The sequence below is a fragment of the Microcebus murinus genome, chromosome 11 (genome assembly GCF_040939455.1).
Source record: "Microcebus murinus isolate Inina chromosome 11, M.murinus_Inina_mat1.0, whole genome shotgun sequence".
Taxonomy (NCBI): Eukaryota; Metazoa; Chordata; class Mammalia; order Primates; family Cheirogaleidae; genus Microcebus; species Microcebus murinus.
The window spans coordinates 96,638,352-96,926,709 of NC_134114.1; the positions used below are offsets into that span (position 1 = coordinate 96,638,352).

Here is a 288,358-nt window from a genome sequence, read left to right on the forward strand (position 1 = left end):
CTTCAAGACGACTTGCAACGTTCCTGCCGCTCCCCAGACCCGTGCCATCCGCGGGGAAGCTAAAGCCGGGCTGCTAGAGGACGGCGAGGCGCGCTCTGCTGAGACAGAAGGCCACAGACGAGGCGGTTTATCCAGAACAGTCGTGGAGGCTGAGAAGTCCAAGGTCAAGGTGCTGGCATCCGGTGAGCGCTGCTTTGCGCCTCCAAGACGGTGCCCTCGGCGCTGCGCCCTCTGGAGGAAAGAGCCCTGCGCCCACTGGAGGGGGGGGGGCCTGCGCCCACTGGAGGGGGGGCCCTGCGCCCACTGGAGGGGGGGGCCCTGCGCCCACTGGAGGGGGGGCCCTGCGCCCACTGGAGGAAGGGGCCCTGCGCCCACTGGAGGAAGGGGCCCTGCGCCCACTGGAGGGGGGGCCCTGCGCCCACTGGAGGGGGGGGCCCTGCGCCCACTGGAGGGGGGGGCCCTGCGCCCACTGGAGGGGGGGCCCTGCGCCCACTGGAGGGGGGGGCCCTGCGCCCACTGGAGGGGGGGCCCTGCGCCCACTGGAGGGAGGGGCCCTGCGCCCACTGGAGGGGGGGGCCCTGCGCCCACTGGAGGGGGACCCTGCGCCCACTGGAGGGGGGGCCCTGCGCCCTCTGGAGGGGGGGGCCCTGCGCCCACTGGAGGGGGGGCCCTGCGCCCACTGGAGGGGGGGCCCTGCGCCCTCTGGAGGGGGGGCCCTGCGCCCTCTGGAGGGGGGGCCCTGCGCCCACTGGAGGGGGGGCCCTGCGCCCACTGGAGGAGGCGCCCTGCGCCCTCGCGCGGCAGAGGGGCGAGCAGAGCCGCGCTCACCAGCCCCGCTGTGAGGGCAGTGACGCTCACGAGGGCAGCTCCCTTGTGACCCCGCGCCTCCTCGCAAAGGCACTGTGGCGGCGGAGACTGTCTCTGGCGTGCCGGCAGTGGGGACACTCGGACCACAGCGTGGGCCCGAGAACAGCAGCCATTTGAACACGCCCAGGTGACAACACCTGCAGAACTGCCGAGCTGACCTCCTGCCCAACTTTATGAACAAATAAGTTGTTGACTCAAGTCACTAAATTGGGGAGAGTTTTGTTATACAGCAAGAAATGACTGAGACAGGCACGCAGAGCCCATTTCGTTGCCGACCTGCTACAACTTGGTGACGGAAATGAGCTACTACGGTTGCGGCTGTGTCTCCGTCTTTGTATTTCTGCAGCACTGTCCTGCCTGGTTTAAGCCCAACTTACTGCTAATCAGAACAGCTGGGCCGGGCGCGGCGGCTCACGCCTGTCACCCAGCACTCTGAGGCCGAGGCCGGAGGATCGCCTAAGCTCAGGAGTTCAAGATCAGCCTGAGCAAGAGCAAGACCTCGTCTCTACTGAAAAAAACCGCCTGGGCTGACCGCAGACCGGGAAAGCAGCGTCCGCGGAGCAGCTGAAACATCTGAACAAGGTCTGTAGTAGTGGTGTTATATCCATGTCCGTTTTCTGTTTGATAATAGTAAGATGTCATCATTTGGGGATTCTGGATGAAGGATAAATTAAAATTCTTTGTAGATTAGCAACTTTTGTAAGCGAAATTACTTTTGTAGGTCTTCAAATTGAGAAGTTTAAATGTCTTCTTTAAATTGTTAAAGCCAAGAGAATGGAAGATGAGCAATTGGAAGAGCAAGCTTAATTCTGTGATTCTGCCCTTGAAGAGAGAGAGAGAGAAGAAAGAAAGGAAAGAAAGAAAGAAAAGAAAGAAAGAAAAGAAAGAAAAGAAAGAAGAAAGAAAGAAAAGAAAGAAAGAAAAGAAAGAAGAAAGAAAGAAAGAAAGAAAGAAAGAAAGAAAGAAAGAAAGAAAGAAAGAAAGAAAGAAAGAAAGAAAGAAAGAAAAGAAGAGAGGATGCCTGACATTAGATGTTACAAATAACAGTTGTCATATTTGGTTGGATGTTGGCTGATTAGAGTAGTGATTTGCAACACGGATGTGAGACTATGCCACTTCACCCCAGTTCTCACACACATGTTCATCTATTTTTATTTATGTCACAAAATTCTTAGGAATTTTAAGAACAGTATTGCTCACGATTCACTTTGATTTTACAACATAAAATATTCTGCACAAATACTTTTCACAAGGGAATAAAGAAAGGAGGGGGGTGAACATCATGCAAACAAGAGGCTGATTTCCAGAGAGGGAGTTTTGAGTTTTAAAATCAGTTAAAGCTGAATCACCTGGGAAACTTATTTTTTTAAAAAACTCTGATGCCCAAGTCTCCTCCCAAACCTATAAAATCAGAATCTACAGGAGTGAGGTGTTGGTACAAGCTCACGGTATAATTCTGGGGCATACTATTAATAACAAAGTTTGAGAACCACCATTTAAGATGACTGGTCTCTAAATCAGGATTCGTTATCCACTAGGTGGTGCCAAGAATTCAAAGATGGAACTTTCTGGCACGGAATATATTCCCCTCTGAGTATACAGTGTACTCATTTTCTTCCCCACCATCTTCCAATCTCCCCAATATTAAGAAGAGGGAGACTAAAATAAATATTTTGCTCAGTGTCAGCTTAGTGGCTTTTTCTTGACTCCGTTTTGGTCACAAGGCTTGTCTTGAGGGGGCCTGGTTAGGAGGCTGCTTCAGCATGCCTCTTCCCCTTAGCTTTGTACTTTCTCAGTGGAAACATTTAGAAGAGGAAAATCCACTGCAAATGGCCTCATCAGCAATGAGTGATTGGATGAGAATTACATGACAAGTTCCTAAGAACCACATTTAACCATTTGTAGTTTTGATCCCTTCCTTTCCCAAAAGGCATGACTTAAAATGTACCAGAACTGTCCATTTATTTTTTTCTAACTCCCCTGATTTGGTGCAAAAGTATTTGATGATTTTACTGTTTTATCCTTTCTTGGTCCTCAGGTTTTTGCACATTTAAAAATCCTGTGCAGATGATAATCTCATTCCAAAATTTTTCTGAAGATTCCATGTGTTTGAAATCTGGTCAAGGACATTGTGTTTCTCAATGGTGATATAGCACCTCTTGTATATTCCTGGATACAGCTGGAACCCATTCTACTAAGTGAAGTATCTCAAGAATGGAAAAACCAGCACCACATGTACTCACCAGCAAATTGGTATTGACGGATCAACACCTAAGTGGACATATAGGAGTAACATTTATCGGGTGTCGGGAGGGGGGATGGGTATATACAACCACAACGAGTAGGATGTGCAACGTTTGGGGGATGGACACGCTTGAAGCTCTTACTCAAGGGGGGAGGGGGCATGGGCAATATAAGTAACCTTAACACTTGTATGTACCCCCATAATACGCTAAAAAAAAAGAGGACATTGTGTTTCTTACATGTGTTTACTTTTGAATATGCATTGAACAGAAATGGCTAGAAAGCAAACGAGACAAATGACGTATTTCTTTTATTAATCCTTTCTTAGTCCATTTGTGCTTCTATAACAAAATACCTGAGACTGGGTAATTTATAGAGGACAGAAACGTATTCTCTCATCATTTGGTGGCTGCAAATTCCAAGATGAAGCCATCAGCATTTGGCAAGAGCCTCCTTGCTGAGTCCTCGGGAGGAGGGAAGAAGGGCCAGCCAACTGAGCACTCGATGAAGCCTCTTTTATAAGGGCCTTAATTCCACTAATGAGGGAGAAGCCCCCATGACCTAATAACCTCTTAAAGGCCCTGCTTGTTAATATTATCATATTGGCAACCCCTGAATTTTTGAGGTTTCATTAAAACCCAAACATTCTAACCTTCAAACCATAGCAATCCTACAAATATCTACTGAGTAACTATATGTACCAGGCGTTGTGATGCACGCCGGCCGGTGTAGGACACGGGGTTGGATAAAACAAACAAATAGAAGCTCTCGTGGATTCGCATTCTAGTTGGGAGAAACATACAGAGAAAAAAAGGAAACAAATAAATTAGCAAGATACTGGTAGCACCAGTCTTCTTATTAATAAACAATAAAGCAGAGAGATGTGATAGCTTCTGTACAAGATGGGATTATTTTTGACATTTTGGTCAGAGAAGGCATCCCTGAGGAGGTGACATCTAAGCCAAGACGAAGTGATGACGACAAGAGCCAGAAGTCAAGCCATGCAGGGAGAGGGCAGAGCAGAGCAAAGCCGGGCGGGAGCGAGCCCGGTGTGCTGCAGATCGGGAAGAAGATCTGGTGTAAGGACCCAGGAGCCAGGCGAGTGTGGAGATGTAGGCAAAGACCCGACCAGGGCCATCGGTTGCAATTGAGACTTTATTTTTAGTGAAAGGGAAAATCATCAGAAGATTTTGAGAAGTGTAACATGGTCTAAATATATATATACATATAACATATATACATTAATATCATCCTGGCTCCTGATTGTAGCGCGCACACAGGCGGAAGGAGCAAGAACAAGGGGAGTATTGCTGCGATAGTCCAGGTGAGAGACAAGGCGCTGGGACCCGAGCCAGCAGTGCAGGTGGAGAGAAGTGGCGATTCTGGCTGTGTCCTGCAGGCACAGCTGCGAGAGTTGCTGACCGACTGCAAGTTGGGAACCAGGGGATGAGAGAAATTAACAGCACTGACTTGCTGTTTGATCAACCAGGAAGCTGGGGAAACCTTTCACTGAGAAGGGTAAAATGGGATGAGAAAAGTTTTGGAGGAGAGCTGAGAATAAAAATTCTGGTTTGGTCACACTAAGTTTGAGATATTTATTTAATAGGGAGAAGTCAGAAGGGAATTATGAGATTTGAGTGTTGTCAGCATATAAACAGTATTTGAAGTTTTAGGGCTGGATAATACCACTTAGAACAGTGGTCCCCAACCTTTTTGGCACCAGGGACTGGGTTCATGGAAGACAGTTTTTCCATGGACAGGGAGTGGTGGGGTGGGAGGGTGGCGGTGACGTGCAGCTGGATCCTAACAGGCCACGGACCAGTACCCCGTGCCGGGCCATGGCCCAGGGCTTGGAGACCGCAGACCTCGAGAACGTGTGGGGAGAGAGTACCCAGGGCTGATCCCCTTGACTCCACATCAGCGCTCCATTGTCACTCTCTCAACAAGGCTACCAGAAAAAAATAATAATGTGGTTAAAGTCAATATTGGTAAGGTGAGAATAATACTCCATATGGTTATTGCAAGGAGTAAATGGGGGATATACAAAATACCTAAGACAGTGCCTGACAGAGTAGCCAATCAATAAAATATAATTTTTTCCCCTCTATTTCCTTTCTTGGTAAAAGTGGACTCTGCAGTAAGTTGCAATAGAACTAAAATCTCTCTATTGGCTCAGATGTTTTTGCAGCCAGAAGTCTTAAGAATCATCTCACTCTCCAAAATGAGATTTTTCCTACAGGGTATTAACAGTTTTCTATGATCTCCATCTCAGTTAATAAAGTTGAATACATGTCTTGAATGCAGACCTTCACAAAGGTCTCTAAGGGACAGAAATCATATTAATATACAACATTTTCCAACTTTCATACAGGCTAGAGAAATTGTCCTCAGATCACAGTTTAGGGAAGTGCTGATTTACCCCAAGCCAACATTCTACGTTTGAGAAAACCAAGGCTAAGGGAGATAAAGAGACTTGAGCCAAGTCCCAGAACCACTAAAGGGCTCTGACGCCAAGCTTGAGCTCTTTATTCTGGAACATACCATCATTATGATACTGCTTATTATTTCCAAAGTTACCTCAACTTTCCCACCAGCCTTCCCCTCTGAGCAGCCTCCTCCTGCTTTTCCCTAAGACTGAGTGTATGAGGTGTCGGGTTAACGAGATACCTAGAGCGGGCCGTAAGTTCCTTTATTTCTCCAGAATGGTATCCCTGTCGTTTAGGAAGAGTTGCCTGAGTAAGAATGACTTTGTTACATATCCATACTATGGAGTAAGAAGTATTAATAGATGCTTATTCATTCTTTAAAAAAAAAAACACACAGGCACAAGATAAACTGTTATTTATGGCCTCACCTCCAATCACATGTGTGACTTTGGATCCATCTCTGGCTGTTATTAATAAAAGCAGTAAAGTGGGGGTTCATATTTGCTAAACCTTTGCCCTGTAACTCAAAGTTTCTAAGGCAGCAGAAAATATCTTTACCAGTGATCAGAAGAACCCTGGACTAGCTTTCTTAAAGCAACAGTTTCTGTTTTGCCCTAATTTCTTTCCTTGCCTGTAGAGTTACACAGTGGGGAGAAAGGTCAGAGCTTTGCCAAGTGCCTTTCCCATCACAATTTTGCAGAGAAGAAAACTGGAGTATGCAGACACTAAACCTTAGTTTAGTGTCCAAAGGCCTTTAACTTGTTAGGCACAAGGCAGGGTTGGAAGCCAGGTTTGCCTCACACTAAAGGGGTGTTACCACTCAATGAAGAAAGCTCGGTGCAGTTGATGGAGGAGTGAGAAGGGCTTGAGGTAACAGATGTGAGAAGAGTGAGCAGTGGGCACTGCTGTGACCTTTACCCTAGGAGGCCACAAAGGAGAGGGAGAGTACAGAAGGGGAGGGGGCAGGAGGTGGGCACGTGGTAGGTCTAGCAGGTATGATTTTGAGATCTTCAATAGCTGTCACCTACCCTACCCTAAAGCCACTTTCCCTAATTTCTCATGACAGCAGGCCTCTGAAGCGTGTCAGGCTGTTATTTCAGAAAGATCCACTGCACTCCCTAAGTTCCCCCGCCAGCCCACTGAATCTGAGGGCATTCTCAAAGTTACCTTTGTTTAGTTCAAGCAGTTGACAACAGTTAAAATGTAATTGCCCCTGGGAGGAGCCATCATTGTCTTACCCTATTGGCGACATGAATATGGGATCTGAAGCAGTTAGCTATTGCTGTGTGACAAACCATCTCAAAACATGGGAGCTTAAAATAACTATTATGTTTCATAGGTCTGCAGGTTAGCAGGGAGTTCTGCTGGTCTTGACGAGTTTAGGTTTTGTCTGGGCTCATTCCTGTGTCTGTAGTGACGTGGCAAGACAAGTGGCAGCTGGGTGGCCTGTGACAGCCGGACAACTCGGCTCTGTTCCATGTGCATTCACATGGAGAAGACCTTCAGTTCAAGCGTGTTGTCATGGTGACCCCAGAGAAGCCAGAGAAGAAGCAGAAACACACAAGGCTTCTTGAGGCCTGGACTCAGGACTATCACAGGGCCACTTCTGCCACCTTCTACTGGCCAAAGCAAGTCGCAAGGCAATGCCAGCCCAGGTTAGAGTGGGTGGGGACTACAAAGCTGTAGGGCAAAGGGCATGCATGGGGTCATCAATGCCTTCACTCTGCCCCACTGTGACGGCAAATTTTGATTGAAAGAGAATAGAGAATAAAAGTTATTTGCATTCTTAATAATCTCATGCATGGAAATCTCTCATTCAATTACCTAGTCTTGAACTCAATTGCACTCATCCTTCTCATTTGTAAATCTTGATCTTAGTATTTCCTATACAAGTAAATCATATCCCCACTTACTTTTTTTTTGCAATCATCTTAGACTAAATTGAATGAAATCCTTTAAAATATTGAATCATTTGAGTTCAGCCAACCAGATTTTTGTTTGATACAGAGTAAAAAAAAAGACTTCAATGGCATTTCATCATTCTTCTAATTCATGAGCAACTTTAGTGTCAGCATTAGTGACATGGTGGAATAGCTAAAAAGAAAAAAGTGAAATAAAAGAAAAAAAAAAAGAATGAAAAGATCAAACTCCCTGTGAATTTGCCTTCCAGCACGACAGGTTTATCATCAGTAAACATTTATCGAGTCTCCACAGTGAGGAAAGAACATGATGAGTATAATGCAAAACGTGTTTTAGAAAGAAAAGTGTGTTCTGATTACAGCAAGCACGGATGAGACGTGGGTGATAAGACGCCAACGCTGTGCTGGGTGGGTGTGTTCACTTCATACAACACATAGTCATGACCTTATAGGAGTTGGCTGAGCACCACTTGGGGCGATTCGGGGTGGACCCTTCGAGGTAGCCTCTGCCCACTGTCTCCTGAGGCAAGGAGAGACATCAGGATTGCAGTAAGACATGGGCCATTGTGAGTGAAAGGGTCAGTGAATGTGACCCCAAGTCAACATCAAGATAAGACGCAGCTCTTGAGGCGAGGAGGTAAGATTATCTCAGGAGTCACATAGAACGTTTCTGAGCAGACTCTGAAAGAGAAAGCTTCTGACATAGCACGTGTGGAGGCAGAACAGTCCACTTGGCTGCACAGGCCGTCACTGGCCAGGTCTGGAGTAAAGGCCAAGTTCCTTCCTGGTGCTCTCGGAGCTCCACGCCAGCTGCTGGCCTCCGAAGATGTGGGGGCGCCAGCGGGCCCTGCCAGCGAAGAGGGGCGCCCAGCGGACGTTTCAGGCGCAGCGCTCGCCCTGGAGGAGCGTGCTCCAGGGGAGGGACGGGCAGCCAGTGGACCCACACGTGGACTTGTAAGTGACAGGTCTCAGACCTGGAGAAAAACAGCTGGGGGTGGAGTATTACCTCTTTGCTATGTAAAAGTTCCGTTGGTTTCTCAAGGGCAGGGTGTCCCCACATGGAGAATGGCTTTGGTTGCCAAATGGGGGCATGTTCCTTGCTTATCATCAGGAGCTTGGACAAAGCAAGAACAAACCCACGCGCTTGCAGGTCCTCTGGAGCCTCCGACACAAGCACATCTTGCTCATAGGCCTAGAAGAACTGGCAGCGTTTGTGGGTTTTCATGTCACTCAAGCTGAAGGAAGGAATGCAAGCAGACAGGGACTCTAGCAATGCTAGGAGAGGCTCGGAAGGCACTGCAGCAGTCTAGACAACTGTTCAGGAGAACTCAGTACTTCCCGTCTCAGTTAGGGGAAAACAGGATAGAAATACACACTCGCTAAGTCACACTTGCGCTGGCAACTCTGTAAAGTGTTGGTTTTAAGTTCCTTTTATTCTAGAAAGACAAGTTTGGTTTTAGGTTAGGTTTGTTTGAGTTCCTTGTAAGTAGGCATTATGGTTAGGCTTTTGGTTTTTTAGCTTTTACTTTGTTTTCTAGTTTAAATTTTGTAAAATTACTAGCAGAGTACTAAATACATGTGTAGAGATACTTAATTTGTTTAAAAATTTCTCTATCATTGAAACTATAATTGCTTTAAAATCTCTCAAAGAATCCCATATTCAAAGGATAAAGAATTCTATTGGAGTGTCATTAGAGTCAGCCCACACCTAAGGCAATACAGAGAATGTCTCGAGAAAGACATTCAAAGGCACCACCTTGGGTACACATGAACACTGTGAAGACAAACACTGTCTGTGGGGCATAATCAGAATCTAATAAAAAATGTAAAATGAGTGAGAAAATTAGGAACTTTATTTCCCTTTTGGGGAGACTGTGTAAAACAGAAAGAGACAGGGCTTTGGATTTTACAAACCTGCATTTGAATCTCAGCTCTGCTGCCACTTAACTGAAAATGCAGACTAGGAAAAGAGACAACCTCTCTTGAGTTTCAGTTTTCTTATCTCCAAATGGTGAAAAACATACCTATTTCCTGGCATTCTAAGGAGGATTCAATAAGCTTCTATATGTAAAGTGTCAGGTTTATGGAAATTAATATATCAATTCCCTCTGCTCCTCATTTTCCCTCCCTGAAAATCTCACAAGAAACACTGAAACATGGTAACTCGGAGAAACTGCCCACAGCACTACAGTTCCCATGACAGCCCACCCAATCCTCAAACCCTACCTCACACTACAGAGTTTTCATAGGTGCATAGGGAACATGTCAAATTCAAACTCTGATTTACCAAAATGACATCTTCCCTGTGTGGATTCATCCCCCTCGTGGCTGTCAAGGAGTTGGTAAGCATCCACATCTGGGTTTGAGTCTCAGCATTGACATTCACAAGCTATGAGATAATAGATCAGTCCATTAGACACTCTGAGCTTCAGCCTCCTCCTCTGCAAAATGAGTGTAAAAACTTCCTTTGAGATTCATTCCCAGCATTGCCCATGAACATGTTAAGAAGCCTACCTACCACCATCACCACAAATGTGGTGACCTTAAAAAACTATTGCAGGATGAATGCTAAATTGAAGACATGTATATAATCAATAACAACATAGATGCTCATAGCATATAAGACTCTTTCACTTATTTATCTTTAATTAATTTCATGTCTTCTTAATGCCTGAAGATTTTGTAAAGAATTCTCATCATCAGTGTTCCTTGTTATTGCCATTGTTACAAATACGTGAAATAAACAACTACCTAGAAAAGTATGAGTTCAGGATTATCAAGAAGGATTAAAGGAAAATACCAAAAGTCCTGGTCTTGGACTTATGTAGTCATATATAAAAGAATAAAAACAGAATGTCTTCAGAGGGGACAGAGTTGATCGAATTCACCAATTTTGAATAAGTTTCTACTTATATTGTTAAAATAATTAGTTATCCAGAAATAAACACTAACATTTATGGTTACTTTTCAACAAAAGAGTCAAGACAACCCAATGGGAAGGGAGTAGTCTTTTCAGCACTAATTCCAGGACAACATGCAAAAAAATGAAGTTGGACCCCTACCTCACAACATGCACAAAAATTAACACAAAGTAGATCATAGACATTATACGTATGTAAGAGCTAAAACTATAAAATTCTTAGAAGAAAATATGCAAGTAAATCTTCATTACCTTGGATTAAGCAATGATTTCTTGGGCATAACACCAAAATCACAAGTGATAAAAGAGAAGATTGATGGGACTTTATCAAAATGAAAAGCTTTGGTATGTCAAGGGACACCATTAAGAAAGCAAAGAGACAACCTATAAAATGGAAGAAGGTATTTGCAAAGCATATGTCTTAAGGAACTCATATCCAAAATATATAAAGGACACAACTCGATAATAAAAAGACAATCCAATTTTAAAATGGACAAAGTATTTGAATAGATTCTCCACCAAAGAGGAAATACAAACGGCCAATAAGGACATGAAAAGATGTTCAACATCCTTAGTCATTAGGAAAATGTGAATTAAAACCATAGTGAAACACCACTTTACACCCACTTGAGTGGCTACAATCCAAAAGAAAACAAATATTGTTGGCAAGAGAAATTGGAACACTTATCTATGCTGGTCACAACATAGAATGTTACAACCAGTTTGACAGTTCCTCAAAATGTTAAATATAGCCATTTCACCCCTAGGTGTGTAATCGAGAGAATTGAAAACATATGTCCAGGCAAAAACTTGTACACAAACGTCCATAGCAGCTTTATTTATAACAGCCCAAAAGTAGAGACAATCCAAATATCCATCAACTAGATAATAGACAAAAGAAATGTGACATATCCATACAATGGAATATTATTTGTTCATAAAATGGAATAAAGTACTGATATACGCTAAATGGATGAACTTTGAAAACATTATGCTAAGTAAAAGAAGCCCGTCACAAAAGATCACATAGAGCATGATCCCATTTACATATGAAATGTCCAGAAGAGGTACTTTCTCTATATATGAGACAGGAAATGTCTCACAGAAAGTAAATTCGTAGGTGTGCAGCTGCCTGGGGCACAGTGGGAATAAGAGGGATGGGAGTGACTGCTCTTGGGTGCAAGTTTCTTTGGAGAGTGACGAAAATGTTCTAAAATTAGATGATGGTGATGGCTGCACAACTCTGTAATGTCCCGAAAGCCACTGAATTATACACTTTCAACAGGTGAACTCTGTGTTATGTGAATTATATGTTAATATAGCTATTTTAAAACTCCAAAAACAGATAATCAGTTACTTTAAATAAGATCCCATGCTTTTATTATAAATGTCAGTAAAAATAATTATAAATATTGGTCAAAATAAATATAACAATTTGTTGAACACTTATTATGTTCCAGGCAATATTCAAAGTATTTACAAACACTAGCTAATTTATGTTCTTAACAAACCCATTTGATAGGTACTATTATTCCCATTTTACAAATTAGGAAACTAAAGTCTACTAGTCCTAGAGATTTTCAAGTCCCCCAGCATTAAGTGGCACAGTAAGAATTCAAACAGAAAGAGTAAGCATTTTTTAAAGAAAATATGTGTTGGCCTAGAATCCAATTCCAAAATATGGAAAGGAAATCCCTGAAATTCAGAGAATTGGGAAAATTTTTAAATATCATAATTAATTACAGAGCATAAGAAAGCTAATGCCTGAGAGTAAAATGTATGTGTGTGTGTTATGTATAAGTATGTATGTGTATTGCTTCACACAATAGCAGTAGAAAATAGAAGACTGTCGGTTGTGTGATCACTTCCCTCTCTTGTCTTCTATAAAGACAATATCAAACCACAGACGGGCCATTGCTGGGGGCAGTCCCTGCTATGTCTCCATTCTCTCATGCCTCACCTGGGGGAGGAACTCTGCATAGCAGCGCAAGGTGAAGAGGACCCAGATCACAGGGTCAGGAGTGAAGGCTGAGGCAGGAGGCAGTCCTAGCTCTCCCGCTAATTATTCATGTGACTGGGTAGGTCATCGTCCCTTCTAGACACAAATGATGTATCCATAACATGAATTGTTTAAGTAGATGAATTCTAAGGTCCCTATTGACTCTAAAATCTCATCACCTATCGTCTAGTTTCTAGACTAATCTCAAAAACATCTTAGCCAGTGGTATGTTTACTCCCACACAAATCTTCCTCAAATCTGTTTCTTGGAATTCTCCAAACATATCTTTGATTCTGTTTGAACTACTCTGGACTCTGGTGCTCCTGCTGCAGGGAGGGGACAGAAAAGATGTGTTTGTGCCTCGCTTTGAATGGTAAGGCCTCTCAAAAACAACAAAAATACATTTAGTGAACATTGGATATACTTTCAGAATTATCGAATGATTTTAACAATCCTTTAGAGTATAAAACATAGTTTTGATGAGGATAAAATGTGAATTGTGATTATCTGTGGGGGATAGGATACATCAATAAATCAACAGAAATTTTTACAAACAGCATGTTTAAAATCAACTATGTCAGCTCAATTTATAAATTTACACAAATATAATAAAGCAGTTAAAAGACTTGCCCAAGTTAGAGCCAGGACTCAAATAGGAACTTGGGTTTTCAAATTTCTTACCCTTATATCACAAAGACCAAGTAAATGAAAAGAAAGTTTGCCCTGTCTGATCTTGTCATGTTTATTGGACCTGCAAGACCAGTTTTCTAATCTTTCTAGGGGTAAAACTCCCCCTAAAGTCATGACTTGCTGCAGATTATAACAGTTTTTTGTCAAGGGTAACATATATCTTTTCTCTGCATCCTCTCAGAGAAGGATTCATAACTTTGAGGAAGGAATTAGCCTCTTCTCCTTTTTATCATAGAAACCACAGAATGAAGGAGTTCGAGGAGAGAGGAAGGAACTTTAGATGTGGACTAGATAGTCTAAGACTTAGACTGGAATATTCTAGGCTGCTTGGCTGGGCCATTGTCACCAATGTCAACATTCCATGGGCCCAGATTCTCAACACTCACTCTCCCTCTGGGATTAGGTCTTCCACAAACCACATGCAGACACTCAGTGACACCACTGAGAAAAGCAAGTAACACCTTTCAATTATATTATATTAAGGTTCCACTCAACACTACTGAAAATATGACCAGCTGCAAAATCATAATCTTCATCACCATCAATAGCATTTTCTGAATACTCACAGGCTTTATACTGAACTTTACATGTACTGTGTATCATCAAGTCTTCACAACAGCCTTTTTAGGCAGATGCTGTTGTTATTCCCATTTTCACAAAGGTTTGGAGAGGTTAATACCTTTCTAAAGTAACTGCAAGGAAATAATAGAGTCTCCCTTTCAACCCAGGCAACCTAACTCCCAAGCCCACACTCTAAACCGTAAAATCATACAGCCCACCCCAGGAATGTGGGTATATTCACTTCATACCCACACACCAGTTTTCCATATATGGTGAAGTCTGAAACTCCAGGTGACTTTACCAGACCAAGTCTTCTTTGCCCAAATGACAGTAGTTTGTGCTCAGAGTACACAAGCTAACTTTATTAATACTAGCCTGACCACAGCATAATCCACCAAATAAATCTTGAGGCACAAATATTCTTAACTTTGCTTATTTGTCGAGGAAATCTAGTTTATTTATAAATGAAAATGTATATTCCATGACTCAGGAAAGCTCAGTTTTGAAGCTCCATTTATTTGGCGTTTTGGTTTGGTCTTGCACCTTAATATCTAAATCCCACCCCTCAAGAAAGAGAAGGAGGAGGAGGGGGGGGAGGAGGGGGAGGAGGACAAGGAAGAGGGTGAATACACAGGCATGAATTCTCCACCTCCTATCTAGCATAGCACCAGTAAGCATATTAGTTTCTTATGTGTGGACTTCAGAATGATTGAATATAATGACCAAAGATTATCATCATTACACATCTTTGAACTATGGACCTTGTTTCATTGAAGAAAGAAAAAAGTCTTATGGGCAAACTTCAATTGGTAAGGTAGGAAACTGGTAGGAAAACCTGAGCTTGAGACGACTTCCAACATCATCTCAGCCAAGGATTCCACACTCCAGAGCAGGTTATGAGAACGGTGGAGCAAAGCAGGCAGAGTGCCACAGGGGGAGGGCTGGAGACTGAGGCAGCCTGCGGGGTCCAGCCGCGCCACAAGGGGGCACTGGTACTTAACACCCGCCGGGATTGCCATGCTCCTGCCAGATTTTCAACAGATAGCCATGTTCTACAAGAAATGTGTAGTAAATTTCTACTTACAAAGTTCTACTTATAAAAATTACTAAAGGCCAAACAGAACATGTTAGCAGGCCACATTCAGCCTAAAATTTCTTGAACTGGTAGAAAAAAAAAGTAAATTCCGGAGATGTTAACTGACTCACCAAGGGGGAGAGCCCAGTTCCCTGCTTTCTCTGTATCATACTCGCTTTTCCAGACTCGCCTTATAAGATGCAATATTGTGACTTATTAGAGCATGTCATAAAAGTGAAATATTTGAATCATTGGTTGTCTTACTTAAAACTGCCTGCTAGTTGTTAGTTTTTGTCTTGTTTAGTTTTGTTGTTGTTGTCGTTGTTGTTTTGAGACAGAGTCTCGCTTTGTTGCCCAGGCTATAGTGAGTGCCATGGCGTTAGCCTAGCTCACAGCAACCTCAAACTCCTGGGCTCAAATGATCCTCCTGCCTCACCCTCCCGAGTAGCTGGGACTACAGGCGTGCACCACCATGCCCAGCTAATTTTTTCTATATATTTTTAGTTGGTCAATTAATTTCTTTCTATTTTTAGTAGAGATGGGGTCTCACTCTTGCTCAGGCTGGTCTCAAACTCCTGAGCTCCGATGATCCGCCCACCTCAGCCTCCCAGAATGCTAGGATTACAGGCGTGAGCGACCATGCCCAGCCTGGTTTTATTTGTTAAACTCAATTTCCATGAAAGGATATAAAAGGGTCTCTGCTACCTTTATTTTAGTTGTATTCCAGTTATTATCATATATTATTCATTTTGGCCAGCATGCATGCTCCTTTTATAGCTATATTGACATGAAGGTCCTACTCCATTTGTTTATCTTCGATCACCTGGTCTTTGTTTTAACTTTCACACTACAGATGAAAGCTGCGGCACAGGCTGGGAGTGCCCTGGGCAGAGGCCGCATCCAAACAGTTAAAGAGGTCAGGCAGTGGAAGACCTTGCTACTGCACAGCAGCCAACCGCCTTTAATCCTAAAATGAAAGCAGTCCAAATTCACATTTCCTTCCATATGCCATCAAAACCGTATTCCCCTCTGAACATAAAGGCCGACATAACTACTTACTGATTTTGTCAAATTTATCAAAGGCAGCTCATATCAAGAAGTGAAATTCACAGGGCAACCCCGGCTGGCGCCAGCCCTAGACAGGTTTAGATTGCCCCTCCCAGCGGCTCTGCTTGCTCCAAACTCCAGTGCCCATAGGGAGGGCACAAGCATTCCAGTTTTCTTCCACACTGCGGATTTCTATCTCCACCTCAGGGTTTTAGTTATCTTTCTGGCTCCTGAAGGCATTTGAGTTTGTGACCGGTGCTCTAGACTTCCAGCAAATCTCATCTTTGACACAGTTTCTTATGATAAGGAATTAACTCCGCATCTTACACAGGAGTTCAGTCAGTACTGTTTTAACTACTTCAGAGTAATTCCCATAGGCTGGTCACCCAGATGCCTGCAGTACTGGGTCCAACTCCTCTTCCGCTCCCAAGGCATCATTCACACAGTCTTCAAGCCAACCTCCCATCAGTTTATTTCCATTACCTACAGGATAAAGTTTGAACTAGCCACACTGGCATTTGTACTCACTGGATCCTTCATATTTGAGCCTCATGTCTATGTTCAAACCTATCCTCTACTTTGCCAGCACAAACTCTCCACTCTTGCACATATACCTGATCCATGCCCCTTCACATGCTCATGAAAACTGTTTTGTTCCCTTCCCTTTCTGCCTTTCCAATGTCCCTCACTGAAACTCAGTTCAAACCCCACCTTTCCATTACACTTTCCTCAGTCAGCCTAATTTCAAGTGGTCTTGCTTCCTTTTAAATGTAAATACGTGATAAATATTTGTTGAAGGACTGAATGAATGAATTCCAGCATGACCACATTCTTACTATTGGATTATGGCCAAGTTACTTAACCTTTTCAAGATATAGTTTATTTGTAAAAAATGTAATTTGGGCAAGGACTGAATGAGATGTTATGTATGAAGTTATATAGTAGAGATGATAAATAGATTCAAAAGATATTAGCTAGTACAGAGACTCAAGAAATACTGGCCTGATTTACTACCGTTCTACTCCTACCTCTTATATTTTTAGTTAACTTTTCAGTTATGCACATTGTCTCTTCTGAGCTACATCATTGAAGCAAGGGCCCATTTCGTAAAATTTTTGGTACTGCTCACTGCAGCTAGCATAGAACTTCGCTAATAAATATATATTTGTTGATTACTAGGAAAGCTTACCTATGAAAAATATGCCTGAAGACTGGCTGCTAACACTGGAATTTCCTCTTTATAGACATTTTGTTCAAAGTTAAGCATTGCCCCAGTTAAAATCCAAACCTGCATGAAAGAGAGTAACATACTACATTTCACTGGTTATTAACATCTGTGCTCATTAGACTTTTTTTTTTTACAAGAAGCAGAAACTACGAGCATGTTGTGCTATTATATGGGGTATGGTGATTGGTTTAATTTAACATGTTAGTGTAATTTAGCTTATTTAATGTCTTTCTAACATGATTTCCAACACAATTGCACTGTAGAAATATTAGTAAGTGGGAAAGAGAAATACAAATTATGCTGTGTCAAAGAAGGAGAAGGACGGAAGCCGAGGGCCCTGCACCACCAGGATTGCAGCATGAGGCAGTCGGCATTAGGTGACCCCTGGTACGGTTTGCCCAGCTCTGAGAGTTTCCCTAGGGTTCGGGGCATTCAGTGCTAAAATCAGAAAAATCCTAGGCAAACCAGGATAAGTTGGTCACCCTATTAGGCAGCAGAAAAATCCCACTGAAAGACACTCTTTTTCTAATTTCAAAGTTCTAGTTTCAAAAGTGTGCTTAGAGTCAGTACTGCCCATAGAGCAGTACAGACCTGTCCCTGCCTGGTCATCGCAAAATGCTAACGAGGCCAAGGCTAAAGGTGTGGTTTGATTTCCCGGGAAACTTTGCTCTCTTCCACAATCCAAATCTGTGTACCTCTCTTAAGCCAGCCATTCTCCAATGTCACTGACTAATCACAAGAAGGAGCGAGAGCGCAGTTACCGTGGAACAAATCCTTTACTGCTGCTGTGACATTGGTGGAGGGTGACTGACGTTTTCCCTGAGCATGAGCATTTGTCACATAAAGAAACTCATTTTCTGAACTTCCTGTTTTTTAAGTAAAATGTGTATCTAGATAATAATAATAACACATAGCAAAACTGCCAACCTCCATAGCCCATACATAGCACATTCTCCCAGGTAATTTCATTCTAGTCCTGTGAGACGGGCCGGGCAGGTGTCAGGCAGAGCATGCTGGGGTCGCTGTGCTGCCAGCCAGCAAGCAGCAGAGCTGGGGCTCAGCTCTCACCACCTGCTGTTTGTCCGTGTTTGTCGCTGCTGTTCCGGCACAGGTCACAGCCTTCTGTAACCCGCAAAACACACAACCTAAACGCTGAGACTCCTTGACTCTGCAACATCACTTCCATAAAAACTCCAGGGCCCTCCAGGTCCCAAGGTCCGAGAGGGCGGCCTTCCATGTCCCGTGCCCCTTGCGACAGGCGGGCGGCCGCGAAGCCCTGGCGTGTCGGCGGCCGGGCTCCCCACGCGGCGGCCGGGCTCCCCACGCGGCGGGCGCGCTCCCCACGCGGCGGCCGGGCTCCCCACGCGGCGGCCGGGCTCCTCACGCGGCGGCCGGGCTCCCCACGCGGCGGCCGGGCTCCTCACGCGGCGGCCGGGCTCCCCACGCGGCGGGCGCGCTCCCCACGCGGCGGCCGGGCTCCCCACGCGGCGGCCGGGCTCCTCCCGCGGCGGCCGGGCTCCCCACGCGGCGGCCGGGCTCCCCACGCGGCGGCCGGGCTCCCCACGCGGCGGCCGGGCTCCCCACGCGGCGGCCGGGCTCCCCACGCGGCGGCCGGGCTCCCCACGCGGCCGCTCTGCCCCGCGCTGTTTCCTTTTGTTTCAGTGTCTGCTTTTCCGTAGAGTTTTCTGCATAAATTTCCAGATCTCGTGGCGTTCGTATTAGTGAACTAAAAGCTGAATTTCCAAACATGTTTATTTCTTCTTCAGAGCAAATACGGGTGGGACGAAAACCACCCTGTGTCGTACAGGCAGGTTATTCGTTAACCGGCTTTAAATAAAAAGCCTCGGCGAGGTTAGGAGGCGTGTGAAGAAAGTTTCCTGCGTGTGAGATTGCAAGGCTGAAACGCGGAGATTTTTTAATTCCTTGGGAGATTCGGAAATGACCCTCTGAGCTCGTTTCTCGGACGTGGCACTCGAGCGCACGAGGCGAAGAAGAGGCCGCCTTCCGGCGACGCGGCGCTCCGGCGAGAGGCCCGGCGGCCGGTGTGGAGGCCGGTGTGGAGGCCGGTGTGGAGGCCCGTGTGGAGGCCGCACGCAGCGCCACCGACAGCCCCGGCGGGGAGCTGCTCAGGTGGGTACCGCCTGGCCTGGCCGTCCCGTCTGTCCCCGGGCCACCTTGGCTACCCAGCCCGTGACCCTCAGAGAGCTCCTGTTCATTTCCTGAGGGAGCAATCTGCCAAGGGAGAAGCATCCTAGCCAGTGGATTGGAAGTGGGTAAATAACAGGAAATAGGGTCTTCTGAGCCAATAAAACTATTATCGCTGCTAAGGGAAAATAATTTTAGTGCCTTGTTAGTGTTTTTTTAGTACTGGATAAGTGGCCATTGTGTAGTTCCTCAACTCTTGACTTACTCTCAGGTTCATAGAGAGTGAATGAAGCCAAAGAGTTGAACCAAAAATATACTTTGGTATCAAAATTACCTGGGTTGTTATTAAAATAGTAATTATTAAAATATTAAGATAATTGCCTTCTTTTTGCCTTTCTAAATTAAATATTAAAATAGTACTAGCTGTGCTCTGGTTCAGGTATTTACTGCCGAGTGATTTACAGCAGCTTTGGCCAGATTCAGAACATACATTTTTCTTTAAACATTACTATCCACATCAGCATCACTCTGATAATTACATGTTTTTAATGAAACTTTATTTATTAGCTCTTTATTCATTCTGTCTCTTAATAATTTTCTAGCAACTTATAAAATGTAGAAATTAAATATATGTGGAAATGAAAACAAAAAGTTTTTCATTCAATTTGTATGTAAACTATAACATTCATGTAAACTTTTCAGATGAAGGCAAAAGAATAACCTGCACATGCTAACCTTACTTTTTGATAGCACCATATTCGGAAAGCCAAGGGTTAAGCATGATCATTTACTTTAAAAATCATTTTATATCATTTACCCAAAAAAGTGCTTTAGATTATAGCTTTCAAAAATTACACAGAAAACAAAGAAATTCTGTTTTACTTAACGGCATCCACATATTAGAATGTCAGGTTATGAAAACAAATCAAATAATTTTGAAAAGAAATTTTAGAGACCAAGAGACTGAATTTATGCAAATTTTTGCTTAATACATCTGTTTTCAAGTTAGCTTAATTTTTTCTATCTATCATTAAAATGAATCTATTTTACTTGCCTTAGTGGTTGTTTGAGCAATTCCATGATTCAAAATGTAAACTCTTGCATTCATTTTATATTTTGTTGAACTTCAAGTGTCTCTTGAGTTGCTTTGTCTGCTGAATTTATCTCTTCGGTATACTGTCATGCAAACTCCTCTTTGAACCTCAAGCTCTAACCAAGAAAAGTAAAATTAAATTAAAATGTATTGGCTGTGCTCACGCCTATAATCCTAGCACTCTGGGAAGCTGAGGCTAGTGGATCATTTGAGCTCAGGAGTTCGAGACCAGCCTGAAAAAAATAGAAAGAAATTAGCTGGACAACTAGAAATATATACAAAAATTTAGCCTGGCATAGTGGCACATGCCTGTAGTTCCAGCTACTCAGGAGGGTGAGGCAGGAGGATCACTTGAGCCCAGGAGTTTGAGGTTGCTGTTAGTTAGGTTGATGCCGCGGCACTCTAGTATGGGCAACAGAGTGAAACTCTGTCTCAAAAAAAATTTTTTTAATGTATCAGCAAACAAATATATAAAGTATAATATGAATAAATATAATTTTTATAATTATAGATAAATAAAATTAAAACCTGCATCAACCTAAGTTTAAGCCACTTTCAAAAAGAGCCCAGACCTGTGTATCCTGTGTATTTGAATATTCAACATCATAGCTCTGTATTAGCATCTATAAGTGTTTTTTTTAAAGTGTATTGGAACCATACTAAAAAACACCTGGCATATCTCCAAATGCTCACAGTTTGAGCACTGAAAGATTTATTTAATGTATTATGTATAAAATCATTGAAAATAATTTGTAGAAGTATTCAGGCATATGCTGGTTACGTTTTTGAGGTCCAAAATAAGACCAGGTAAACACTTCCCTTTACCTTCTAAATAACTATTAAGAATTTGTGTGTTTGCTTTCTCCCATTATCCTTTCCATGAACTAGAGCTAATAAAATATACTCACAGATCAACAAACTACTTCAAATAGTCACAGAGATAAGTTACGTAGTGTTTGTATCCGGTCACTCAATTCCAGGGAGGTTGACTGAGTGACTATTATATGCCAGGCTATGGGGAAGGCACAGGGGACACTACCACGAGCGAGACGGATTTAGACCTGCTGTCACGGCGGTTATTAGTCTAATGTTGAAGACGGGCCAAAAAATGGACAGATGTATACACATATACATAAATACACGATTCAAAACCCAGTATACGTTAGCGGAAACAACACAGATAGGGCCTGGCCCGCAACACAAGTTGAAGGAAACAAACCAGAGTCGGGAAACCTGATGTAGACGGGGCGGCAAGTGAAGGACCCTGAAGGAAGGGCCATTTAGGCTGACCGACAGGGTGAAAAGGGCCAACCACGCAAAGACGGGCGGAGCGGGCGAGCGCAGGTGGAAGGAACTAGACCCCGAGCAGCCCGGGCGGCCGCGACACCGAGCGGCAGCAGGGCCCGAGCCACCACCGGGGCCGGGCCACCACCGGGGCCGGGGCCACCACCGGGGCGGGGCCACCACCGGGGCCGGGCCACCACCGGGCGCGGGGCCACCACCGGGGCGGGGCCACCACCGGGGCCGGGCCACCACCGGGCGCGGGGCCACCACCGGGGCCGGGCCACCACCGGGGCGGGGCCACCACCGGGCGCGGGGCCACCACGGGGCGGGGCCACCACCGGGCGCGGGGCCACCACCGGGGCGGGGCCACCACCGGGCCCGGGGCCACCACCGGGGCCGGGGCCACCACCGGGGCGGGGCCACCACCGGGGCGGGGCCACCACCGGGCGCGGGGCCACCACCGGGGCCGGGCCACCACCGGGGCGGGGCCACCACCGGGCCCGGGGCCACCACGGGGCGGGGCCACCACCGGGCCCGGGGCCACCACCAGGCGCGGGGCCACCACCGGGCCCGGGGCCACCACGGGGCGGGGCCACCACCTGGCCCGGGGCCACAACCGGGGCGGGCGAGCCGGCGCTCAGGCCGAGGCCCCGCTGCCCCTGCCAGGGCGCTGGTGCGGGAGCGTTTGCAAGGTGCTGCCGGGGAGGGATCGCCCAGTATAGACGATAAGCCCGAGTCCCTTCCCTGGTTCTGAGCCAGTCACGCTTCCGCTAGCGGTTGCTCTGCTGCCTGGACAGCACTGGAGTTGTCTGGCTTTAAACGCTTCCAGTCTGCAAGGTGAAATGGCATCTCGTGTGGTTTTATGTGCATTAAGCTAACAGGAGGGGCATCTTCCCAACACGCTTATTGGTCATTCTTGTTTCTTCTGTAAAATGCCTGCTTATGGATTTATAGCCCTCTGGGGGAGGGAGAGCACTATCTTTTTCTTCTTTAGAGATAGTTTGTATAAAGTACTCCGGACACTGATCTTTTGTTAGTTACAGGAGTTGCAAATGTTTTATTCCAGCATATGGCTTATCAGTTTACACACTCTATTATGTCCAAGTTCTTCTTTTAAGTTATCATTTATTATTTTCTTAATGATTTGTGCTTTCTGTGACTTGAAAGCCTCCCCTATCCTGACGTCATATGAATGTTCTTATCTATTTTCTTCTAAAAGTATGTTTTCATTTCAAACTAGGGTTCCTTATGTGTTTAGAATTTATTTCTATTCTTGGTGTGAATCAGAGCATCACTCTAATTTTTTAGCTAGATAATAAATTGTCCCATATTATGTATTGAATAGTCTGTCCTTTCCTCACAAAACTGCAGTGCCAGCTTTGTCATATGTCACCGTCTTCATTACTTCTGCTTTACAATAAAAATTTTGGTATGACAAGACTCCTTACGTAGTTAGAGGTGTTTGGCTACTCTGGACGGTTTTTCTTTCATTTAAATTTTAGAATCAGATCATTGAGTAAAAACTTTTTTTAACTGAAATTGCATTGAATCTATTGCTCGATTTGAGGAAATTTGACCTCTTTGTAGAGTTAAATATATCTATTTATAAACATGGTATGTTTCTCCATTTATTTAGGTCTTTAATATCTTTTAATAAAATTTTAGAATATTCTACACAAAAATATTACACATTGTTAGATTTATTGGCGCCTTACACTTTTGCTATTGTAAATATATTTTTATTGTTTTCCTTTATTTTTTACTTGTATATACTCATAGGGTACAAGTGCAATTTTGCTACACTGATATTAATATATTGCATAGTGGTGAAATCAGGGCCTTCAGTGCTCCCGTCACTGCAGCAGCCCACACAGTACCCACCGAGCACCTCCCATCATCCACCTCCTCCCACCCCCAACCCCTCCAGGTCTCCATTGTCCATCATTCCTCACTCTGCTTCCATGTGTACACATTATTTATCTCCCACTTGTCAGTGAGAACATGCTGTATTTGTCTGCCTATGTCTGAATTGTTTCATTTAGGATAATGGCCTCCATTCCATCCATGTTACTGCTTACTTTCTGATGAATGTTATTTCCCTATGTGTACATAAGTGTTGATCGATTAGATCCAATTTAATGGTGAGTACCTGTGGTGTTTGTTTTTCCATTCTTGTGATACTTCACTTAGAAGAATGGTCTCCAGTTCCATCCAGGTTAGTACAAGAGGTACTAGTTCACCATTGTTTTTATGGCTGAGTAGTACTCCATGGTATACATATACCACATTTTATTAATCCACTCATGGACTGATGGGCACCTGGGTTGTTTCCACATCTTTGCAATTGTGAATTGTGCTGCTATAAACATTTGAGTGCAGGTGTCCTTTTATAGAATGTCTTTTTTTCCTTTGGGTAAATACCCAGTAGGGGGATTGCCGGATCAAATGGTAGGTCTAGGAAGAACTTTTAGTTCTTTGAGGTATCTCCATACTACTTTCCATGGAGGTTGTACTATTAATAGTTTGTAGTCCCACCAGCAGTGTAGGAGTGTTCCTAACTCTCCACATCCAAGCCAACATTTGTTGTTTTGGGACTTTTTGATAAAAGCCATTCTCACTGGAGTTAAGTGATGTCTCATTGTGGTTTTGATTTGCATTTCCCTGATGATTAGAGATGTTGAACATTTTTTCATATGTTTCTTGGCAATTAGTCTGTCTTCTTTTGAAGAGTTTCCGTTCATGTCTTTTGCAAACTTTTTAATGGGGTTGATTTTTTTCTTGATGATTTGCTTGAGTTCTTAATAGATTCCAGTTATCAGCCCTTTATTGGATATATAGCATGAAAATATTTTCTCCCATTCTGTAGGTGGTCTATTTGCTCTAATGATTGTTTCCTCAGCTCTGCAGAAGCTTTTTAATTTGATCATGTCCGATTTATTTAGTTTTGTTGTTGCTGTGATTGCTTTTGGGGGTCCACTTCATAAATTCTTTGCCTAGGCCAATATCTATAAGAGTTTTCTAACATTTTCTTCTAGAATTCTTATAGTTTCATGCCTTAGGTTTAAGTCTGTTACCTACCGTGAGTTGATTTTTGTGAGGGGATGAGAGGTACAGATCCTGTTTCAGTCTTCCACATGTGGCTACCAGTTTTCCCAGCACCATTTATTGAATAGGGATTCTTTTCCCCAGAGTATGTTTTTGTCTGCTTTGTCAAAGATCAGATGACTGTATGAGGATGGTTTTATATCTGGGTTCTCTCTTCTGATCAATTGGTCTATGTTTCTGTTCTTGAGTCACTTTTTAAATAAAATTTTAAGACTTCATGGAAATCTATTTTGGATGAATTCAACTTAAAGTCCCCACTTTTGTTAAAAGCTTTTTATTTTTGACAGATAAAAATATCAATCATATTTATTTATATGCCTTCATCTTTATTTGTTTATTATTCATTTAGCCTTTGTGTTTAACAAAAACAAAACCAGGCAAGTGTCATTGAATTGAAGGTTCTAGGAGTTGCCTTCTTGTGTAACTGTGTAGAAGATCTAGCCTGGAGCTACATAAGGGCAAATTGGGACATCCTGCCAAGAATCACATAAGTGATGAATGAGTACTTATATATAGCCCAGCATAATAATAATCACCTTTTCTATTTGCACAGTGGCTTACTCGTGGGAACTTTTTACAGGCATGACCTTATAAATCTTGGTGGCCTTTCACTAAGTTATTCTCTATATTGATCAGATGAAGAAAGCAAGTAACAGAAAAAGAAAAGTTTTCTGTTGTCACTGTATAGCAAAATTAAGCCAGCAAAATTAGTTCAGACAGTAAGTGCATAACCAGATACATGACCAAAATGGCATTATCCAACTTCCTGGACCAATTTATTCACCTGGCTTGCCTTCAAATTATTTGGGCTATTTCTAAAAATCAACTCCATTTTCAAGGGTCATTTAATTCCGTTTCTTTATCTCACCCAGGTGATTTTTAAAGCCTCAGAGGGGACAGTGGTTTCAGAAATAGGCCTGGTACTATTTGAAAGAGAACGTTACAGAGACTTACCTGGGATTCTCGATTCTACACTGACTCATGATATGATTCCAAGGGATTCAGTTAAACTTGTCTGTAAAAAGACAACAGTTATTTGCTCTATGTGCCTTTGAGGAGTGGTAAAAGAACCAGGATAATGGATAACTTTACTGAACAGTTATAGAATGTTTTCTATAACCTTCATGAGAGGATACTCCGTATAGGGAGGACTCCTGTGCACAGGGGGTTTTGCCACTTACTAACTGCATTCGCTCTGTGCCTTACTTTCTTCAACTGAAAAATGGGAATAATCAGGGGATTGTATTAAATGAGGTCATATATAAAGTGCTTGGCACACAGCAAAAGTTCTCATGCTAGCTGTGGACAATGAGAGAGATGCCCAGAGGAATAATGGCATATTTACTTACCACCTAGACCTCCTCCTAGACGCTATAAATACATTCTTTTCTTTCTATCCCTGACACCTAGCACATAAACGAAACTCTAATTTGAGAAGAGATTTTGTAAAGTAAACAAATGGCTGAAGACCCAGCTTCTACTTCCAGGGGCTAAAATTTCTGTTGGTGACTGACACAGACGCAAGCTAATACAGAAGTCAAACAATGCACACGAACTTTGAAAATTAAATTATTTCCCTAACTCTACAAGCTATAATTTCCCAGAACATGTTTCCTGTTCATCCTCATGTTGCAACACTTAGATCTTGAAATAAACTGCACGTTTCAAATGCTTAGAGAAATAAAATAAACATTCCCTAATATAAAAAACTAAAAACTGCCAAAGTTTTTATTTCAGTCTTTCCAATAGCCCCATAGGGGCAAAATAATGTGCCATGAACAGGCCTCACTCCAAACATGCTCCAGCGGGGAGGGGAAATAAACCGGGAAGCAGGAAGCGGGAAGTGGTACAGGTGTACTCATTGCCCTCCCAGAGTCGTTATTTGGCCTCTAAGGAGAACTCTGGATCCTGGTCAGCCTCCCAAGTCCCATCTCTCGCCTTTCCCTCCGCACCAGGAAGTGCACGCTCCACGCACATACACTCACTCAGGGCCTTGGCACCGTCTTCTTTGCCTCCAGCACCCTGGCAGAGTAAATTCTGAGCTGTCCTTCAAAACTGGACCAGGTATCACTACCTCCTGAAAGCCTACCCCGCACCAGTCTCCCACGTTACGCCTTGGTTACCTCCAGTACAGCATTCATCACACAGTAAGCTCGACTTGCTGTTGTGTCTGCCTTTCTTCCTCACTGTGCTGCCCTTTGTTTCCAACCAATCACTCAGCACAGTTCTTGGCACAAAGTAGACCACGGTAAATGTTACGTCGGTGAACAAATGTCGGGTGGGTGATGGATGCATGAAGAGTTCCCCTGAGTCGACAAGGAGGGCTGAGCCTTGCCTGGGGTGCTGCTGACTCCACCCCAGGAGGGCTGACGCTCAGCAGAACGCGGAGGGCAACACAGCTCATTAACTCGCACGACGATGACGATGACGCAGGGAGAACAGCTAGTGGCAAAGTCAGTGACACCTCAGACCTTCTGACTCATCATCCAGGACCTTGTCAGTGCTCCCCGGGGATTCAGCGTGAGATCTGAACTGGCATTTGACTCTGCGGTCCCAAATATTTTATCCTTGCAACTGGGAAAAGAGAAGGAAAACTTACACAGCAAAAAGGCTACAAGGAGCAATATTGTCTGAAATTTCTATCTCCATAAATTTAAATGTAAATTTAATTCTAGCTTAATTTCACATTGAATTAATTTAAGTTTTAAAACAAATTTAAAACTGAATTAAGGCTGGGCGTGGTGGCTCACGCCTGTAATCCTAGCACTCTGGGAGGCCAAGACGGGCGGATTGCTCAAGGTCAGGAGTTTGAAACCAGCCTGAGCAAGAGCGAGACCTCGTCTCTACTATAAATAGAAAAGAAATTAATTGGCCAACTAATATACATAGAAAAAAATTAGCCGGGCATGGTGGTGCATGCCTGTAGTCCCAGCTACCTGGGAGGCTGAGGCAGGAGGATCGCTTGAGCCAGGAGTTTGAGGTTGCTGTGAGCTAGGCTGACGCCACGGCACTCACTCTAGCCTGGGCAACAAAGTGAGACTCTGTCTCAAAAAAAAAAAAAAAAAAAGAAAACTGAATTAAACTACATATGAAAGAGATAAGCATTTACTTTAAGAAAACATCAATGTTTATTTATTAAATTTAAAAATTTATTAAATTTTACTTATATTTATTTTGTTTTATTTAATAAATAATCCATCACACATGCCACACACTCTCATATTAATATCTTCATGCATCTACTCTTGTTTTCCCTCTGCCTGGAATGATAGTTCCCTCAAATAATATTTAATCAGCAAGTATTTATTGTGTAATAAGGCACTAGAGAGCCAGAGGTGAAAAACACAGTGTGGCCAGAGTTCTCACGTTGCCTGCCGTCAGAGGAAGACAGCCGTTAAAGTGGGTTCTGAGTGTCTTGCATTTGGGGGTACCGAGCAGAAGGCAGATGGAGGAGGGGGCGCAAGGCAGTCCCGGAAGAAATGAAGCAGGAGATGAGATCTGAACGTTAGGCAAAGGGTGTGACTGGAAGAGAGGAAGAGGAAAAAGCAGAACCCCTCATTGAAGAAACAGCCTCTGCTACTCTCTGTGGAGGAGAGAAAACATTTCTAGATGCTGAAAGGATGCAGGATCTCTGGGGCAGAGAGAGGGAGGGGGGCTCAGAGGAAATGAGGTAGACCAGCCATACCTTCCTCAAAGAGTAAATATGAAACTCCAAAGCTATAAACAAAGTCCCAAGCTATAAACAAAACAAAACACACTCCAGAAATAAAATCATACTATTTGTTTTCTTTTCAGAGGTTGTACCCAGTAGATGTAGAAGCTAAGTTAGCAGTGACTCCTGCAACATGCTGTACTTTGGGGAAAGACATCCGTTTCTCATGTGTAGCTGTGCAGCTTGGTCTCTACCCAAGCTCTGCCCACTGACCCTTGCGTGATTCCATGCTACCCAGCATTCAACGGCAAATCCAAATTCCAAGTCAGTCACTGGCATGAGCATGAATCACCAAGGAAGCACGTTCCAAACTGAGTAAGAATGACTAACAAAAAGCTGTATGAGCTGTCAATTGCTTCGCAGCACATAATGCCAAATCTTAGCCTCTTAAACAATAAGCATTTATTGTCTCACGCAGTATCTGTAGATTCTGAATTTGGGAGCAGATTAGCTAGGTAGTTCTTTCTGGCTTAGGGACTCTCACGAGGTTGAAGTCAAACACCAGCTAAGGCTGCAGTCCTCCAAAGGCTTGGCTGGGCTAGAGGACGTGTTTCTAGGTGTCTCACTCACAGGCCTGGGGGGTTAGTGCTGGCTGTCTGCAGGAGGGCTGCAGTTCCTCCCCTTTGAATAGAGGGCGGCTTGAGTGTCCTCCCAACATGGCAGCTGGCTTCCCCCAGAGCAAGCAACTCATGAGACAGTAACGTGAAAGCCACAGTGTCTTTTATGACCCAGTCTCAGAAGTCACACACCATCATTTCTGCAGTATCTTTTGGGTACAGAGGTCAGCCTGTGTATTCAGTGTGGACAGGGAAAATCCAAGGCTGAGAATACCAAGGGGGGCGGGGAATTATGGGGACCATCTCGGAGGCTGGCCACCACAAAAGCTAGTGAATATTTCTAGTCTGAAAGGCTATGTCTGGTGACAGGTGCTAGCCTTGGAGTCACTCAGATCTGTATTTGAGTCACAACTCTGCCGCTGACTACGTCACCTTAGCCTAGCTACTACTTAATCTTTCTAAGCTCCGGTTCTCTCATTTGTAAGATGGGACTAATAACACCTGCCTTGTTAGACTATTTTGAAGATTAAGTATGGATAATTATGATGGCTGGCAAGTAGGAGGCACTGAAGAATCGCTATTATAGCTACAAGGTAAGTGAATTGTTACTATAGAAACACAGTTGGAAGTCATTATCCACACAACCCTATGTCAAATTCTAAGGGGTTTTTTTCCATTTGTTTTATTATCACCACACATTCTCTTATAACATAGTGAGAGTCAAACACAGGGGGAAGAAAAGGTACACGAAGCTAAAAAAGAAATTATTTACTTTTATATATTTGAATACATGTAGAAACCATAAGGACTTTAAGAGCCAGACGTGAAGTCAAACAGCTGTGAAGCTATTTCAGTTCTTTTGCATGGCTGAAGTTCATATTATAATATGATGAACTTACAGAAACATGGAAATAAGACAGGAAGGGAAAAAACACCAATACTGAGCTAAATGGGTTATTCAAAAATATACCTCCTCTGAAGAAAACAAAATAAATTATCTCAAAAAAAAAAAAAGACAAGTTCAAATGGTCAAGTTCTGTCTCACATCAAAATGAAACGTTTTTCCAACATTGCTACTGGTTTAAAAGGTTAAACAATGTTCTATACTCAGGAATTTGAGAGTTTGTGCTTTGGCTTGGTTTTAAATGTCTCTGACCTTAGTTTCTTCCCTGGTAAAATAATAAAAACTTGAGAAGAGAGTTCTTCATCTGCATACTCAAAATATTAGTTCTCTAAATTTATATGCTAAGAGCGTATGTGGAAAGAGCCCAGACCTGGCTCCGGCAGGCTTCTGTTTGCTGAGCATATCTCTCACTCTCTTTTTCCTCATCTCCCCAATGAAGAGATATCCACTGTGAACAGGATTTTTCCAGACAATGGAGAAAGAAAAACAAAAGGGAAAAAAGTTAAATGAGATGATATTTTTATATATATAAAAAAATTTTTAATTACAAGTTCCTTCTGGGAGAAAAAAACTGAAGAATTATTTTCAGGGATTACTACATTCAAATGATGTTTTTACAGATTTTATTTAGTCACTGTCTGAAGTGGTAGATTTACCATAAACCTAATGAAGCTGAAACTTCTATCACTTGAATGAGGCTATTCTAATTCAATACTCATTGTTTATACCTAATTTTCTATGTTTTTCTTAAAGAAGTCCCCCATATGGTATAAGCTTCAGGCCTTACAAAACTGAATCTGCCCCAGTTGCTGTTGTTAAAGATGCATTTTTTAACAAAGACTAATTTTCTAAACATTATAATCAGGATTTTATACCAGTAAATGGGATATTATTTACTAATAGGTAGTTTAACAAACCTATATAAGAAGTTATTATTATGCTATAAAAGGATGTTTCCAAAATGATTGGTTCCTAGAAAATATGGAAATAAAATTTATTCCCTACACAGACATAACTTTTTTTGGAACATTCATATGATTATTATATAAACCATATAAGTCAGCATAACAGATTATATAACATTTTAATGTAGAATTTTATTTTAGACTAAACCATAGATAAAGGTGATAAGATCTTTATTTTTCTTCTTAAAAGAGAAAAAACCCAATAAATATTGCTTATCCATACTACTGTATTCTATATTTTAGGGGTTTTGAAGAACTAGAGTTTCCAGAAATCCAAAAGTTACTCTACTGACAATAATTCCTGTTTGAATTGAGAAGTGGCATAAAATAGTTAAGAGAACCAAGTGCTGTCTGGGTCCCAATCTCATCTAAGTTGCTCAGCACATCTGCCCTTTAGTTTGCCTCCTGTCAAAGGAGTGAAAAGCTGTAAGGATTAAATCACTGCATTTGTGACGTGCTTAGAAAACTAGCATATATAAGCACTATATAAGTATTACTGAAAATACCTTTGGCAGATTTCTAACTCAGACTGTCATCTCATAAATTGCTTCATCCACCTGGGTAAGGATTGAAAACTTCTATCCCACTGTCATTCTCCCATTAGTAATGACATCTTGCTTTTAGATCACCTGCTAAATTGCCAATTTTTAGTGGAATAAACTATATTATTCATTTTTATATCTTCCTATAGTATTGTTTAGTATTCTCTCCGTAGTAAGATTCCTGAAATGAGTTTGGGGGAATTGCAAGTGGATACAGAAATAATTAAAGTAGAAAGCTGTGTGGCTTAACTTAAAGTAAATGTTTCACAGCCTGATGATCATGTGTTTTTTCAAATAGTGTTTTGATAGATTCTAAACTGTCCACATTGGGAAATATAATTATGCCCATTACTGACAAAAGGTTTTACTCTTGATGATGAATAAAGTGGAAAATTTTATTTAGGTTGAGTTATTTAAATAAAAATTGTAGAAAGGTCTTTTTCCATTATGTATTAATAAGCATATCTCTATTGGAAGGTGCCTCTTCATTTATTGCTCTACCTGCCATGAAGGAGAAGGCTGACCTGAGATGATCTGACTTTGAACTTTCACCAGTGACTGGGTTCATAATAATAAAACCAAGTGTGTTTTATTGTGGTCCTAACCTGCTTCTGTACCTATGAACACCAAGTGATCAGGACATGCACGTGAAAGTCCTGAGGTGATGCTGTAAAGCATGGTAAATGTTTAACTGCAACACCACGTGCCCTTTCGTAAAGTCTTATATCTAAGAGATGGGGAGGAGTTGTGTTTGTTATTTTCCATGTAGTTATATAAATGGTCATTAATTAATCATAAATAATAAGCATACATCATTATGAAATGTTTGGTTATGCTGACCCCACAGTTTTTGGGAGCTTTCTTTAGACCCCCAAAGAGCAATAGCATTGTTTATTTCTGAAATCAAAAGAAAGAAAATCATTTTGCTGTGTGCCTGTCAGTTTTTTTGATGGTGCCAGAAGGCTATCTAACCATAAGCTAAGTAATTTTGAAAACCTTTTAGAAATTCATAATTAGGCACAGAGTAATAACTTTAATTTTGTTAACCCATTTTTGACTAGGTCTAGCCCTAGTTCTACAATCTCTTAATAAAAATGACAATAAGCTAAAGTTTATTAAATATCTCCTCCTAAACCCTAGTCACAAATTAGTTAATTCAAGCTTCACAATAACCTTATGAAATAGGAGCCATTATTATCACATTTTCTAGGTAGAAAACTGAGGCTTGGAAAGATTAAGTGCTTAAGTCCCAAATAAAAGAGATGGACTCAATATAACACTCTAAATCCAATACTCTTTCCACTTCAGTATACTGCAACTTCTACCACCTTTAACTTCCTTCCATTGTGGAGTAACAGAATTGGGCTACATGATATAGACCACCTACCATAGTGGGCTGATTCTGATACAAGAGTTAGATATGGCACCAAAAGCATGAATGACAAAAGAGATAATAAATAAATTGGATTTCATCAAAATAAAATACAGACACTATCAAGAAAGTGAAAGACAATACACAGCATGGAAGAAAATACTTGCAAATCACATATCTCATAAAGGTTTAGTATCCAGAATACATAGAAAGAATTCTTTCAATTCAATAATAAAAAGACAACACATTTAATAACGGGCAAAGAATTTGAATAACTTTTTCACCAAAGAAGTTACATAAATGGGTGGTAAGATGTGACAGGGTACTCAACATCATTAGTCATTAAGAAAATGAAAATTGGGCCGGGCGCGGTGGCTCACGCCTGTAATCCTAGCACTCTGGGAGGCCGAGGCGGGCGGATTGCTCAAGGTCAGGAGTTCAAAACCAGCCTGAGCAAGACCCCGTCTCTACCATAAAAATAGAAAGAAATTAATTGGCCAACTAATATATATAATATAAAAAATCAGCCGGGCATGGTGGCTCGTGCCTGTAGTCCCAGCTACTCGGGAGGCTGAGGCAGGAGGATTGCTTGAGCCCAGGAGTCTGAGGTTGCTGTGAGCTAGGCTGACGCCACGGCACTCACTCTAGCCTGGGCAAGAAAGCGAGACTCTGTCTCAAAAAAAAAAAAAAAAAGAAAAAAAAAAGAAAATGAAAATTAAAATCACAATGAGATATCACTTCACATCACTAGAATAGCTACACATAAAAAGATAAAATAACAAGTGTCTGTGAACATGTAGAGAAACTGGAACCCTCATATATTGTTGGGAATGTAAAATGGTGCAAGCACTTTGGAAGACTGTTGGGCATGTGACCCAGGAGGTTCACTCCTAAGTATGTACCCAAGAGAATTAATTGAAAGCATATGTCCACACAAAAACTTATACATGGTTATTTTTCAATTATACCTCAATAAAGCCAGACTAAGACCTGTCCAATAATAATGCTTGTAAATAGATATTCACGGCAGTATTATTCGTAATAGCCAAAAAGTGGAAACAATCCAAATGTCACCTACTGGGTGGATAAATAAAATGTGGTTTATCCATAGAATGGAATGTAACTTGGCCATAAAAAGGAATGAAGTACTGTTAAATGCTACAATATATATTTAAAAAGCTAGTCACAAAAGGCCACATGGTTCCATTTACGCAAACAATAGGCAAATGTACAGAGATGGAAAATAGATTACTAGTTCCCAGGGCTGGGGTATAGGGACAAAGGGAATTGACTACTAACGGGTACAGGGTTTTGGGGGGAGGGTGATGAACATGGTCTAGAATTAGATAGTGGTGATAGTTGCACAGCTCTGTTTAGCGACACTAAAATGACTGAATTGTACCCTTTGAAAGGCTGGATTTTGTAGTATATAAATTATTTCTCAATAAAACTTTTTTTAAAGCTAATGAGAGATTCTTAAAAGCCATTTCTTTTTTGAAAGTTCATATTCTGTTAGTACAAAGTGTAAATAACTTCTCCCTGACTAATAAATTGGCTTCCTGATTTTCAAAAACATGGACACATTTTCATTAAACTAGATCTTCTCCATCAGTCTTTTATTTATTTGACATTTAGCTTTTCACAAACACTTCCCTTTTATCTTTTCACTGAAATTGTGTAGTGTTACAGTGGGGACGTGTGAGGATGAGCACAGCAAGAAGAGGAGTTGTGTCAGGACTTGCCAAGACCGCCCCACTCAGAGATTCAGCACAAGGACCCACGAACTCAGTATATGGCTGTGCTCGTGGCTAATATGTATTACAGCGGTCCGGGAAGCTGATTCATGAGGGAAAAGACACAGGTGGAGGCGGCAAGAATCCATGTCCAGGCTTCTGTAGGCTCTCTCCCCTCTTGAAGGGTCACAGAGAGCACACTCGTGCCCCAGCCACAAAAATGTAGCAACATGTGTGCGACGTTTCTGCCCAGCAAGTCCCATTAAAGACTCAGGACCCAAGATTTTTAACGGCCCCCTTTACATTTTTATTTCTCTGGTTTCCTAAATGTAAGACATTATCTCACTAATAGATGATTTCTCATAAAAACCACATGTTTGCATATAGTTCTGCATCTTCCAAATTAACAGTTTGATTTAAAAATTGTCCTGAAAATATCAAAGTTCATGGAAATCAATAAATTGTTTATTTCTGTAAATTTAAGGGGCACAAGTAGAGTTTGTTACATGTGTATAATCATACAGTGGTAGAGTCTAGGCTTTTAGTGTACCCATCACCCAACAGGTAATTTTTCATCCCTCACCCTCCTAGCACCCTCCCCCCTTTTTTGTCTCCAGTGTCCTTTATACCACTCTGTGTGACCATGCATAACCATAGGGTGCCTCCCAGTTGTAAGTGAGAGCATGCAGTATTTGTTTTTCCATTCCCGAGTTACTTCACTTAGGATAATGGCCTCCAGATTCATCCAAGTTGCTGCAAAAGATATTATTTCATTCTTTTTAATTGTCCATGGTAGATATTTAACATATAGCACATTATCTTTATCCACTCATTGGTTGATTCCATATCCTTGTGATTGTGAATTGCGCTGCAATAAACATACAAGTGCAGGTGTCTTTTTGATATAATGATTTTTCTTCCTTTGGGTAGATACCCATTAGTGGGATTGCAGGATTGAGTGGTAGATCCACTTTTAGTTCTTTGAGAAATCTCCATACTGATTTCCATAGAAGTTGTACTAATACTTTTTTTGCTAAATTTTAACTTCAGTCCTTTGAAAAAGTAGACAGTAAATTCTTCTTTAGCAGCAGTATTGATACATTACATATTCCAAAATCTTCAAAGTTCTTCCTTAACCATCCGGCAGGCACATGGAGAAACCTTACTTTACTGGACTTGGTGGTCCCAGTGATCAATTTGGCTGCCATGGAGAAAACATTCCTCATAGAGATTATCTAAGAAGAGACCTTCCATGTAACTTTCCATGTTTAATCTTCACAAAGAATCAGATTATCTTAAATTTCCAGATTAATCAACAAGATACAATAGATGAACTATTAGCTGGCTAAACCAGTGTCCAAAATAATAACTATCTCCCACTTAAATTGCCTTCCACTGAGACAGGGTTTTGCCAAGACTAAAAACAGAAGTTCCCTCTAGAAAAACTGAAAAAATGATTGCTTCCTCCAAAATGTGAAAAAGTTAATTTGTTAGTAAAGAGTATAAACAGACCTAGAATGCATAAAGTAATAATCCCATGCAGCTTGGGCCTTCGCTGAACTACCCTGGGGACCATGTAAAGGTGACAACCTGGTGCATGTTCTATGGGAACATCTGAGAGCCTCAGGAGACTCTCATATCTATGTCAATTGTTAAAACACTAGAGATATTAGTCTGTAGAGGCAAATATCAGAGGTCAGGTGGAGAGAGTAGGGCATGAGGGTCAAGTCAGTTTATCATGTGACAGAGCAGGTCTACATGGCCTGAAGGGCTAAAAGTGGAACAAACAAGTAGAAAGAGATAGGCAGTCCAATCATTACTGGAAAAAGAACTCTGAGCAACCAGAATTGCTCAAGGATGACTGGGCTGCCTTGAGTAGTAATGAGTTGCCTGTAGCCAGAGGTATTCAAGTCTTTGATTGATTCATTCAGTATTCCTCATTCCTTTATTGAAGGCTTACTCTGGAGGCTCAACAGGTAAAGGACATAGTCATGGTACCTGCTCTCAACCAACTTAGATTCTGGTGGGGTGATTTCAGATGTGTAGAGGAGATTCAAATATACATACAGGTAAGAACTGTGAAGTGTTTCCTAATCTGTAATTCTATGAAATAAAACCCATAGGTTTTTCCACATTTGGAGTATCCCAAATATGGTTTTTTCCTTTTCTTCTTTCTTTTCTTTTTCTTTTTCTTTTTATTTTTTTTATTTAATAGAGACAGGGTCTCATTCTGTCACCCAGGCTAGAGTACAGTGACACAATCATAGGTCGATGTACTTGAACTCCTGGGCTCAAGCTATCCTCCTGCCTCAGCCTCCCAAGTAGCTAGGACTACAGGTGCTCACCACTGCACTCAGTTTTGGGGATATTTTGTGTGTGTTTTGTTATTATTATTTGTAGAGGCAAGGTCTTACTGTGTTGCTCAAGCTGGTCTCAAACTCCTAGCTGGCCTCAAGCAAGCCTCCCGCCTCAGCCTCTCAAAGCACCGAGATTATAAGCATGAGCTACCATGCCTGGCCCAGTTTTTTTCTTACTAAGTGTGAACCAACCAAATTAATAACCCTTAGCTATGAAACAGCCTGAAGCTAGCTCAGAGAATGTTTCAGATACTATTAGGATCAACTGCAGGTCTCCAAAGTACATTAATGAAGAAGACTCAAAACCATTTTTCTAAAGTTAACTACTTAAAATCACCCTTTTGCTTTCAGCTGCAGTTCTTATAACTTAGAGTTACACATGTTTTATGATTAAAAGATACCCTTCCTTCAGAAAAATGGAATAACAATGATTCGTAATTAGGAAAGAAGCATGAGGCTGATCAAAAAACATGCTAGAAAGGATTTGAGAATATGGTTAGCATCTGGTCTCAGAATTGAATTCTTTAATGCACAAAACTGGTTAAGTACAATCTATTCTTGCCTATTAATTATAATCAGTGAAGTTCATTTTCTAATCACTTTCCTAATCACCATATTTCAAGATATGATCATTTTACCTTAATCTGAATTTAACTATGATGTCAGACTGAACTCCCAGTCTGGTTTGGAATCACAGCCTCTTGTAGCCAAAAGTCGTCTTAGAGTGTGCCTGCCTTGACAGGAGGCTGGGGAGAGAAGCCATGGGGGAATTCCAGAATTCAGTCTCACTGAGCCTCCCAGCATGGCTCCAGGCAACACAGAATTCACAAACACTTCTCTATGGAAAATTAGCTTGCGTTCACAAACACTCATTTTCTTTCTTTTTATTAAGCTTCTTTTCATTGCTAAGACTAATCTCCCCCAAAAATCTATTAGTAAACTAAGTATTAATCGATGTTAGAATGCTGGAAGTTTCAAAGAGAAACAGAACAAATGTCAGGGACTGAAAAGTCAAAAACAGCAAGAGAGAGCCGGCCACTGAGTTTTCAGAACAAGAAAGTGTGTTTTTTTCCAGCCCTATTGAGGTATAATTGAAAAATAAAATTGTATATATTTAATGTGTACGAAGAAATGGTTTGAGATAGATATACACTGTGAAATGATTATCACAATCAAGCTAATTAACATATCCATCACCTCACACAGTTACCTTTGATTTTGTTTGTGTGATAAGAACTCTTAAGTCCACTCTCTTAGCAAATTTGAAGTATGCAATACACCAACAGTGTATAAAGGTTCTTTTTTCTTCACATCTTTGTCAACACTTGTTATTTTTTGTCTTTTTTATAATAGCCATCCTAACACATGTAAGGCAGTATCTCACCATGGTTTTGATTTTCATTTCTCTAATGATAGTGATGTTGAGCAACTTTTCATTTACCTGTTGGCTATTTGTATGCCTTCTTTTGAAAAATATCTATTAAAATTCCTTTGCACATTTATTAATAGATATTTTCCAAAGAAGGCATACAAATAGCCAACAAGTAGATGAAAAGTTGCTCAACATCACTAATCATTAGAGAAATGAGTTGCTATTGAGTTGCATGAGATCCTTATATATTTTAAATATTAACCTCTTGTCAGGTATATGGTGCATATATTTTTTCCCAATCCTTAGGTTGTCTCCTCACACTGTTGATTGTTTTCTTTACTGTGTAGAAGCTTTTTAATTTGATGCAATCTCATTTATCTATTTTTTCTTTTGTTGCCTGTGCTTTACAATTAAATACAAAAAATCATCCATTCATTATTAAAACTTTCAACAAAATAGGTACAAAAGGAACTTCCCTCAACAAAGGCCAGACAAATGTAAAGAAGCTTTTTCCCTGTTTTCTTCTAGTAGTTTTAAATTTTGAGGTCTTACATTTAAGTCTTTAGTCCATTTTGAGGTAATGTTTATATATAGCATAAGGATATAATTTCATTGTTCTGCGTCTGGATGTCTAGTTTTCCCTCCACCAACTATTGAAGAGACCATCCTTTCTTGGCAATTTGTCAAAGATCAGTTGACCAAAGCTGCATGGATTTATTATAGGCTTCTATATTCTGTTCCATTGATCCACATGTCTGTTTTTATACCAATATCATACTGTTTTGATTGCTATAGTTTTGTATTATTTTGAAATCAGGCAGTGTGATGCCTCTGGCTTTCTTCTTCTTGCTCAGAAATGCTTTAACATTCTTTTGTGGCTCCATATGAATTTTAGGATTGTTTTCTCTAATTCTGTAAAGAATACCATTGGGATTTTGATAAGGATAGTGCTGAATCTGTAGATCACTTTTTGTTATATGGACATCATAACAATATTAATTCTTCTACTCCATAAATACAGAGTATCTTTCCATTTATCATATTTTCAATCTCCTTCATCAGTGTTTTCTAACTTTTAGTGTACAAGTCTTTCACCTCTTTGGTTAAATTAATTCCTAAGTATTTTATTCTTTTTTGTTGCTATTGTGAATGGGACTGTTTTCTTGATTTTCTTTTCAGATAGTTCATCATTTGTATGTAGAAGTGCAATCGATATATGTATGTTAATTTTGTATCATGCAACTTTACTGAATTTATTAGTTCTAACAGTTTTTTGGTGAAGTCTTTAAGGTTTTCTACATATATGATCATATTACCTTCAAATTGGGATAATTTTACTTCTTCCTTTCTGATTTGGGTGCCTTTTATTTCTTTTTCTTGTTTAATTGCTCTGGCTAAGACTTCCAGTACTATGTTGAAAAGAAGTGGCAAGAGTGGACATCCTTGCCTTGTACCAGATCTTAGAGAGGAAGTTTCTAGTTTATCCCCATTGATCATGATGTTAGCTGTTGGGTTTTCATATTGACCTTCATATTGAGATAAGTTCCTTCTATACCTATTTTGTTGAAAGTTTTAATCATGAATGCATGTTGAACTTTGTCAAAATGCTTTTTCTGTGCCTATTGAGATGATCATGTAGGGTTTTTTTCTTCCATTTAGTTGAAGTGTTACATCACATTTATTGGTTTATGTTGAACCAGCCTTGTATCTCAGGGATAAATACCACTTGGTCATGATGTATAATCCTTTTATTGTGCTGTTATATTTATTATAGTTTGCTAATATTAATATTTTGTTGAGGATTTTTGCATCTGTGTTCACCAAGAATATCAGCCTGTAGTTCTTTTTCTTGTAGTGTCTTTGGAGGGGTTTTGTATCAGGGCGATTCTGGCCTCGTATAATGAGTTTGGAAATGTTCCTTCTTCTACTTTTTGGAAGACTTTAAAAATAACTATTATTAATTCTTTGAATGTTTGGTAGTATCCACCTGTGAAGCCACCTGGTCCTGGGATTTTCTTTGTTGGGAAATTTTTGAATACTGATTTAATCTCCTTATTTGTTAGTGGTCTATTCAGGTTTTCTATTTTTTCTTGACTCAGTTTTGGTAGGTTGTATGTTTCTAGGAATGTATCCCTTTCTTCCAGGTTTTCCAGTTTGTTGGCATGTAATTATTTACAATAATCCTTAATAATCCTTTTTATTGTTGTTGTTGTGTTGAGACAGAGTCTTACTCTGTTGCCTGGGCTAGAATGTCATGGTATCAGCCTAGCTCACAACAACCTCAAATTCCTGGGCTCAAGCAATCCTTCTGCCTCAGCCTCCCAAGTAGCTGGGACTACAGGCATGCACCACCATGCCCAGCTAATTTTTTCTATGTATTTTTAGTTGTCTGGCTAATTTCTTTCTATTTTTAGTAGAGACAGGGCCTTGCTCTTGCTCAGGCTGGCCTTGAACTCCTGATCTCAAGCAATCCTCCCTTCTTGGCCTCTCAGAGTGCTAGGATTACAGGCATGAGCCACTGCACCTGGTCTGCCATTGACTTTTTATTGTACGGTTTCTCCATTTAATCCTCTTTGGGTTGATTCTGTTTGGGAACATTTGAGCTTCATGAATCTGGATGTCCATATCCCTCCTAAGATTTGAGCAGTTTTCAGTCAATATTTCTTTAAATAAGTTTTCTTCCCATTTCTCTTGCTTCTCTTTCTGAAACTCTCATAATGCATATACAGGTTTGATGGTGTTCCATAAACCTCATAGAGTTTATTCATTCTTTTTTCTTTGTTCTTTTTTCTCCTCTGACTGGATAATATCAAATGATCTGTCTTTGAGTTCACAGATTCTTTCTTCTGCTTGATCAAGTCTGCTGTTGAAGTTCTCTATTGAATTTTTCAGTTCAGTTATTGTGTTATTCAGCTCCAGAATTTCTGTTAGGTTCTTTTTTATGATTTCTATCTCTTCATTAAACTTCTGATTTTGTTGATGTATTGTTTTCCTGGTTCATTGAGTTGTCTATCTGTGTTGTCCTATAGCTCACTGAGCTTCCTTAAAACAATTATTTTTAATTCTTTGTCAAGCAGTTGATAGTTCTCAATTTCTTTGAGATTGGTTATTGGGAAATTATTGTGTTCTTTTTTCTGTTCTTTGAAGTCTTTTGTTGCTGTCTTCACATTTAAAGTAGTAGTCAGCTCCTCTGGTCTTTACTGATTGGCTTCAGGAGAGAAAAACCTAACCAGCCATCCTGGTTAGGGATGTTGGGGCTTTGGGGGCTCTCAAACCTTTTCTATGGATGCACTTGCTCCACTTCTCTTGTTCCAATATGGAGTGCTTTATGGAAACTTCTGAATATAGATATGCTTACCTAGTACTTAGAAAATTTTCTACCAAATAGAAGAATGATGGCTTACATTATTAACAACTTTCTAACCACTGTGTCTTGAGTAGACCACATCTACTCAGCATAGTAAATATATCATTGCTGCTGATCAGGCTTAGACAATTAAATATTGAGGTAACTCTATGACTCCAGTGAGTGACATAAATGTGTAAATCACAGAAGAGAAAAGGGACAATGGGGCCGATAATAAGTTGGAAAATGCTTGGTTCACTGTAAGGCTTTTCAAGTCTAATAAAACATACTGATTAGGCCAGGTGTGGTGGTTCACATCTGTACTCCTAGCACTGTGGGAAGCCAGGGAGGGAGGATAACTCAAGGTCAGGAGTTCAAAACCAGCCTGAGTAAGAGTGAGAACCCATCTGTACTAAAAATAGAAAGAAATTAATTGGCCAACTAAAAATATATAGAAAAATTAGCCAGGCATGGTGGTCCACACCTGTAGTCCCAGCTACTTGGGAGGGTGAGGCAGGAGGATCGCTTGAGCCCAGGAGTTTGAGGTTGCTGTGAGCTAAGCTGACGCCATGGCACTCTAGCCCAGGCAACAGAGTGAGACTCTGTCTCAAAAAAAAAAAAACCATACTGATAGGTCATATTTAGCTGAAAGTCACTATTTTATTACTGATAAACTAGCCGCAGGAAAATCAAAAGCCTAGAGGGGGTCCCAGCTGAATTGGGTTCCAATCCCCCTCCCCCTCCAGAATATGGTATCAACCCTCTCCTGCAGTGCCTCCAATAGCATCTCCTTTTTATGTATCTGTGGGTGTTGGGGAAATATGATTGAGGAATTAATGAGATGTAGCTCATAAGATCAATATTTTGTTGCATCACCCAATATGGCTATATTAAAGACAGAAACAGGAGTTTGCAGGGTTTTGCCCTGAAGAAATATGTGAACTCATTAGTTCTCTTATCAAAGGCTGCATCACACTGGGAGGGCTCTCAAAGCTCCAATGGGGATGTTTTCCAGGAAGGCTTGCCAGTTATATCTCTGTGAAGCCTCCCTGTTTCTTGAAGGGCAAGACAGGGTAAATATGTGGCCCACAGGATGGGAGCCAGAGACAATGAGTGCCCTTTGCCAAGAGATGCGCCCGGTGGTTATAAACAACCTATTTTGTAAAGATGGGCTTCCTGCTCTCTCCTGGCTGTCTGCTTTTAAGTCCACAATAACTAGATCAAAGAAATATAAAGTCACCATACCTCTTTTGTTATACCTCTGTTAATTGATAACTACCTGTTAGAACTTAGAAGTTAGTCCTTGAAAGACTCTGTACCTGTTTGTTCACCTAGGTAGATTAGAAATTGCTAGAAGCCCTTTGAGAGGACTTTTGACCCTAGCCCACTACCTGTTACTATCTGTTAACCCATAGCACCCACACTATCTGATATGTAAATGTGTCACGATGGCAACTGGTAATTGATATCTGTGATTATAAAAACTTACGTGAATCTAACCATATTGCTGGACATTCATGGAGATATGTCCAGACTCCTGAGTACCCCTGCTGATTATTCTGATCTTTTTACATAAAACCATAAACTATACTTTAGTCTCTGTGTATTCTTTTATTCTCTCTATTTCCTATCAATTTTTTTATCCTCTGTGGCGACCCCTATCTAAGGGACCTGGCTTTGTGGGGAGAAGCAACTGATCTCCTCGTGGCCCTGCCCCCCCCACATGTGGGGCTTTTGCCAGCACATGGGACTGCCCACTGGGACTCCAGGCCATCAGTATGCCTTCCTGTCATCCCACCCCAAGTGGAAAGAGGGAAAGTAGAAGAGTTTTCTCTCCAAGTGTGACAATTCTTTCAGCCAATACAGAAATTGTGGCTTTGTAAGCAATAGAACCACTAATAACGCTTAAGGCCAATGAGCCCAAGAGTTGGCTGAGCTAGAAGGCAAATGCCATGCTAAATGCCATCTTGAATTACACACTTATTCGTTGTTCCAGGTGCTGCACCAGCCTCCTCAAATCCCCCTCTGTCTCTAAGTAGAGTCACTGCAGTTCAAGAACCCAGTCTAGGAACTGGGATAACCTTCATAATTTTCTTCTTTGAGACATAATCTCTTTGGTATTAGAGGTCCACAATCTCCTACCCACAATTCTGAGGTAGGAAGGGCTTTGAACAGCAAACAACTTTTATCATTTTGCTAGCAGAACCTGAACTGAAGTGACATGAGGCTATAAGTAGTGCTTATTGTTCTGATTTAGTAGGAATAGTCATACATTTAGCCAAAGAAATATTATTGTGTTGAATTACAGGCCAGGGACATTATGTAATATGTAACATATGTGTCATATTACCTTTCTAACACCCAAAAATATCTCTCAATTCCAAATCACATCTAGCCCTAGTAGTTTTGGATAAAGCCCTAGGAATCTGTAGTAACTTCAAAATTAGTTCTAGAGTTTCCCTTCACTATTTTCCTCAGAGGCTGAGGTAACTATGTAGGATGTGTGGCTAAAAGGAGAAGGTTACATAAGGAATTAGAAGTCCTCATAATTTCGTGGGGGGATTTAATCAGAGGAGAGTACTTTTATGGAGCCAGGAGTTAGGGCAGAGTCTTTCCAAAGACCAGGAGAACACAATATTTCCCCCTTGCACAGCCAAATCCTCATCTCTGGATACCATTTGGCTAACATTCAGCCAGGAAAGAGACTATATACAAGGAAATCTATTTCTGAATTCTTTGGAAAGGTCACCTTGGTATAAGAAGTGCTTTCTCCATATAAATAAGCTTTAAAATAATGATTTGATTCCCAAGCCAATCTAGAAAAGTTTGTTCCTGGAATAGCTAAAACAGTAGAATTTACAACATGGGATAAACTCATTTTATGAGCAAACCTAGAGACTTAAGTTCTTTTCATATTACTCTTTATGTGGAAAAATATATTCTGCATCTCCAATAATGAATTACAAAATGCCATTTAACACATAATGCATTTGTAAGTTGGATGTTGTCTGAAATATGCAGAGTGTTTTTCTAATTAATTTTCATCATGTATTATTCCAAAAACATTTATTGAGTACTTGTAATATGCACTAGGAATAAAGGGCTCAACAAAAATAACAATGAAGCAGGCTTTACAAAGTTTAAACTCTCAGGAAAGGGATAGCAGGGGAAAAAATGTAATACAGTTTAAAGTCAAGTCATCTTAATGTAAAAATAAGTATTCAATAAGGTTAAATTTTTGGTCATAACTTTACACATTAAAACTTTACTATGCTGAGTTTTGTCTTACTTAAAGGCAACTTATACCTCCAGAAATAGAGTCTGACACATTAAAAGACTTACATTTAGTAACACAAAAGTCTCTAACCTTAGCCAAGTTCAGAGAGATTTTCTAAATACATATATTTATCCCCCATATTCTACTAATAAGGAAAAGACCATCAGGAAAAGAACAATTTACAAAGTTCATATTTCCAAATATTAGATGCTGAATGATATTTGAATCTTAGAATAATGCAGAAGAAATTTATGTGTTTAAAAAATGAAGAATCCACAACTTTGCCAAAAGAGAATGGAATGCTAAAGTCTGGTAGCTATGGTCCATATTTTTAGAAAGCTTGTCACAAAGTTCTACTTGCCATACTTTTGAAAACAATAGTCTGGTGCTATTGAAATGCTGAGGTTAAATTCTCTGAGTGGAAATCAAAAAACAATAGCTACCGGCCCTGAAATCAGGAAATCCCAGGATTTCCTGGGTCTCACCACAACTGAGGAAAGGAAACCTTGGAGTTAAACTAGCCCTTTGTGTGTGGCAATATTTGCTAGAGAGGAGAAATGTCAAGAAAAGCAAAAAAGACTAAAGCCCTTACTTTCGGTGGCAGCTAATAGGGGGAGTTGAAGCTCCCAGTGTCAATGGAAATGGGAAGCGTGGGGAAAGGCGCATATTAGGGTTACTTGTGACATTAAGCCAGTTTGCACCAACTACATATTGCCAAGATAAAAAGTCAGTCCATGCTCACTGTTCTCAAGGAATAATAAGGAAATAATTAATTCCTGAATCGTGGGCATTGTGACTACCTCAATACTTTCAGATTTCAAAAAGAAATGAGGAATATAGGGGGAAAATGCCAGCCTGGAAATCAATAATTAGGATCCTCAAGAGTAGCAAATCAACTGGGCATGGTGGCTCACACCTGTAATCCTAGCACTCTGGGAGGCCGAGGCAGGAGGATTGCTCAAGGTCAGGAGTTTGAAACCAGCCTGAGCAAGAGCAAGACCCGGTCTCTACCATAAACAGAAAGAAATCAATTGGCCAGCCAAAAAAAAAAAAAAAAAAAAAAAAATATATATATATATATATATATATATATATATATATATATAGAGAGAGAGAGAGAGAGAGAGAGAGAGAGATTGAAAGAGAGAGAGAGAGAAAATTAGCCAGGCATGGTGGCCCATACCTGTAGTCCCAGCTACTTGGGAGGCTGAGGCAGCAGGATCACTTGAGCCCAGGAGTTTGAGGTTGCTGTGAGCTAGGCTGATGCCATGGCACTCTAGCCCGGGTAACAGAGTGAGACTGTGTCTCAAAAAAAATTAACTAATAAAAAGAGTAGCAAATTAAGGTCTAGGAGGCTTTAATTCTGTACTTGATGGAGTCATTAATGGGAAACTTGGAAAATGTGGAACATTTGGAAAATCATTAAGCAGGAAAACCAAATCGATCCAATAGGCCTTTGCTCAGTGTCCAGAATTGCTAAGCACTGGTCCCAACACGGAGGGGAGGAGAAAAAGGGGACTGCATTACCAAGATAGGTAAGGCACCATCTCCATGTCACCTACAACACAAGCCTGCACTCCTGTAGCCATAATTCAAGAGAAAAGTATTAATATTATGCAGCATAATTACAAAAACTAATTGCCAATCCTCATAAGATACTTTTTACATGTTACGCCCCATTCTAAGAACCTAAGGGCTCTTGTGCCTTGATTCATTCAATTATCACAACCACTATGATTCTTTCCCTTTTTATACTGAGGAAAGTAAAGTTCAGAGAGGTTAAATAATGTATTCAAGGTCACACAACTCATAAGTGGTAGATCAAGGATTTAAATCCAGGTTCCACGGGCCACTCACTTTTTAAAAAAAATTTAATTTTTAATTATTATAGGTACATAGGGTTGAATATCTTTATAGGGTGCATGTGATGTTTTGATACAGGCATACAGTGTAAATTAATCAAATCAAGGAAATTAGAGTATCCATCACCTCAGGGGTTTATCATTTGTTTGTGTTAGGAACATTCCAATTCCACTCTTTCGGCTATTTTAAAGTATATCCTAACTTATTGTTGATTATAGTCACTTTGTTGTGCTATCAAATATTGTTTGTTCTACCTATCTAACTATATTTTTGTACCCATTAAACATCCCCACTTTATCCACCCCTCCCTGCTACCCTTCCCACCCTCTGGTAACAGTCATTCTACTCTCTGTCTCCATGAAATCAAGTGTTTTTAATATTTAGGTCCCATATATGGGTGAGAACATGGAAAATTTTTCTTTCTGTGCTTGGCTTATTTCACTTCACATAGTGTTCACCAGTTCCACCTATGTTGTTGCAAACAGCAGGGTTTCATTCTTTTGTGTGTGGCTATATAGTATTCCATTGTGTATCTGCACCACCATTTCTTTATCCATTCATCCACTGATGGACACTTAGGTTGATTCTAATTCTTGGCTATTGTGGGTTTTTTTTGAGACAGAGTCTCACTTTGTTGCCCAGGCTAGAGTGAGTGCCGTGGCGTCAGCCTAGCTCACAGCAACCTCAAACTCCTGGGCTCAGGCGATCCTCCTGTCTCAGCCTCCCAAGTACCCGGGATTACAGGCATGTGCCACCATGCCCAGCTAATTTTTCGTATATATGTTTTTAGTTGTCCAGTTAATTTCTTTCTATTTTTAGTAGAGACGGGGTCTTGCTCAGGCTGGTTTTGAACTCCTGACCTCGAGCAATCCGCCCGCCTTGGCCCCCCAGAGTGCTAGGATTACAGGCGTGAGCCACCGCGCCCAGCCGGCTATTGTGAATAGTGCTGTAATGAACATGGGAGTGCAGATATCTTTTTGATATACCGAATTCCCCTCCTTTGGATATATAGTCAACGGTGGGATTGCTGGGTCATATGATAGTTCTATTTTCAGTTTTTTGAGGAACCTCCATACTGTTCTCCATGGCGATTATACTAATTTACATTCCCTCCAACAGTGTATGAGGGGTCGCCTTTCTCCACTTTCTCTCCAGCATTTGTTATCACCTGTCTTTTTGATAAAAGCCATTTTAACTGGGGTGAAACGATATCTCATTAATGTTTTGATTTGCATTTCTCTAGTGACTAATAATGTTGAACATTTTTTTCATAGATCTGTTGTAGAGACCACTCACTCTTGACTAATATAGTATGCAAAAGATTTTAACTCTGACTATGATGGGGGACAGGATGAGGTGAAGAGGTAGGAAGAGAAACAGAAGAAGCTTCTAAGAGGAACTGGCAGTTGAGTTGTATGTGCCCATGTGTTGTATGTTGCTCCCTAGAACCTGTTTCCGGTTCTCCAAGTAAGAGTATTGATGAGATTATCACCAAAATCCCTTCGATTCTTTTTTTATTTTTTATTTTTATTTTTTTGAGACAGAGTCTCACTTTATTGCCCAGGCTACAGTGAGTGCCGTGGCGTCAGCCTAGCGCACAGCAACCTCAAACTCCTGGGCTCAAGTGATCCTCCTGCCTCAGCCTCCCAAGTAGCTGGGACTACAGGCATGCACCACCATGCCCGGCTAATTTTTTCTGTATACATTAGTTGGTCAATTAATTTCTTTCTATTTATAGTAGAGACGGGGTCTCACTCTTGCTCAGGCTGGTTTTGAACTCCTGACCTCGAGCAATCTGCCCACCTCAGCCTCCCAGAATGCTAGGATTACAGGCGTGAGCTACGGGGCCGGCCACCTTTTGAATGTTTTCTAATCTAATCACTTCTGAATTTATCTCTTGTGGCATCGCCAGAGATAGGACATTGTGGAAAAAGAGTAAGCTTTAGAAAACAACACAACTAAATTATTAGTTCTGTCATCTTAGGTGAGTTGTTTACCTTTTCTGAATCTAAGTTTCTTCACTGATACAATGAGACAATCCTCATAGGGTTGTTGTGAAGGTTAAATAATTTGCGCTAGGCACAGTGGCTGGCACACAGGAAGCATTCAGTTAGCTGGGTATGGTAGCTCACACCTGTAATCCCAGTGACTTGGGAGGCTAAGGCAAGAGGACTGCTTGAGGGTAGGAGTTCAATACCAGCCTGGGCAACATAGTGAGACCTCATCTTTACAGGAATAAAAAAAAAAAAAAAAAAAAGGAAGCACTGAATTTACTCTCCTCTTTTGTTTTCCTTTCTCTTTAATTGCATATAATCTCAGTTCTTGAATTTAAGCTTACCTAAATCTAGTGAACCAGATCACTCTATGGTTGGCTACACATTATTAGAATACCCTTTGGAGATAGATAGAAAGAAAAAGATATGATCTTTGAAAGCATCAAACATTTTTTTTAATCTGGAAAGTTTTTGCCAGGCAGCTATTTTATATTAAAATACTCTTTTCTTCTCTTGATTCTTTTGATTATACAATTCAACGGACTTATTAAATAGCCACATGATAAACTAGGAAGCAAGTGGTGAAGATACCTACTATTCATAAACCATGACTGATATGGCCTAGGAATTTTTCAATAGATAAGTCATAGGTTATAGAAAACCAAAGAAATGCATAGTCAAGAATTTAAAACTTTATAATGTTATACACTAAAATAAATATGTGAATTAGAGTGGGCAGAAAAAGTCATATCCAAAAACTTTTGTCATAATTCGAAGTTTTATTGTCAAAATTAAGTAAAAGTAGAGATAATGAGTCATTTGTCAGAGAAAAGAGTAAATAAAGAGACAAGATCATATTGGTATCCAAGAGAAAGAAAAGAAATTTATGTTGGTGTTTTCTTTTTTCTGTTACTTTACTAACTCAGAACACATATTTTTACCAACTCTGACTAAAGAGATCTGAGGCTTTTCTTTTCTTGTCACTTTTTAAAATTGAGGTTAACTTATATATATTAATATACACAAATTATAAATGTACACTCCATGAGTTTTTACATATGCACACACCCATGTAACTAACCACCACCCAGACCAATACTTAGAACATTTCTGGCACCCCGAAAGTCCTTTGCCCCTTTTCAGTCCACACCCCCAAGATAATCACTATCCACACTTTTAGATACAGCAGGTAACAAAAACAGAAAATGATAAATGAAAAAGTAAAGGAACCTAAATCTAATTTTCTTGTGTTTTGCGTTGTGTGCTAGAGTCTTCTTCATTGCAGCGCTTACTCATTGGAAGTTTGTAACTATTAGATACTCAAGGCGCTAAGGAATTAGCTCACTGGGTGATAAACTAAAAAGCACAGCTGGGGGCTTAAGAGAGGCAGCGTTTAAGTCCTTACTGTAGAAGACTCAGATTACTGATGATTTTTTTTCTTCTAGAGCAAAATAGGTAAAGAAAGCATCTAGAGAATTAAGTCAGGTTGTTTGCAACCTCCATGTCAATGTAAGTGTGAGTCAATGAGGTCTGAACAAAAATTCTGCCTTGTGGTTAATAAAGCCAAGATAAGTAATAGCAATAGATTGGTCAGACACAAACTCTTGATGGGGTCATGAAGCTGTCAGCTCTGTGCATAAAGAGATGCCTCTAATTTGACATCAGTGGAGTGTGAGCTTGAGTTGTTTGTCTAGTAATTGTGATAATTTGACATTCTTGCATACATTTGTTTTTATCTCACTCTTCTGCTAAGTTTCAAGTCAGACACTGGGAGTATAATGAGTGACAGAGAGTGGGTGGCCTACCGAGCAGCAAGGCAATCAGATCCAAGACTTCGGCTCGTTAGATAGACGGAACTATATAATTTGGTCAATACTATAGATTGCCTATCCATAAATTTTACAAACAGGTACATCTTTTGAGAATGAAAGGGATCCCTGCTACAACTGTGCCAGAACAGCAGGACTAAAAATCAGGTCTGTCCAAGCACAGCAGGACATACATAGTCACCCTAACTGTCACAAGCCTCCGCTCCACGAGAGTTCATACTGATTAACTCTTAAGTCTAATGCTCTTTTACTAATTAAGCTAAAGCTTTTGTGGTGACAAAAGGCATCTGAGAGAGGAAAACAAACAAGGAGACATGAGAGATTATGGCTGAGATCTAGCAACTTAAACATATCCACGCCTCTGATCCAAGGGCGCAGCCTTGACACTTGACAGGAAGAAATCAGCCTAAGTGGGTTGAGGATTCAGAGGGGTCATGGGTCACAATTCCCACCAGCCAATGACATACTTCTTCACACACTGTGGGCTGCCATTAAATACTGAGGGCTGATGAACTAAGGGAGGGCAATATCCTCGATTTGTTAAAATAATACTCTGGTCAATAACAATGCAGTAATGATGAGGACCAATCGTTTATGTGAGTTGAGGGCTCACTATGTATCCAGTATGCTGTGCTAATTCCTTTATACACATTCTCTTTATATTCCCAATGATTCTGTAAAATAGATGCTACTGCTAGTCACATTTTCTGCCCCCAGATGAGGAAATTGAGGCTTCCAGAAGGTAAGTCACTTGTCCAAGGTAGTAAAATGCATAATAGGGTTCTCAGCTCAGTCTGACTCTTAACCATTCCCTAGTTCTTCCCCCCAGTCAGGCTCTCTCATTGCCAGGACAAGTCACTCAACCAACTAAACAAGAAGGGCTGTCTCCTGTCACAAAGCATGTCACAAACCAACCCAAGAGCATACAAGTAAATACTGTAGGGCCACCTGGGGAGGACAGCTGAGCAGCCAGGAACCAAGACTATTCCCTCCAGCTCTTGCCACCTGCTTCTTTATAGTGTCTACTACATATTTATACCTTTATTTTTTCAAAGTCTGGGGGCTTTGTATTCTAGAACAGCAAATATTTCCAATGTCTGAATCACCCTCTGATATGTATCTTATTAGAGAGCTTAATGTATTTGTTGATATATAATAAAGATGAATTTTGAATTCGATTTCGACTACTAAAAAAATAAAAACCAAATTTTGATTTTTAGTCTGTGATCTTAACATTCAGGGAAATGTTCTGTTTCCATCTGGTATGGTTTTAAAAGTAGAAACGGATGCAAGCATAAAGCCCTATAGGAAGGGAGTAAAGCATTTATCCTGTCAGGTGAATAGATTTCCATAAGTATTCTCGCTTCATGACAATTATTGAAATATATGGCAATTGGTTTATACATTTCTATGTAAAAAGTTTTCTCCCCTCATTCCTATAGTTTGTCTATGTAAAGGCAGAAAGAAGGGATATTGCTCTACTGTGTGGTCTAAGGTCCTTTCCCTAGGGCCAGCAGTTCTCTTACTTCAGTGCTGTGTTCCATTAATAGAATAACATTCCAGCACAAAGCACAAAGCCGGGACTACAGCCCAGTTCTTTGGACTTTCGGCCGAGGGCCTTTTCTAAAAGTTGTATGGATATGGTGGGGGGGATGGGACAGAGAGGGTGGCTTATGTGTGACCCCAAACAGAAGAATACAAAGCATCAAATGGCCATCCCTTTCCCCTTTTTACCATTTGATACCATAGTGTCACCTGGCACTAACTTCCAATTATGATATAAGAACATGTACCTGTAATCCTAGTATTCTGGGAGGCTGAGGAGGGAGGATCACTCAAGGTCAGGAGTTCGAGACCAGCCTGAGCAAGAGTGAGACCTCGTCTCTACTAAAAATAGAAAAAAAAAAAAAAGCTGGACAACTAACAATATATAGAAAAAATTAGCCAGGTATGGTGGCTCATGGCTGTAGTCCCAGCTACTCGGGAGGCTGAGGCAGAAGGATTGTTTGAGCCCAGGAGTTTGAGGTTGCTGTGAGCTAGGCTGACACCATGGCACTCTAGCCTGGGCAACCAAATGATACTCTCTCTCAAAAAAAAAAGAAAGAAAGGAAAGAAAGAAAGAAAGGAAAGAAAGAAAGGAAAGAAAGAAAGAAAGAAAGAAAGAAAGAAAGAGAGAGAGAGAGAGAGAGAGAGAGAGAGAGAGAGAGAGAGAAAGAAAGAAAGAAAGAAAGAAAGAAAGAAAGAAAGAAAGAAAAGAAAGAAAGAAAGAAAGAAAGAAAGAAAGAAAGAAAGAAAGAAAGAAAGAAAGAAAGAAAGCAAGCAAGCATGATAGCTTTTGACTAGGGTTCTATGTATGTATGTTTTGTAAATATCAGTCTATTAATAAGTTTCTCCTACTGGGCTGCAAACTCACTTATAGCAAGTATGGTGATTATTTATTTTTATATCTCCATCACCCAGGATACAGCCTGGCACATAAGTCATCCAAAAAATGTTTGTTGGAAGGAAGGAAGACAGGAAGAAAAGGCAGGAGGAAGAGAGGAAGGGAGGGAGGAAGGGCAGAAGGGTGGACTGCACAATTTGCCTCAAATGAATAAGATTAAACCAAAAATTGAAAGTGTATTTGTAGCAATTTGGGAGAAATAGAAAAACTTCCTTATTTTCCTGAGGAATCTTCTGCATTCCCTTCTCTCTTGTTCCCTTTTTCCTTTCTTGTTTCACTTATTTGTTTGAAATGATTTTTAAAAATGAATACTGCCACATAGAGAAAAGATTAGAAGAGAAGCTAACAAAACACTAATAGAAATTGTCAAAAAAGAAAATGAAAAAATATTTTTAAAAGAATGAAAAGTCAGAATAAGCAATAAAAAGTATGCAACATAAGTGATAAAATACATGTACTCTGCAGAAACTACTTTAACCACAGTTAAATATAAACTGCTTCAAAACGATGTGTCGCTTGCAATGCATGAACTGCATCGCCAAAACATTCCACAAGGAGAAAAACAGAACGTGCCAAATCATGGTGGCAGGAAAGAGAAAGGCCAGTCCTAATATTGATGGTGTTATCGTTAGTTCCCAAAACAAGGAAAGGAAGTAGCTGTATGAATGTTTCTCTAAGAAAATATGAGAGAGTCCATAACTCCAAATTGTTGCCTGTGGATTATAAACAGTGATTCTTGGACTTGCCCCAGAGCTGGACTGCGGGGGAGTCATGGGGCCTCTCGGATGAGCTGGGGCACTTGCACGCCACTGGCAGATACGTGAGAAGCAGCACGAGCCAAAGGTTTTCTTTTTTAAGTCGGGGAGGGGGCAAGGATTTTGTTATATTTCTTTTTCATTCCCTCTTTTTTTCTTGTAAAGTGAAAAAAAAAAAAGGCCAGTGTTATTCAACATTAGAACATTTCAGGTCAGTTAGAGTTTCACGGGAGTGGGGGTTAGAAACAACCAACAGTTCCGTCACTCAACAAATATTTATTGAGTATCTAACAAGGACCAAGCTCTGTGGATACAGTGGTGAACATGAAAAATAAGGTCCTTGTTTTTGAAAAGGTTCCATTCTTGGCCAGGCGCAGTGGCTCACGCCTGCAATCCTAGCACTCTGGGAGGCCGAGGCAGGCGGATTGCTCAAGGTCAGGAGTTCAAAACCAGCCTGAGCAAGAGCGAGACCTCGTCTCTATTATAAATAAAAAAGAAATTAATTGGCAAACTAATATATATAGAAAAATTAGCCGGGCATGGTGGTGCATGCCTGTAGTCCCAGCTACTCAGGAGGCTGAGGCAGGAGGATCGCTTGAGCCCAGGAGTGTGAGGTTGCTGTGAGCTAGGCTGACGCCACAGCACTCACTCTACCCTGGGCAACAAAGTGAGACTCTGTCTCAAAAAAAAAAAAAAAAAGGTTCCATTCTTGTGGGAGAGGACAGATAATAAACAAATGGACAGAAAAGATATAACCTCTGTGAGACATCAACCCTCTCCCACAGCCCCCTCCTGCCTCCCCATACTCCGGCCCGGAGAGCAGCGGCCTTCTTGCTGTCGATAAACCGTGCGGGGTTCAATCCTGCCCCAGTCTCTACCTTGGCCGTCCCCCTGGCTGCCACACTCTGCAAGCGACCTTCACATGGCTTCTTCCTCCTCGTCCAAGGCTCAGCCAGGGTGTCACCTCTCAGAGAAGCTTCCCTGATCATACCATGTAAATAGTCCTCCCTCATTCTAGCCTTTTCTATTTTATTTTCTTTATATCTTTTATCTATTTTTTAAAAATTATTTAAAAAAAAGAAAAAAAAATTCTGTGCCCCCTGCCTCCCTCCCACCCACCGCCCTTGGCAGAGGGAGAAGAGCGGTCCCATCTGCCGGAATGGCCCAGCCCCCGCCTGGCCCGCCACGAGAGGCCCGGGAGAGCATGATGTCACCACATCGATCAGGCCCCACATCTCCTACCTATTGAAACTGTGTCATTTATGCACTTTAAAAATGTTTTGTCCCTCCCACTAGAATAAGGGCCACAACAGCATAGGTTTTGCCTGTTTTGTTCATTTCCATATCTCATGCATTTGGAACAGTGCTGTTAGAGATGTCCATTTAAACACCTCCAGTGACAAAGCATCTCTAGTCAGAGGGCTAATCTATTATCTGCACTGTGGTATCTGGTCTCCCAAGATGCCCTCGGTGAACTACACCTCCTGGTATTTATATCTCCTGCAGTCCTCTCACCTAGAATCTGGGCTGGCCTGTGGCTCACCTTTGACCCCCAGAATGTAGCACAGGTGAATCCGCATGACCTCCAGTGCTACAGGAATGCCTTGCAGATTCTACTTGGTGTTACAGGACTGTAGTCTGGAGGAAGCCAGGCAACAAGTAAACAAACCAACTATACTGAGACCACCATGCTGTATGGAAGTCAAAGCTAGCCATGTGAAGCACCACACAGAGAGGCCAAAATGGCCCTCAGCTCTTCCAGCAACCCCAGCTGAAGCGCCAAACCTGGGACTAAAAATTTGATCATGCATATTCAGCTCAGCTGGGTCTTCAAGTGACTCCAACCCTGGGATCCACCTGACTACAAATGCATTAGAGACAATAAGTAACAAACATCCAGCTGACCTAGCACTCTGGGAGGCTGAGGCAGGCAGATTGCTCGAGGTCAGGAGTTCAAAACCAGCCTGAGCAAGAGCCAGACCCCGTCTCTACTATAAATAGAAAGAAATTAATTGGCCAACTAATATATATAGAAAAAATTAGCCGGGCATGGTGGCACAAGTCTGTAGTCCCAGCTACTCGGGAGGCTGAGGCAGGAGGACCGCTTGAGCCCAGGAGTTTGAGGTTGCTGTGAGCTAGGCTGATGCCACGGCACTCACTCTAGCCTGGGCAACAAAGCAAGACTCTGTCTCAAAAAAAAAAAAAATCCAGTTGAGCTCTGTCAACTCTCAGAATCCTGAAAGGTAATAATAAATTACTTTAAGCCACCAAGTTTTGATGTAGTTAGTTAGGGCAGCAATAGGTAACTGAAAAACACAGCTACCAAAGATACCTCTAGATTCAAACATTTCTTTCTCCACAAACATTATACTCACACCTGAAGGTCCTTGGGCTTTCTCCCCAGCACACTCTCCTACAAGGCATGTGTAAAAAATATGCATTTTGCACTATTCACCTACAACCCTACAAGCACCCCACTGGAAGTCAGGAAAACTGGATCTTCATCCTCATGGGGCCACTGTAATTTTGGCCAAGTCACGAAACTCCCTGTAGCTCAGGCTCTTTATTGAAAAATGATAGTGGGGATTTGATTTTTACATTTTGTTTAGAATGTGGCAGGCCAAATGGAAATTAAGACAGAACACAAATAGGTGACACAGATCCAGTGGAAAATATCATGCATACTTAAGTTATTACAGAGTTTCCAATTTTCATCTTGATAAGGTTAACATCTTCTAAAGCATGTCATCAGATAATAGGCACAGGCACGTGACAAAATTACAGGCATATGAAGATACATTACCTGTATTTATGTTGCCTAACAAACACCCTGCCACAGGAAACTATTAGGTAACTATTTGACCATATATTGCAACAAAATTTCCATTCAGATCTCCAAACTCATTATTTGAACTTTTCCCCCAAACCTAGGACAGACACACATTGTATCTGATCGATGTTAAAAAGAAACCAACATCTGACCAATATTCTAAGCTATTTGAATAGAAGCTCCCAATTCCTTGAACATGAAATGTCAGGCATTTTTTCCCAAAGCTATTTCAATAACTGGAAAAAGTATCAGCTAGAAGTCTTTTTTTGATATTAGAAGCAAAAATGTAGATTCTCAGAGGCTTGGAGGAAGAAAAGTAGTGTCTCTTATTGTTGCAATATCAAAGGGCCTCCTAAAATATATGTTAGGCATAATCGTACATGTCGTTTTTGTCACACAGCAATGATACTTCGCCTACTGTTTGTCTTCTGCTGCCTTTTAAATACTGTATTCCATTTTATTGTATAATAGCCCCAAGAACAAACAAATCAGGCAGCTGTTTGATGGATGTCTTTTAAACGTAAGCAAACATCAGTAGGTAAAGTAATAGAGTGTGCTTGTTCCTTTCTAACTCCTCTCACTCTAGGGAAAGACCAGCTGCTGTTTCCCCACCTTCCCCTCAACTGCTCCTGCTCTTCCTCACGTAGAACCACACCACTGGACTGCCTCATCCCCTGCGCTAAAGAATTTCAAACCAGTTCAGGGTACCTGCGTGCTATTTAATTGAGCTGTAAGCCCATGCCAAGGCCACTCTGAACACCTGCACTCACTAATGCACCAAAAGAGGCGTGGCCACACCTTCTCAAAAGGTTAAAAGCAGAACATCATATGTATGACCCAGCAAGTCTTCTCCTGGCACATATCCAAAAGAACTGAAGCAACGACTCAAACAGGCATCTGTACACCATCTTCACAGTAGCATCATTCACAATAGACAAATGGTAAAAACAACCCAAATGTCCAGCAACAGATGAATGGATAAACAAAATGTAGTATATCCATACAATGTAATACTATTCAGCCAAAAAAGGAATGAAATTTTGATTATATGCTACCACATTGGATGGACCTTGAAAACATTATGCTGAATGAAATAAGTCAGACACAAAAGGACAAATATTGTATGGTTCCATTTATAGAAAGTACCTAGAATAGTCAAATTCACAGAGACAGAAAGTAGAACAGACGTTACCAGGGGCTGGGAGGGGACTCGGAAGAGGGCCTTATTGTTTAATGAGTTTAATGGGAGTCACTGTTTAATGGAAGCTTATGTTGGGAATGATAAAGTTTGGGGTATAGATAGTGGTGACGGTTACACAGCACTGTAAATGTATTTAATGCCACTGAATTATACACTTGCCAATGCTTAAAATGATAACTATTATGTTATGTATATTTTACCACAATAAAAAATTACTTAAGGGGAACAGAGTCAGTCTGACTCTGTAGTGGTGGCTTAGAGGGGACCAAGGCTTTGAGGAGAGCTTCACTACCCAGAATTTGGGATGCTGACAACCTCATCTATATCCCATGCCCACTCCTATCCTGAGTAGCGTAAGGATCTACAAAAGACACCTGGAAGTGAAGATGTTAGGGGCGTCCCCAGGAAGAGACAGCTGTTGGCATCAAAGAGACACCCTCTCTCTCCAGCTCACCCTCCGAGCTTCCAGGTCACCGGGCCTTTCCCACCCCAGGCGGCACGGTTCCCAAAGGAAGGGCGTCAGTGCTCAGAAAGGAGAAAAAAGAGAGAGACCTGAGCAGGCCAACTCTCTGGAATTTAAGTAAAGTTTTTTCTTTTACTTACTTTCCAAGTGTCATGAGAATCAATTTTGGAGCAAGCAGGCTACAAAAAGACGCTTTAGCTCTCTCAGCCTAATGATGTATCTGTAAAAGCAGAGGGAATAAGAAGACAATGGAAAGTACTTGTACCTCCAAAATGAGGTTATTTGGCGGGTCAGTGTTTCGGACACACCCCCCCACATGACACATATACACATACATACATACACACATACCATGGTTGTATGTTCTTTCCAATATTCTTAAATCTAAAATTAATTTTAAAAGAAAAAGGCTGGACTTTCAGCACCAGAGTTAGTAATTTTTTCCCAGGCATGTCATGCTGAACTATTGCAACTTGTAAATTGTTTTAAAGTAAAGATAGGCTTTGAACAATAGGTTTTATACTAGTTATTCTTACTTTTAATTACTCTGTAGCAAATTAATAAACCCCCAACACAAATGTCATTTGCTATGTTTAGAACAATGCCTCTCAAATATGTGTGGAATGAGTGAATAGATGCTTCAAATGCAAAACTTTAGACGGAACCAGCAAGTCAAAATCTCACCAAAAGGCGGAAGAGGCATTCGTGGCATTCGGGTGCACAGTAAATAAGGTGCTAATGAGATTTTGATGATTGCTTCTCTTCCTCCCCCTCCCCGCCCCCACAGAACTAGGACGCGTTACCCAGGCAACCACTAAAGGCAACTGCTTATTATCTTTGCTATTCACACATGAAAAATTGAGCAGACTTATTGTTTGGGCGGGAAGAGTCCTCAGTGAGGCAATATCCTGTTTGAATAATTTAGGACGGGGCCCAGGCCAGGCCCCGCGGCGCGTGCGGGAGCGCCCCGCTCGCTCGGGCGTACCCATTTCCCGCATCCAGGCCGGCCGCCCTGCTCACACATTCCCGTTACAGCCGGGTACGAAAAACCAAAAACAGAAAAAGCCCAATCTGCCAGCAGGCTAAATATATCGTGCCTTACTAAGCAGACGCTCCACTGCCGGCCAACCGGCCTCCTCTCCCAGAAAGACTCGCTCCACAGGTTCCCTTTTTCGCTTCCGCCGCTCCTGGGCTGGGGAAAGAGGCCGCCCCGCCCCGCCCCGCCCCGCGCCCCGCGCCCCGCAGGCCAGCCAGCCCGGCTCCCGCGGGTCCCGACCGGCGCCTGCCAGCTGGGGGCCTGGATGCGGGGCGGGGCGCGGGGCGGGACGTGGGGCGGGTGCGGGGCGGGACCGGGGGGGGCGGGACGGGGGACGGGGAGGATGACGGGGGGCGGGACGGGACGGAGGAGGACGGGGGGGCGGGCGCTGAACCGGGGCGCGGGGCGGGACGCGGGGGCGCGGGGCGGGACGCGGGGGCGCGGGGCGGGACGCGGGGGCGCGGGGCGGGACTGGGGGCCGGGCGCTGAGCCGGGACGTGGGGCGGGTTCGGGGCCGGGCGCTGAGCCGGGGCGCGGGGCGCGGGGGCGCAGGGCGGGACGCGGGGGCCGGGCGCTGAGCCGGGACGTGGGGCGGGGGGCGGGCGCTGAGCCGGGGCGCGGGGCGGGTGCTGAGCCGGGGCGCGGGGCGGGCCTGGGGCGGGGCGCTGAGCCGGGGCGCGGGGCGGGCCCGGGGCTGCCCGAGTGGCCTGGGCCCCGGCCGGGGAGCGGAGACGGCCGGGGAGCGGGGCGCGGAGGCGGGAAGGAGCCCTCCGCGCTGGCCCGATGACCGAGCTACAGCAGGATGTGGAGGACGCGAAGCCCGCGAAGGTGCCCGGGAAGAGGGAGAGCAGAGCCGGCCCGGCGCAGTGAGTACCGCCGGCCGCGCGCTGCCTTCCCCGCGGAGGCCTGGCCGGCCGCGCCCTCCAGCCCGCCCAGAAGCGGCGCCGACGCGGGTCCCAGCCCGGCCGCGGGCCGCGGGGGTCTCCGCAGCGAGACGCCGTCGGCTGTTGGCGTCGCGGTGCTGTGCGTTGGCTGTTGCCGCGGAGCTTGCGGGTGTCCGTCCCCCGTCCTTTCCCCGTCTCCCCTCTAGACAAGAAAGGTGTGCAAAGCAGGAAATGCGCTTATCTTTCCTCTCGGAGACCGCCTGCCTCGGGCTGCCTGACGCTAACTTGTTAAACTTTTTTTTTGGAGAGAGGGTGTGGAGGTGGATGGGGAGCACAATGAATTATTAATAGTAAAACAGAATATTTCAAATGTGGGTTATGACTATCCTGCTAAATTATTTGCATAATAAGAGGATTTGCACATCGTTTGACCTATAAACTCTTCTATTTTAACACACTGAAACGCAAATATTTTTTATCACAGGGATTACCTGGAAGGAAACCTATTAATCTTCTCCTGTACTAGATTGGATTTTTTTTGAGTCCGGAAATATGATTATTTGATGATTGTTATTCCCAAACATTCTTCTTTTAAAAAAGAAAAGAATCTTTCAGTATTTGCTTATTTGCTATGTCACCATAAAACAACCCTATAACATTAAATGATATTAAGACAAATATCTGAAGAAGCCCATTTTACGTAATGGTGTCAAGATATTGGGGTAACTAAAATGATGTATTGCTACCAATATGAAAAGACGCTACATTCTTTTAACAATGAAGATTCAGTCTCCATTACTCATTTCAGCATTTAGTCATTTTTTCTTTAAATCACAGCCTTGTTTTACCTAAAAAATTGTGCGTGTAAAAACCATGTTCCATCTGTGTGTCTTTTGCAGTCTGGGCTGAAGTTTTAGAATACCTTTATTAGCTGCTTTGGTTTGTTGTTTCAAAGACTTTGGTCATATCATCTTCCAGTGTCTTTGCTTTTCTTGGCTACATTTTCCTTTGTCCTCCCAGTATTGTCAACTTAAGCGGACGTTCTTTAGGACAGATAAATGACTGAGAACAAATTGCTATATAAAACCACCCTAAAATGTTTTTGTTTTCTCACCCAAAAATAAAATCCTGTCTTTATAATATTTCAAATCTAAGAAAAAGATGAACTATCAAATAGCACCTATTTTGTTTGCACTGAATCATTCCTTTATATATTTATCTCTCTGAAGAAGAGACCATGTGGATAGACTTTTCACTGTTTTATAGTCGTTGGCGGTGACAGGAATGTTGAGTGGCAGAAGCAAGACTAGGACCCAGGACTTTAAACTCCCAGCCCAAAGCTCGTCCAAAGATAGCGTTTCAGTTGCACAAAGAAGATTGATTCAAATAGCTACAAAATTTTGAAATCTTTACATTTCCCTGTTGTCTAGATATTCAGTTAAGGAGATGGTTTTGATTGAAACATCTACTGTAGTGTTTAAACAAATTCTGTTAATTCAAAACGCTTTATGTGCTGGAAAAATAGTTTTGTAGAAAATAAGCCCAACCACATTGAAGCTCAGTGTCCCGACACAGCCCTTAATTTTGGAGTGACCAGTTTCATGAATCCATTTCAGTTCAACAAATAATGGAATATCTACTTGTTCAGTAAGGGGGGTGCAATACAAGGATAGATGTGATTTCAGATCTGTCCTTCAGGAACACCAAGAGCAGAGGAGGTGTGGGGGGACACAAATGTGTATTACTATACTTCAAGGGACATTGGTGGCCATTGCCACGTTAAACACACAGAAAAGGTCCTATAAAAAGTTTGGCCTATAACTGAATCTTCTCTACAATTATGATGTTTACCTATTTGGCAGTCTTTGGTAAATGTCTGTTGGTTTAGAGGTTTTTTGGTTTGTTTTTCCTGCAAAGTGGTATTTTCTAAGCCTGCTAAAGTCACTTCTGATTAAGTCTAAGATTTTTGACACTCACCTGAGCTCCTAGACTCTTGCTTTGGTATCAGAATAAGGGTGCTTTAAGAGGGAGGGAAGGAGGTATGATATCATAATGACATACTGATGTGATAATTCCATATTGAAATCATTTTAGGTTGCCAAATTTTATGCTTAGAAACCTGGTCTAACCTGTTTTGAACTTTATAACTTGGATTAATTATCACTGAGCTCAAAGTCTTGTTGAAGTCTAGGTGTCTGAGTGGACATACCTCCTAAGAGTATCAGCATGGCTTGCCCCTCCCGGTTCCCTGCATCTATAGCTGCATCCACGTAGCTCTCATCGCCAAGAACCCAGCCTCCTGGGTAATGGCAGCTGGCATTTACTGAGCATGCCTACTATGTGACAGTGAGTATGCTTAGCCCTTTACCTACATTTGCACATAGATTAAGGTAGGCACTATTGTTATCTTCACTTACAAATAAGAACACTAAAGCTCTGAGACATTAAGCAGCTAGGCAGAGTCACACAGCTAATAAAAGAGCAGCTCAAATTCAAGCCCAGGTCTCCCAACTCTAGATCCTGAACTTACAACCACTGCACTATACTTTATCCGGATTCCTCTGCTCCATTCTCTGTGATGGCCCTCCATGACCTACTTTAAAAAGCAGCTTCCTCTGCCAAGATTTTGAGGTCCTCACTGGTCTAGATACACATAGACCCTTGAAACCTCACTTTGTAATCTTAGCATACACATCTTTTATAGCCAAGCAAGCATACCGTGCTTAAAGAGGTGATACGTGGCACTCCCGCGTTCACTGCGGCACTATTCACGATAGCCAAGATATGGAATCAGCCTCACTGTCCATCACTGGATGCATGGGTAAAGAAAATGGGGCATATCTACACAATGGAATAGTATTCAGCCTTAAAAAGAAGATGCTGTCATTTGTGACATGGATGAACCTGAAGGACATTATGCTAAGTGAAATAAGCCAGTCATAGAAGGACAAATACCACATGATCTCACATGCAGAATCTAAAAAAGTCAAACTCATATAAGCAGAGAGTAGAATGGTGGTTGCCACCAGCCGAAGGGGTGCGGAGGGAGAGAATGAGAGTTATTGATCAAAGCATACAAAGTTTCTGGTAGACAGGAAGAGTAAGTGTTGAGATCTATTGCATAGCAGGGTGACTCTAGTCGATAATAATGTATATTTCAAAATAACTAAATTTCAAATGTCTCACTAAAGAAAGGTAAGCAAGGCGATGGATATGCCAATTAGCTTGATTTAATCATGCCACCTGGTACCACATGATTGTATGATTATGGTTTGTCAACTAAAAATAGCGTGAATTTTAAAAATAATTTTAATATATATTTCTTACAAAACACCAAAAAAAAAAGATGATCTGCAAAAGGAGTAAAGAGCCAGTGTGCCACATGTAGAACTGAATGAATCCCTCCCACCACCTCTATCTATGCCTCTCTCAAGCAGTCCCCTGTCTCCTCTTTCTTCATGTACCTCTAGAAATCAGCTCAAGGTTTCCTTCACTTAACACCTTCCTTTCTCACTGGCCACACTCATCTCTTCCTTATTAGGGCTCACCTCGTATGTATGTGGTTAGCCTTATAGAATTTAGCTGCTGCTATTATAACTATTCATTAACAATTAATGTTTATTGATGGTTTAGTTTGCATAAAATACTATTATGACTCATTAACATATATTAACTCACACACTAATCCAGCTTATGTTAGTTATCTTTTTTCCCTAAATAGATTACAGACTCCAATTACATTTTTCCTTATTGAATTTCTCAGAGGCCAACAAATAATCACTTTCAATAACTGTTGGTGAGGTGGGAAGGCTGAGACTCCCAGACACCCTAATTAAGATATGTACTATATTATGCTTATAGCTGATACTGATCTTGACTATGTAAGAGGAAATTCTTTTCAAATTTTTCTTTTTTTTCATACAGTATATAATTCATTTTTTGTTATAAAATATATGTAACATAACCATTTTAACTGTACACTTCAGTGGCATTAAGTACCTTCACAATATTGTGTAACCATCACCACTATTTCCAAAACTTTTTCATTAACCCAAGCAAAAACTCTGTATACATTGAACAACTCTCCATTCTCATTCTCCCCGGTCCCTTATAATCTCTAATCCAAGGGACCTCCAAGGGCCAGTCCACTGTCCCTCAGACCATTGGAGAGTGCGCACTGTGGGCCTGGGATGAGTCGGCTGCTAAGCAGGACAGCAGAGACAGCAAAAACACCCAGAGGGCCGGATAAATGTCCTCCACAGGCGGCATGTGGCCCACGGGCCGTAGTTTGAGGACGCCTGCTCTAATCTCTGTGATTTTGCCTCTTCTAGGTACCTCACATAGGTGGAATCAAATAATATTCAGCCTTTTGTACCTGGCTTCTTTCACTTAGTGTAATGTTTTCAAGGTTCATCCATGTTGTAACATGTTTCAGAATTTCATGCCTTTTTATAGCTGAATAATATTTCATTGTATATACACACTATATTTTTTGTTCACTGGTGCACAAGTATCTGAGTCCTTGTTTTCAGTTCTTTTGGATATATACCAAAGAGTGGAGTTGCTAGATCATATGATTATTCTATGTTTAACTTTTTGAGGAATGACCAAACTGTTTTCCATAGCAACTGCACCATTTCACATTCCTACCAGCAATGAATGAGGGTTCCAGTTGCTCCACATCTTCACCAGTGCTTGTTTTGTATACAATTATTATTATTTTTTATTACTTGATATTATGGCGGTACAAATATTGTTAGGGTTACATATCTTGCCCCTGCCCCCCTCCCCACCCCACTATGCCAGCTTCTAGCGTGTCCAGCCTCCAGGTGGTGCACACCGAACCCACCATGTAAGTGCATACCCTCCCCGCCTCCCCCCTTCCCCCGCCCACTTCCGGATTACAGACTTTTTTTCAGACATTTTGGTTACAATGTATACCTTTGCCTCTCCCTAAAAAGGGATAGAGGTAATCCCTTTCCCCCACAATACTCGCCACTTCCTTAAGATGTGGGTCTGCCCCCCAAAATCTCTGTTGAACACTATCATTTTGTGAGCACCATAGTTTCAGTCAGTCAGTACCAATTTGATGGCGAGTAGATGTGTAGCCCATTTTTCAGATCTTGTGTGGTCTCACTTTGTATTACAGGCTTAAGCGTAATCCAGGATAGTATAAACGGTGCTAGCTCACTGTCGTTTCTTAGGATTGAGTAATGTTACACTGTGAGCATATACCACATTTTAGTTATCCACTCATGAACTGACAGGCACTTGGGTAGTTTCCATGACCATGCAAAAGTGAATGTGCTGCCATAAACATTCAGGTGCAGATGTCTTTATAATAGAGAGACTTATGCTCTTTTGGGTAGATGCCCAAGAATGCTATTGCTGGGTCGAATGGTATTTCTATTTCTAGCTGTTTGAGGTATCTCCAAATTCTTTTCCACAGTGGTTGCACTAATTTGCAGTCCCACCAGCAGTGCATGAGTGTTCCTATTTCTCCACATCCTCGCCAGCATTTGTTGTTTTGGGATTTCTTGATGCAGGCCATTCTCACTTGGGTTAGGTGGTATCTCATTGTGGTTTTGATTTGCATTTCTCTAATGATTAGAGATGTTGAACATTTTTTTTATTTGTTTGCAGGCCATTATTCTGTCTTCTTTGGAGAAGTTTCTGTTCATTTCCATTGCGCATTTCTTGATGGGGTTGTTTGATTTTTTTTCTTGTTTATTCTTTTAAGTTCTAGGTAGATTCTTGTTATTAGACCTTTATCAGAAGTGTAGAGAGCGAATATTTTCTACTACTCTGTATGTTGTCTATCTGCTTTAATGATTGTTTCCTTGGCAATGCAGAAACTTTTTAATTTGATCAGATCCTATTTGTTTATTTTTCATGCGGTGGTGATTGCCTTGGGGGTCTTCCTCATGCATTCTTTGCCTAGACCAATGTCTGATAGGGTTTTCCCAACATCTTCTTCTAGGATTCTTAGAGTTTCATGCCTTAGGTTTAGGTCTGTTATCCATCTTGAGTATATTTTTGTGAGAGGTTGGGATACTGATTAGCTCTTCTGCATGTTGCTAACCAGTTTTCCCAGTACCATTTATTGAAGAGAAACTCTTTTCCCCATAGTATATTTTTGTCTGCTTTATCAAAGATTAGGTTACTGTATACAGATGGTTTCATCTCTGGAATCTCAGTTCTATTCCAGATATCGAGGCTTCTGTTCTTGTGCCAGTACCAGGCAGATTTAACTATTATTGCTTTATAGTACAGTTTGAAGTCAGGAAGACTGATGCCTGCCAGTTTGTTCTTTTTACTTAAGATTGCTTTGGCTATACGTGGTTTTCTCTTGTTCCATACAAAGCGAAGAATTATTTTTTCAAGATATGTTAAGAATGCTGGTGGTATTTTGATAGGGATTGCATTGATTCTGTAGATCACCTTAGGTAATATTGACATTTTAACAATATTGATTCTACCAATCCACGAACATGGTAGATTTTTCCATCTGTTTAAGTCATCTGCAATTTCTTTTTTTAGTGTTTCATAGTTCTCCTTGTATAAATCTTTCATATCTCTCGTTAAATATACTCCTAGGTATTTAATTTTCTTTGGGGCTATAGTAAAGGGTATTGCGTTTTTGATTTGAGTTTCTGCTTGATGGTTCTTGGCATATATGAATGCTTCTGATTTGTGTGTATTGATTTTATACCCTGAAACTTTACCAAATTCGTTTATCAAATCTAGGAGTCTCTGGGAGGAATCCGTGGGGTTTTCTAGATATGATATCATGTCATCGGCGAAGAGTGAGAGTTTGATCTCATCTGCTCCAACTTGGATGCCCTTAATACCCCTCTCTTGTCTGATTGCTATAGCAATCAGGACTTCGAGCACTATGTTGAATAGAAGGGGGAAAAGTGGGCATCCTTGTCTAGTTCTGGTTCAAAGAAGGAATGATTTCAATTTTTCCCCATTTAGGATGATATTAGCAGTTGGTTTGTTATAAATGGATTTGATGAATTTATGGTAAGGGCCATCTATGTCTATTTTGTTAAGAGTTTTTATCATAAACGTATGTTGGACTTTGTCAAATGCTTTTTCTGCATCTATTGATAGAATCGTGGTCTTTGTTCTTGTTTTATTTATAAAGTGAATTGCATTTATAGACTTGCATATGTTGAACCAGCCTTGCATCCCAGAAATAAATCCCACCTGGTCATGGTGAATTATTTTTTTGATGTATTTCTGAATTCTATTTACTAAAATTTTATTTAGGATTTTTGCGTCTATATTCATGAGGGGTATTGGTCTATAATATTCTTCTTTTTTGTTGCATCCTTTCCTGGCTTTGGTATCAAGGTGATATTGGCTTCGTAGAATGAGTTAGGCAGAATACCATCCTTCTCAATGGTGTGGAATAGTTTCTGTAGTATAGGTATGAGTTCATCTTTTTATGTTTGGTAGAACTCTGAAGTGTAGCCATCTGGCCCAGGACTTTTCCGTTTGGGGAGGTTTTTAATTACTGCTTCAATTTCTGAGCAGGTGGTTGGTCTGTTCAAGAACTCTGTTATGGCTGGCCCGTTGGCTCACGCCTGTAATCTTAGCACTCTGGGAGGCTGAGGTGGGTGGATTGCTCGAGGTCAAGAGTTCAAAACCAGCCTGAGCAAGAGTGAGACCCCGTCTCTACTATAAATAGAAAGAAATTAATTGGCCAACTAATATATATAGAAAAAATTAGCCAGGCATGGTGGCGCATGCCTGTAGTCCCAGCTACTCGGGAGGCTGAGGCAGCAGGATTGCTTGAGCCTAGGAGTTTGAGGTTGCTGTGAGCTAGGCTGACGCCAAGGCACTCACTCTAGCCTGGGCAACAAAGCGAGACTCTGTCTCAAAAAAAAAAAAAAGAACTCTGTTACCTCCTGGGTGAACTTAGGGAGGTTGTATGAGTCCAGGAACCTGTCCATTTCATCTTCATTCTGTAGTTTTGGGCATATAGATTTCTATAGTAGTCAAACATAATGTTTTGTATTTCTGTGGAGTCTGTTGTGATCTCTCCTTTTTCATATCTTATTGAGTTTATTAGAGTCCTTTTCCTTTGAGTTCTTGTCAGCCTAGCCAGAGGCCCGTCAATTTTGTTAATCTTTCGAAAAACCAGCTTCTGATTTTGTTGATCTTCCATATAATTCTCTTGTTTTCCATTTCATTTAGTTGAGTTTTGATTTTAGATATCTCTTTTCTTCTGCTCGGATTAGAATTGGTTTGCTCTTCTTTTTCCAATTCCTTCAGTCTATTCATTAGGTTGTCGGTGTCTACTCTTTCTGTTTCTTGGATGTGAGCATTTATTGCTATTAGTTTTCCTCTCAGATATGCTTTTGCTGTATCCCACAGGTTTTGGTAAGATGTGGCTCCATTGTCATTTTGTTCAAAGAAGTTCTTGATTTCCCTCTGAATTTCTTCCTTGACCCAATAGTTATTCAACAGTAGATTGTTTAGTTTACATGACTTAGTGATATAGTGTGTATTTCTGTTAGAATTGAACTCTAATTTTATACCACTGTGGTCAGAGAAGACACATGGTATTTTTTCTATTTTCTTGAATTTTTTGAGATCTGCTTTGCAGCCCAGTATGTGATCAGTTTTGGAGATGGATCCATGGGCTGCTGAGAAGAATGTAAATTCAGCTTTATTTGGGTGGAATGTTCTGTATAGATCTATCAGACCTTTTTGGTCAATAGCTTTGTTTAGGTTGTTCCCTTATTTCTTTACTTAATTTCTGTTTGGAGGATCTATCCAGTTCATTTAGTGGTGTGTTGAAGTCCCCTGCTATTATGGTAGTGATGTTTAAAGTGGTATTTAGCTCAGACAAGATTTGCTTTATGTAATTGGGTGCTCCTGCATTGGGTGCATAAATATTAAGAATTGTTAGATCTTCTTGTTGGATTTTCCCTTTCACCATTATAAAGTGGCCGTCTTTATCCTTTTTTACTTTTGCTAATTTGAATCTAATGTTGTCTGCAAATAATATAGCTACCCTTGCTTTCTTTTGATTTCCATTTGCCTGGATGATAGTTTTCCATCCTTTGATCTTCAGCTGGGTGGCATCTTTATGGTTTAGATGTGTTTCCTGTAGACAGCAAATACTAGGCTTGTGGAATTTTATCCACTCTACCAGCCTATGTCTTTTCAGAGGACAGTTTAAACCATTTACATTTATTGAGAGGATTGAAATTGGAGTAAGATTTCCATTCATATTGATGGGGGAAGTCCTGTTGCTTTGTCTTAGACCTTGAACCATCATGAAGTTCGAGGTCTAGACTTTAATTCTTTGAGGATTTTATTTTGAGGAGTGTCTATTGCCGTGTTCACCGTGGAAGGCAGGTCTGAGAATTTCCTGTAGGGCTGGTCTGGTCTTTGCATATTCCTTCAGCAAATGCTTGTCTGAGAAGGATTTTATTTTGCCCTCATAGATGAAACTTAATTTTGCCAGATAAAGAATTCTAGGTTGGGCTTTGTTCTGTTTTAGAAGATTAAGGATAGGCACCCACTCCCTCCTGGCTTGTAAGGTTTCAGATGAGAAGTCTGCGGTTAGTCTGATAGGCTTTCCTTAGGTTATTTGTTGTTTTCACCTTGCTGTACTGAGGATTGCTTCTTTCACATTTACTTTGGTCAGCTTAATAACCACATGATGAGGCGATTGCCTATTCACGTTGTGTCTCCCAGGAGTTTTGTGTGCTTCTTGTATTTGGATATCCAGATTTCTTGCTGGGCCCAGCATATTTTCCTCCAGTATGCCATAAAATAAGTTTTCCAACCCTTGTGAATTTTCCTCTTCCCCTTCTGGAATCCCAATTAATCTGAGATTTGACTTTTTTTACATAATCCCACACTTCCTGTAAGCTTTGGTCTTATCTCTTGTTTCTGTGTACCCTTTCTTCCTCTGATTTGTTTAGCGTGTAGGTATAATCTTCAAGCTCTGAGATTCTTTCCTCAGCATGATCTATCCTGTTTTTGAGGCTTTCCACTGTATTATGGAGTTCCTTGAATGTTTCCTTCATTGCCAGAATTTCTGCTTGGTTTCTCTGAATTACTTCAGTATCTTTGGAGAATTTTTCATTCATTTCCTGGATTGTTCTTGTGGTTTCTCTATGTTGGGATTCTATTTTCTCTTCAATTCCATTGAGATTTCTAACAATCCATATCCAGAATTCTTTCTCTGTTAGTTTAATCATATCATGCATGTTGGTGTCAGTTGGTGGAGAATGAGTATTTTCTTTTGGAGGTGACTTTTCTCTCTGATCCTTCATGATTCCTGATGTCTTTCGTTGATTCTTTCTCATCTGGATACTTTGTTGAGGACTAGAGATGTTGGAACTCAATTATGGGCTGTGTTCTTGAGTTCCAAAGGAATGATCCTTGGAAGAGCTAGGGAGTATATGTTCTGGTCCTGTATCGTCTAAGAGGAGTTTGAGCCTGTTGGATTATCTTTGACCTGATGTCTTCATCTCTGTCCACAGAGGTTAGTGGGTTTGGGTCCCTTGCTTAGACACCCAAGGGATCGTTCACTCTAGTGAGATGGAGACCAGTTTCCACCACTAGGTTGAAATCGGGGGCACTGTATTAAGCACTGAGTTTATTCTTTCTTTTGATCTCTGTGGTTTGTGGAATGGAGTCAGTTATCAATGTATCCCAAGATCTTTGTATTGTGCTCTAAGCCTCTAAGTAGGATATACCAGTATTTCAGTGTTAAGTGAATGTCTTGCCACTCCCAAGGGTTCCTCCAGTCCTCAGGAATAGCAGCCTCCTTCGCTACTCCGCCTTGCTACGATAGGCTCTGCTCTCTGGGCACAGATGGCAAACAGTTAAATGCAGCAAGAAACCACCCAGGTTCTAGCTTATGAGATAGCAGCTGAACAAAACACCACTCTCGCCTTTCCACCCTTTTAAATTCAGCTTCCGAGGCCACCTGCCAGGATAGGGCAGAGAGTAGACTGAGCTCACTACCAGGGCAGGCCTCCACGGCGTTTCCAAGCTATGGGGTGGCAGTGGCACGCTTAGGCAGTGCTGATGCCGCGTGCACCCTGTTCGGTGGAAGGCTGGGTTGGGTTTGGCAGGCTGACTTCAAACGACCCCTGCCCTCCCTAATTCCCCTGCTCGCATAGACCCAGTGGTTTATGTGTGGGGAACTGCCTTCTGTCTACCCAGCGCCAGTCAAAGCTTCAACGGTAACCAAAGGCCAAGCCTCCTTTAAGGTGGAGTCCCCACTTCCTGGACCTGAAAGAGTCCTGAGGTGGAACGCCCAATTCGGCACTCGTTTCTGGGGTGCGGGGAGGCGGCCACTGAGTCCAGCACCTGCAGGCTCAGCTCCTGCGCCTGCTTCAGCGAGCGCTGGGGCGCGAATGGCTGCCTTCTCCAGAGGCGGAGCAGGCCTGGCCTAGGGCAGCGGGAGCCCGAGAAACCCTTGCAGGCGGCCGGGCGGGGCGGCGCAAGGCTGGGGAGCTGCGGAGCGGCTGCTGGGTCCAGACCCTTCCTGCACTCCCCAGCTTGGCCCAGGAGAGATCAGCGTGCCAGCGCCTCCCACCCTTCAGGCGCGTCTGCCGGCGGGAGTGGGGGTGGGGGGGCAGGGGGGGTGGGGGGGCAGGGGGGGCGGGCAGGGGGGGTGGGGGGGCAGGGGGGGTGGGGGGGCAGGGTGGGGCGGGCAGGGGGGGTGGGGGGGCAGGGGGGGTGGGGGGGCAAGGGGGGGCGGGCAGGGGGGGCTCCCTGCAGGGAGGAGCCTCCTCCCCAGCCCGCAGCCGCCGCTCCCTCCCCGCAGTTTTTCCCACTCGGGGTTTAGTGGAAGAATTTCGGTTCACCTTGGATTATTGTCCCCGATTTCCGCATCCCGGCGTGTCCAGAGCAGGTGACTCGCGTGGGGTTGTCCGTCCTCTCCACCTCTCACCCTGAGAGCCAGGAGGTCAGCCCTGTCCCGCCACTTCTCACAATCCTCAAATTTTCTTAATCAAATTTTCTGTCAGTAGCCGTTAGAATGTTTAGGTACGGTTACTTGCCCAAGAGGTGTTGCTTATTTTATTCATCTTTGTGCTGGAATGTGAGGCTATTCATTTACTCATCACTAAAGTGTGTATTAGATTTAAAAATACAATGTGTCCTTTTTCTGACCAAGAATAAGTAGTTTAGCTGTGTATTTCCTTCTGAGATCCTAGTTTTCTCCATTTTTATTACCTTTTTCATTCTGAATTTAATGTTCCCAATACATAGACAGTTGACAATGTGACAATGAAACACATTATTTCTTAAAGTTTCTTCTGGATCTGATTTAGTAATGACCAGGTTACTTTTAATGAATTTTGGCAAATGTCCAAAACTAATGGTGATATATTCTGAGCAAAAGTTATCTTGACTCACATTTCAAATAATGGATTATAATAAAATGCATTTGTAATGCAATTTGAATTTTTAACATTTGAACTTTAATAAATTGAGGCATAAGAATTCCAGAAATTTGTTCATATATGTAGGAGAGAGTGGATGTGAACAATATAAACATTCACTTTAAAAGGAAGCTCCCAGGTATTATCAATGAATGCTAATTATTTTAGGTATATATTTTTACTGTAGTGAATTCAAGTAAAAATAAATTACAGTAGAAACATGTATCATCTAAGCTATATTATCTTTGTGCATGACATATTTGGGGTACCTGACAAGCAGAATAAAGGTTGGAGTTGGAAATTGATCTTGATTTGGAACCAAGAGAAATAAAGGCAAATAATTGTTGAATATAACTCGATTTCTTAGTGCTTGCTTAACTACAAACTTTGATAGTTTCCATTTAGCAAAGAATATTATCTCTCCGTGTACATGTATAATTTTTTTTTAATTTCCAAGTCATCAAATCAGACAGATCCCATTCACTTTTCAGTATAGAGTAGGAATTATATATAACATATTAGAAAATATAAAAATTATATTAAAGTGAGACAATCAATAGAGGAGTTTGAAAATGGAGAAAAATAAACAGTGTTCTGGTTTGAAAGGTTTCAGAAAGAAATATAACACACCAAATCAGCTCTATGGCTGGAGGTTAATATTATGGAAAATTACTGATTTATCTAAGCGGTGTGTAAAATGGTCAAGAATGCAGGCTCTAGGAAACTAGTATTCCTTTTTTTATTTTTTTTGAGACAGGGTCTTACCCTGTCACCCAGTGCAGTGGTGATCATAGCTCACTGCAACCTTGAACTCCTGCCCTTAAGTGATCCTCCTGCCTCAGCCTCCCAAGTCACTGGGATTATCGGTATGAGCCACCACACCTAGCTGGAAACTATTATTTGAATTCTGCCTTTCCTGTCTCTTTAGCGGTGTGACCCTAGCAACTTACTAAGTCCCTCTAAGTCTCCATTTCATCGTCTGTAAAGGTGAATACTTAAGTCTTGTATATAGGCTTGCTTTGAAGTTTAAATGGGAACTGTAATAAATGTACTTTGCCCAGTGCGTGTGTATTGTCAGCTCTCCATAACCTGTAGCTATGCTAGCCCTCACTGTTGAGGGTCTAGGACATGCTATGGGGTAGGGATCAGAGGATGACACAAAATGTAATTAAACTAGTCAAAATTAACAGGGTTAATCTCTCACGGTGGCATGCGACAGTGTTCTGTTGAGTGACCTTGAGGATGCTTGTGATGGCACCTGAGCATTTCCAGGAATCTAATGTGGCACATTGGCTCTTACTGTGTGCAAAAAGGGCCTCATGTCATAACTATTAGTGACCTCCCAGCTTATTTAAATGCTACTCACTGATTTGATGTTATCACATCTGTTGGACAACACTTTTATCTGTGATCCATTGATTTCTACATCCTACTTCCTGGCACTGAGCTTTTCTCTCATGGATCCTCAGCTTTAAACTGCAGGGATTTCCGTTCACTAAATTTCGACAGAACTGTCCTTGAACACCTTTCTAATTTTTTAAATATGCAACTGTGGGCACTTCACACATTTTCAAATGGAATAAAGCAAAGGTCCTGGAGAGAGATTCTTCTTCAGCCACCTTAATGACTACTTTTTTCTCCTTAAAAAGAAAGAGTGTTTTTATCCAAACAAAAGTTTGATTATTTACCCTTAAAAGAGAAGCAGGACCAACTTGCACTACACTCCTGAAGGTAGACTGATCTATATGCTGTGATCCATCAATCCATGTGTAGCAGAGGTCCCGTGTTTATAATGGGATAGGACATCCCAAGGTACATAGTATTTTTAACAACTTTATTGAAGTATATTTTTCGTATCACAAAATTTACCATTTCTAGTGTACACAGTTCAATAACTTTTAGTAACTTTACCAAGTGGTGCGTCTTTCCCATCACCTTGTTTTAGAACATTCTCACCCCTCTAATATGAACCCTCAAACACATTTATACTTAATCCCCAGCCCCACTCCCAATCCGCCACTCACCGTCTGCTACCTATCTCTATAGTTTTGCCTTTTCTGGGAATCATACAATATGTGATCTATTGTCTCTGCCTTCTTTTTTTATGGGGTCTTGCTATGTTGCCCAGGCTGGAGTGCAGTGGCTATCCACAGGTGCAACCATAGCTCGAACTTCTGGGCTCAAGTGACCTTTTTGCGTCAGCCTCCTGAGTAGCTGGGACTACAGATGCATGCCACTGTACCTGGCCATATGTCTGCCTTTTTTTTTTTTTTTTCACTTCACATCATGTTGTGAGGTTTATCCATGAAGTAGCACGTCCCAATAGTCCATTCCTTTGCACGGATAGAATTCCATTGCATGGATATACCACATTTTGTCTACCTATTCTTCTTTCGAATATTTCAGTTGTTTCTACCTTTTGCCTATTATGAATAATGCTGCCATGAATGTTGGTATGTAAGTCTTTGTGTGGACATATGCTTTCATTTTTATTGAGTATATACCTAGAAATGGCATTGCTGGGTCATATGGGAATTCTATATTTAACATTTTGAGGAACTAGTAAACTGTTTTTCAAAGTAGCTGTACCATTTTACATTCCCACCAGCAATGTATGAGGGCCCATGGTGTATTTAAGATTTAAGAAAAAGGGCTTTCACATAGCAGGGGAAACAAGATTGAAAGCATCTTAAAGGCAGGTCAGTACTTGACACTTTCTAACAATATATACCAGTTGAATGTTAACAAAGTGACATTCATACTTAAGATTTTGAAAACTCCCCAAACCACAATGTCAAAGATAGCTCAGGCTGTGATACTTGGGTACTTTTTTTTTACAACCTTTTAAAATTTTGCATGTAATATTTATCACCAGTTTTTTTAATGACAGAATTGGACCATAATTTCCCCATCTGTGTTGACATTTTTTCAAGTGATACATGTATAAGGTTAGAAAATTAAAACAGTATAGATATGTATAAAATGAAAAGTGAAGGCCTTCTTCTCTCCCACCTTAGAGTTCCTGGTCTCAAAGGTAACAGTTCCCAAGGTTCTTGGTCTTTGTTCTTATGCTATTATCATTTAAGACTAGAATCAAGTTTTTTGTTGATTTATTGTGTTTCCCTTTAGAATATCCACCTTCCAATATACATATAAATGTGTTGGACTTGGCAAAATTAAACAACTTGTGAGGTGGCTCTGATGATTAAGTGTGGTCACACAGCACCGGACTACACATCATAGGAGAGCTCAAAACATGGCAGGCATTATATGGCAGGTACAAATATACTATTTTTTTCCAAGTTCCTTTGCAGAATAGTTATCTACCCATAAAATGACTGCACAGTTTTAACAGTAATAAACAAACCCATCAGAATACAACTTATGAGCTTAGCAAAGTGGATTCCCAGTGTTAAATAGAGGGATTGGCTTCTGACTGAGCCATTCTAAATTATTGTTTATTTTCTTTTCTCTTTTGTTCCCCTTTTCTAGTCTGGATGGTCCTAGACAGGCCCATAATTAGACGAAGTAGCAATATCTGGGCCACTCTGTGAGCAACAAGATTACGAGGTCACAGTGGTGATGAGACCTGTTTCAAAAGAAGAGAGACCAAGGTGGAGAAATGGAAATGTGCATGAAGTTGGAGAAAATGAGTAGAGAGATGGGAAAAGAACCGAAGAGAGTTGACAAAAGAGAAAGGGAAAAAATATAGAGTTATATTGAAAAGAGAATGCTAATTTATCATTAAACCATATGATCTTCCTCTTCTCCATATGTTGATCCATGTCTTGTCAATGAAGTCTTGGCATGCTCTTCTTCCTTAAGATATTGATCTGTGTATACATGGTGGTGTTTTCTTGAAGTCCACATATATCAGATATATGATTATGTCCCTGTATGTTTCTTCTAGATTTCTCAAGTGAGATCTTCCATCTTGTGCAGTGAGTTAAAAACTGGGAAGAACTTCAGAAATACAGTATGCTAGTGTTTGTGTCCTTTACTATTAAGGATTATTACCTGAATACAGTCATTTTGTGTTCCTACAAATTATTTGAAACTTCTAGTGTATAGTGCTATAAAAGGTATATTTGGAATTGAGTTGTTATATGTCAATAGTGATGAAAAACTGCTGATTTATCATGACAACTTTTATTACCATCCTGTTTCTATAATTTGTTGGAAAACGACACCTCTTTTGATCCATTTAATACTTAAATATTGTGCAGAATGCTTTATATGATATATAAGGTGGTCCTCCCAGAGCCTGTACAAACTGTCAAGAGTGTATTTCTTTCTCTCCCACTCTGCTGTCCTCCCTTAATAACAAAGTTCCATAGTATGTAAAGTTGGACTAGTCTTGATGTAAAGTTGGTAGATTTCTTAGGTTTATTCTTGATTGATTAGAATCTTTTCTGAAAATTTTAGGAAAAACCACAACATCTTTTCTCGAATTCTAAACTAACAAAATATCAGACCTTTCATCAGATCCTAGAGGATGGGGGAATAATAGATGACTTATGAGCTCAGAGAAAGGCAGCATTTGGCAGTACTCAGCCGACATTTGCTGAGTAGTTTTGTGCACTGGGGTGCCGTGCTGAGCATCACAGAGATCGGCAGGATGAAAAAGAGAAAGCCTTTGCCCGTAAGGAAAATAGAATAGAGGAAAGAAGTATTTCATTTTGAGATTTGATGTTCTTTTTAAAAAGAGACTGGGTAGCTGCAGAAAATGTATCAAAATTTGGACAAAACGAGGTAATGTCTCGCTATGAGTTAGATGCTATTCAAAGTGCTCTTACAGATACACATATAATGAGGTAGATACTATTTTCATCACATTTTATGTATAACAGAGACAGTGACTTGGCCAAAGTCATAACAGCTGTTAAAGTGTTGAAGCCAAAATTCAAAGGCAGACAGTCTAATCTGAACCAGCCTCGCAAAATCATTAATTATACAACCTCACCAGATTAGGGTGAACAAAAGGCAAAATACCTCCCATTAAATGTCTATGCATCGCTGAGATGATCTCTTAACTTTTATAGGTCTGTTTTCTCAACTATAACACTAAGGTTCATTTCCATTCTGCAGTGGACTTTTCCAGTAGTCTAACATTGAAAGGTTTTTTGGTTTTTTTTTGGAGCAATCCTTTATTTTTACACATTTGACAAAGGGGTTTTCAGTAAATCATCTTTCCAGTGAAGATTGGAGAACATGAAAATCAGCCTCCAGCCATCAGTTACCGCTCCGTTCAGGGCCTAGGCACCTCCTTGCCCATGTGGTGAGGCGGAGGGGTGTACTTCCCTTCCTTTATTAGCTTATCCCGCTGCTTCTGGATGGTACACACACGTTTTATCGTTTTTTGCCGAAGTAGACATTCAACGAGATCATCATGCTCTATCTTGCACTCTTTCTCCGCCCGGATAGCACCAATTCCATGTGCACATTCTATCCATTCTTTTTCAAAAGCATGGCATCGAGCAGGCAACTTGAGGGGCTGTTCACCACTTTGGACTGCCATCGTACGATCTATGTTAAGGCCCAGCCTTTTCTGTATATCGAAGAAAGGCATGGCGTCACGCCTCAGTGTCCTTGTCTCTTCTTTGCCGGCCGCCGCTTCAGGATCACCCCACATTGAAAGGATTTTTAATGATCTACAGAAGACAAGATTAGCTGTCAACTGAGCACAGTGTTTTCCCTCTACTGTCAAACACAGGTTCCTCTTTGGATACTTGTGTGTTTACCTATGCTCAAACCTAAGTAATAGAGAAGTTAATGTTTTCAGTTGCAGCATTATATTGTGATTTGCACGGCAGTCATTCATAGATTCCAATTTTTAAAAGCCATTGTTGGTTTCTTTGCACAAGTACAGAGTGTATCTATAAAGTAATGTGACTGATTTGTTTAAAAAGCATGTGAATGCTGTCTTTTTAAAAGCAGTTACCAAAGGAACCCAAGAACTTTTCCAACACTGCTCCAATTGTGCAAAATCTTTTTAAAATTCTTCTCACAGAGTTTATTTCAAAGCTTGGAGCCAATTCTTTAAATAGTCATAAGGTTGGCAAATCCTCTTCCTTTGAAGAGGTTTTGAAAACAGCCTGAAGTTACTTGAAGCCAAATTTGGTGAATAAGGTGGATAAGAATAGTTTAAATACCTTTAAAGCATTCTGTGGATAAGATCATTTTTGATCAAAACCAAGATGAAAACAGCAAAATTGCATAGTTACTATTCTATCCTAAAATCATTTTTCAGTGTTTATAATAGATAAACTTAGACAGGTGTTGGCATAGCATAAGCATTAAAAAATACTTTGAGAATGTAGATGTAATAATCGAAAGCCTTTTTCTTGAAGAGTATATATCCTGTATCTTATGGAGAACATAATTCTTGAAAAAATTTCCATGAGTTTGGACTGAAGATTCAGCTATCACAGTCTTCTTGTACTATCTGCTACTACATTGCACATTATGGGAAATTGTATGGAAATTATATTTTTTCAGGTCCTCTCCCCATGTTATAGTTTTACACCAAATGGGTTTTTTTCACTGTATATAAGGCACTACTCTTGACTTTCCCATATGATAATTGTCAATGATCAGCAATAAGCTTTCCATTTTTGCCTAAGTGTCACCTGATTGCTAACATCTGTTAGCTGATTGGCCTACTACCTAGTAAGTCCCTGAGCATACTTAAAGACAAGCAGATTTTCCTGTTCTTGACTTTTGGTCAGAATGGATCCGTTAGCACAGCAGTGTTACACAGCCATTTTATCTGAGGTCCGATTTTAGCATTGTCAGTACATGTCATTGTCAGTATATGTCTCCACTCTTCTCTAATCCAGTGTAATCAGCAAGCATTCACCCAGCTCTTACTCTGCGCTGGGAAGGCAAGGCGAAGTGAGGTGTGTGCGATGCCCTCTAGGAGCTCCCAGGCTCGGGAGAGGTAGCAGGACACGTATACAGCTAATACCACGTGATACGGATTCCACAGCAGTTATCAAATGTGATGAGAATAGAGATGTAGGCAGTCTCTTTTTCTTGGGGTGAGCAGGGATAAGAGGTGATATCTGAAGTGAGGTTGATGGATAAGAAAGAATTTACCACGGCAGAAGGGAGAAAATTATTCCAGGCAGAGGGAAGAACAAGGCTAGGATACTTGAAAGTTCAAATGAATGTTTTTGATGAGCACTCAGGGGTCTCCTATGGCTTGACTGGTTGGAGCTGGGAGGACTCGTGGAGAGAGCTGAAGGGGGAAGGACTTGGAGCCCCCTTTTCACTTCCCCTCTGGCTTTATACTCTTTTCTTCACTTCCGGCTTTGGCTCTACTACCCTGCTTTGAAACTTTAGGGAAGTCGTTCTCCTCTTTGGTCTTCAGTTTCCTACTCTGTGAAGAGAGAGGGCTGAATGACCTGGTTTGTTAGATCCCTTCCAACCTGAAGAGTCTTTGAAGAAACTGCCCTACTTCTCTGCATGCTTCTGTAGCCTTTGTGTAACGAATTCTATCAACTGAACAAACTGGGGAAAGCTTTTTTAATATGAATAGAATCCTTGCTTGCTTACTTGATTTGACCTCATTTTATTTTATTATTTCTTTCCTTAGGTAAACTTATACCTGTTTAAGGCAGGACTGCCACTGGAATATACCTAAACTATCCTGTCACACATTTATAGATCCATACCAGCATTCACATTGCATTCAGACAACCCCACTTTGCCACCTGCCTTCTGGACTGGCCATCGTAGAATGGCCAGTGCCTAAGCGGGTACCTTAGTTTAAACCTATAATACCAACGGGGACCAAATTCATTACTAATAGAGTTACAAGCTTCTCTGCTATACTTAAGGTCTGAAAATTATCAGATTGTACTTGAATACAAAATACAATTTTAAGTTAAAAAGCCTTTTAATTTAGAAATGAAATTGGGGAATAACTAAGTGATATTAGTTTCTCACTTCAACTAAATAATTATACTAACATTGTTTCCTAGAGTGTGTTCAAACAAAAAATAATTATACTAGCATTTTTAATGTACTCTATGTTCATCAAAGTACTTATATCAATAATTGCATGCACCATGCACATTTTTTGAGGACTATTTTTAGGTACTATAGTATAGGGTATTAGGCTATATTAGGCATGGACCCTGCCCTCAAGATCATTAGAGCAGATTTCGCTATAATTTGAGCAATATCTTAATATGGCATTAAATATGAATTTACATCTATTGTGACAAATAAGAATATGTACAGACAATTTTAAGAGAACAGTGGGGAAGAAACTAGCCCTGTGTGGGGATTGAGTGAAGGTCTCTTAGAGTAAATGATGATATCTGAGAGAAGTTTTGAGGAAGGAATAGGAGTTAGTTCCCTCCTCCCCCAAAAAAGACAGAAATCATTCAAACCAGGAAAAAACAGCCTAAGCCAATTAATGTTACTAGAACACAGAATGTATAATATTGAATGGCAACTCATGAGGCAGGAGCAGTAGGATGGAGGAAGGTCACAGAGGACATTATATGCAGTGAAAAGGAGCTTGGGTTTAACCATAAACCATTGCAGGGAGCCACTGAAGGGATTTCCCCAGGGGTGTGATACAGTCAGGTCTGAGTTTTTTAGAGATCACTCCAGTGGCAGAGGTGAAAATAGATGTGTTGGAGAATGAAGCAGGAAATAGGGATTAGCCAGCTGTAAAACAATCCAGGTAAGGTTGTTCCAGTAGGGGAAAGGTGGGGAATGGATTTGCCAAATATTGAGGAGACAAAATTAGAAGGATCAGGTGATGGATTGGATTGATAAGTGAGGAAGACAGAGTGAAGCTTAGTTCCTCTCTTCGGGAAGGCTCTGTGGACTGTGATGCCATTATATTAAGCCATGGAGCATAGGAGGTAACTGAGATTTGAGGTATTAAAATGATGAATGCCCTTTTATAAAAGTTGTGATTGGCATTGAGGTCAGAGCTGGAAGATGGATTTGGAAATTGTTGGCCTATAGGTGACAATTAAAACCATGAGAGTGGATGGAATTTTCCAAGGGAGAGAGGAGTAGGGAACCAAAGAGAGAACTTGGGAATGATCCTATGTTGGAATGAAGGTCAAAAAAAGAAGAGGCCACAAAGGTGATGGGGAATACATAGCCCAGCAGAGAACAAAACAAAACAAAAACAACCAAACAAAATAAAACAGAGGAATAGAATTATGAAAAAAACAAGGAAAGGAGAACCCCAAAAGATAGTCAACAGTAGCAAGTATAGCCACGGGTAGCCATAAGAGAGCTACTGAAGTCCCCTTGGCATCTAGTAATATAGAAATCACCAGTGAAGTTGGCCAGAGAAATTTTAGCGGAGTGATGGGCATGGGAGCCCGACTGCAGGGGACTGGGAAAGTGGGAAGTGAGGAAGCAGACATGGCATGTGTAGACAGACTGTGGCTTCAAGAGGCTTGGCTGGGAAGCAAAGAGAGAGAGGAAATTACTAGCTGAGTGTGGTCCATGGAAGGTTTTGTCTTTTAGATGAGAGAGCCTATAGTACGTAACCTAGGAGAAAGAGCCAGCAGAAAGGGAGATGGCAATGTGGCACGTCTGATAGCTGATAGAAAAAGCCCAGACCTGTCAGAAAATGAGCTTGAACGTGAATAAGAGAGACCTTGCCTTCTGAAACTGGAGGAATGAATAGATGTAGTAGATGCAGATATAGGTAAGTGTAGTTCTGGGAAACATGGCTGCTCTCATCTTAGAATTTCAAATCTCAGGGTTTTTTACTGACATCATGACATGGGCCTTTTCTTCTAGAAAGATGAGTTGTGTTCCGTTAGGGGTTTGAGGAGCACAGACAGTGTTTGGAACACGAGCAAGGGAATAGGAAAGGGGACGGCCAAGGGCTGTTGAGGGCTCAGCTGACAGCAAAGGCTCCAAACCACAATAAAGACTAATTTTCCCCCTTCAACATGCTCAGAATCCAGGGATTGGAAGTTGTAAAGGCTAATTTTGAGCTGATGGCGGGGGTTATGCTGAGTGTATGGCAGACGACAGGCATGATCGAGAATTGAGGGTGTCCAATCACACATATGGTCTGAACTACCTCAGGAAAGAAGTAAAGTCCAGAAGGGGGTGATAGGGCCTGGGGACGGAAATATCAGGGACTGGTGCCGTCTCTGAGGCTGAGAGGCACAGGTGGTGGGAATGGCGACAGATGGAAATTAGAAAGATAACGGATTACAGGCAGACAGTGGGGGCGTGAGAGATGACATGTTGACCAGAAAAGATTCCTGTACAGAGCAACTGGAGCAGTCAAGAAAGTGAGGCAGTCGCAGTGAGGGGTTTATGTGAAACGGCAGTAAAGGTCACTGGTGCTAAAGCCAGGTTGTTGGATGTTGTCCACACGGACATTAAAGAGCCCAATGTCAAAGTCCTCAAGAAAGGGGAAGTATTTCAGAGGATAAAGGAAATAAGGAAAATTAGAGACAGTGGTTCGAGAGTATCCTGCAGGAGGTTGGACTTTCTGTATGTTGAGTAGAGGTAAAAACTGATTATATTTTTTAAACTCAAGTGAACTAACACACAAGCAATTAGAAATAAGAGTATTCAGTAAGTTGACTGATTACCAGAAAAAAATTGTAAATATCATTTACCTTACTTACTGACAATAACAAGTTATTAAAATAAATGGGAGAAAGAGGTACAGGCAAGCAATCAAAATACACCCAGATATAAATTTAAAAGGTCTTAAAGTAAAACAATATACCTACTAAAGGAGACAACTTGAATAAATGAAGTTTACCTTCTTCAGAACGAAAACTTATAAAGTATTCCTTAAAGTTCACTGCTACTTCAAACAAAATGTCAATGACTCTCTTGAGAAAACATTACAGAGTGATTCTGAAATTCTTCTGAAAGAATGAAGCATTCAGAAATATCCAGGCTAAATATGAATCATAGAAAGATAGCTCTGTAGCTGTCATGATAAAGGTATCCTAACAAAGATTCAGAAGGAAATCCAAATTATCAGAAGGCATTTTCAAATCTGTGGGGGAGAAATGGGACAACTGATTAGTCATTTGGGAAAAATTATAATTGGAACCCTATTCTACTCCATAATTAAAATAAGTTCCTCATTGATCAAGTATTTAAGGACAGAAAAAGAAACCATAAAAAATACTAGAAGAAAACAAGAACTATTATACATGGTTTTACTATACATAAAATTAAATTCAGAAATTATAAAAGAAAAGATTGGTAGATTTGACCAAGATAAAAAATTGTGTGTGACAATAAAATAAGGCACTACAAAGGACCATTAATACTGGATTAGATTAATAAACTACACATTAATACAGTAGAATATTTTGCAGCATAAAGATGGCGTTTATCTCTGTTCATGAGAGTAGAATAGTCTCAGTAAAATCTTTTTTTTTTTTTGAGACAGAGTCTCACTCAGTTGCCTGGACTAGAGTGCCGTGGCGTCAGTCTAGCTCACAGCAACCTCAAACTCCTGGGCTCAAGCGATCCTCCTGCCTCAGCCTCCGGAGTAGCTGGAGCTACAGGCATGCACCACCATGCCTGGCTAATTTTTTTTTCTATATATTTTTAGTTGGCCAGTTAATTTCTTTTCTATTTTTAGTAGAGACAGTGTCTCACTCTTGCTCAGGCTGGTTTCAAACTCTTGAACTTGAGCAATCCACCCGCCTCGGCCTCCCAGAGTACTAGGATTACAGGCATGAGCCACCGCACCCGGCCTCAGTAAAATCTTTGATTTTTTAATTTTTTTGTAAATTGGTAAAGATATGTATAACCTGATGCTATTATATAAAATCCTATATTGTTATTTCTATTTGTTGCAATAGGCCTGGATATTCACCAGAATGTTAAAAAAAAAAAAAGGTGGCATTCTCTAAATTGTGTTTTCTTATTTTGTGTTGTTATACTGTTGGTATTATTTGGATTTTCTAGACTGAGTATAAGTTGTCATGGCAAAGGAAAAAATACTCTATAAAAACATAATTTTATATATTTTTCCTTAAACTTAAGATTCCCTGCTTTATAGAGGAGATTGATGCCTTTTAGACATTAAAATACCATTAGTTGTGCTTATTTGAAATGTAACAGCATGAAGACAACTTTCTAAAGTTGTAATCATCGACCCTGAAACTAGGTCTCAGGTCACACTATGAAATTAGGTGCACAGATAGCATGTGGGCTATCGGCTGTAGCTTGCTTAAAACTGCGCACACACAGCCTCCATGGGTTCAGAGGAGGAAAGCAGGCCGTTCAGGACTGTGTTCAGGATGGACCCAGGGTCCCTTCTCTGCTGCGTGGCTGTAACACTGCTTCATTGATTGTTCCCAGTCTCTCACAGCCTGAAATTTGTATGCAGGTGCTCAAAGGACAGTCAGTGGGCATCTGTCTCCCTGCCTTTCTACTCTTCTTCCCATACTTCTCTTCATTTATGCCATTTGAGCATGCACACTGGGAAAACCATAAATAATTGCTGACACACAGCAACATTTCATGATTACCATTGCTATAGATAGTCCCTATGTAAAATTGTTTAGGTGAAACAGATAATATGGCTTTAATTCTAATGATAAGAGCTCCTCCAATGAGGGTTTTCTTAGGAATATATGGACCACCTTGTAAGAGGCTCTTAACAAAGTATGCTTTGGAATTCCAGGCATTTCAGTGCTGGACAGCAGAGAGAATCCTGACAACTGTGATGATGTGAGATGGTCACAGGATACGTCTGCCAAACCTCTATTCCCTAGCATTGAGAATTCTCAATTCAAATTAAAACACTTTGTTTTCTGGCTAAAACACGTTTTTAAACCTTGTTTTAGTATATTTGTATATGGGCCTTTTTATGTAAAGCCTCTTTGAATTTTACTAAAGTCTCACAACATCCTAAGACAAGGAATTATTTCCAGTGTCTATAAAGGTACTTCATCAGGAAGGTTAACTGTCCCACTGAATACCAGGCAAAGCAAAAGTGAAAACATAGGATTTCGAATTTAGCACATAACCCACTGATTCCTAATCTCATCTCCCCTACTGACTTTATCCAAATACTTATATCAGTCATGATTTTGAAACAAAGTCATTCAAACCCCCACTTAAAATGCATTTCCCAAGGTGTATTTATATTTATGTATTATAAAACTTCTAGAATTTTCTGTTTGCCTCCTGCTCAAAATCCCTCCCTAAAAATTTACTTGAAATCTGTGCTGGCTTAAGATATCATGCGTAACTGGTATCTCAAAGTCAAATATGGTCCCTATTCTTCCTCTTTTTCAAAGAACTTTTTAAAAAATTACCATCTATGATTCTAAGAAGCTCATCGTAGAAACCTTGACAACCACAGATCATAGCAAAAAATAAAACAAAAACCATGATTAATTGTATCTCCCAAAGGAAACCTAAACGTGGTCCATATTTTGATTATGGATAATGTATCTCATTATCCAAAGTCAGTACTGACTAAATAGGAACTTCTTTCCTGAAAGTATGATTACAGATTCATCATTAATGAGGATTATTCTTCCAGTATTACTGGTTTGTGCTGACAAATTTACCCTTCTCTTCCAGCACCCCTTAAACATTTCCAGATGAAAGAAACAAAAGTAATTGATTTGCTTCCCACTTGGCCCAGTAATCTTGGCTTCGTTGGCACTTGCCTCTGTAGTTCCAAGATTTTAGAGGGTGTAAGACTTAAGTCTTAAAAACGTCTGAAGCAGGGCTAAGTGCAGTTTTATAAGCCCCTTCACTCCATGCCCGGGTGGTTCTGACATAGAAGGTTCTTAGGCCACACTTTGAGAACCACTAATTTATGGAGTGCAAAGACTGATCTTTCAGAAACTGTGTGGCTCAGGCACACCTGAAATGACCCTTAATGGAGGAGAGAAAAGTTCTTCAACCTTTTTTGTATTTTCAGTCCTGGTTTTGGTAAGCGTTGTTTCAGTCTGTGTATTTCTGTGCTGAGCCAGGCCCCTATTAATCAGTTAGAAGGAAATGGGGCCCTGCAGGCCGAGCCTTGAGGCTTCACGTTTCCCCAGCACCCTCTTTCGCGCCTCCCTCCCCTCCGTCTTCAAAGACACCCTGTGCCCAGTCACCTACAGCTCTGCCAGACCGTGTTGACATAGTTGATGACTTACCTGCACAATACCTTTGCTGTCTACGCTCTGTAGAACGGGCTTTCCCCCGGCTGGGACAGAAACACTCCATGGGTGACTCCTACGTTCATGTTAGAGTCGTAACAGAAAACTGAGCTGTAAAAGATACAGATGGCTTCCAACACTATACCACCACTACCACCGCCACCAGCCCTGGCCTGCCTTTTCCAGAGAAGATTATTCAGAAGAAATCTAGGTGGAGCACCTTGGGGGAGAGGGACACGAGAGGGGGCATTTGGGGAATTTATGGACGCTACAGAGAAGAGCCCTTCCCATTATCTCCACTACTGAGCAAGCCACGCTCTGCAGATGTCCGCCGTAAAACAAGCTGGCCCCCAGTTAGCAAAGTGGTTGCTTTGGTGCCCTTTCTAAGGCAGCCTGTCCGTTTGCCATCCGAAGCCATTCAAGGAAAGGTTGGGAGTTGTTAGAGAGGAGCTGTTTTTCGTGAACAGAATTCTGTAGGCTGTAGGTTTTGTTCTAAGGTTTGGCAAGAACCTCTTGCATGAATAAGGGGACAGGTAACTTTTGAGGAATTTGTCAATGTTTATGCTTCTGAGAATGTTTATGAGAATATAATACATTTTGAGAGCGCTGATCTTTGCCTCTGTGATTTTGCTTCAAGCCCACACACTGCTCATTTGTAGATCAGTACAGAATTGTCACTTTTCTGTGTTCAGGAGGTCTGACCTAACCCTGCGAATTCTGAGACCAGTGAGCATGTCCACGTGAGAGCCCAGGCAATCTCGAGGCCGGCCCGGCCCGAGGCCTTGCTGACGCACGGTACTGACGGGCCAGAGGAAGTGGGTGGCCCGGCCGCCACATCACCACCCAGGTCTGTGCTGCTCAGCTTCCCTCGCCACTGCCCCTGGGGTACTCAAGGGGAGCAGCCGGAGTGTGGGCACGACGGCCCGGGCGTGGCTCCCTCACCGCACCGGGGTCAGGCAGCCATCCGCTTTGATGTGTTCTGTTCGTAATTACAACTCGCTTTATGCTGACCCATGTAATTAGGAATCTCTCTTCATCTTCAAGAAAGCCTAATCTGACTCAGGTGTTGAGATTTGGGAATATCATTTTCTGTTTCTTCCTCTCTCCAGGACAGCCAGCACAGGCAGGGCCACAAGAAAAAGGGACTCCGGTACCTGGTGATGTCAAAGTGGGTGCTTCCCGTCGCCACGCTGGCGGGAGCCCTGTGGACTAGTGCAGGGACAGGAACCCTCCCAGTGCCCTGCTGGGCACCCAAATATCCAGCAGTGTGCATAGAAATGCTTTAGTCTTAAATACTACTACGTAGTGCTAATACCGTCCCTGAAGAACACCTAGATTTCACTCCGTTTTTAAAAATCAGTTACAAATTTTAATCTTTTTAGGTTGATACTACGTTACACTACACACTGTGGTAGTTACAGGTGGAAAGATAGTGTTGTCTTGGATTTGCTCCAAAAGAAATAGGTGGGAGTAGTGGGCAAGAATGTAGATGAAACAAACAAACTGGCTTGGTTATAATATTTCCAATGCCTTGTCTACTTCTGTGTATGTTAGAAAATGTTCGTAGTAAGTGGTTTAAAATTTTTAAAACCATTTATGAAAATAAATGGATACCCTTAATGCCTTAGCTATTCTGTAAATTTAGTATTGACCCCAAAAAGTAGACCAGGCTGAGTGTTCTAACGGAACCCAGCGGGAGCCGTGACTGATGTTCGGACGCTGCCACTGCCCCTCTCACCAGCAGCGCTCGCTGCAGCGCACACGGAAACGCCCCCAGGTTCTTCCCCCAAAGCTTCCAAAGATGGGGTGGGGAAAGCCTGTGTCTGTGTTTCTGGATCCGGATAGGGTCTGGCAGAGAGCAGCGCCGCAGGTGTGGAGGGAGGGCCTGGGGTGGGGCGAGGGCAGCCAGGGCCTTCCCGAGACACTGAAATACGACAGGCGTCCCTGGGGAAGATGCCACTCCCAGAAACTGGGCGCTGAGCTGCTGTGAGGAAGCCCCAGCTCATGCAATAGAGAATCTTCTCTTAGAACCTTCTCCATTTCCAAAAAGGCGTAAAATGGACAAAGCAACCCTGTTTTCTTCTGGATTCTTGGGATCTGCAATACTTAGCGTTGCCCTTTAAACAGTAGCGAAGTAAAGCGAGCTAAGGCGTCTCGGCCCCTCCCGGCCTTGACGATGAGATCGTCTGGCCTGAGTAAGCGGGCAGACCGCGCCGCCGTTCACCCAGTCTCGGGAAGCAATGGTAGAGCTCCCCGGTGGGAATGTCCCTTCTGTGCCCACCACCAGGACGGGTGGATCTGTCTGGTCTGTGTTTGGAGGAACGGGAAGGGCAAGCTGCTGCCTCACCAGAACCGCCCTCACTGCTCAGTCTGAGGCTGCTGGGACAGGATCCAAGCCCCAGCAGCAAGCTGTCCTGGGCTTCCCCTTGCCAGTCTCCCAAGCCCAGGAATTCCAAGTGAGGCACATCGTTCCTGTTGCTATTTATGCTGTCTGGTGTAGCCAGAAAAACAGCTGCAGGCTAGAAATCGGAAACCTGGCCTTCAGAGCTGGTGTAAGGAACACGCAATGGACTGAGCGCCTTTGTAGGGACACAGAGGCATGATGAGGCCAGGAAGCTGCCCTCCAGGGCTCGTGGCCGAAGCTGAGGAAGGTAAATAATAGCCAGCTCATAATTTTTAGGAACCCCCATATTAAAGTGATAGAGTTGCCACGATAATCATTCCTTATAGGATATTGGGAAGGAGTATGAAAAAGGGAAAGGTCAGTCCTTGGGACCCAAAGGGAGCTGGGGAAGTCTTCCTGTAGGAGGTGACCACGGCCAGAGCTAAGTCTTGAAAGATAAACTGCTTTGGGGACCACGGCGACGGCATGGCGACCCGAGCGGAGGGTGCCGGGCCTGAAAGCGGGAGGAGCTCTACACGGCAGAGGGCTGTTGCTGTGCTCGTCCGCAGCCCTCCCGAGGGCGCTGGGGAAGCAAAGGGGCACCGGGCGGGATGCTGTGCTCATGTTGGGCTCCTCGAAGAGCACGGGGCAAAGTGACCTTCCATACGGCAGAGGGGCGCGACCCAGAGCTGAAGTGAGGTAGGGAGGCATAGCGTGGTCCAGGCAGGAGCACTGAGGACCCTAGCTAAGCCAACCAAGCTAGAGAAAGAAAAAGAGGGGACCTTCCTAGCACTCTGGGAGGCCAAGGCGGGCGGATCGCTCAAGGTCAGGAGTTCAAAACCAGCCTGAGCAAGAGCGAGACCCCATCTCTACTAAAAATAGAAAGAAATCAATTGGCCAGCTAAAAATATATAGAAAAATTAGCCGGGCATGGCAGCGCCTGCCTGTAGTCCCAGCTACTCGGGAGGCTGAGGCAGCAGGATCGCTTGAGCCCAGGAGACTGAGGGTGCTGTGAGCTAGGCTGACGCACTCTAGCCTGGGCAACAGTGAGACTCTGACTCACAAAAAAAAAAGAAAGAAAAAGGACTTACCTAGAAACTATTTAAGTAGGTAAAACTCCACGAGTCTGGCGTCTGATTGGGCTTGTGGAGAGAAAGCTATTAGTAGTCAACGCCTGAGAGTAACGGAGCCTCTGGTCGCTGAGGCTGGGTTGTGGGCCTCAACACGCTCATCTTTGTTTCCTTGTTTGGGAGACGGGGGTAGCACCTTTCTTACATGCCTGCTCAGAAGGCTGGCATGCGGGTTAGTGTGGTATCATGGCGCCGTGGGTGTGAGCGCTCTTTGAAAACAGCAGAGCACAATGCAAGTATAGAGCCATCGGAGCATCCCGCAGAAAGGGGTGGCAAGGCAGACGGAGGAGGCACGGATGTGTTTTCCAAGCAGTATATTTTCAGTGTAGAGACAATGCATGTTTGGGGGGGGGAAATTAAGGACATAAGGATGTCAAATAAAAGATTAAAATCTGTTTAGAGTCACTGCTTATTTCCTTGAAGGAGGTACTAATTGTCATGTATAAATTGCACCAAATCTAATTCTTCTATCCTGTACAAGTTAGTTGTATTTATAAGATTGGGGTAAATGTAGTTCAATAGTAGTGAGAAGTTTTCATTAGTTCCTCAATTCATATTTTGATACATATAAACAATATATAATAGTATTACATTATATTTTTATATTATATAATAAAAATATGGAATAATTCCATATTATTGACACTAATCTGTACAAAATACAGGTATATATTCTGGGGAAAAGTAAATACAGACGAGACATTCAGTTCTTACATCGATTACATTAACACTCTGAAACCTCACTTATAATTTGATATAATTAAAACTATACTCTTATTGTTTTGCCATGGGAGGGCGTGAACTGCTCTTTCCTTACGTGTGTCTACTTTGGGAGTGTTTTGGTTAAATCAAAGCTCTTTACAGAAAACTATTTTCTCTAATATACAGTATCCCACTTTTCAGAAGTGACAATCTCTTCTCTGGAAGTTGAGTCCCATTAATTTTTTATTTAAAAAGGAACAGTGAGCTTTAATAACACGTGGCCTTTAAGCAGAGAGTCTGCCTGCGTGCTGGTGACTCCATGATGCCCCGGCCGTGTGGTCACTCGGCGCGGCTGAGCGTGAAGCCCGAGCCGGCTGCGGGGAGGTGGCTGCGTGTGCATCTGTGAGCACGCAGCGCTCGCGCCCAACCCGAGGTCGGAATACGGGACACGGAGGAAGTAGCAAGCCGAGTTCGAGTGAGAAAGAAGCAAAGTCTGGGGCATTCTCTAGTGCTGTTTTGGACTCTCGTAGTAACTTTTAACTCTGCTGCAATGCTGTGTGCCTTGGTCTCTTAGTTCTCTCTGGCTTTTGATCTCTTTTTCCCCCTCGTACATGGGACAGAAGACAGAGCCATGGGAAATGAAGGGTCTAAGGGGGAAGAAAGGCTGTAGTCAGCACAGATGCCCGGGTGACAAGAGGCAGCTCTTCCCTCCTGCGCTCAGCTGAGGGCCAGGCACGTGTGGGAGTGGAGGGGCCTCAAAACAAAAGCAAACTTTTCTCTCTCCCAAGTGTGTTTTTAATGGCCCTAGTGTACGTTTGGCTGTTTTAAACTAAAAAGTTACTGTGATATTAATAGGTGAAAAGTTTCCTTCTGGCCAAATACATGTATTTCTGGCACGATACATATTCCCTCTCTCTCTACCTCCCCAAATAAAATTTCCTTATCACAGGTATAATTTTACTGAGGTCAGACAAGAGAACTGAAATTTAGTTCGAGGGGAATTTGTATTAACATAAAGAAACAGGCCAGGCACAGTGGCTCACGCCTGTAATCCTAGCACTCTGGGAGGCCAAGCGCGAGGATCGCTCAAGGTCAGGAGTTCAAGACCAGCCTGGGCAAGAGTGAGACGCTGTCTCTACTAAAAAAAAACCAAAGCGAAAGAAATTAGCTGGACAACTAAAAACAAACAAACAACAACAACAACTAAAAACAAACAACAATAACAACAACAAAAAAAAATATATATATATATATAATCAGCCGGGCATGGTGGCACATGCCTGTAGTCCCAGCTACTCGGGAGGCTGAGGCAGGAGGATCCCTTGAGCCCACGAGTTTGAGGTTGCTGTGAGCTAGGCTGACGCCATGGCACCCGGGCAACAGAATGAGACTCTGACGTAAAAAAAAAATATATATATATTGGTCATGCTCACTCTAGGCACCTCTGCCTCCTCCTCATCCCCTTTCTCTCCTACCACTTAGTCCTCATTCCTTCTCTCTCCTGGAAGAGTCCCTCTAAACCCGAAGCCCTAGTCCACTGAGGCTGTCATAACAAAATACCCGTGGATAGGCTAGCTTATAAACAGCAGAAATGTACCCCTCACGGTTCGGAGACTGGAAGTTCAGGATCAAGGCAGCAACAAGTTCAGTGTCTGGTGTGGAGCCCCTTTCTGGTTCATGGGCAGCTGTCTTTTTGCTGTGTCCTCACATGGAGGAAGGACCCTCATGACCTGATCGCCTCCCCAAGGCCCCACCTCTAATACTATCACCGTAGGGTTTAGGATGTCAACATATGAATGTGGGGGAGACACAAACATTCAGACCATAGCACCAGCTCTCCCTGAAGTTACTCTCTTGCAAAACCATCTACCGAAGGCATACAATAATTTTCTTATGAGTATCATTTTCATAAACTGCCACATCTCAGGAAACCGTGACACGACCTGCTTTTCCCTCCTAAATTCAGAACTCCTCAGCTCAGCTGCACACTGATCCCTCTGCCAGTAAGCACCACACCGCAGCCATTCTCTTCATGTGGTTCCTCTCGCCTGTCACTCACTTACTATACTACAAAAGAGTACTATACTGTTTGGTCTTCCCTATATATAAGTTACTTGTACTTTCCTTTCTCCTTTGTATAACTTTTTATGACTTTTGCATGAAATTCACCCAATTTTGTACTGTCCTTGATCTTCTGTTCTCCTTTAAAACAGGGTTCCAAATTAATCTCCTCTATGATAAGCCCTACTTAATGATGAAAAATCCAAAAGAGAAGAGTTAACACTCTTTATTCTGGATTTTAATGGCACTGATAAGGCAGTGGGCTTTGTTTTCTGTGTGTGTGCTTAAACTGTTCAGTTCATCTGTAAATATATTGAGAACAGGGACCACTCCTAAATGTTTGTTCTTCACTGGGCATATTCTTTCCCTGTATTACCTCCAAAACAGTATTCTCAGTGACCATATTGCTCTTCATAATCCGGTTTTAATTTATACTTATTCCTAAAGTACTTGAACTCCTTTTCAGTCTTATTTGATATTTATGATCTTTTGAATATTTACCCTGATAGCTGAAAATTTGTTAATATTATACTTTCTCTAAATTTTTTTTCTGGAGTTTATGCCCTATTTTTGCCTTCCTATCTTTGAGTAAGGGTTTCATTCTATTAAAAAGCAGTTATTCCCTAAATATAGTCTTCAGGCCAAAAGCCATAATCAAGTAGATGTCCTTTACTATATCATAGCTATATGAAAAGTGTCTCATTCTGACTTTCAGCAATTGCTGGTGGAAGAAGAATTTTAAAATGCAATGAAGATAGAAATTTGAAAAATATTTAAAGTCCCTCCTCCTGAGAAGGTTATATTCTAATTTAGAGGAGATATATTCAATATGTATTTTTAGAAATTGTCTTAGTACTGAGCAATGCAAACTAATATTTATGCACTGAGGTTGTAAATCACCAAAGAGAACTCACTATCAGCAGCATCAATATACCTTGGCTGGACATTGGAAATGTCGATTGCTGCCTCCTTGATGCATTTTCTTATTTTCCTTTGTTGTTTTCCAACTGTGCTTGGCCTCAAAATGCCACTGCTGAGAAGTTATTTGGTCTGATTATGGTTTTGCTTGCTATTGTTTCTTCCAACAGTGAAGACAGTTTTTTCAAGTTTCCATATGATTCCAAATTATTGCTCATTAATAACCAGTTTGAAAAGTAAGTTTACATACGATGCTGATTCAGCAATGGGGAAAGGGACAAGACTGGCCTTTTTCTCCTAAGCCTAACGTGGCCCTCTTCCAATAGGACTTGTCTACCACACTTGGGAAGGAGTTTACCAGGTAGGTTCTGAGATAAAATTTAAGCCCAAACCCTATTTAAAATGCTGGTTGTTGTCCTGTGTTGCAAATATACCCAGTTGTACACTCAACAAGTATTAATTGCATAATTCCTTACATCCAGACATTGAAAACAAAGAGATGGAGGCCAGTATCAGGAGGAGGGACTTTAAATATTTTTCGAATTTCTATCTTCATTGCATTTTAAAGTTCTTCCACCAGCAATTGCTGAACGTCAGAATGAGACACTTTTCATACAGCTATGATATAGTAAAGGACATCTGCTTGATTGCGGCTTTTGGCCTGAAGGCTATATTTAGGGAATAACTGCTTTTTAATAGAATGAAAACCTTACTCAAAGATAGGAAGGCAAAAAATAGGGCATAAATTCCAGGAAAAAAATCAAAGGGGGCTTCATGGGACTTGTCCTGAGTCTAGAATGACGGTAGCTGTGGACAGTTGCGAGGGAGCAGAGAGGATATTCCCGGCTGGAAGAACAGAGAGCCAGTGCACAGAGGAGGGATGGCACGATATGGGCAAGGCCACAGTGAGAAGGCTAAGATGGCTGGAATGGAGGATTCTTTTTGAAGGTAGAGGGAGGTTGTGACTCTCTAGAGGGTCTTGGCTCACGTCCAAATGCCTCAGTCTGGTGCTCAACAGAAAGCCATTGTTGGCTGTGGGGCGGCGTGACGTAATGGAGGGGAGTCTCTGGAGGATGAATCGCGCTTTGATGTCCCGAAGACTTAAGCGGGACTGGAGATCATTGCGTGCTGGGGTGGAAAGGAAACTCCTGCAGCTGCAGCTGTTCTCTGCTGTTGGCTTCATCTTAAAGCAGCCACAACAGCCTTTGGGGGCTGTTGGGTTGTTTTTTTAAGATAAGCTACTTTGAGTTGGGTTTCTACCCCTTCAGAATCAGAATTAAATGACAATTAAATGCTTTTTGGCATTGTGTGAGTTGCCTTAGGCTTTGAAAGAAAAGTGGTATTTTAGGAAGACAGAATTAGGGGGAGAGATAAAGCTGCTGATGATTGCCTTGTGCATGTCAGTGAGAACAGAGGGGCACTCCAAGAGCAGGTTAAAGATGCAGTGGCGCCAGATGGTGGCCTCTGCCACGCCGTTGCTGCAGCCCCGGTAGCTGCCCACATGGGGGTGTTACTCTTTGCAGTGGCAACGTGCGGGACTCAATGGAATTAGTTTCCATACTGGCAGAACTCCCTGTAAAGTCAGATGCTCTTTTATTGTTGATTTCTTTTGGTTCTTTAGGTAGTTTTTATGCCTATTATCAATATATGTCTATTACCGTGTTTCCCCGAAAATAAGACCTACCCATAAAATAAGCTGTAGCAGGATTTCTAAGCATGTGCGCAATAGAAGCCCTACCCCGAAAATAAGGCCTAGTGACGGGCGTGGCTGCGCAGCACATCTGCAGACCCATGCAGTTCGTCGCAGACCCATGCATTTTGTCGCAGAGCGGGAAAGAAGACGAGCAGCCCTTCTCATCTGTCCCATGAGAGCTCTAGTGCTGGACGGGAGAGATTGGGGCCAATGGTTCTAAAGGAAATAGAGTCACAAGAAATTCAGGATGGAATTCAGAGTTTAGAGAGTTATGATGATGTTCCAGAAGAAGACGACTTCACTATATTTGAATAAATGTAGATTGTTGTACTGTACTTAAAAAAAAATAATACATCTCCTGAAAATAAGCCCTAGGGTGTCTCTCTCTCTTTTTTTTTTTTTTTTTTGAGACAGAGTCTCACTTTGTTGCCCAGGCTAGAGTGAGTGCCATGGCGTCAGCCTAGCTCACAGAAACCTCCCAATTCCTGGGCTCCTGCCTCAGCCTCCCAAGTAGCTGGGACTACAGGCATGCGCCACCATGCCCGGCTAATTTTTTCTATATATATTAGTTGGCCAATTAATTTCTATTTATAGGAGAGACGGGGGTCTCGCTCTTGCTCAGGCTGGTTTTGAACTCCTGACCTTGGGCAATCTGCCCGCCTCGGCCTCCCAGAGTGCTAGGATTATAGGCATGAGCCACTGCGCCCGGCTTAGGGTATCTTCTTGAGGAAAAATAAATATAAGACCTTGTCTTATTTTCAGGGAAACACAGTATATCTAAACCTAGATTTGCAAAATCCTTCCCAGCAAACTGCATTTCCGCTCCGTCCCCCGACAACCTTGGAGTTGCTGGACATTCCTCTGCATTGCCTGCGCTCGCCGCCCACCGCAGTGTCGCTCTGGGTTATCCAGGGCAGTCTCCACCTCTTGCCTTGAGATGCACCTGCTACCTGCCTTTCCATTTTCTCCCCCATTCCTGTGCCCTGCCTGGGCAGACTCCTCCAGAAGCACGCGTCTCCTCAGGCCCCATGATGCACACGTGGAAAATCCCAGGCACTCGGTATCTCGTCATTTCATTCCTTCTGTTTAAAAATCCTCAGTTAATCCCTACTGCCAATCAAATGAAGTCTAAAAGCAAAGCCCTCTTTGATTAGGAATCAAAATTCACAACAACCTAGTTTCTGCTGCCTGTACTCTTAAAAAAAACAACAACCAAACTGCTCAGTGTTCTTGTAGGAGTGTGAGTTTCCCTCACCTGCATATTTTTGCTTCTGCCTGCATATTTTTCCTTGCATTTCTCATATTGCTACCTAACCCAATTATATGGCCCCGGCTCAAATCTCGATCCTTCCACAATAAACGCTGCGTAGTTGCAGCGTGCCCTGGGCGGAGAGGCGGCACCAACGGCAGAGATGCAGTAAGGGAAGGCTTTGATTTTTCCAATCTGAGGAGCCGTTTTCTCTTTACTGTTTTATACAACAAATAGAAATATAATTTACATTTCTGGTTTCTTATACTGAAATATACTTCTGACAGCCACACTTTGTTTCTGCTAATGAGACAGATCACCCACCTGCACACGATGTGATGCTGCTGCTTCCATGCAGCTCCCCGAGTCTCCTCTTTACAATTAGAAGAGATTTCTGGATTCCTTAGACACTATCTTGGTGGCAGATAACCCTAGCGACCTGTTTTGTTCTTTCTTTATGTGCTAAACTAAAATTCACAATAAAGGCTAAGTCCCTTGAGAACATAGAATCTGGTGTTAGCTTTTAAACATAGTAAGAGCTCAAACATTTGAAGATAGTAAATCTGCCCATTTTTATTATCTACTCTGTATTTTCCATCTTTTCTACAAGGACATTAATAAAGATTATTTAAAATTTTAGATGTTTACCAAAATAATACTGTGCATTAAAACTTGGTTATGAACTCACCCCCACCTCTCCCATCTCCCAGCTGCCTCCTAAGTAGCTGCCACTTAACTGTGCCTGAATTTAATTGTAGTTACTTCATTATCTGTTAAAAAAAAAAAGAAAAGAAAATGTGTATCCTGCACTCTCTTGCTTTATTAAGCTTTATCTCTCAACCTCCTGTTTTGATGGAAAAGAATCAACTCACTTATACTAACTCCCTTCCTCATTTCTTCCTACTCCCCATTTTAAATAGGCGGAACACTCTTTCTAGCTCCTACAGGCTTGCATTTGTCTCGTTAAATAATAATACCTCAACCTAAATCTCTTTAACTCCTCACTTTTTAGAATAAGAAATTCGTAACCTCTGCCCTTTTACCTCCCTTTTTTCTTTAACAATGTCTTCCCTTCCCCTCTTTGTTTTCTGTGTAGAAGGCCTGTGCATTTGGTACAGAAGTGCCTGACTGATATGTCTTGTTTTCCCCTTTTCCCTTTTCTCTTTTTGAACTTGTATATCTTGATGCTATCTTCTTTGCTTCCTTGCTGCTTTGCCTTCTTTGGTTGAATATATAGGTCTCATTGATTGAGCAGGTGCATTAGAAGGAAGACTTGAAGGCAGAGTGTCCAGGGCAGAGGCAGCAGCCAGTGCCCAGGGTTCTCTCGGAGCTGGGAGTGTGGCAGGCGCGGGTGAGTGAAGGAGACCACAGTCCCGGGGACGGGACGGGGACATGTGGGGGACGGTACGGGGCAGCTCCTTGAGTGCCTGGCAGGCCATGAAAAGGATCCATCATGATGCGATTCTGTCTTCTGGGTGCTATCTTCTCTCTGACATATCTAAGGAAGATACTGATGAGGTTTGGAGTTTTGTTTTCATATTTGCTTGTTTCTCTTGAGTCTTCTTCTGTTCATCAAAGTCAGGTTCCCCGGGATTTTACTTTTTTATTGGTTTATCTTGGTCTTTTCTTTCAGACTTCAGATTTTCTTCTAAGATCTAGCAATCCTTGGTTGTTATTTCATATTTAAGAACGAGGTACTAGAACAAAAAGAATAAGGGACGGAGTAGCTGTCCCGGATCTGAGTAGCTGTCCCGGATCTTTGTACGTTCATGGATAGGGAGTTGGCACTTTGAGGACTACCTTACTCAAAACGGAAGGTGGAGGATTTACTCTGGGGCTCTGTCCCCCATACTATTAATAGGTACCCTGGTTTTCTACACCTAAGTTGTTCAGGTTTTTTTAGTGATGACCCTTCTGATGTTTTTCCCTCTTGTGCCAAGCTCTTGACTGCCTGCCATTGAAGGAAGGGGGTGTCAAAGATTTCTCACAGGTACACCTTTAATTAAATCTAATGTTTTCAGCAACTTCTCACTTACTCCTACTATAGCATCTCATTGGACTTTTTGACAAACAGATCCCTATTCTGTCATCCCTCATCGGTGCCGGGATTCTGCACTGCAGCTTCCTTTACCCATGAGTAAATGTCACCCTTCACTTTATGCTTTCCATTTTACAGAAATTTGGGGAAATCACTCGTTTGTTGATGCTTTCCCTCCACTATATTGTAGCAGGATTATTACTTCTTTTACAAATACTCATTTCAGGGGCCTTAGAAAGAAAGGAGAGACAGTCACGTTTGTGTTCCCATTCTGCATCTGAACTGGAATCCTGTCGGATTTCACTGAAGGCTTTGCTGAAGTCAAAGAATACTGTGCTTTTGCCATTCCTTTATCTATGTGCCAGCAAGTCGCTCTACAACAACAAAAAAAGTTAGTTTGACGTTAATATTTTATTTTCATGTCATTCTAACCCCTAATATCCACTTTTCCCCAAATGTTTAAGATAATTTATTTAAAAAGTCAATTCTAGGATGTTGCCAAGAATCTGTGATGCAGTTATGATAAGAATTGTTTTTCCTAAATGTCTCCACCAACCCATTAGAAAAATTGGCAAAATGAACATATGGAAATAGCTAATTCATAAAACAGGAAATTTTTTTTTCTTTTAACATTTGCCCTTTGGCTATAAAAACAGGAAATTTTTAAAAAGCTCTTAAATATGTGAAAATATACTCAACCTTACTCATAAGAAGAGAAGTACAAATTAAAATAGTAATGGGGCCAAGCTCAGTGACTCATGCCTGTAATCTCAGCACTTTGAGAGGCTGAGGGAGGAAGATCACTTGAGCTGGGAATTCAAGACCAGCCTGGGCAACATAGTGAGACCCTATCTCTACAAAAATACTAGCCAGGCGCCATGGCAAGTGCCTATAATCCTAGCTATTCAGGAGGCTGAGGCAGGAGGAATACTTGAGCTCAGGAGTTTGAGCCCACAGTGAGCTATGATCACGCTATGACATTCCAGCCTGGGTGACAGAGAGAGACCCTGTCTCAAAAAAAGATTTTAAAACCTATAATGGGATTTTTTTTTTTTTTTTTTTTTGAGATGGAGTCTCGCTCTGTCACACAGGCTGGAGTACAGTGGTGACTCATGCCATAACTCACCACAGCCTTGAACTCCTGGGCTCCAGCGATCCTCCCGCCTCAGCCTCCCGAGTGGATGCGACTACAGGCACACACCATTGCACCCAGCTAACTTTGTATTTTTTGTAGAGATGGGGGTCTCACTATATTGCCCAGGCTGAGATTTTTTTTAACCTCTCACATTTGCAAAGATCAGAAAGTTTAACACTAGTCATTATTAAAATTATTATCATTATTTCATGTTCCAGATATTCTGCTAGGTACTTTGAAATACATTTTTTTTAAAGGTTAACACTTGATTAGTGAGAATGTATAAATACTGCTATATATTGTGGGTGTGGATCACACAATCTCTACTGAGGGCAATTTGGCGATAACTGTAAATTTGTTAAAATCATATACTTTTTGACACAGGAGTTCCAGTTAAAGGAAATTATCCGATGGGTATATTTACACACATAATAAACATATAAAGACATTCGATGCAATGTTGTTTGTATTTGCGAAAGACTGGAATCCACCTCCATGCCCGTCAATAAGGAACTGGTTAAGTCATAGTTCATCCATTACATTGGAAGTCTATGGAGCCACTGAAAGAATGAGGAAGATCTGTGTGTGCTGATAGCGAAAGGGCACCGAGATACAATTAGTAAAAAAAAAAAAAAAGAAAGAAAGAAAGAAAGAGAAAAGTGTAGAATAGCATGTTCTCTGTCATTTGTGCTTTAAAAGTCTACACACCCCTATGTGCACAGACTCTCTGGAAGGACACGCAAGTCGGTGGGAACAGGGGCCCCTGGTGGGAAACTGGGCCACCACGAGACAGGGGTAGAAGGGAAATTTGTTTCTCCATTTGTAACTTTTAAATTTTGTACTCATGTTTATAGTACCTATTCAAAAGTAAATGTTAAAATTGATAAATATTAAAATTAGATATATAAGGAAATCAAATTTAAAGTATCCAAACATATAGTATGTCAGAATTGTAAATGGAAGGCTATACTTCTTGACTTACAAAAATCTGATTTGAGATAGTCTAAGTTTATGAAACTGGAGAAGCTAAAGGGTCTCCCGGGTGTCCTGGTCCGCAGCACCCACTCTGCCTTCTGCACCCCATTCTGCTTCCTTTTTTGGTCGCTGTGATACTTCTTGTCACTTGTACCATGGCTGCTGCCCAGCAGTCCCCAGGGCCCTCCTCCGTCTCTGTAGCCCACTCTTCCCGGCCAGCACTGGAGCCACTGAGCAGGCTCAGGCCAGAGCAGGCCTGTGAGGCCCCGTCCTGGCGAGTCCAGGCGCCAGCCTAGGTTTCAGTGTGGAGTTTCAGCAACGCTCTACCTGCACGGACCTGGCCTTGGCCACGACAGGCCCATTTCCAGGGATTGATGCGACGGAGGTCCTCTGGTGAGACACATTCTACCTTCAAGTCACTTCTCAACCTTGGTTGGTCAAGACTGTGGTTTTAAAAATGATGATCAGGGCCGGGCGTGGTGGCCCACTCCTGTAGTGTAATCCTAGCACTCTGGGAGGCCTAGGCGGGTGGATTGCTCGAGGTCAGGAGTTCGAAACCAGCCTGAGCAAGAGTGAGACCCCGTCTCTACTATAAATGGAAAGAAATCAATTGGCCAACTAATATATATAGAAAAAATTAGCCGGGCATGGTGGCACATGCCTGTAGTCCCAGCTACTTGGGAGGCTGAGGCAGGAGGATCACTTGATCTCAGGAGTCTGAGGTTGCTGTGAGCTAGGCTGATGCCACCGCACTCACTCTAGCCTGGGCAACAAAGCAAGACTCTGTCTCAAAAAAAAAAAAAAAAATGATCAGGGATGTTTATAAAACTGTCCCCACCTCTCCTACCATAAGAGAGTCTCGTGACATATTTTATGCCTTAGCTTAGACTGGTTCAGCGTGAAGGTGGAGGCAACCGCAGGGAATCGTCACTGTAATTAGAAAGGAGCACGCCCTCATGGACTGAGCCACAGCGAGGCACTTGTTTTCGTTCACCTGAGAGGCAGCTTATTCGTAGCTTTGCCCTGTAGCTGCTTATTTACCTGCACTGAGGGGAGCGGGCCTGGGGAATGGCGTGACAAGAGAAAGGAGTGTTGAGTTTGCCTAAAACTCAGAGACTGTCTCCAGGAAGAATGATAGTTGACTCCATGAAAGAATTCTAATTCTGAAAATTGTGAAATTTTCCAATTTAAATCATCAGACTAATGAGGTATGGGAGAAGTGACAAACACTGGACTGTTGATAGGGACTGTCCAACCTGTTTCTTTATTTATAGATTGTGTAACTGTGTGGCAGTGTTTTATCAAAACCAGCTTTTCCTAGCAGGTAGTAACAATGCTAACCCTAATAGTTCTGAAGCCGGGCTTAGTTGGTACAAACAAGCATGACTGTCTCACTGCTCTGAAATTGCCACTAGTGAAACATTTTTAGGGCTCATAACTGATGCTTAAATTGGGTGGGAGCTGGGAGAAGACACAACCTGCCAAGGCCAGGTGGAGGTGGATCCTTTGTTTCCAGCCTCTGCTGCTTCTATGAATGCTGAAACTGCAGGCTCGCTTATCTTTCTCACCCACACAACTGTGAGCGCCCTGAGGGCAGGCAGCATTTCAACAAATATTTGTTGAAAGAGGAGGATTGGATTCTTTTTTTTTTTTTTTTTTTTTTTTTTTTTTTGAGACAGAGTCTCACTTTGTTGCCCAGGCTAGAGTGAGTGCCGTGGCATCAGCCTGGCTCACAGCAACCTCAATCTCCGGGGCTCAGTGATCCTACTGCCTCAGCCTCCCGAGTAGCTGGGACTACAGGCATGCGCCACCATGCCCGGCTAATTTTTTTTTTTTTGTATATATATTTTTAGTTGGTCAATTAATTTATTTCTATTTTTGGTAGAGACGGGGTCTCGCTCAGGCTGGTTTTGAACTCCTGACCTTGAGCAATCCGCCCGCCTCGGCCTCCCAAAGTGCTAGGATTACAGGCGTGAGCCACCACGCCCGGCTGGATTCTTTCATATATTTTTTCAGCTAACTCTTTTAGTCAATGTCTCTGAAAGGTCTTTGTCTTCTTATTTTAAAAAACTGATTTCCTTGGTATCATGACTTAAATGAAACCTGTTCAGCTTATGGACAGGAACTTTGAAGTTCCCAAGGGCCCTTGAGAAAGTGTTCCGTCTCCCCTCCCACCCTCCGTTCCCTCAAACGCAGACTTGTCTCTGCGGGTCGGATTCTGTATAGTTCAGTCTGCTGCTGGCAAGACCTCTAAGGTCAGGGGCACCTGCAGGAATACTCTCACCTGTGTTAGGAATTAACTTGCTTAGGCCTACAGCACTTTTAAGTAAACAAAAACTGAAATTGAATTGGTCCATTGACAAATTTCACTTCCTCTTTGAGACACTATGTAATTAATCCACATCAATCAACACATAAATGACCATGGAAGCAAAATGCTGAGCTGAATGCTGTGGATAAAAACAGATGTTCCCTGCCTTTAAGGAACTTAGTCTGATAGCTGGATAACTAAAACATTTGGGAGAAAAGCTAACAGTACAAGGCATTAATTGAATAGGTACCTAGTGAATTATAAAACCAGCAGCAGGATAGAGACTAGGTGGAGGGAAAGCTTTGTGGAGGACGTGCCCCCTGGGTAGGGCTTGCAAGGAGAGAACCAGAGCTGAAGGCCAAGCCCAAGTTTAGGGAAAAGTGGGTGTGGAGGCTACGTTAACTTGAGCACAACTGCATGTTCTGTCATTGAAAGACTTCCTTTGGGCAGGATGATACAAAGTAACGCACTGTAATCTTTTCAGTGCTAAGCTGGGGTCCGGAAACAGGACTGCCACATGTGGTTAAGCACTTAGTGCCCGACCATGAAGGGTCAAGGTCAAGGTCAAGGAAGGGGTGAAATCGAGCCTGAGCTTTGCTGCCTTTGCACCTGGGCCGTTTCTGCCCAGAGCAAGAGGCCCCTTCTCTCTCTGCCAGTGGCACTTTTTGTGAGTGGCTCTTAGCAGGAGCGGCTCTGTGCATAAAGACGAGCCGTGCAAAGCTGCAGCCCTGCCTGCAAGTCTTGATCGGACCCTGCATAAAATTCGTCAAATATGTGAGTGAATGTTGAGGTGGATCATTGAAGTTCCACACGGTCTCCCTACTTAAAGAGGACTTCTCAAGTAGATTTCTGCCTGATGGTTTTGAAGAACAGAGGTAATGCGGGTGTCCTGAGGCAGGTAGAGACAAAAGGCAAAATATACTCTAAGGCCCATTAACCATTCTAAAAATTCTTCGAGTTCATAAATGAAACTTGGGGCTAAGTTTAATAAAGTCCAATTGTTTTATTTTAAACCAAAGCAGTGTTTTCCTATAATATTTCAAGGCCTTCCCTGTACCTTTTGTAACTCTTTTATGGACTAAGCCGTTTTAATGTACTTAACTATTTTAAGTACTTTGAGAAGAACTGAAGAAATGGAAGGTTGGGCCTCTCTCCTCAGGTATTTATCTACTTAGGAAAAAGAGAAAGGCATACTACACAATGAGAGCATCAGCCATTTGTAGGGATTATTAGTTAGATACCCTTGTCAGATATACTTGGTCTTTTTTTTTTTTCTGAGACAGTCTGGCCCTGTCACCTGTGCTAGGGTGCCGTGGCGTCAGCCTAGCTCACAACAACCTCAAACTACTGGGCTCAAGAGATACTCCTGCCTCAGCCTCATGGGTAGCTGGGACCACAGGCATGTGCCACCATGCCCGGCTAATTTTTCTATTTTTAGTACAAAAAGGGTCTCACTCTTGCTGAGGCTGGTCTTGAACTCCTGAGCTCAAGCGATCCCCCCACCTCGGCCTCCCAGAATGCTAGGATTACAGGTGTGAGCCACCAGTCTTGATTTTGATGCTAGGTTGGGACTTCTAGTGATAGGCTGCAATTTTCATATGCTGTAAAAACTAGTAAGCAAATAATCACAAAGTTTAGATTGAATAGTAGCATTTCCTGCCTGAGCAGTCATATGTGTGCAAATAGGTGATAACCCCAAATAGGTGATAAATCAGGATTAAAATGAGCACCTCTGTCCTGGCAGTGCCATCCTAGCATGTCTGTCTTTATGCACGGCCCCATGGTGTTGTCACATCCTCACAAGTAAGTTTTGTGAGTTCTTTGCTGCCCAGGCCGAGAGTAAAGATATGTAACATTTTGTATTCTCCTTTCAACTTCCCTTCCTCTCCCCCTTCCCACGCTGGAAATATTTCGACTCCCCACCACTCTTCTTGTACTAGGTCAGACCTAGTTTCCCAAAGCCTTGATCGCGACTGTAAGCGAGCACTGCCCCTAGACCCCGTGGTTCGGATAAAGATGGGTAAGATTCCCACCCACTGGGGCGGTGTCACTCGGGAGAGTTAATAGGGGGACAGAGGGAGGGGCAGGAGGCTGGGAGGGACACAAAGGCCCTACAGAGGGACAGAACTGAGTCTGAATTCCAACTAAAGTAACTCGAGCTCTGTGAACTTGGGCGGGATATTCAATGACAATATCTGTCCAATGAGGATAAGAGTTCCTACCTAGCAGAGGCGGCTGTAAAGATTATAGACTGTAATTGCTTAGGGAAGTTCTTGGTTAAAACAGTAACCCTAAGTGGGACCCATGTAACTACAACAAAAGGTGATAAGTGACATAAGAGAAGTGCAAACAAAGGGGTGGGGGTTCCCAGCAGGAAGGCGCACACCTGTGGGAGGTGAGCAGGGCCCTCCCCGCCTCCAGGTGATCTGCTGCCCCAGCACCGCCTGGCAGGACAGAGCAGAGCTGGGCCGTGCAGGGCCCACGGTGTGACCTGCAGCTGCTGGCTCAGGCACCGGGGAGGGAGCATGGAGGAGGGAGCGGAGCTGTGGAGCTGAGTAGCCTGCGGGGGACTGAAGATGGGACTGAAGCTCGTTCTACTCTCCAGAAAGCGGGGCTACCTCGCTTTTCCTCCCGCCTCTCTCTGGATGTCTAAGGTGAAGCTTTTTTCTCTCTTCTCCAGCTCAGAGGCTGAGAATGGTGTGGAGGAGAAAAAGAAAATCTGCAGGTCGCCAACAGCCCAGTCCCCTACCCCGTCCATGGAGGCCGAGTCCCCAGACCAGAAGAGAATCATTTCCCTACGGTGAGTGCTCAGTTGACTCTCTTTGTTCTCTTTTTGCCTTTGGGGGCCAGGGGTTGCGAAGGAGCAGGTATTTCTAGTCATGGTCATTGTTCGGAGGGAGCACCTACTATAGGCCAGCGATGCCCCTGAGAAAGAACGGGCGCTTTTCCTGGGTGCCCAGGCCACTGGTGTCTGCCTCCCTCTCTCATCTCCTCCTAGCAGTGGCTCTTCCTCTTTCCTGCCCCAGCCTCTCCAGACCACCTGCGCCTTTCTGAAAGCACCCATTTTGCTAACAGAGGAAGCCAGGGTGGCCTCGTCTGGGCATAGATCCGTAAATCGCGCGGGAAGGCTGGCCGGCCGGAGTGTCTGCTCAGCCCCTGGGTTTGCACGCTGGTGTCTCACTTTCCTGGGAGCCACCGGGTTCCTGTGCCGGCTGGGGGCAGGGGCAGGTGTGGTCATGGGGCTGGAGGGGAGAGGTGGTTTTAAGGTGTGTAGCTGTAGCCCTGTTACTCTCAGGAGCACTAACTACCAAACAGAGACTTAAAGTTGTCTTTTAGCCCTTAAAAGGGAGTGGTTAAAGGAATGGTCAGTGATGGGTAAACGTGATTTTTTTATGTATACTAAGTAGAGGAATTATTGTTGTCCTTCCCCATTGTTAGAGCTGCTAGAACTGCTACCTTCTACTTTTGGCCTCTGCTAAGGGATGAGTAATTAACTCTTGCTTTTTGCTTCCTTCCGGCTACCCAGCCCATGTCTTCTCTCCAAACCTATGCTTTGTTCAAGACCAAGCGTAAGTCTTAACTCTTCCCCCACACTTTCCTTTTCCGACTCTAATTCCCAATTATCTTTCCACTGTTTCTGCATGTCTGTTTTGTGGCATCTCACTTTCACTGTTTTTTTCTACAGTTGTTTCCTATCAGAGCATCCTGCATCACTCACCAAATGATTCTCTTCTCAAAAGCACACAAAGCATGTTGATTCTCATATCTTTCACCACTGCTGACCAGCTGGAGCAGGCACCTTAAAAACACTGTTGGTTTTACTCCAGCTTCCCCAGGCTCCAGGGAAAATAATATACCCATCAGCAGGGCATGTGTGTTAACCTTCATGGGAGTAAATCTATGCTTGGTTAATGCTCGGCTCTGCTGCAATTCTGAATTTTTGTGTGAGGAGCCCCACATGTTCATTTTGCACTGGGCTTCTGGTCCTGCTTATGGTCACCTGTAGAAAGTGAAAGTGACATGGTTGGGAAGATGCAAAGAAATGGATACCGTGTAAATAAGCACCCCACCCACAGAAGTCTGTGCCATGCCGCAAGCTCCCTGGATTGCATGTTTTTTGAAATTATCAAGGGTGGAGCCACCCAGCTCCTCAAATTTGCTGCAACGCAGGCCATAGTTCCTCAAAAGATCAGATCTTTTTTTTTTGGTAATTCCATTAACATTTATTAATTTGAGTCAGTAGAGGTGATAAACTCAAATTGGTGAATAGTATAAATAAAAGGTAAGTTGACATTTATAAAAATAATTTTATTTTTAAGTACAAATGTTTACTCATAGCTTCCCCAAAAAGTAATCCCTAGGATTCCTGGTGAATTTATTTCTGTGAATAGGTTCAATGTCCTATAGCTGAAGTGAAATCCATCTACCCTGAATTGCTGACAGACATTTTACCTGTGATTTGAGTCTTGTGGAATCAAACTGTTGTGGCTGGAAAGGGCTGAAGACATCATATGGTTCATCTTTTTACAGCTAAAAAACTGGAACCTAACATCTCTGTAACTTCAGTCATTTTTGTACCTCTGTGACACCCATATACCACCTGAATTACTTTAGATTCTTCTTAAATCCACTTTGAACCAAATACTTTTTAACTGAGTATCATTTTAAGGAATGATATTGTGAAATCATGGATTCCATGAGCCATTTCCCCCTAAAGATAAAGCAACTACATAATTATAAAACTTGTTCATATATATATACATACACCTCTCAAAATCATACACATATTCCAGTGTGAAATGACTGTTTTTAACTATTGGTTTGACGACATGTGCAAATTTACACATCTACTAAAATAGACAGCCAGGGCCAGAATCACCTTAGAAAGAAACCCCAGAGCTCTGTCCTCTGCCCTTAACACGACAAAAGAAGACTTAACTTCATACCTGTGCCCCCCCCCTTGCTCTATATTTTTTTCCCCCTGATTTCACTTTTGCTAATTTCCTGCTCTGGGCTGTTGTGTCTCTTCTCATCGTGACTGATTCCTCTCGTCCTTTTAGTTCCAGCGTATTAAACCACAGCATTGCTCTCCTCTTCTCTTCCCTCCTGTTAGATTTACTGTCTTTATACCTGCTCCTAACTCCTACAATGTGTAATTTTTTGGCAATAAATCATGTACTGCCTTTTTAAAAAAATGTCTGATGCATGTGTACACAGGCTCCTTGAGGATAAGACTGTCTTGCGGGCCCCTGAGGCATTTGACACAAAGCCCCACTTAATTAATCCTTGTTAAATATTGATGGAATTCTGAAACAAAAATATTCTTTATGTCAGCAATTTTGTTTAGTAATTTGCCTCAAGTACTCCTCTTTATACTGATTAAGATACTTTTAAAATGACATAATTATTTTCACAACTCAATTGTTATTTCTCCCTTTATAAGTTACCATGTCCGCAGGTTGTGATTACAGCCTGCTCAAGTCCCCCCAGTCTCCTAAACACGGGCTGTTAAACGCCCTCAGAGTATCATGAATGATTATCGATATCCAGAAGAGAAAAACAAATGTCAGGTTTTCTTATGAGATGGTATAGTAATCCAGATTTATTATAATAAATTAGTAGCATAAAAATTTATCTTAGACTCCCTGGATTTTTCTTTCCCCAGGTCAAAATCCAGTTTTGATGGTGCCTCTTTAGCAGGTGATAAGAGCGATTGTAAAACAGAAAGCAAAAATGACCCTAAGAGTGAAAGGAAAAAGTCGTCTTCTTCTAGCCAGGTAATTTGGGAATGGAATTTGTATTGTCTCAGAGGGTGATGGAGCTATCGAGGCCAGTGGAAAGAAGGAATCCGAGCTTCCCGCTGGGCAGTACGATGTAACTTAGAGTCTAGAGAATGAGAAGAGTGGACAGGTGGCAGTTCCTGCAGTCAATTTCTGATCGATGTTTTATTCCACAGCTGACCCTCCAACACGTACTGAGTGGTAGTGAGTTCCAGGCTGTGACCCTCAACTCTGACAAGTACCCACAGATCAGGGACCAACACAGAATCATGTGCTTGTCTGGTAATTAGCAAACAAGGGGATCTGTGACATCCTTGTATTAAAGTTGAAGGGTCTGAAAAGGCACCTGCCTGAACAGAAGGCCAGGGGCACACAGAGGAGGAAGACCTGTGGACAGGGTCATGGTTCTCCTCCAGAAGTAATTTGAGCTCTGCTCTAAAATGCACCCAGATAGAAAACAAACCCCAGTTCTATGTCATCACAGAGTGTGATACATTTACTAGGGCCAGGAGTTTGGGGGATTTTTTTGACACTTCACCCCTAAATACTTGAATAGCTATCTCCTAAGAGCTAAATCAAAAAACTTGGCACACTCAAGAAATTTAACGAAATATGAAATATACAAAACATTACTATTAAATCTGTTTTGTGTTTCTACCATTGTCCCAGTAATGATGTCCTTTATAAAGAGGTTTTTTCCTCTCCAGGATCCAATCAAGAGTCACATACTGCATTTATTTGCTATGTTGCTTTTAATTTAGATCAATCGGTCCCACTACCTTTATTTGTCTTTTTTCACATTGACATTTTCAAAGAGTCTGTGGCCTAGGATATTTTAAATCAAGTTTACAACCAATGCTTCTTGTAGCCATTAAAAACAAAATCTCATGTGGAGCCCATTCTTCTGATCTTTTGTCACCTCACTTCGGATAATGGGCTCAAGCTCAATCCAGGAAAATATAAGTGGTGCTAGATCACTCGTTTCTTATAATTGAGTAATATTCCATTGTATACATATACCAAATTTGTTCGTACTCTCATATTTTCCTGAAATAAAAAAATTTTTAAAAAATCATCTCCATGGCCGGGCGCTGTGGCTCACGCCTGTAATCCTAGCTCTTGGGAGGCCGAGGCGGGCGGATTGCTCAAGGTCAGGAGTTCAAAACCAGCCTGAGCGAGACCCCGTCTCTACTATAAATAGAAAGAAATTAATTGGCCAACTGATATATATATAAAAAATTAGCCGGGCATGGTGGCGCATGCCTGTAGTCCCAGCTACTCGGGAGGCTGAGGCAGAAGGATCACTCGAGCCCAGGAGTTTGAGGTTGCTGTGAGCTAGGCTGACGCCACGGCACTCACTCTAGCCTGGGCAACAAAGCGAGACTCTGTCTCAAAAAAAAAAAAAAAAAAAAAAAAAAAATCATCTCCATGAAGCCCTCATAGAATACCTAGCTGTAATCAAGGAGTCTTTCTGGATGGCCAATGTCCTAGAAAGCAGCATGAGATAATTTACTTCATATAAGTGTTTGTCTATACAGCAGCTGACTTGCAGGGACCATGTGTGTTCTTGATGACCGGGGCTGGAGCCCTTCTGGGCAGCAGTAATAGGGCCAGTTTTACCATCGAGGCCACTCCTGACCTGGATCGAAAACCATCCGAGTCCTACTTGTGCTTCTCTCTCTGTTCTCCTTCCAAGACTTTGTGTTCAGCGGCTCCCTACGGGACAGAGTGACCCTGTGGAGGGAAGCCCCAGCTTACCTTGCGTTCTCAATAGCTGTGGGTACGACTGGCGTCACTCAGTAGCCCTGAGGCACAGTGGCCCAACCTAGGGAGTGGGGACGCCAGGTTCCCAGGGTTATTGTGAGCAGGATGTTTGTGAAAGCATAAATACTGTAACTATATAACTATAAATTGTGGGCTATGCGTTGTTGTCGCCATAGTTGTGAAATAAATACCTTAAAAATAAAGTGGTTTGCAGTATGCTGGGCCTCCAGAGCTCAGAGTCCTGGGCGTCCTCCTGCCCTGGACACTGAAGTCTGTGTGTGGAGGCCATCACTGGCTAAGGAAATGGCCTGGCAGCACCACCGCGGCAGGGATGGGGACCATGTGGTGCCCTAGGCGGTAGGGCCTTGAGATGCACTGTCCCGTTTAAGCCTGTGGCATCTCTTTGAAGCAGGTAATGTTTTAGTTTTTAAAAAATTTAAATTTAATTATTAATATTAAGGGGCCAGGTGTGGTAGCTCATGCCTATAATCCTACCTAGCACTCTGGGAGGCAGAGGCAAAAGGATCGCTTGAGGCCAGGAGTTCAAGACCAGCCTAAACAAGAGTACGACCCAGTTTCTACAAAAAATAGAAAAATTAGCTGGGTGTGGGGGTATGTGACTATAGTCCCAGCTACTTGGGAGGCTGAGACAGAGGGATCGCTTGAGCCCAGGAGTTTGAGGTTGCTGTGAGCTAGCATGATGCCACTATACTCTAGCCCAGGCGATAGACCAAGACCCTGTCTCAAAAAAAAAAAGATACTATCAAGGAAACAAAACTTCCTTTTTTTTTTTTTTTTTTTTTTTGAGACAGTCTCACTCTGTTGCCCGGCTAGAGTGCCGTGGCATCAGCCTAGCTCACAGCAACTTCAAACTCCTGGACTCAAGCAATCCTTCTGCCTCAGCCTCCCAAGTAGCTAGGACACAGGCATATGCCACCATGCTCGATTATTTATATATATATATATATTTTTTTTAAGTTGGCCAATTAATTTCTTTCTATTTATATTAGAGATGGGGTCTCGCTCTTACTCAGGCTGGTTTCGAACTCCTGACCTTGAGCAATCCGCCTGCCTCGGCCTCCCAGGGTGCTAGGATTACAGGCGTGAGCCACCGCACCCGACTAGGAAAACTTCTTATTTAGTTTAAAGTGACATTAAACTTTGTGATGTTTCCTAAGAAGGTGAAGGAGTAACGCCTGTGTTTTGCTCTCATTGCAGTACAAAGCAAATATGCACTTTCACAAGCTGTTTCTTGATGTCCCAACAGAGGAACCACTGAGGCAAAGTAAGTTCTGGCCTGTTTGATGTTTTAAGCTACATATTTGAAAAGTTTGGAGGCTGCAGTGAACTATGATCATGCCAGTGTGCTCTAGCCTGGGCAACAGAGCAAGACACTGGCCAACAGAGCAAAAAAAAAAAAAAAAAGAAAGAAAGAAAGGGGGGAAAAAGCAGTGGTTCATCAAAGGGCCCAAAGGTCCATTCTAGCCTCCTGGTATACAAATGTTAAGGCAAGATGCTGGATTTCTGCGGGATCTCCAAACAGAAGGTGTGGGTCCTGTGCTCTTCCGCCAGCGAGACCATCTGGTTTAAGAGGAGTCATCAGTGAGAATTCCCAGAAAGAGAGGGACAGGTGTGCTAACATTAGCCCACGGATGACACACCAACCCAAATAGAGGAGACTTTTGAAACACCATTCCTGGTCTTTCATGTCCAGTGGTAGATCTGCCTTTCCATTCTGCTTTATACTGAAATTTGTGACACTTTGGGTTAAAAAACAAATTAGTCTCCACAGCTTTCTTCCAGTAAAACTGACTAAAAAAGATGTGCTAGATCTTTTGAATATATTATCTCTGCCCATCTTGAGTCACCAAAATACAGACATGATTTGTGTTTTAAATGGAAAATTCTGTATGATGCTACACCTGTATGTATTCTCCCAGGCTTCACCTGTGCTCTTCAGAAAGAAATACTGTACCAAGGAAAGCTCTTTGTGTCAGAAAACTGGATTTGTTTTCATTCCAAGGTCTTCGGAAAAGACACAAAGGTTGGTATAACTTTTTTAAAAGAAAGCTAACCTTGTACTTTATTATATATTGTGATTATTAATTGGTTGAAAAAAAAATTTTTTTTGAGACAGAGTCTCGCTTTGTTGCCCAGGCTAGAGTGAGTGTCGTGGCGTCAGCCTAGCTCACAGCAACCTCAAACTCCTGGGCTCGAGCGATCCTCCTGCCTCAGCCTCCAGAGTAGCTGGGACTACAGGCATGTGCCACCATGCCTGGCTAATTCTTTATATATATATATTAGTTGGCCAATTAATTTCTATTTATAGTAGAGATGGGTCTCGCTCTCGCTCAGGCTGGTTTCGAACTCCTGACCTCGAGCAATCCTCCCACCTCAGCCTCCCAGAGTGCTGGGATTACACAGGCGTGAGCCACTGCGCCTGGCCTAACTGGTTGAAATTTAGCTATGTTTATAAATACTCGCGTCGTGGTTATGCCTTGATACCAAGTTTCCCTCTGCTCCGGTCCCAGCACCCGCCCCACCCGCCCGCTACACCGAGGCCTGCGGGCTGTGGCGAGGGGGAAAGAGCGCCCGCCCGCGTGGTCGCCTTTGGCCCCTGAGGTCCCGTCGCAGTTCTGTCCGGCCTCCAGAATAAGGAGCCAGAGAATGCCTTCTTGGGGCTGTGCGACCTCTGAGTTTTCAGTCATTCTGACTCATGATTATGAAGAAGCTGTCTTTATACTCATGAAGGAGCCAATTAAAAACTCTTTGTTTGGAGCAATAGATGTGCTTTATTTAAATGTTCTCTCCGAAGCCACTGGCAGTCACACATAATGACCACTTAACCAAACGTAATGGAAATTCTTTACTTTCCTGGTGTTGGGTCTACAGACTAGCATACTACTCTTTAGGTAAAACGTGTTATTTCTGTGTTGTTTCTTCATTATAGAGAGTTATGTTTAGATGAACATATTTTCTTTGGCAGTATCATCAGAATCAGTATAATGTAAGCAATAGTGAGCAGTATTCCACCGTACTTCTAGATTTCTGGATCGTAAGGACTTGTTCCTGGAGTGGGACAGGGGCTGAGGAGTACTGACCGGGCGATAAAGATCGTTCTCAGGAATGCAGAGAGAGCCCACATCTCTGAGCAAGGCAGCAGGAATTAAAGATTTCAGTGAACGGAGAAGTAGTCTTTGTTAAGAGATGGGGAAACTCACAAAGGCAGTAAGCACAGTTTCAAGCCAATATGATTGTAACGAGAACTGACAGAAGCTAAAAAGGAGTGACCCGGGTTTTCTAAAGACATGGACACACTGAAACTGCTTTGGCATGGGCTGTGTCTGGCCTACAGGGGCAGGAGATTGGAAGTTAGCAAGGGTGGGAATAAGAACCATGAGAGTACTTGTGTGTGTCTTCCCTTCTAAGCATGGTTGTCAGAGGAGATTTGGGCTTGAGAGATGCTGCAGAACTTGCTCACTGCCGCAGACCTTCGCCTGACACAATCTGATACACTGAAGGCTCCCGAACAACGTGCCCTAAGAAGGGAACCTTCTAAGCACCCTACCCAGGAAAAACATTAATAAAGTTTAGCCTTAATTTAATCAGGACCATCTAGTCAGCTGCTGCTGGTATTTTCAGATGTTAGTAAAATTAACACGTATGTATTGTGTTCCATCTAAGCTCAAAATGAAAAGTGATTTAAGCTTTATTTCACAAATTTGCCTCATTATAATTTTATACTCATGAAGCAATTGATTGAAAACTCCTTCTTAAGGGTGTTCCTTGCCTTAGATTATGAAAAATCTAAATTTATAGCCCTTTGTCACTGTTTGTGTTGCTGCTCAAAAACAAAATTAGACTCATTTTGATATCATATCTAAGTAAATCTTAAATTATTTTTTCCAAAATTATCCCAGCTTATAACTTCTGAATTACCTCCCATTCTTAAATTCTTGGTGAGTAGAGTTCTCTGGCAAAATATTAGCTTTTTAGAAAATGTCTATTAGCCCCTCCTTCATCCATAGCCTTCCTGTTTGGAACATGGCGGGACAGTGAATAACATCATCTCATAAACCCAGATGTAAATGTAAACATTCAAAATGAAAAGCTCATCCTTCTTCCTTCAAGCTGGCAGTGCTTACATAAGACCCTCCTCCTCACTCACCTTGTGGGGTCTTTCCGAAGATGTGAAGCATTTTTACGAAGCAGATGTTCAAGTGAACGTGTGTACCTGTGGAGGGAGTTAGATCGTTTTCTTTTTGCCATGGCAGTGTGTGACTCTATTTTCAGAGATAAAGTGATGTGATCTGTTTTCCTTTGAGACCAAACCTGATTAGAGGGATATAACATAGAACTATCAGGAAATTCTACTATTGTTTATGCCATCTGATATATATATTTTTTTATTTTATTTTTTTTGAGAAAAAGTCTCACTCTATTGCCCTAACTAGAGTGCCATGGCGTCAGCCCAGCTCACAGCAACCTGAAACTCCTGGTCTCAAGTGATCCTCCTGCCTCAGCCTCCGGAGTAGCTGGGACTACAGGCACGCGCCACCATGCCTGGCTAATTTTTTCTGTATATTTTTAGTTGTCCAGCTAATTTCTATTTTTTTAGTAGAGATAGGGTCTCGCTCTTGCTCAGGCTGGTCTCAAACTCCAGAGCTCAAACGATCTGCCCACCTCGATACATTCTTATAGCAAATTGTATTGAAAAACACCCATGTTTGGATCAGATTGGTTCAAATTCCATCTTTGTAGCTTCTTATAGGTATGACTTTAAGCAAGTTATGTACCTCTCTAAACAAACTTCGTTAACTCTTATATCAGCTCCACAGGATCATCATAATTAAATTATATTCTCATCTGATAAATAGGTATTAATAATGGTAACTTCTATACTGTCATTATCGTTGTTATTCCTATTGAACCAGTAGAGAACTTAGAGTTCTTTTATTTCACCCATCCTGATTTCATAACACAAGAAAATGCATGAAATTTTTATTCAGCACTGGGCATTTTTCATGTATTATCTCTTTTAATCCACAGAAAATCCTTAGAAGTAGACAAGACTGTCTCCAACTTGTAAATCAGGAAACTGAGGCTAGAATAGTTTAGAATGGTGGGTAGGTCACGTAGATACAGGTTGAATACCCTTATCTGAAATACTTGGGACCAGAAGTGTTCCCGGTTTTGGAATATTTTCAAAATATCACATAACCAACTGAGCATCCTAATCTAAAAATCCAAAATCCTAAATGCTCTCATGAACATTTCCTTTGAGTGTCATGTTGACACACAAAAAGTTTTGGATTTTGGAGTCTTTTGGATTTTGGGTTTTCGGATTAAGGATGCTCAGCCTGTAGTCACAGAACTGAGCTGAGAATTCAGGCCCCAGACTTCCTGTCCATTGATGGTTCCAGTACACCAGTGCTTTCTAACGATTCCCACCCGTGTGCACCTGAATACAGAAGAGAGCAGGCATGTGAGGTGAGCAAAGTAGATGACCACGGGCTCAATGCTTCTTTAAAACCTTTGCTTCTCTTTAAAATGAACGTCATTTTGCATTCTGTTCCCACATCTGAAGATAAAGGTTGCCCACCGAGACCTTCAGTAGAATCGATGGTGCAGATTTATCCTCTGGCTTGGCAAAGACCAGCTTGAGCTCAGGGACACACCTCTTACTCTCTGAGACTCCACATTCCTTTATTTCAGTGAGGTGAGAGCTTGCTGCTGGTTTTGATTTCTGTTTATTTTTTTTTCTTTAACATGAAGATGTGAAGTGTTGTTCTTTGAAGTGTGAACCAGTGTTAACTTGGTGTTTCTGTTTCAGATCTCCATTCCTGTTTTCTCGGTAACCCTAATAAAGAAAACCAAAACTGCTCTTCTGGTGCCAAATGCCCTGATTATAGCGACTGTCACAGACAGGGTGAGTATGCAGCAGATTGAGAGCCTTTGCTCTGTCCTCCTGCTCTGGACTCTGTTCCCCTAGGGTCCCCTTGCCAAGGACCTCTCACCCTAACCTATAAATATCACTATCTCCTCATAAATCAGGAGATACTCTGTCAGAGTAATTTTTGAAATTATAGCCTTTAGGTGTTTATGTACCATTGTTTCCCTTATAATACTTGCCTGACCAAGGTCAAAAAAATAAAATTCTTTCCGAACTTCCTTTTCCCTAATATCTGTCAAGTAAGGCTAAACTGGTATATTCAGTTTTTTAAAAATTATTTTTTAAATATTATTTTTAAAAATAAAGGCTGGGTGCAGTGACTCACAGCTATAATCCTAGCATTTTGGAGGCCAAGGCAAAAGGATGATTTGAGGCCAGGAGTTCAAGACCAGCCCAAGCAACATAGCGAGACCACATCTCTACAAAAACTAGAAAATTAGCCAGGCATGGTGGCGTGCACCTGCAGTCCCAGCTACTAGGGAGGCTGAGGCAGAAAGATCACCTAATCCCAGGAGTTGGAGGCTGCAGTGAGCTATAGTGACACTACGGCACTCTAGCCCACCCACAGAGTGAGACCCTGTCTCAAAAAAAACAAAAAACATATCATTGCCGGCAGGGAGATGGGAATCCCTGGGGTGGAGTGGCCAGCCTCCCCATAACCGCAGCCAGTACCTGTCCAGACCCATCTCAGGTACGTGAGACACGTGCCCACTCCGCAGTGGCAGCAGTAGGGTCATTTCCCACACCCTCTTTGCTACCAGGTTGCCTGACCACCTTCCTTCCATACAGAAATTCTCGAGCTGCCATCGACTATTGGGCTACCCCAGAAATGTGCTACCAGATGTATTTGCATTAAAAGTGGTGTTTATTTCAGCTTGGCAAGACAGGGAGTGGAGTCATTTGGCTACTCATTTTTCACTTGAAATTATTTTTTAATCTTTTACCTATTATTTCTATAAAAACTGTATTCTATTCTAACCATACTAGAAACCTTGAAGAGAGAAGAAAAGATAAAAGAAGCTATTCTGATAAGTTTAAAAAATAGGTTAATATCGATTTGGGGAATTTTTTTAATGCTAATAGCCAACAGGTATCAAGCGCTTACTCCTTGCCAGGCATGCACTAAATGTTTTTCTTGCATGTTCTCATTTACTCTACACTACCACCCTGTAAGGGATAAATATTGTTAAGAAAACTAAAGGTAAGAGGGGTTCCACAGTTTTCCCGATGTCACCCATGTGATGTCAGAGCCCAAATCTGCACCTAGGTCTGTCCAATGCCAGAGTCCCCAGTGTTAATTACTTTAGAATATAGTACTTGCTTGGAAATTATTCAAGTTCTCTCATAATCACTTACTCATGGCAAGGAGGACTGAAAAGATCTCTGGCTTAAATAGATGGAGAAAGAGTAGGTTTTTCCATGTGTCTTTTTATGTCCAAATTATTTGTCTGGCTCTGATTTTACTCCTTTCCCATAGCTCACTTACATGCATCCACTAGAAAATCTCCATATTTGGACCAAGAAGAAACTGGAAATGGATGAAAAAGAACTAGCCGATTAGAGCCACTGGGAAGCTTTCAGTGGAAACCTAGGTCAGAGCAAATAAAGCAGACCCTTGGAATTGTTAAATACCTTTAAAAACAAAAAAAGAGGGGAAGAGACTTTAAAGAGGATCTAGCAAATATCACTAGCCTGTTTTTAAAGTCCAGGCCTTTTCCTCTCTGTGCTTATTTGGAGCATCAATGTCAGGGTTTTGGAGGCTTCATTTTTGCCTTATGTTTCTTTATTACTCTGAAATTGGGTATGGGGATTTGTTGCTATTTTGGGGAAATATATTTGCTTTATTCTAAAATGGAATAGAAATTGAATGTTTAAGCCAGGTGCAGTGGCTCATGCCTATAATCTTAGCACTTTGGGAGGCCAAAGTGAGAGGATCACTAGAGGCCAAGAGTTTAAAATCAGCCTGGGTGAGACCCTGTGTCTACAAAAAATAAAAATTAGTCAGATGTGTTGGTGCACCTGTAGTCCTAGCTATGCAGGAGGCTGAGACAGGAGGATCACTTGAGGCCAGGAGGTTGCAGTGAGCTATGATGATGCCACTGCACTCTAGCCCCCAGCAAAAGAGCAAGACCCTATCTCAAAAAAGAAAGAAAGAAAGAAAGAAAGAAAGAAAGAAAGAAAGAAAGAAAGAAAGAAAGAAAGAAAGAAAGAAAGAAAGAAAGAAAGAAAGAAAGAAAGAAAGAAAAAGAAAGGAAGGAAGGAAGGAAGGAAGGAAGGAAGAAATTGAATGTTTAGATGAGTGGAATGAGAATATAGGCCAGGAAATGGTCTACATCATTTGAAAACGAAAAACTATAAAGAGATACCTTTTTGAACTGCAGACTCTTGATTTTTGTCAGGTAGTATCTGTTAATAATTATTCTGTTTTGTGTTCCAGTACATATTTGTCTCCTTACTCTCCAGAGATTCAACTTACAAACTGCTCAGATCTGTGTGTGGACACTTAGAAGTGAGTGTGACATCCCCGAGCCTCAGTTACTGTCTCTCTTCTGCATTTTTCATGGTTCCTTAGTTGATCTGGTTTTCCATTTCGTTCCAACAATTTCAGAGCGCAAGTGTTGGTAACAGCCCCAATCCGTCACCGGCTGAAAATAGTTTCCGGGCAGATCGCCCTTCGTCTTTGCCTCTGGTAAGTTGCCTGCATAACTATCCAAATGCTCTCTTTGCAAGTCCCAAAGAGACTTACTTACTCACTTTGTAAGTCCCACTGTTACACTTGTGCTATACCATGACCAGGGTGTGGGAAGAACTTAGGACCAGGATGTTTGAGGCACAGTTGAAGAAACAGGGCGTACCTGTCCTGAAGAAGAGAGGAGGCCATAAACTTTTGTCATATAATTGAAGAGTTGTCCTGCAAAAGAAAAGCAGCATAATAGTAGGCTGTCTTGGTGAGTTACTGGTCACTGAAGACATTTATGAAGTCTTGCTCCGTTTGATGGACAACATTGTTTTAGAGAGATTCACAAAGCTATTTGAGGTAGGGCTGAGTAATCCTACAAATTGACAAATGTCTTCTATGTTCAAGACACCGTGCTGGTGTATACTGTAGTATACCAGGAAAAAACAAAAGTAATTCTTGCCTTCACAGACATTACAAGTGACAACAGAGGATGAGGCATACTCAGAAATAACTGTTAAAAAAAAAAAAGTTATTATATAGCACCCAAGTGACAGGTAGAGATTGTTTGATTCCCTTAGACTTCTGTTGACTATAGAGTAAATCTCCAGTGGGAAGTAGTAAATCTGTTTGTACAGAATTTGCACCTAAAATGATATAATGTTTCCCAAAGAGTTCTAATCATATCATTCAAATGATTATTCCCAAATTGATTGTTGTTAAATATTCACCTTTATTTAGTGAAGCAGTGTGAGCCCATAGTTTCAACATGTTCAAATCTTTTTTTTTAAGCTATTACAATGTAGTGGGATTTAAAACATGTTCACAAACACTTTTGTACAAGAGTGTTCATAGCAACATTACTCATAACAGCCAAAAAGTGGGAAAAACCCCATGTCCATGAAGTAACTCATAAATGGATTTTAAAATGTGGTATATCCACATAATAAAATATCATATCTGGCCATAAAAAGAAAATGAAGTAGTACAAAATGCTACAACATAGATAGACCTTCAAAACATTATGCTAAGTAAAAGAAACCACACTCACAAGGCCACCTATAATATGAAATGTCCTGAACAGGCAAAGCTATAGGGATAGAAAGTAAATTAGCAATTGCCAGGGAATGGGGCGTGGGAGAAATTGGGAGTGACTGCTAATGGGCACAGGGTTTCTTTTGGAAATGTTCTGGAATGAGATAGTGGTGGTTACACATGTGACTATTCTAAAAACCACTGAATTATGCACTTTAAAATGGTAAATTTTATGTTATAGGAATTTTATCTCAATTTTTAAAAACATCTACCTAAGAAAAGGAGCAGGAAGCAGTACAAAATACAATTAAACATGTGTAATTCGGAATCCGACAAACCCGGTTCCAACTCTGGGCTCCACCCAGCTGTGTGTCATCAGACAAGCTCTTTACCTGCCCTGACTCAGTTTCTCCTTCCATTAATATGCCAACCTCATGATGAGGCTATGAAGATTAAATTCAATCATATATATAAGGAGCTTTGCCCACTGCCTGGTACATGATAGGCATTCAGTAAATTATTAAATTGAGAGATTTAAATTTTTCAATTTTCCTTCCCCTATAAATTCTTGCATGAAATTAAAATGAATGTTGAGATGAACAAAAGATAGCTAGTTCATGGTGAAAGGTTGCTAAGTTGCTTACAAGATGAGACTCTTCTTCATTTGGAAGCTAACAAAATTATTAAAAGCTCAGACCAATTGTACCTTCATCAGGACGTTTTAATGACACCACTCGTCTCTTCAGTTTTTTGTTTGTTTGTTTTAAGACAGAGTTTATCTGTGTTCCCTGGGCTAGAGTGCCATGGCGCCAGCCAAGCTCACAGCAACCTCAAATCAAACTCCTGGGTTCAAGCAATCCTTCTGCCTCAGCCTCCCAAGTAGCTGAGACTATAGGCACGCGCCACCATGCCTGGCTAATTTTTTCTATATATATTAGTTGGCCAATTAATTTCTTGCTATTTATAGTAGAGACGGGGTCTCGCTCTTGCTCAGGCTGGTTTTGAACTCCTGACCTCAAGCAATCCTCCCACCTCGGCCTCCCAGAATGCTAGGATTACAGGTGTGAGCCACCACGCCTGGCTGTCCCTTCAGTTCTTAAGCACTTTAAGGGGACCAATTGAATACAAGTAAAACATCTCTGCATTTTCCCTTTTAAATGTAATATCCCTGACCCTATTCTGATTTAGTTAAGGGAGGAGGAAAGAAACAAGCTTTCTTTGCACAGTCAAATTTGCTAAAGCCATTTTCTTTTCTGTTTCCAATACTTTTCTTAAAAACGCTATAATTTAATAATGTCTATGTCTCTGTATACATATTTAAATTGGCTTTGGAGCTTTCTACCCACTTTTTTCTCCTGTGTGTTGTCTCTAGCAGTTTTTTCTCATTACAGAGTGCTAACGAGGCCTCTGCAGCTTCACACGGGAAGTTTGTCAATCAACAGCATTCTGGGGTTTTTTTCTAGACATTGTCACGAAAGTTGGCCACTGTTTGTTGACAGAATTTTAACTACCTAGAAAAATGTCAGTTGCAGTAACCAGATAGTCGGTGATCTGTTGGGCAAATCCCAGTAGTGTGGGTTATCCCTTCCTTCTCCTCTGTTTCATCGGTCAGGCCTAGCTTACGGGGCTGGGAGGCACGGAGTCCTGCCTGTTTGATGAGGGAAATCGGCCTCTCCTGATTTCGTTATTTCCCTTCAGGATTTCAATGATGAATTCTCAGATCTGGATGGAGTGGTTCAACAAAGGAGGCAAGACATGGAAGGATACAGCAGTTCTGGTTCTCAAACTCCTGAATCCGAGAACTCTCGAGGTCTGGGAAATTGTTGTATTTTGGGATTGGGGGGGGATGTTGTTTTTTTTAATTATTAAACTGTTATTTGTTTCTCACTGCTGGACAATATGGGAATTGTTATATTTTTTTTTTTTTATTTTTTTTTTTGAGACGGAGTCTCGCTTTGTTGCCCAGGCTAGAGTGAGTGCCGTGGCGTCAGCCTAGCTCACAGCAACCTCAAACTCCTGGGTCAAGCAATCCTCCTGCCTCAGCGTCCCAAGTAGCTGGGACTACAGGCATGCGCCACCATGCCCGGCTAATTTTTTGTATATATATTAGTTGGCCAGTTAACTTCTTTCTATTTGTAGTAGAGACGGGGTCTCACTCTTGCTCAGGCTGGTTTCGAACTCCTGACCTCGAGCAATCCGCCTGCCTCGGCCTCCCAGAGAGCTAGGATTACAGGCGTGAGCCACCGCGCCCGGCCTGGAATTGTTATATTTTGAATAAAATTTAGTTCCCCACAAAACATCATCACCTTTTTTCCTTAAAAACAAACAAACAAAACTCAATCTGGTCTTCCTAGTTGATGGTTGGGAAGGGATTCTGGAGAAAGGGTACCTTGGAAGCTACAGAGATTGCCTATGTGGCAAAAATTCATGTCCCTTTATACACATGTAATAGAGGTCCCCTAAACAGACATACTATTAGGGTGGTTGAGAGAGACAAACATGTAATATTTTCTTGCCTCTTCTTTCAGGAATGTTATTAACTGTTATAGCCGAATCGTCCTTGTGAGTCAGGGGATTAAAGACTGTCCTGACGTCATTTTACTACTTATTTACTTAAGTGTTCAGTTCCAACCCCCAGCCACCATAGCCCACTTGGGAGAAGGCCTGTGTACATTCTTGCCCATTATGCATGTTAAGAGATTGATTTGCTTTGTGGTTGGTCCGGTGCTTTTTACATACATTGGAGAGAAAACTTACCCAGCTCCATCTTGGCTTGGTAGATTTCCATGTGACAGAATCCCAGACAGTTCTGAATGTCTCCCAGGGAGAAGCAAAACCGGCTCGGGCAGATGGCCATGTGAACAGAGTGCCCGAAGGAAAGGCCCGGAGTCTCCCTGCACACGGTAAGGAAGGGATTTGTTTGAGGGGGGTGCTAGAGATTTCTGTATTTCTGTTAGTAACTTTTAAAGGGTGCCCATGTTTCACTTTTTATATATATATATATATATATATATAGAGAGAGAGAGAGAGAGAGAGAGAGATTTTTTTGAGACAGTCTCGATTTGTTGCCCAGGCTAGAGTGAGTGCCGTGGTGTCGGCCTCGCTCACAGCAACCTCCGACTCCTGGGCTCAAGCGATCCTCCTGCCTCAGCCTCCCAAGTAGCTGCAACTACAGGCATATGCCACCATGCCCGGCTAATTTTTTCTATATATATTAGTTGGCCAGTTAACTTCTTTCTATTTGTAGTAGAGACGGGGTCTTGCTCTTGCTCAGGCTGGTTTCGAACTCCTGACCTCGAGCAGTCCGCCCGCCTCAGCCTCCCAGAGTGCTAGGATTACAGACGTGAGCCACCGCGCCCGGCCCATGTTTCACTTTATAACTGCCTTTCATATTCCCTCCCCTCCCTTCCTATTATAGGCCTTTGTGTATTAATTCACTTATTCATTCAACAAACAGTTCTGTGCTTTGCTGTGGGGGACACCAAGGTGAATAGCCTTCACGAAGGCCACTTCGTTATTCCGAATACATGGGATTATGCTTCAAAAATTGCTAGTAAAACTTAAATTCTTGATTTCTTACTTACTAGGTATTCTAATAACTAGTTACCAGTTACACTGGTAAGAGACCGCCGACTCCAGCACCGCCTTGACACCGGCAGGTTCTCAGTAAATCTGTGTTAAATGAAACGCTTTGGAAGGAATCGTAACTGTTTGTTAAAATGAAAACTGGAAGGCCGCAGTTAATATGTTCTCTGATTATTTTTTTCCTGGGAATAGTTACCTCTCTCCAGTACCTCTTCCCTTAAGGGTTGTTGCTGGAGGAAGGAAGTGTGTTATGGTTTTAAACAGTTGCTTTTTGTTTCCCACCCAACAGGTCAGTCAGAAACCACTGGACTCTTACATAAAGTCAGGCCTCAGAAATGTCCAACTCTCCACCATATTCTTATATTCTATGCAGTTGTGTAAGTTGATGTATTTATTATGAGTGACTTCAGAAAATGATGCCGTTTTCTAAAGGAACAATCACTTCACATTGCCGAGAGCCATCGTACATCTCACTTTTCTGTAATGTGACCCAAATCGTTTCTTTGACAATTTCTGTGTCCTATTTCAACACTTTTTTCCTTAGGCTTAGGTTATATTTTCATAATGATTGTACCAAATCCAGCAGAGGACTAAGTTCTGAGTGGATACTGTTGGGAAATTGTTCTGTGAATTATGAAGCATCACTGTCGTCATTTATTTGCCTTTTTGTCTTTTTAATTGACATATAATTGTATTAGACATTGATGAGGTACATAGTGATGTTTCGATACATATAATATATAGTGATCAGATCAGGGTAATTAGCACATCCATCACCTTTATCATTTCTCTGTTAACTACAGTCATTCTACAGTGGTAGAAGACTCTAGAACTTATTTCTCCTGTCTAGCTATAATTTTGTTTTTCTATCTATCTCATGTCCTCTGGACAGAGGCAAAAACAACTTTAAAATGTCATCTTCATCCCTTTTACTGAAAGCATAGGCATTGACTTTTTTAACTTCCGCATCTTCTAGTCTGGAACCAGTTGTTCTTCTGAAAATAGCCTGACTCGGTTCTAGGCTGTTCCTCACAACCAAGTAGGGTATGCCCTGTCTGGCTTCCAGATACACCAGGGGTTTGTGAGTCAGCAGAGGAGGAGGCCGGGTGCCTCTGCCCAGCCTCTTCTAGCGGAGGCCGGTATCTCCAGGGAGGAGCAGCTCCAGCTTGGTACTCCAGCTTGGTACTCCAGCTTGGTACTCCAGCTTGGTACTCCAGCTTGGTACTCCAGCTTAGTACTCCAGCTTGGTACTCCAGCTTGGTACTCCAGCTTAGGTCAGCCTTGACCAGTCCTATTAGAATGACCATTATTTGCAAATTGAAGGACTTGGGGTAGAGGATTTTAAGTCTCCTTCCAGCTGTAAGGTTTGATGACAAGCATCAGCATGATTAAAAAGGACATTTTTAGAGTCTTTTTAGCCAAGTTATTTTGGAAAATGCCTTGCCTTGAGTGTACCAAGTCAGCTCTGAGTTCATTGTTTTATGAACGTCAGGTCCTGGCCATTATCCTACTGAAATTTTCTCTTTTGTCTCTTTCCAGTGTCTGTGCTCTAATCATCTCGACCTTCTACATGAGATATCGAATTAATGCTCTGGAGGAGCGGCTGGGGTCACTGACCTCCATCGTGGACACCCATGATACTGAGTAAGACAGTGCCCTTCAGTGCTGCCACCTGCTTGCTATTCGGATCAGTATAATAATTGACCTGAGCTTAACGTGCTTCTTAGCAAACATTAAGAGATACGTTGTGTATGAGACATTTTCTTATGTATGTGGAAAGAAAAGAGGAGAGTCCTAGAAATGAATGACCTAACTCTGCATTATTTGAGTTGCTATAGTATTGCTAGTAAATGGCAAAAAACAAGACTAATTTTATATTATCTTGCTGTGTTATTCTAAGATGTGGTTGCAACCTTGCTCCATTTATTAAACTATACAAATTTATCTTGGTTAAATGGCAGTGAGTCAAGACATTCATACAAAAGAAGCAATTCAAGTAACTCAGTACCTTTCATCATGTATAACTCTTTATATTTAACTCAGTTATTTACCAAACTCTTGACCACTGTACAGTTCCATGTGAGTAGTAATTAGTTGAACGTATCCATGAAGATTTTTTCAGGGGTCATTTTTAACATGCTCGACCTAATTAAATCTTTTCAGACGTAGAGTTATTTTCTTTAAACTCATTTACATGAAGATTTTGACACATTGCCTATAAAGTGTAATAAATTATTCCATGTTAGAAAATATACGTTTAGCCCAAGTTTTAAAATAGAGATAGTCCCTTATGGAGTATCTACTGTGTACTAGAGACTCTACTAGAATGGGTACATACATATACAGATACAAACAATTTTCCCTCATTATATTTTCCACATAACCTTATAAGAGAGCTGTTGTTCCTGGTTTACAGAATCAGATAAATAATTAGCTTAAGGTCTTGACGGTTTGTAATGGAATCCGGATTCAGATGCAAGCCTATATGACTACAAAGCCCATAGGCTTCTCAGTCTAGCAGTGACTCTCAACTTTAATGCACATCAGAATCATCTAGAGGGCTTGTTAAAACAGATTTCAGGGTCCATCCCCAGAGTTTCTGATGCAGAAGGTCTGGGATGGGACCCAGAATTTGCAATTTCTAGCTAGTTCCCAGGTGATGCTGACAGTGCTGGCCTGGGTTCTACACTCTGAGAACTACTGTGCTATACTCTTCTGGGACCTTTCTTTCTTTCTAAGAATCAGCTAAATCCTTGTTCTGTGGCTTATTTATGTGCTAGTGTACAGGTTATTTTTGACCCATAAATATACATCTGAACCAATAAAATACAGAAGCCTAATAAACAGTTTAGAATAGATTCATACCTTCCCTTTATTCTCTCCCATCTTTTACTTACTTTGGTGATAATGAGGGGGAAATTTCACTAACAGAACATAGTTGGAATATTCATTCTGGTACTAAAACAATCAACCCAGGAAGAAGTACAATCTGAAAAATAACCATTTAAAGGAAAAACCACAAAGATCACATTTGACATAAGCTTGGGAACACCTATAACAGGAAGATCTGTTAATAAACACTGTTGCAGGACCTGAGCTTCCTTGGTATCTTTTTTATTTTTCTAATTTGTAATATTCCTTTGTATTAGAAATTATTTTATGTTCAGTCATGTGTGAGCATTGGTTAGAGGCTTTCCCTATATCTTAACTTCATTCATCCAGAGTAATCCCTCTATGCTACCTAGGTGGCTGCACGCACACATGTAATCTGATTCTTCAGTTGCTACAGAGCCATCCTTCTGAATCTGTGTATATCGTCAGCTTTGTTAACACACGAATAGCCTGTAGAGGCGGACCTCTCAGTGGGACCAAAGCAGATTCCAGACTCCTAGCCCAGTGGTGAGAATGCAGCTGCTGCTCAGAATCTCATGTTGATAAGTCGGTTCTCCAGGCCCCGGGTCACTTACCTAGAAAAATCGAGGATTTAGATTCTGTATCTGTGAGCTAAAGATAAAGAACACACTATTTGTTTCAGTATTAGAAAATAGAATGATGTCTGATTGCTTTCTTAAAATCTAGATAATCATCAATAATTTACCAAATGCCTACATCTCAAAAATGGACCCTATATAAAATAAGTTGGAACAGTTACTGCCATTCAAAAACTTAATAGCTAAAATTAAATCACAACCAAGAAATAATAGAGATGAGACAGACCATGGTTCTTAATCTTAACATGAAAATCTGGTAAACAGCTTTAGATCATCTCTCCAGAAAAACGTACATCCATCTCCAAATTTTCTACAGTGTTAGCTGGTGCAGGACTCCAGGGGACCCCAGAGTAAATAGTCAAATGGTAAATATTAAATACATCTGTTAGACTATAAGGGCGATTATGTTTGTATAGCAAGTCTCACAGAAGGAACTGCAAAAATCTCACATTTCAATGGAAATTTTATTAACTAAAGATATTCCTAAATTTTTTGAAAGTTCTAATGTAAATAGCTCCTTCTCCCATTAAAAAATTATATATATATATATATATATATATATATATATATATATATATATGACTGAAAGAGCAATCATTCTTACAAATGTATGCTGTGGTGGGAATAGTGAGGCTGTTAGGGGTTAAAAGGGTTCAGAAAACCTATGTACTTGAGAATAATTCTCTGGTTTCTGCTTGGAAGCCAAAGCATACCACATCCACTTAAACAACAAAAAATAGCTTAAGAGATTTCCAGCTGAGCTTCTAAGAATTAGTTCCCTAAACATCTACTCTGGAGTTGTGGATTACTGCAGGGCTTTCTGATGTTAGCAAGTGAAATGCTCACTCTTTTATTATAAACTAGTTTTCCGTTCAAATAAATTTAAAATATGTTCATTCAACTTTCTTTGCCATCCTGCCCATAATAATTTTTCTCTTTGTTCTTACAGACAGACAGCACCATCTGGCCTGGGGTCCCACGTACAATTAAACGCGGAGGTCCTCTGCCAAGAGCTAACAGCTAACATAGTGAAACTAGAAAAGGTGATCTATCTCTTTCCTCTGTGTGGGGCGATAACAGTAGTGCCTGTGGACTGCCAGAGGTCAGGTCAAGGTTCACACGCTCAGACACCTTCTGTGTTATACCAAACAACTGAAATGACCAGACCTGGCGGGGGAGGGGGGGGGGTTGCATAGTAAATGTGGAAGAATATTTTTTATTTCCACAAAGAAACAGGTTTTAATCTCATTTTCCTTGGAATACATGATCTTGTTGGTCTGTGTTTTGTTGTTCCTCCTTGGTTAGACATAGTATTTCTTTGTACCATAGGGCCCAGTGGTAAGTGACCACTGACACAGAGGCCCAATGAAGGGACACAGCATGGAATGAACTGGAGACCAGTGGCCCAGCCAAAGAGTACAGCCCCAGCTCCACCTGGACTGGCTGTTGCCACACATAGAAAATGTTGTATTCAGTCCTTGAGAACTGTGGAAGATACTGTTCATTGTTCCTTGCTTGTTCCTTGCTTGTGTTAGCTTGCTCAAGATGACACTCCTGGAAAGTCAACAGACCTGGCATCCGAGCCAGGCCTGCCTGACTGCAAAGTCGTGCCTCGCAGCCCTCTGCCGGACAGCTGCTCGGAATCCGGCTCTAGGCCTTGTTGCAGGGCCACTGACGGACCTTCACCTCTAAAGTATCTTCACACGGGGCAAGTCTTGGGCGAATCTGTCCTTAGCCTGTGGCATTCTTAGAACTCAGACAGAGGGCTAACGAGAAGAAAGACACATCAGAAATTTCCCAGAAGTTAAACCTGATTAAATGTCTTATTTTCTTCTCCTTTTAACATTTCTCTCCCTTCTCATTTGATAACTACTTTGTTTTTTACCCTAATCTGTAAGGAAAGGTTTATTTTATTTTATTTTATTTTATTTTATTTTATTTTATTTTATTTTATTTTTGAGACAGACTCTCACTTTGTTGCCGTGGCGTCAGCCTAGTTCACAGCAACCTCAATCTCCTGGACTCAAGCAATCCTCCTGCCTCAGCCTCCCAAGTAGCTGGGACTACAGGCATGCGCCACCATGCCCGGTTAATTTTTTTTTCTGTATATATTAGTTGGCCAATTAATTTATTTCCATTTATAGTAGAGACGGGGTCTCACTCTTATTCAGGCTGGTTTCAAACTCCTGACCTCGAGCAATCCTCCCACCTCAGCCTCCCAGAGTGCTGGGATTACAGGTGTGAGCCACCGCGCCCGGCCATGTAAGGAAAGGTTTAGAATGAAGAATCAAGTGTTCAGTTAGAACAGCTGTCACAAATGCCCAGCGTTTGGTGGCTTTACATATTAGTGCAGTTACGCTTACCTGGGAAGAAATATGAAATACAAATGAGTTAAATTTTCTTTGTTTGCCTACAGTAGCTATCGCACATTTAACAACAAAAACAGAGAGCAAAGGAGTTTCTGAATTTCTAAACTAAGTTAGGACAGACCATTCATATCAAATCATTGTATCTATAGGAAACTTGGAAACTGTTTCTCTTTTACATCCACAATCAACCTAGAGAAGGTATGGTTGGTTTAGCTACCAAATTTTTTTCTTTCTAAGACATATGTTCTGAGAATCGAAGATAAATGATGTTTTTTTAACGAAATGCTTACAAATGTTTGTCTTTCATGCTGACCTAGAAAAATGGGGTGGTATTAATTTTCAATTTTGTTCACTCTGACATGCAAATGATATTCTTTGGATCAGAAACACATGGAATCCTACTGCCTTCTTTTTCATTTCTTCCCACTTTCCTGCCACGCCACATTCTGTAATCAGGGAACAGAAAATATTATGGAAGGGCTTGGTCACAGCAGGCCAACAGCTGGCCAGGTCGCGTGCTGGGTTTCAAAGCCCAGCTGGGAGGTTGGGGGAGGCCCACAGGAGTACCAGTGGAGACCTCTGCCCCACAGCAGGATCAATAAAAAGTGCACTTGGGGTCAAAATATACATGTTGACATTCTAAAAAGTTAAGTTACACACATTGTTCAAAGGCACGTAAGTATCACAAAAAAGGACCAGCCGGGTGCGGTGGCTCACGCCTCTAATCACAGTAACTCAGGAGGCTGAGGCAGAGGGATCACTTGAGCACAGGAGTTCGAGGCTGCAGTGAGCTACGATCACAACACTGAACTCCAGCCTAGGCGGCAGAGTGAGACCGCATCTCTAAAAGATAAGAAAAGGCAGACAGGTAAGGGGGGAATTAGCCAGGCATGGTGGTGCACGCCTGTAGTCTCACCTACTGGGGAGACTGAGGCAGGAGGATTGCTGGAGCCCAGGGGTTCAAGGTTACAGTGAGCTGCCACTGCATTCCAGCCTGAGCAATAGAGGGAGAAAAAGAACAAGTACCAGGCCACACCCATGTTCCTTTTGATGGGCCGGCCCCTCGGCGGCTGCAGCCGGGCGGTCTGAGACCTGGCTCAGCCCCTTTTCCTCCATACCAGCCAGCCCTTCCTACCCTTCAGAGACAGGTCATGCCCACGCCCCGTGATCTTTGCCTACAGCTTCCCTGTTTCTGCTCATGACACCACTGCCCTTTCAGTCACCCTCGTTTGAAATCTGAGAAGGACATTTAATGCCTTCCTCCTTTCGCTTGCCATTGATTGACCAGTTGGCAAGTCCCGTGAACTCTGTCTTCCCCTGGCACCATCCTCGTGCGTCCGGGCCTCCCACGTCAAGTGGGGTAGTGTGAAACTGGGTCTCCTTGTGGGTTTTATTTTATTTTCCTGATCACTGCTGAGGTTGAAAGTCTTGTGTGTTTATTGGCCTTTTGGGGTTTGGGGTTTTCTTCTGTAAATCGCCTATTTACCTCCTTTATTTTGCTTTTGGGTTTTTTGTCCTTGTAGATGTGTTTTATGGATTTTGGATGTCAGTCCTTGCTTTCACTCCTTTTTCTACCACCCCATTCCTGTTTTTCCTTGGTCCTGAGGGGTAGGTGGGAAGACAGGATGCAGGAATGTGGGGAAAGAAATGAACAATTACTTTCTTAGTACTGGAAGTGGCATCAATGGTGGGGCAGCATAGCAGAAAGAACAAATTTTGGAGTCAGACCCACTCTGCCACTCGCTCCCTACCTGTGTAACTGGTCCGTCACTTAGCGTCTCTGGCCTGGGTTGCACGTGTGCAGCAGGCTCTGTGCGGCGCGGACTGGCGTGCGGCTCCCAGCACAGCGCGTCACAGCCCTCTCTGCTTCACTTACCCGAGTATGCCTAGGACTTCACACACTGTTCTTCCAAAGGAAGAATATATTCTCTTTTGATTCGAAGGGTTCCTACTTCCACCATAGTGTTGGTTATTGAGAATTTCTTGCTCAGGATTTTTTGAGACAGAGGCTTACTCTGTTGCCTGGGCTAGAGTGCTGTGGCGTCAGCCTAGCTCACAGCAACCTCAAACTCCTTGGGCTCAGGAGGTCCTCCTGCCTCAGCCTCCCAGGTAGCTGGGACTACAGGCATGCACCACCATGCCCAGCTAATTTTTTCTATATATTTTTAGTTGGCCAATTAATTTCTTTTCTATTTTTAGTAGAGACGGGTCTCACTCTTGCTCAGGCTGGTGTCAAACTCCTGAGCTCAAATGATCCTTCTGCCTCGGCCTCCCAGAGTGCTAGGATTACAGGCGTGAGCCACCATGCCTGGCCTGCTCTGGATTCTTTAAAGTTCATTTACTCAACAGACATTTACTGAGAACATTGTTAATGCCCAACATTAGACTGTCGTCTTAAACATCTGACATGATGTAGCTGGTCCCTGTCCCTGCGAAATCTGCAATCTTCTTGGAAGTTTTTCATAATGTCTACAGGAGCATTAAACATTATTACATGGCATTTGTCTTATTAAAACCATTAAATGGATTCTATAAAGACCAATTTTCCATTGTCTCTGAACGCATTTTGTTCACATGTGGTGTTGCTAGTCTTTTTCTTCCATCTTACTTCTCTTGGTCTCTATTTCATTTCAAAGTGGATTGACAAACAGAATTTTAGTCCATGAAAAAGCATGTGTTTGCCTCATCTAAATTTAACCCATGTGTTTTTTATTCAAGGTAGAATAGATTAATCTCGAGCATTACATAGGCCATAGCAAATGTCCTTAATATACGCCATTCTATTTAATAATAGGAACTTCTCTTTTATTTTTTCAAGATACAAAATAACTTACAGAAGCTGCTGGAGAACGGCGACTGACCCGGCCCAGGCAATACCTCACGTGTCCCTGGGGAAGGTGCTCCCCGGCGCTCTGGTTGCGCGCCCCCTGCTGGCCGGAGGCGCGGGCGGATGAGAACCCAGACGTGTTTGCACTTGCAGGTCTCCAGCTCAGGAAAGGGGGGAAGGGGAATCATTTTGGTTCTTGTGCAATAAAAGTTGACCTTGACTCTCTGAGGAAGTTTTTGCTGCTGCTGCCTGAAGAAAACAGACCCATCTCTGGAGGCCTCAGGAAGGGCCCGGTAGACGCCCTCTTGGATGTTTCAGGTTCAGCCACTGTCATGGTGGTGTCAGCAACACTCCATGCCTTTTTAGTCCTTACCACCTTCCTTTTTCCTCCCTACAGCCCTCTTAACCAACCTTCAAACTAAGGGACATGTTACATTCTATACCAGCGAATTCAATGTGGTTCTTTAAAGAATTAGCCATGAGTATCAAAAGGCAATAAATAAATGAGCAGGCTTACTCCAAACTAATAACACCTACATTTTGTTTGTCTTTTTTTTCCTTCCACTGTTGTGTTCTGGTTTAAATTGCCTGTATATTTTAATTTCTCGATTCCGTTTTGGCAGGAATATCAAAGTAAAGTGGATGGAAATATCCCGTTTACATTTTGTTGCAGTAACTAGTAGTTAATTGGAATGATTTTCACCCAGCCCAAGTCAGGAATCTGTGAGGCACAAGACCGAAGTACTAAATTAAACTTACTTTTAAACCAAAACTAACCTATAAGCCAAAAGTTGTAATAGTGATTTAATACAGTATGAAAAACACTGAATTTTTAAGATTGTAGGTGGATTGTGTTAGCAGTTTTGAAACAGGATGTCTGTATTCAGCATTCAGCAACTCTGAAACCCATTTCAGCATGACAATGGTATGTTTTTCTCCTTTGCTAACTAAAACAAAGAACTCTGGTTTGCTAACTTGATTTACCATATGGGTTGGCTGGTTTGTATTACTTATTTAAGGCCTGGCACGGCGGCTTACGCCTGTAATCCTAGCACTCTGGGAGACCGAGGCTGGAGGATTGCTTGAGGTCAGGAGTTCGAAACCAGCCTGAGCAAGAGTGAGACCCCGTCTCTACTACAAATAGAAAGAAATTAATTGGCCAACTAATATATATAGAAAAAATTAGCCGGGCATGGTGGCGCATGCCTGTAATCCTAGCTACTCGGGAGGCTGAGGCAGGAGGATCGCTTGAGCCCAGGAGTTTGAGGTTGCTGTGAGCTAGGCTGACACCACGGCACTCACTCTAGCCTGGGCAACAAAGTGAGACTTGGTCTCAAAAATAATAATAATTATTATTATTTAGGGTACCATTAGATCTGTAAGTATAAAAGATTCTGTTTCTATCTGCAATGTATTTTATAATCATTTCTATGAAATGTATTCTGGTTAATCTGATAAGCTAATAAGTGAATTGGTTACATCATTTGTATTTGTTAGCCTACTGGACAATAACTGTGCCTGGCACACCACTGGCTTTTAATAAATACTCATTGGTTAAAATGCCCTGCTAACATTGTGTCTTGCCAGTTTGTAAACTCTTTTAACTAAGACTTACTATGCTTTTTAACTCTTTCTCCACCTCTTCTCTACTACTACCAACTCACTTCATACTTCTTTCTTCCCAAGTATTCATTTCAAAACTCAAAAATGATTTAAGTTCTTGGGTTACAATGGTATAGGGAAAAGATAATGAACTTTGAAATCAGAAAACCAATGCCTGATTCCTGGGTCCATATTTTATGAGTTGTATGACCTTCAGCAAGACATTTGGCCATTTCCCCTCATTTTTTTTGAAGGGGCTGAGAGTATCTTTATGTGGATCAAATATGATGATATCTCTAAAGCAGATAGCTTTGTAGACAAGTAGTATATTTTCATAATGGGTACTATATTCATTATTTTTAAAAATAATTTTACATCATTCCTGTTTTATAAAAGTTCAATGTCAATGCTTTATATTCAAAATCCATTAGAGATTCCACAGTGGGTCAGTCACCTCTGTAGAACAATTTTACAAGTATATGAAGAACGTTAAAAAAGTTAAAATTTCAGTAATTTGCCATCTAGGAATTTATCCTAAAGCAATAATTGGAGATAAAGTTTTATATACAAGAATATTCTTTGAAGCCTCTATCAGCAAAATGTTAGAGTCTAAATATTCAATAGCAGAACAGTTAAATAATGTAGTTATTTAGAATTATATTGTCAAAGAAAGGCATAGAAAATATAATCAAAATCTTATTAAAATAAAATGTGGTATATGTATACCGTGGAGTACTATTCAGCTCTAAGAAACAACGGTGACATAGCACATCTTATATTTTCCTGGTTAGAGCTGGAACCCATACTATTAAGTGAAGTTTCCCAAGAATGGAAAAACAAGCACCAGATATACTCACCAGCAAATTGGTATTAACTGAGCAGCACCTAAGTGGTCACATAGGTACTACAGTAATAGGGTATTGGGCAGGGGGGAGGGGGGGAGGGTATATACATACATAATGAATGAGATGTGCACCATCTGGGGGATGGTCATGCTGGAGACTCAGACTTGGGGGCAGGGGGGAAATGGGCATTTATTGAAACCTTAAAATCTGTACCCCCCATAATATGCCGAAAAAAAAAAATCTTATTAAAAAGGCAGGCACAAAACTACATGGTATGATCCCAATTTTAAGAAGAAAATCCTACGTGTGTGTATTTATATATATACACGTAAACACAGAAGCACAAACACAGTGACCTTTTCTGTATTCTACAGATTTTGTAAATACTGACTAGTTATTACCTTTTTTTTAATCAGACAAGTTAATTTAAAAGATGGGGTGGCTCTCAGCAGGCAAGTAGATGTCACAGCTTCACCCAACAGCATGGCTGCTGGTTCTGCACCTAGAAATTTACTTTCCAACAACCACTACAGTTGACTCACCCAAAGTGAAAAAAAGCTCCATCATTCTAGGTTCAGTTGTTACCATTTTTGCTTGGGGCTACTGTTGTTTTATTTTTCATTACTAGCTCCTAAGTCAAAAATCTAGTATAGGTGTGTCTGAATGGTGAAACCCAGGTCTTATGCCTGCATACTGACTACAGAGCACAGGAAAGCAAGCATCTGGGATTTTTCGGCCTCTACCACCAAGATGTAAATTTAGGGAATTCTCCTAACATAGGAAGGAGTTTCAAATGGTGAGTGGCCAAAATAGTGGCAAATCTCTACCATATACCTTGCCCTTAAAAACGTGTATTATCTTTCTAGAATCAGGAAAAAAAGGATTATCAGTTGTAAAACTATTTTTGTTGTTGTTTGAGGCAGTGTCTCACTCTGTCTCTCAGGCTGGAGTATAGTGGTGTCATCATAGCTCAATGTAACATCAAACCTCAAACTCCTGGGCTCAAGCAATTCTTCCACTTCAGCCTCTCAAATAGCAAAAAGCTGGGACTATAGGCACACACCACTATTCCCAGCTAATTCTTATTATTATTATTTTTTTTTTTTGTAGAAACAGGGTTTTGCTATGTTGCCCAGACTGATCTGGAACTCAAGCAATCATCCGTCCTTGGCCTCCAAAAGTAATAAGATTACAGGTGGGAGCCACCACGCCCAACCTATAATGCTACTTCTATACATGCTAATATTTTAATCTATGATTATATACTATTTGGGTGAATAAAAATTACCAATCTTCCATAAACTATAACTGCTGTTTTTATTGATCTCTCACGTTTTGTAAATATTTAGCATACCTTTCTACATATTCTCCACAATACTCCAAGGCATTTCTCAGATATTCATTTATGCAATTCTTTGAAACCACCCCAGACACATTTTTAAGATGCCTTCTTTTGCCTTTCACAACTCATCTTCTCATAAATTCATGCAGTCAGACCTAAAAATTTCTGACTTTAAATGTCAACTGTCTTATATACTGTTTTGATTCGTATATCCTAATAATAGTAAAATTCAGGTAATGTTTTATCTTTATCTTTTTGTTTCTGGTGATCTAAAAGGTATGGATGTTAACATGTTATAGGTATCCCACGTGATTTTACTCCCAAGCATCCTTTTAAAAGTCAAATTTCTGCACATCAGTAATAGTTACATAACCTTCGAGGTCATCACCTGACCCACTAAAAGAAGCCCAGTGATATAATATTCTTTTCATGTGCTTCTTTCAAGCCTGTCCCTGCTAATTATTATGATGTTACCAGATTCTTGCCTTAAAAAAAAATCAGAGTCATTAAATGAGGCATCTTTGACCACGGAATTTCAAGCACTTCTTTGTTGTGTCCAGATGCTAAGCTCTTTTCTAGTTTGGGGGAAAAAGGTGGTGACCTGATTCTGTTTACCTCTTGGAGTTTCTCTCGTCTGTTTCTTACTACTCTCTGTAGTGTCTCTTTTTCTGTCTACAGACACAACAGCAGCCACCATACTAACAATTTCACTCGCACAGTATGTGGTAGGGAGGGGAAGATGGCCCTTCTTCTCGAAGACAGAGCCAGTCTCAGCAGGTCTTAAGGAACCCTGCAGCCCATTCTTTTTAGGTCTCTAAGAATTCCTCTAGAAAGTCTGACTGTTCTAGAAATGACCTTGATTATAAAATGCTTTCTGGGCTAGGTGTGGTGGCTTACACCTATAATCCCAGCACTTTGGGAGGCCAAGGCCAGGAGTTCAAGACCAGCTTGGGCAACATAGCAAGACCCCATCATACAAAAACTTTTTAAAAAATTAGCCAGGCATGACATGTGCCTGTAATCTTACCCACTCAGGAAACCAAGGCAAGAGGATCCCTTGAGCCCAGGAGTTTGAGGCTGCCTGGGCTACATACAGAATGAGACTCTGTCTCTTAAAAAAAAATAATAAAAGTTTTTAAAAATATATAAATCAATAAAAGCCTTCTGCTACATGAACATGGGAGAACACGTCATACAGAGAAGCGTGCGAACCTCTGTCCTGCTACTCTAAGCAGATGCCACCTTCAGCCTCCAGAAAGCTACAATTATGCATTGAGGAGAATGTTGCCTGTTTGATTTTTCCCTTGACTACGTGTGCATAAATAATAAACATGTACTGTATATATTTTATTCCCCACCCCATATGATAGTGGAGTGATAGAATAGCCAATAATCTCCAGACCCGAGCAAACGTAAGCTCTTACCTCCTTTCATTCTTGGGCCCTGGCCAGGCAGTGACTGTCATCCCTTTGCTCCTTCGCCATTGCCGGAGCATGACGGTGAACTCTTTCTTCCTGTCTGCACATATAGGGGCCATAGCAGGAAATAACAACAATCTTCCCCAACACCTAGAGCTAAGGATTCCTTGGCCCAAAGTGAAAGCGCTCTAGTGACAGTTCGGGCCAAGTCCATAGATGCAGGAGAAGTAGTTTTGCTGGCTGCTAGAAGGATTATTTGCAGTTTTGTCTAACAAGCATCATCCTAACAGCAATCTGATTTTCAATTTTTAACACCTTTGTTTATATATAATTTATGTACAGTAAATTTTGTGTGTAAAGTGTACATTTGATAAGTTTTGACATACATGTGTACTCGTGAAACCATCACCACAATTGAGGTCATAAACATGTTCATTACCCCTCCAAGAGATCCCTCTGCAATCCCTTCTCTCACGGCCCTCCCGATATTCCCCATTCAAAGCAACTGCTGACCTGCTGTCTCTGTAGATTCGTTTGCATTTTCTAGAACTTTACATAAATGGAGTCATGCAATATGTACTCATTTTTGTCTGGATTCTTTTAGCATAATTATTTTAAGATTTATCCATTTTTTGCATGTTTCAATAGTTCATTCCTTTATATTCCTCAATAGTATTTCATTGTATGTATATATGAGGTCTGTCTGGAAAGTATACAGCCAAGTAATAAGAAAAATAAAGTCATTTATTTAAGACGATACAAGAAACACTGTACATAGGACAATGACACCTCAGTCCCCTTCAAAGTAGGCACTTTGGGACCTCACACCATTCTCCCAGCATCCCTTAACCTAATCTGTACACAGTCAACATTCTCAGGTGTTCTACTTGTTGCAGACCTTCCAGAATGTGGATCACTTTCGACAGATTCCTCTTTGAAGTGTTTGTGCCACATTTTTATTTGCATTGCACTCATTGCATCATCCCCGAAAGCCTTCTGAATTTTCTGAATAGTTTCCACTTAGGAATGTTCAAGCTTAAGGCAAAATTTGATGCAAATGTGCTGCTCTGCTCACTCATTCATTTTGAATGCCATGGCCAGCCACACAATTCATGTGCTCACTCCACAGCATCTAGCCCCAGTGACTAGAACAGTGGAGGCGTCACTATTTGTGGGGCGCGGTGGCAACGCCATTCCAAGATGGCGCCCGCTTCCTGGTCAAACCCTGCTGTTAGTCTGACAAACAAGTGCTCAGCGCATGTGCAGAGTTTGTCTCCTCCCTTCCAAGTGCCTTATCCAATCAGACAATGCCCAGTGTACTTACTGCCTTTATAAGCAGCCGCCGAGAACGCCTCGGCGTCTCCGCATGTAACCAGTTAAGCAATCCCCATTAAAGCGCTGTCAGAAGAACTCCGGTTGCCGCGTCTTCCTTGCCGGCCAGGCAGGCGCGACAACTATTCATGCATGCGCATCTGGTCCACTCGCCTTGGCTGCCATGTTGCATCAATGTCTTGCTAACTATTCTCACTATATTAACAATGGCTAGACAGACCACATATCACAAATTGTTTATCCATTTGCCTGTGGGTGGACATTGGGTTGTTCCTAGTTTTTGTTTATTAAAAATAAAGCTGCTATGAATATTCTGGTACAAGTCTTTGATATGTACCTTCATTTCTCTTTGGCAAGCATCTAGGAGTGGAATGGCTGGGTCATACAGTAGGTATATTTTTAACTTTTTAAGAAACTGCCAAACTGTTTTTCCAAAGTATACCATTTTACATTCCCACCAGCAACGTAGGAAAGTACCATTTTCTCCATATCCTCACCAATGCATGATCAGTCTTTTAAATTTTAGTTGTTACAATAGGTGTGTTGTGGTATCTCATTGCAGTTTTAATCTGAATTTCCCTAATGACTATTGATGTTGAGTATCTCTTTGCATGCTTATTTGCTATCCGTATATCTTCTTTGGTAAAAGGTCTATTCAAATCTTTAGTCCAATTCAAATCTTTTTATTTGAAGATTTATTCAAATCTTTTTACTGGACTGTTTTCTTATTATTGAGCTTTGAAATTTCTTTATATATTCTGGATAAAAGTCCTTTATCAGATATTTAATTTGCAAATATACTTTCCCAGACTGTGGCTTGTCTTTTCGTTCTCTTTATGTCTTTCCAAGAGAGGGCCTTTCCTCCCGATGCTCTGCTCCGCAATCTCCAGCATCTAGCTCACTCTCCGCTCCATTTCTGGACCCCAAAGGGACCTCTGGGCCCTGCCCGGGTTCCCCTCTCTGCACCGCACGCAGCCTGAACACTCTGGAGGCGGTAAGCAGTGCACTCAGTGGGCTCATCTCTGTTATTTCCCTTCTCTCAGGCATCACTATCCTTTTTTGAGACAGAGTCTGGCTCTGTCACCTGCCTCAGCCTCAGCCTCAGCCTCAGCCTCAGCCTCAGCCACAGAGAAGCTGTGACTACAGGCGCGCACCACCAGGCAGGGCTAATGTTTTCTTATCATTTTTAGTTGCTTGGCTATAATTTTATCTTTTGTTTTTTAGTAGAGATGGGGCTGTCACTCTTGCTCAGGCTGGTCTTGAACTCCTGACCTCAAAGGATCCTCCCGCCTCGGCCTCCCAGAGTGATTTCACTACCCTACATTAGCGGATTTGCAGTGGCTTGAAAACCCGTCTCGTGTTTCGTCTGGATTTCTCGGTTGTTTCAGGTGGGAAGTTAAATCCAGCCCTTGCTGCTCCACCTTGAGTGGAAACCAAAGTCCTACGCCAGAGAAAACGTGTCATCCTGAAACGTGGGCAGAGCGGCGGACACCGTTACCCTGGCAACAGGAGGGCTTGGCCGGGAGGCGGCGAGCAGGGCGAGGCTCGGGCCTGCGGGCCTGGGGGCGCGAGGCCGCTCTGCAAGCGCTGGGGAGCGCGGAGCAGACTCAGCTCGCGAAAGTGAGCGCTGGCGTCGCGGTGCACGGCGCGCTCTGGGACGGGAGGCGGGCAAAGCCCCGGGAAGCGAGCGGGCAGGAGCGGCCGGTTCTTTCCCGCCAGCCCCGCGGGCTCGCTCTCTAGCGCCTCCTGCCGGCAGAATTTAACAGCAGCCGCGGCAGCACGGAAATAAGCTTTCAGGGCTCTCAGCGGTGGCGTCACAGAACGGGGCGTAGAAGGGTGGGCTTCGAGCCGAGGGATGATAACTTAGCTCATCCGCCCCTTTGGCTACTGGGCAGCCACATACACCCTTCTACACATATTAGAACTCTCATAAAACAGGAAACACGTTTCTAACAAGATGTTACTATGCATCATACAAAGGAATACATTTTTCACCTTTTCCTCAAAATGAGATGCAAAGCCCAACATTCATTGGCTCCATCTCTGGAAGGCAGTCACACTATCCATCTCTCAGCTATATTAGTTATTCCTGAAATTTGGTAGTGTCCTCAGAATATTCTATTCCCTAATGACTAAAGAGTGAAGTTAGCCTCCAACTAATTTCTAACAAATATTAAAGGGGACCAAGCATGGTGGCTCACGCCTATCATCCTAGCACTTTGGGAGGCAGAGGTGGGATGATCGCTTGAGTCCCGGAGTTTGAGAACAGCCTGGGAAACATAGTGAAATCCTATCTCTACAAAAAAAATATATAAAAATTAGCCAGATGAAGTGGTGTGTGCCTGTGGTTCGAGCTATTCGGGAGGCTGAGGTAGGAGGATTGCTTGAGCCCAGGAGTTTGAGATTGCTGTGAGCTATGATCATGCCACTCTACTCTAGCCCAGGCAACAGAGTGAGACTGTCTCAAAAAAAAAAAAAGAATATATATACCATACATATACTTGCCCATGCACATACACATATAAAAAAGGCAGAAAATATACATAGCTGCTATAGTTCTCATTTCTGTAACTAGTGACAATGTTATAATTCCTTCTCCCATAACCTATTTCATCTATTTTTTGCCCTTAGACAAACCCTCGGCTGGTCACAATTCTTTGCCTGGTGGGGTGACCCAAATCTTTATTCCTGAAAGGTATGAAGTCTCAGTAGTCCTTTCTTCCTTTTCTTTCTTTCTTTCCTTTCTTCCTTTCCTTCCTTCTTTCCTTCCTTTCTTTCTTATTTTTTTCTTCTTCTTTGTTGTTGTCACTATTGTTGTTGTCTGTTGTTACTGTAGGTTTGAGTTGCCTGTTTGTTCAATGGCATTACTAGACCAACATGGATGTTTGGTAGTCTTAGCTTCCAATTCAATGGAAACATTTTCCCTCTGAAAACCAAAACCTCCAAACCAGCAGAGCTCAAAACAGCAGAGCAGCAGAGCTGCTGCATCCTGTAAGATGGAAGCCCATGCTTGCAGGGCGTGTCTCCTAGCCGACAGCCTAGCAGTCTTCAGGAGGCCATGCCACTGTCCTGGTAAGCCAGCAGCTTCTGGGTGATGGCACATGCGGTGAAACAAGTGAACTCGAGTGGGAACACACTCACTGCTGTATTTCTTTTGCTGTGAAATGAGTTTCTGGATTAGAAGCAATACGATGTGGAGTATGAAGTCACATGATAGTGAATATGGCACAAACGCTATGGTCAAGGAAGGCAGATCAGTATTGAGATCGTGTGTCCATCCCAAAGACGACAAATCCCTTTCCTCTGCATGCTGGAAGGGGTCCGACATAATCACCTTGCCACCACGGGCTCACTGCTCTCAGGGAAACGCGCCGGATCGGGCTCAGTGGCGTGCGCGGCTGCGCAGGCACCCAGCTGGGTCCACAGTGCCCGGGAAGTCTGTGGGTGAATCCAGAACAAAGCTGTGTTTGTTCTGTGCTTAAAGATTCAGCTGTGTTAGATGGAGCACAAAGCAAGGACCCTGTCCCTTACAGCCACACTGCCAAAAACAATCGCGACGTCGCAGTTTCCAGGCGGCCTCCCCATCAGCACTGGACTAGTGAAAAAGCTGTTGATTTGGTGAATGCGCGGTAGCAAGCCAGTCGGAGCCGCCGGCAGTCGGGGTTGTGAAGGTTTCCCTAGGTTGCTTGACATTAAATGGCTATGCTGCACATTCCTTCCTTTTTAAGGCTGTGGCAAATTTCCATTCAAGGGTTAAACTCATCCATAGAAAATTAAGCCATTTCTTGCTACACTAAAACATAAGAACAGCAGTCACGTGACAGTGCGGGTCTCAACGCGGCTGGTCTGGGCAGCCTTGCCGAGCAGCTTTACAGACAGGCTGAGTGTGACCCTACTTGTTTGCCAGGCAGCTATTCCAGAAGAGGTAGTTTACTGACAGAAGGAGATTGAAGGCGGAGTACTGATTGCACAATCAAAGCCTAGAGGCTGCTGACCTGAGTAAAATGTTGTGTAAATCCTGAACTCACTCTAGAGAAAAAAAAATTAAGTCACAGGGAGGAAGAGGGATTAACTCAGCAATGAAACACCAGGTGACTCCTACTCGCCTCTCCCTGTCTAACAGTGACCCAGTGTGCGAGGCTTAGCAAGTCGGTCTCCATCCAGGCTCCCGTGAGGTCCCGGGAGCAGAGTCCTATTGGCAGTCTTGGCAAAACAGTGAGTGACCTTTGGGTTAGCATACACATCCTTTAGCTGTCACTGTTTTTTAACTCTTGGGAAACCTTAAGAGATATTATCAATTGTACTTTATGCCCTTTTGTATGATCAGTGAGTTGTATAGGATACTGATGCTTGCCCCTGATGCCCTTTTCTCTAACACTGCAACAGGAAATTAAGTTTAAAAGCAGGTCTGTCTTGCAGGCTTGTGATTATATTGATCCTCCTGCCCAAATGGATTTTTGAATTACGTTTATAAGAAAATGACATTACATATGCACTCTTTGAGGAACTTGAGTCCCCTCAAAGATACTGATCTTTCTCCTTATACTTTCAATGTCACAATTAATCATTAATTTCAAAGAACAAATGGTGTGAAAGGTCTCTGAAAGTGAGATGAATTTGGTAGTCATTTGGAACATTATAAAACCTTCTTAAGCAATTGAGTCATTTCTCTTTTTAAGGGCAAAGTATTAAATTGGGTGGAAATCCAAACTCTGCATCAAGTTGTGGCCTCAAAAAGACGGATCTCGGCCAGGTGCGGTGGCTCACGCCTGTAGTCCTAGTATTCTGGGAGGCCGAGGTGGGAGGATTGCTTGAGGCCGGGAATTCAAGACCAGTCTGAGTTAGAGTAAGACCCCCGCCTTTACCAAAAATAGTAAAAATTAGCCAGGCATAGTGGTGTGTGCCTGTAGTCCCAGCTACTTGGGAGGCTGAGGCAAGAAGATTCCTTCAGCCCAGGAGTTTGCGGTGGCTGTGAGCTATAATGACACTACTGCACTCTACTCTGGGGCAACAGAGTGAGACTCTGTGAATCAATCAATCAATAAATAAATAAAATAAAAATTTTTAAATAAAAGCAAGAAGGATTTTGAAATATACCCTTCTCCAATTTAGCCAGGGAAGGAAAGAACATGACTGGATCCAATCAGAACTAGAACCTTCCGTTTTTATATGGAACCTAAGTAAAAGTTAAAAGTTCACTCTATTTTGTCTGACAGAGTCCTGATGAATACGGCAGGAGAACAACTGTAAGGCCCGTAAAGCATCAGACTATGACCTGGTGACGGCACTCCGACAGCTGGAACTGCGTTTTCTCTGGCCCAGGTAAGCACCATGGATGCAAGGACTTACGTCAAAGACCGTCTGTTTGGTTCTCCTCCAGGCAAACATTCCCACATGACCACACCAGCCACTGAAGGAGACCCATAGAGCCAGGCATAGGATCTTCCTGGAAGAATAGAAAGTTCATCTATTTCTAAGTCAACATTTTTACAGTCTTTTGTTCCAGTACCTTTAGGCGTTTACACAGAAAGGCTTGCTGACATTTGGGTAGATTTGACGTCTATAAAGGACAATGTGTGTCACTCGCATCCTCTGCTTCCAACTTCACAAACAGTACCCGAGACAGAAAGTTAAATAATTTTCTGGAAGTCAAGCAGCTAATATCAACCAACAGGGACTGACTTTGGGCCATTCTGCTTCCTTTTGTCTCTGGAAGCACATTATGGGGATGTTTATATTCCAGCACAACTACGCTGCGTACACCCTGATATGAGGAAATGAATGAGCATGGGACTTAGTTTTTCCTCCTAAATCAATTTGGCATTCATTTAGTATTTAGGGTCCCATATATACTCTCTCATTTAGTGTTTGATAATACTGTGTCTTTATTTTTTGGTATTCAGCACCAATAATGAATACAGTAGCAAACAATAACTGAGCACTGTAATTCCCTGATGAAATTCTAATTTAATCAGCCAGATACAAACTCTCCCCAGGGTTGAAATATTGAAGCTATAGTCACTCCTTTCCCTAGGTATTCTGGTGTCGCAGGTGCACCTCCTGGCTTGCTCTGGCCCTGGAGGAAACACAGGCCTACCACAACAAATCTGCCCCATCGGCCCCTCGCTGCAAACCTGAGACCACAGGTTCAGACTGAGGAGAACTTGCGTGGCTGGGCTCTCAGAGTCCATGTGTCTGTGCTTCCTCAGCTGTCTCAGGACTTGGCCCTCTCACCAAAATGGCGTGATCCAATGAATGCCCTCCCCAGAAGCCTTGGGAGGTGGCTGTTGGTTGAAACAGATTCTTGAACCCCCATCAGACTTCCCGAATTAAAGTCTCCAGTGCTGGGTTTGGGAATCTAGTGTCGCTCACTCTCTCCCGAGAGTGTGTGTCAGAGGAAAGTAAAACGGTCACATTCAAATTGGTTCACTAGTCCCTGGTTGTAAACTATGAGGCCTTTAAACATAAGTGTAAGGGAGCCATTAATTGTGAGCAAAATCTGGTCCAGGTGCTATGAGGAAATAACCCAAGGTTCTCTCCTGGGAGGAGAGTTAGGGGATTCTTAGTACAGGGCTTCATGGCCCGATTTCCAGAGTTCAAAGGTAATTTCCAGCAACTTCCGGTTTCTACCCATGTTTCTATATATCGAGACTGCTCTAGGTCTGCCCTCTAGAAAAGTAGGATATATCTACCTTCCCCCCCCTAAAGCATTATACACATTCCATGTATGTCGACTGCATATTATCTTTTCTTCCCAGGGAACTTTGAAATGCAAAGAGCCACACAACAGACATGCAGCGAATTTTGTGAGAATCAAGTGAAAAAGAAAATGAGCAGCAGCAGCCAACATTACACTCTGCTCACGTTTGGAATTCCTTTAGCCATCTACATTTCTTTTTAGCCCTGAGGATGTGGCCTAGGACTGTCTTTATGGCTGCACGATATGCTGGTTATACCTATTCCAAATTTATTACAGCAAGACTAGATCTAAACCATCACTGCTACAGAGCATGAATGAAAATGTCCATTGAGACATGCCAGAGCACATTTCAAACCAGAAATCGCCTTGATAGAAGCTCATCAGTGCAGGTCTAAAGCAGGTCATGAATTGAGAGCATCTCTAGAGAAAAGTAAATGGTTAAGTTCTCAAACCAGAAGCAGAGATCATTGAAACCATCACATTGTTGGCGCTCAGAAGAGGGAAGCACCCCGATGACCCAAATTGGGCTCTCATGCACGAGATGATGAATTCGGTCAATTTGTTATACTTTGTATTCCTTGCTGTTCTACAGAACCTGTGATGAAATTTAAATTGACTGATAAATTCCTTAATAGAATTTAAATGATAAGTGTCCCAAGATGTGTTTTCTTCTGGATCAGATATAAGAATGTGCTGAAATAGGAAATCAGCTTCACAACAGGAAATGCACTTCAAAGAAATATGACTCACAAACTTTTTTGAATGAACTCCACTTGGGGAGACGGTTCCCCACGGCTTGCCCTCCTCATCCATTCCAACTTTCCCATGGGAAGAAAAGGCTTGACAACAAAGAATTAGAGAGGAACAAATCAATCAAGGTAGTAATTATGCAGCAATTCCACAAGAACAATGACCAAAAGAAAACTACGACAATAATTTTACAAATACATTATTTAATGCAAAAATATCAGCACTTCACGATCATGGCCAACTTAAGTTATGCCTGAGAAGTAGGGTGATGACACAACTTATCACTCACACCATAACACTTCTGAGAGTATAAGGTAGTGCTGTTAATAATTTTGCCAGGAGATTAGGCACAACCTGCAAGTGGCCCAGGAGGCCAAGGAGACCCGGGACATGTGGTCGCCCAAGCGATAACTCACAAACAACATATCCTTCAAGGAAGTGTGGGAATTCCAAGCACCTAGATGAGCACTTGCTCAATAAGGACCCTGCAGCATTATTGGCAGTTATACACCAAAAGCAGGTTCTCGGTATCCTCTAGCAATATGCTAATTCTAGTGCACAAGCGCTCCTGACAGCGGGGGCCTTCGTGCACCTCAGAGATTTCGCTCCACCTGACTTCAGTCCACGAGGGTTCACCTCACCACTCATGTCATTCAGTTCCAAATATTTCTTAATTTGTTTTATGAAGTTAGTTTAGATTCCAAGATTTCTTTACTAATATTTGGTTTCCAACATACATTTAAACTATTCTTCTGTTATTTCTTTACTTATTTTTTAATTGACAAATAAAAATTTTACATATGTATCATGTACAACCTGATGTTTTGAAATGTTTACATTGTGGAATGTCTCAATCCATCTAATGAACATATGCATTACCTCACGTACTATTTCTTTGTGGTGAGAACACTTCAAATCTACTCTCAGTGATTTTCCAGTAAACAATATATTCTTATTTACTATGGTCGCTATGATGTATAGTAGATCTCTTGAACTTATTCCTCTTATCTAATTGAAATTTTGTGTCCGTTTACCAACATATCCCCAATTGCTCCACCTCCAGCCTCTGGTCACTACCATAACTTAACACAGTGCCCTTCAAGTTCACCCGTTTTCACAATTGACAGGATTTCCTTCCTTTTTAAGGCTGAATAGTATTCCCTTGTGTATATACACCCCGCTTTCTTTATCCATTCCTCTGTTGATGGACACTTAGGTTGACTCCGTATCTTAGCTGTTAGGAACAGTGCTGCAATGACCATGATGAGCATGCACGTGTCTCTTCAACTACTGGATACTTCATATTCTTTGAATGTACCAATGGTGGGGTTGCTGGATCATCTGGTAGTTGTATTTTTAATTTTTTGAGGAGCCTCCATACCATTTTCTATATGGCCATCTTTTGTTATTGATTTCTAGTTTTATTGACAAGTGTAGTCAGAAAACACAGTCTTGATATGATATTGCTTCTGGAACTTATTGAGGCATCTTATGTGGCCTAGTATGATTTTCTTTTAATATTTAGTTTTTGCTCAAAAAGAGAGCATTTATTGCCCCTACTTTTACTTCCTCATGGTACCTATGTTGCCACTTCCATGTCTGTGGGTGCTGGTGACCTGAAACCACCAGCTTCATCAGTTACCAGGTTCCTGATGTGTAAATTGGTGACGCGGAGGGTCCCGGGCGAGCACTCCTCATGCCCTCCACAGCCTTGGGCTGGTGCACGGCTCCTCCTCCTCCTCCCTCTGCGTCTCTCAGAGTCACACCAGGGGATGTTCCTGACCTGCGCCACAGGCAGCAGCCCCAGCCACACCCCCAACCTGGAGCCGGCCTTCTGTCCCTGAGGGCTCCTCCAGGCACCGCCTCCACAGGTCTGCAGCCTCCCCGCGAGGACTCTGCTCACCAGCTGCACAGGGAGTGACGGTGTCTTCATGGATTGCACCGAATGACAGTGACTCCAGACACCACACTTATTCGGTAACTTATGGTGAGTTCTCACACACACTAAAGGGGATTGGTAGAGCTATATAGGAGAAAACCGAAGTGTTTTTTCCTGTTCTCACATGACTGCTCACTCAACCCAACAGTTCGGACACCAGACTCTCCAGTGGACACCAGCTGGATGCCCTCTTATTCAATCCAATCCCAACACTCTGTTATCAAAACCACAAGGGGGGTTCAGCCTAGGTCCAGTTGCTCGTGGCACAAAGATCCAATCATTGAGGCAATGAGAATTGCCAAGGAAACAAGGAAATTGTTAATGCAAAAGACATCTTGTCAGGAGCACCTGAGAAGCTGCTTCAAATTCATCTCTCCAACTAACAGAAATCATGGCCATTTAAAGGAGGGGCCTCAGGGCAGGTCGAGGTGTAACTGGCGAGCCGCTGCCTGCACGGGGCGCGCTGTGGGGACAGTGCGTCAGGGAGTCTGCCCAGGGCCCTTCCGAATCTCAACACCTTTTTGTCTTGCCAAAAACCCACTATTTCTGGGAAACAACTAAAAGGTCAAGGAGTTAGTTAAGGAAGAGGATTTAAAAAAAAAAAGCAACAAGGCCAGGCGCGGTGGCTCACGCCTGTAATCCTAGCTCTCTGGGAGGCCGAGGCGGGCGGATTGCTCAAGGTCAGGAGTTCGAAACCAGCCTGAGCAAGAGCGAGACCCCGTCTCTACTATAAATAGAAAGAAATTAATTGGCCAACTAATATATATATAGAAAAAATTAGCCGGGCATGGTGGCACATGCCTGTAGTCCCAGCTACTCGGGAGGCTGAGGCAGTAGGATTGCTTGAGCCAGGAGTGTGAGGTTGCTGTGAGCTAGGCTGACGCCACGGCACTCACTCTAGCCTGGGCAACAAAGTGAGACTCTGTCTCAAAAAAAAAAAAAAAAAAAAAAAAAAACCACAATGAGACATCACTTTACTTCTGTTGGAATGACTATCAATAAAAACAAAAAAACAATAGACAATGGTGGGGATGCAGAGAGAAAGGAACACTGTATCCTGTTAGTGGGACTGCAAATTAGACAACCTCTATGGAAAACTTTATTTGAGAAGTATGGAGACTTCTCAAATAAATAAATAAATATAGACTTACCATTTAACCCATCAATCCTACTACTGGGTATCTACCCAAAGAAAAAGAAGTCATTTTATCAAAAAGACACCTGCACTAGAATGTTTATCACAGCATAATTCACAATTGCAAAGATGTGGAAACAGCCTAAGTGCTCATCAATTCATGAATGGATTAACAAAGTGTGGCATATATACGTACCATGGAGTACTACTTGGCCATAAAAAGAAAGTAATTAATGTCTTTTGCAGCAATTTAGATGGAACTGGAAACCATTATCCTAAGTGAAGTATCTGAGGAATGGAAAAGCAAACGCCACATGTAGTCTCTAATAATTTGAAACTAAATTGATAGGCACAGAGAGAAGTAAAAGTCATTGGAAATCAAGAAGGGGGATAGAGGAGAGGGGTACAACCCTAACAGGTACAATGAACACTACTGGGATCATGGGTACACTGATAGCCCTGACTTAAGCATTATAAAAGCTATCCATGTAACAAAAACATTTGCTCCCCCTTAATTTTTTAAATTAAAAAAAATCTCTCACAATTTCATTAAAACAAATATTTTAAGAGAACCTTGTTTTAATCTAAAATTTATCCTTTTAATTATAGCCAACTAAATCACATTCAAACTTCCTTTATAAATTTTTATAACTTACATAGACCATCTATAACATGCTTGGACACTGGTTATTTAAGAAAAATATAAGACAAAACAATCATTTTACTTTAGGACCAAAAGTTTACCATACAAGATCTTTTTTCATACAAAGCTATATTTTTCCTATTTGACCTTACTTATCAAAATATATCTTCATAAACCTTTGACCATAAGTTTCTGTTTTTGTGCTGTCATTTGTTTAGTTTTATTTATTTGAACTTACTAGCACTTATTTTTAGTTACGCATGTTTACATCTTACCTGAATAAGAACCTTAAAATTAAACATGTGGGTATTTTCACCAGTAACTCAGGAGATTTAGCTGTTTTTACCAGATAATTTTGTTTTGGGTGGGTTAGTTTTATAACCTTTGTGTCAAACCCTGACACCTTTAAATACAAAAATGACCAGTAACTCAGGCAAAAATGTACACTGACAATTTTGAAGATATTTTTATTGCTATCTTACCAATAATTTTTAAAAACCAGCTCATTTACCAAAGATTACTAAATTTACATGAACTTGAAAAGCATTTGGACTTAATTTATGAGAGCTCCTTTTATTTATAAGCCAGTTTTAGTACTATGCAGACATACAATACATACATATACACAAAATGCATCTAAGCACATACACACACTAAGTCTCAATCAATACCTTTTATCTCAGGATCCAAGCTATGAAACCCTCTGAAGCTCCGAGTGCATCTGTATACACTGTATTTCCACTCCTCTCTTTCCCTTTCCCGCGGCTGGCATCCCTACATCTCGGCCAGACTGCCTTCACAGACAGCCGTGGCTTTGAATCTCCTTGGGCGGGGGTGGGGAACCTGCAGCTTGCGGACACGTGTGGCCCTCTGGATCCTTTGGACTGAATCTAAATTTTACAGAACAAATCTCAAATGTCTTCTAATCTCCTGGACCTTAGGACAGAAGTGTCTCTTAACTTTTCAGACCTTAGACCCTGCTGCAAGAGAACTGGCATCAGGTGTCCTTTAACCTTCCAGACCTTGGGCTGCACTTACCAACAGCAAATTTAAAGTAGGCAAAAAGGAAATAGAGACAAAGACCTTAACAGACTCCACATTTACATGCTGCATCCAATACAAGCACTCAACACAAAGTGAAATTCAAGAGGTTCCAAACACACGAACTATAGTTTCACTTAATAAGCCCTGGGAGTGCCAAATCAAAACAGCTTAGTTCCCACTCTTACAAATGGTTGGGGGCTTATTCAACCCCAAACAAGCGGAATTCCCTCAGAATTCCCCAAATTGAAAGAGGCATCCTCCACCATGCCGTACCTTCAAACAGCACTCACCTATCTCAAGGCAAATGTCAAAATGCAGAGATTCTTTCTTCCAACGCAGTCAGGAGGCAATCACAGGCGTGGGAGGCCAGTTGGAGCCCGCGGGGGAGGCCAAAGCCGCCCTCTGGCAAATACGGCCAGGGAGCTGCTAAGGGAGACTTTTGGTCTTTCCTTGCTCTGCAGCCACTGACCCATGGGCTCCAGTTGCTCCTCACAGAAAGATCCAATTATTGAGACGACAAGTTAGAAAGGAGTTTTTAATACAACAGACGCCCCAGTCATGAGAACCAAAGAAGCTGCCTCAACTCCATCTCTCTGATGAAGGAATACGGTGGGCTTTTAAAGGAGGTGTCAGGCGCCTTGGGGCAGGCGTGGCTACGTAACTAACTAACGAGGGGCTTGGAGGAGGCCCGGGCTGCAGTGGGGCTTGTTCAACCTTGGCAGCAGGCAGTCTCCCCAGGGGCTTTCAGAACCTCAGCTCCTTTTTCTTGCAGAAAGTCCACCGTTTCTGGGAGACAATTCAAAAGGTCAAGTAGTTGACCTTTGAGAAAGAGGATTATAAAAAACAGGGGTCCCCGAGATTTGTTCATAGAGCGAGTTACACTGAGAGAGGAACTACACCAATGAAGACAATATTTCCAAACATAATGACTTTGTAAGCTGGAAGGCAAATTTTCCAAGTGTTGAGAGCATGTATTCTGGAACCCAAATTTCTGGATTCCATTTTTTTCCTGTGGCTTACTAATGGTGAGGTATGGTGAAGATTCCTATCTTTTTAAGCCTTTGTTACATCGCCTGCAGTGAGGATAACAACTCAATTCTGCAGGCTTGTTGGTAGGGTTCAATGAGCACAGTACTGCGGGAACCAAGTCGTCACATGCTCAGGGCTGCTGCTGGCAACACAGCAACACAGCAACACAACGAGAGCCTGCACGTCACCTGCAAGGACACGTTCCCCTCTATGGGCATTTCTTGCTTGGTTAAGGATCACTCGTGTTGGAGACGAACACCTCGTAATTGAGTGGAATTAACAACAAACCTGTAGTTCTTTCTTATGAGTGACAAATTATATGAACATGGTCTTCCTCATACAAACAGAAACGTAATGTGAGCTTGTTACAAAGCCTTTTTATACCACCCTACCTTCAAGACACAGAAAAATCTGATCAAAAAAAAAAGCTCAGACACATATCAGTACTAACATTTCAAAGCTCTGAGAAGCGAAATAACTTTCCCAAGGGACTAAATCGCAGGGGAAAGTACTTGAATCCAGGTGTTCTGATTCAAATCCCAGCCTCTTCATACGTACTGTATTTCTCATGAGTAAGACCTAAATACAGAGTATAATGTTTTGAAGAGCCTTATAGCCCGTAGGAAAAAAGCCTAATTACAAAAATAATTCAAAATTAAAATGATTGTGGATTACATGTTAGATCACATCTCATTAACCATCAAACACCACAGACAAGCTATTACATGGACATGATTAGCAAGACAAGTCTTTGAATAAATAACTCAGTATACTTTTTTGTTAAATATGTCAATAGCTCAGGCATTTGCTTTTTTGCCTCAGGTTATGCAAACCGCTCTCTAGAAACTTTGAAGTAAGATTGATTTTTTTATCTTGTTTGCAATGACTTGCCTTTGCCTAAAGGCAGAGCACTGGGCTCAATAGCCTTTCAAAATCTGTTTTTGCTCTATGATCCCATGACTTTAATGAGACACGAAGGGTAAATTCAGCTCTAAGACCAGCATTTGTGATTACAGCATTTGTAATAATTTGCATTGGTATGAAAAAGTCCAATCTACATGTAAGACTGCTATTAAGGGAGAATAAATTCATAAAAAGTTATCTTTCATAGAAATTATCCACACAGTATTTTGAAATGACTATTTTTGGATTTTAGGAAAATAGAAATCAATTATTGTATTACTGCTATTGGATTTCTCATATGCCTGTGGTCCTAACATAGGATTCAAACTTCCAGATTCTATGTCAAACACCCAAGACATTTTGTTTTGAGCTTACTTTTTTTTTTCATTTTACTAGATACCAATAAAATTCCTCATTTGTTCCATTAGCTTCCACTTCTATGTAACTTATTTACATAACTTCCCTTATCCCCATTTCAACCCTCCAGAATTCTCCAGCAACCAGACTCCTGCAGAACCTGTCAAAGAAAAAGAAGGAAAATGTTGGTAATAAAGGAACTTGTAAGTCAAAAGTCAACCAAACAACTAAATAGAGAAGGAGCCAAAAGACTAACTAGAAACACTTTGTTCACATTTAGTTTTGAATAAAAAAAAAAAGACTAACTAGAAACACAACTTTTGGAGGGTTGCCAAAAAAGAAAGAGCATTCTGGTTTTCTGATGACCAAGCCTGGCTCTTTGTGTAAAGGTTATAAAGCAAAGGGGAAACAGAAGACTGTAAGAGAAAAAGCAGGGCAGATTAGAAACAGCTGCTACAGGAGAGCAGCAGAACAAGGGCGGCCGCCAAGCGGGCTGTGCTCACGCAGACAGCAGAAAAGACAGCAGAGCCACTCTGCTCAGTGGGGCACTCACATTTCTTTCACCTCTACGAGCACCAAAACTAGGTGGCTCTCTATGGGGGTGTGCCTCAGACCCAGCACAGGGCCTGGAGGCCAAGCAGTGCCACTGTTACCTTTGGGACTGAAGGGGATCAGAATATGCCACCCCAAAATATGCCACTTCAGCAAAACATTGTTTTGAGCTGAAGGCAATTGAGAAATAGCAGGCTGGATGGATGCAGTAGCTTGTGCCTATAATCCCAGCACTTTGGGAGGCAGAGGCAGGAGCATCATTTGAGGCCAAGAGTTTAAGACTAGCCTGGGCAACATAGTGAGACCTTGTGTCTACAAAAAAAAAAAAAATGTTTTTTAACTAGTTGAGTGTGGTAGCACATTCCTGTAGTCCCAGCTACACAGGAGGCTAAGGCAGAATGATTGTTGAGCCCAGAAGTTAGAAAATGCAGCAAGCTATGAAGACACCACTGCAGTCTAGTCTGGGTGACAGAGCAAGATTCTGACTCTAAAAAAGAAGAAGAAATGTCAGACTGCTGAAAAGCCTCTCTGCCCTCCCACTGTCTGCCTAAAGGGAGGGCATAAATTTCCTTCTGTGAAGGTGCTTTTCTCTCCTCTTTCATACCAGGAGAGAGACAATTCCTATCATTGGAGATGTACTGACTTGAATCTGCATAAACACACTTTCCTGAAATAGCCCTTATTTTCTGTTACTTTCCCCATATAGTTACCTTCCCACAATTTCCTACCCCTAGGATCTCTAAACTATTTTCCTTTGCCTTGTCACTTTTTTATAAATTTATCATCCCTTGTTAAAATGGTATATATAAGCCTCTGGGTCAGACTGCCTCTTTGGAGTTTTCATTTCCTTTCTGCAAGGCCCCCATATGCATATTAAATAAATCTTTTTCTCCTCTTAATCTGTCTTTTGCCAATTTAATTTGCAAGGCCCCAGGCACTAAACCCAGAGGGTAGGAGAAAGAAGTTTTTCCCTCTCCTATAAAAGAAAGGCACAGAGACCCAAGGAAAGTCCACTCAGAACTAATCACACCCTCCATCTTTTATGCTAACTAATATTTATTGAGCACTTATTATGTGCCAGGTCCAGCTTTAATTACTTTACATCTTTTACCTAATTAGTTTTACCTATGGAGTAGGTGCAATTAGTAGCACTTTGTGTTAGATCAGGTCCTCCAAGAGGCAAATGCCCCAACAAGATTAAAGGTGTCCGGATTTTATTTTGTGCCAGATAAAATATAAGTATACTAAAAGTACACTTATCATAAAAAGTGATTTGCTGTTTATCTGAAATTCAAGTTTAATTGGACATCCTGTTGCTTGTCTGTTGCTAACTCTGACAAGCCTACTTTAGGGCACATGCCTGTGTGAGGGAAAACAGGGAGGAACCTGGATAAGCCCTTAGACCATGATGCAAGTCTGACCCTGGTGGTGAGATGGGGAGAAAAGGGCAGCGGAGACTTGACGAAGATGTGGTTAGTCAAGCCATCAAGAAGTCCACAAGCCAAAGTGGCAAACAAAGGAGCTCTGTGTGGCCCAGGATTGTGTGTGCCTTGGTATCCCTGATGCCCTTGGTTGTCTAGAAGCAGCCGTGGGGGCCTATCTATATGGTGATAGATTGAGAGCACAGCAGCTGGGGCCCTGGGCCAATTACATGCCTTGTAGTTGAATGTTTGCAAAGTACATCCTAATGACCACTGCACAACCCCATTTTATAGGTAGTGAAACTGAGTCACAAAAAAGTTAAGTAACTTATCAAAAAGTCAGGGCTAGTTAGCAGTGGAGCCAAGATTTGATGTTCTGGTTCCAGAAACCTTGCTCCTGCCCACCATGCTAGGCTGTCTCGTGTCTAAGCCCAAATCTTCTGTACCTTCAGAAACCGTCTGAAGTTCACAGCAGTGTTCCTAACAAAATGATTACATGTGCTACGCTTGGTATGCAGTGTATAAGAAAAGGAAGTCTATAAGGCTCATAATGTGGAATAACTGAGATTATTACAATTTCTTTTTAGTAGCACATCAGTCAACTCTACTATTTCATTAGGCCCCTCAAATCTTAGAATACCTGAAATGTGTTTCCACCATCTGGAAGCAAGTGAGGCCCAAGATCAAAATGAGAAACCAGGTAAAGAACCCTGGTTGATGGCCGGGTGCTGTGGCTCATGCCTGTAATCCTAGCACTCTGAGAGGCCAAGGCGGACAGATTGCTCAAGGTCAGGAGTTCGAGACCAGCCTGAGAAAGAGTAAGACACCATTTCTACTAAAAATAGAAAGAAATTAGCTGGACAACTAAAATTATATAGAAAAAATTAGCTGGGTATGGTGGTGCATGCCTATAGTGCCAGCTAGTTGGGAGGCTGAGGCAGCAGGATCGCTTGAGCCCAGGAGATTGAGGTTGCCGTGAGCTAGGCTGACGCCACAGCACTCTAGCCTGGACAACAGAGCGAGACTGTCTCAGGAAAAAAAAAAAACAATCCTGGTTGAGGCTTCTCTTATTAGGTTAGGAAACATGTCCCAACACCCCAAGTTTACTTCCTAAAGATAAACATTCCCAGAAAGTTTCCTTTTTAGCGAAGGGTCTAGAGAATTGAAAGCCCTGGGCACACAAGCTCTGTGCAGGCCGCTCAGGGTCTTCCGATGGGCCGGAGGCAGAAGCGAGTCCTGCCACCCGCCTCGGCCTCGCCTCTCGGCCCCAGCTCTGAGCGGGCGCAGGCACTTTCCTCCAGTAGCGCAGTGCTCCTCCTCCGAGTCTCCGGTTGAAACTGGCACCGCCAGCACCCGTTGTCCTGGGGCCGAAGATATCAGGAACCAAAATCATTTCTCATTTGGACCTTGCCACAGCTTTAGGGGTCTAAACTTCCAACTTCTTTATAGTCTCCTGAGAGTAAATTTATTAAATTGTTTAAGATGTCTAAGGCTAGTAAAAACTCCATGGATTTTTTTAATGACAACTTTTCTCTTAAGCTGCTGGGCATTGTTTCTAAATCGACTGCGTTGCCATTCGGTGGAGAAAATCTAAGCTGTGACTTCTGTCCACTCATGCAGGTGCTGCACGACGGCCACCGTCTCGGGTCCCCTCGCAGCTTCCCCAGGCCCCGAGTCACAGACAGCAGTTTCCCGCCCTCTTTCTGGGCTCTGGGCTTGCTTAAGTAAATATATCTCCTGTGTCTTCCTCCACGTGTGACGGACAGCCATGTTTATTTAAAGGAAATCTATTAAAGGCAACAACCCATTTCTATTAATTCGATTCTTTCTCTTATAATAATCCAGGAAAACAACTCCCAAATAAAATAGTCCCAAATTTTCTAAATCTCAGACTGGCCTGACTGCAACAGATAGAATGGCCACCGTGGCCATCACCACCACCACCACACACACACACACACACACACACACACACACACACACACACAGAATATTCTGGGCTCAGAAGACTGCAGCTGGAGCCAGCTGCCACATCCCAGATCTTAGGTTTTACCGAAAAGTACATCAAGCAGGGAATTCCAGCTGGGTGGGGGTCGAGGGTGTTTTCCCTCAGATTGGGTGTGAGAAAGTGGAGGTGTGTTGTCTTAGCAAAGCTTCCCGGTACACAAACCTGAAAAGAATTTCTCTTCGCTGAGACCTCTGTAAGCCCTGGGAAATTGCCCACCTGCATAAAACGGCCCCTGGCTTGTTTTGTCTGTTCGCTTTGTCTTGGGTAAGCCCTTTGTCAGGTACCACCCAAAATAGCCAAGCCCTTCTTGCTGTACTTGTCTCTCAAAACATATCTTTTGCACCTAAGCCTACCAAGTGTGACTTGTCAGGACGGGATACTGTGATCCTCAAGGTCGAAACTCTGGAAGGAACTCTTGCCCCAGCATTGGGACAGCTATGCTCCCTGTGGTCATTCTGAGATCATCAACTGAAAATAGTGATGGTGAAGTGAAGAGAACAAAGGAGAAATGTCCCCAAAGCCCCAGTCTACCAGCTGCAGGGCAGAGGGGCACATTAGCATCCGTGATTAGAGAAGCCAGAGTATCACTCTGACTAAATACTGAGTTTCATTATGTGAAAATAAGACTAGGTAGATAATGTGATTTTTAAGGAGTTACAATTTAATTAACGGCCTTGACATTGTGTACAAATTAGATTTTGTCTTCTGCCAGGGCTTCAGACAGAACAACAGACAAGCTAGTAACAAAAAAGAATCTTTTCCTATCAGAAAAATGCCCCATTTGTGGGTTTTTACTCAGTCTCAGGGGAACTACACTCAAAGATGCATACGTAGGGAAGTGGCAGTTTTTCTGTTCCCTAATTTACACTATGTTGGTAGAACAAAAAGTCTAACTCTGTCTCTTACAAGGTAGTGAGAGGCCAGTTAGCAATAAACAGGCAGAGCGACCTGGATGAGGACACTCTAGCTATCAGAAAGACTCAATAGACATGTCTTGATAAATAAGAAAAACAAGTTACAAATGACCGTGTACATAGAATTATTCCATTTTTTAAATTACATGTATAATTAATGTCCCCATAAGACAGAATTCCAACTCTCTTCCAAGTCCTGGCCATGTCCCCTCCCCACCCCAGGCCAGCCACCTCCTCACCGAATGACCGTCTAATAGACCGACCTCCTTCCTGCTGGAGGGGGGCAGAGACTGAGTCCTCAGTCTGCATCCTGTGAACTAGACTGACAAAAGACAGATTAACAAGAGGAAAGCATACAACTTTTTTATGTGAATATGTTTATGTGGTACAGGATGGGGGAGGCTTCATAGATAAAAGTAAAAACCCAAAGGACTGTTAGACCCTGGGACTTTCAAGGAACTCAGGAAATTTCACCCCAAAATATGACTCCTCAGTATAAAGAATATTTTGAATTAAAGGCCATTCAAGATCAAAAAACACTGGCAGGGGCTTTCCCTCTATTTGCATAAACTAGACTGACCCCGATCAAAAGATCAAGGGGGCAGTGGACTGCCCTTCCTCTCCTGTTGTGGCAATATATTGCAGGAAAGAAGATCAAGACCGCAAGAAGACCCAGCCCAAGTTATTTTAAACACAGTGCCTGTCTCTCAGGTTTATTTAATTTGCAAAGAGAATGATTTACAAGTCACTCTGTCTCCCCATCCACTTGTCCTCCCTAGTTCCATTTGTCACCCCTAAACAGAATTACCTGTACTCCGCATTCCCCCTCCCCTCCAAAAGGGCAGGTATAAAAACATCTGAACTTCACTGGACTACAAGGTAATCACTATGCATGTGGTATTGGTAAATAAACCTTTCTCTTATTAATTCGTCTTAATCATGAGTTGATCTTTCAACAAACTTTCGGGGAACAAGGCAAGTTTCCCTTCACCCTTATGACTTATATACCATTTTAACAACGGGCAATAAATTGTAGAGATGTGACAAGACAAAGGAAAAAGGGATTTGGTCTAGAGATGGCAAATTACAGAAATGTGACTAGGAAATACATAGGGAAACTAAAGGAAAATGAAGGTTATTTTAGTAAGATTTGCTTATATAGATTTATGTCAGCGTTAACTCTCTATCTCCAGTGATAAGAATGTTCTACTCTTCCTGGTACAAGAAGGGTACTTTTCTCATCAGAAATTGGATGCCCTGCTTTTAGGTAGAAAGGGGGAGGCCAGAGAGCCCTTCCTGCATCTGCTGTTCTCAACTGCCTTCAGCTCTAAACAGTCAATATGCCATAGGGCCATATTTTGGGGTGGCATATCCTGGTCCCCTTCCCTGCCCTGGCTGGACACTCAGCTCTGTGCATCACCACTTCCATTCTCATCTCAGCTGAAATGTGACCTCCTCAACAAGGCCTTTACTAACCTTCCTGTCTAAATTAGCATATTCCCCACTCCTCTCTCATCCCATAATTCTATATATCACAACTCTCCCTTTTGTTAATGGCACTTTGTTTCAAATATCTCAACTGTGGTCAACGTATTTGCTGACTCCTTTGTTTAGTGACTTTGCTGTCTTCTAGGCTGACAGCAAAAACTACACCTGCTTGTCCTCCAAAGTATCCCAGCACTTAGCACAGCACCTGGCACAGAATGTGAACTTCATCAGTAGGAGGGGGAAAGGAGAAATGTTTCACATTTGTAAGAGAGTAAATATGAAATACATTAACAACAACAAAAATCCCTTATCTAACACTGTCCTAAGATTCTGATGACCTTTAACTGACACCATTTTCTATGGTCACCCCAGCTAGATCTATATTTTCAATCCTATCCCTCCCTGGTCTTCATAAATGCAAATGTTAAACAAATACACCTGCTATGATTAGGTCTGGCTGCAAGTAATAAAACACCACATTTATTAAGACAATAGCATAAATTTAACAGAGGGAATGGCCTGAAAAAACTGGCAAAAATATTTTCTGTCTCTTTAAAACATCCTCCACTCATTTTTGAGAACTAAAGCCTGCATCCTTGCCTCAGGCCAGTGGTTGAGACAGGTAGGATCAGTCTTTTGTCATTTGTACAACAGGAGCGGGCCCAGCTCCACCTGGTAAAGGGAGGTCCTGGGCAGAGGTCACAGATTGTCTTCAGTGGCGATGGGAGGATCAGAATCATCCACTGTAGTTGAACAGTACTTGCCTGAACTGAGAACCCATCCTTTAAAAGCTCTGTATTTCTACTTATTATTAGGACCATGGCATTTCAGACAGGAGTCTCCACCCTCCTCCTTTGCCAGCAAAGTAATAAAACTTCTCTTTCTTTCCCCTCAAACCACTTGTTCTTGTTCTTCTGATGCAGCCTTGAGATCAAGCGCTGAGCTTTCGGTAACATAAATAAGACAGAGGGTTCCCTCAGTCTCAGAGGAGCCTAGGGCGGACAGTCCAGAGCAGGTCCCTGGCCCCCAGAAGTCCTCAGGTATCCAGCCTCTTCTCCACACGGCCACGCCCACAGCAGGAGCTGGGAAGAGGCTCCCTTCATTCCAGGCAGCCACGTGCCCACTGTAACACATGGAATGGGTGTGGGGGCAGGAAATAGCCATCTCCACCACAACCAAATCCTACTGAGCATATAGCAAGCAGCCGGTATCTCCGCAAGCATCCATTCATCTGCGTATTCAACAGGCGTTACTATGTGCCAGGCATCTCACTAGATGCAGGAGAGAAAGTGCTTGAACAAGCTCAAAAAGGCCCTGCCCTCACAGAGCTTTCATTTAGTAAGCAAAACTGACATTAAAAAATAAGGGTAGCAGGATGTGAGGGTTCACACCTGTAATCCCAGCACTCTGGGAGGCGAGGTGGGAGGATCACCTGAGATTAGGAGTTCAAGACCAGTCTCAGCAAGAAGGATCCCTTGAGCCCAGGAGTGTGAGGTTGCTGTGAGCGAGGCTGACGCCACAGCACTCTACCCCAGGCAACAGAGCAAGACCTGTCTCAAAAAGGGGTGGGAGGCGCATCAAAATGTGTGGGGGGCAAAAAGAGGGAGAAGTTAATTTGACTCTGGGGCGGGGGCTGTCAGACAAAGCCTTCTGTAACCCTGCTTCCTGTTGTTAAGCAACACACACAAGGAAAAAAAGAAAGGAAGTACAGGTAATAACAAACCAGAAGTAAACTCTGTAACTGCAATAATAGCCCTGAAGCGAATTTTCTGTAATGATTATTTAACTCTAAGCCACAGTGCTCTGCGGTGCTGCCAATGCAGTCAGCGAAGGCTAGCCGGGTGCATTGCTGGCGGGAATAGCTTAGCCAGTTAAAAAGCTCCTTTTGTTTCTGAAAGCTACTAAAAATCCAAGCCCTTCAACTCTGAGGGAACAATTATGCTTCCACAGACTTTAAAGAAAGCATTTTACAGAGAAAAATCCTGTAGGAGGACGGAGGGAATGGCACACTGCCTAGGTTATTTATGAAGATGCAGGACTAAGCAGATGTGGTAACTCCAGCCACTTAGTCAGTGAGGCACCTGGATTTTAGGTTGTAAAGCCTCAATGGTAGGACACGCCCTTATGTGGATTAGAAGTTCTGGGAGGCCGCAGTGGGCAGATTCCGGGAAGGCTAAACTAGCCGCCAGCCTGCATGGGTCTGCGCTTTCTGTGAGCAAGAATAAAATGAAATCCTCAAGGAGGAAAGGAGGCACTGTGTTCAAGGGAAAGTCATAGTTAAATAATGGAGAGGTCAAAAACTACAAAGGGGGAAGGAGGCCAGGAGGCACTAAGCTTACCTAGCTTACCTGCATCCACAGGAAATGCTGGAATGATTTGCAGCTTTTATGGCAGCTGAGGTGCATGGCAGAGAATGTCAGGGTTAAGCAAACCCCTGTCCTGGTCTGACTCCTTGCACAGGGCAAACATGAAAATAAAAACCCATTGAGTTATCGCTGCGGGTTCTATAGTCTAGAAACTGTAGAAAATTTTCCGATGTTTTTCTCTTTAGAAGTTTTGGGATTTTTTGTTTTCATTTCAGGAGGTTAAAATCATTTGATCACTCTGTTTTGGGCATCTGGAATCCGGATTTAAAACACTGGGGAGGCCAGGCGAGGTGGCTCACGCCTGTAATCCTAGCACCCTGGGAGGCTGAGGCGAGCAGATTGCTCGAGGTCAGGAGTTCAAAACCAGCCTGAGCAAGAGCGAGTCTCTGTGTCTATTATAAACAGAAAGAAATTAATTGGCCAACTAATATATATACACACACACACATATATATAATTAGCCGGGCATGGTGGCGCATGCCTGTAGTCCCAGCCACTGGGGAGGCTGAGGCAGGAGGATTGCTTGAGCCCAGGAGTTTGAGGTTGCTGTGAGCTAGGCTGACACCACGGCACTCACTCTAGCCTGGGCAACAAAGCGAGACTCTGTCTCAAAAAAATAAATAAATAAAATAAAATACTGGGGAAACACTGCAATGGTTATGCATAACTTTTTAAGTTGGAATAAATCATGTCTTCAAAGAAGCAAAGACAAATTTTCCATGAATTATGTTGATTCTTCTTATAACAGCTTGTTATGTTTTTCTAAAGTAAATCTGTTAATACTGAGGGATGTGGTATAAAACTAACATCTGATTCTCTAAGCTTACAGTACAAAATAAGAGGAAGATGGTCTCTGAGAGGCTGTCCCCTCCTACTTTCTCCAGAGCAGACAAGGCAGTTGTCATTTAGGCCCCAAGACGGGCACAGCACATAGCTCTTCTCTCGCAGGCCTGTTTGAGACTGTGAGCAAATTCACCTTCCTGCCCACAGCGGAATGTGTCTCCACATCGGCAGCACGCTCGAGTGACCCTCTAAAAAGGATCAAATGTCTCCTCATGCCACTCTGGGGATTTTCACAGATGAAAGTCAAAGAATTTAAATATTTGTGAACAATCTGAGTTCCCCAGCTCAAACGAGACAGAGGGTTCAGACTCAATCAGAGGAGGTTTTGTCATACAGCTAGCTGTTTGGCTCACTGCAGTCCAAGACCAAACCGGTTTTAGCCAATGCTCTTGGGTCTGTAGGGTAGCAGAATATGTCATTGCAAAACATGACACTTTGACATAGGATTATTTTGAGCTGTAGGCAATTAAGAAGAAACAGATACAAGAAAAGCTCTCTGCACTCCTCATCTTTACCTAAAAGCAGGAATAAATTTACAAAAACTTCCCTCCTTCTCCCTTATCCTCCAGGAAGGATGAAAGTTCATCACTGGAGACAACTTCTAGACCCTTACCAACCTGGAGATGCCACCAGAGAGGCATGTTGTTATCTACAACAAACTTTACTAACTATCCTTTATCTGCCTTTAGTTTCCCATCTATTTGCCTTCCCACAAGGTGCTGCCTCTCAAAACTCAGGTCCTTTTCTTTCGTCTTGTCACTTCTCTAAAAACGTATTGATCCTTTGCTAAGATGCCGCATAAGCCCACGTTCTAACGCGGTTGCGCTGCTCATCTCTGAGTGCTCCCACAAGTAATCAACATACATGCTAATCAGATTCTGCTTGTTTTTCTCTTGTTAATCTATCTTATGTCAGTCCAATTTATAGGGACCAAGCCAGAGGACCTAGGAGGCATTATCAGAAAAAGAATGTTTTCTCCCGGACAGGTCCCTCTCAAACCCTGGGCCGAGATTCCTTAAAGGGGCGCTGTGGTCATAAGAGGCAGCTCTGGAGACGCTGCACCCCACCCACGTGCCCGAGCACCGCCTGCCGGCCAAGCAAGCGTCTGCGCCCAGCGCCCAGGCCCTGGAAGAGGGAGCGTCCTCACCCCCAGGCCGCGTGGTCTCCTCTAGACCCTTTTTGCTGAAGAGATGGTCTGAGTCAGAGGTGCCCCCTGTTGGTCCAGACCTCTGAGCCTCTCTTGATTAAACGAGCGTCCCAGGGACAGCCCGGCCTAGCGCAGCCCCACGCGGAAAGCGGGCGCGCTGCGCACTCCCGCCAGTGACACCATCTGCCTGTCTGTCACACCCTCCACTGGAAGGCGCCCGCTCCACACTGCGTCTGGACTCCCCAGTTGTCTCGGGTAAGATCACCCCCGCTTTACAGGGGGGGACACTGGGGCCCCGAGAGTCCGTCCGGGCCCTGTCCCTTCCTCAGCTCCGCTGGCCCCAGGGAGCCGCTCTGTCCGCCCTGCCGGCCGCTGCCCCAGCGCCTCGTGCCTTCGCCAGCCCTGCCTGCAGCTGTCCCGTTTAGCCAAAGTTCTCTCTTCCGCAGCCTACTCTTCCTAACAACTTTGACATTTTCCTTGACCGGCTGCTTTCGGAAGCTATTACTTCTATTTTTCGCTGAGGGGAAGGCGGTAGCCCAGGGAACCGCTCCCGCGGCCGTCCCGGCAGAGGGGGCAGGGGATGCCCGCGGACCTTCCCCACGGTGGAGTGCGCCTAGCAGGCACCGCGGCGCAGCTCCTGGCTTTCTCCCAGCGGCCACTCTTCCTCCCTCGGCACAGCAGCACACCCAGTTCTTGACTGAGAACGTGGCTCCCAAGAACAAAGCCTTCTCCACCTCGCATTAGGGTGTCCATGCTGCGTGACTAGCTGTTGGCAATGCAAAATGAGTGGAAGTGACTTCTGGGCCACACCCTGAAAGGGAAGGGGTGTCCCTCCCCTGGCGGCCAGCCAACAGGCGGACACAGCAGTGAACCACCCTTGACAGCCGGAACAACAAGAAGGAACTGAAGGCCTGGAGCCCGTGGGGTCGTGCTGGGCCGTCACACCCGGGCTGTTAAATGAGAAGCTGTCTTGTTTCCTTTTTATTCTTTGGGGTCTCTGTTAGGGTAGCTATTAATATAGCTGTTAATAAAATATAATCCTAATTAATACCAGGGTCCTGCCTGGCAGTCTGCAGACTGTTTCATTCTTCTAGGTAGAAAGACCATCCTCAGCCAATAAGGGGTGGTTGGAGGCATGCTGAGTTCTTGGGTGCCTAAAGAAGAAAGCCACTGAATCCCTGGGCTGAAGAAGCTTGAAATGTCACTTAGACCAGATAGAAAAAAAATGTGAGAAGCTGGGAAAGTTGATCTGAGCTGCAGGCCACCAGGGGCTAATGGAGGTGCCTGCAACTAAAGAAATTTTTTGATTTTTTTGAACATTGGCACCCAAACAAAATAAGCTGTTAGGCCAATTTTAACAGGTGGGGCGGCAGTCTTTGACTTCGGACTTGGTCCAACCCATTTGTGAGAGAGCTGGGGCATAAAGAAGCCGTATTACTTCTCCCGTATCATTCAGCCCCTTAGACACAGACTGTGCCTGAAAGGCAGGTGTCCCCCTCCAGGCCCTGCGTCCATCCACTGGCCCAGCGCAAGCCTGGCATAGCTGCTCCCTGCCCCCAGCAGGCGGGCAGGGCCGTCCAGCACCACCTTGATTCCGACTCGAAACTCTGCATTTAAGGAAAGACCAGTTCTTCTTTTTCTACCTCTTTTCTTCCCAAACAGTTCACTCCCAGAGCCATCAGATAGTTGAGATGGGTACCCCGAGTGGAGGAGACATGCTCAGGTGTCAGAGCCTGAGCCTGGTAAGCAGGCGCTCACGGGAGTGAGATCAGCAGTCAGAAGCAGGCGGAGGCCTGGAGATTGGGACGCAGGAGGAGTGACCAAAGAGAGAACGCTTCAGGGGGATGGGGACAGTTTCTTGCTATCAGAGACAATAGCTGCAATACTGAGAGGGAAAAAACTAAAGTGAACACTGCGATGTTCGATCGGACATGGGAGTCCTGAAGGGAGCTCGTAGTTGTCATTATAGACAGACCTAGGAATACACGTAGATGTACCTGTCCGCCCACGGCCAGGGCCTGGGGGCAATGACAGCCCCACGTCAGCAGGCACGCCTGAAGCAAATATGGGCTTCGAAATATGACGCTTTACCAGCAAAGACCAGGGCTCCTTGGGGAATCGGCCGATTCCAGGGCTGGGGCAGGAAAAGCACAAACCGAGCGTGGAGTACCTTGTGCCCTTTTTGGAAGTGCTCAGAGGACAGGGACATGTCAAGGACACTGGAACCAGCTTGAAGGGAATTTTGCTGGTCAAATCAAGGACATCGAAATTTATTTTTAGTATAAGCAATGTAATAAATGGATTATAACTTATTGGATAAAACAGGAAAATATAAGTGTATGCAAATAGAAATAAGTGAATAAATGGAAAACTTGTTGGGGAGTAGGATAGGCACATAGTTTCAAACACTTACTAATTGACAATTAATTGTGGAAGAGATGCTTCAGAGGAGAACGCTGGCAGGCACCGCCGCCACTGCGTGGTCAGAGAGAGCAGCGGTGTGGACACACGGAAATCACACGCCCCTAACAGGACGCAGCGAGGACAACACGGTGTCACTTCCGTGACTGTGCTACTTAGGATGCAAACCCTGGATCTAGTCAGGAGGAAACATCGAGTTGAGGGACAATCTAAGAAATAAGTGGCCTGTAAATTCAGAAGTGTCATGATCATGAAAGCCAAGAGAAGACTAACAAAGACTGAAGAGATATGACAACATAGATCCTTTCGCTATAAAGGGCATTGCCGGGACAAGCAGCAAAAGTTGAATGGGATCTGAGGATTACATGTTAGTAACATACCAATACTAACTTCCTGATGTTGATGGCTGTATTGTAGTTATGCAGGAAAAATGTCCTGTTTGTAGGAAATACACACTAAAGTATTTGGGGGTGATGAGGCATCAGGTTGACAACATATTCTCAAATAGTTTAGGGGAGGAAAGTTCTTTGTACTGTACTTGTAACTTTTAAGTTTGTGATTATGTCAAAATAAAAAAATTTTTAAATTACAAAAGAAAAAAGGAAGCATCCGCAATTAAGAAAGAGTCAGAGGCCAGGAATGGTGGCTCAGGCCTGTAATCCTAGCACTCTGGGAGGCCGAGGCAGGAGAATCACTTGAGGTCAGGAGTTCGAGACCAGCCTCAGCAAGAGCCAGACCCTGTCTCTACTAAAAATAGAAAGAAATTAGCCAGACAACTAAAAATAGAAAAAATTAGCCGGGCATGGTGGCGCATGCCTGTAGTCCCAGCTACTCGGGAGATTGAGGCAGGAGGATTGCTTGAGCCCAGGAGTTTGAGGTTGCTGTGAGCTAGGCTGACGCCGCCACAACACTCTAGCCTGGGTGACAGAGCGAGACTCTGTCTCAAAAAAAAAGATAAAAATGAAAGAAAGAAAGAGTCCGGCAGGGAAGGAGGGCAAGTAAGAGCTCTGCAATTTCAGGGACACCACTCACATTCAGAAGAGTAATAACTCTGAGTCCAGGATACGTGGAATCAAATCTCAGTCTTATTGTTTATCAGCTGTGTGACTTCGGGAAAGTTACTAAATCTCTCTGTACCTCAGTTTCCTCATCGATAAAATGAGGATCAGAATAGCATCTACTTCCTAGGTTTGTTATGAGAATTACATGGGTTTGTATTTGTTAAGTTCTTTGAAAAATGTCTGGAATAGAGTAAGCACCAGATAAGTAAAGGAAATAGAATATCCCATGGAGTTGTTCAAAATAAAGTAACCTCACATATATGCTCACTGAGGGGAATAGAGAGTGGAAAGAAAATAAAACAACATAATTACATTTCTTAATTTAAAATATACAAACCTGGCTGGGCGCGGTGGCTCACGCCTGTAATCCTAGCACTCTGGGAGGCCGAGACGGGTGGATGTCTCCAGGTCAGGAGTTCAAAAATCAGCCTGAGCAAGAGCGAGACCCCGTCTCTACTATAAATAGAAATACATTAATTGGCCAACTAATAAATATAGAAAAAAATTAGCCGGGCATGGTGGCGCATGCCTATAGTCCCAGCTACTCGGGAGGCTGAGGCAGGAGGATTGCTTGAGCCCAGGAGTTTGAGGTTGCTGTGAGCTAGGCTGACGCCACGGCACTCACTCTAGCCTGGGCAACAAAGCAAGACTCTGTCTCAAAAAATTAATTAATTAATTAATTAATTAAAATAAAATATACAAACCTGCAATTATAGGCAAACATTGGTTTTTCTCTTTAACATTTTGAGGCTTAAGTTTTAATCCAAGAAGGGCAGTCAACTGAAGCTCTGGTGATCTGTGCCCTTAAGGCAAGAGCAGGAGGAGAGGCGGGTCACCAATGGTGCTGGAAAGCAAGGCAGCACATGAAAGTGGGGCACTGACTTTCTGCTGACTGCAGCTACTTCTCCACTGTGACCTCCTGGACGCTAAGGAGTCGGTGCCACTCACTTCCTGCCAAACGGAGACCTTTGTTCTGACCAACAGTGACACCTAAAGGTCACCACGGCACAGACACTTTGAAAATATCCAAATCTCGGCCAAATTTCTAGAACCCTGGACTTGCCAGGCAATAAGGATTCTCAACAAGCAAAAAGCAAATGCTGAGCAGTTGTTGGATCTGTGCTTCTGTTTTCAAGCCTAACCTACCTTGGGAAGTAAACGGCCTCTGCAATGATTTATTTATAATGTGGGGCGATCTCACTTACAGTAACCAAAATCATAAAATATATAAGAATAAACTTAAAAATTGTTAAGACACTGCATGAAATAAACTACAGAATTTTGCTAGGAATCAAAAAAACCTGAACAAATCAAAATATACACCATTTAAAACAGAGTATCATTGTTATTTTTTTATAATTTAGATTTTTTAAGCCTGAGTATTATAGCTATTCCTAATTATAAATTTAACATGATTCCAATAAAAATCCCAAACAACTTTCCTTTTCAAAAAACTGAAAAATGACTAATAAATACTATCTCATATAGATTTAGAAAAAAACTGAAAAATGTTTCTAAACTGAGGAAAATAACTAAAATATTAAAAACTGCAAAAAAACGAGTGTGGAAAACACCCTAATGACAGTAGCCAACATTTACCGAGCACTCACCACATACCAGGTGTCACGGTGCGAGTGCGAGAAAGGCCAGCGGCTGTTCCTGTCTTGCCAGAGGCAATCATGGGGAGCAGCCCCGAGCCATGATGAGCCATGACGGCAGAAAGCTTTTATACTGTTTTGGTTGGGGCTACGTGACCAGAGGCACATAAGTGAGGCTGTTGTTTTCTACATTTTATCGTGATCTCTCCAGATGGCCGGAGCTCCTGGCGGCCTTGAGCCCCTGAGAACTGTCTCCAAGCAAGCTGGGTACAGTAAATTGTCACAGCATGAGGCTGGCAGAATATGCATTCAGTTACAAGTGGATTGCTTTGCTTTCTTCCATAACCAGAACCTTATTTTAGCTGACCTCAACACCAGGCACTATGTTACTTTTATAATGTTTCCCTGTAATCCTAACAGTGGTGTGGGACAGGGATTACCACCCCAACTAGTGGAAATGTACTGAGCAGCATCTGTGTTTCTTATCTACGATAACATCACTCTAATTTCTTTTCCTTTTTCTTTTTTTTTTTTTTTTTTTTTTGAGACAGAGTCTCGCTCTGTCACCCAGGCTAGAGTGTTGTGGTGGCGTCAGCCTAGCTCACAGCAACCTCAAACTCCTGGGCTCAAGCAATCCTCCTGCCTTAGCCTCCCGAGTAGCTGGGACTACAGGCATGCACCACCATGCCCGGCTAATTTTTTCTCTATATTAGTTGTCCAATTAATTTCTTTCTATTTGTAATTTCTTTCTATTTGTAGTAGAGACGGGGTTCTAGCTCTTGCTCAGGCTGGTTTTGAACTCCTGACCTCGAGCAATCCTCCCGCCTCAGCCTCCCAGAGTGCTAGGATTACAGGCGTGAGCCACCGCGCCTGGCCCACTCTAATTTCTTTTAGGGGAATTATCCACTCTTTTTTTTTTTTTCTTCCTTTTGTATTTTATTTTTCCCTCTTAATTACATTGTTATCTTCTCAAGCAACCCAGGCTCCATATATTAGAGAATTATCCACTCTTGATTAGTCCAGAATTAGGACTATCGATCCAGGAGTTTTGCTCTCCATGCTAGGTGAACTGCTTGCTCCTTCCCTGGAATTTTAGTTTTGAGTACAGACACAAAAAGCCTAGAAATGGTGAAGCTCACTGACTCTGGCAGTGGTGTTCTGACAAGACAGTTGCTATTACCTGCTGTGTAGCCAGAGCCCCAGAGGCAAGATGACAAACTCAGGAAGCAGCTGCAGAATGGGGTTTCCACTTGCCTGCCCCAAGAAAAGGGGGTGGCGTCAGCAAGATCTGTGGAGCCACAGCAGAGGGACACCTGGAAGGAGATGTAGTCAAAGAAAAAGGAATGAGCCTTCCGGCAGTGACAACCTCCTCATGAGAGTCCTCTCCCAGGGAATCCTCGTCCTTCTCCAGAAGAGGAAAAACCCAAGCAGCAGCTCCTGGTGCAGAGCCCAGCTCCTACTTCAGGACGAGAACCCACCAGGCTGCCATGAGCCGCGCTGCTCGGCACCCGAGCAGGTCCGTGCTGTCCTCCCACGCCGAGGCCCCTGCGGAGGACGGGCGCTGAGCACCCAATCGAGATGAAAGGGAAACCACCCCAATAACACGGCTTGGACTTTCTTTTCTTTCTTTTTTTATTTTATTTTAGAGACACTGACAATAACTACCCAGGGCAGGCACAGGAGTGGGGAAATCAACCACTTCGATACCGGCGTTGCCTATAGCCGACGGCCACAGATGGTCGCGCGCGGCCCAGCGTCAACCGTAGCCGGCAGCCCTGATGTGACTTTTCTAATTTTTCATTTATCAAAATAAAATTGTGAACATTTAAAAATAACGTAGTGAAAACATATATGTGTATGTTACCTGTTCTGACTTACATTACAATGAAAGCTGCCTGTGAAGTGAAACGAGCTCTCAGTGCTTGAAGCTGTCGTCATCACACGAGAGCAAACGCCGCGGGCCGTGCGCAGCGCAGACTCCGTGCGCAGCGCAGACTCCGTGCGCAGCGCAGACTCCGTGCGCAGCGCAGACTCCGTGCGCAGCGCAGACTCCGTGCGCAGCGCAGACTCCGTGCGCAGCGCAGACTCCGTGCGCAGCGCAGACTCCGTGCGCAGCGCAGACTCCGTGCGCAGCGCAGACTCCGTGCGCAGCGTGCGTGCTGGGCGGCCGGGGCGTCCCGCCGGGAGCGCCGCGCCGAAGGGGTTGATACCCTGACCTCTATTTTCTGCTCTGATTTTTACTACCAGCCAAACACAATCAAAAGCCAGAGGACAAAGGAAGCCCAGATTAAACAGTCCATAGAGATAAGCCTCTAAAGATACACTGTAGGAGAGAGAATGTTGAAGATGGATCTGGAAAGGCAAACCCAGTCTGGCCAGCATGCTTTCCAGAACATTCCATATGTGTTTGCTAAAGACATCATTGGTTTCTGCAACTTAGAAACAAAGAAACCAAACGGATACACACAAGTACAGATAAGAATGAAGTTCAAAGGGGTTATGTTAATTTCTGAAGTGAAGCTGCTCTAAGGCATAAAAAAAAAAAAAAAAAAAATTTCTGAAGGTCATATAGATAATATGTGTAAGACTCTAAAAAAACTTAAATAAAAGAAATGTAAAAGACCATAGAATTAAATCTTTCTTTCCAGTATATGTGTGTGTAGAAACAGATTCATGTACTCATTACTGAAATTAGAGTACACAGCTAAAAGCAGATCCTAAAAGAGGCATCAGTGGGGAAAAGGACAACTGATTCATCTAATTAGGGGTGGAGGAATTAGGTATTTGAAAGGGAAATCAATTTATTTTTTTTTTATTTCGGCATATTATGGGGGTACAGATTTTAAGGTTTCAATAAATGCCCATTGGAGGGGGGGAAATGGGCATTTATTGAAACCTTAAAATCTGTACCCCCATAATATGCGGAAATCAATTTAGATAAATCATATACCCAAATTACAAATGGATTAAAGACTAAAATGTCAATACCATAAAACATTTATAGACATTTTCAATAGAAAAAAAAAAAAAACCAACAAACACGAAAACACCATAACTTCCCTAACATTTTAAATCCAGATGGGAGAGTTTTTTTTCATTTCCTCTAAAATAATCATTGTCAGAAAGCTTCTCCAGGATATGCTCCAGCAAAAGAAGAGTATAAAGCAATAAAGAGGAAAACACAGGATCCAGCACAAGAGGCTCTAGTACAGAAGAGCAGCAAAGGGGAGTCCAAGGATGACACTTGGGCAGCAGCCGCGAGAGCAGTCAGACAGAAGCAGTGGGACAAAGGGCACTCGGAGAGTTGATTCCAGGAAAAACAAAACAAACTGAAACTATACCAAGTAACTGGAAAACATTAACAGGCACGTGACACAGATAATTCAAACATTTGGAAATAATTAGTAATGGATATATTCCACTTATATGAAATATTCAGATTTACCACAGAGACAGAAAGCAGATCGGTGGTTGCCAGGGCCTAAGATTAGAGAGGAACGGGAAATGACTGCTTAATAGATACAGGATTTCCTCTTAAGGTGATGATGTTCTGGAACCTAGATAGTGGTGATGGTTGTACAACTTTACAAATGTACTAAATATTACTGAATTGCACACTTTAAAATGGTTAAAATGGTGAGTTTTATGTTGTATTTTACAATTTAAAAAGAAGAAAACAGATACAAAGCACATTAAGCGACAGGAGGGGCAATTATTAACTTCAGGGAAAATAAAATATGAAACAATAAAGTAGAAATGATGTTAATTCACTACTTGGCGTAGTTGTCTTTGCATAGTCATAAATAATGATCACAGGCCTGGCAAGGTGGTTCACACCTATAATCCTAGTACTCTGGAAGGTGGAGGCAGGAGGATTGCTCGAGGTCAGGAGTTTGAAACCAGCCTGAGCAAGACCAAGACCCCATCTCTACTAAAAATAGAAAGAAATTAGCCAGACAACTAAAAATATATAGAAAAATTATCCGGGCATAGTGGCGCATGCCTGTAGTCCCAGCTACTCGAGAGGCTGAGGCAGGAGGATCACTTGAGCCCAGGAGACTGAGGTTGCTGTGAGCTAAGCTGACGCCAGGGCACTCTAGCTCAGGCAACAGAGTGAGACTCTGTCTTAAAAAAATTTTTTTAAAAATAATCATCACAGACTTAACCAAAATCTGTGATATTAACAGAGTTAATTAATCCTCACCTACCACCTCAAGAAGTTACCAGACAATATCTAAGTTGACAAACTGAAAGATAGTGGTACAAGCTTATTAGTTAGAAATATGGAGGTAAATAAGAGAACAGCAGAAAAGGTGAGGGTGGTTGCTTGAAGTGGGAATCAGAGGTGGGTTAGAGTGGGAGGGACCGTGAACTGCTAGGGGGTTTTTTTGTTTTGTTTAGTTTTGTTTTTTGGTTTTTTTGTGTGTGTGTTGTTGTTTTTAAACCCAAAGCCTTGGAAGAAGAGCTGCTAGTTTTTATAAGCATTCTAGTCCTATTTGAATTTTTAATTGTATACAAGTATTATATACCTTAAAATTCTTTAAATAAAAAGCAGAGGGAAATATTTGTAACCTAACTTTCTAAACTTAAATTCAAAAACCTGTAAAAGAGCAATAGAATCGACTGTATGAAAAATCCAAAACTGCAATACATCAAAATGTATCCCTAGTTTCTGGCCGTTCCGTGCTCCTGTCTTCACACATCCCCTTTAAAAATTCGAAGACCAACAAATAAAACCAAACATGAGTAGTTATGTGAGTAATAGTTATGTGAGCTAGTAGTTATGAGTAGTTATGTGAGTAGTTAGAGGTGGTAAGTATGAAGAGAACAGAAATTGGAAATGGTCACCACACCAGATGTCTTCAGCGATCAAGCAGATAAAATCAATAAGGGAACCAGTGAACAAGTGAATGAACCCAGGCCTAAGAGCATGGGGTGGGGACCACAGGAAATGAATTGTGTATGCCTCATCTGGAACTGCTGACATTGAAAACACTGTAAAGCATTCCAAACCAGCTTTCCCGTTTGTAGCCTTTGTTAGAGTGCAGGAAACAGAATGGTCTGGAAGTGCCAGGGAAGCGAGGAAGAGGAAGGACACCGAGCCTTTGTCCCTTCAGCATTCCCAGGAGACAGAGTGCCACAGAGAAGGTGGTGGTCGCAGAGCCGGGGAGAGAGGGTGATTAACAGACTCCCCAAAAGAGAGAAGTGGCCGACACTACAGCGTTCCATTTCCTTTGAGAATGCGTCCTCTCCCTGCGTCCTTTCCCTCAGGGGCGCCTGCCTCCCGCTGTGGCAGCAGAGCCAGGCCTTGGCACTCCCTCCCCACTCACGGCAGCAGCTCGCCTGTCTGCCCGCTCAGAGCCCCTAAGCAAGCATGCTAAGGCCATTCCCCACATGCACAGGACACTGGGAATTGTCAGCAGTAGTGGCTAGAACACAGGATTTAGAAGGGGTGGCAAAGTCATAAAATGTTCAATATCACCAATAATGAGCACTAAAAGACTCCTCACACCTTCAAATACATAGAAAAGTAATAACGCAAATGTACATTTTAACTTTTTTATTTCAGTGCATTATGGGGGTGCAAATGTTTAGTTGTATATATTGCCCTTGTTCCCCCTCCCCCCAGTCAGAGCTTCAAGCATGTGATCCCCCAGACTGTGCGCATCGCACTCATTATGTACATATACATCCATCCCCTCCTCCACCTCCCACCTGCCCAACGCCCAATAAATGTTATTCCTACATGTCCACTTAAGTGTTGATCAGTGAAACCAATTTGCTGGTGAGTACATGTGGTGCTTGTTTTTCTTTCTTTCTTTGAGACAGAGTCTCACTCTGTTGCCCAAACTAGAGTGGCATGGAGTCAGCCTAGCTCACAGCAATGTCAAACTCCTGGGCTCAAGCAATCCTTCTGCCTCAGCCTCGAGTAGCTGGGACTACAGGCACGCATCACCATACCCGGCTGATTTTTTCTATTTTCAGTTGTTTGGCGAATTTCTTTCTATTTATAGTAGAGACAGGGTCTCGCTCTTGCTCAGGCTGGTCTCAAACTCCTGAGCTCAAGCAATCCTCCCGCCTCAGCCTCCCAAAGTGCTAGGATTACAGGCATGAGCAGCCTGGCCTGGGTGTTCATTTTTCTATTCTTGGGATACTTTACTTAATAGAATGGGTTCCAGCTCTATCCAGGATAATACAAGAGGTGCTAGATCACTATTGTTTCTTGTGGCTGAATTTTTAACTCTTGTGGTTACAGATATTATTAAGAACAAGCACCTTGTACTTGCTAAGTCAGTAAAAATAAGAACAAAGAGAAACAATTTAAGACAAAAAATTTTGGCCGGGTGTGGTGGCTCACGCCTGTAATCCTAGCACTCTGGGAGGCCCGAGGCAGGTGGATTGCTCAAGGTCAAGAGTTGGAAACCAGCCTGAGCGAGACCCTGTCTCTACTAAAAATAGAAACTAATTGACCAACTAAAAATATATATACAAAAAATTAGCCGGGCATGGTGGCACATACCTGTAGTCCCAACTACTTGGGAGGCTGAGGCAGTAGGATTGCTTGAGCCCAGGAGTTTGAGGTTGCTGTGAGCTAGGCTGATGCCACAACACTCACTCTAGCCTGGGCAGCAAAGTGAGACTCTGTCTCAAAAAAACCAAAAAAAAAAAAAAAAAAAACACACAAAAAAACAAACAAGACAAAAAATTGTAATGAACATCATGACAAATGAATCCTTATTTTGCTAAAAAAACATGTAAAAAGTTGCAAATTTGTTTCAAAGAAAGCTTTCCAAATCAGCTTTGCCTGAAACCTATGAGGAAGATTAGAGCTCCCACCCACCCTGGCCACTTTCTCCCTGGCAGCATCCTCTCAAGAGCTCTATTGTCAGGACTGGGCTTGATTCACACTCAGGGCTGATAACAGCATGTCTAGGTAAACACCTCACTGGCCATGGAACATGGTATGAACAACTTTCATTCCGGGATATATTTGTAATTGCTTAGTTTTTCATTTGCTCGCTTCTCTGGGTCATAATTCAACCCCAAACTCTTTGCCAATTGTCCAAATCTCTCCATATCCTGATGTATCAAGTTGTCTGCAAATATCTTGTAACCAACTCCATGAACCCCCACGTTTTTTATAATCTTTTCCCTTAACTACTTGACCCTTTGTGTTGTTTCCCAAAAAATGATGGACTCAAATTCCTAGCCTCAAGTGATCCTCTCTCCTGAACCTCCCGAAGTGCTGGATTATAGCTGTGAGCTGCCACCACACCAGGCCTGAAATGATGGATTTTTCACAAGACAAAGGAGTTGAGATTCTGAAGGCCCCAGGTCAGACCTCCTGATGCCAAGATCCCCCATCCCACATAACCTGCCCCATGTAGCCCCTTGCAAGGCCTGCCCCAAGGCACGGCGCCTCGCCTTTAAAAGTCCAGGATATTCCTCAGTCGGACAGAAGAATTTGAGGCAGCTTCTCCCATTCTCCTTGAGAAGACACCTGTCATATAAAAGATTCCTTTCTTCCTTGGCAACCTGTCGTGGCAATAATTGGATTTTTCAGTGACAAGCAACTGGACCTAGACTGAACCCCCTTGTGGTTTTGACAACAATCTCCTTCACATGCTGCTGACCTGGTCACTGGCGAAGAGGCCTGGCGGCTCCCAGGGGGGAGGATGAAGTGCCAGCAAAACAGGAGAATGGACCGCTGGGCAAACCAGTCCAAAGGCTCCCGTGCAGCCTCTCAATGAGAAGGGTCAGCGCTAAGTGAAGAGAAAGTGGAAGAGAAACTTTCCCCAGTTCCCTGTGGGCACCTGGCCTCCCCACACTGAGGAGACTGGACAGCCAACTATAGAAAATGGCCTAAGCTTGCCTAAGAAATCCAGAAGTACTTGCAGCAGAATTCTACACATGTAGTTTTGGTCTCAGAGTCCTTGCCCGGTGACAGGCTCCAGGCTGGAGCAAACTCTGTCTACCTTGCAAATCTCTTCCAAGATGACACAGCCACCATGAGCAAGAGTAATAACTGGCAGTCAATGTCTGCTGTCACTTTAAACACAGCGTGTTACTCCACACGAATACTGTGTGATGGTCCTCAGCATATAAGGGACACACTTCCCTTTCAACCATACCCTTTCCAATACATGCCAGAAGTGGATGATGTGAATGGAAACTCCCTGTCACAATTCTTCACTGGCTCAGAGACCCTCTGTATCTACTGCAAAACGTCGCTCTTCTTCTCTCTTCTATTCTGTATTTTCCCAAATTTCTACCCTGGCATGTACTACTCTTTCTAATTATAAAATAATAGTTAACTTTTTTAAAAAGCATGTATATCTAGTGACATAAAAAGCCATCCAACCCATTTATTAGTAAATATGGCTATGTTATGACAATTTTATTTTGATTTTTAAAAAATGAGTCTCTTGAATTACTTGGGGCTTTAGAGTCATAGAGGATTAGCCACTGTCATGTTCAAAATGATGCATTTATTCCAGGCAACTCTTAATTTTCTTTATTTTCTTCAGAAGCAGCTGTAGGAATGCCTAGAAGACCTTGAGTAATATCCATGTAAAACACCTTTACTGAAACTTGATTCCTTGAGCCAGAGGAAGGTCCTTACTGTAGTTGATGGTACTAGAGGGAAAAAAATGAACAAAAATTAATGTTAGTGTATACATAATATAGACTATTTTCATGCCATTAAAAAATGTAGCAGATCTATATATATTAACAAGGTAAACTATCCAAGTTAAATGTTGGGAAAGAAAAAAATGTAAGATACAAGACAATGTTAGTATGGATCTAGTTTTATAAAAGAAAAAAAAAAGAGAAACAAAAATCCAGAAAGAAAAACTAGGAATAATACATATGATGTGTTTCTTTTGAGCAGGCACAAGAATATGGGGTCCGTCACTTTCTTCTTCATCTCTAAATAAACAACTTGTATTGTCAGGGAAAACACAGATATTCTCATTTTGATAGACATAAAATAAGAAAATATAAAAGTTTAGAAAGTAAAAGCTTCTCTATTAACTAGTCACTTGTTCTTTCTCCTGAGAGGAAAAGTAGAGCCAATTTAACGACTGGCTCTAGAAAAACCACAGCTAAATGTTTACCTTTCTGGCTCTCAAGTGCACAAGAGAAGTAAAAGGGATAAAACTGACTTCAGAGACTGGGAAGCCGGCAAAGGGTGTGTGCATGTTTGAGACGCCTCACAAGCCACAGCCAAAAGCACCTCAGAAATTCCTGACAGGAACGCTGTCACGGGGGCACTGAGGCAGCACGGCTGAGGACCCATCCGAGGCGAATGGCGCGGACGGGTCTGTCGGCCCTTCACCCGGTGCTCCCTCTGCGACGAGACACCCCACGGGCCTGACCCTACAGACTCCGCCTTATTACACTGGGAGAAAAGCCACTTCTACTCAAGGTGGGAGGGGACAGACTGAAAAGGAATCTCTCAGAAGCAGGCCCCCAGACAGCTGGCACATGGGGGGGACCAAACGCCCCTCCAGGGTCCCGCTCACGCTGCCCCCAGCCCCTGCCTGCCCTGCCCTGCCCTGCCGTCACTTCCCAGTCAAGGGCGCCCACGCGCCAGGAAGACAATGAAAGGACAGCTCCCTCCACTTCCCCTGCTGGCCAACCCGCATGTCCTGCGCCTGCGCCACCCCGGGCAGAAACCGCGAATGGTGTCCCGCGCCTGCGCCACCCCGGGCAGAAACCGCGAATGGTGTCCTGCGCCTGCGCCACCCCGGGCAGAAACCGCGAATGGTGTCCTGCGCCTGCGCCACCCCGGGCAGAAACCGCGAATGGTGTCCTGCGCCTGCGCCACCCCGGGCAGAAACCGCGAATGGTGTCCTGCGCCTGCGCCACCCCGGGCAGAAACCGCGAATGAAGCAGTTTTGAGCTGGGTGCTGAGCACCAGCTAAAGCAGAACAAGAAGGCTAGAAAAATACAGTACAAAACAGACGCTCTGGGGAGACAGCTGTGGAATGCTAGAAAAGTAAAATCGAGAGAAACTACCGAAGACAGGACAGAAAGTAGAAGAGTACAAAAACGCATTCGCGATGGCTTTAGCCCAGCCTGTCCTCCCGAAGCCTTTCTTACCAAGTAGATCTTCTCATGTACTGTTTCCAGGCGTCGCTGCCGGACTCCCTGCCACCGCCAGTGTGCTTCTCTCCTCCTAGAAAACAAAGAACGATCGCACACCTTTTGAGCAGTTCCTTCCCTGTGGGCTCCTACTCAGTGTCACTGAAATGGAAGCATCGAGAGGAGACCACAAGGCCAGGCACAGTGGCTCACACCTGTGATGCTAGCACAGAGAGGCTGAGGTGGGAGGATCACTTGAGGCCAGGAGTTCAAGACCAGCTTGAGCAACATAGTGAGACTCCATCTCTACAAAAAATAGAAATATTAGCCACGTGTAGTGGCGCATGCCTGTAGTCCCAGCTACTCGGGGGAGGCTGAGGCAGGAGGATCCCTTGAGTTCAGGAGTTTGAGGTTGCTCTGAGGTAAGCTGACACCACAGCTCTCTAGCCCAGGCAATAGAGTGAAACTCTGTCTCAAAGACCACAGCTAGCTGACCACAGTATCTCCTCTGCAAATAAATAAGACAGAGACCAAAACAGACAGAAAAAAGGAACTAAGAGGAAAATAAAATATAAAGAATTAAGAGGAAATAGAAATACAAGAGGAAGAAACCCTTTAAAAACAGACTGTGGTTTTAGGAGTAGAAACTTCTAGATGGTGGTAACAATTTCATTTTCTCATTGATGCCTATATAAATATCCTACTTTTCTACTATATCTTTATCATTTTATAATAAAATATTTTAAATGCTATATTAATACCCTCAGAGAGGTTACAAGAAGGTAATGATTCCATAAAATAAGAAAAGGATACCGTTTAAAAGTATGCCATCAAAGTACAAGAAATACCTAGCACTCTGGGAGGCCGAGGTGGGCAGATCACTCGAGGTCAGGAGTTTGAAACTAGCTTGAGCAAGAACAAGACCTCACCTCTACTAAAAATAGAAAGAAATTAATTGCCCAATTAAAAATATATAGAAAAAATTAGCCGGGCATGGTGGTGCGTGCCTGTAGTCCTAGCTCCTTGGAAGGTTGAGGCAGAAGAATTGCTTGAGCCCAGGAGTTTGAGGTTGCTATGAACTAAGCTGATGCCACAGCACTCTAGCCAGGGCAATATGACTCTGTCTCAAAAAAAAAAAAAGCACAAGAAACAAGTCTTGGTGATGTTTTTAATAGCAGAGGAGAAAAAACTCAACAGAAGAACTAAAAGAAAAATTTGAGGAAATGTCCCATGTAGATAACAAAAAGACTAAAGAGAGGGAAAATAGGAGGAAAAAGAGAACAAAATTAGACAATCAATCTTGAAGAGACTACATTCAAATGATAGGAGTTCTAGAAATTAAAATAGAGAAATAGGGGAAATCATCAAAAAAAAAACCCTCTTGAAAGAAAACTAACCAAAACTTCAACTTGTAGGAGTCTCAAGACACTAATGAGGCCAGTTGCTGGTCCACTGATTGTCCCAAAATATCCTAATGAGATCTCCATTGAGGCACACCATTATTAAATGTCAGAACATCAGACATAAAGAGTAGACCCAAACATTTCTGAAAGAGGAGGAAAAAATCTAAAATCAAAATAGAAATAGACTTTTCAAATGCAATACTGGAAACCACAGACAAATGAGTAATGGCTTCAAAATTCTGAGGACAAATTATTACAAACTGCAGAAAAAGCATAGAAGGTACAGTAGTAAGTCCTCACTTAATGTCATCAGTAGGTTCTTAGAAACTATGACTTTAAATGAAATGATGAACAAATAAAACCAGTTTTACCTAGGGCTAATTAATACAAACAAAAGCTAAGTTCCAGCAGCATTTTTCTGGTCACAGAAACATCACCATGCTTCTTAAATAAAGACCCCAAACACTTCTAATATTATTTGAGGGCCTGCTGTGTAGCAGCTGCCTTGTAAGATCGCTGGCATCTGAAAACTTGGGTGGTAAACAGTACCCCCTATAATAACATAGAACTTTTCTTAAATGATAAGGGTGACTCATTGAGCCTAAACTCTTTTTGTACAACAATGTGGTTTATGCTCAACACCTTTTCTTCTGAGAGTCTGGAATTTGGGTGTGTGCTAGGCAGAGGGTGCTTGCAGGACCAGCCCCCAGTAAAAGCCTTGGGCACTGAGTCTAACGGGCTTTGCTGGCAGACAGCATTTCACACACGTGGTTACAACTCACTGCCGGGGGAATTAAGCACATCCTATGTGACTTGATGGAAGGCAGACTCTTAGAAGTCTGTGCCTGGTTTGCATTGGACCTCACTCCATGCAATAATGTCATAACACATTTAAGAAGATATAGGAAAAGAGAAGGAGGGTTTAGAAAGATTATCATAATAGAGAGTTGATACATAATGTCTACAGCTGTCAAAGAGATAGCAATTAAAGCACACTATTTAGAAAAACTGAGATAAATTCAAGGTAAATTTACTTTTTTTAGTCTGAAGAATCTCAAAGCAGCCTTTTGGGAAAGAACTGTGGGCAGAACTGCTTTTCCATTAGAAGACTTTTTCAAAATTTTTGAAATTAACAATGAAAGTTTAAACCAAGAATAGTCAAAGGGAGAAAGTAGGCATGGGTTAGAGACAGGGCTCAGATGCCTAGAGAAGGAGCAGACAGACACTCTCACATTCCGGCAACTGCACACGGGGGACAGGGGTGAGAGGCTGGACTGAACACAGGAGCCTTTTGGCAAAGTCTGCACATCGAATGGCAATTGCAGTGTTTGGTCTAAAAATATTAATATGAAAGAATGTCACTGATTACATAAAGTTTTATAGGCATTAATGCATATTTGTTTCTATATCTGAAAACAAGGCAATCTGGTTTTACTATTCTTTGGATCATTTATTTTTATTTTTTAGAGACATGGTCTCACTATGTTGCTCACACTGGCCTTGAACTCCTGACTCCAAGCAATCCTCCCACTACAGAATAACTTGGATTATAGGCATGTGCCACTGCACCCAGCCTTGATCATTTTTAACAAGTAAAACTTACTATTACCAAGTTTAATCATTAATGACACATAACTAATTAAGAGCAATTAGGAGCAGGGCCCAGTGGAAAGAAACAACTTAGTATTCTATGTAGTGAAAGATAATACATTTAACACTTATGCCTGCTTTGCAAATTAAAATCAGAATATTTCATGTAAAACGCTCTGGCTTTGAAGCAGGGATTCTTAATCTTTTTGGGGTCTTAGATCCTTTCGCCAGAAAACAGATGCCACTATTTCAGGGGTTCACACACCTAGGTTAAGAGCCTTTGCTCTGATCTGACGCTGCATCTGGGCAGAAAATGCAGGACTCTGGACAGTAACTTTGAATATGGAATATAGGCTCTTTAAGGCAAGCTAGATCAAAAAAGATTATTTCAGAATGTAAGCAGTGTTTCAGTTTCTTGGTCAAGTCTTTCTAAAAGTTACTACTGCTTTTCCTTTGCTGCCCAACATGAAAAAGGAGAAATGATTTTCTACGTACCAAATGCGCCTCCAATTTCAGCACCACTCGTTGGAATATTGACATTTACAATGCCACAGTCAGATCCTTTAGGTCTGTGTAAAAAGGGAAGCATGGTGAGAGAATGGACAGAAAATTAAAAACAAAATAAACATGAACACAAATAAAAAACCTGATCACAAACTCAAAAGATTCTCAATGCTAAACAATGGATTTTTAACTAGATGATTTCATTCTTTTAAAGTTCACTCACCACATAAATCAGACTTATATGTATTTTCAAAATAGACAAATAAAGTTGTACCCAAGCCAGCGGAAGATTCTACCCAAATCTTTGGTGAAAATGCTACTTGAAAGTCCCTGTTTTACTTCATTATTCCATGCAAAGACCTCTTCTTCATTCTAGAAGGACAGACATTGGAAGCTGTTAGAAGTTATACTGTTCAGATCAAAGTTCACTCTGATGTTAAATTCATTTCTTAAGATGTACCAATATAATTTTAGTGTATAAAAAAATACTAAAGAGTCAACAGCTTACTAATTATGTTTCTCATAATTTGGACCATATAAAATAAGTAAAACATTTTGGTGTTTTCCCTCTAATTATACTATGGGAAACAAAAGATTCGTATATTCTTCCTTCCATTCAAGATACTATATGTAATAGCTAATATTGATCCAGTGCTTATTGGCTGCAACATACTAATCTAAGCACTTACCATACATTCAGTTATTTAATCCTCACCCTATAACATAAGTTTTATACTATCCCCAATTTATAGACTGGGCAACTGAGGCCCAGAGAGGCTAAATAATTTGCTTAAGAGCTCACAGTCACACACACACACATATACAACACGAAACACGAAATTATATTCTCTATTTATTCCCTATATGTGAAACAATGAGAGACAATTTCAAGCAAACTATAAAGAAATGCAATCATATAATTGCAACAAGGTGCAATTTTCACTATCCTTTAACTGTGAATAATGGCATATTCAAGTCTTGATTCAATCTCTGCAGCTGCAAAACTAATCCTAAATATTTGCAGGCAAGGATAGGGCCTATCTCATGCTAAGGAATGAGACCTTCTAATTATCTTCGCCTTTTAAAACCTTAACAGCCTGTCTACTAACAAAGCTTATAACTGTAGGTCTTTAGATTGCCCCCACATCTTTTTTTTTTCTTTTTGTTGAGGCAGAGTCTTGCTTTGTTGCCCAGGCTAGAGTAAGTGCCATGGCGTCAGCCTAGCTCACAGCAACTTCAAACTCCTGGGGCTCAAGTGATCCACCATGCCCAGCTAATTATTTATATATATATATATATATATATTAGTTGGCCAATTAATTTATTTCTATTAATAGTAGAGACAGGGTCTTGCTCAGGCTGGTTTCGAACTCCTGACCTCGAGCAATCCGCCCGCTTTGGCCTCCCAGAGTGCTAGGATTACAGGCATGAGCCACCACGCCCGGCCTTGCCCCGACATCTTATTTTGTCGGCTGACACATCATAGCACTCAGGCCATCAAATTACCCAGTCCCCATGTTGAGAAGCTGCCTCATGGCACGCCCGGCTCAGAATAAGGTGACACGTACTCCATAAACTCCCACACTGGCCTACTACCTACCCTGTTTCCCTGGCAGCTAGCTTGGCATACTTCATAGTTTTAAAGTGTTATCTCATTATATTTTATTCTGAACCTTCAAATTTCTACTATTCACATGACTTTCTAAAACCTTCCTAAAGGCCAATTGAGTAAAATTTAATATAACTTCCTTTTCCCCCTGTCTTATCATGTGTTTCAACATGAGACAAGAAAAAGGAGAAACAGAATCCATTTTTACCTTGAATTTAAAGATGTAGAGAATTGGAGCAAAAGTCTCTGTGTGAGCAATGGACGCATCATGGGCAAGGCCCGTCACGATTGTCGGTTCCACGTAATTTCCAGGGCGATCCATAACCTTATTTGCAGAAATGAAATAAAAACAATGAAATCACTGTCTTCCAGTACTTGGGGTCAGAGGACTCCATCTTTGCTTATACCTATGAGAAAAAAATAAACAGCATTTATAGATGAATTATTGCTCTAAAATAACTTCTTATCATGAATGAAAATTATCCCTTCCTCCTATTAGTTCTATAGTCAGAGGAAATACAGAGAAATGGAAGAGTGGGGGATGGAGAGCCATACCATGTGTCACACCAAGTCACACAGAAAAAACACTGTTGCAAGTGGTTATTTTAAAATTTATGTAATTTTAAAACAGGAAATCTATAGCCATTGTGTGCTAGATTGTATCCCCCCAAAATCCCATATATTGAAGCTCTAATGCTCAAATTGACTAAATTTGGAGATAGCACCTTTAAGGAAGTAATTACAGTTAAATGAGATCATAAGGGTGGGGGCTTACTCCAGTTATAGGACAAGGGTCCTTATCAAAAGAGGAAGAGACACCAGAGACCTCTCCCCCATCTCTGGAAAAGGTCATGTGAGGGCACGGTGGGAAGCAGCTTCCACAGCCAGAAAGGCCTCGCAGGAAACCAGTCCCATAATCTTACACTTGAAGCCTCGAAAACTGTGAGAAAATGAATTTCTGTTGTTTTAGCCACCAGGCTGTGGTATTTCATTTCGGCAGTCCAAGCAGACTAACACACATTGTACAAAACCAAAAACTTTAAAAGGGTATATACTATAGACAGTTTAGCTTTGCGCAGCAGCAGTATCCTGAACAATGAGGTTTATCCGAGGTGCTATTATTGCAAATAGACACTCTCTTAACCAACCTCATGCAACCAAATTACTAGATCATCTCCACTTAACTAAACCAACTGCCTTCCCTCCTATAGAATATTCTGATGCCCACAGGAAGTGGCTCTGGCTGGTGGGTGACTCTCCAACATGCCCCATGACTCTGTTCTCACCCTGAGCTGTATGTTTACCAAGAGTCAACTGCATTTACTCTCAATCCTGTGCGCTGTGCGTGGCAGCTGTGCTTGTTATCGTAATGCCATGTTGTATTATGTAACTTATTAAGTTGAATGCTGTAGAAAAACCCATTGTAAGAAAAAATATGCAAATACACATACACACCTTTGTCCAGTTAGATGTGGGTGTATCAGCGTTAAGACTAGAAAGATTCTGCTCTCAGATTGCTTTGCAAGAGACTCAAGTCTCAGTGAATTTTAAACTAAGTGAAACTAAATTATAGATACTAATACATTATTGTTATGGCTTATGCAATTATGAAGACAACAAATACCTATCATACATGAAAGAAAACATCTTGGCCATACACAAATTTTATTATATGAGCTAAATTAAGATAAAATTTGGTATCTATTGTTTTGATCCCCTACCTTATCTGACTTTCTAAAATAACCAATACATGCAGATTCTAACTGCTCCAAATACAAAGTCTTCTACTACACCATGAACAGGAGGTCTCTTTTCCATACAAAGTTTTAGGGACCCAATTCAAAGCCAATCAAGACTTTTGATTTTCTTGTGTGTTCTCCCAGAAACGTCTCACACATTTTCTTTTGTCATTCTTTTAAAATGTTATTTCCCCTTGTAATACATGAGAAAAGAAGGATGTCAAATAGAGACCCTTCCCCAGTTTACCCAGAGCCCTGCTTGAGTCTAAGGGAAAGGAAGGAAAAAGCTATCACAGCTGATCTCAGAGCTTCCCTTACCTTGCCCCCATGGACCACTGTGCCACCTTCTTTCTTGGCTTCCTCCACTGCTCCAAGAAACATGCTCACGGCCTGTCTGGTGTGGAGCGGCCCGTAGAGAACATCCGCTGCGGAGAGGAAGGAATGCTCTTCATCTCGTCCACTGCCGTGGGGAAGCAGCCACAGAGGACATGCAGCTGAGGGGTGTGGCTTTGTGCCCATAAACTAACAGAAATAGGAAGGGCCAACGCTGTCTGCCAATCCCTGGTTTGGAGGAACAGCTGTCAATTCATCAGAGCACTGCATTCAAAATGTAGGGTCAGTTGATGCCCCGCAGCGTGACCATTCTCTTAGAGCGTCACAGTCTCAGTACTGGCGCACTTCAAGGGGAGACCGATGCTGCCCTGCGTCATGACTGCTGGAAATCAGAGCATTGACAGTGACCCAGGGACAGAGGGAGAGTAAGATGAAGGCAGGGCTCTGTGAGGAAGTGGCATGTTGGCAGAGCCAGCCTCGGGAAGAGCTGGGTGCAGAAGGCTCCAGCAGCAGGACAGAGCCTGTGTGCCTGCAGCACTGAGAAGGCTGGAGAGGGCGGCTCGCACGGCCAGAGGAAAATGCGCCCAGGAGGGGGCTGCTCAGAAGGCAGGCAGAGCAGGAGGCAGACCTCAGACCACCAAGGATTGGGAGCCTGCTGAAGAGGGAATCGAGAGGAATCCAGGTTTTAGCTTAAAAGCAATGGGAGGTCACTGGAGTGTCTTGAGCAGGAGAGTGAATTATCTGACTGCATTTTTAAAATCACTCTGGTTGCTGTGGAAGGCACAGTGGATGCAGGAAGAGAGGGTGGGCGGTGGCCTGCATGAGGGTAACAGTAGTGAAAGGAGAAAAGCTCACCAAATCTCACCCCCAACACCTCCCGCTCTCGCCCGCCAGCCCACGTGAAGCACCCACAGTCCCAACCTAGGAGCGGACATGTCATCCCAAATGCCTAACACTCTGCTTCCTGCACCCTCAGGCCTCTCAGCAAAAGGAAAAAACCTTCGACTTCAAGATCAGAAACACTTTCAACACCGCCTGTCAAAAGGAGCATCTTTGAAAACAGAACCAGATACTCACAGTCCCATGGGTTCCCGATGCGAATCTGTGCATAGGCCTTCTTAAGTCTGTTTACAACCTCGTCATGGATGGTTTCATGTAAAAACTAAGCGAGAAGAGAAACGTGCAAGGGAATAGTAAAATAAATTGTACAAATTTTAAAGCAATGAATAATTTTCTTAATATTACTGATTAATAGTTCTGAATATTGAAATATAATCTCTGAAAACATAAGCAAACAGAAACATATTTTTAATTACATACTTTCTAATTTTTTTTTTTTTTTTTTGAGACAGAGTCTTGCTTTGTTGTCCAGGCTAGAGTGAGTGCCGTGGCGTCAGCCTAGCTCACAGCAACCTCAAACTCCTGGGCTCAAGCGATCCTTCTGCCTCAGCCTCCCGAGTAGCTGGGACTACAGGCATGCGCCACCATGCCCGGCTAATTTTTTATATATATATCAGTTGGCCAATTAATTTCTTTGTATTTATAGTAGAGACAGGGTCTCGCTCTTGCTCAGGCTGGTTTTGAACTCCTGACCTTGAGCAATCCGCCCACCTCGGCCTCCCAAGAGCTAGGATTACAGGCGTGAGCCACCGCGCCCGGCCTCTAATTTTAATATTAACTATAAATACCTAAGGATAATTTCCTCTAGGTAGACATTAGAATAAAATCATAAGCCATGTCTTTATCACGTTTTTAGAAGATCTATTTGGCTAAGTGTCACAATCCATTATTCCTGTTTTTATTGTAGAGCATTTGATATCTTAATTAGCAGAGGGCCTCAAGCACGCCCGTGCCACACTGTAACCCCAGCCTGAACACAGAGCACAATGGTCATGGCCATTATGGGAAGCCTCATACGCTTAGCCTCAGCCCACAAGGGTCTGCAGAGTGAGGCTCTTAATCAGACAAGGGCGACCCTTACACTCTGGGTGATTGTGAGGTCCGTGCTACATTCTTAGTGGCAGAGGGGAACTCGCCAAACCATACATTCTCTGGGGTGACATCCATTCTCCAGGTGACAAATAAATTGCCGTTATGAGAACTAGTCATGGAGAGGTCCACAGTACAGGAATTTTTTTATATATATTCCACTAATTGTCCCTATGGAAATCAACTTGGGCAATGACTAATAGTATCCACTGATATCTAACATTAAATACAAAGCATGGCTATGTATATTTGCCCCAAGACAATAAGGAAAAATAAAAGTTAGCTGAATAGTCTGTTTGGCTTTCTTACTTCATATTTTAACTTGTGATTAAGGGTATAATCATTTACAGTACCCCCGTTTCTTCCTTCACTTTAATGTAATGTTTAATGTAATTTAATGTTTATGATAAACAAATTTAACAAATTATAAACACTTTATGAATATTGTCTCAGATTTTTTGAGGACTTCAGCTGAGTAATTTAAAAATAAAGGAAAGATTTTCATTTGCTACAAAACACAGGAAAAAATAAATATGAAAAGTATGAGAAAGGTAAGACTGAATTTTCATATACCTTTTCTCTTATTCTAATTAATTTAGATTATGTTAATCTTATAAAGAATTTGTACATCCTCATTCTGAATGAGGACAGAAACCCAAAGCCAATTGCTCTCTAATTCAACCTTTTTGAATTACAAAAGGAAAATTCAACAATAAAAAGTAGCAAATGTACCTTATCAAAACTTATAATACAGTTACGGTAAACAGTTTTCTGTAGCATTAAAAGTCATGAAAATCAGAGATGTACTTCATATTAAACTGAAATCCAGCTCAATATTAGAGATTAAAATTCCCAAACCCCACATTGAAGCTAAATCACATTTCCTTATATATATTTAATATTAATCTTTCCTATATATATACGTATACAGACTATATATTTACATAGAACACACACACACCCAGTCATTTGCTTTTTCAATAAATGGTGTCACTTTAAGACTCAAGGCCAAAAATTTAAATCTTTAAAATGTGTTACTACTTAAAATGTTTTTATAAAAGAGCAAGGCTGTCTTTCAGCTAAACGTTTTAGAATTTTTCAAATTTTTACCTTGTTTTAATCTCTAAGTGACACCAGACTGTGTCCATATGGTTCTAAGAGTAAGACTGAAAACAGGTCTCATCTCTAATCAATTGGCAGTGAGATCCCTGTCAGCTTGGGGTAGGAAAAAAGGCAGATCACTGGTAGACTAACAACATCTGCCATAAGCACAGAAAGGAGACTTTAGTAAGACCATGTATCTGCAAGCCACAGCAAGGGCAGGCATCGTTCTAGCAAGTCTTCTAAGACATTCTCCTTGATAGCAGAATTTGTTTAAAAAGTGATATTTAGGCTGGGCGCGGTGGCTCACGCCTGTAATCCTAGCACTCTGGGAGGCCGAGGCAGGCGGATTACTCGAGGTCAGGAGTTCGAAACCAGCCTGAGCAACAGTGAGACCCGTCTCTACTATAAATAAAAAAACTAATTGGCCAACTAACATATATAGAAAAAATTAGCCGGGCATGGTGGCGCATGCCTGTAGTCCCAGCTACTCAGGAGGCTGAGGCAGGAGGATAGCTTGAGCCCAGGAATCTGACATTGCTGTGAGCTAGGCTGATCCCACGGCACTCACTCTAGCCTGGGCAACAAAGTGAGACTTTGTCTCAGAAAAAAAAAAAAAAAAAAGTGATGTTTAAAGAGCAGGACAATTGCATGCACCCATGCAAACAAACTCACCAGTCGCCTCGCCGTGGTGCACCTCTGGCCGGCTGTCCCCACGGCCGCAAAGAGAGCCGATGGAACCACTAAGCTGAGGTCCGCATCCTCAAAGGCTTAGAGAAACACAAACATGCCCGTCAGTGAGCAAAGTAGGCAGACAAGGAGCTTATTAACTGGCATAAAACAATGCCTTTAAAAGTGTGACACATGTACCCATAAATATGTAAACTATTATATATCAATAAAAGAAAAAATGAAATAAGTACAGTAAGAGAATATGAAAACTACTGTTGTAAAGTGAGCACATTAACATCACGGAGACACAGACACATATGCGTGTGGGGGGAGGCACACTCTCCTTCTAGGGAAGATCATATGAAAATAAAGCAATGAGGCCGAGCGCGGTGGCTCACGCCTGTAATCCCAGCACTCAGGGAGGCCGAGGCGGGCGGATTGCTGGAGGTCAGGAATTCGAAACCAGCCTGAGCAAGAGTGAGACCCCGTCTCTACTATAAATAGAAAGAAAGTAATTGGCCAACTAATATATATAGAAAAAATTAGCTGGGCATGGTGGCACATGCCTGAGTCCCAGCTACTTGGGAGGCTGAGGCAGGAGGATTGCTTGAGCCCAGGAGTTTGAGGTTGCTGTGAGCTAGGCTGACGCCATGGCACTCACTCTAGCCTGGGCAACAAAGTGAGACCGTCTCAAAAAAAAAGCAAGAAAAAAAAAGCAATGAGCTCTATGAGTTTTACCCAGGCTCTCAGTCCTCTGACCTCTTCATCGTCCATCTTTCAGCTTCTGATGCTGACTGAGATTCCTCTGAATTTGCCTGCAGTCTCATCCCACGGCCTGTTTGATGTCGGCTCCTCTGGGACCATAGGTCATTAGAGGGCAACGTCCCCCTCTGACCATGGCTTCGCCAGCAACATGTGGGCACTCGCTTCTATCAGGAGGCCTCTGTTGCCGCCCTACAGAAGCTTTTCCAAATCTTTGAAACACCTCTGCTCTCTACTCCTGCACCAGGTGACCTCACCTTTTACCTCATGGGAAAAATGTCAAACCACTCCATCCAAGGCCCTTTGGCACTTCCTCAATGCAAAAGCACTTCCAAATTCCTCTCTTTTACCTATTCCTTCCTGCACCTCTGCTCTCAGAAAAAAAAATTAGCATATTATTTTTAGCATTATGTTTCCATTTATATTGTTTGTAACTCCTCTCTTCTTATACCTTCTAGAAACTTAGTCACGGTTCCCTCCTAACGTCCATGTTGCCCTTGCTAAGCATTCTCAGACTAGCACGATGGTTAAGAGGGTAGTTGGTGCCAACAGACCAGAGTGTTTATCCATCTCCACCACGTTTTTAGGTGTCCTACTTTAACCTTTTAAGCCTCAGCTTCCTCATCTGTTAAATGGGGTAATGATGCCTGTAGTACTAACAGAGAGTAGCAAGGAGTTAAGGAAAGATCTGGGCTCTGATGCCAGGTTGCTGATACAAAGGTCAGCATTTGTCACTTGCTAGCCTGTTCACATACAGGAGCATTTGAAGTCTCAGAGTAACCTTCAATAAGATTAATCATGGTATCTCTTTCAAAAGATTGTTGTGGACATTAAATGAAATAATGCACACAAAACAGCCAAGCACAGTACTTAGCAGACACCAGTGCTCACTAAATGCTAACCACATGTCTTGATGGAGTCTCTCTTTAGATTAGAAGTTCATCTGGAGTGAACCTTTCACCAGATACTTTTTATACCTCTGGTATAAATATCTAGGCATTCAAACATGATGATGATGGTGATGAGATGGCAATATAGAAATTAGTGAGCTTTGCTTTTTATCACAAAAGCCATGCTTCTATTAAATCTCAACCTACTGATTTTCATTACATTATTCAGAAGTTAGGCTGATAGACGATTTCCTTTTGTTACAAATTCAAACAATTAAAAAAAGAGAATCAAGCAATCACTTTTTTTTGAGACCAGAGTCTCTCTTTTGCCCAGGCTAGAGTGCTGTTGCATCAGCCTAGCTCACAGCAACCTCAAACTCCTGGGCTCAAGCAATCCTCCTGCCTCAGCCTCCCGAGTAGCTGGAACTACAACAGGCATGTGCCATCATGCCCGGCTAATTTTTTTCTATGTATTTTCAGTTGTCTGGCTAATTTCTTTCTATTTTTAGTAGAGACAGTCTCGCTCAGGCTGGTCTCGAACTCCTGACCTTGAGCAATCCGCCCACTTCAGCCTCTAAGACTGCTAGGATTACAGGCGTGAGCCACCACGCCCAGCCTACAGTCTCTAATCCTGCAGGTGATAAAAAAAAAAGCCTTAAAGAAGTGTCCCTTGCCAATATAAAACCATTCAATAATCCACAGAACAATGTTTTTGAAGTCTAAAGGAATGATCAAGTCACATAATAGTTACTTATTCTAGAGAAACATGTGACCAGTTTTCAGAAAAGAGAAGGAAAAACAAGAAATAATGCCACACCACAATGGAAGTCTCACCCCCTGTTTCCAGGCCCCGGGTGACCTTTCCCAAACATGAGTTCCTTTTCTTCCAAGTCATCTCTGCCTTCAAACCAGGCTTCTGTTCTTTCTCACAAGTAAAATTTCTCAGCATGGGAATTAGGGCCCAGGCGCACGCAACGTAGAAGGGACGAGTTCATAGACAAGTTTTGTGTGTTCAGGATGGCTACTGAGGATATTGTCAATAGAAAACAAACAAACAAGTGGTAGCCTTACCAATAATGGCATTGTTTCCTCCAAGTTCTAACAAGCTTCTCCCTTTTAAAAAACCATAAACACAAATTAATGACTATTTTAGTACTTACTACATCACTACCATTAGGATAGGCCTCAAATTATAGCCTATCCCAATTGTTTTTTGATTGATACTCTGATTTATAAAGTAGCATGACTATTGAATCAATGTCAAATATCTTGACTTTGATCATCATAATCATGGTCATATGAGAGGCAGTCTATGGAAACGCAGTGAAATACAGTTCCTCTAGTGGTAAGGGAACACTATGTCTTCAACTTACTCCCAACAGTTCAACAATTACATGTACCCACAATGTGTGTGTGCGCATGCACATATATGTTGCTGGAGAGGGGAAAATGATAAAGCAAATGTAAGCAATTGGTGAATATGATTTAAGGAAATATAGGGACTCCATGCTAGTCTTATAACTTTAAATACGAAATTATTTAAGAAAAAAAATAGTGTAAAATGGGGCAGCCACAGCCACTGTGGAAAATGATATGGTGATTCCCCCCAACAAATTAAACATAGAATTACCATATGATCTAGCAATTCTACCTGTGGAATGTATTGAGTAAATATATTAAAAGCAGGAATGCTAAAACATATTTATACACCCATATTCATGGCAGCATTATGCACAATAGCCAAAAGGTAGAAGCAACCCAGTGTCCATCAGCAGATGAATGGATAAAGAAAATGTGGTATTATACATTACAAGGGAATATTATACAGCCTTGAAAAAGAAAACCCTGTTGTTATAGGCTACAGCATGGATGAACCTTTAGGATGTTATGCTAAGTAAAATAAGCTAGTTACAAAAGGGCAAATACTGTAAGATTCTACTTATATGAGGTTATCTAAAGTGATCAAATTAATAGAAATAGAAGGTAGTTGCCAAGGGCTGGGGATGGCGGGAGGAAGAATTAGTGTTTAATGGCATAAAGTTTTAGCTTTGAAAAATAAAAAGGTTCTGGAGATCAGGTATAGAACCATGTGAATGTACTCCACACTACCGAACTGTGTACTTAAAAATAACGGCTAAGATGGTAATTTGTATGTTGTGTTCCCCTGCAACAAGACAAATGACAAAAAAAAATCACGGCCCATCATAAGGCCACCACAAAATCCCTCCTTACAATTTGGTATAGTGTCTTCCAATCTTTTCCTTGTGCATTTATGTTTGATTGAGATTATATTATCTAATTTATATTATTTTCTGATTAATGTCTTATACATTTTCCATTACATTATTAACAGCTGTTTAAAATTTTAAAAAACCTAGGCCAGGTGCAGTGGCTCACGCCTGTAATCCTAGCACTCTGGGAGGCCGAGGCGGGCGGATTGCTCAAGGTCAGGAGTTCGAAACCAGCCTGAGCAAGAGTGAGACCCCCCTGTCTCTACTATAAATAGAAAGAAATTAATTGGCCAACTAATATATATAGAAAAAATTAGCCGGGCATGGTGGCCAATGCCTGTAGTCCCAGCTACTCGGGAGGCTGAGGCAGGAGGATCGCTTGAGCCCAGGAGTCTGAGGTTGCTGTGAGCTAGGCTGACGCCACGGCACTCGCTCTAGCCTGGGCAACAAAGTGAGACTCTGTCTCAAAAAAAAAATTTTTTTTAAAACCACTCCACAGTATTCCATCATGAGAGCACACCAAATTCTATTCAGCTGCTTGTGCCAACAATTCATAACTGCCGTGTTGAACATATTCGCTGCTGATCATCTACTTCGGTCAGGGCCGGAGGGTAGGGCTCCCATGCACACTGCCAGCCTGCATCCCAGAAAAGTCGCACAGCAGGCTATGCATGCCATTCTTACCTTGCTCTCCCCAGCGAAAGGACATGAGGTTTGCCTCAATATTTGAGATATGTTTACTACTGATCTTTTGAACATAGATGTAAGTGCATTTCAAGTCGGCTTCTGTGGGGGACGCCAGACGTGCGCACGAGACAGGCGTGCAGGAGAACGTGCTCTCGTTTCCGCCGCTCTGAGACAGCTGAGCACCAAGTGGGCATTAATCACGAAGGGTGCGGCCGTTATCACCCAGATCCAGCAAGTGCTGCACCAGCTCTAGTCTCTGCTGTGATAGCTGCCTTGATGACAGCTCGCTCACGATAGCATAGCGCTGTGCTAGGTACTAAGAAGAAAAAGAAGGAACTAGAAGCTTCTATGCCTGGTATCAGCTTCTCTTGTCTGGCTGCAGGTGATATTTGGCAGAAAAGGAAGGACCTGTACTTTCCACATCCTTCCAATTCTCTATCAGGTGCTCTCTAACCCCACTAACCATGTAGCCAATCTAAGAAAAGCATCTATAACTTAAGACAGGCAGATACATTTAAAAATTATACCACTATTAATGCTACTACCTAAGCAAGAACAAACTACTGCTTTCAGAAGAAGGAGAAGAGGAGAAAGATGAGAAGATGAAATAAAATCTGCTAGTGGGAGGAGTAGAACTAATAATATTGAGCATCTTTTCCTGTGCTAATTGGTCATTTGAGATTTCTATTCAAATCCATTGCCCTTTTTTTTAGAGACGAGGTCCAGGCTAGCTATAATACAGTGGCAACATCATTCATAGCTCACCGCAGCTTCAAATTCCTGGGCTTAAGTGATTCTCCCATGTAGCTGGGACTACAGGCACATGCCACCACGACCAGCTAATTTTTTATATATTTTGCAGAGATGGGGGGCTCATTATGTCACTCAGGTTCATCTCAAACTCGTAGATTCAAATGATCCTTCCACCCAGCCACCCAAAGTACTGGGATTACGGGCATGAAGGACCACACACAGGCCAGTGTTCATTATGATTTTGTTTTGAGACAGATCTCACTCTGTTGCCCCAGCTAGAGTGCCGTGGCATTAGCCTAGCTCACTACAACCTCAAACTCCTGGGCTCAAGTAATCCTCCTGCCTCAACCTCCCAAGTAGCTAAGACTATAGACATGTGCCACCATGCTCAGCTAATTTTTTCTATTTTTGGTAGGAATGGGTCTCCCTCTTGCTCAGGCTGGTCTGAAACTCCTGAGCTCAAATGATCCGCCCGCCTCAGCCTCCCAGAATGCTAGAATTACAAGGGTGAGCCACTTCGCCCAGCCCCTGTGTCCATTTTTTAATTGGGTTATTTATCGTTTATTTTGTTGAACTTTTTTTTTTTTTAAGAGATAACAGTCTTGCTCTCTTGCCCAAGCTAGAGTGCCATGGCGTCAGCCTAGTTCACAGCAACCTCAAACTCCTGGGTTCAAGTGATCCTCCTGCCTCAGCCTCCTGAGTAGCTAGACTACAGGTATGCGGTACCATGTCCACCTAGTTTTTCTATTTTAGTTGCCCAGCTAATTTCTTTTTATTTTTAGCAGAGACAGGGTCTTACTCTTGCTGAGGCTGGTCTCGAACTCCTGACTTCAAGCTATCCTCCAGACTCTGCCACCCTGAGTGCTAGGATTACAGGCCTGAGCCATCACACCCAGCCAATATATTGTTAACTTTTAAGAATTCTTTATATATTCAAGAAACAAGTTCCTTATCAGGTATGTAATTTACAAATATTTTCTGCCATTCTATAGATTGTCCTCTGTACTTTTTTCCTGGTGTCCTTTGAAACACAAATGTCTTTAATTTTGATAAAATCTAATTTATCTATTTTTGTTGTTGCTATTATTGCCTGTGCTTTAGGTGTCATATCTAAGAAACCATTGCCTAACCCAAGGTCACAAACACTTATTCCTATAATTTCTTCTAAAGAGTTTTATAGTTTTAGCTCTTACATTTAGGTCTCTGATACAATTTGAGTTAAGTCTGTGTATAGGAGTCTAGTTGCATACTTATGCATATGAATATCTAGTCATGTCAGTCCCACTTGATAAAAAGACTGTTCTTTCCTCACTGAACTGTCTTGGCATCCTTGTCAAAAATAAATTGACCTTGGCCGGCCCTAGTGGCTCACACCTATAATCCTAGCACTCTGGGAGGCCCAGGAGGGAGGACTGCTCAAGGTCAGGAGTTTGAGACCAGCCTGAGCAAGAGCAAGACCCCATCTCTACTAAAGATAGAAAGAAATTAATTGGCCAACTAACAACATATGGAAAAAATTAGCCAGGCATGGTGGCATGTACCTATAGTCCCAGTTACTCGGAAGGCTGAGGCAGAAGGATCTCTTGAACCCAGGAGTTTGAGGTTGCCATGAGCTAGGCTGACGCCACCGCACTCTAGCCTAGGCAATAGAGTGAGACTGTCTAAAAAAAAACAACCAAGATAATTTTTTTTGGTAATTAATAAAAAATTTTAAAAAATAAGTTGACCATAAACTTAAAGGTTTATTTCTGGACTCTCAATTTTATTCCATTGATCTTTACGTCTGTCCCCTTATGCTGGTACCACACAGTCCCGATTACTGTAGTTTTGCACTAAATTTTAAAATTGGGAAGTAAGAGTCCTCTAATTTGTGCTCTTTTTCAAGATTGTTCTGGCCACTTGCTTGTCCTCTGCATGTCCATATGGATTTTAGGATCAATTTGTCAATTGTTGCAAACTGTTGCAAAATAGGCAGTTGATGGGGATTGCACTGAATCTGTAGATTACTTGGACACTATTGATATCTTAATATTAAATCTTCCAAGAAATGAAAATGGGATGTTTTTCCATTTAGTCAGGTCATCTTTAATTTCTTTTCACGCTGCTTGGTAGTGCTCTGTGTGAAAAACTTACTTCTTTTGTTTAATTTATTCCTACGTATTTTATTCTTTTTGATGCTACTGCAAATGGAATTATTTTCTGAATTTCATTTCTAATAGTTTTTTATAAACTTGCTTCTTAAAGCAATGCCTACACAGTAAAATGACTGGCAGGTTAACTAGTCAAGTGTCATCTTATGCTGGGGTTACAGTCTAAATTCAACATAATAGCCAAAAATTGATGGTCAATGCTATCCTTGAAAAATTTAAAAGTCAGCCAAAAAGTACAGTATACAAAGCTATGTCTATACAACCCTTTTCAATCATACATAGGTGAAATATATAAACGGGAGAAGAATAGACTTAAGTCTTCCACTCTAGGTCCTGTATCCATTGGTTTTGTTTAAATATTGATTTTCCATTTTTAAATATTTAATACATAGATATTTAATATATAGATATTTGATAAATATCTATGTATCATCCTACTGTCATTATTTAGAGATAACATGATATTCTTTTCCAAATTATGCTATTTAAATTTGGGACTTCCCTAACATCCAACTACCAATAATCGCACCCTTTTCTTTTACTTGAACATTCAAATAAACATGGCCAGTATCTCCATGAAAAGGTCAGAGGAAAAAAAACACTCAACTTTTAGATTTCACATCCATACTTGTGAGGGAATTAAAATCCTACTAGCAAGCCGACACTTACCAAACCTCTCCTGCACCATAAGGGCCACCTGCTTCCCCACCTGAGTGCTCCCGGTGAAGGACAGCAGGTTCACGCGCTCATCTTTGGCCATTGCTGTGCTGCAGGGAACAGACACGGTCAGCAAGCAGAGAAACCCGGCAACGGCAACACCTAACGGCACCCAGCGAGAAAACAATGATGTGCACCCTCAGAAAGAGAAAGGACAAGGAGGTATATGCCCAAGGAGCAAGGGACGGTCTTCATGAAAAAGAAAGAACGTTTTCACAAGTAGGGCCGCCCAGGCTGACCTGCTCTGTGAGTGCTCCCTAAACAGACGTCCCCCAGAGGAAGTCGTCGGTTAGGGAAGACAGTCCTCCTTATACTGAGTGGGTGACTGGATGAGAGAGTCTTAGCATTTCCTTGCTGAGCGTTCCAGATGTTTTGCAGACTCTCAACCCACAGTGTAGCTCCTTTAAGAATTAAAAACTTAAAAGACTATAGGGAAACATCCCAAAATATTCCTCATGAAAGATGACTTATAAAAGCTAGGCTAGGATTTCCAGTGGCTTCTAAGGAATTCGAATCAGACACTATCGATTTGAACCTCTTTGTTCAGTGCTTCAGACGGTTCAGTGTGAGCCAAGCAGGGCAGCATCAGTCCAACGTAGGGCCGGGCAGCTCGATTCAATTACCTAGGGAGGTCCCCCCAGGTTCGACCCAGCAAACGTGAGCACTGACACGCAAAGTGGCTGCCGCTGAAAGCACCCCTGTGTCTACCACTCTAATTAGCTGAGCTACCCCAAGGCCAGCACAAAGGACTGGATGCCTGAGAGCAAGAATAAAGTAGGTCAAAGGATACAATACTCATGTTTTAAATGACATTTAGATAATACTTCACTACGTACTGCATATTTGGGAATTGTATTTTCTACTACTTTCTCATCTGCGTGAAAAAAATAATAACTTGTTGCTCCTTTCTGAAACTGCTCAGTAGGTACAGTAGCATGTTGAAAGTGTCGGAAGTAGACTAACACTCTAGCCACAGCAGTGCGGGCTGCAAGACTGACTCCCAGGAAAGCTCACCTAATCAAAGTCTAAGCTGGCAAAAACCACCTCTGCTTTCATCATGGTTCAGAGCAATTACAGCCAGTTCCAACTTAAAGAGGCTGTGATATTATGCCAAGAAGCCAGACAAAAAGGCCACATATTACATGATTCCATTTATAGAAAATATCCCAAATAAGCAAATCCACAGAAACACGAAGCACCTGAGTGGTTGCCGGGGGCTGGGGACAGAGGGGAATGGGAAGTGATTGCCAATGGGTATGGGGTTTCTTTCTGAGCTGATGAAAATGTTCTGGGATAAGAGAGTGGTGACGGCAGCACACACTATAGTCTAAAAACCACTCAATTGTACACTTTAAAAGGGAAGATTTTATGGTATATGAATTACATGACAGTTTAGATAGATAGATAGATAGATAGATAGATAGATAGATAGATAGATAGATAGATAGATAGACAGACAGACGGACGGACAGACTGTGTTCCCAGGGTTCTCTTTTTTGGTCAGCTGAAGAACTCAGGCAATAAGCTAGCTTTTCACGGGGGAGTAAGACCCCAGACAATAATTCTATAGCTTTGCTTTTAAGTAAACACCTTTATAAATCGAGTATTGGGAAGCCACAGACTGCCCACCATTACGGCAGTTTGATATTCCAGGATATCAACACCTTACGCACAGCAGTTCTGGGCAATTAAAAAGACAACTCTTACTCATCCTCCAACAGAGCCCAACCAGGCCCATAATCATGATGATTCCAGAGAACCATCCTCATTTCCTTAGCTGTTTTGTTCTTCTAGTAAAGATGATCCTAATTGGTCAACCTGGAGTCATTCAACAGAAGGATATTCTCAGCCTATTAACTTACCCAATATCTGCTCCACCACAAGTCAAGGAACAAATTGCACCAGGCAGCTTGTTGTCCTCCAGCACCTTAGCTATTATCCTAGGAAGGAAAAAGTAATGACATAGGCAATAATTTAATTTCTTAGGACATTTTTTTAAAAATGAGAAACAAAATTCCAACCACCTGACTCTTCTTTCTCCAACTTTCTCTCCCATCCCTCAAACATAGTACCCTCTCTCTTTTCCAACTCACTTTCCAATTCCTAAACCATTGTTCCTAAATGATCTTCTAACATTAAGAACCCTCTCATTACATACAGACTTTACCTTCAAACATTAAGACCTGGATTTCTCCTCACATACAGATTTTCAAACACTTAGTAACAGAACTCTTTTTTTCTAAAGTTAAGAAGGAGAATAAATATTCTAAATATTAAGAAGGAGAAAAGAACATAGAACATAAATAGAAGACATGGAGCATTGCTCAGATAGTTCCAGTGATCATCGTTTAAGCATTTCCTGCCAAACTATGAAGACACATCTGGTTCCAGATGGCAGATTGATCGAAGGCTTTTTTTTTTTTTGTCTCCCACCACGAATCCAATAAAGTGATAGCGAAGAAACAGAAAAAGAATGGGAGGCCGAGGCAGGTGGATCGCTCAAGGTCAGGAGTTCGAAACCAGCCTGAGCAAGAGTAAGACCCATCTCTACAAAAAATAGAAAGAAATTAATTGACCAACTAAAAATATATAGAAAAAATTAGCCAGGCATGGTGGCACATGCCTGTAGTCCCAGCTTCTCAGGAGGCTGAGGCAGGAGGATCGCTTGAGCCCAGGAGTTTGAGGTTGCTGTGAGCGAGGCTGATGCCACAGCACTCTAGCCCAGGCAACCGGGCAACAACAACAACAAAAAGAAACAGAAAATAAAATAAAAAAGAAACAAAAAAAGGAATAAGACTTAGAAAGATAAATCTAGAAGTAGCTCCCAATAGTAAATGAGAGTTTTGAACCCATCCCTGCAAAAGATGGGTTGCCCATCAAAGCAAGGCTCGGTTAGAGAGATGATAAAGGACGAGACAGGGAAGAAGCGGTCCCGAATCCCAGAGCAGACGCCAAGGACAGACAAGAAAGGGACCTGCCCGGCAACCCTGCAGCAGCTCGTGACTAGTGTCCACTGTCTTCACACCAAAGACTGTGGTCAGAAAATATCAATGTCCTTCAGGCTGAGGCACTGTGGACAAGCAAAGCAGTCTCTCCTACAGCTTAAGCTGTTACAACTAAAATAAGACATAGTTAACCACTTCCGTACGAGCATGGACTGTAGCCCACGGCCGTGATGTGACTTTTCTAATTTTTCATTTATCAAAATAAAAGTGTGAACATTTAAACATAACGTAATGAAAACATATATGTGTATGCTACCTATTCTGACTTACATTACAAGGAAAGCTGCCTGTGAAGTGAGTGCCTCAAGCTGTCCTCATCACACGCGAGCAAACGCCGCGCGGTCCACGCGGGCGGGCGGGCGGCCCTCCCACCGTAAGTGCCGTGCTTGCCAGGCGGGCGGCCCGCCGGGAGCGCCGCACCGAAGGGGTTAAATGCTACTTAAATATGATTTCGAGCTACAAATGGCTAAAGTCATTCTGGTTTCTCTGAAACAGGATTCTTTTGTGTGTGTGTGTGTGTGTGTGTGTGTTTTTTTTTGAGACAGAGTCTCGCTTTGTTGCCCAGGGTAGAGTGAGTGCCGTGGCGTCCTAGCTCACAGCAACCTCAAACTCTTGGCTCAAGCAATCCTCCTGCCTCAGCCTCCCAAGTAGCTGGGACTACAGGCATGCGCCACCATGCCCGGCTAATTTGAAACAGGATTCTTCCACTCACTCTGAGCTTCCAGAGGACCAATAGAACAAGGTTCTATTTATCATACCAACTTGCTATTTTCCAATTTGTTTACATTTCAAAGAGACCCAAATCCCACACTTACTTCCACAGAAAAGATACCATTGTTACATCTAAGTAAATTCCCCGATTGTCCCCAAAGATGTCCTTTAGAGTGTTTTCTTTCTTCACCCCAATCCAGGGTCCAATCAAGGATCATGCACTACAGCTATCACATCCAAGACCAGGTTTTGGGGCTGTACACTTCTTTTCTGAGACTTAAGGCATATATACTGTCTGCACAAGCAGAGTGTAACTCTCTTTAAGGGCAAGGATTTTGCTTTGTGCCTGTGGGTTAAGGTTAGCAAAACCCCTTCCCCTAAGGCTCAGGAATCTAATCTTAGGTGAAACTGTAGCTCTGTTCCCCAGGTTACCTGACAAATGTCAGTATCAACGATGTGACTTACACAACACAGCTTATAGTAAAAATGACCAGATTGGTCAATTGCATCTGAACTAGGATAACTATCTGTGAACCATAAATGGAAATGCCATGCTTTTTGGCCTTCCCTGAGTGCAGTGACACTTGTAACTGCATGTCCTTTGTGGCGCCGGAAAGCTATGCCTATGGAATTGTTATGAGAGATTTTGGTTTCTGTGGGGCATCAGGCTATTAAGCTAGGGTAACGCTACACCTATCCAATGTGGATCTCATCTTGCACCTGTGTGACCACTATAAGAACATCGAATGAAGACAAAGAGCTGATGCTGTCCTCCTAGCAAACCATGTTCCTGTCCTATATCCTTCTGAATAAATAGAGGACTATATGTGACCTGTGGTCATCTTATGAGCCTGAACATTTAGTTGAATTTAAGACCTCCCAGTGGGCACTGCACCACCCTTGGTTAATTCCAACAAAATTTGGCATTTTACTTATTATCTTCCCCGCAAAATCAGGTATTTCCAATTCTCTGAAAAATATCAACCAGCATATATTAAAAGTGCTGTATGAACATTTCATACTATTTAAAACAAAACAAAAAAGGCTTAAAGCAAAACTAGTACGAATGAATATTTTAACCAGCTACTTAATAACACTCGGCAAGTCAGCTATGTCCACATTAACTATTCTGTTGTTTAAAAAAAAAGTTTATTTTAAAATATTGCTTCCAGCCTTTTTCGTGTCCTCGTTTCCAAGATGACAAAGAAAAGAAGAAACAACGGTCGTGCCAAAAAGGGCCGTGGCCATGTGCAGCCTATTCGCTGCACGAACTGCGCCCGATGCGTGCCTAAGGACAAGGCCATAAAGAAGTTTGCCATTCGGAACACAGTGGAGGCCGCAGCTGTCAGGGACATATCTGAAGCGAGTGTCTTCGATGCCTATGTGCTTCCCAAGCTGTATGTGAAGCTACATTCCTGTGTGAGTTGTGCCATTCACAGCAAGGTAGTCAGGAATCGTTCTCGGGAAGCCCGCAAGGACCGAACACCCCCACCCAGATTTAGACCTGCGGGTGCTGCTCCAAGACCTCCACCAAAGCCTATGTAAGGAGTTGAGTCCTTAAGGACTGAAGAAAAACTACCCGTTGGAAAAAAATAAAATGGAGATTATACTTAAAAAAAAAAAAAAAAGAAAATATTGCTTCCAGAATCTCATCATTTTGATGTGTTTTGATATTTCATTTGAACATCCCTGGTTTAGAGGCTATTATTTCTTCAATGTCATATATTTATTTCAACTAAATATTAATACATACTACCCTCTCTCTTTTTCAGCCCACTTTTTAATTCCTAAGCCACTGTTCTAAATAATCTTCTAACATGTAAAACCTTCTTTCATACAGAATCTACCACAAGCTCTCTACCAACAATTCTTACATCAGAGAATACAAACCATGCAGCCAATGAAGGAGCACGAAAAGTGCATTCCAAGCCTACCTGGGAAGGCGCCCTATCCTATATATCCCCTAAATTTCAAAATGATAAATTAACAATACTGGTTTTATGGCTTAATCAGAGCTGGCAAGTTCTCAAATATAAATGAGTAAAACACTAATAACTTTTTAAACCAAAATACACAATATATTTTAAATAGTGTGAGATGAATCAGTGGATTAGTATCATAACCAGTTCTTTCTGTTTTTGTTAACAGTCTATTAAGGTGAGGCGTGGTGGCTCAACACCTGTAATCCTAGCATTCTGGGAGGCTGAGCCAGGAGGATTGCTTGAGCTCAATGAGTTTTAGGTTGCTGTGAGCTATGATGACACCACTGCACTCTAGCCCGGGAGACAGAGCAAGACTGTGTCTCAAATTAATTAATTAATTAATTAATTAAGCAGTCTATTAAGCAAAAGCAATAAAAGTATTAATTGGGTAGAAATGTATTCTCAAAACTATTCGCTTGTTGAATAGTTATATAATGTAGTCCCCTCCCCTGCCTAATTACAAATATATTTCCTCTCCTCTGGAGATGTTTTCATTTTCCAAGTAACAACAAATGTCTATAAGAGTTCAAGTTCCATATTTATATCAATATCTAACATTATATTGCTCTGGAAGAGATCTGTAAACTGCAAAATGATATAAATGCTATTATAACCAAAGGTGAAAGAAGTAATCCAAATTCCTTGTTTGAATAAACATGACACTTTCACATTGGATTAAAACATCAGTCACCCTTTCAAGATCAGTCCATACTCAGGAAAAAGAAAGCCACACATACTTACTTTGTGACGGCTACACTGATGAGGGAAGTTGTTGGAGCTCCTTTCCTTAAGGTTAAAAAAAAAAGGAAGAAACTTAATTCGATGGAAACCATAAATACCTTTTATTATCAAGCAGAAACAAAAGTCTTTGTGAGAAAAAGCTCTGTCCAACTAAACAACTAACAAATGGGTCTAGTAACTGAAATAGAAATCCATCCTTCAGCTCAATGCCTCTGAGACCTAAGAGACTACAAACTTTCATGGACATAAATAATGGCACGAAGCAATTCTGAACTGCTTGCTGCACTGATCACAGTAGCTACTATATAACCTCAGCTAGTTATGGAAACTGAGGGAAGCAGAAACCCAGCAATGTGCTGCATTCATCAAACTTTCCTTGCAAGGCTCAGAGCCAAGGAAAACTACACAATTAGCCTTTTTGGATTAGAATGCTGGAAAACCTGGGTTCCTTTGGCAACATGGTACCAAATTATTAATTCTCCCAACCATGCCTTGTTTTATAGACAGTCTTGTTTTATAGACAGTTTTATAGACAGTCTTTGAGAGTATTCACTTGAGTACTGCATTTAAGATCAGTAAATAACCAGTGGAAGATACTCAAATAGGCCAAAGGCAACTTTCCTGATTTTCGTTAACTAAGTTCTTCCACTGAACATGAAAGCTAAAAACAAGTGACTGTTTCGCCATCTATAATATACATTTTTACTATCAAATATTTTAGAAAGATGAAAAACTTAAAGCATGTATGAGAACATTGGCCAAGTGTCTCAGAATCACTTGGTAATTCACTATAAATTTTTTTTTTTTTTGAGACAGAGTCTCGCTTTGTTGCCCAGGCTAGAGTGAGTGCCATGGCGTCAGCCTAGCTCACAGCAACCTCAAACTCCTGGGCTCAAGTGATCTCCTGCCTCAGCCTCCCGAGTAGCTGGGACTACAGGCATGCGCCACCATGCCTGGCTAATTTTTTCTATATATATATTAGTTGGCCAATTAATTTCTTTCTATTTATAGTAGAGACGGGGTCTCGCTCCTGCTCAGGCCAGTTTTGAACTCCTGACCTAGAGCGATCCGCCCGCCTCGGCCTCCCAGAGTGCTAGGATTACAGGTGTGAGCCACCGCGCCCAGCCTAAAACTTTTATTAGAAAAAATGTCAAACTTTAAAAAGAAGGTTGTGACATCACAAGGTTTTTTCCTCCTACTTGTTTACTTAGTATTCTGTTTGAGAAGTGTGTTGTAATAAATGTATCCTGTCTTTCTCCTCAGTTTCAGGCGGGGAGCTTCAGAACCCCTCGGAGTTTCCTGAGTGACAGTAGTGCCTTTGTTATAGGAACTCAAGATTAGAGGGCTACACTTTCAGCCAGTGTACCACCTCCAGGGAGGGCAGAGGGCTGGAGACTGAATCCAACCATGATTCAATTATTCATGCCTAAACAAGGAACCCCAAGAACATCTCTGGATATCCAAGTGCAGCGGTGCTTCCTGGCTGGTGAACACGTTGATACATGCCAGGCGGCGACAAGCCCGAGCACCGCCGGGACAGCACATGGGAGCTGGGCATCTAGAGCCCTTCCAGCCCTTGCCCCACGTGCACCGTTTAACAAAACTGTTATCAATACAGACAGTGCCTTCTTGAGCTCTGTGGGTCATGCTAGTGAACTATGAAAACCAAGGGTTCATAGGAACCTCCAAATTTATAGACAGCTGGCCAGACTGCAGGTGTCCTGGGAACCCCACTGCTGCTCGCACCTGCAGGAGGGGCAGTCTCGTGGAGGGCTGAGCCCCGACGCCTGTGGAGCCTGACGCTGCCTCCGGGTAAGGAGTGCCAGGACTGAACCTCAGTCCACCCACGTTGGGGGAGGAGAGCTGCGAACACTAGGGCAATGCTGGGTCAAAAAGGTAAGCACATTACCAGTGGTTAAAATACGTAATCATTAAAAACCAGCATTTGACAACTAGCAGGTATGACTTAATATGTTAACTGAAAGAGTACAGTAAGTAGAAAACATTTCAGTTTTTTAAAAATACTTTTTACTAGTTCCCAGAAACGGCTCCTTTTATCGCCGCCCAGCCGCGGGACAGGGACAGGAAAGCCAGCAGGCCTCACCAAAGGCAGACGTTGCCGCAGACCAAGGCGACCGCGCTGTTCCAGCCGTACACCGCCACCGGGAAGTTGAAGGCCGTGATGACGCCCACCAGGCCTACGGGGTTCCACTGTTCCATGAGGGCGTGGCCCGGCCCTGCGGGCAGGAAAGGGCACGTCAAGTAAATGACAAAGCCCAGACTTTCTCATTTTCACAACACAGGTACACCACACCCAGGGGATTCCAGATGCCTTCCAGCAGATCCCTCTAGCAGCTGCGGGATATTGGTATTTTAAGGTACAACAGAAGTGGTTACCGCTAGGCTGCCCGAGAACCACGAGGACATTCATCACGCCTCTGACCCTCGGGGGACTCCACGGAGGCCAAGGCAGTGCCAGTGCGTCTGGGAGACAGGGACACCTTAGAGAGCTGCCAACTTCAGAATAAGAGACTAGGACACAGGGCTGAGCCCAAAAGTAAACGGCCTTAAACAAAAGGGCTGATAAGCACAGGCAAGAACTGGCTTCACCTGGCTTGCCAGCTATCCCTGTCACCTTATGTGAACTTTGGCTAATCACAGCATCATTTACACTGAGGCTTTAAAATTTCTCTGCCCTTGAAATCACCATGACAGTTCCGAGACAATCATATGAAATATGAAAATGGAAAGGAACCCAATTCCAGGAATTACTACCAAAATTCTCAGTAAAAGCCTTGAATATGCCTGCCCTCAATCAGTAAAACCACAAAAGCTTTGAAACCACTGTCTCCAGAGCAGCTGCTCTCTTTCCAGCCTGCCCCTGTTTCTTGGGGCAGGCAGTTTTGTTTTCAATAAGCTGTCACCTGCTCGGCTCACCTGGCACATACCGAAATTATTTTCCTGATGAAACCAAGAATTGGAACAACCTCCACTCAGAGGCCAATGGCAGTAAGAGCTGCCTAGGGATGTGCTCAAAAGGGCAGAACGAGACAGGACTCGGAGTTGCGACTCTTGGGCCCGTGTTATTTATGTTTCCTGATGAAGCCCAGGGCCAACCTCTCTAAATTTAAGACAAGGTAGCTCATTTGGGAGTTAGGGGATTCTAATAATTATAAATGTTGAATGAATGAATTGCACAGATCTTTATATTCACTATCAGAAAATGAAAAGGTAAATAAAAACATTTGTATTTTAAACACAAACTTTAAAGTCACCCAGAGTCCCACAAGGGGCTTATTTTAATCAAAGGCAGCTGGAGCAGTGAAGAACCAGAGCAAGGGAATATGACGGTTCCCAAGCCCGGGCCAGACCACAGACCAGCTGCAAAGGCAGCAGTGCCAGCCACTGACCTGCCTGAACACCCTCACACTGCTGGCTACGATGGGAAGCTCACTGCCAGGCCCTCCTGCAGTCTAGCACCCTAATCCTCGGCTAGGTGGTATCCCCAGATGGTATGCCCGCACGGCCTCTGCCCGCAGTGCCTGCCCTCCCCTCTCTCCCTGATGCCACCCTTCTATGACAACACTCTGGTGTCTGGATGGCTGCTGTAGCCACCCTCAGGATAAAGTCCAAACTCCTAGTCAGGAAAACTCTACTCCTGAGGTTCCCTGTTCCCAGGGTTCCTTCTCTGCCCCACCTACCACCCCCTCCACTGCACCCTCCAGCTGTGCCAGCTGTGCGCTGCTCCCTCCAGCTGTGCGCTGCTCCCTCCAGCTGTGCACCCTCCAGCTGTGCGCTGCTCCCTCCAGCTGTGCGCTGCTCCCTCCAGCTGTGCCAGCTGTGCGCTGCTCCCTCCAGCTGTGCGCTGCTCCCTCCAGCTGTGCACCCTCCAGCTGTGTGCTGCTCCCTCCAGCTGTGCGCTGCTCCCTCCAGCTGTGCACCCTCCAGCTGTGCGCTGCACCCTCCAGCTGTGCCTGTGCCCTCCAGCTGTGCACCCTCCAGCTGTGCACTGCACCCTCCAGCTGTGCACTGCACCCTCCAGCTGTGCTGCTCCCTCCAGCTGTGCACCCTCCAGCTGTGCGCTGTACCCTCCAGCTGTGCTGCTCCCTCCAGCTGTGCCTGTGCCCTCCAGCTGTGCTGCTCCCTCCAGCTGTGCACTGCACCCTCCAGCTGTGCTGCTCCCTCCAGCTGTGCACCCTCCAGCTGTGCGCTGCACCCTCCAGCTGTGCTGCTCCCTCCAGCTGTGCCTGCGCCCTCCAGCTGTGCGGAGAGAGGCACCACTCCACACAAGCCACCAGACAAGGCACCCTCTCCGTCTTCAGCTTTCCCAGAGGCGGCCTTTCCTGACCACACCCAGGAGCTGGGTCAGGGCCCCTTCATAATCGCCAGGCTGTCCTCTACCCTAGCCCAGCTTGCCCTGCTGGATCAGAATTATCTGTTTACTCATCTCCCACCTAAAATGTAAGGCATTTGTAGGCTTACAAATCCCTGGAAGACGGGGCTATGCCTTAGTGATCAAGCATCACCCAGAAGATCACCTAGCACCTGGTAGATACTCAACAGCGTTTCTTGAATTAATGAAGTCCAAGTTACCCAAAGCCTCTACATATATGACATGAGCACTCTACTTCTTAAAAAAAAAAGTGTACAAACCATTGAAAAAGATTTTAATCGTGAAAAAGACATCATAGCAGGTATAAATCAAAGAAGTTACCTGCTTGCACACATGTACTTCCCCAAATTGGCAGTTAACTAACTCTTCGTAGTTGGAAAAACCTCTTGAAAGTGTTCAGTGACATAAAATTAATATTGGATGATGGAAATCACTGTTCTATATCTAATTAAGGACATTAACTGTTCATTTAAAAAGACTCCTCCAACTCTTTCTGCAAGTAGGGAATTTGCCCAACATTCCAAGGAAAAAAGATCTGTTTCTTAAAAAATATTTCTTTCCCTGATTATAAACATAATTACCATCATGGAAATTTTAGAAAATACAGAAAAATACAAAGAAGAAAATAACTACCACCAATAATCCCACCACACAGATACTACTGCTACCACTCTGGCGTGCATCCGTCCTCAGTCACCTGCTCGCTCCACCAACGCTGCAAACATCACAGATCGCATGAGCTCTGGTCCTCACCTTTGAAACCTTCTCAGAGTATAAGGTTGATGCATAGCTTATAATAGCAAAGGATTAAAAACCACCCTAAATATCCATCAGTTTGGAGCTGGCTAAATAAATTATAATGGGTTTATAACAAAATAGCCATAAAACCATAAAGGAAGCCCCTTAATGTACTAATATGAAACAATTTCCAAGACATAGTACTTAATATAAAAGTACAGAACAGAATGTAGTTTGCTTTGTGTTTTAAAAAGACACATATTTGCCTGTGTGTGAATAAAAGCTCTAAAAAGATACACAAAAAATGGGAAATATTCACTACTTCCATGGGGAGCTATGGCATGGCCAGGAGGAAAAGGAGAGAAACTTTTGAACCTGTACACTGTTACTCCTTTCTAATTTTCTGACATATTATCACCTCTTCAAAAAATTAACAATATAATTTAAAAATAATTAAATGCAGGCCAGGTGCAGTGGTTCACACCTGTAATCCTAGCACTTTGTGAGGCTGAGATGGAAGGACCGATTGAGGCCAGGCATTTGAGACCAGCTTGACCCTGTCTTTACAAAAACTATGAAAGCATAGTGGCACACACTAATAGTCCCAGCTACTCGGGAGGCTGAGGCATGAGGATAACTTGAGCCCAGGAGTTGGAGGTTGCAGCGAGCTATGATGATGCCACCGCACTCTGGCCTGCATGACAGAGCAAGACTCTGTCTCAGAAAAACAAAAAATAAAAAAATAAGTAAATGTAATCTTTCCATAAAAGTGTGGAGTTAGAGGAAGACAATCTTCATAAACATTATTTTTAGTATATGCTAATAGTCTACCAAAATTAGCTTAAATTTTCCTTTATGATTTGACATTTAGGTCATTTCTAATGTTTTTTATTAATACCACAATGAACATCTTTATACATAAACTTTTGCCATATTTCAGATTATTTACTTAAATTAGATTCTTACAACTGGCTTTAAATTTAAAGCTCTTTGGGTATATTTCCAAATTGTTTTCCACATGGGACTTGTCGTGAATTTTATCTTTTTTTTTTTTTTTTTTTTTTTTTTTTTTTTTGAGACAGAGTCTCGCTTTGTTGCCCAGGCTAGAGTGAGTGCCGTGGCGTCAGCCTAGCTCACAGCAACCTCAAACTCCTGGGCTCGAGTGATCCTTCTGCCTCAGCCTCCCGGGTAGCTGGGACTACAGGCATGCGCCACCATGCCCGGCTAATTTTTTTATATATATATCAGTTGGCCAATTAATTTCTTTCTATTTATAGTAGAGACGGGGTCTCGCTCTTGCTCAGGCTGGTTTTGAACTCCTGACCTTGAGCAATCCGCCCGCCTCGGCCTCCCAAGAGCTAGGATTACAGGCGTGAGCCACAGCGCCCGGCCTGTGAATTTTATCTTTAAAACAAAAGAATAAAAAGGCTCTTGACATAATGTCGTTAGCTGTTTTAATTTGCATTTCTTAGAAAGATCAAAGCTATTTTCACATATTATATTGATAAGCCACTTGCAATTCCTCCTTTCTGAACTGCTCACAGCCAGAGTGTCTGGAGCGCCCCACACATCAGAGCCAAAGCTCTCAGCTGAGCTGGCGTCCCCGCTTACTTTCAGAAGGCAAGATGGGTCCCCCAATCATGCGAGACAAACCGACAGCGTAATCACAAATATCCACGTACTCTTGAACTTCTCCCACACCTTCCACTAAGATTTTCCCCATCTCCAGAGATACCTAAAAACATAAAAAGCAAAAGTTTTCCAACAGAATCCACATTTTAAACATTAAAGAGCAGGAAGCGAAACACATTTTGTGTCTATTTTGCGGGGGGTAATAAACTGAAGAAAGTATGTTTTTATTTTCTGAAGAATTTTAAAACACAAGAATTGCCTTCACTTTTTCATACTTATCTCGCTTATCTTTCCTCTAAAGAAAGGATTTTTGAAATTTATAAATTGCTTTTCCTAAAAAAAAAAAAAAAAAATTCACATCTTTTTTTATTTTTTTGAGACAGAGTCTTACTCTCTTGCCTGGGCTAGAGTGCCGTGGCATCAGCCTAACTCACAGCAACCTCCAACTCCTGGGCTCAAGTGATCCTCCTGCTTCAGCCTCCCAAGTAGCTACCATGCCCAGCTAATTTTTTCTATATATTTTTAGTTGGCCAATTAATTTCTTTTCTATTTTTAGTAGAGAGGGGGTCTCATTCTTGCTCAGGCTGGTTTCAAACTCCTGACCTTGAGAGATCCGCCCGCCTCGGCCTCTAAGAGTGCTAGGATTACAGGCGTTGAGCCACCACGCCCGGCCAACAATGTTATGCACAGAAATGCATAACAGCCTTGTTCTCCCCTCAAAAGGATTATGCGTGTGCTAAAAAAAATACTTTACCAAGGGGGGCGGGTATATACATACATAATGAGTGAGATGTGCACCATCTGGGGATGGTCATGATGGAGACTCAGACTTTTGGGGGGAGGGGGGGAAATGGGCATTTATTGAAACCTTAAAATCTGTACCCCCATAATATGCCGAAATTAAAATAAATAAATAAATAAATACTTTACCAAGTTTCCCAGGATTCCGATCTTCTCCCGCAAGGCATCACCAATCTGTCTTACTATTTCTCCTCGCTTTGGAGCAGGAATCTAAGAAAAGAATGGAGTTTTAGTGTCTGATTCAAAGTGTAAATTCATGTCTGTAACACAGTATTAGACGTGTGCTGCAAAAAAAGAACAAAGTATATCACATCAAAGGAGACTTCTTGATCACATCCGGACTGGCAGGGCCAGGCACTGGGGCTGGAGTGAGCAGCAAGACATTCACTGTATCTACCAGGCACAGGGTGGGGAAAGGGCAACAAATAATCAAACTGCCATCAGGGCTAATAAAGACAAAGGAAATGAAAAGGATGCTAGACAGAGAGAACAGCAGGTTTGGAAGGTGAATGGATAAGTTACTTTACCTAAAAGATTAGAAGGGAAAATCTCTAAGGAGGTGATATTGAAGCTGAAACCTGAAGAATGGGAAACATCAGCCTTAGGAATATTCTTCCCAGGAAAAAGAACCTGTAAAAAAGACCCGTGGAAAATATAATAAACAGGGCTGACTGGGAAGGCCAGTGCGTCTAGGTGCTTACAAGGAGTTGGAATCTACTCCAGGTTCAATGCCAAGTCTTTAACAGTTTTTACAAACAGGCAAAAAGATTATAGTGACTTAGTCTTCATACTGCAATGGTGACAAGGGAAAGAAAAGTGGCGCAGGACCTGCTGTGGAAGCAGAACTGACAGGACACACTAGATAAAGACCAGGACGCAATAGGTCAAAGAAAGGAGGGAAATGAACTAAAGATGACTCCCCGGTCTCTGGCTTGAATAGCTAAGAAGATGGAGTACAGTCAGTTCAATGAAGAAGACTTGAAGGGAAATGTCAGGGTTTTAGGGGTGGCACAGGTTGTATCATATTAAGTTTGAGACGTGATTCATGAATGGAAACACGACTTCCCCCACATGACCGTCACTTCCCTCTAGCTCTTCTCAGTTCTACCTCTCCTTCAAAGGGCAGCAGAAATGAACCTTCCCCCAGGCTGGAGCCAATCTCTCTTTCTATTTCTCTCTCTCTCACACACACACACACACACACACACAAATGCACGCACACCCCTGCTCATACTCTGCCTCACAGAGCTTGACTGTGAACTCAAGGCTCTTCTAAGCTCTTGCTTCTCCCCAATAACTGAGTCTTGATATAGCTTTTTTAGGCCAAGCGTGGTGGCTCTCGCCTGTAATCCTAGCACTCCAGGAGGCCAAGGGGGGAGGATTGCTTGAGGTCAAGAGTTCAAGACCAGCCTCAGCAACAGTGAGACCCTGTCTCTACCACACATTAGAAATTAGCTGACCATCTAAAAACAGAAAAAATTAGCCAGACATGGTGGTGCATAACTGTAGTCCCAGCTACTCGGGAGGCTGAGGCAGGAGGATCGCTTGAGCCCAGGACTTTGAGGTTGCTGTGAGCTAGGCTGATGCCAGGGCACTAGTCTGGGCAGCAGACTGAGACTCTTGTTTCAAAAAAGAAAATAAAAAGTAAATATATATATACAGCTTTTCTGAAGGGTAACTTGGCAATTTATTAACACTTAAGACATTCCTATACTTTATGACTAGACAGTTCCACTTCTGGAAATTGAGCTGATACATAAGTATGCAAAGTATAGGTACAACAATATTCATTGCAGTGCAGTTTCTAGTAAAGAAAAACAGAAACCATCTAAATATCCACCTGCACGTGATTGGTTAATTATGGAACAGCCATAAAATGAAATATTCTCTAAAAAGAATGAGGGAAATTTATATAGGAAACCATTTAAGAGCTATAAGACGATAATAGAAAACAAGAAAATGCATACGATAAATAACTTTTTGTTTTAATTTGGAAGAATATATGTCCAGCTCTTAATAGCAGTTATTTCTAGAGAGTGAAATTTTGTTGTTGTTGTTTTTTTTTTTTTTTTTTTTTTTGAGACAGAGTCTTGCTTTGTCACCCAGGCTAGAGTGAGTGCCATGGTGTCAGCCTAGCTCACAGCAACCTCAAATTCCTGGGCTCAAGCGATCCTCCTGCCTCAGCCTCCCGAGTAGCTGGGACTACAGGCATGTGCCACTATGCCCGGCTAAAATTTTTTCTATATGTATTAGTTGGCCAATTAATTTCTTTCTATTTATAGTAGAGACGGGGTCTCGCTCTTGCTCAGGCTGGTTTCGAACTCCTGACCTCGAGCAATCTGCCCGCCTCGGCCTCCCAGAGAGCTAGGATTATAGGCGTGAGCCACCGCGCCCGGCCTAGAGAGTGAAATTTTAACAGACTTTCACTTTGCACATTTTAAGTCTGCAATGTTTGTCATTTTTTACAATATATGCGCTCTTTTAGAAACAGAAAACAAAAATTTGTAACATTAAATAAATCAGCATAGACTCTATATATTTCCTAGTACATGGCATGGGTTTAATAATGTTTCAATTGAATTTAACCAGCACATTTATAAGTTTAACCAAATCAGTCAATTTCAACTCAGACATGACCAGTACACATGGCCTTTTACCTCCCAGTCTGGGCACATTTTATTCAATCGATCTTTCAACAAATAATTATTGCACACATTCTATGTGCCAGATACTGTGTTAATCCCTGAGAATTCTGCAAACAATGCAGTTATAATTTTTGCTCTGTAGACCTGATGGTTCAGTGAAGAGGTAGAGAAAACAGAGGGAAAGCATGGAGGGTGGTGTGCAGAGCATATGCAAAGGCCAAACAGCAAGAGAGAATGTAGTAGTTTTGGAAAACTGTAAGTGCAAATAGGCAGGAGAGGGAAGTAGGGGCCATATTAAGGACCTAAAGAGCAGGGGGAAATCACAAAAGGGCTTTAAATGGGGGGAAATCCCAACACATTTTAAAATATCACTCTAGTTGCAGTTGTAGAAAATGAACTGGAAAGAGACAAGACTTGGGCAGGAGTCCAGGCAGGAGATGATGGCTGTCTGGACTACAAAAATGGCAAAAGAGATCAATGTGGTTGCACATGTTCAAGACTTGGTAATTGAGAATTGATCATTGATTCTCAACACTGACTGCATATTAGAAACACCATCCATGGACCTTGTACATCAGACTCCACCCCAGACCACTCAAACCTGGAATCTTTGTTTTATGTTTTGTTTAAGCTCCCCAGATGATTCATAGGAGCAGCACTGGGAGACAGAAATAAGAGAGGAACAGGAAGAGGGGAAGACGGCCGCGTTTCCAGTGTGAGCCTGCAGGGTCTAGCCTGACAGGGCAGCAACACACCCGGACCCTCCCCTGCCATGGGCAACAAGAGTCTTCGTCCCTGCACAATTCACCCATGAAGTCATCACATGGACACCAAAGACAGCCATGTGGTGGAAACTAACAGCATTGAGGAAGTAATAGCTGAGCCTTTGGGAAAATAATAGACACCCCCATGTTAAAGAGCTACCAGTTATCTGGTTATTTCTTTTTGCAATAAAAGATGGCCCGTTAACAGTTCCCTGTCTTCAAGGAGGGAAGAGACTCCTAGTGCCCTCTCACCAGAGATGGAGAGGAAAAGTGAGGACACACAGGGACACAGAAATGAGTAGCATTCTTTGCTGAAACCAGCTCATGAAGGAAAGCAGCAAGTCTCAGTATTCCTGAGAAAGAAATCAGTTTTTATAAACTGCCCCATCCACACGTTTCACTTTGTTTCCATTTCCCTTAAAGAAAAATGTTCCCTTTCAAAAATTCCAGGCCTAACTCAAATGAATTAAATGAAAAGTTGTTATTCTAACACAGGCCAGGCCAGCCACAAGCATGAGGGCCAACCAAAGACAGTCTCACCCAGCAGGATCGAAGAGGGAAAGTGTGAAGACCAGAAAGAGATCAAGCTTCGCTCTTTCTTAACTGAGGCACCAGCTGCCTCTCTAAGTCACCGCCCTACTGGCAGGAGCCCCAAAAGCACACTTAGGAGAAACAACCTCTTCCCTCAACTTTGAACTCAATCGTTTAACTCAAAATCTCACAAGTGGGATCCCCAACAGATTCTACTGTCCCCCGTCGCACCCCCACCCTGCTGGGAGGTCTAAACACACAAGAAGTATGAGAAGGGGTGTTAGGTGCAGAGGCTGGCATTGTTGGGTAAGTCGACTGCCAAAGGAGACCCCAGATGTAGACATAGCAACAACAAAAGAAGTACAGCGCTGTATTAAAGAAAGGTATCATGTCAGCTGCCACCCCCAGGGCAAAGCAAAGACAGATTTAAAGAACAGTTCAGGAAAAGGCAAGTCCCTGAATTCACACAGACTCTTTTTTCAAACATGTTTGTATTTACCCTGGATAAAAATATTCATACGATAGACCTTACTGGTAAAAAGTCATATTAAGTTAAACAAACATTCAAAACAGTGTATGTAAAGAATGAACTCTAAGGCAAATTAAATACTTTAATTGATAATAATGTATCAATATTGGCTCATCATTTATAAAAAATGTGCAACACTAATGCAAAATGTTAATAGGGGAAATTTGGGAAAAGAGATGAGGGAATATATGGAAACTCTGTACTTTCTACTTATTTTTCTATAAACCTAAAACTGCTCTAAAAACAACTTCATTTAAAAAAATCTATATACAGGGAAACAATGATTCTAAAAATTACCTAGTAACTTTAGGCTGGTGTATAATGCAATCACAGGTCACAAAATTTTATATATAAAATGTGTGTATATATGTATAATAATCACAACTATGGAAGGAGTACATAAAAGCCTGCAAGAAAATACACCAAAACATGAAAATACACCAAAATACACCGATGACCATTTTGTACTGAGGAGATTGGAGTATGGGGACTAAATTTGATGATCTTATATATTGCACCAACCTTTTTTTCCTCACAAAGAATATGTATTACTTTTATGATCATAAAGAAATATAATTTTTTTGAGACGGGGTCTCACTCTGTCACCCAGGCTGGAGTACAGTGGCAGGATCATAGCTCACTGCAGCCTCCAACTCCTGGGCTCAAGCAATCTTCCTGCCTCCGCCTCTTGAGTACTGGCACCTGTGGCCACCTACATGTCTGGCTAATTTTTTTTTTAATTTTTTGTGGAAACACAGTCTTGTTTATGCTGCCCAGGCTGGTCTCAAAGTCCTGGCCTCAAACAATCCTCCCACTTCAGGCTCCCAAAGTGCTGAGATTATAGGCATGAGCCACTGCACCCAACCTAGAAGTAATTTTTAAAAGAATAAATAACACTATTTTGGACAACATTCTCTACCCAGGTATGGTGAACTTGACCTACCAAACTGTTTACTCATGAAAGTGGCATTTTTCTGCCCATGGATATTTTTGATAGTGTATAATGGATCACTAAGCCAGAAATAAAACAGAAGAAGGATGTACCAGCCCAGGGGTTTCTGGGACAGGCTGCTCCTCTCCTGCCCACCTGCAACTCCACTGCAACCACTGACTCAGAGGAAACCCTGCAGCTCCGCAGCCCCAAACCCCTCAGTCCAGGGTTGTTTTAAACTCAAGCGTATTGAGGCTTGCCCTGTGCCAGACTCCCCAGCAACCACTTTAAATGGTTAACTCACTTCACCCTCACGACAACCCTAGGAGGCAGGCACTCCTGACGCCTTTCTAGAGACAAAGCACGCTGAGGATGCGAGTGGGGATCTGGGGATGGGGAATCGCTTACTCTCCCCTCCTCATAAGCCTGGCTCCCACCTAGTGGGAACTAAGATAAAATCTTGGCTGGGAGCGGTGGCTCACGCCTGTAATCCTAGCACTCTGGGAGGCCGAGGCGGGCAGATTGCTCGTGGTCAGGAGTTCGAAACCAGCCTGAGCAAGAGTGAGACCCCATCTCTACTACAAATAAAGAAATTAATTGGTCAACTAACATATATAGAAAAAATGAGCTGGGCATGGTGGCGCATGCCTGTAGTCCCAGCTACTCAGGAGGCTGAGGCAGGAGGATTGCTTGAGCCCAGGAGTTTGAGGTTGCTGTGAGCTAGGCTGACGCCACAGCACTCACTCTAGCCTGGGCAACAAAGCGAGACTCTGTCTCAAAAAAAATAAAAAATAAAAAAATAAATAAAATCTTAAGCCCCGCCCCCAGCTGACTCAGTGGACCCTGTCTTGGCCGAGGGGACTCCAGAAATACCCTAAAGCTGGGGTCCTCAAACTTTTTAAAGAGGGGGCCAGTTCACTGTCCCTCAGACTGTTGGAGAGTGCGCACTGTGGGCCCAGAACGAGTTGGCTGCTAAGCAGGACAGGAGGGCCGGATGTTTGAGGAGGCCTGCCCTAAAGCCCCTAAGGCTTCAAGTTGCTAGCCCAGAGAAGGGAGATCAAAGAAGGTCAAAGGTGCCTTGTCATGCCCCATCCCTTCCTGGAGATACCCTTTGTAACTTATTAACAAACAGGCCTAAAGCTATGCAAGACAAAGTTTGAACCATACCTGCAGGTCCTCAATTTACCCAACAGATCTTATGAGTCTATGTCCAGTGGCTTATCTCTGACTAACAGACTTCCTTATCTCTACTTAAAATATTCCAAGCCTTTAGACAAAGCTTCATTTCTCTAACCAAAGAATCTTCAAACCAGCCTATACTATGTAATCCCGTTTCTAAATGTCTTGCCTTTTCCAGCCAAACCAATGTACACCTTCCATGTATTCATTTATGACTTTACATGTAATTCCTGTCTCCCTGAAATTGTAAAACCAAACCCTAACCCAACCATGGCAAGACCACTTGCTCCAAGGCTTCTCGGGTGTTGCCTGGTGCATCAACATTAATATTAACCTATTGGGACACATCGACTAACCTACACCTGGTACCCCACCCCTAGGACCACCCCAACTTAATAAGAGGGAAAAATCGGGTAGATGGTGCTCAGAATTTGTTGGCCAGACGGTGAATAAACTTTGATTCTCTGACTCTCCCAGTGCCGCTCGGTTTGACCTCAGGACCACCCGATGTAACACTTGCTGTAACAATATTTGGCTCAAAATAAACCTCTTTATTTTACGGAATTTGGGTTCTTTCCATTGACACCAGTGACAGGCGAGTGTGGCCAGCCCAGCACCAGACACAGTTACACCATTTGCTCATTTAACCCCTGCTGGAAACGCAGAGACAGGAGGAGGAAGACTCTGCCTCACAGCCTGATCAGACTGTCCAGGAACACAAGCCCCAGCCCTGAGGAGAGAGATGCTGCCACTGCTCTTGAAGTCAGGACTGCTGCTCTACTGCTGAGATGCTGCCTCCCAGATAAATCTCAGATAAATCTGGGAGGGCGAGAGGAAAGGAGCACACAGGTATTTTAAGCATAGATCTTCCATTGTCTTTTTGCTCAATTATAAATACAAGTAACTTCAGCAGAGAATAAAGAGTGTTCATAGCTTGAGTTTACACTGCATCAGAACAAAGTTTTAATTCACTTAATACTACCCATTCACTGAATGTCCAAGGAAGACAGCACGGGAGCTCCCAGGCCAGCGGGAGGCCCAAGACTGCAGCACAGCCCCCAACAGGGCGCTAACATTAAAACAAGGAGGCCCCAGGCTTGACTACTAGATGTTTATCTATCTCATAGCAATTACAATAGGTACTTGTGAGGTGACCTCTTACGAGCTTTAGACAACAAAGGCCGTACTTACATCTGCCCAGACTTTCCAAGCTTCTCTTGCTTTCTTTACAGTTTCTTCATAGTCTGCCATGCTGGCCTAAATTAAGAATTAGTAAGAGAGCGGGGAGGAAAGGAAAGTGAAGATGATCTTCTAGAACACACAGGCATTTTGGGAAAAGAATTGAAAAATATCTAAGTGTCTCTAATATTTATAGCTGAGAATGATTCTCACAGTCTACACTTCCAAAAACTTGCTAGAATCCAGTAAAACAGGTTAGAATACATCTGTGCTTTAAAACCTTGCTTTTCAAAGCAAGGCCCTTTAGCAACCCCTGAGGTATATTAGAAATTCAGAAACTTGGGCTCCAACCCAGATAAGGAATCAGAACCTTCATTCTAACAAAATCCTCAGGTAATTCAGAAGCACTACTTTAAATGGACCTCCTCCCTTGTCTCTCTACAGATCACATTTTTTCAGCACACAAGCCCCGCCCCCAAGAGTGTAAAGACTCACCCAGACATTCTTAAATGTCAAATGAAAAAGAAACATATTATTCTTTTGTGGTTTTCTTCTGCATTTGTGCTTTTGTACTCCTCCTAACTTGCCTAATTGGCTTCTGCCTCTCAAGAAAGCTGCACCAACACCCTGTGCAGTTTGAATTAAAAAAAATAAAATACTTACCTGTCGGACTCTTGCTATTGGTTCATTGTTAGCAGGACAATAGGTGGTAATAACCTTAAAAGAGAAAGACGACCATCATATATAGAAAATTTAATCCCTTCTGAATTGAAGGAACAAATCATATAGAGGAAAGAAAAACAGAAGAGAAAAAAAAGATACAATATCCAAACTCAGAAACTTTAAGTTAGCTTCTGCTACAAATATTAATAAACCACTCTACAGAGATTGAGGCTTTAATTTCTTTGGAAGACATTAGAAACCGCCTTGCTGCAAAACTCACCCTTGCCATCCAAATATGAGGTTTATAAACAAAAGCCTTAACTAACCAGTTATTTTGCCTCTTTTTCCATTAATAACAGACCCAATTGTTAAGTTTTATTTATTCCTTTTCCAGACAACCATGCAAAAGGCTTGTGTCCACTGGAGAGGTCTCAGGTCAGCAACTATAAAGGGAAAATCAAAGTGCAGCTAAAAAGGCCTTCGGAAGAGAGTATTTTATTGAAGAGCCTAATGATTAGATACCACAAGAAAAACTGGATGAAACCCGGGGATTTGGGGAACAATAAAAATCATGTGCATCTCCTACAGCCACAGATCACCAAAAGGAAAATGTTTCCTCTAACGAAGCAAGTTCGTTATATAAAACTTTCAACAAAGTTTGTTGACTGTTACATAACATTTTCTTATAAAAAGCTTTCTTTAAAAAATTTGGGTGCTAATAACCCTACCTTTCCACTGTATTCTATATTTTATTGAGTAGTACCTGGGTGCCAGGTACAGCGTTAAGCTCTCAGCAACAGAGAAAGGGTTAAAACCCTGTTCTCAAGCAGGAACAAAAGAACGGCTCAACGAAAACAGGATCGTACCAAGTCCGGGCTTGCAAATTCCAAAGGATTTCAGGAAAGAGGACAACATAAAACTACCTTGCAGAACGTTACCTGCGGCGGCTGTCACATCTAAAGAGCCACAGTCAGGCTCTAAATTAAGATCAATTGCACCGCCAAGTGTGCGGCGTTTCTCACCACGGATCCCAGACTCTGCCACAAGGACTTAAGTGTGCACGCCAAGTTAGCCCCCTGCAGCTCCAAAATGACATCGAATCTCCATAGCACACAAGCACCTAAAATCTAAGTTTTTAAACGACACCCTAAATGAGAAAACTTTCACTGTGGCGCTGCAAAACTTGCCGTCCAGCGCAAGTGCCCGAACCCAGGCTGCCGCAGATTCCGGGCGCCGCGTACCTCTCCCCGGCCTCCCCAGCTTCCATCGTACACGCCCTCGTTTTCCTCGCGCAGCCCCAGCTCTTTCAGCCAGGCATACTGGGGCCGGCTGATCAGCAGAGTGGACATGAGGGCGGCCGGCCTGCACCCGGGCGCCGCAAGCGGGCCGGTCCTCGCAGCGTGCGCACACAGCGCGCGGGGCAGGCGCCACATGCCGAGCCGGGCCTGGAGACGCGCCCGCGGCCCGAGCGCCGCTGAAGTAGGGCCCCGCCCCCGCCCCGCCCGAGCGCGCCCATTGGACAGACCCGGCCCCGCCTCCCGCCCGAGCGCGCCCATTGGGCAGGCCCAGCCCCGCCCCGGCCCCTGTCGAGCGTGCCCATTGGGCAGACCGGCCCCGCCCCCCAGTCCGAGCGTGCCCATTGGGCAGGCCCGGCCCCGCCCCGGCCCGCCCCTCGCCGCCGCCCAGCGGTCTTCCCGGGAGGCCGGAGCCGAGAGCCCGGCCTGCAGCTCGGGGCTTGCCACGCGGCCTTCCGGGGAGCCGGGAGCGGAGCCCGGCCTGCAGCGGGGGCATGCCACGCGGGGCCGCCGCCCTCTGGTGGAAGACGCCGGGAGCTGGGCACCGGCTGGGAGTTCTTTTCAGCAAACACTGGCTCCCAGTACAGCGGCCGGGCAGCGCTTCTCGCAGTAACGCGCACGCAGCCACCGCGTTGGGCGCGCTGACGCGGCAGGTCTGCGCCGGCGCTTCGGCCCGGCTTCCCGGTGGTGGTGGCACCGCCGCTCCCTGGAGCAGCCGGGGGAGGCTTCCACTGCTCTCGCAGGTTACACCCTAGAGTTTTCTAATTAATGAAAAATGTTAAATTATTGTATTTCCTCCTAAATATCCTCCCTAGGTGTATTCTTACTTTTGAAGAACGACAGGTTTGATCGATTTCCGCATTCTCCATTCCTTCTGCCCCACCGACCGGTTACGTACTCCCTCTCTCCGCAGTAACCCGGCCTGCCCTATATAAGGGAAATGCATCCCAAACAGCGGTGTCTGTAATCCTAGCACTCTGGGAGGCCGAGGTGGGAAGATAAAACCAGCCTGAGCAAGAGCGAGACCCTGTCTCTACTAAAAATAGAAAGTAATTAATCGGCCAACTAAAAATATATGGAAAAATTTTAGCTGGGCATAGTGGCACATGCCTGTAGTCCCAGCTACTCGGAGACTGAGGCAGAACGATTGCTTGAGCCCCGGAGTTTGAGGTTGCTGTGAGCTAGGCTGATGGCACGACACTCTAGCCCAGGCACTAGAGTGAGACTCTGTCTCAAAAAAAAAAAAAAAATTAGCTGAGTATGATAGTGCATGCCTGTAGTACTCGATACTTGGGAGGCTGAGGCAGGAGGATAGCTTGAGCCTAGGAATTCGAGACTATAGTGAGCTATGATTACAATATTGCACTCCAGCCTGGGTGGCAGAGAGAGACTATCTCTAACCAACAACAAAAAATGTTTGCTTTTTACAGGATACTGTTAAAATGTGGAAAGATGGCTGTGTTCAGAAACAAACTTGTTTTTTTCTCTTTTTTACACCGTAACAATTAATACAGAATACTTCTGTGACCAAACGTGGGAGGGATGTCCCCACACACCAAAGCAAGTAATCAATTCTGTAGCAAACACCAGCTGGATGTCCTCCAATTTAATTTTGGCACTATCTACCTGGGCATAGTGTCAGATCCCACAGGTTGAGGACTCAGCCCCACTTTTGACGTCAATTGCAAGTCCTAGACTGTTTTATCTGTGTTTTTGACCAACCAGCTATATGTCAAGGTTCCCGTGATCCCTTCTTAGACTTGGTTAATTTGTTAGAGTGGCTCACAGAACTCAGGGAACCACTTACTTACGTTTACCTACTTCAGTGTAAAGGATATTACAAAGGATAAAATGAAGAAGCAGAGGTTGAGGCATGAGCTTCCATGCCCTCCCCGGGCCCTCCTCCCTTCAGGAACCGCCACGTGTTCAGCTGACCAGAGCTCTCTGTACTCATCCTCTCGGCCCTTTTATGGGACTGCATGGGATAGGCATGACTGAAGCATGGACAACCATGTAGAAGTGTGATTGGAGCAAAGGGTATGATTTAATCCTAATAGACGGAATGGGGAAGCCCAGCAATGCCTGTCCGTCTAGATGCCTCTTGGCCTCTCTGTGCAGTATTCCTTCCTCCCCCGTACAGGGCAGGACCTCTTCTGAAATTGGGGTCTTATGACCTACAATTAGACGAAATAAGTCAGAGAATTTCTTTATGGTCTGCTCCAAGACAGAAAACGAGGGGAAGTTAAGAGTATATTTTTAGTTTTTATCGCCTGCCTTGGGGAGAAAAAGGAGCAGGAAAAGGAGGGCAGGAGAAGGTCAGAGAGAAATATTCTATTTTCCGAGGCCTGTTTCTGAGGCCTAAAGTGCCCAACGTAACAAAAGACTGTCTTTCCCCTTTTCTGCTCGGAAGCTGTTCTGAAGCTATTTCAGAAACCAAGGACAAAAGGCCAAATAATCTTAACAAAAGATATGTCTATTATTTAGTCACTTAGGAAATAAGAAGAGCTATGGGAGTTATGAACCAAGATTTGTGGATAAACAAACATATATATAATATTATCACAATAATATATATGTAGCACAATTTTATTTATATTATCAAAATGAACAGAGACAGGGAGAAAATATATGCATACATATAAAAGATTATATATATGTGTGTGTGTGTGTGTATATATAACTAATAAATGGCTTGTTTCTAGAATATAAAAGGAATGCTTATAATTCAGTAGTGAGAAGCCAGGCATAGTAGCTCATGTCTGTAATCCCAATATTCTGGGAAGCCAAGGTGGGAGGCTCGCTTAAGGCTAGGAGTTCAAAACTAGCCTGGACAATATAATGAGACCCCACGTCTAAAAAACAAAAAAAATTAGCCGGACATGGTGATGTGTGCCTATAGTCCTAGCTACTAGGGAGGATGAGGCAGGAGGATTGCTTGAGCCAGGAATCTGAGGTTGCAGCGAGCTATGGTCACACCACTATACTACAGCCTGGGTGACAGAGGGAGACCCTGTCTAAAAAAAAAGAATAAGAAAAATAAAATGATTGACCAACCTGACTTTTTTTTTTTTTTTTTGAGACAGAGTCTCGCTTTGTTGCCCAGGCTAGAGTGAGTGCCGTGGCGTCAGCCTAGCTCACAGCAACCTCAAACTCCTGGGCTCAAGCAATCCTGCTGCCTCAGCCTCCCAAGTAGCTGGGACTACAGGCATGCGCCACCATGCCTGGCTAATTTTTTCTATATATATTAGTTGGCCAATTAATTTCTTGCTATTTATAGTAGAGACGGGTCTCGCTCTTGCTCAGGCTGGTTTTGAACTCCTGACCTCAAGCAGTCCTCCCACCTCGGCCTTTCAGAGTGCTAGGATTACAGGCGTGAGTCACCACACCCAGCCCAACCTGACTTTTTAAAAATGGACAAAAGTAGTCCCAGCTACTTGGGAGGCTGAGGCAGAAGGATTGTTTGAGCCCAGGAGTTTGGGGTTGCTGTGAGCTAGGCTGATGCCATAGCACTCTAGCCCAGGCAACAGAGTGAGACTCTGTCTCAAAAAAAAAAAAAATGGATAAAAAATTTGAACTTTGTCCATTTGTCAAAGGAGATATAAAAATGGCAAATAAGCACATGAAAAGATGCTCTACATCATTACTCTTTAGAGAGATGCAAATTAAAACAATGAGATACAGCTAAACTAAAATGTACTAAATGCACTAAAATGGTGTGATGTGTCAACTTGACTGGGGCACAGGGTACCCAGACATTTGGTCAAATATCATTTCTAGATGTGTCTGTGAGTTTGTTTCTGGAAGAGCTTAGCATGTGCATCAGTAGACTGAGTAAAGCAGATTGCCCTCCCTCCCAACGTGGGTGGACATCATCCGATCCTTGAGGGCCTGAATAGAACAAAAAGTCAAGGGAAGGGAGAATTCTCCCTCTCTGCCCATGTGAGCTGGAACATTGATTTTCTCCTGGTCTTGGCCTCAGACTTACACCACTGGCACACTTGGTTCTCAGCAATGGACCTGGGACTAGAACTTACCACCATCAGTTCTCCTAGTTCTCAGAACTTCAGACTCAAGCTCCAACTATACCACTGGATTTTTCTTAGTTTCCACCTTTCAGATGGCAGATGGTGACAGTTTCCATAATCCCATGAGCCAATTCCCATAATAAGTCTCTCTGTGTAATAATTCTCTCTTTCTTTAATTATCTTCTATTGGTTCTACTGCTGTATTCATTGGTGATCAACTACAAAATGATGCATTTTTAAAAACCTTTTGGCATTTCTCATAAAGTCATACACACATTTACCATCCAACTCAGTAATCTTAGTAATATTTATTTATTCATAAGGAATAAAAACATGAATCCACACAAAGATTTATACTTGGTTATTTATAGCAGTTTTACTCATAATCTCCAAAAACTGGAAACAACCCAAATGTCCATCAATTGATAGATGAATAAGCAAATTATGTTATATTGATACAATGAAATACTACTATGTTATATTGATACAATAAAAAGAAATGAACTACTGATGAACACAACAACATGGATAAATCTCAAAAGCATTATGCTAAGTGAAAGAATCCAGATGCAAAAGACTACCTACTGAAGAATGCTAATTATATAATTCTAGAAAAGATAAAACTATAGTGACAGAAATCATATCAGTGATTGCCAGGAGCCAGAAGGTTGGGAGAGATGATTGACTGCAAAGGAACAGGAAGAAACTTTTTGGTATGATGGAAATATTCTATATCATAATTATGGTGGTGATTACATGCTTTATTCATTTGTCAAAACTCAGTGAATTGAACATTTAGAGTTTGTAAATTGTGCTTCAATAACAATGATTTTAAAAATAAAATACTTAGGAATAACTAGAACAAAAGACATTCAAATATACTAAAACTGTAAAAGATTGCTTAGACAAAGGAAATAAAACCTAAATAAATATATCATGAACATGGATTGGAAACCCAATACTGTTAAGATGTCAGTTCTCCCCAAATTGATCTGTAGATGCAGTAAAATCCCAGATTTTTTTAATATAAAAATAGACATACTGATTCTAAAATGTATATGTAAATGCAAAGGACCTAGAATATCTAAAGCAATTTTTTTTGGGGGGGACAAAGTTTCACCCTGTTGCCCAGGCTAGAGTGCTATGACATCAGCCTAGCTCACAACAACGTCAAACTCCTGGGCTCAAGTGATCCTCCTGCCTCAGCCTCCCAAGTAGCTGGGACTACAGTCGCTCACCACAGCACCCAGCTAATTTTTTTTGTTTCTATTTTTAGTTGGCCAGCTAAGTCAGCTAATTTTTTCTATTTTTAGTGGGTGGGGGGAGGCGGAGGGTCTCACTCTTGGTCAGGCTGGTCTCAAACTCCTGCCCTCAAGTGATCCTCCCCCTTCAGCCTCCCAGTATCCAAAGCAATCTTGAAAAAGAAAAGTAAAATTGGAGGACCTACAATACCTGAATTAAATGCTTACTCTAAGCTATAGTCATTAGAAGAGTATGATACTGGTCTTAGGATAGTCAGATCAATGGAACAAAATAGAAAGTTCAAAATGGACTCACACTTGCATGGTCAAATTTTTTTTTTCAATAAAGATGCCAAAGCTATCAATAGGAAAAGAAAGTCTTGTCAACAAATGATGCTGGAATAACAGATCTATATGGAAAAAACATGAACAACAATCCCTACATCATACCATATGCAGAAGTTAAAAATTTGACATGGATCAGAATCTTAAACACAAAAGCTAAAACTATAAATCTAGATGAAAACATAGGAGAGAATATTGGTAATTTAGGTGTAGGCAAGTTTTTCTTAGGCAAGACATAGGAAGAAGGCCGGGCACGGTGGCTCACGCCTGTAATCTAGCACTCTGGGAGCCCGAGGCGGGCAGATAGCTCAAGGTGAGGAGTTCGAAACCAGCCTGAGCAAGAGCGAGACCCCGTCTCTACTATAAATACAAAGAAACTAATTTGCCAACTAATATATATAGAAAAAAAAATTAGCCGGGCATGGTGGCACATGCCTGTAGTCCCAGCTACTCGGGAGGCTGAGGCAGGAGGATTGCTTGAGCCCAGGAGTTTGAGGTTGCTGTGAGCTAGGCTGATGCCACGGCACTCACTCTAGCCTGGGCAACAGAGTGAGACTCAGTCTCAAAAAAAAAAAAAAAAAAAAATTAAAATCTTCAATTGGGGCATCTACCCAAAAGATCAAAAGTCACTTTATGAAAAAAGACACCTGCACTTGAATGTTTATAGCAGCACAATTCACAATTGCAAAGCTGTGGAAACAACCCAAGTGCCCATCAATTCATGAGTGGATTAATAAAATGTGGTACATATACCACGGAGTACTATTCAGCTTTAAGAAACAACGGTGAAGGCCGGGCGTGGTGGCTCATGCCTGTAATCCTAGCACTCTGGGAGGCCAAGGCGGACGGATCTCTGGAGGTCAGGAGTCCGAAACCAGCCTGAGCAAGAGTGAGACCCCCGTCTCTACCATAAATAGAAAGAAATTAATTAGCCAACTAATATGTATAGATAAAATTAGCCAGGCATAGTGGTGCATGCCTGTAGTCCCAGCTACTCAAGAGGCTGAGGCAGGAGGATTGCTTGAGCCCAGGAGTGTGAGGTTGCTGTGAGCTAGGCTGATGCCACGGCACTCACTCTAGCCTGGGCAACAAAGTGAGACTCTGTCTCAAAAAAAAAAAAAAGAAAAAGAAAGAAAGAAAAAGAAACAACGATGATATAGCACCTCTTGTATATTCCTGGATAGAGCTGGAACCCATTCTACTAAGTGAAGTATCTCAAGAATGGAAAAACCAGCACCACATGTACTCACCAGCAAATTGGTATTGATGGATCAACACCTAAGTGGACATATAGGAGTAACATTTATCGGGTGTCGGGAGGGTGGGAGGGGGGTGGAGGGGATGGGTACATACAACCACAACGAGTAAGATGTGCAACGTTTAGGGGATGGTCATGCTTGAAGCTCTTACTCGGGGGAGGGGGGCATGGGCAATATATGTAACCTTAACACTTGTAACCCCATAATACGCTAAAAGAAAAAAGAAAAAAAATTAAAATCTTCAAAAAACAGTGTTAAGAAAATGAATAGGCAAACCACAGACTGGTAAAAATTATTCCAAACATGTATCTGGAAAAGGATAAATATCCAAAATACATTTTTAAAAAAATTTTTTTTTTTTTTTTTTGAGACAGAGTCTCACTTTGTTGTCCAGGCTAGAGTGAGTGCCGTGGCATCAGCCTAGCTCACAGCAACCTCAAACTCCTGGGCTTGAGTGATCCTTCTGCCTCAGCCTCCCGAGTAGCTGGGACTACAGGCATGCGCCACCATGCCCGGCTAATTTTTTATATATATATCAGTTGGCCAATTAATTTCTTTCTATTTATAGTAGAGACGGGGTCTCGCTCTTGCTCAGGCTGGTTTTGAACTCCTGACTTTGAGCAATCCGCCCGCCTCGGCCTCCCAAGAGCTAGGATTACAGGTGTGAGCCACAGCGCCCGGCCTAAAAAAATCTTTTACTATTCAGTAATAAAAGGACAAACACCCCCGATTTTTAACAAATGGATGGAAAACTTGAACAGACACAGAGGAAGATATACAAACGTCCAATAAACATATTATTAGTCTTCAGGGAAATACAAATTAAAGTCACGATGAGATACTACAACACACCCACCAGAATGGCTAAAATGAAAAAGATTGAAAGAACCAAATATTTGCAAGCATATAGAAAAACTGAAATTCCCGCACAATATTGGCAGGAATATAAAATGGTACAACCAGTTTGGCAAAAAAGATATGGCAATTTCTTGTAAAACTAAACATACACTTGCTGTATAGCCTAGAAACTACACTTCTAAGTTGGTATCAGCATGTATATGATCAAGAAAGAGAAACCACATAGTAATTTGAATAGGAAAAGTTTAATAAAATGGATTACTAACTAAAACAGAGATTGGAGCAATAAGGGACTGGCTAGAAAGAAGCAAAGAATAATGAATATAGAAATAGCAGATATAGGTCGGGGCATGGTGGCTCACACCTGTAATCCTAGCACTCTGGGAGGCTGAAGCGGGAGGATCACTTGAGTTCAGGAGTTCAAGACCAGCCTCAGCAACAGCGAGAGCGGTCTCTTTTATAAATAGAAAGAAATTAGCTAAACAACTAAAAATAGAAAAAACTAGCCAGTGAAGGTGGCGTGTACCTGTAGTCCCAGCTACCTGGGAGGCTGAGGTAGGAGGATTGCTTGAGCCAAGGAGTTTGAGGTTGCTGTGAGCTAGGCTGATGCCACAACACTCTAGCCCAGGCAACAGAGTGCGACTCTGTCTCAAAAAAAAAAAAAAAACCAACAAATAGCAGATATAAGGAGCACCCAGTACCTAGAGCTAAGACAGAGCACCCAAGGGAGAGCCTCCTAGGGCTGAGAACCAGACCTTGTATCATGAAGAGGACACATTGTGGCTCACTGAATGGCAGAGAACTTGCTGTGATGCTGTGCCCTGTGGAACTTGCTAGAAATCTGCCCTTTGGAACTTCCTGGAAATCCACCCCATTGGGGTGCTTGGGAAAGCCTTTTAAGGGGGATTGTTTCCCCCCAAAAGGCATTCTGCTACAAAGCTCCCAAAGGGGTGGGGAATGGGTTTGGGAAGTTGATAGCTGTGTCTTACCATTTTAATGGTTTTGTTTCCTGTCTCTTGCCTAAGAAAACCTTACCTACTCCTAACTTACCATATTCTCTCCAGCTGCCAGCTGGCCATGGTGCACTGCAGGAGCTGGACGCTGGGGAAGTGGCGAGTTCTGCAAGGGCCTAGTGAATGAGCACATGAGAATTAGGCAGCAGAGCCCCTTTCTTGCAATGTTTCTTTTAAGTCTTCTAATGACAAAGCTTCAGTGCCAGCTGGCAAAGGGAAACTATTTAAAGGGCTCAGATTCATTTTCACAGAGCAGGCAAAATGGATGTATTTGGTGCTAAGTCAATAAATCAATAACTAGCACCTATGTGTTTATCTAAAAGATGTAAAAGCAAATATCCACAAAGAGACATAAACAAAAATGTTCACAAAGACAAAAAACAGCAGCTTTATCCATAATAGCCCCAAACTAGAAACAGCTCAGATGTCCATCAACAGAAGAATGAATAAACTGGTATGTTCATATAATGGAATACTACTGAGCAATAAAAGGGAATGAACATTTTAATACATTTTGAACATTAATCTCAAAATATTAAGTGTAGTGAAACAACCTTTATCCATAAGAGTACAAAATGACATTTTATGAAGTTTCAGAATAATCTAAATGAATCTATGATGAAGGGTACAATGGGGATTTACTGAAAAGAATCATATGGAAAATTTCAGAATGATGGCATTGTTCCATATCTTGATAGGAATTTGTGTTACACAGATGTGTGCATTTTTTAGAACTCATTAAAGGCAGATTTGTGTATCTTACAATATATAAATTTTACCTAATTTTTTTTTTTTTAGAGACAGGGTCTTGCTTATTGCCCAGGCTGGTCTTGAACTCCTAGTCTCAAGGAATTTTCCCACATAGCTGGGACTACAGGTATGCACCACAATGCCAAGCTTCTACATCAATTTTTAAAATAGAACCATAAATAAACATTGAAATATAGTTAATGATGTGTACGCTCAAGTGTGTAGATGTGAAAAGTACTGATTATCTGTATCTTGTTTTTGTGGTAAAAAAAATAAAATAGTTTGAAGGATAGAGGGATACATACATATGTGATAAAGAAAAAATAGCAAAAATGTTAATTATAGCATGAAATTTGGTACCTATCTCACACTATATATAATACAAAAATCAATTACAGGTGGATTGTAATTCTAAGTATGAAAGGTAAAGGATAAAGCTGTCTAAGAGTTAGGAGACAGGCAGTCAAGGCTCAGCTCTTCAATGGCTTAGCAGTGTGGTAATTTCTCTGTTTGCCAAAATAAGCAATTGGACCCGGTGATTCCTAATTTCCTTTCCAGATTTTAAATTCACATGTCAAAAATCCCTATTCATTCTTTTCCATACAGTGTATAAATGGATCCTGAGAAAATAATAAAACAAGTCTGTAAAACTGCATGTTAATTGCAACACTTCGGTAAGGAAACACTGCCTACAGTCTAATGTGCACTATTAGAGACTAGTTAAATAACTGATGGTACCTCCATGCAACGGAATACCAGGGAGTCATCAAAAAGGTGCTAGAGAGAAGAGAATGATGGTTACTAGAGGCGGGAAGGGCCGCCAGGTGGCGTCGGGGGGATAAAGTGGGGATCGTTAATGGGTGCAAGAAAAAGTTAGATAATTAGGTAGAATGAACAATATTTGATAGCACAAAAAGTGACTATAGTAAACAATAAGTTATATGGTTTACTTTAAGATAACTAAAAGAATGGAATTGGAATGTTTCTAACACTAAGAAATGATAAATGTTTGAGGTGATGGATACTCCGATTATCCTGATTTGTTTATTACACATGGTATCCCTGTATCAAAATATCACATGTGCCCTGTAAAGATATACAACTATTATTTACCTATAATAATTAAAAATAAAAAATAGAGGGTGCCAGATCTTTATATTTGGGCATGGAAAGGTGCTCAGGATACATTGCTACATAGTTTCTGTTTATAAGCTGATTGCAGTACAATAAAAGGTACAAATAATAAGATCCCATTTATGTAAAAAACTTTTCAGTAAATATTTCTTGGGCACCTATCATGTGCAAGAAGTCTCTAGGCTGAACACTGGGGGAAAAACAGTGAATAAGACATATTAGTGCGGGCTTTTTGGCCCCTTCCTTTTGCTCTCCCTTTGCTGTGACAATGGGTCCAGTCGTCATCTGTGGTGGATCATGTTTTTTTTAATTTTTTTAATTTTTTTTTGAGACAGAGTCTCACTTTGTTGCCCAGGCCATAGTGAGTGCTGTGGCATCAGCCTAGCTCACAGCAACCTCAAACTCCTGGGCTCAAGCGATCCTGCTGCCTCAGCCTCCCGAGTAGCTGGGACTACAGGCACGAGCCACCATGCCCGGCTAAGTTTTTCTATATATATATTAGTTGGCCAATTAATTTCTTTCTATTTATAGTAGAGAAAGGTCTCACTCTTGCTCAGGCTGGTTTCGAACTCCTGACCTTGAGCAATCCTCCCACCTCGGCCTCCCAGAGTGCTAGGATTACAGGCGTGAGCCACTGCACCCGGTCTATCATGTTTTTTAAACCTACATCTTGCTTTATAATCCTGTCTTTTTCTCCTCAATAAACCTCACTTTCATGCTAGCCTCATTTTGGTGCATCTGGGCATTCTTTGGCCATGAGTGCACCAAGAACCTGTATTTCAGACTGAAACCTGACAAGTCGAAGGCCACTAAACTCTGATTTTAAAATGTACATATGCTTATATATATATATAAATATATATACACACACACAAATTTTTTTTCCTGAGCAAGGGGCCCTTAACATATATATATATACACACATATATATATATATATATATATATTTTTTTTTTTTTTTTTCCTGAGCAAGGGGCTGTAAAAAGAACAGCAGGAAATCAGAGATGATCCAGGTTATGAGTTCCTGAAAAGCTTATAAATCAGGGCTAATTTTATTTATAGGGAAAAAACAAGACGCCACTCATTTGAGGCCAGGCTGACTTCTCCGTTAGACACAGTAGCACAGGCCTGGGGCCCACCATACTTTGTGTGCATGTGAGGGGTCAACAAAAATGTCCTAATTTTCTTTTAAGATCAGAAGAAAACCATGAACTGTTAGGTTAAAGAAAATATTTCGATATATAATATTATGTTTTTATATCAGCATGATCATAAATTTTTTTTTTTTTTTGAGACAAGGTCTTACTTTGTTGCCCAGGCTAGAGTGAGTGCTGTGGCGTCGGCCTAGCTCACAGCAACCTCCAACTCCTGGGCTCAAGCAATCCTCCTGCCTCAGCCTCCCGAGTAGCTGGGACTACAGGCATGTGCCACCATGCCCAGCTAATTTTTTCTATATATATTAGTTGGCCAATTAATTTCTTTCTATTTATAGTAGAGACGGGTCTCGCTCTTGCTCAGGCTCGTTTCGAACTCCTGACCTGGAGCAATCCGCCCGCCTAGGCCTCCCAGAGTGCTGGGATTAAGGGCGTGAGCCACCACGCCCGGCCTTAATATTTAATTTTTAACATTATCTCACGGAGAAGGGCCCGCAAAGGCCGGAATCCCGGCCGGCCCAGGAGAAGGGTACCGCTTGCCGGCACGCTGTCCCCGCGGCAGCCCTGCAGCTCGGCGCTCCCCTGCCCTGCCCTGCCCACCCTCTGGCCGCTCCTCCAGTCCTCTGCCCTCGCTAGACCCTGCTTTGTCACGCGCCCCGCCGGGCTGGCCCTACCTTCCCAGTTCCTTCCTTCCCCGCTCAGACAAAAGGCGTATCAGTGCGGAACTCAAATAAAACACAAACAACGCGCAAAGCCATCGAGGTCATGAAGAAAGCCACAGGGCTCCAAAGTGACAGTGGGGATGGTCTCAGTGAGGGTGGAGGGACACCGCCGGAGGCGGATGCGCCCAGACGCCCGAACCGCGCAGCCAGCCGCGCCCGGACCGGGCAGGACAAGGGGCGGCGCGCCCTCGGCTACCCGGGCGCGGACCGGGCCGGGGCCAGAGCCCATCGCCGGGCGCTCAGGCCTGGCCTGGCAGGAAGGAAGCCTCTGGAAGAGCTGAGTGGGGCGGCGGCCTCGGGCCCGCTTTGCCGGCGGAGTCCGAGCATGCCGGTGCTCAGCCCGTACTTCGCGGCGTGGTGGGTCGGCCCTCCGGACCCGCGGGGCCGGTGCGTGAGTTTGGAGGCCGACTGCGCCGTCTGAAGGCTGCCTGGAAGCTGCACGTGCCGCGGATGCGGAGGAGCCGGAATGGAAGCAGGGAGGTCGTCCCGAGCTTCCAGGTGACAGGTGTGAGGCCAAGGGAGGAATCCCAGAGGACCAGGGTCCGTGCACATGCTGTGTCTGCACGGAAGCAAACTTTGGAAGAGAAGCGTCGAGGCTACCGGGCTCCATTTTCCCGCGGTAGCGCGAACTTTGCAAGGGCGACGCGTCCTCGCCCCGCCGCGACCGCGCGGGGGCGCCCGAGAGCCGCCGCCGGGCCTTCCTGCCGCGCCGCCGGAAGTGCGCTCCCGCCGGCCTCCCCGTGCCGCGCGAAGATGGCGCTGGAAGCCGGGGACATGGAAGATGGGCAGCTTTCCGACTCGGATTCCGACATGACGGTCGCACCGAGCGACAGGCCGCTGCAGGTGCCGGTGAGTGTGAGGGGCGGGCGGGCTGCGCGGGGAGCCCGGCTGCGGGCCGCGCCGGGCGGCCGGGAGGGCGGGGTGGCGCGCTTCCTCCAGCCCGCGCGAGGAGAGCGCTGCGGGCGGCCGCGGCGCCGTCGCGGCGGGCTGGCGTCCCCTGGCCGGGCTCGTGGAGGAGAGGTGACGGCAGCGGCAGCCGGGGGCTGGCGAAGCCTGCTGTGCAGCTCGCTGCGGGGCGGACCTGCGAGCCTGCCTCCTGGAGGCGGGCGTTCGGCGGTCTCTCGGCGTCCCGCCTGGCGCCGCGCTGCGTGTCCCGAACTTACGGTGTCCCCACTCCGGCGCCGCTAGGTTTCAAGAAAGGGCGGGTTTTGCTAGAGGTGTAGAACCTGCAGGCATCGGCCCGAAACGGCCGCTGCTGCTGCTTTTCGCCCCGAGCAGATAGGGAAACCGAGGCCCAGGAATGAAGTTCATCACCCGTGCAGAGACCCGGTCCTCTGTATTTCCACCGAGTCTGGCTTTTTCATGCGGTACCGCGACACTAGGTTTTGTATTAGCTTCCCAGCTTTCTAAGTGGGAATTTGACTTGACTGCCGCCTAGGTAGCAATCTCTTTGAGAGGGCTTTGGTGCCGGGCTGCCTGCATTCGAGTCCTGGTGCGGCCACTGTGCAGGTCTGTTTAGCCTTACTGCTTTTTTGTCCCCATCTATAGGATTGGCACGTTATGCCGCCGATGGGGTTGTTGTAAGGATTCAATGGCGCATACCACGCACAATAATGTCTGACATATGTTAGCTGTGATTATTAGACGATAGGCTATCTTTTTTTTTTTTTGAGACAGAGTCTCGCTTTGTTGCCCAGGCTAGAGTGCGTGCCGTGGCGTCAGCCTAGCTCACAGCAACCTCAATCTCCTGGCTCAAGCAATCCTGCTGCCTCAGCCTCCCGAGTAGCTGGGACTACAGGGATGGGCCACCATGTCCGGCTAATTTTTTGTATATATATTTTTAGTTGGTCAATTAATTTCTTTCTGTCAATTTCTTTTTTAGTAGAGACGGGGTCTCGCTCAGGTTGGATTCGAACTCCTGACTTCGAGCGATCTGCCCGCCTTGGCCTCCCAGAGTGCTAGGATTACAGGCGTGAGCCACCACGCCCGGCCTAGGAAGGCTATCTTATTGACTTAAATCATCCCCCACCCGCATTTCTAGCACATAACAGGAACTCAGCAAATACTTGGCTTAGTGTTCAGTATAGAAAGCAAAGGTGACTTTTTTTGCGTATAAATATCTTAGGAAATTAGTACCAAGATAGTGTTTTTCAATCTCTTTCAGGTGGTTTTACATAAATTGACCCATGACTTGGTAAACTTAATGCCATGGACTCTGCAGTTTTAAAAGTATTATTTCAGAGATATCTACCTAAAGGAGTTTGCTATCTAATTTAAAAGGAATATGGCTACAGAACCATATAAAATTGTGTATGTGTCCAAATGCAAGATAGGTATCTTTGGAAAGAAAGAAAACAAATTCGGTTTTATTTTTTTGTTTTTTTGTGGTTTTTTTTTTTTGGTTTTGAGACAGAGTCTCACTCTGTTGCTCAGGCTAGAGAATGCCTTGGCATCAGCCTAGCTCACAGCAGCCTCAAACTCCTAGGCTCAAGCAATCCTTTTGCTTCTGCCTCTGCCTCCCTAGTAGCTGGGACCACCATGCCTGGCTATTTTCTGTGTATATTTTTAGTTGTCCAGCCAATTTATTTCCATTTTTAATAGAGACAGGGTCTTGCTCTTGCTCAGGCTGGTCTCAAACTCCTGAGCTTAAACAATCCAGCTGCCTCGGCCTCCCAGAGTCCTGGGATTACAGGTTTGAACAAGTGCACCTGGCCATAAATTCAGTTTTAACTGCTAGTAATAATTATTAGGTATGTCATTCTCATTTTGGCAATACTGAAAAGGTTAAAGTTTTTTCAAGGTGAGAATTAAGAACTTTGGTAATTTTTTAGAAGGAGATCTTAGAATTAAGTGTTGTATTAGCAATACAGATAAGAATGTGTGGCTTTAGGCCGGACCTGGTGGCTCACTCCTGTAATCCTAGCACTTGGAGGGGCCTGGTGGCTCACATCTGTAATCCTAGCACTTTGAGAGGCCGAGGCTGGAGAATAGCTTGAGCTCAGGAGTTCAAGACCAGCCTGCGCAAGAGCAAGACCCCATCTCTACTAGAAATAGAAAGAAATTAGCCAAACAACTAAAAATAGAAAAAATTAGCTTGGTGCAGTGGTGCATGCTTGTAGTCCCAGCTACTTAGGAGGCTGAGGGCAGGAGGATTGCTTGAGCTCAGGAGTTTGAGGTTGCTGTGAGCTAGGCTGACGCCATGGTACTTTAGCCCAGGCAACAGAGTGAGACTCCATCTCAAAAAAAAAAAAAAAAGAATTTGTGGCTTTAAAATTGACAAATTCCATGTGGAACTTGAAAAAATTAAGGACTGGATTGGTTTCAGACATGTCTTTGAAGATCAGTTCTGTTTCAGAATGGTCCAGTTGCATTTCTAAATAATTTTTTTTTTTTTTTTTTTGAGACAGAGTCTCACTTTTGTTGCCCAGGCTAGAGTGAGTGCCGTGGTGTCAGCCTAGCTCACAGCAACCTCAAACTCCTGGGCTCAAGCGATCCTCCTGCCTCAGCCTCCCAAGTAGCTGGGACTACAGGCATGTGCCACCATGCCCGGCTAGTTTTTTGTATATATATTTTTAGTTGGTCAATTAATTTCTTTCTATTTTTAGTAGAGACGTGGTCTCGCTCAGGATAGTTTCGAACTCCCAACCTCGAGCAATCCGCCCGCCTTGGCCTCCCAGAGTGCTAGGATTACAGGCATGAGCCACCGCGCCCGGCCTTTTTCTAAATAATTTTTTTAAATAGCACATGATAGGTGTAGTTAATGCGCTTTGTGGAATTGATTATATTTGTTTTACTTGCAGAAAGTACTGAGTGGGGATAGTGCTGTGAGGACCTTTCAGAGTACCGCAACAGCATGTGCACCAGCGTCCCATTACAGGACTGTCAAAAGTGTGGATTCAAGTGAAGAGAGTTTTTCTGATTCAGACGATGATAGCTCTCTTTGGAAACGCAAGCGACAGAAATGTTTCAACCCTCCTCCTAAACCAGAGCCTTTTCAGTTTAACCAGAGCAGTGAGAAACCGCCTGTTGCTGGAGGAAAGAAGGTTAACAACATATGGGGTGCTGTGCTGCAGGAACAGAATCAGGATGCAGTGGCCACTGAACTTGGTATCTTGGGAATGGAGGGCACTATTGACAAAAGCAGACAATCCGAGACCTACAATTATTTGCTTGCTAAGAAACTTAAGAGGGAATCTGAAGAGCATACAAAAGAATTAGACAAGGAACTAGATGCATATATGCATGGTGGTAAAAAAATAGGATCAAAGGAAGAGGAAAATGGGCAAGGTCATCTCAAAAGAAAACGACCTGTCAAAGACAGACTGGGATCCAGAGTAGAAATGAACTATAAAGGCCGATATGAGATCACAGAGGACGATTCTCAAGAGAAAGTAGCTGATGAAATTTCTTTCAGGTGAGCATTTAAATTTGACCACAAATGAGAATTTGACCAAATAACATCTATTTTTTTTTCACAGTATTTATTAATGGTTTATTTATCAAGAGAAACTATTCGTCAGCCCACATATTCATAGCTCAGGAACACAGGTCAAGAAATTCTTTTATGTTCCAAAATCACTTTGCACTCTAAAAGATGCCAGCCTTCCTCATCTCCTCAAAATCTTTCATAGAACCATAATTTCTGTAGAAATCTGCATATGCCTTCTTCCTTGGTTCAGCCACACCCAACTTATACAAGGTTGCAACTCCCAGGGATACTATGAATGCTCCAACAATATGAATCCGCAGACGCCTGGCCAGGAGGCCACGCATCTGAGGTTTCGCCAAAGTGCCGGAAGCCATGGTAGTTACTGTCTTTGACCGGTATGCCTACCTCAACATGCCCTTCCTGGCCGATGGAGAAACGAACTCCAAATAACATCTATTTACAGAAAATAAAATAGACTGCAAATGCATCAATGATGATGTTCCTTCTTGAGTTTTTTTTTTTTTTTTTTAACTTAATGGAACTAACTCAGGGCTTATTTGATTATGTGAATACACTTGTGTTTTCTTAGATTTGGACAGGACTGAGAGGATAATTTTGAAGACTTTTATGAACTTTTAAGCAACTCTTTGCATTTAGTACCCTAGAGCTCTTAAGATAAACATATCTTTTTATTTATTTATTTATTTTTAGAGATAGGATCTTGCTCTTTTGCTCAAACTGGAGTGCTGTGGCATGATCACAGCTCACTGCAACCTCAAACTTCAGGGTTCAAGTTATCCTTCGTCCTCAGCTTCCTGAGTAGCTGGAAATGCCACAATGCCTAGCTAATTTTTAAATTTTTGTGTGGGGGTTGGGGGTTCTCTCCGTGTTGCCCAGGCTGGTCTCCAACTCTTGACCTCAAGCCATTCTCCTGCCTTGCTCCCAATGTGCTGGGATTACAGGTGTGAACCTGTATGCCTGGCATGCCTGTGCCCAGCCAGAACATCTTTTTAAATCATGTATTTTTTAGTGTTTTCAAGCATTAGTGACTTTTTTTAACATAACTTTGAGGTATATTTCATATATGAAAATATTCACCCCATTTCTAGTATGGTTGTTTTAGTAAATTTGTCATGTTTTTTTTTTTTTTTTTTTTTTTTTTTTTTGGAGACAGAGTCTCACTTTGTTGTCCAGGCTAGAGTGAGTGCCGTGGCGTCAGCCTAGCTCACAGCAACCTCAAACTCCTGGGCTCGAGTGATCCTTCTGCCTCAGCCTCCCGAGTAGCTGGGACTACAGGCATGTGCCACTATGCCCGACTAATTTTTTATATATATATATATCAGTTGGCCAATTAATTTCTTTCTGTTTATAGTAGAGCCGGGGTCTCGCTCTTGCTCAGGCTGGTTTTGAACTCCTGACCTTGAGCAATCCGCCCGCCTCGGCCTCCCAAGAGCTAGGATTACAGGCGTGAGCCACAGCGCCCGGCCTGTCATGTTTTATAACCATCACTTTTAAAACATTTCCAACACCCAGTAAGGTCCCTCATGTCCATATGCCAATTTGTGGTTAATCCCTGTTCTCATCCCAGACAACTGCTAATCAACTTTCTGTCTGTATAAATTTGCCTTCTCTGGATGTTTCATATAAATACCATTATAGAGTAAGTGAACTTGTTTCTAGCTTCTCTCGCTTAATGTAATGTTTTTCAGATTGATCCATGTTATAGCAGGAATCAATACTTAATTCCTTTTTATTGTGTGCATGTATATATTGAATGGATGTCCATATTGAATGGATATTCCACTTTTTGGTGTTTATTTATTTATTTTTTTTGAGACAGAGTCTCGCTTTGTTGCCCAGGCTATACTGAGTGCCGTCTCATCAGCCTGGCACACAGCAACCTCGAACTCCTGGGCTCAAACAATTCTGCTGCCTCAGCCTCCCCAGTGGCTGGGACTACAGGCATGTGCCACCATTCCCGGCTAATTTTTTCTATATGTATTAGTTGGCCAATTAATTTCTATTTTTAGTAGAGACAGGGTCTCACTCTTGCTCAGGCTGGTTTCGGACTCCTGACCTCCAGAGATCCGGCCGCCTTGGCCTCCCAGAGTACTAGGATTACAGGCGTGAGCCACCACGCCCGGCCTTTGGTTGTTTTGAAAGCTTCGTAAGAAGCTTCACATCTAAATATTTAAACATACATGTTCATTTCTTTTGGTAAACGACCTAGGAGTAGAATTGCTTGGTGTATGTGGTCAATTTACAGTTCATGGTTTTTTTGTGTTGTATGTTTTATGTTTGTTTGTTTATTTGATTGTTTTTTGAGGCAGAGTTTTGCTCTGTTGCCCAGGCTGGAGTCTAGTGGCATGGTTATAGCTCACCACAGTCTCGAACTCCTAGGCTTAAGTGATATTCCTGTGTCAGCCTCCCAAGTAGCTAGGACTACAGGCATGTGCCACTGTGCTTAGCTAATTTTTTTTTTTTTTTTAGAAATGGGGTCTGGCTCTGTTGCCTAGGCTGGTTTTGAACCCCTAGCCTCAAGTGATCCACTTGCTTTGGCCTCCCAAAGTGCTGGGATTACAGGCATGAGCCACTGGGCTGAGCCATATATAATTCATTTGTTTTTAACAAGTTCAGATTTTAATGAACATTTTTATTAGCTCTAAGTCACTAATCAACAGTGTCATGAATTTGAAAACAAATATGGTTCAAGAGTAATAGGGTAGGAAAACTAGTATTTACTTTCCAGGTAAGCCTATCTCAATACCAGTACTAGATTTTTTAAATACTGGGGAAGTTTAGAATTTGAATGCTGGAGAGGAGCTTAGAAATTTTGTAAACGAAAACCTTTATTTTACAGATAAGGAAACCAAGGCTCAGTAGTTATATATGGCTTGCCCAAGGTCACATGTTCAATTAATATCAAACTTGAAGCTGAACCCTGGTCCCTTTATTCCTAGTCTAGTACTCCATCCACAATAATGCACTGCTGCCTCTTGAGAAGAAACAAGGATGCCAGGTCTGATTAGGGAATTGGTAAGGCTCTGCACTGTCAATTCTCCTTCACCTCTCAAGAGTGTGGGCTCTGACGTTAAAGAAAGAGTTGCTTATGCTACCTATGTTTTTAATCTCTCAGTAATAAAGTGAAAATAATCGTACCCATCTCATAATGTTAGAGAATTAATTGACATAATGCATACTTAGTTCTTAGGCTTGTGCTAACTATAACCATAATAAGCCATCAGTAAATATTAGCTATTTGTATTTTTTGTTTTGAGGCAAAGAGTCTATGAGGGAAGGATTTGGTCCATTTTAAATCTCCCAGACATCTCTGGAGTTGGGAAAACTAACTTTTAGGCATAATAATTAAAAGCATAGTATATGTCTGTTATTTGTTTTGACAATAGACTGGTTTTATCTTCTTTTGCATTTAGGCTTACATTCACTTTGCTGAATGTGCACATTTATTTTGAAATCTGCCATAATACAGTAAGGCAGATAAAGAAGGAAAGTATGAGATTTGAGATGGAACCTTGAGGTTCCCATCTCCTTGTGTGGCCAAGGGTTAGGGATGTTTACTTGTCAGTGATTCTAAGGTTAAATATCGAAGATTTAGAAAAGCAAATGTTTATTAGAATCAGATTTTGATTCTAGTTGAGGACTAAATTGAAGACTAAGTTAGATTTCTTCAACTTTGTACAACAAATAGATTAATTTTACTTTATTTGTTCCTAATCAGGTTACAGGAACCAAAGAAAGATCTGATAGCCCGAGTAGTGAGGATTATTGGGAACAAAAAGGCAATCGAACTTCTGATGGAAACTGCTGAAGTTGAACAAAATGGTGGTCTCTTTATAATGGTAAGACTGCGCCACTGTTTTTGCCTTGCTTATCATATGTTTTTGTTTTCTTTTTACACAACTTGCCTCTGTTGGATCTCTGATCATACATTATTACAGTTACAGTGTATTTCAGATTTTAAAAAACTACATCAACAATGAAGACTGAATAAATCCAGTACAGTTGTTTTTACAACTAATACTTTCCTACAAAAAACATAGATAAATTGTAGCTTGTTGGTTTGCAGTCAACAACACATCTCTTACATAATTCATTAAAGGTAGGAGCTGAAATTTTAAGACAACAGTCTAAGGAAGCCTGGAAGCTCAGATTATTCCTTTTTTTTTTTTTTTTGAGACAGAGTCTCACTCTATTGTCTGGGCTAGAGTGCCATGGCATCAGCCTAGCTCATGGCAACCTCAAACTCCTGGGCTCAAGCAGTCCTACTGCTTCAGCTTCCCGAGTTGCTGCGACTACAGGCATGCACCACCATGCCCAGCTAATTTTTTTTTTTTTTGAGACAAGAGTCTTGCTCTGTTGCCCTGGCTAGAGTGAGTGCTGTGGCATCAGCCTAGTTCACAGCAACCTCAAGCTCCTGGGCTCAAGCAATCCTTCTGCCTCAGCCTCCCGAATAGCTGGGACTACAGGAATGTGCCACCATGCCCAGCTAATTTTTTCTATATATATTAATTGGCCAATTAATTTCTTTCCATTTATAATAGAGACGGGGTCTTGATCTTGCTCAGGCTGGTTTCAAACTCCTGACCTCGAGCAATCCGCCTGCCTCGGCCTCCCAGAGTGCTAGGATTACAGGCGCGAGCCACCTCGCCTGGCCTAATTTTTATATATATATATTTTTAGTTGTCCAGCTAATCTCTTTCTATTTTTTCAGTAGAGACAGGGTCTCGCTCTTGCTCAGGCTGGTCTCCAACTCCTGAGCTCCAGCGATCCTCCGGCTGGCCTCCCAGAGTGCTAGGATTACAGGCATGAGCCACCACGCCCAGCCTGGAAGCTTAGATTTTTAGGATATGGAGTTTTGGTGCTTTTTTTTTTTAATTGGGCAATGAACATTTTATACCACAGAATGAGTGTTTCCTGTATGCCTTCTTTGAGTTTTAGGTGTGTAACTTATTAACTGAAATTTAGCTAAATTATTTGACTCCATACAGTCTCCTTGGCTGTAAAATGAGGATTAATCCTGTATCATAAGGATTAGAGAAGATGATACATATAAAGTACTTATCACAGTTCTTAGCCCTTAGCAATGGTAAACACAAGTGTTATTTTTGGTGCATTTAATTCATGCATTCATGAAAAAGAGGGCAAAAAAAAATTCTTGTGTATGAAGCACAGATATGTATACGGTATTTCTAGGTGAATTAAAATTAATGGTAGAGGTGAAAAGGGGGGAAAATCTAAAAAGCATCCTGGGGTGGAGGAGTGATAATGGACAAAAAAGTCAGGAAACACTGTTTACTGCTTGAGAATGACAGAAAGAAAACTTTGGGTAGGCCAGGGGTAGGGAAACTTTTCATGTTGGAAGGCCACATTGATTTAGCTGTAATCAAATAAGGCCTCATTCAAGAAATTTCAATTAGATACACTTAAAAATGTACATTATTTTGTAAAAATCTAACTACTATGTCCTTAATGATTTCAAAAATGAAAATGAGTTGTTAATTTTAAAGTTAACTAACCTTTTAATGACTTTGTTATATCTGCTTTTTGTTGGAATGCATTTGAATATTTGATTGCAGCATGGAGGTCTGCAGTTTAATTTATCTTCTAGATGATTATTAGTCATTTGTGACCTTAAGGACATCTTGATTTGTGTTAGGTAAGAGAATGAAGTTTCACAGCAATGAGTGATTGAAAAGCAAGCAAGCATTTTTGGGGCATGTTGCCGAAGATGTGGGTATTCTACTATGTTTTTTCATGTTTCAATTAAATCTTTCTTAGCATCAAACAATGACTTTAAAAAGTCATCTGCCGAGAGCTCAGTTCCATCTGTAGTTCATTAGGTGCCTCAGTGGTACCAACTAGGTGAAGCTGAAATGCTAATTTGAGTGTGATGTCATGATTCTCAAAGTCAGTGAAACTTTCATTGTATTCTCCAATTAATAGGTCTGTAACAGCTGCGTATTCTTCAGATGGTTCACGTGTATCCTGCTTATCAGTGACCTTTGGTAACTGGGGAATGTTCATCTGAAATTTTCTTTTGAATAAGATGTGTTTTGAAAAAAGATAGCTTTTTTGGAAATGCTTGGATTTTTTTGCCACATATCATATAAACTTAGTTTTACCTTGCAAAGAAATATTCGAGTTGTTTTGATCTTACATGATATCACACATAAATGCTGCATTCCTATAGAAATCTTCTTACAGTAATTCCCATTGCTGATTCTGTTCTTCATAAAATTTAACTATGTATTCTCACAGAGATAAAATTTTGGTTAACACCTATCCCTGCTTTAGCCAGCATACTTTAGAATGATAAGGTAAATTCACATTGAATACCTCATTGTTCAACTTCACCATGTTATGATGCTGTGTTGTATTTTCATGAATATAGTTAAAAATACTTATAACTTACTGCAAAATGTCACTTAAAGTAGTAGCTTTAGCACAGATATTTTGCTAATGCAATATATAATGAAAATAAATGAGAACATCTGGATCTTTTAATACATTTTTTATCTATGTAATAAATCCTTCATGTTTTCCCGTCATAGAAGGTCCACCACCTTTACATATACTCACTAAATTTACTGAATTTTGTCCAATTTCCTGACATTTATCTTGAAAGATGTTGAAGATATCTATTTCCTGCATTCTGTACGTAAAAGTGCCTAAAGCGAGTAACTTGTAGCAAAAAATATATCCTGTGTTCGACCCGAATGAAATACAAAACCTGTACTGAGTCAGTAGTATCAGTTGATTCATCCAAAATGATTGAATAATATATATATTTTTTCCTTTTAAAGTATTGCATGAAGTTCTGTTAAGTTGAAGGCTAATTTGTGCTGCCAGTCAGTTATGGTTCTCCTTGAAAGAGGCAGTTGTTTATACTTTGAAACATTGAGATCTAAGCATCCTACAACTTCGACAATGCATTTTTTCACAATTTCTAGGTCACCAAATTGGCTTCCCTTTTTTCCTCAAGTATGTAAGCTACTTTGTAAGTTGCTTCAGTGACACTATTTCCAGGTTTTATTGCTGCTTCTGAGAACTGTCTTTGCTTTTGCTTTTCATCTTTTAATTTTTGCAATATAACCTTTCATGCCTCTCTCCAATTTAAAGTATTTGTGGTCAATGCTGATGAGCATTGAATTTCTTTAATGTTGATATTATAGTATCACAAAGCAAGCAGTCATCTTACTTTTAGCAGAAAGAAGGTAATGCAATTCCTGATCCTCCTTTAAAAATCTGTTTTCTTCCTTCAGCCTTCTCTTGGTCTTCTTTGACATTATGGACCTTTAAGCAGACAGAATTAAAAAATACTGTCGAGTGTGCAACTATTCACCAATTCTACTTCAGATAGAAACACGGTATGCACCGTTGTCAAAAGCTGATAACAGATTGGCATACATAATTGTGCCGGTCAATCTGGGAGGATTGTTTTATTGAAACTTATCTTATTCTTTGGTATTTTAAATACATTCATTTTAAAAATAAAAATATAAAAGATGAACAAAAATGTATTAGTAAAAATAAAAGGATTTGTTCTGTAAAATTTGGATTCAGTCAAAAGGCTGCACTTAAGGACCTAGAAGGCCACATGTGGACTGAAGGGCTCAGGTTCCCCACCCCTTACAGCCGTGTCACAGGCAGTGACAGTTATCTTACAGATTGGTTTTGTACATCTCACTTAATTCAGCTTTCACTACAGGATAAGAATGAATGAGTTCCTCCTTTTTTGTTATTCACAAGTCCATAGTAGTAACATCACAAGAGAGTAGATGGATACGCTTTGGAAATGGACAGAAAAGAAACCAGTTAGAATTGATAGCATTGGCTGAGGAAATGACCCCTGAATGTAAATTACAAAAGTCAAAAAACAGAAGTTAACAACAAAACAAATAATAATAATCATGAATGCACTAGTGTCAGTGTTAAAGTACTTTGATTTTCCTTTAGTCGAACACAAAGTTACAGGTTTCATCAATATTTAATACTATAGCGTTAACAACAAAACTTTGTATTCCATTGAGTGAATGCGAATCTACTGAATGTTGGGAAGCTGCAAGTCCAGATTCACTTTCTTCTGATACATTCTTTCCTGGAACAATTACTGAGTGCCTGCTATGTGCCAGGCATTGTTCTAAAACAGGGAGCTGCCGGGCGCGGTGGCTCACGCCTGTAATCCTAGCTCTCTGGGAGGCCGAGGCGGGCGGATTGCTCGAGGTCAGGAGTTCGAAACCAGCCTGAGCAAGAGCGAGACCCCGTCTCTACTATAAATAGAAAGAAATTAATTGGCCAACTAATATATACAAAAAATTAGCCGGGCATGGTGGCGAATGCCTGTAGTCCCAGCTACTCGGGAGGCTGAGGCAGGAGGATTGCTTGAGCCAGGAGTTTGAGGTTGCTGTGAGCTAGGCTGACGCCACGGCACTCATTCTAGCCTGGGCTTAACAAAGCGAGACTCTGTCTCAAAAAAAATAAAATAAAATAAAATAAAAAAAGATAAAATAAAACAGGGAGCTTATGCTGTAGTTGAGGGTGAGGGGAGAGCAGATTTAAAAAATAAATGTACTAACTTCAAGTATGTTAGAAAATGGTCTATCCTATGGGAAAAGAAATAGATCAAATGGAGGTGGGGAGGGTGGACCTTATTAAGAAGGCACCATTTAAACAAAGACTTGAAGAAGGTGAAGCAGTGAGTACTGCAGGGAGAACAGACCAGACAGAAGTAACAGCCACTGTAAAAGTGAGGGGGGCCTGGCAGGGCCAAAATTAAGGCAAAGTAAGCAATTTACTTGCCTTGGTTATAAAATTTGACAGGGGTCCTAAAAAAACTCAGTCAAGATAAATAATATTTTAATAGGCCAGGTGTGGTGGCTCACTCCTGTAATTCTAGCATTCTGGGAGGCCAAGGTGGGCTGATCGCTCAAGGTCAAGAGTTCGAAACCAGCCTGAGCAAGAATGAGACCCTGTCTCTATTAAAAATAGAAAGAAATTAATTGGACAACTAAAATATATAGAAAAAATTAGCTGGGCATGGTGGCACATGCCTGAGTCCCAGCTACTTGGGAGGCTGAGGCAGAAGAATTGCTTGAGCCCACGAGTTGGAGGTTGCTGTGAGCTAGGCTGACGCCATGGCACTCTAGCCTGGGCAACAAAGCGAGACTCTGTCTCAAGAAAAAAAAAAAGATAAATAATATTTTAATGCAAGAGTTTCAAAAACCAAAGTTAATGCAAAAATTCATAATGGACTAAATTCTAAACAAAAACAGGTTCTGACCCCTGACCCTGTACTTGGAAGACTGTTTTCTCTCTTCACCCCCAGTCTCTGCTTAGTGCCAGTGTGAACACAGGGCCAGTGTGACAGGAGCAGGGTGCTTGGAAGAGTGAGTAGCGTATAAGGTCAGAGGGAGAATATAGGGCCAGATCCAGTAGGGACTTGTTTTCCATCTTAAAGAATTTTTCCTTCACCCTAGCTCAGGTCAAACAAGGCAACACTCTGCTTTGTTTCAGCTCTCTTATTATAAACAAGTGTCCTCAAGATCTGTCTAGTGTGCCATGTTTTTCACATTTTGTGCATTTTTTTGTTGTTTGTTGTTTGTGTGTGTGTGTGTGTGTGTGGTGACTTTGCTGTTTAAAATGGTCCTCCAGTGGTAGTGCTGAAGTGCCACCTACTGTTCCTAAGTGCAAGAAGACTGGCATGCCCTTATGGAAGAATATGTGTCTTAGATAAGCTTCATATAGGCATGAGTTGCAGTGCTGTTGGCCATGAGTCATAAATTCAATGTTCTGTGAATCAACAATTTGTTTTATTTTTATTTTTTGAGACGGAGTCTTGCTCTGTTTCCTGGGCTAGAGTGCTGTGACGTCAGCTTAGCTCACAGCAACCTCAAACTCCTGGGCTCAATCGATCCTCCTGCCTCAGCCTCCCGAGAGCTGGGACTACAGGCATGTGCCACCATGCCCGGCTAATTTTTTCTATATATTTTTAGTTGTCCAGTTAATTTCGTTCTATTTTTAGTAGAGACGGGGTCTCACTCTTGCTCAGGCTGGTTTCAAACTCCTGACCTTGAGCAATCCACCCGCCTCGGCCTCCCAGAGAGCTAGGATTACAGGTGTGAGCCACCGCGCCCCGCCGACAGTTTGTTTTAAATAAGGTGTCTTTAAAGAGAAACACACGTACAAGGTTATATATTGATTCATTGACAAAAATGTCATGATCAGAGGCTTGCAGGAACCTAACCCTGTATTTCCCCTGGAGCAGGGTTTCAGTATTTCCTTGATTCAGTGTTTGTGACGACTTTGTAGAACATAACTACCATGACTGGTGAGAAGCCACTATATATGTATATATATGTATTCTGTGATTTATTTATTTATTTATTTATTTATTTTTTGAGACAGAGTCTCACTTTGTTGCCCAGGCTAGAGTGAGTGCCATGGCGTCAGCCTAGCTCACAGCAACCTCAAACTCCTGACTCAAGCAATCCTCCTGCCTCAGCCTCCCAAGTAGCTGGGACTACAGGCATGCGCCACCATGCCCGGCTAATTTTTTGTATATATATTAGTTGGCCAATTAATTTCTTTCTATTTATAGTAGAGACGGGGTCTCGCTCTTGCTCAGGCTGGTTTTGAACTCCTGACCTCGAGCAATCCGCCCGCCTCGGCCTCCCAGAGAGCTAGGATTACAGGCGTGAGCCACCGCGCCCGGCCTCTGTGATTTATTATATGTATGTAAATCTTAGATCCTTTTGGAATATATCATGGTACAAGACGTGAGGTGTGAATTTTATCTTCTCTTCTTTGGGGTAGTATCTGTGTCATGGACTAAATTCTCATGTGTATTTGGCTTTTTTTCTGGTTTTTTTTATTCTGTTCCGTTGATTTCTAGTTTTATTTCAGTATCATACTGTTTTAATTATTGAGGCTTTATGGTGTGTTTTAATATCCAAAAGAATATTCACTGATTTGGCCAGATGGCAGATAAAAGCAGAAAATCCAGTCATTTGTCAGGTCCCTTGAGCTGAGTAGCCTGTTTCTCTTTATTACCATGTAGATTTTATAAATCACAGAATTTAAGAGTTGAAAAACATTAAAGATGACCTTTGGTCTTCATTTGACAGATGACAAAACTGAAACTCATGATTTTGGTGACTTCCTCATGTTACCCATTTCACAAGAGTTAGAGTCAAGATTGGACTTCACATCTGCTCTTTGTTCTGTCTCCTTAGGAGTGCTTCTGTACCTTAGCTATCATGGGAAGAGTATATGCAGTTTAACGTTTTTGTTTCTTTTTATAGAATGGTAGTCGAAGAAGAACACCAGGTGGAGTTTTTCTGAATCTCCTGAAAAATACTCCTAGTATCAGTGAGGAACAAATTAAGGTACTGATAATGGCTTTTAATATCCATCATTATTTGACTTCCACTCAGACTCTAGCCTCATTTTCTAAGAATCTCTTCTCTAACTTAAATGGACCGATTTTGTCATTTTTCTCATTTTAAGCAAAACTTGTGCCTTTTATAATGCCTTGCCTCCTCTTTTTCTTCCCTTATAGAGCCAAGATCAAGATTTCTTTTATTTTTTATGGTAGTTTTTTCCTGGTCTTCTAGCACATAGTTATTTTTACTATCCTTCTAAAACTTATTATTAATGAAAATTTTCAGAACAGATAGAGGAATAATAATTGAATATCCCCTGCCTAGCTAGGTTCAATAGTCATTAATAAGTATTTTGACATTATTACTTGACCTATATAATTTTTTTCCTGTTCCATTTGGAAATAAATAGCAAATATGACACTCAGTTCTGATTATTTCAACAAACATCTGCCAGTAATGACAATATCCTACATAATCACACAAGGCCCATTATCACTCCTAAGAGAAATAAAAACAATTTCATAGTATCGTCCAATATCTAGAGCTTGTTCTTGTTTGCTGAATTGTCCCAAGAATATGTTTTATACCTCTATTGCCCTCCCACCAAGATCCAGTCTAGGTTTCCACATTATATTTGTTATATCTCTTTTGATTCTTTTTAACCTCACACTTTCCTTCATGATTTAAACCTTTTGAAGAGTTCAAGATAGTTATCTTATAGAATTTTAGATTATGTTATTATCATTCCGGTGATTGTCTCCTCACAGCTTTGTTTCATTCCTCTATCTACGATATTTCTTATAAACAGGAAGGTGTAGGCACTTTAGTTTTCTTTTTTTTTTTTTTTTGAGACAGAGTCTTACTTTGTTGCCCAGGCTAGAGTGAGTGCCGTGGCATCAGCCTAGCTCACAGCAACCTCAAACTCCTGGGCTCAAGCGATCCTACTGCCTCAGCCTCCTGAGTAGCTGGGACTACAGGCATGGGCCACCGTGCCTGGCTAATTTTTTGTATATATATATTTTAGTTGGTCAATTAATTTCTTTATTTTTAGTAGAGACAGGGTCTCGTTCAGGCTGGTTTTGAACTCCTGACCTCCAGCAATCACCCACCTCCGGCATCCCAGAATGCTAGGTTTACAGGCGTGAGCTACTGTGCCCGGCCCACTTTAGTTTTCTTAATCGTTTTTGTGTTGTTGGTAATGTCTTATATGAGATTCTTCTACATAGTGGGTTTTTTACAATTTAAAATTTGGTATTTTTTAATCTGTTAATGATGGAACATGATTCTCATTTAAGCATTTATAACCAAGATTGAGAACCAGCCTCTTACATAGGAAGGAGGTGGAGCACATCCAACATAGCTGCTGTATATGAGCAGCTGTTTTCTTTATTATAACAGTGGGTTAATAAACTTAACAGGAATGTATATTTTAGCCATGCTGACTGTCATGCTAATGGTGACACTAAATAAGCCATTTATCTTGAGCTGATGCTCCTTCTGAACATATTTTACATCTGAGGCTGGGCGCGGTGGCTCACGCCTGTAATCCTGGCACTCTGGGAGGCTGAGGCGGGCGGATTGCTCCAGGTCAGGAGTTTGAAACCAGCCTCAGCAAGAGCAAGACCCCGTCTCTACTATAAATAGAAAGAAATTAATTGGCCAACTAATATATATATATATATATATAAAAATAAAATTAGCCGGGCATGGTGACGCATGCCTGTAGTCCCAGCTACTTAGGAGGCTGAGGCAGAAGGATCGCTTGAGCCCAGGAGTTTGATGTTGCTGTGAGCTAGGCTGATACCACGGCACTCACTCTAGCCTGGGCAAGAAAGTGAGACTCTGTCTCAAAAAAAAAAAAAAAAAAACAAAACCATGTTTTACATCTGTATCTGCCCAGTGTTTTTTCTTTCCTTAAATTTTCTGGCTGTTCACTTCCAGTCATTTTTTAAAAATCTGTTACATTGAGATTCCCATAAGAAATGTTAACTATTATTACACATCTGAAAATCTGTGCGGCTGCCTTTTCCCTCTCATTGGGACTATTTTGATAATGTGATTTGTAACAATGTAAGTTTCCTTAGGAACACCAACTATTGAGTGGTGAAACAGAGATAATACTTCAGTGTTCTCTCCCATCCCCCAATATAATCCTTGACAAAAAGTATGTACTTAAAAGATATTTCTTTTTTTGTTTTTGTTTGATAGCAAAATGTTACCCTTTATAGAGCAATAGCATATGATGAAAAGAATTGTATAAAATTCAAAATCTGGGTTTTAATCTTTTGCTATTTAGTGGTTATATAACCATGATCGTTTAATCTCCCTCAGTAACAATTTTCTTATCTATGAAGTGGGAGCCTTAAAATGTGCCCTGTCTATTTAATAGAGCTATAAAAGAAATAAAGTGATATCAAGAAAAGCTTTTCATAAGTAACTAAACCTTGGGCAAACAATTTCCAGAGTTCCGAGAAGAAATACTTTAACGTTTACTGACTGTATGCCTGGCACTGGACCAAACATTTATACTGTATAACTTAATTTTCACTTCAGTGTTTCAAGGGGGTGTTACCCTGTTATGCAAATGAAGAATGATCAATTATATGCCTGAGATCACGTAGAACATTCCGACTCCAAGACTATGTTAGAGTTGCTATTGTATTCTGGAATATTGTAGAATTTTTGATTCTATTTCTTTTTTTTTTTTTTTTTTTTTTTTTTTTTTGAGACAGAGTCTCACTTTGCTGCCCAGGCTAGAGTGAGTGCCATGGCGTCAGCCTAGCTCACAGCAACCTCAAACTCCTGGGCTCAGCGATCCTTCTGCCTCAGCCTCCCGAGTAGCTGGGACTACAGGCATGTGCCACCATGCCTGGCTAATTTTTTTTGTATATATATTAGTTGGCCAATTAATTTCTATTTATAGTAGAGACGGGGTCTCGCTCTTGCTCAGGTTGGTTTCGAACTCCTGAACTCAAACGATCCGCCCGCCTCGGCATCACAGAGAGCTAGGATTACAGGCGTGAGCCACCACGCCCGGCTCTTTTTTTTTTTTTTTTTTTTTTTTTTTTGAGACAGAGTCTCGATGTGTTGCCCAGGCTAGAGTGAGTGCCGTGGCGTCAGCCTAGCTCACAGCAACCTCAAACTCCTGGGCTCAAGTGATCCTACTGCCTCAGCCTCCCGAGTAGCTGGGACTACAGGCATGTGCCACCATGCCTGGCTAATTTTTTTTTTTTAATATATATATCAGTTGGCCAATTAATTTCTTTCTATTTATAGTAGAGACGGGGTCTCGCTCTTGCTCAGGCTGGTTTTGAACTCCTGATCTCGAGCAATCCATCCGCCTCGGCCTCCTAGAGAGCTAGGATTACAGGCGTGAGCCACCGCGCCCGGCCTCTATTCTATTTCTATTCTATTCTCCCTCTGTTGCCTGGCCTAGAATCCCATGGTGTCAGCCTAACTCACAGCAACCTCAAACTCCTGGGCCCAAGTGATCCAGCTACCTCAGCTTCCTAAGTAGCTGGGACTACAGGCATATGCCACCCTGCCCAGCTAATTTTTTCTATTTTAGTTGCCTAGCTTCTTTCTATTTTTAGTAGAGATGGGTCTCCCTCTTGCTGAGGCTGGTGTCAAACTCCTGCCCTCAAGTGATCCTCCCGCCTCCCTGAGTACTAGGATTACAGGCGTGAGCCACCATGACCGGCCCTGTTAGTAGGTTTTTATGTTTAACTACCAGAAACATTGCCTTATATTAAAAAAAAGCAACACTTAGAGTATCTAATAATAATAGGGAAATGTTGACCTATAAGGCCATTCTTCAGAGGATTATCCTTTAACCTCTATTTTTATGAAGCAGTTTTAAGAAAATGAGAAAACACAGTAATACTTAATTTTTTAAAAAGGCTAAGTATAAACTTATAAATTAAAAAGAGACATGGGATAATAGACTAGAAAACAAACACCAGAATGTTACCAATGATTTGGTCTGTTATGAGGGATTATAAATGCTTTGGGTTTTTTTTTAAGGTTTTTCTGAATTTTCTACATGAACATGGATTACCTGTGTTATTATAGGGAAAAACTTGAAGGCAAATAAAATTTTATTGCAGATCATTTCATATGCCAATCAAATGATGATGTCATAATTATTATTTTAATCACCATATTTCTAACAATCACCATCTGTAGAACTTAGAAGCCAGAACTGGACTGAGTAAGTTTGTTTTCCTATTTTTTGTTATTTTGTTTGGGTATATGACGTCATAATTGCTTAAGTTTTGTTTTAGCAATTACAAAGTTTGTGAAGAAAAAATAGTTAAAAGTTTATTTGCTGGCCGGGTGTGGTGGCTCACGCCTGTAATCCTAGCACTCTGGGAGGCAGAAGCGGGCGATTGTTCAAGGTCAGGAGGAGTTCGAAACCAGCCTGAGCAAGAGCGAGACCCCGTCTCTACTAAAAATAGAAAGAATTTAGTTGGCCAACTAAAAATATATAGAAAAAAATTAGCCGGGGGTGGTTGTGCATGCCTGTAGTCCCAGCTACTCAGGAGGCTGAGGCAGAAGGATCACTTTAGTCCAGAAGTTTGAGGTTGCTTTGAGCTAGGCTGCCATCGCAGCACTCTAGCCTGGGCAACAGAGTGAGACTGTCTCAAAAAAAAAAGTTTATTTGCTATATTAACAAAACTGTAACAGTGTCCCTCTGTTAAAAGAGTACACAACCAGGTTCTTTCTTTTAGAGTTAATTATATATACATAGGGATGGGAGAGGAAAATCATCTCCCTGAAATTGTCTGTATTTGTTGTAACGACATTAACAACATGTTGCAACATTTTGGAGGCAGCATTGCCCATTTGGTTCTATTCATAACCCATGGAAAGAAGTCCCTTTTTTTTCTTTTGAGACAGAGTCTTACTCTGTTGCCTGGGCTAGAGTGCCGTGGCGTCAGCCTAGCTCACAGCAACCTCAAACTCTTGGGCTCAGGCAATCCTCCTGCCTCAGCCTACAGGCATGTGCCACCATGCCCGGCTAATTTTTTCTATGTATTTTTAGTTGGCCAATTAATTTGTTTCTATTTATAGTAGAGATGGGATCTCGCTCTTGCTCAGGCTGGTTTCGAACTCCTGACCTTGAGCAATCCGCCCGCCTCGGCCTCCCAGAATGCTAGGATTATAGGCGTGAGCCACCGCGCCTGGCCAAGAAGTTCCTTTTTAATAAGGCTCGCCATATTTGGAGGGAAAGGGGTAACTTCATAAAATTTACTCAGTGTTGCCAAGCTTGTACAACCCAGAATTATTTTCATCTAGATTCTTGGATATGCTTCCACATAAAATAAAACACACTTGCAGGTGCTTTTTATCTTTGCACTTGAAGGTACATAAACTCCTGAAAAAATTGTGAATTATCACACTTTTGTGAAGGTAATATGATAGAGTTTAAGAATATTAGAGAAAATCATATATAAATTCAGACTTTACATCCCATGTTAGCTCTGTAATCTTGTGCCTCATATTCCACATCCGAAAACAAGGATAAAGTCCTAGCAAAATGCCTGGCACACTAAAGTGCTAGTTCAGTAAGTAGCAGTGAGCCTAATTTTCTCTGAATTCACCTTGAGTCTTCTGTACTTTTTTTCTCACAGATGTACCCTTCTTCTCCATCCCCAGTCCTACCTCATTTCTTTAGCAAATACTTTTATGTTTCTCTTCATCAAAACACTCATATTCTGAAGCTTTGCCTTATCCCCTTAATGTCAAAGTTCTTTACTCCTTCCTTTGCTAATTCTGTGTACTGCTTATAACTATTTAGCATAAATTTTAGGAGGTTCTCCTTTATCTTGCCATCTTCCCTACTGCTTTTTATAAAACAAGAAGGAATATACATTTTATATACTCTAAAGAATATAATAGGGACTGGCTTGGTTATAGCTTTTAGGAGTCCTTTTCTAGAAGACAGTAGGGCCTCAAAAATTTGTCCTTCCCATACAAGCTTTTTCAAACCTTTGAACCTTCTCTGTATTAGTACAGGTTGTGCTTCCCTGATCTGAAAATCCAGAATCCTCCAAAATCTAAAACTTTTTGAGTGCTGACATGATGCCACAAGTAGAAAATTCCACACATAAGTATAAACATAAACTTTGTTTCATGTACAAAATTATTAAAAATATTATATAAAATTACCTTTAGGCTATGTGTATAAAGTATATATGAAACATAAATGAGTTTTGTGGTTCGACTTGGGTTCCGTTCCATCCCCAAAGATATCTCATGTATATGCCAATATTCCAAAATATGAACAAATCTGAAATTCAAAACTTCTGGTTCCAAGTATTTTGGATAAGAGATACTCAACCTGTATAGTCATTTTGGCCTTCACTTTAAATTTCTGACCTGCTTTTCTTTCTTTTCCTCTATAACTCCACTTACCTATCTGTGCCAATGTTCCCAGCTATTATTTTATGTTTTCCATGTTTATATATTTTTATAGAAATGTATTTTCTACTAGAACAGTTCTTACCTGCTGGTCATGCCCTCAGAGGACATTTGGCAGTATCTGGAGATATTTTTGGTCATCACATTTTGGGGTAGGGTGGGTATGTGTTACTCAGGCAAGTATTGGTAGAGGCAGGTCTGCTGCTAAACATCCTACAGTGCATGCACAACAGACCACCCGAAAAATTTTCTGTAAAGACCCCTTTCTGGCATCCTGGAATGGATCCTGGTGATGAGTATATTACTTCATGCTTGTGACAAAAGTTTTTGACAAAGATGTATACTCTCTCATGTTTATTACAGTAATATTTTTTAGGGGCTAGAATTTTTCTTACATTATGTAAATGATGTGATTATTCTTATTTATAGAATTCAGGCATGACTCAGTTTCTTAGTATGGACAATCATGTATAGTTTTGAAGACATTTCAAAGGTAGTAAATTTTTATTCCACAAACTTCTGTTTTGTTATGTGATAAATTATATTTTATTTAAACTCTAACCAATGTGATTTTCCTACCGTATCTATTTATTTAGGAAACTTTTAAGTATGAGATAATGTGTTATGGTAGAATAAGCATGGGCCCTACACCTAACACTAGGCTGGATTTGACTCAGTTTGAATCTTTATTTGCAGTGAGTAGTCACTTAATATCGTGGACTCTGTCTAATAATGGACCTAATAATCTTTGCTTATTTTTGTGAGAAATGCAGATAAAGAGTGTAGAAGGCCTATTAAAGTTTTTCCTTTATTATAGGACATTTTCTACATTGAAAACCAAAAGGAATATGAAAATAAAAAAGCTGCTAGAAAGAGGAGAACACAGGTGTTGGGGAAAAAGATGAAACAAGCTATTAAAAGTCTAAATTTTCAAGAAGATGATGATACATCACGAGAAACTTTTGCAAGTGACACAAATGAGGCCCTGGCCTCGCTTGATGAGTCACAGGAAGGACATGGAGAGGCCAAGTTGGATGCAGAGGAAGCCATTGAAGTTGATCATTCTCACGATGTGGACATCTTTTAAGTATATTTTGGACATTTTGAGAAATAAACCTTTCTAAAATAACAATGTAATAAAACATTTCAACTGAGATTGCTACATTTTAGTTTGCACTGATAAACGTGAGAATCTGCAGAAGAGAGAATTGTTTTCTTGTTTTAAATAAAAATTAATACGTGTGGGGAGATGAATGGGATTGATAGGAACACTTAAAAATATCTCGTGTCTGACAAAAATACTTAGGAGTACATAGCACAGGATTTAATTTCTCAGTCTATTGTATTTGCTAAATATTGTGAGAATTACTAGTGGATAATCAGTTTTGTCCGAGTCATTATAACAACATGCCATTCAAAAGTTTATTTGCTCTTTCTGATTTATCTTTGCAGTGTGAATTATGCTTTGGTTTCATAACATTCCGCTAAAAGATCCTAATGGGACATAAAAATTATTAAACTGTTACAAGTGCATTCAAGTTTCTTTTTTCTGTGTTCTGAGAACTCTTAGGCAATTTTAAGGATAGAGACTAAGAGTTAATACTGAAGGCTCTTCCCACTTGTCCTGAAGTAAATAAATGTGTGAAGTTTCCCAAAGAAGTATTCGGTTAACTTTGTTTTGGACTTCTTATCAAGTTGGTCATATATTAAATACTCAATGTGACCTGTATATTACCATGGACATTTAAAAAAAATTCCCAGTGGCAGCCTGCCTAAGACTATTTTACCTTACATTAAGGAAGTTCTTTATTTAAAATATCACATCTGCATGATTTACTCATTTTTATTAATGAAGAAAATAGGTAGTTTAGATGTTTCAGGAGTTAACTATAGTTAACAAAATAAAGAAAAATGTGCTTAATAAGCAAAAATTTTATAATGTTAAGGAAAAATGTAAAATTCAACAATAGTTTTTATCAATAAACTATTCTTTATGGACAACAAAGTCTTTCAGTAATTCTTAAAAATATGGTCATTGAAGTTGGATCTAAGGAAAATAGTTATCAGTTGCTTTTTATTTATAAAGAATACAAAAGTAAAATTAGATTTTTTGCAGTCCTTTATGAGCTTCCAGTGATTTATATTTTAAATCTCAAATATTCTTTGATAAAATTGCTGTAACCAAGGTAAGAAAAATATTTTAAATAGGTAACTGGGTATCATCGCTGAGATTATTTATGAGGTGATTTTAAAGATAAAGTACATTAAGAAAGTCAGCATTCAGAATATTTACATGCCACATATTAATGTAAATATTGCTAAAATTTCTAGCGAAAGTTATGGTTTTTAAAGAGCATTGATGCCTGATGCTGCTTTATCTTCATTAAGGTTGGTCCTTAATGCCACTTTGGTGGTTTGGTTTGGTTTGGTTTGGTTTTTACAGACAGGGTCTCACTTTGTTGCCCAGCCTGTAGTACAGTGGCACGATCATAGCTCACTGTAATCTCGAACTCCCGGCTCAAGGGATTCCCCCACCTCAACCTCCCGAAGCACTGAGATTCTATGTGGGAGCCACTGCAGCTAGCTTGTGGCTCATTTTTATCAATAGTTGTTTCTTCCACATTTGGAAACCACACAGATTTCTGACTTGTATTACATCCTACTCTCATACAGAAACCAATGCTGCAGTTTTTAAGGTTCTTTAAAAATAGTATCTAAGATTTCTCTAAACCTTTTTGGCTGTCCAAATCTAGATGTCCAAACTGTTCCCAGGTGTGTATTCAGTTAATACTCTTCATCAAATCAGCATATCTTGCAGTATTTCTTCCTGGTCAACCTAACACTTTCTATTTGCCAGCTAGTACAATTTATACTAATAAGCCTCTACCTCTCTGTCATAGTAATTTAAGCGTTCTTTCTCACCTGTAACCTTTATTAAAATTAGTTTTTATAATCAAAAATATTCTACAATATAACCTCAGGGGATAAAATAGGTTGGACTGGTTTGTGTTTAAGCAAATTTGATTTACACTGAAAAAGTGTGTCTAAGTAGTAGGAAGGTGAAACAAATGGGACACGTATCAACCATGTGCAGTATATAGTGAGGTTGAGCATTCTGTCATGACCTGTTGACTATTTGTATGTCTTTAGAGAAATGTCTATTAAGATCTTTTGCCCGTTTTTAAAATCACCTTATTTGTTTTTTTGCTGTTGAGGTAAGTTCTTTATATATTCTAACTATTAACCCCTTGTCAGATGTATAGTTAGTAAGTATTTTCTCCTATTCTGTAGGTTGTCTCTACACTTTTTTTTTTTAAAAAAACAGTCTCACTCTGTTGCCTGGGCTAGAGTGCCGTGGCATCAGCCTAGCTCACAGCAACCTCAAACTCCTGGGCTTGAGCGATCCTCCTGCCTCAGCCTCCGGAGTATCTGGGACTACAGGCATGCGCCACCATGCCTGGTTAATTTTTTCTATATATTTTTAGTTGGCCGATTAACTTCTATTTTTAGTAGAGACAGGGGTCTCACTCTTGCTCAGGCTGGTCTCGAATTTCTGACCTTAAGCGATTAGCCTGACTTGTCCTCCCAAAGTGCTAGGATTACAGGCGTGAGCCACCGTGCCCGGCCTTTTTTTTTTTTTTTTTTTTTTTTTGAGACAGAGTCTTGCTGTGTCACCACCCCAGGTAAAGTGCAGTGGTGTCATCATAGCTCACAGCAACCTCAAAGTGATACTCCTGCCCCAGCCTCCTGAGTAGCTGGGATTACAGGCACATGCCAGGAGCCCCGGCTAATTTTTCTATTTTTAGTAGAGATGGGTTCTTGCTCTTGCTCATCTTGAACTGAGCTCAAGCAATCCCCTCACCTTGGCCTCCCAGAGTGGGTTAGGATTACAGGCATGAGCCACCATGTCCAGCTCAAGAAGAGAGATTTTAAAAAGCACTGAAAATGTTTCTGAGCTCAACACTCTTAATCAGCTGCTAATGTAACTGCTAAGGGTTGCCCTTAAGTTAGCAAAACATTGTTACATCAGAGCAGCAGTGTCATAATTAGACTAGTGAGTGAGTGACGTTCTAGATGAATTCCATCCACTTCTGGCAGTGATGGCTTCAGGAAAAGACACTTGTCCTACCTTACCTAAACTCGCCAACAACTGCTGTGATGAGAATTTCTATAAGCCTGCTAATAAGTGAGGACTCAAGGGTTCTGGGGGTTTTTGTTGTGTAATCTGGGAGCTACATAGATGAGGATAATAACTTTGTGCTTCCCTTTGGCATCTATATAGAAAGCTTTATGTTCCAGAGGGAAACGTACCGTGTGTCCCCAAAAATAAGACCTACCCATAAAATAAGCTCTGGCAGGATTTCTAAGCATTTGCGCAATAGAAGCCCCACCCTGAAAATAAGCCCTAGTGATGGGCGTGGCTGCGCAGCGCATCTGCACAACCCATGCTTTTCGTCGCGGAGCAGGAAAGAACACGAGCAGCCCTTCTCATCTGCTCCCGAGAGCTCTATTGCTTGACATGAGAGATCGGGGCCAATTGTTCAAAAGGAAATAGAGTCGCAAGAAATTCAGGATGGAATTCAGGATTTGGAGAGTTATGATAATGTTCCAGAAGAAGATGACTTAACTATATCTGAATAAATGTAGATTGTTGTACTGTACTTAAAAAAATAACACATCCTCTGAAAATAAGCCCTAAGGTGTCTTCTTGAGGAAAAATAAATATAAGACCCTGTCTTATTTTGGGGGAAACACGGCACAGGGAAAGTGACTCTGACCTAAGTGTAGGGCATGTATAAACTAAGAAGCTAATATAGTTACTGGGTTTTTTGTGATTGTCCAGAAATTTCCTTCAGGCAATGGGTAGGCCTAAGACAAATCACTGTGCTCTGCCTTCTCCCTCAAAATCAGGTTAAAATGGACTTTGTGGGTGAATCGCAAAGGATGGTGTGCAGTTGGAGGCGCAGAACCCAGCCGTGACTTTTGACTTTGGTGACATGTAGGGATTTAAGTCTCAGTGGCACCTCTCTCTGTCCTGAAGCTCCAGTGGTCAGAGCAGACATATACATCTCCCTTCTGTGGAATGATGCTGAAACAATCCTATTTAACTGACAAGATAACTTTTCTTCTTTCCTAATCTTCAGGTATGATGAGATTCATTTGCCACGGTTTTCATTAAAGCAAGGGATGATCCCAAGACGTTATGTTATGCCTTGGAAAGAAAACATGAAATTCAGGAAAGTGAATCTGAAGGTATTTTCCCATAAATAGTGCTAAGGAAAAAAAAAAAAAAAATATATATATATACCATTTACTATATCTCTGAATAGACATACATAACTATATAAAAACTATTGTGATGTGCTTATAAACTTGCAAACAAAATTTAAATAGCAGGTTCTATTCAAATAACCCAATTACAAACTTAAAATAGATATACCGGAGGATTTCAGAGTCTCCACATCATGTTAGCTTGCAATCGTTAAGAAGCTCATCAGCAGTAGGTGCCATTAAAAGCTACTACAGAGGCCGGGCGCGGTGGCTCACGCCTGTGATCCTAGCACTCTGGGAGGCCGAGGCGGGCAGATTGCTCAAGGTCAGGAGTTCAAAACCAGCCTGAGCAAGAGCGAGACCCTGTCTCTAATAAAAATAGAAAGAAATTAATTGGCCAACTAAAAATATATAGAAAAAATTAGTTGGGCATGGTCGTCCCAGCTACTTGGGAGGCTGAGGCAGGAGGATCGCTTGAGCCCAGGAGTTTGAGGTTGCTGTGAGCTAGGCTGACAACACGGCACTCACTCTAGCCGGGGCAACAGAGTGAGACTCTGGGGGAAAAAAGCTACTACAGAGATAGGATGGAGATGGCCAACTAGACACAGGCAGCATGTGCCTCCTCACGGAAAGGAACCAGAATAGTGAACAGCGTCTCACGTTTTGAAAGGAGCGCCCAGGAGAGTGAAGGGAAGCTCCTGGACACCCGGCAGCGGTGAGCGCGAGGCCCTCGGTGTCCCCTCGCTGAGATGCGCTTGCTTTCGGGCGGCTGCGAGAGAAGCCCGGACCCCGCGGTCCCGGGCGACCCCGGAGCTGCCGGGCGGGCGGGCGCACGCAGGCGTTGCGGGCAGGGAGCCCGCGAGGAGCCCCACGGGATGCGGGCCGAGCGGTTGGAGAGGCGGCCCCGCGCGGACAGGAGGGCTGCGGGCCTGCGCACCGCGCGGTCGAGGCGGCGCCCTGCCCTGTCCGGCTGCTGCTGAGAGTGAGGCGGGAGCAGGCGGCACTTCCAGTTCCTTGCCCAGGCTGCCTGCCTACCCAGCAGTCTGGCCGCGGGCCCAAGGTGTCATTTTGAGAGACTGACACTGGGCCGTGCCCCCTCAAGCTGGGTCTGCGCCTGACCCGGCGGCAGCCCCTGGCGGGCCGCGGAGGCGCCGGGAAAGCAGGCTTTCCAGCACGTTCGCGGGCAGGTGCGTCTCCAGGGACGGCGCTCGCCGGCCGGCCCGCCCAATCCGTTGCGGCCTCCAGAACACCAGCACTGACCTCTGGGTCCCGGCGGGTGGCTCCGCCGCGACCGCCACCTCCCCGCCACACCAGCTGCTCCGGGACCTGACAGCCTGCCGCACACCGGCCCTCTGCCCCAGCTGCTGCCTTCTGAACAGCCATCTGAGGAGGATTCCTCAAGGCCAGGAGTTCAAGACCAACTTGGCGCTGGCGCGGTGGCTCACGCCAGTAATCCCAGCACTCTGGGAGGCCGAGGCCGATCGTTTGAGCTCACGGAGTTTGAGGCCAGCCTGAGCAAGAGCGAGACCCATCTCTACAAAAAATAGAAAAAATTAGCCGGGCATGGTGGCGCATGCCTGTAGTCCCAGCTACTCGGGAGGCTGAGGCAGGAGGATCGCTTGAGCCCAGGAGTTTGAGGTTGCTGTGAGCGAGGCTGATGCCATGACACTCACTCTAGCGCAGGCAACAGAGTGAGACTCTGTGTCAAAAAAAAAAAAAAAAAAAAAAGACCAGCTTGGGCAGCATAATGAGACCTACCGGTCTCGAAAAAATTTTTAAAATTAGTTGGACGTGGTGGTACATGCCTGTAGTCCTAGCTACTCTGGAGGCAGAGGCAGGAGGAGGATCGCTTGAGCCCAGGAGTTCAAAGCTGCAGTGAGCTCTGATTGCAACAGTGTGCTCCAGCCTGGGTGACAGAGCAAGACTTTGTCTCTAAAAAAAAAAAAAAGATATTTTGCCAAGACAGATGAAATTACAAAATACAAATATTACGAACTATAAAATATATTACAAAAACAGGCTCAATTCGTACAAAATGTACATATATAATGTAATAATATAAATATATAATGTAATAATATAAATATAAATGAATAATATAAATGAAGTATTTGCCCTGGCATGATTATATGTATTTTTATCTGAAATTTTGAGAACAAAAATAAAACTGAGGAAATCAAGACTCAGGTATTAGCCAGGCATGGTGGCTCACACCTGTAATCCCAGCACTCTAGGAGGCTGAGGCAGGAGGATTGCTTGAGCCCAGGAGTTTGAGATTGCTGTGAGCGAGGCTGATGCCGCTGCACTGCCTGGGCAATAGAGTGAGACTCTGTCTCAAAAAAAAAAAAAAAAAGACTCAAGTATTAGACTTAAAAAAAAGTTTATATATGTTTATTAGGATTTACTATAATCTTAATATTGGTTTGTATCATATGTCATTTAGTGACTTACCAAGTCATTCTCAATGAATAGATTTAGCATGGTGATAGTATTGACTTTATCTTTTTTATTTACTAGAACTACAAGTTGTAAACTTTATGAGTTGAAATCAGTAGAAAAACTTTGTTTTGATTCTATCAAAACATTTATTCTTGACCTTACTCTTGAGAATTATAATTCAGCATAATTTTTCAGAGCTATTGTACTTTGGCAATTTGGTGTCCTACCAATTTTTCAAATAGAATTAGTGACCGGTGTATAGAATATTCTACTTTACAGAATTACCTTGAAAATTAAATGAGAACATTAAATGAAGTGAATGTGCCCACACTAAGTGCTAGTAAACCCTAGTTTATGCTTTCCTTCCTTCTGTTTATAATCACCATTTTCCAATAGGAGGTGATAACACTACATTTAACAACATTAAAATGATAACACAGCGCACAGGAGTGGGGGCTGGACCCCAAGATCAGGCCAGAATGCTATTTGGCAGTATTGAAGAATCAGAAGTAGATATATACTTAAGTCAGTAACCTCAAGTAGCTGTCATCTACTCATCTACAACTGTAACAGCAGCGTCATACTTTATACCAATTTAATGCCTAGTAGTTTGCAAAAGATTTTCATTCACATATATTTTTTTCAATTCTCAAAGAATCCTTTAACATTCCCATTTTATATTTGAGAAAACTGAGTCTCAGGGGAGTAAATGACTTGGACAATATCTTATAAGTAGGATGTTAAAGTTCAACAATCTGACCCCAAGTTTATCACCATTACAGTCTGAAGTGACATAGCTCTTCCCCATCGTCAGGTAACCCTGAACCACTGAGTGCTGTTTTTAGACAAGGGGTGTCGGTCTGTCCACCTGAGCTTCCTTCTCAACAAGGAGCTAGAAAAATTATTGTGAAACTTCCATCTTAACCTAACAAAAAATGTTTGATGTGAAGTACAGAGACTTTTTCTCTCTCTCCCTCTTCCTCTCTCAGCTAGCAGAAGTGTGTGGGATCTACACTGGCCCTTTGGAAGACTCTCTGTTTTTGAACCACAGCGAAAGGCTTTGCCACGGGGAAGATCGCAGAGTCGTCCTGCGGAAAGGACCCCCAGAGATAAAGATCGCGGACATGCCTTTGCATTCGCCCCTCTCCAGATACCAGAGCACCGTGATCTCCCACGGCTTCAGGAGGCGGCTGGTCTGAGGAGTCCCAGGAAGTAATAAAGTGTTGCAATCTCTCTCTCTCTCTCTCTCTCTGTCTGTTTCTGATAAGCGTTTCAGTCCATTGTATTATACATTTGTATTTCACCCGCAAAGTCAATTTGTTTAAAGGTCATAAGTCAGTTGTACACTTTATAGATTATAGAAGCTTTAGAAAGGAAAAAGCCTCTCAGAACATCTGAGCTAAAGTGGGGAAGGAAGAAAAACTTCCTTGCTGACATGAATTCACACTAAGTAGGTAAGAATCAGCAGACTGGTCCAGTCTCACTGTCCAAACTCACCACTCCTCTACCTTCCTCTCCTCCTCACTCTATCTTTATTGTTCATCCCCTCTGATACTCAGTCAGATGAGCCAAATCAAAAGAGTGGCAGGAGGGGGAGTTATTTTTGCTCCTTTGCTGACTGCCCCCAACACCCTTCTTTCCGACCCACCCCTCCATCACACATGCCCCTAAGGCTCTGGACACTGGCAATTAATCTTCAGGAGACCACCCTATGATACATTATATAATATTAGCTAAGAGAGATATACTTTCTGCAGTAGAGTATGCAACCCTCAATTTCCTATAGCAAAGAATAAATTCTCATAATTTAACATAAAAATTATCATATGTAAAATGGTACAGCCACTCTAGAAGACAGTATGGTGATGTTATATTCGAGATTCACAGTGACACAGGACAGAGAGAGTCACCGAGGCTGTAATTATCAAAAGGAGTTTTATTGTCTAGCTCGAGCTAGGGTCCGAGCCCCCAGAGTGCCAGCGCAGTGGCCTCTTCTCCGGGCAGGGACCCTCCTTTGTGTGTTAGTCCCCTTTTATAACTCAGTTGTTTACACACTGGTCATGCATCCGCCCCCACAGTGATTCTTACCTCATCATGCCCCTGATAGGCTCCAACCTGTTCCGAGTCCTAGCTGCGAGACTCAGGTTTCCGACTTCTTTGTCTTTTTCCTCTGCATCCCATAATGTACTCATAATGCCCTGCGGTTAGCAAACAAGCAGTAAACAGAAGCTGGAAGGTGTCCATTGTCCTTATAGCACAGTATCTGACAGTGATTCCTCAAAAAATTATGTGTACAATTACCATGTGATTCAACAATTCCACTTCTGGGTATAACATTCTCAAAAGTGAAAGCAGGAACCTGAGCAGATGTTTGTACAACACTCATGGCAGCATTATTCACAACAGCAAAAAGGTGGAAATAATCCAAGTCATCAACTCATGAATAAATAAAATGTGGTGCATACATACAATGGAATATTATTCAACCATAAAAAGGAACAACATTCTGATACATGCTGCAACATGAAGGAACCTTTAAACATCATGCTAAGTGAGATAATCCAGACACAAAAGGACAAATATTGTGACTCCTTTTAAAGGAAAGACTTAAAATAGTCAACTCCATAGAGAGAAAGAAGAGTGTTTACTAGGGTTTGTGGGGGAGGAGGGAATAGGAAGTTATTATTTAATAGGTACAGAGTTTCAGTTTGGCATGATGAAAAAATTCTGGAGATGGATGGTTGCATAACAAGATGAATGTACTTAATATCACAAAGTTGTATATCAAAAAGGGTTAAAATGGTAAATTTTGTGTATATGTTACCACAATAAAAAAAAAAACAACCATAGTGAGTAAAGTATGTTTCATCTAGTCAAATGTTCATATCTGATAACAGCACCAAGGAAACTATTATAAAAAAAGATATAGATGTCTGTGTAACATCACCTTAAAGATCAGTAAATACATAAGGTATAAAGCAGGGGTCCTCAAACTATGGCCCACAAGCCACATTCGGCCCACCGAGGACATTTATCTGGCTCACCGGCTGTTTTTGCCGCCGCTGCCTGTCCTGCTTAGCAGCCGACTCAACCCCAGCCCACAGTGCGCATGTGTGGAATGTGCACACCACACTCTCCAACGGCCCTCCACGGTCTGAGGGGCACTGAACTGGCCCCTGTTTAAAAAGTTTGAGGACCCCTGGTATAAAGTTATGTATATGTATGTGTATATACACACACACATGTGCACATACATACATACACATACACACCTATCTATATATTCAGGGTGAAAAATACTTTAAAGCCATTTTTCCAGTAAGGTTATGCACAAACACATAGTCAAAATAAATTTATAAAAGAAACAGCACAGTTGAAGACCGGAGCCTGGGAGGCTGAGGCGGGAGGATTGCTCGAGGTCAGGAGTTCGAAACCAGCCTGAGCAAGAGTGAGACCTGTCTCTACTATAAATAGAAAGAAATTAATTGGCCAACTAATATATATAGAAAAAATGAGCCGGGCATGGTGGCACATGCCTGTAGTCCCAGCTACTCGGGAGGCTGAGGCAGGAGGATCGCTTGAGCCCAGGAGTTTGAGGTTGCTGTGAGCTAGGCTGATGCCACGGCACTCACTCTAGCCTGGGCAACAAAGCAAGACTCTGTCTCACACACAAAAAAGAGCACAGTTGTTTCAACAACTGTGCTGTTTCTTCAATATTACAAACACTCAGCATGCCCTCTCCACCTCCCACGGCAGGTACAGATCCTGCTCAAGTCCTGCCAGACCCTTTGTAGCACATCAGAGACAGCTGGAATGATAGCCTTGGAGGAGAGGAGCTGCACACTTGAAGTTCTTGGCATATCCTCACCAGAAAAGCAATTTAGTAACACATTTTGGTAGGTGTTAGATATTTGGAATCACTCTGTATGTGTGTCTGTCATGAAGAATGGGAAGCATTAGGATAAGGGAGAGTTGTCTGGTGGACGTTTGCTAACTTTTCAGAAGTCTCCTTGGTCCTCTCAAATAGACTTTGCTCATGAGACCCAAATTTTGCATTACGTCTGTCCTCTGGGGAAGATTAATAGCTTTATGGGTTTTTTTTAAAAATCAAAACAGTTTTATTGAGATATAATTCCTACACCATATGATTCACCCATCAAAGTGTATAATGGATGTAATGTATAGTGGATATAAGAGTATCAATGGATATAATCACGGATGTGTGCAACAATCACCACAATCAATTTTAGACCATTTATAACTTCAGAATGAAACCCCTACTCTTTAGCAATCATGCCATTCCCCTGTCAACCCCAGCCCTAAGCAACCCCTAATCTACTTTCTGTCTCTAATGATGGACATTCTGGACATTTTATATAAATGAAATAATATGTGTTTTTTTATGGCTGGCTTTTTTTACTGCATAATGTTTTCAAGATGCATTCATGTTGTCATATGTATTAGAATTTCATTCCTTTTTAAAACAAATTTCATTTATTTATTTATTTTTTAGAAACAGAGTCTCACTATGTTGCCCACGCTGGAGGGCAATAGTGCCATACAGCTTCCTGCAGCCTCAAACTCCTGGGCTCAAGCGATCCTCCTGCCTCAGCCTCTCAAGCAGCTGGAACTAAGGAACGTGCCAGCACACCTGGCTCACTTTTTAAAATTTAATTTAATTTAATTTTTTGTTTTTGAGACACAGTCTTGCTGTGGTGCCTGGGCTAGAGTGAGTGCCGTGGCGTCAGCCTAGCTCACAGCAACCTCAAACTCCTGGGCTCAAGCAATTCTCCTGCCTCAGCCTCCCAAGTAGCTGGGACTACAGGCATGTGCCACCATGCCTGGCTAATTTTTTTTGTATATTTTTAATTGTCCAGCTAATTTCTTTCTATTTTTATTAGAGACAGGATCTCGCTCTTGCTCAGGCTGGTCTCAAACTCCTGACCTCGAGCCACCTTCTCGCCTCTGCCTCCCAGAGTGCTAGGATTATAGGCGTGAGCCACCACGACTGGCCTAATTTTATTTTTTAGAGACTGAGTTTCACTATGTTGCCCAGAGTGGCCCCCAACTCCTGGCCTCTATCAGTCCTCCTGCCTCAGCTTCCCAGGCAGGATTACAGGCACAAGTCATCGTGCCCAACTCTCATTCCTTTTTATGGCTGAATAATATTCCATTGTGTGCATGTATAACATTTGCTTATCCATTCATCAGTTGATGGGCATTTGGATTGTTTCCACTTTTTAGCTATTATGAATAGTGCTTCTATAAACATTCATCTAGAAGTGTTTGTGTGAACGTATGTTTTAATATCTCCCAGGTATATACCTAGGAATCCACTGCTGAATCATATGGTAATTCTATGTTTAAAAATTTCAAGCGGGGCGAGGTGGCTCATGCCTGTAATCCTAGCACTCTGGGAGGCCAAGGCGGGCGGATTGCTCAAGGTCAGGAGTTGGAAACCAGCCTGAGTGAGACCCTGTCTCTACCAAAAATAGAAATAAATTAATTGACCAACTAAAAATATATATACAAAAAATTAGCCAGGCATGGTGGCGCATGCCTGTAGTCCCAGCTACTAGGGAGGCTGAGGCAGTAGGATCGCTGAGCCCCGGAGATTGAGGTTGCTGTGAGCTAGGCTGACGCCACAGCACTCACTCTGGCTTGGGCAACAAAGTGAGACTCTGTCTCAAAAAAAAAAAAAAAAAAAAAAAAGACAATTTCAGAAACTGCCAGATCATTTTCCAAGGTTGCTGCACCATTTTACATTCTCACCAGCAGTGGATAAATGTGGACTTCTCCACATCCTACCCTATATTTGTTATTATCTAAATTTTTGATTCTAGCCATCCTGGTGGGTATGACATGGTATTTCATTGTGGTTTTGATTTGCTTTTCCCTGGTAACTAGTGATGTTGAGCATCTTTCCATGTGTTTATTGGCCATTTGAATATCTTCTCTGGAGAAATGTCTATTTAGATCTGTTTTTAATTGGATTATTTGTCTACATATACACAGACAAATAATCTATATTTTATATGTATATAAATTTACAGAATTTTTTTTTTTTTTGAGACAGAGTCTCACTCTATTGCCCGGGCTAGAGTGCTGTGGCGTCAGCCTAGCTCACAGCAACCTCAAACTCCTGGGCTCAAGCGATCCTGCTGCCTCAGCCTCCCAAGTACACCCAGCTAATTTTTTTTATATACATTTTTAGTTGTCCAGCGAATTTTTTTTTCTATTTTTTCAGTAGAGATAGGGTGTTGCTCTTGTTCAGGCTGATCTCAAACTCCTCAACTCAAACAATCCTCCCGCCTCGGCCTCCCAGAGTGCTAGGATTACAGGCGTGAGCCAGTGCGCCCGGCCTTACACTATATTTTATATACATAGAGTTACAGGGTCTTGCTCAGTTGCCCAGTCTGGAGTACAGTGGTGTGATCACAGCTCCCTGCAGCCTCCAACTCCTAGGCTCAAGTGATCTTCCTACCTCAGCTTCCCAAAATGCTGGGACTATAGGCATAAGCCACTGTTGCCCAGCCTTTTTATTTTGAGCTGTAAGATTTCTTTATATATTCTAGATACATTTCTCTTATCAGATATATGATTTGCAAATATTTTCTCCCATTTTATGGGTTGTATTTTCACTTTCTTAATCATGTCCTATGAAACACCCAAGCTTTTAATTTTGATGAAGTCCAATGATTGTTTTTTGTCTTTTTCTTTTGTTGCTCGTGCTTTTTTTTTTTTCTGATGACAAGTTTTATATGACAACACACACTGAACAATAATGTAACAAACAAGGCATGGAGCTCAGATTCAGTCAGGAAAGTTGCCACAAGGAACAAGTTTGGAACTATTCAAGAGTAGTGCCAAACACTAACACTGTTTCACAAATCTAGTTTGGAACCTGGCCCTTTTTGAGTGCATGAGGAAGTTGGGGGGAAAGCCATGCATGAAATAAAAATATATATACACAGACATAAACACCCACATTTTCATACTTCTTTCACCCATTTTCTCCACAAGGAACAAATGGGAGAAAGGAGAAGCCCAGCCCCTTTCCATAGAGTCCCTGTATTTATTACGGATTTGTTAGAGAAGCCCCACATGGGGTTTGGATTCGAGGAGGCAGACTTCACTCTCCTTGGCCCTACCCACCCTTGACAAGTTACCTGGTGGGGACATAGGCATCAATATCCGGAAGAGGCAGGGAAAATATGGCTTACTTAACTTATACCTTACACACCAGGGGCCTCAGTTTCTCCAAGTACTTTCATACTTGGTCCTTTACTAGATCCTTGGCAGACTTCTAACCTGCAGCAACAGAGTTCAGTGAAGCTGTAAGACCCAGAGGGAAGCAGTATTTTGACCCAGCACACGCTGGGTGGGTCACTTCATCCAAGACAGTTACACATCCCAGCCCCAAGTAAGTCCTCAGGGGCTTCCAGCTGTTTTCTTCGTGGAGTGGAAGTTTGGGCTTTTTCCCTCCCTAGATTTCTCCTTGCTGCCACTGCTGAGTTCTCGGCTGTTCCCTCTTGACCTGGGACAGCTGCTCCAAGTGCGTTTATTTATCGTTCTGCTGCCGCCGCCGTGGCTCCTCGCTGGCTGCTGGCTCTTCCCCAGCGCTGGCTTCCCTACCTGTGACTCCGGAGGAATCAGACACTGGACCTCCTCTGAGCTGATGGCTACTTTATCTGGCTGCAGCCACCTCTTGAAATGTTCCAAGGTGCTCTCACCGGAATCAAGTCCATCCACGAAGAACTCTGATGCTAACTTCTCCTGGAGGAACCCATCCCAGTGTTCCTTCTTGGCACGGGCCAGGGTTTGAAGCATGTCCTTGGAGTGACTTCCTGATTTAAACCTTTGATTCTTCTCCGTTTCCTCTCTAGAGATGCTAATACATTTCTGAATCCTGCAAGGGAGCCCAAGGCTTTATAGGCAGCTCAACAGCAAAGGCCGCGGCCCCTCTGTGGCCTTCACTTTCAGGGTAAGAATCCACAAGGAGTCTGAGAAGGCATTGCTGGCATCATCTTCTTGGTCAGGATTTGGGAAACAGGAACAGATTTCAGCCCAGAGATCCCGGCTAGATCTTGTGGCTGTAGAGTCACCACCTTCAAACATTTTCATGTGGAATCTGAGCTGCCATACCAGTCTTCCGAGCAGCAGGCAGCGCTCGGCTCAGCTGTGCAGCTGGCAGCCAGGAAGAAATGGGTGCTGGAATCTCCTAGAGACGAGGCCCAGCTGCTCGTGCTTTTGATGTCATATCTGAGAATCCATCGCCAAATCCAAGGTTATAAAAATTTGCCCCTATTTTTTTAAGCATTTTATATTTTTAGCTTTTATATGTATGCTTTTGATCCATTTTGAGTTAATTTTGGATATATTGTGAGGTAAGAGTCAGATTTTATTATTTTGCATGCAGCTTTCCAGCTGTTCAAGCACCACTTGTTGAAATGACTGTCCTTGCCTTTGATCAAATGGTCTTGGCACCCTTGTCAAAAATCAGTTAACCACAGACACCTGGCTTATTTCTGGTTTAGTCTGGATAACTTGCTGCAGCAGCACTTGCTGCTTTTCACCTTGCACTGTTATATTGTGGAGATGGCTTCTTTTCCTAACCCTTATGAGCCACCCTCTACTAGCTTCCAACTTTTCTCTGGCAGCTTCTTCAGCTCTCTCAGCCTTCATACAATTGAAGAGAGTTAGGGCCTTGCTCTGGATTAGGCTTTGACTGAATGGAATGTTATGACTGGTTTGATCTTCTATACAGACCACTCAAGCTTTCTCCATATCACCGATAAGGTTGTTTTACTTTCTTATCATTCATGTGTTCACTGGAGTAGCAGTTTGATTTTTTTTTTTTTTTTGAGACAGAGTCTTGCTCTGTTGCCCAGGCTAGAGTGCCATGGTGTCAGCCTAACTCACAGCAACCTCAAACTCCTGGGCTCAAGCGATCCTCTTACCTCAGCCTCCCAAGTAGCTAGGCAGGTGCTTGCCACCATGCCTGGCTAGTTTTTTGTTTCTATTTTTAGTTGCCCAGCTAACTTTTTCTTTCTTTCTTTCTTTCTTTTTTTCTTTTTTTAGTACATATAGGGTGTCGCTCTTGCTCAGGCTGGTCTCGAACTCCTGAGCTCAAGCAATCCTCCCGCCTCTGTCTCTTAGAGTGCTAAGATTACAGGTGTGAGCCACTGCACCTGGCCCATTTTTATTTTATTTATTCATTTTTGAGATAGGGTCTCACTATGTCGCCCAGGCTGGTCTCAAGCTTTTGGGCTCAAGCAATCCTTCCACTTCAATCTCCTGAGTAACTGGAATTATAGGTGTGTGCCACTGTACCTGGTTTATCATCATTTTTGAAAGAAGCTTTGGTGGATATAGGATTCTTTGTTATCAGGTTTTGTTTTGTTTTTTGTTTCTGAGCACTTTGGATTCCATTGCCTTCTCACTGCCATTGTTTCTGATGGGAAGTTGGCTGTTAATCTTATTGGGGCTCCTTTGAAAGTAACTCGTTTCTCTTGTTGCTGTTCGTCTCTGAAGGTCAGCATTTTTACTAGGATGTTTCTGTTTGTGAATCTCTTTGTGTTTTTCTTTGATTGAGCTTTCTGGATGTGTAAGTCAGTATTTTTCAATTAATTTAGTAAGGTTTCAACAATTACTCAATTTTGTTTTCTTTTTTCTCATTCTCTTCTCCTTTTTGTACTCCTATTACATATATATTGATGAACTTTATGGTATCCCACATTTCTCTGGGGCTCTGTTTATTTTTCTTCATTATTTTTTCTCTCTATTCTTAAGGTTGCATAAGGCCTATTGATTGATCTTCAAATTCACTACTTTTTTATGCTGATAGTTGAAATATACTGTTGAGTTCCCCCCTTCTGGTGGATTTCTTATTTCAGTTATTGTATTTTATAACTCCAGAATTTCCATTTGTTTCTTTATAATATATATCTCTTTATTGATGTTCTCTATTTGATGCAACATTTTCATCATACTTTCCTTTATGTCCCCCCCCCCTTTTTTCTCCTCCTTCTTCTTCTACTTCTTACTCTTATAAAAGGATACAACTCTGGAACAGCCAGAAGGAACAGATGCATAGGGCAAGGTATGGGGGAAAGAGTGTGAGCTTCCATGCTCTCTCCAAGTACACCACCCTCTCAGCACCTCCAGGTGTTCAACAGCCTAGAACTACTTCTTTAATCATGGTTTCTTTAGTTCTTTGAGCATATTTATAATGACTACTTTGAAGGCTTTGCCTGTTAAAACTAACAACTGGCAGTTTCTGTTCTCTGCTTTTTTTCATGGTATATGGGTCATACTTTCCTATTTCTTTGCATATCTCATAATTCTTTGTTGGAAACTGAATATTTTAGAAAATATTAATATATTGTAGCAATTCTTGGTACTGGTTCCTTCTACTCCCACCCCACTCTGGTGCATTTCATTGTTATTTAATTATTTTTTGTTTAGTGACTGGCTGGATTATTTCAATAGAGTCTAATTTCTCCCAACCCCATCCCTAATCCCACATCCACCTGCAGTATCGAGCCCCTGATGTTGCTTGTCAGGGCTGCAGCCTTGGGTATGTCCTCTGATGACAGTGGTTTTGTTATCTCCTTCCTGACCCCATGCAGCTGTTAGGATCCACTGATTGCAGGCTGATTGCTCTATTGTTTTCAGCAATAACCTAAGGAATGAATTGCTCTGAAGATTAATCCCATCAAATCTGGGGTGCTTAAAAGGATAGTTCACAAGTTCAGGGAGATCTGTTCTGACCACAGAGGACTCCTTCCAGTTGTTTCTTTCCCTGTTTCTCTCAGGCAAACGAGCCAGCCTACAGTTTAGCCTGTATCTCCAATGAGTCTACCAATTTCCTCACAATTGCCTTTCACAAAACCCTCCCTTATTTTTGAGAGTACCCTTAGGCTTACGCTTTTCCGTATATCCTTGCAAAAGAAGTCAGCTCCTCTGGAAAAAAATTAGGTTATCTGTGTGCTCCCATCTGTGTATTTCTCCTCTCAGGCAAAATCTCCAAGTCCTGGCTCTGGAGCTGCGAGTGAGAAGACGGCACGTCTCTCTCCACATGATGCCCCACTCCAGGCGCTCAGTGCTCAGCAGAGGGAGAGGACAGTGTGCTCAGGGCTTCTGAGCTTGCTTCTCCTAGCACAGAATTACAACACGGAAAGTGCGTTGGGGCCCCGTATTCTCAGTGGCTCTGTGCTCAACGTACAGCTTCCACCCTATGGCTGTGGCTGAGTGGAGGGAAGTCCTCGCTCTCAGCCACACTTGCCTGAACTTAGCCTTAGAAACAGACATGGCGGGGCAGGAAGGGAAATGCTGACATCACACCCTCCTGGAAGACAGCCCTCTAACTGGAAGTTGAGGGGGAAGCCCTGTGGTCTTGGCTGCTCTGGTCGGGAGTGAAGCTTCCACTGTGCTGAGCTGCGAGGTGAGGAGGGAGGAGTGGGTCCTGGTTCAAACATCTCAGGTTTTTTCTGTGCTTCGGTAGATTTTGTCAAATAAATGCTTCTTCACTTGCTGTATTCCCCCAGGAGCATTTCCAGAGAACGTAAATGGTGGTCCTTTCGTAAGTGTCGCAGGCTTTGCTGCGGCGTGGTCTGTGGAGCCCCTGCCGCCGCCATGCGGGGGTGGGATTCTAGCCTTGTGCTTCCAGCGCGTCCTGGGCGTAGATGCCTGCTCTTTACAGAACATAAAGAGCAGTCTGAAGAATTTAAAGTAATACTAGAATAATTCTCTGTTTCTTCACCTAGCAAGTACTGAAACCTAAATAAAGGTGGGTGAAAAAAGAATAACAGTGAAATATAATTTATATAACTATATCATTCTGTCTCCCAATTCAGTCGAAGACTTAAGAAATAACTGGCAATACTGCACAGGAGTTATTTTATACAGCTAATTTAAGAAACTAAAAGCTAGTAGTCATGAATTTCTGAAAGGTATTTAGGATAAGTGGATTTTTACTTCCTATAATCCCCTAATACTACCTTGCCTCTAAAATAGATCTGAGCCACTTAACCCACTTCTCCTTAAGAGTAAGCATTACCAGGACTTTGCTCCTGTTTAAGAATCTTTCCATTATTTTCTCTTCCACTGAAAACAAAGCTAACCTTGGCTGGTTATGGGATCATATTGAGCAAGATCTTTAAGTTAAAATTTGAGATTTTTTATGTTTATACCACTCAACTCAAATTTATGATCCAAGGTAATGACTGAGAACCAAACGATTTCATAGGCCTGAGGAATGGGGTATTATGTGGCACCCTAAAGAGGCTAAGCCCTCTGGCAAGGAATACCTCGCTGATTTGAGGAGCTGATTTGAGTAGAGTTTTTATACGTTTCTAGGATTAAGTGGAAAATAATCTTGAACGGAAGAGTTGAACTGAACAATGTACAGTGCTCGGTTCTTGCCTCATGGAAACATCTGAAGATACTGTTCATATCTAATGGTGCCGTAAAAGTATCAAAATCAAAATGGACTCACTAATGTTAAAAAAAATCCCTGACAAATAGAGCCAGGGGAGGCTACAAAGAGAGGTTTCTCGCCTTTGCTTGCCCGACAACGAAAACGATGACAAAGGGCTCTGCAGACACCACAATCTTACACAAAGACCATTGCTAACTTACATGCAAAAAAGCTTCAGGACAGGTGCTGTGCTTACCCCCGTAATTCCAGTGGTTTGGGAGGTTGAGGCAGGAGGATTGCTGGAAGACAGGCGTTCAAGACAAAACTGGGCAACACAGTGAGACCCCCATCTCTAAAAAAAAATTCTAATTAGCTAGGTATGATGGTGCGCCCCTATAGTTCCAGCTACTTGAAAGGCTGAGGCAGGAGGATCACTTGAGCCCAGGAGTCTGAGGCTGCAGTGAGCTGTCATGGGGACACTGTACTCCAGCGACAGAGCAAGACCCTGTCTCTAAAAATAAAAAATAAACAAAAAAATTTCTATAAGGACATCCTGCCCAGCAACTGCCTGTCCAACTGACTGGTGTCACCCTTGTTATTGATCTTTGTAGCAAAGGCTAATTATTTCAAAATGATTATATAATCCTCATTTTTCCCTTTAAAATTTTTTCTTCTTTACCACCTGAATACACACATGGTTTACAAAGGCATATCACAATGGTATTCTTATTGCAATGCCCTATTCCCAGACAAACGTTATTTCTTTTAAAAGAGCCTGTCTCTGTTATTTAGGTTGACAGTGCTAACCTGTTCACTCTTCTGTGAGGGCTGACTCAGAGACAACATTATTAACCTATAATATCCATTTTCTGTCCTTCTACCTAATCTCACTAAGTTTCTGTGACCTCCCTGCCCTAAGTTACTCCCCAGGGAGTGATTCTCTTTCAGATTGTTCCTTGTTTAATTTCACCCTCTTAAATATGAGCTCTAATTAATTTGTACCTTTGGTCTACTCCTTTCAGAGCTCCCCTCTGCCACTCTTTGTTAATTTGAGATTGTAAATTTCCTCACAAGACAGCATATTATGCTGCATCGTAGCCTGGGTGGGTCAGTCCCAGTGATTGTGAAAAATACCACTGGATATAGTTTTCATACACTGAGAATATTGGTGATTGTGTTTGACAGTTACTAACTGGCTTCTTGGAAGGCTGGGGGCCACAAGCAGGTGTGTGGGTGTCCTCCATCTCGGGAGGCCGGGTGGGGAAGTGAGCAGAGGCCGGGCCAGCCGCGGCCGCTCACTGACAGTGTGGATCTCAAGGCACTCGCCTAGCCTGGCAGTGGGGACGGGGGTAAAAGTGTTCAGCGAAACATCTTCTCTGGCTTCAACATGACTTACTGTGGAAGATCAGAAAACGCCTTTTTCTTCTTGTAAGAATGTGAGAAAATGGGTGTGATCGAATAACGAATTACTAAGTCAGGATTTACCCAGTTTTGTGGATATCGAGAGCATATATGACCAGAAAACAATACTGGCATCCAGTGCATCAGAATGTTTCCAGTATTATTTCTGCATGGCGGGGTTACGAATGACTCTCTTTTACATCCTTGTACCTTTATAAATCGTCTGCAGCAAATGCACATTTTATCCTCAGAAAGGAAGGACCACTTTTGCTCTTGCGCACAGTCCCCCTCGTGTGTGGAACGTGCTCCTCCCTCCGTTCTACTTGTCAGGACTCCACATGCGACACAGACGGCAACTCTTCTGTGCAGCCTGGTTCATATTCCATGTTCTCCTGTACCTGGCTTTTCCACCCTGATGTTTCCAAGTTCGTTCTCGGCCTAACACTTCTGCTTCCTGGCCAGAAGAGGTCTCTGTTGCATTACTTAAGGAAAAAAGAAAAAGCCTTCCTGATACATTTTGGTTTTTGCTCTTTTTTAATAAGGGAGAACTTTTTCTTTAGAGCTATTATGATATTATATCTCTGTTAGAGATATTATGATATTTTCAGAAGTTAAAGATACAAATTTATCAGTGCCTCTGTTTCATCAACGAAGGTGAACTTACACCCTTTGGGCTGTTTTGATTAGTCCCTCTCACTTTACTGAGCTACAGAGAAATTTCATCTGATATGTAACAATTTGAAAGTAGAAAAAGAGAAAAGGAGGAAGAGTATATTTAAACAAGAAAACATAACTTTTCCAGGGACAAATGAAAACCCATCAATCAGTACAATAAGTACTTTAGGGCCAGACATGGTGGTGCACACCTGCAGTCCTAGCACTCTGGGAGGCTGAGGCAGAAGGATCGCTTGAGCCCAGGACTTTGAGGTTGCTGTGAGCTAGGCTGACACCACAGCACTCTAGCCCGGGTGACAGAGCGATACTCCGTCTCAAAACCACAAAAAAGTAAGTACTTTAGGAAGCTTTGGTCTTAGCCTGACCTCGCCTCTTTCATTCTCACTGGGGAACTCCTCTCCTTGCACCAAGTTTCTTACAATAACCTCCTAGTTTATATCCTACCTCCTCCCCCACTTTTCCTGTAAATAATCTGGGACAATTCAGTCAATCTGCATACTGCTACTAGAGTGACCTAGTCCCCTCTCCTTCATCCTCCTATTCAAAAAACATTCATGAAAAGTTCTCAGCCAGGCATGGTAGCTCACACCTGTAAGCTAACCACTCTGGGTGGCTGAGGTGGGAGAATTGCTTGAGTTCAGGAGTTTAAGACTAGTCTGAGCAAGAGTGAGACCCAATCTCCCAAAAAAAGGAAAAAAAAAGAGAAAAGTTCAGGAGAGTGGTGATGGTTGCACAACACGAATGTACTTGATGTCACTAAACTCTCCACTTAAAAATTGTTAAAATGATAAATTTAATGTTATGTGTATTTTACTACCAAAAAAACCCCACCATTAATGACCCAAACACCTAAAGTATAGAGTTATTTAAGGACCACCTCTGTTCAACCCCAGGAAATTGTCTGGCATGCTGGACAGCAAAAGGATGGGTAAATGGTTAGCTTACTGGGACTTACTGTCTGAAGCTCGTGCACCTCCAGCACACCCCTCCCAACCCTGTAATTGTGCTCACACTTTTTTCTCTGCAACAGGTTCCCTCGATGTCCCCAGACATACCCTGTGCATATCCTGGGTTTAGCTCTCTTGTTTTTCAAACCTGCCTAATATAACCACACGCCGACCTTCCAGCCATTCAAAGCCCAGTTCAGCTGCATTTTGTCCATGAGGTCTTCCCTCTTGTATCTGTTGTGTTGGAAATAACCCCTCTTTTGCTGGGCTTCCATGGTGCTTTATATCAGTATTCTGCCTGTATAAATCTTCTTAAGGACAGAGACCATTTCCTAATCCGTCTGGTATTTCCCCTCACTTTTCCACAGTGCTTTGCGCAGAGCAGATCTGCAGTGAATGTGTATTGCACTGCTGAAGTGAAAGACAAAGAGGAGCCCAGAAGTTGATACTGGGATCCTTGTCGAGCTTTGCAACACCTGTCCCTGAAGGCCCAATCCCCAACCCGCCTGGATAGGTATTTAAAGGGCTTTAAGTGCATTGTCTAACATCTTATTTTGGTGGTTTTTGGAAATGCTAGTTTTCCTCTTTCTTCATTTCCTTAGCCACTAAATTCCAAATTATGAAATTACGGGACCAAAATATTACAGTTTCACAGTCTATCTTCATTGGATTGCCATAACAACCTGTAGGAAAGGAATATTCTGTGTCTCTAATTCCACTTATTTATTGGGTATGCTAGCAGCATTTTGTTATTGGATGGCTTAAGGATACAATTTCAAAGATAATGAATTGATCTTGATAAAATTGTACATTTTTGCTGTTTTCTTTTTTCTTTTCTTTAGGGACAGGGTCTCGCTCTTTCACCCAGGCTGGAGTACAGTGACACAATTATAGCTCACTGCAGCCACGAAGTTCTGGGTTCAAGCAATCCTCCCACCTTAGCCTTCTCAGCAACTAGAACTATAGGCATGCACCACCATGCCCGGCAAATTTTTTAAAACTATTTTATAGAGAAGGGGGTGAGAGTCTCTATGTTGCTTAGGCTAGTCTCAAACTCCTAGCCTCAAATTATCCTCTTGCCTCAGCTTTGCAAAGTGCTAGGATTACAGCCATGAGCCACCACCTTGGCCCACCATTATCTTCTTAATGAACTCTTGCTGCGCAATATTTTGCTTCTAGGAAAGTGGCCATGGAAGAAGGAGAGGTTGCCTATAATGTAACTTTGCAGCATTGCCAGAAGTTAACATTATGTCGACATCTCTATTATCAAGATGAACCTTCATTACAAATGATTCTTGTGTTAACAATAGACTTTGGGCTTCTTAGCCAGAGGGGAAAAGAAAGTGGGGGGGTGTTTTGTGCTTTTTTTTTGCATTAGAGAAAACAAAACCACAAAACAAAGAGCTTTGAAATTACCTGAGGACTGGGCCCCTGGTCTAATATAAATATAAATTCTCTATTTCAGAAAATATCATTCTTCTTACAAAGACCTTGAAATATCTCTGCCAATCATCACACTTCCATTAATTCTGTGGCTCTTTAAAAAAAAAGTAGATCAACTACAAGTGAATTTGCTTTTTTCGTAGACCTTCGCTTTAAGCTTTAAAGACTGGAGAATATAGGGCAGGTGTTGGCAACTGAAAATATATGGATAGGGTAAGACTAAGTAAGGGAGGTGCCTTTTACTCACGCTCCTGAATTTATTCCTGCGCTCATGTGCTTGTTCATTAAACATTTATTGAGCATATATTAGGTGCCAGGTGCTTAATTTGAAGACTATTCTTAACTTTCCTGTTCGTTTCCATTAGAACTTTTGTTCTGCAGTCATTCCCCAAATTTACTGTACGTACATCAGAACCACCTGGAAAATGTGTATTAAAACACAGATTTATGGATCCACCTCCAGAGATTCTGATTTAGTAGGAAATCTGAAACAGGGACCAAGAATTTATATTTATAACAAACTTCCAAGTGAGGCTAATGTGTGTCATTGCTGAACCAAACTGGTGTCCTCTTGCCTGTCACGGCAAAGCCAGACTAAAGCCAAGAGTTGCAGTGGGAGAAAGAGGCACTTTTATTGCACAGCGCCACGCAGGGAGAATGCGCAGTTAGCGCCGAAGACCCTCACTCCCAATGGCTTACAAACAACAGTTTTTAGAGGCAGGAGTGCACTTCAGACAGGCAGAAGTGGCAGGCAAAATTGAAACCAATACATGGAGGTTATACATTAGCCTGACCCAAAAAGGTGGATATCCTGGAAGGGGACGGGGCCTATGGATCATAGAATTCAGAGATTCTTGGATTATCGGAAAGGAATGTGAAGATGGGTGTGATTTTAGAATAAAGAGCAGCAGTAGTCAGAGTTCAACGCCTCCGTTCCCCTCTATCTGCACTTTCCATCCAGTAGGGGTTTCTGAAAAACAACTCAAGCATGTATGTTGAGATGACCTCACGGAGGGTCAGTGTTATTCCCATTCACTTTTCAAGGCTAGCTAGGTGCCCAGAACTTCCCCTGAAGGGACTCAAGGTCTTCCTTTACTTCCATGCCCCATCCCCTGTGGACCACACGCTGAGCAGTGCTGTTTGCATGTAGGAAGTGCTGCCGGCAAGAAGCCTGCTACGTACAGCACTTCCTTAAAGCACAGTTTGCACAGAGGCAGCCAGAGCCACCGCCCACATAGCTCGTACAGATGTAAAGCGATCAGATCGCAGGTAAATGTCCTCTATTTCCTATAAAGTAAGGTTGATGACGGTGCCACCTCACTAGTACTGATAAGGCTGTCCATGACCATGTCCATCCTGGGTGATGAGTTACTAGTGCTATACAGTATGTTAATGACTTTGACTACCACACTTTTCTAAAAGCTTTCAGGCCTAGCTTTTGAAAACAAAATGGTCTCGAAATAGAAGAATCATTCCCCACCAAATACAGAGTGCTGAGTCCTGAGTACTGGACCAAGGGCTGGCTGACCATGGAGAGCATATTCTGGGGCAGACAGAACCAACTGTTTTATAAAGACCTTGAGATTAGCAAAGGTTGTTTAAACTGGATACAAACATACTAACCATTAAGAAAAGATTAAAACTTTGTACTTCATTAAAATTAAAAGTTTTTTTAATTATAAGACTCCATTAAGAGAGTGAAAGGAAAAGCCATAGACTGGGAGAAGATATGTGAAATAGTAATACATAAATCTGAAGACTTCCATTCAGAATACATAAAACACTTCTTTAAATCAATGAGAAAAAGATAAGCAAAGCAATTTTTTAAATGGACAAAAGACAAATAGGCATTCAATAAAAGAGAGCATCCTCTTTAGTCTCTGGCCGTGTGAGGAGAAAGCATGCCTCTTCATTTTCCCTAGGGATTTCTTGTCTCCTGTGGGTAGGTCTTGGGGAAATCACCCCCCCCCTAAGCACAAACAAGCAATAATTCTCAGATGATGAAGTTCAAATCCGAATTAAGGAAAAAAACATTTTCCCAAAGGCAAAAATAAAAATAATCTTCAAAGATGATTCTTGCTTATAATAAATTAGGCTCCCCAGATCTTTGTACCACCAAGAAAATTCTTTGAAATGCTTTTCTTAGCAAAACAAAACAAAACAAAACAAAACAGCCATTTATACCTAGTCTCTCCCAGCAGCAGCATGAAGAATTGGCAAAAGCTTTGAAATCAGTTGTTTTTTCCTAAAGATCACAAGAAGGAGAAAAATGTGTTGTCTTCTGTCTGGAGTCTTTGGAATTTTGATATTCTCTCTCTCTCTCTCCCCCACCATCCATACTTTTCTTTCTTCTGATACCTTTATATTTTGAAATACTTTAAGACTTACATGAAGCTGTGAAAATAATACCAAGACTTCCCATGTACCCTTCACCGAGCTTCCGCCAATGCTACTATCTTACATAACCGCAGGAAACAGTGAGGTATAGAGGATAGAATTTATTTGGATTTCACCAGTTTTTACATGCACTTTTTTGGTTTTGATTAGGATTTTTTAATGTATACTTCTATTAAATTTCATTACAAGTGAAGATTATCATACAGAATTATTCCATTACCACAAAGAAGCTCTCTCACGTTAGCTCTTGATCATCCTTCTGTCCTCTAGCCACTTCTGATCTGTTTCTCATCACTGTAATTTTGTCACTCCATGAATTTAATATAAATGGAATAATATAGTATGTAATCTTTGGGATTGGCTTTTCTCACTCAGCACGATGCCCTTGAGATCTGTTCAGCTTCTGTGTATCGATAGTTTATTTCTTTTTATTGCTAAATAGTATTCCATTGTATGGATGTACCATAATTTGTTTATCCATTCACCCACTGAAAGAAATTTGGCTTATGTACTCAAGGGTCCCCAAAACCAACTCTGGGTTTTATAAATCCCTAGGAGGACTCACAAGTCTCAGCATCTAGTATACTCATGGCTATGATTTATCACAAAGAAAAGATACTGAGAAAAATCAGTAAAGGGAAAAGGCGCATGGGGTGAAGTCTGGGAGGCAGCAAGCACGAGCTCCCAAGGGTCCTCCCCCAGTGGAGTCACACAGGACAGGTTTGATTCCTCCAGCAACAAGGTGTGACAACATGTGTGAAATGTTGCCAACCAGAGAAGCTTGTTAGAGACTCAGTGCCCGGGATTTTATTGGGGGCCAATCGCATAGGTTCCTCTGCCAGGCATTTGCCCAAATCCAGAGTTCCAAAAGGAAATCAGATGCTCAGGATAAACCACATTGTTTGTGTAAACAGTGTGGGCACAATGAGCCACTCTTATCAGTTAAAGGTGAAAACCCTTCAGAGATCTGAATTCCTAGATGCCAGCTGAGGACCAACCTTGCAAACAGGTCTTTCCAAGGATAGCAGCCCAGGCCTGCTATAGGAACTCTTTTCTGCACAGCTTGCTTCCAGTTTTTCTAATTACATATAAAGCTGCCATGAACATTTGTGTATAGTACATTTTCTTTTAGATACAAGTAATGTCATACCAAAGATTATCCTGCAACTGGCTGACATTTATTGAGAGCTGTATGCCAAGATGCTATACATCTTACATACATAATTGAATCCTTACATCAATACCATTGTAATACTACCTTTCAAATGAGCAAAATGGGGCATATTGAAGTCAACTCACCCAAATTTATTTATTTATTTTAGAGACAAGGTCTTGCTCTGTCACCCAAGCTAGAGTGCAGTGGCCTGATCATAGCTCACTGCAGCCTTGAACCCCTGGGCTCAAGCGATCCTCTGGCCTTGGCCTCCCAAAGCACTGGGATTACAGGCATAAGCTACTGTGCCCAGTGCCAAATTAAATAGTAAGTGTCTGACACAGTAGTTGAGCCCATGCAGTATGATTTTGGATCCCATGTTCTTAGACACTAGATTCTTCTTCTCCCATTCTTACAGATGGTAACATTTTCTAAGACCTGACTGTGTGTCAGGCACTGTGTTAAGTACATTATAATTATTATCTCTTTTGTTACAATAACCCCTCTGAGGAAGCTACTCTTTCTAGATTTGGTTAATTTTTATTATTTTTTTAAAATTATTTATTTACTTTATTTTTATTTATTTTTTATTCAGAAGGGAGGGATTTCTGGTTGATATTGGTTAATGTTTAATTACTCCTTCTTTAGGACCAGCCCTTCATAAGATTGTAACCTCTGTGAGTTTGTTTTCTTTGAATACAATTTGTCTTTTCTGTATGAGGAACCATTTTCCTAAAGGTTAGGGCCTCCTATCCTCAAAATTATAACTCTGTTCTTTTTTTGGTCAGGATGATAAATGTATTCATCCTTTGGTCTTTCTGGGGAGTTGAAAGAATTCTTAGCAAGTGCCAGAAGTTTCACTGTTATTCTGGTATCATAAGACAAATGATGGCTGTGCCATAGGTTCTCCAAGCAATGGCAGGTGCGTTTTATTCTGCGTGTTTGCTAGGCAGCCAGCCCTTGACTGGTGCCGCCTTTCAGAGAAGAGCGAAGCCTTCATGAACCGAGGTTCAGAGCGGATTCCAGGAAGGAGCAGGATTTGAATGATGGGCAAGATTTTCAGAAATGTAAACTGGAGTAGGCTTTCTACATGTGAGATAAGCAGAAATAGAGGAGTAAGGAAGGGAAGAAAAACCTGTGTTTATGGGAAGATGAGAACATCCGGGGTAGAACAGAAGGTTTCTATTGAGGAACAAAAGATATTCTTAGACGGGAAAGAGATCCATCTTGTAAAGAACTTTAAATCCCCAAACAAGTGATTGAAACAGAGTAATCCGGATTAGAGGGTGATGTTCATGATCAGAACAGGGTTTGATAAAAATTAATCTAGCAATAGTTCAAAGGATGAGTTGGAGATTAAGGGACAGGGACAATTATTTGGAAACAAATCCAAGTAAGAAGTGCCAGATTAGGATCAAAGCTACGTGAGTGGAGAATAAGGGGCTGGCCTGTGACATTTTATGTGTGTGTGTGTGTGTGTGTGTGTGTGTGTGTGTGTGTGTGTGTGTATTTCAGAATATTACGGGGTACAAACGTTTAGGTTACATATATTGCCTTTGCACTGCCCAAGTCAGAGCTACAAGTGCACCCACCCACCAGACAGTGCACACCGCACCCATTAGGTGTGAATATATCCGTCCCCTCCTCCCCTCATCCACCTGCCCAACACCCAGTGAATGATTCTTCCATATGTGCAGGTAAGTGTGATGAATTAGTACCAATTTGATGGTGAAGTACATGCCGCCATTTTGTACTGGTGGAATGCAGCACACGGTGGAGGCCTGGGCACATGGACACAGGCTTGGCCCAGACTGGAAGAGCTGGATTGCACTTGGGGAGTTGCCTTTCTAAATGACGTCAGTGAAGCACTATTCAAGAGAGTCATTTTAACCTCCAAGAAAAGTAATGAAACACTTCTCTAGCAAGACAGATGGGGAGGGGAAAAAAAAATCAATGTGTGAAGTCGGAAGTAGTAAGAGGCAGGGAGCTTGCTTTTATGAAGTATTTTAAGGAAGACATTTAGTATGACTAATCTGTTTTCTTCTTCAGAGATGGTTCCTTTAAGTACGGCCTAATTAGGAGGGAACAGATGAGGTACCCAAAGCCAAGATTGGACTTGCTTTGCCACCTTCTAAAAATGCATTAAAGTGGCACTATCCAAGATCTCATACATTTGGAATGAGCTATGAGCTGATGAGTGGCGGTATTTTCTTTTTTTTTTTTAGGTTTTTTTTTTTTTGAAACAGTCTCACTTTGTTGCCCAGGCTAGAGTGAGTGCGGTGGCGTCAGCCTAGCTCACAGCAACCTCAAACTCCTGGGCTCAAGCAATCCTCCCGAGTAGCTGGGACTACAGGCACGCGCCACCATGCCCGGCTAATTTTTTCTATTTATATTAGTTGTCCAATTAATTTCTTTCTATTTATAGTAGAGGGGTCTCGCTCTTGCTCAGGCTGGTTTCGAACCCCTGACCTCGAGCAATCCGCCCGCCTCGGCCTCCCAGAGTGCTGGGATTAAGGGCGTGAGCCACTTTTATTTTTAATAAAAGCAGGAATGACATCTCTAATCACGTCTCTAACTCAAATTTCTTAGTGCAAACATACCAAATTACCACTATGGCTCTCATTTCTCCAATTATTAAAAAGAGGCAATACCCAACATGAACTATTTAGAAAATACATCACTTTACGGACACGCCTGGGAGACACAAAGTGGCCTGAGCAGGCAGCAGCCCAAGCGAAGGACTCCGTCCCCTCAGCCCACAGCCAGTCTCCCCCTGCTGCCCGCGCCCCGCCTGCCGCTCTCCGGCTTCTCCCAGCACTTCACACCAGCCGCGCCGCGCGTCCCGTAGCAGAGCGACCCGGGAGGCTCGCCCTGGGATTTCCCGCGGCCGCCCCTCTCCTCGCGGCGCCCTCCGCGCCGGGGGCCGCCCCTCTCCTCGCGGCGCCCTCCGCGCCGGGGGCCGCCCCTCTCCTCGCGGCGCCCT

General features: G+C 42.4%; 6 protein-coding genes, 2 long non-coding RNA genes and 2 pseudogenes across 18 annotated transcripts; 4 read left to right on the forward strand and 6 right to left on the reverse strand.

The window, feature by feature from the left end:
• Positions 1 to 4,681: 4,681 nt before the first annotated feature.
• Positions 4,682 to 59,301, reverse strand: LOC142873760 (uncharacterized). Of its 2 annotated transcripts, none has more exons than XR_012921731.1 (3): positions 59,221 to 59,301; positions 58,259 to 58,338; positions 4,682 to 5,059 (listed from the first exon to the last, which is right to left on the reverse strand). It is a non-coding gene; the product is annotated as an uncharacterized LOC142873760 (long non-coding RNA). The 2 variants fall into 2 exon arrangements; XR_012921732.1 differs by lacking the exon at positions 4,682 to 5,059 and adding an exon at positions 19,860 to 20,330.
• On the reverse strand, positions 23,451 to 46,486 carry LOC142873696 (uncharacterized). Its single transcript, XR_012921652.1, has 3 exons — positions 45,924 to 46,486; positions 26,727 to 27,177; positions 23,451 to 25,618 (listed from the first exon to the last, which is right to left on the reverse strand). It is a non-coding gene; the product is annotated as an uncharacterized LOC142873696 (long non-coding RNA).
• Positions 59,302 to 59,839: 538 nt separating the features above from the next.
• Positions 59,840 to 132,905, forward strand: GRAMD2B (GRAM domain containing 2B). 8 transcript variants are annotated; one of them, XM_076008327.1, is made up of 16 exons: positions 59,840 to 60,020; positions 105,877 to 105,996; positions 106,723 to 106,765; positions 108,862 to 108,973; positions 111,959 to 112,025; positions 112,681 to 112,784; positions 116,574 to 116,669; positions 119,131 to 119,202; positions 119,302 to 119,382; positions 122,104 to 122,215; positions 123,186 to 123,308; positions 124,280 to 124,367; positions 125,530 to 125,634; positions 128,431 to 128,524; positions 129,017 to 129,189; positions 132,669 to 132,905. In XM_076008327.1, the coding sequence occupies exons 1-16, from the start codon at positions 59,957 to 59,959 to the stop codon at positions 132,802 to 132,804; spliced, it is 1,590 nt and encodes a 529-aa protein (XP_075864442.1). In that variant the 5' UTR covers positions 59,840 to 59,956; the 3' UTR covers positions 132,805 to 132,905. The 8 variants fall into 8 exon arrangements, with proteins under 8 accessions (XP_075864442.1, XP_075864444.1, XP_012590969.1 ...); XM_076008326.1 differs by lacking the exon at positions 59,840 to 60,020 and adding an exon at positions 95,880 to 99,166; XM_076008329.1 differs by lacking the exon at positions 106,723 to 106,765.
• LOC105854891 (NADH dehydrogenase [ubiquinone] iron-sulfur protein 5-like) lies at positions 77,610 to 78,084 on the reverse strand. Its single transcript, XM_076008331.1, has one exon. The coding sequence runs from the start codon at positions 78,030 to 78,032 to the stop codon at positions 77,712 to 77,714; it is 321 nt and encodes a 106-aa protein (XP_075864446.1). The 5' UTR covers positions 78,033 to 78,084; the 3' UTR covers positions 77,610 to 77,711.
• Positions 132,906 to 148,307: 15,402 nt separating the features above from the next.
• LOC109731315 (uncharacterized) lies at positions 148,308 to 171,917 on the reverse strand. Its single transcript, XM_076007911.1, has 3 exons — positions 171,414 to 171,917; positions 170,716 to 170,848; positions 148,308 to 153,876 (listed from the first exon to the last, which is right to left on the reverse strand). Exons 1-3 carry the CDS (start codon positions 171,915 to 171,917, stop codon positions 153,824 to 153,826), a joined length of 690 nt encoding a protein of 229 aa, XP_075864026.1. The 3' UTR covers positions 148,308 to 153,823.
• Positions 171,918 to 178,004: 6,087 nt separating this feature from the next.
• ALDH7A1 (aldehyde dehydrogenase 7 family member A1) lies at positions 178,005 to 222,670 on the reverse strand. 3 transcript variants are annotated; one of them, XM_076008332.1, is made up of 19 exons: positions 222,420 to 222,670; positions 221,179 to 221,232; positions 220,528 to 220,593; positions 212,887 to 212,967; positions 211,936 to 212,059; positions 207,298 to 207,430; positions 205,194 to 205,238; positions 200,617 to 200,694; positions 198,707 to 198,804; positions 197,429 to 197,548; positions 193,288 to 193,329; positions 190,568 to 190,662; positions 187,880 to 187,964; positions 186,788 to 186,894; positions 184,939 to 185,055; positions 183,396 to 183,493; positions 183,113 to 183,186; positions 179,643 to 179,718; positions 178,005 to 178,172 (listed from the first exon to the last, which is right to left on the reverse strand). In XM_076008332.1, the coding sequence occupies exons 1-19, from the start codon at positions 222,609 to 222,611 to the stop codon at positions 178,118 to 178,120; spliced, it is 1,740 nt and encodes a 579-aa protein (XP_075864447.1). In that variant the 5' UTR covers positions 222,612 to 222,670; the 3' UTR covers positions 178,005 to 178,117. The 3 variants fall into 3 exon arrangements, with proteins under 3 accessions (XP_075864447.1, XP_012590964.1, XP_075864448.1); XM_012735510.3 differs by lacking the exon at positions 197,429 to 197,548 and having other exon boundaries at positions 222,420 to 222,626; XM_076008333.1 differs by lacking the exons at positions 193,288 to 193,329; positions 197,429 to 197,548.
• LOC105854887 (small ribosomal subunit protein eS26 pseudogene) lies at positions 203,659 to 204,068 on the forward strand (annotated as a pseudogene).
• Positions 222,671 to 235,176: 12,506 nt separating the features above from the next.
• On the forward strand, positions 235,177 to 259,233 carry PHAX (phosphorylated adaptor for RNA export). The gene is made up of 5 exons (XM_012735507.2): positions 235,177 to 235,823; positions 238,775 to 239,388; positions 243,143 to 243,263; positions 250,725 to 250,808; positions 258,046 to 259,233. The coding sequence occupies exons 1-5, from the start codon at positions 235,425 to 235,427 to the stop codon at positions 258,313 to 258,315; spliced, it is 1,488 nt and encodes a 495-aa protein (XP_012590961.2). The 5' UTR covers positions 235,177 to 235,424; the 3' UTR covers positions 258,316 to 259,233.
• A 2,032-nt stretch (positions 259,234 to 261,265) lies between these two features.
• Positions 261,266 to 266,171, forward strand: SPMIP10 (sperm microtubule inner protein 10). The gene is made up of 3 exons (XM_012735509.3): positions 261,266 to 261,414; positions 262,373 to 262,481; positions 265,928 to 266,171. Exons 1-3 carry the CDS (start codon positions 261,329 to 261,331, stop codon positions 266,135 to 266,137), a joined length of 405 nt encoding a protein of 134 aa, XP_012590963.1. The 5' UTR covers positions 261,266 to 261,328; the 3' UTR covers positions 266,138 to 266,171.
• Positions 266,172 to 272,499: 6,328 nt separating this feature from the next.
• On the reverse strand, positions 272,500 to 273,068 carry LOC105854872 (coiled-coil domain-containing protein 32 pseudogene; annotated as a pseudogene).
• Positions 273,069 to 288,358: the final 15,290 nt, after the last annotated feature.

What these genes read in the sequence shown, in the direction of transcription:
- LOC105854891 (XM_076008331.1), bottom strand. Translation starts at nt 78,032, where the DNA reads ATGCCTTTCTTCGATATACAGAAAAGGCTGGGCCTTAACATAGATCGT.
- GRAMD2B (XM_076008326.1), top strand. Translation starts at nt 98,896, where the DNA reads ATGCTTTCCATTTTACAGAAATTTGGGGAAATCACTCGTTTGTTGATG. An exon ending in TCTTCGGAAAAGACACAAAG is followed by an intron (nt 112,785 to 116,573) that starts GTTGGTATAACT and finishes TTTCTGTTTCAG; the next exon opens with ATCTCCATTCCTGTTTTCTC. An exon ending in CTGTGTGTGGACACTTAGAA is followed by an intron (nt 119,203 to 119,301) that starts GTGAGTGTGACA and finishes CAACAATTTCAG; the next exon opens with AGCGCAAGTGTTGGTAACAG.
- LOC109731315 (XM_076007911.1), bottom strand. Translation starts at nt 171,917, where the DNA reads ATGCTGGCCAGACTGGGTTTGCCTTTCCAGATCCATCTTCAACATTCT. An exon ending in CAGGCAGCTTTCATTGTAAT is followed by an intron (nt 170,849 to 171,413) that starts GTAAGTCAGAAC and finishes ATCTCCTTCCAG; the next exon opens with GTGTCCCTCTGCTGTGGCTC. An exon ending in GGGCTCTGGCTACACAGCAG is followed by an intron (nt 153,877 to 170,715) that starts GTAATAGCAACT and finishes TTTCTTTGACAG; the next exon opens with GTTCTGCAGGAGTCTGGTTG.
- ALDH7A1 (XM_076008332.1), bottom strand. Translation starts at nt 222,611, where the DNA reads ATGTGGCGCCTGCCCCGCGCGCTGTGTGCGCACGCTGCGAGGACCGGC. An exon ending in CAATAGCAAGAGTCCGACAG is followed by an intron (nt 220,594 to 221,178) that starts GTAAGTATTTTA and finishes TTCTTAATTTAG; the next exon opens with GCCAGCATGGCAGACTATGA. An exon ending in TCTACATCTTTAAATTCAAG is followed by an intron (nt 183,494 to 184,938) that starts GTAAAAATGGAT and finishes CTGTCCTTCTAG; the next exon opens with AATGAAGAAGAGGTCTTTGC.
- PHAX (XM_012735507.2), top strand. Translation starts at nt 235,425, where the DNA reads ATGCGGAGGAGCCGGAATGGAAGCAGGGAGGTCGTCCCGAGCTTCCAG. An exon ending in ACAGGCCGCTGCAGGTGCCG is followed by an intron (nt 235,824 to 238,774) that starts GTGAGTGTGAGG and finishes TTTTACTTGCAG; the next exon opens with AAAGTACTGAGTGGGGATAG. An exon ending in ATGGTGGTCTCTTTATAATG is followed by an intron (nt 243,264 to 250,724) that starts GTAAGACTGCGC and finishes TTCTTTTTATAG; the next exon opens with AATGGTAGTCGAAGAAGAAC.
- SPMIP10 (XM_012735509.3), top strand. Translation starts at nt 261,329, where the DNA reads ATGGCTTCAGGAAAAGACACTTGTCCTACCTTACCTAAACTCGCCAAC. An exon ending in TTCTATAAGCCTGCTAATAA is followed by an intron (nt 261,415 to 262,372) that starts GTGAGGACTCAA and finishes CCTAATCTTCAG; the next exon opens with GTATGATGAGATTCATTTGC. An exon ending in TCAGGAAAGTGAATCTGAAG is followed by an intron (nt 262,482 to 265,927) that starts GTATTTTCCCAT and finishes TTCCTCTCTCAG; the next exon opens with CTAGCAGAAGTGTGTGGGAT.